The 288,358-nt window shown below is 36.5% G+C and overlaps 2 protein-coding genes and 1 long non-coding RNA gene across 5 annotated transcripts; 2 read left to right on the top strand and 1 right to left on the bottom strand.

The window, feature by feature from the left end:
- The first annotated feature begins 47,266 nt into the window (after positions 1–47,266).
- On the top strand, positions 47,267–89,791 carry CCDC39 (coiled-coil domain containing 39). The gene is made up of 20 exons (XM_058556291.1): positions 47,267–47,457; positions 54,194–54,313; positions 56,267–56,413; positions 57,544–57,702; positions 58,456–58,548; positions 58,641–58,769; positions 62,702–62,893; positions 65,521–65,624; positions 65,925–66,057; positions 68,582–68,776; positions 69,734–69,898; positions 72,697–72,834; positions 74,492–74,700; positions 81,417–81,540; positions 84,859–85,018; positions 85,433–85,539; positions 86,336–86,476; positions 86,621–86,800; positions 86,958–87,043; positions 88,870–89,791. The coding sequence occupies exons 1-20, from the start codon at positions 47,368–47,370 to the stop codon at positions 89,024–89,026; spliced, it is 2,829 nt and encodes a 942-aa protein (XP_058412274.1). The 5' UTR covers positions 47,267–47,367; the 3' UTR covers positions 89,027–89,791.
- A 2,787-nt stretch (positions 89,792–92,578) lies between these two features.
- On the bottom strand, positions 92,579–102,413 carry TTC14 (tetratricopeptide repeat domain 14). 2 transcript variants are annotated; one of them, XM_058556292.1, is made up of 12 exons: positions 102,106–102,413; positions 101,510–101,634; positions 101,205–101,404; positions 100,165–100,249; positions 99,873–100,002; positions 99,395–99,550; positions 98,908–98,979; positions 98,119–98,238; positions 97,892–98,014; positions 95,731–95,848; positions 94,679–94,788; positions 92,579–93,873 (listed from the first exon to the last, which is right to left on the bottom strand). In XM_058556292.1, the coding sequence occupies exons 1-12, from the start codon at positions 102,264–102,266 to the stop codon at positions 92,955–92,957; spliced, it is 2,319 nt and encodes a 772-aa protein (XP_058412275.1). In that variant the 5' UTR covers positions 102,267–102,413; the 3' UTR covers positions 92,579–92,954. The 2 variants fall into 2 exon arrangements, 1 of the variants encoding a protein (XP_058412275.1); XR_009222266.1 differs by lacking the exon at positions 92,579–93,873 and having other exon boundaries at positions 94,703–94,788; positions 95,213–95,848.
- A 97-nt stretch (positions 102,414–102,510) lies between these two features.
- On the top strand, positions 102,511–209,703 carry LOC131414942 (uncharacterized). Of its 2 annotated transcripts, none has more exons than XR_009222268.1 (4): positions 102,511–102,647; positions 104,382–104,478; positions 183,795–183,861; positions 209,575–209,703. It is a non-coding gene; the product is annotated as an uncharacterized LOC131414942 (long non-coding RNA). The 2 variants fall into 2 exon arrangements; XR_009222267.1 differs by lacking the exon at positions 209,575–209,703 and adding an exon at positions 187,818–187,969.
- The last annotated feature ends 78,655 nt before the right edge of the window (positions 209,704–288,358 follow it).

Below are 288,358 nucleotides of genomic sequence, written 5' to 3' on the forward strand. Positions count from 1 at the left end.
CTGAATTTATGAAACATTTATGATCTACAGAGAACATTATACACACAACTCAATTCATTTATTCAGTTGCCTCTTATACATGAATTATCTCTGAAATTTTTTAAATTACTCTTTAAAGATAAGGTTTGAGCACACTGAAGTTCAAAAGGCGAGAATCAGCCAGTTTTTTTCTTTGCTAATGTTTTGGCTGTGTCTTTTCTTCCCTGGAGGATTGGGGTCCAAGGTTTCAATTTAACTATATAGATTGATAAACCAAGAGAGGGGAATTTCTTTCTAAGCAAGAGATACTATATGAAATTTGAGGCCAAGGGAAATGTCTAATATCTCATTTTATCCTCCGTGGTTTCCAGTATTATGCCTTGTTGATTTGTTGGTTAGTCTGGGGAGAGAAGCATCTATATAGAATTAGAACTATGGAGCTGCTTTCATGGACAAAAATGACTACTCAGTGTGAAGGCGACCAGACAGAGAAGCTGTCTCTGGCTCCCTTCACACTGAGTAACCATCTCTCTGCTTCAAGGCAAGTGTCCCTGATAAACACTTACCTCTTTCCTGCCAGGCTTTATATATTTAAATATTTTTAAAAGGAAAACTGGAATTTTATTAAATAGAGCCATTTTTCCCTAAAATAAAGGAAGTAAAAGTTTTTAAATATGAATAGATAAAACAGAGATAATAGTCTATGGGCCTATTAATTATTTTAAATTCTGACAGGAAAAAAAAAACCTATACTGTTAAAGATATGAGAATGTTAAAAGCCACTAATCGGGGCTGCCCGGTGGCGTAGCGGTTAACTGCGCACACTCCACTTCGGTGGCCCCGGGTTCGCAGGTTCAGATCCTGGGCGCACACCAATGCACCACTGGTCAAGCCATGCTGTGGCGGCATCCCATATAAAATAGAGGAAGATGGGCACAGATGTTAGCTCAGGGCCAATCTTCCTCAGCAAAAAGAGGATTGGCAACAGATGTTAGCTCAGGGCTGATCTTCCTCACAAAACAACAACAACAACAATAAAAAGCCACTAATGCATATGCCTCCCGAGCTTTGGGCCAAACTGTAAGAGAGAAAAGCAGAAGCCTTCTTCACAACAGCTATTGCTTTAGGCAAAACTTTGGCCACAAGGTCTGCTGCCTTTCCTCTCTGATTTTCTTATTGCAACAATTGCACTAAATTCTGGGTAAATTAATTTTCCTTCAAAGTGAAAGGTTCTTTTAATAATTCCTTGAATGTTCACATCATTGTCATTAATGGGCTTTGTTCTGTTCACTGTAGGATAACTTCTTTATATCCTTGTCTTTTCAAATGCTTTCTTCCCATGAATAGACATCATAGTAAGTCACTTGAAGAATCTCCTGTAAATATGGATTTTTTTCAATATTATCAACCATTGTCTTGTAATTTTCTTTTATAATTCTGACTTGGAATTACAGAAACCCTGGTCATGAATACCAGGTCAAATTCTATACCTGTAGCTTGAAAAAGCAGTTTGATAATAAATACAAAGCTTATTGTAGTTTTTTAAAAAACAATAATAATGCATCAATATGGGTTAGGATTCTGAAGAATTTTTTTTTTTTTTGGTGAGGAAGACCAGCTCTGAGCTAACATCCAATGCCAATCCTCCTCTTGTTTTGCTGAGGAAGACTGGCCCTGGGCTAACATCCGTGCCCATCTTCCTCTACTTTATATGGGACGCCGGCACAACATGGCCTGACAAGCGGTGGCTTGGTGCGGGCCCGGGATCCGAACTGGCCATCCCCGGGCCGCCGCAGCAGAGCGCGCGCACTTAACTGCTTGCGCCACTAGGCCGGCCCCAAGAATTTATTTTTTAAGGCATCTTTTGTTTTCATTTTATACTTTGAGGTTTAAACTGAGGATTCAAGATAAAAATATGAAAAGTTGACAGTTCAGGGAAATGTTCTGGAGACCATATTCTTGAGAAGATTTTTTTTTAATTATCAAGAGAGGGATGCAGGGTAGTATAGTGTTAGATTTTCAGGCTCCAATGAGTGACACACCACACACCTGATTGAGTTAATCTGGTGGCTCTTCCACTCATTAGCTGTGTGACTTTGGTGTCCTGATATATAAATTGGGGATAATGACAGCTACTTCAAAGGGCATTTATGAAAGTTAAATGAGGTAACCCATATAAAGTGCTTAGCAGTGTCTTAAATCTATCAAGATAGCTATTATTATTATTATTATTATTATTATTATTATTACCGTCTATATTTGCCTGTTACTTGGGCATTATATGGAATTTGAAACCAGGAAACCAAATAATCCCAGGAAAGAGAATTTGGAAACTTTCTTTTTTGTGGGGCCCAAAGAAACCATTTTCAGGGGTGATGGTACTTTCATTTGGGGAGCTCAGGTAAGAACACAGCTTTTCCAGGAGAGCCATGTGATTGAATATTATTTTTGTGTCCTCCAAGAGGCTGGCCAGCCATGAGGAGCAGGTCAAACCCATACTTCCAGTTCGCAGTCTAGAAAAACAAATCATCAAGTGGAGTGAGAATAAATTTACAGGCCACACACCAGATGTGTTAAAAAGCACTTTATATTTCTACAGGTTAAATTAATATCTGCCTCTAGCTCTCATTCCACCGAGAGGTGGAAATTCAATTTCCATTTAGTCCAGATTTGCAACTAAATCCCGGAGGGTTTACATGGAGCTCACTCACCAAGGGTTTCTGGGGTTTGTCTCAAAGAGGGGTGCAGGACCCATTCTCCAGTCTATTTTAAACTCTAGCACTATTGCTTTCTTTTCTACTTCCCTCCCCACTTTACCTTCCCCCAATCTGGACAACCTCTATTGAGCCATTGTGGTAAGATGGTATTCTCCCCTCCCAGTCTCCTTCTAATTTTTTTTTAAATGGATAAACTTTGTGTCCTGAATCCTTCAGAGATTAGATTTTTGAAATGCTTTAATCTTGGATTTTGCAAATAAAAAGCTGTGTGTTTCATTTAAGAGGCCATGAGAGAAATGTGACTGACTAGATATTTGATAACATTAAAGAACTATTAGTTTTTAAGTGTGATAACAGTATTGTGACTATATTTTCATTTTTTTTAAAAAAGAGTCTCTTCCAGCTAATACATCTTGTACGACAAACAGACTGGTGTAGAAAGAGAGAATCACAAACAAGTTTTTATCTTTTGGAGATATATACTGAATATTTGTGGATGAAATTATATGATGTCTGGAATTTGCTTCTAAAACTTCAGGACAGAAGTGGAGTAGATAAGAGTACACATAAATCAGGATAACTCAGGATGGTCTTGAGTTGATAAAGGTTGAAACTAGGTGGTGCCTATGTAGGAGTTCATTGTATTAGTCTCTCTGATTTTGTATTTGTTTGAGAATTTCCATAATGAAAAATTTTTTTAAAAAGCCATGAGTTCTGGGCCAGTCCCAGTGGCCTAGTGCTTAAGTTTGGTGAGCTCTGCTTCAGCAGCCTGGGTTTCGTTTCCAGGCACAGACCTGCACCACTTGTGTGTCAGTGGCCATGCTGTGGTGGTGGCTCATATACAAAAAAAAAAAAAAAAGGAAAATTGGCAGCAGATATTAGCTCAGGCGAAACTTCCTCAGCAAAAAAAAGAAAAAAAAGAAAAAAAAAAAGAAAGCCATGAGTTCTAAGAGCCTGTTACAGCAGTTGAGAAACAAGAACTGAATACCTCTGTACTCTGCATTCTTTTAGGTCATCTCTCCTTCCTTCCCTGAATAATGCATAGTTCTGACCAAGTGAGAAGAGTCACAGAGTAATATAATATTCTTGGAATATTCTTGGAAGAGAGAGATCTTGTTACTATATCAAAGTTTCATCCTATTACACAAACTGACCAGTCAATTCAGACTTTGGATATGGATACATTTAAGAATTAAAAATATGAATCATTGCTATTTCCCTAATATCCTTTGGTTATTCATTCACCATGTTAGATGTGTGAAGTGATGCAGAAAGTTTGGAACTGCTAAAATATTTTGTGGGCTTGAGGAATTTTTTTTATCAATCAGTTAGCCAGCAGGTTTGGGGGTGAGAGTAGGGTAGAGATTTCTCCTTATGAGTTAGTCTGCACAGTTTAGCTAATGGGAAATGTCTACTGAATTATGGCCTCCATTGCTGACAGTTTGTAGAAATTGATCTAACCATGCTCTCAATAATGTAACAAACTCCCATAAGAGAAAGAGGTTGGTAAGTGTAAAATATAATATTAAAATAAAGTAGTGGTGGGCTGGCCCGGTGGCTTAGCGGTTAAGTGCACGCGCTCCCCTGCTGGCGGCCAGGGTTCGGATCCTGGGTGTGCAGCTTCTCCGGCCATGCTGAGGCCTCGTCCCACATACAGCAACTAGAAGCCTGTGCAACTATGACATACAACTATCTACTGGGGCTTTGGGGGGAAAAAATAAATAAATAAATAAAATTAAAAAAATAAAAAAATAAAAAATAAAGTAGTGGTAATGTTCATGTTAATATCAAAAATGACAAAGGTCTGATTTGACTCATTATGGCAGAGAATTTATTCCTAAGACAATTGTTGAACACCTATGCTGTGCAAGGCACTGGACATGAATAAACAAATAATACACAGACCTCAATGTAGAGCTCATGGTATGGTAGGCAGCTGGTGGTAGAGCTTGGACTACCTCTGATTACCCTCTCATTCTCTCACTCTCCCAGCTTATATGTATCAAAATCAGGGGTAGGAAAATCCTGCAAAACTTCATAAATTATTAGTTTGAACCATTTACAAACGCATAGATTTATTTTCCTTAATGGCAAAGAGTAGTGAAGATAAATAACTGTTGGGTATTATAATTTAGTGTATTATTTTTCTTTGATGAACAACTATTGGATATTATAATTCAGGGCATTACTTTTCTTTGAGAACTTTGAAATTCAGAGCTAGGTAGGGGGAAGGTGTTTAAGGTCTTCTTAACTCATTTATTCTCCCACCCATTTCTTCTTTTCTTCACCCGCTATCTACCTGCTAGAGCCACAGTGAGAATTATTCTAATTTCTAAAAGGCACTTCTGTGGGAGAGAGAAAAAAAAAGTGTAACAGTGGAAATAAATGTTAGAACAGGCAGAGTGCCCTCTATGAAGGACACTGAAGTAGCTAATAGTTCCCCTAAGAGATTACTAGTGGAGTGGTCTTGCGTGAAAGAAAGGTGGCATGAAAGATCATTGCTTCAGTTATTATTAATGGATTGCTATTCCCACAAAGATCATCTGGGGAAATGTTCTGATTGGCCGACTGGTACCATCAAAGGTAGTTTGTTTAGCTGTGTGACTAATACTACTGTTTTCAAGGTCTGCTCATGGTACTTCAATTAGATGGAGGCTGTGGCAGTTAGAGAAGCTTTCTTGAACTCTTTGCTGAGTTTCAGGAAAGGAAAACTTTTCCATTAACTGTGAAGTTAAAAAAAAATCCTATAATGTGTTTCTTAACCAGATTAGAAACCAGAACCCTGGTAGGCTTTTGTTTAGCTATTTTGCTGACGGTGTTCTGCTAAGGCCATGCGAAGAATGAATAATTCACATTGAAAACCTTAGCATTTTACTTAAAAGCCTTATTTTCATTTTTGGAAAATGTGACAGCAAGAATTAGTACTGGCACTTCTGTTTCAATAATGGTGGTGATGTTTAAATGACAACAAATACATAATTGGACTTACATGCACATTTATGGACACAAAAATGTCATTACCTATTTTGGTGGAACATTTTACACTTACTCTATAAACAACAAAAATCAGCTTAAGTTGTTTTTATCTATAAGCAGTGAATCAATGTGAAAAACCCTTGTGGCATTCATACTTTGAGAAAAATATCCTTTTTTTTTCATTCTCTGATTTTGAAAGAATGAAATTGTTTGTTTTAAATAAGATTCTTGATGAGTCCTCCTAAAATAAATCTTAACCAATTTTCATAATATTTCTAAAGGTCCTTTGAAGATCAATAATTAGACTCCTCATATTAGAAGACAGATTGGAGACAAACTGTAGCAGAATAATTCTATGCTTCCCTTAGTTTGATTGAGCTGAAATTGTCTGAATATTATAAGGCTTGAGATTTAGCATTTTATGGTGAGAAAAGAGAAAAGAGACTAGGGAATAAAATGTTGTGGAAAGAATGGGGGAACTCATTGATAGGAACTTACACCAATCGTTTTACCCATGGAAAACACAAGATAAATAATGATATAAAACAACAAAGTAAAAATAACTTCTATTCTCTCAACTACTGCACAGATTTCCATTAAGAGTAAGAATACAATAAATTTAGATATTAATAAGAAATATGGTTATGAGCCCAAAGATATGCTATGAATTCTTGGTCTACTCAACCCCAACAATGAGCTCTTAGTATTTCCATGCCTCTTCGAATTTTCTGAGACACATAAAGAGTCACAAATACTCTTATTATTACTTTCTGTACGCCAGTCTCCTGGCATTATACTGTATGTTCTATTTGTTAACTTGAATTAAGTTTCTTTTGAAACTATGGTACCTTAGTAGGATGTTTTCCCAGATATTGCTAACCTTAAAAAGTACACATGCATTCAACTTCGGAGTGGCCATTAAACATTGATAGGTTTCTCTTAGAGACCATTTTAGTCCACCTTTTAGATAGGACATATGGGTAAACTTTGAGAATTAAATATATAAAAACACTAGCTATAGGTATGTTAAGATTGGCTGTCCTATCTTTAGCATCTTTATAGGACAAATTTGTGTTTTCTGTCTTGCAGTGGCTTAGTAAGAATGTGGCTGCTGCTGTTTGTTATATGCCTTGCCTGTTCATTTCTCAGCTCAGGTCATTCTCCATTCTTGTTGTTTGACCAGGTTGCTCCATGACTCACGAGCCCTCAGTGGTTCTCGCATCAAATACAACTCAACTTCTCCAACAGAGAGAAGTTGCCTTTTTTTTTCTATCAAATCTAACCCCAAGAAAGAAGATTTTAAACTCACAATATAGTCTAAATCAATTATATTGTTTAAAGTGTTATATCTTTCAGGCAAATCTACATTTACTAGCTGACATGGATTTTAGATAATGAAATTATTCTTTATTGGTAGAATTTTAGGTTTCAAAAGACATATTGGTAAAGTTGTTTTGGGGAGTGGAGGTGCAGGTGAGTCAAGGGGTCTTGTCTGGCACCTCAGAAAATACTCTGTCTCTTACTCTGCTTACTTATAAGATTAGTTCTGGTGAGGCGTAGCTCCCCTTCTCCAAGCCTTCTCTCTCTCCCCACCTTTACACTGAAGATCAGGGAAACCTCCACTAAGAAGCTTTTCTTGATTAGTGTCACCATGCTTCAGCCAGCCTGTTTAAATTCTGGCCCGCTCTTCCGCTGTTATCAGGCTGTTAAAGACCTCCAAAGGCCTGGGCCCTCCCACTCTTACAGGTCCTACCCCACATCACATCACATCAAAATGCACCAACATCTCATATTAATTGTATATTGTTTTTCTGTAAAAATAATTTTAAAAGATTATAATACTTTTTCATCCAAAATTTTTTAGCTACGTATAACTTGTTTAAGCTTGACTATAATTTTTTGGTAATCATTGTGCATTCTCAGAAATTTTTGTGATGAGAAAATATACCTTACTTTTTTTAATGTAACGAAGTTTTAAGAGTATTAAATTTCATAGGTAATGAAGAAGAGATTATGGTGACAGTTTGTGGAAATTTAATTAAGCACTTATTAATTTACTTTTAAAGTTTTTTTGTATTTTGTACCAAATTTTTTTCAGGTCTCAAACATTTTTAAAAATTCACAGAATGCTCGCAGACACTCATTTTAGCGACTTCTATGTATCAGGCAATGTGCTGGCAGCTGGAGCTAAAAAGTTGAAAAGACAAAGTTCCTGCCCTCAAAGAGTTCAAGATGTGAGGAAGATAAGTATATAATACCCATGTAGTGTGGTAAGTGTGCTGATAAAAATAGCCTTAAGAACACACAGAAGAATCCGACTCAGAAGAGGTGACTTTTGAGCACAGAGATGACTGACTTCGGTCATTCCTAGATTGAATAGACTTCTTGGCTTGGATTACTTCGTGGAGGACTGCCTCATTGATTATTTTCACATTTTATTTCTTAACTAATACAATCTTGAGTTTTTCTTGTAGAAATCTGGAACGCCTACCAGAATTGGTCTGACATAATTTTCAACCCATTAGGCCACCCTCTGTTTTCAGGTGCATGCCTTTTCACTGTAGAGATAGAATATGAACTGCAGGGTGACCCACTTGCATGTGATCTTCACAAAGAACTTTCCACGTCAGTGTTATCAGTGATCCCATTACACAGGTGAGGAAATAAAAACTTAGAAAAGGGAAGTCATTTGCCTAAAGTCAGGCGGGTAGTAAAACGGCAGAGCTGGGATTCAATCTCTCGTCTGTGTGACCCCACAACCCTTAAGCCCACCACTCTGTAGATTGGGACACTGGAGGGCACATTCCCAAACTCATTCCTGTGGCTGCTGTTCTCTAGGTAACTGTGTACATTTTCTCGTTAATTTCCTCCTCTGACGATAAAGTGTAAAAGGACTTTTAAAAACGGAGAAAAGACCCTCTCTATACCCAGGAAGAGGTAAAAACTTACATCATGAAAAGATAACTCAGAAAGGAAAACATATTGAGCATAAAATCATTCTCCAAATACCCCCAGTTTTTCCCATAGCTTCTTTTATAAAGTGAAAAGCATTTCCATCTTCACCCTATATTTTTGCCTGCCTTAGCAAGAAATATTTTGCTTGATACATAATTTTTGATAAAGGGAGATTCATCAGAACAAAAAAAGCTATAATATTTCATATACTTGAATGAATTTTAGGATGGAAGTTAAACAGAACAATAGGAGTATTCATATTATAATCACCATTTTTAATGATCCAATTTTAGATTTTGTCAGAAGCTGAGAGTAGAATCCACACAAATATTGAGTTAGTGAAAGGTACTAATAGCGAAAATTCCTCAGAACCATGAAGATTAGCCTTTGCTGTAAGTTAGGATAATATTGTTAGAAGAGTTCTGATTTTAGTATTATGTAAGCTGTTTTCTTAATACATATCTACCCTCTGCCTAGGTGATATTCATGAAATAAGGCATAGATAATGCATTTAGTAACACTGAGCTGCATCATGCATAACATAATTTGTGTGCAATTTTGTGGAGTGTAAAATAAAAGTTGTTTTAAATGCCAGAAAAAAATCCATAAAAATAAAGCATTCTAATCAGAGAAAAAAATTCAAAAGCTTGTGTTATAAAGGAAAACAATTTACTTGTGCCGTTACCCTTAATAAGTGCCCCAAAGCGTTCCAGCGCTGTTACATTCTCTAATGATATTACAGTATGTGGCACATCTCATCTAATCTGTTAGTAAAATCCTAAAGTCACTTATGTCAGTCTCTAATGCAAACCAAATGAGTCTTTCCAGTAATAAGAAGCTTCGCAGAATTAGTTTTCGTTTTGCAGAAAATTGCCATTGGGGCTGGCACTTTTATCTAAAAATTTCACTCGTGCATAAGCAAAAAACTCATATATTATTTGGTTACATTCCATCAGTATGAGAAATAACATTGTGAGAATTCTATGCATGCTAATGATATATAGAAATCCACCTGCTTTCAGATAAAATGAGTTTAATTTTCTGTTGCCCAGTGCCTGGTTGGCCTTTCATAAATTACTTATGCACAGCTATTATTAAAATAGAGGGAAAGCAAATTAGAAAGTCCTCCTATCTCTCCACTGGATTTAGCCAAGGCAGGGCTGTGACAGCTAGAGTCAGCGTTTTTGAAAAAATTCTGCTCTCTTGAAAAATTTTGCATCTCTATACAATTCTATACCACTGTTGTAAACGTTCTGACCTGCCTTCTTACCAAATTAACCTAAATCCTTTCTATTTTTCAACATTAATGGAATCCTCTAGAGTCCTGCTGATATATATTAAAATATATTTATTGGTTAATTTGAATTCCAGCATTTTGTGCCTCATTTCCAGCACTTCTGTTATATCTGAACAGCTTTGAGCTTTAGCATTAAAAACTTACAAATTAAGATACATACAGTACATCTTACAATTATCAGATCAAAACAACTTAACTTTCATTGGCGTATAGAATGGCAAATTTAACTTTCTGATAAGATAGAAAATGAAGGCAGTCTGTGTGAAAGAGTTAATTGGATTTCAAAGGGTGTTTTCTTGCTGATGGGGGATCTTTATTGGTCAATGAATACTTGACTGCTTGGTTTTAAGAACAGGTGAAAAGTTTTTATTTCTGCAGGATTTTGAAGTCCAAAGTTCCCAATCACTTAAGACTAATTTCTGTTAATTATTTTACTTTGTTCAATTATGATCACAAATTTCTTAAGATGTATCAGGTGACCACGCCTTTGAAGGCTAAATAAGCATTGATGAGGCTCTACCCCTTCAATGCCGTGGTGTTAAAAGAGCTATCAAAGCATAGTTTTGAAAAGCAACTTCAATTGCAGTTCACATTGAAAAAGATTAAAAAAGAAACACTTGCAAGCCATTTCATAAAATTTCAATATAAACAAATCATTTTTTAAGACAATTGTATCCTGTGTCAAGGAAGATGGTTCCATTCCTCAAATAGCATTTTAACCTCATTCTGGGAAATAAAATATTCTCATCAGTTTCTGTTGTTAAGATCTTCTTCATAGTGTTTTGATATAAGCTTTGTACCTAACTAAATGGAGTTTTTAAAAGAGCGTCTTGATAGTATAAATTATTAATACGTATAAAACTACAAATGAGTATTTGTGGTGTATGTGTGGGGTGAGTGGAGCAGTCTCAGGAAAGTGTGGGAAAGAATGGGGAAGGGAGACACTTACCTCTCTTTTTTCTCATCTCTGCCCTGAATCCAAATTAGCCATTTTTCTTCCTCTTTGGGAGAAATCTTTCAAACAAAGGTAACAAATGTACTTACACTGATGTTCAAAACAGATGTTCGAAAAGAATACCAAGCAAACAAAACCTAGCAATACAACTAAAAGATATACAAATGATTTTGAAAATCTGATTCTATGAGATACCAGAGGAAAATATCATTTTCAGGTTCATCCAAAGCAATTTTCAAATAGGGTCATCTCTCCTCCTGGCAAAGTTTAATGAAAAAATGTTTGTTCCTTGAGAGAACTGGATGAAAAACACTATTTATGTATCCAGCATTATTAATTCTAAAATTCAGTTTGTAATTATATGGTTTTATGATGCCTTTAAAATAAATCTGTTCTGAAATTTGCAAGGTGAAATTCACCAGCAATAGAGTTTTGTCAAATGTCTCAGAAAGACAGAATACAGAGTTTGAGATCAGTCAACTCCTTGAACCATGATATGTTAATCCTCTGTTTATGAAATACTTAAATAGCTGAAGCGTCTTAGATCTCTTGTTTTTACCTTAACAGTGGTGGTTTGAGCCAAGAAATCCCACAAAAGACAGAAAAATTGTCATTACTCCCCAGAGGTCTGCATAAAGTCTAGGACCTGCATGAAAAGAGAGATATCTATTCCTTTAGATAGTTTAAGGTATCAGTATGGTTGGCATTGTGTAAACACAGCGTCCTATCAGTTCTAAGGGTTGTAGACTAGGAAGAAACTTAAATCTAAATGGAAAATTAATTAAATTATCAGGATAATTCAGGCAAAAAGCCAAAATAAAGGTTTACAAATAAACCAATCACATGCCATTCCTCAAAAACTGTAGTTTGCGTTTCCTGTCAGACTGCTTTGAATTAATTCATCATTTAACTTATCAGTTGTTTCTCTGTAAATTGCTTGAAAAGCAGCATAAATGGGTTTGTAAAAAGCTAGGAACTTTTGAATCTAACAGATTTAGATTTGAAACTTGACTCTGGGGGCTGGCCTCGGTGGCGCAAGCAGTTAAGTGCGCGTGCTCCGTTGCGCCGCTCGGGTTCCCCGGTTTGGATCCCAGGCGCACACCAACACAGCACTTGGCAAGCCATGCTGTGGCCGCGTCCTATGTAAAGTGGAGGAAGATGGGCACAGATGTTAGCCCAGGGCCAGTCTTCCTCAGCAAAAAAAAGAGGAGGATTGGCAGATCTTAGCACAGGGCTGATCTCCTCACAGAAAAAACAAAACAAAACAAAAAGAAACTTGGTTCTATCATTACCTAGCTATGTCATTCTGGCTAGGTACATAACCTCACTTGAGCCTCAGTTTCTTCATTTATAAAAATGAGATAATTCCTTACTCACAGTTTGCTGGGAGGATTGGATAAGATCATGTATGAAAATGATTGACTTATGAGTATGTAGGTGCTCAACAAACATTAGGCTTTCTTTAGTGCATTTAATCAGCTGTAGGTATGTAAGACTTAAAAATTTGCTTCAGGAGCCAGCCCAGTGGTGTAGTGGTTAAGTTCACACTCTCTGCTTTGGCGACCTGGGGTTTGCAGGTTCGGATCCCAGGCGCAGACCTACACCACATGTCAGCCATGCTGTGGCGGTGACCCACATACAAAATAGAGGGAGACTGGCACAGATGTTAGCTCAGGGCTACTCTTCCTTAAGCAAAAAGAGGAAGATTGGCAACAGATGTTAGCTCAGGGCCAATCTTCCTCACCAAAAAAAAAAAAAAAGGCACTCTGGATGTTATACATCTTTTGTAGTATCATAGGTATGATTTCCATACATAACTCCTTTTTAGTCAATTGTAGGTATGTAAAAATGTAATTTTGTTGTTGTACTTCAAATCTTATATATATATTTGTAGTGCATTGGTATGATCTCCATAAATAACTCATCAATATGTACATCCATGAATGAAGAAGAAAAGGACTTGTTTCTTAAAAGAGGACAGGGACTTTGAAAATATGAAGGATTTCAATACATTCTGAGACAAGAAAATACTTTAGATGCTCATTGTAGAATATTTGGGAATTATAGAACAATATAAATTGAAAAATGAAAATCTCCGTATTTCTTTCCATATTCCAAAAACATTTGAATATGTTGGCTTTTCAGCTTATTTCTATACATATATCTATATATTTTTTTACAAAATTGAGACCATATTGTATTTGTTAAGATTTGATACACATTTCATTTAATAACATATTAGTGCTTCCTCATAACAATTTTTTTTTTTTTTGGTGAAGAAGATCAGCCCTGAGCTAACATCCGATGCCAATCCTCCTCTTTTTTTTTTGCTGTGGAAGACTGACTCTAGGCTAACATCTGTGCCCATCTTCCTCTACTTTATATGGGACACTGCCACAGCGTGGTTTGACAAGCGGTGCATTGGCGTGCGCCTGGGATCCGAACCTGCGAACCCTTGGGCCACTGAAGCAGAGCGTGCACACTTAACCACTGCACCACCAGGCTGGCCCCATGGAAAATATTTTTATAAGCATAATTTTTAATGGCTGCAAAATGTTCGCTTGAATGATCTTACAATAATTTATCAAACCATTTACTATTTTTGGATGCTTAGGTTGTTTCTAATTTAGGGTTACTATATAAATTTATTTAATTAACGTAAATTCTTGTCTGCATTTCTGGTTATCTTCTTAGCTAAGAGAGTTGTCAATGATAAACATTTTTTGAGGTGTTTAGGATTTAATGCCAAACTCCAGAAGAGTTGTAGCTTTATACTTTCAAAAATATTTGAGAATATTTTTCTCAAATCCTCTTTGCACAAGTTGAGAATGTTATTTTTCAAAACTTTTTTGAATATATAATTGAAAATTCAATTTCTACCAAAAGTGTCTGAGTACCAGTTTCCTATAAACTTCATCGGCACTGGACATTATCAACAAAACAAGGTATTTTATTGTTTTGACTAAATTTATTTTTTAAATGAAAGGTTTTTTTTTTTTACTAGGACTTTTTTTATTGCTAGTGGATTTGAATATTTTTTCTAAGTTTATTGGAATTTGGATTGTCTTCTTTGTTGAATGATCTTTTCCAATCCTTTTATCATTTATCCATTGGTATATTTACCTTTTTCTTATATATTAAAATATAAACTCTATATCATTTTGTATTTATTGTTGGCCTTTTAATATTACGATGTTTTAAAATTTATATAGTTTTACGTTTTTATCGTGAAAAATAAATCCTTTCCTTTATTTATATTATAAATTTCAATACTTTTATAAATATTACTTCTGAATACTTCACTCTCAGAGTAGAAGAATTATCGCTTAAAATTAATGCTCTGTTTATAGCTTTATTTTTTACATTTTATACAAACCATCTGAAATTTATTTTTGTATTTATGAAGAGGTAGGCTGTTAGTTTTATTTTTTCCATATAGTAGGCCACTTTTTCCAACCTCTTGTATTGGCTAAGTCTCCTGGATTTATGACACTCTCTTACTTCTCAGTTGTCTATTAGATCTGTTTATCTGTAGTTTCCCCCTAATATTGTGCTCTTTTATGAAATACAAATCTGTTATTTTATTGCTATTTTGGCAACTATAAAGTAATAATAATTACATGAATGATAATTATGATGAGGACAAGAATTATCACTTTAGTTAAGTCAATGCCTCATTTGCTAGGTAAACTTGGATAAGCTACTTACCCCACTTGGGGTAAGTAAAGTGGGAGGGATCTGTAAAATGGGGCAAATAGTATCTAGTGAACATTGTGGTTGACTCCTCAGTAGGCATTCAACTCCAACTGTTTAGCAGCCAATTATGATGGTCTTATAACACTTAGAAATTAGTTTAGATAAGGTCCTACCTAAGCCAATTTGGGCCAATAAGCCTTGAAAAAAGTCTTTTTCAGGGCTCTGGGAAAGAAGCTCCCTGCATTTTAACAGATGAGCAGGAGTAGTTTCTGTCTATCTGTCTGTCTGTCTGTCTGTCTGTCTCTCTCTCTCTCTCTCTCTCTCTCTCTCTCTCTCTCTCTCTCTCTCTCTCTCTCGTCACGCACACCTTTCCCTTAAATGTGAATAAGGAATTCCGTTTCCCTGTCTACTACCGGCAATCATCTTGTGATTATGAGGCAAGCCAGCCTGAGGACGAAAGCTGACTCAAAGAGAAGGGAACAGCTGAGAAAATAACATGAAGTGGAGCCTGGAGCCCTTATATGTCTTTGTCTGAGGCCCACACTAATTCTGGCCGGTTACTGTTACTTGCAACTGAAAACATCCTGGTTGATACATATTACCGCTTCCAAGTTTAGTGTGATAAGCAAATAAAAGCATGATTCCATAGTGCTTTAGAATATCACCAGGAATATGGCAATATGTGGTTGTCATTAAGATGTTGTGAGGTATGAAAACATTGCTGTCATTATGCATGAATGAGTTGATCACACATCTCTATTAGCAAAAATGTTTGTGCATGCAGCTTTGATATATTTATTAGATGCATCACTGTACATATATATGATATATAGATAAAAATGTATATTATATATAATGTATGTAATATTGCGTATTATTAACATCATAAAAATTCACAAAAATAGGAAAGAACTAGGGAGAGATAAAGATGAAATAACCAATTAAAAAATAATTTTATTTTGTTCACTTATTTATGTTACAGAAAACCCTTTTCCCCCACTAACAACATCATCATTATTAAATTTATTTGTTTTAAAAATATCTGCTGGAATAACACCCCTTTGTCAAACACGTATCATCTCAGAAAAGGTCAACAAATCTTGTACAGTTGTCTTTAAAAAAATGTCGTAGCTCTCCTTTAAATTCAATCTCTTTTAAGTACTTTTTGAAGAAATTACCAGAAAATGTCTGTAACGTACCAGGCTTTTCATGCTCACTCCCAATCTAACTTCAGATGTTGTAAAGATTCTATTCTTTACAGTAATATCTGTAAGTATATTTAGCTTCACACATAAACTGCAATAGGCCATAATATGCTGAAAGCTTGTAGAGGGCTTTTCTGTTGACCCTCTGCATTGCTAAAATCCCTCAGGCAAACTGACAAACCTTTCATGACAGATTGACCAATTTAGGGTGTGGTTGTCAACTGTCAACTGTATATTAAATACTAGTAGAGTTTATTTTATTCTTTTATTAGGATAAAGGTAAATATAAACTCATTATTTCTTCCCATATGTCAATGGATTATTTTATGTCCTCTTGGCCTATGAGTGTCCTGCATTGGAATCCACTGGTTAGATATCAATTGTTAGCTGCTAAAAAAAAAAAATTAACAAAGCTTATATAAAAATCTAAATTTTTTTTTTCAAAAACCAGCCATCATGAGATATCATGTTAAAACAATTGAAAAGAAAATCCTAAGCAATAGGCTATTCTAGTTGATCAACTGTTATGAATGCAGTGGCTCTTGTTATTCTGGCCACAGTATTGATTACAAATCTTGTAATCACAGTCACAAGCACAAAACAAGAGTAGTTGGTGCTAACATGGAAATTGGAGAAAAGCAATGTTAAATCAATGAGATCACTTCTGCTAGTTAAGGGATAGCACTATGAATTTATCATGGTGTAACAAAACCATGTGAAGTATTATCTTCAACACTTTCCACATCAATAAAGAGCCAATGATATTATCATTTATTTGTAGAAAAATTCAACTAGTTTTAAAATAAGGTAAACATATAGTTACATCTGGGTACTCTGAACTCTCAGCAAGTGAGTTGTACTATGTAGCCACACTGCAAGGACTTCCTAAGGACTAAACCCTCAACTGTCAACACTTTTATTATATTTAAATTTTTCTAGTATGAGTTTCAATCATTTATGTACTAATTAAGCAAATATTTCCGAGAGTCTTCTGTAGACCGTTACAGATGGCTCCTCCGAAGTGTGGAAGACCATTTGCCACATCCTTAAACAGCTCTACACAGCTTCCTTTTTTGAATTCTTGCTTTGCTTTTAATGGTGTTTCTATCTTTTCTTTTTCTTATATATTGTCACTTCTTGTTAATTATATCTGCTTATAGGAAATAACCTTCTACAGCCTTTCTCTCCCTTCCTAATTTGCTGCTTCAGATCAGTTTTGCCCTTGAAACAAGTTAGAAATGTCCGTTAAAGACTGGATTGACTTTGATTACGGGCATAAGGTCTCCCCTATAAGCAGAGTAGGTAAATTTTACAGCCTAGGTGTTATAATATACATTTCTATTACTTAATGTTCTTTTTTGGCTTTGGGATTGGGAGGAAGGTTACAGACCTACGCTTCAGAATGAGTAAACTGTTAGGCACACAGCATTTTCTGCTTTTGACTTGATGGCAGTGGATTCCTTCAAAACTGCCACGTCTCTGTGTGGATTGTTAGCCTTAACTCATGAAGGATAATTATAATGCGTTTCCTGTTGTCCCAACTTCTTAACTGAGTTTTTCTCAGAATATTTGATTTGGAAAAACATACGAATATCCTAAGAAATGCCAGGAAGGAATCCTGTACTGAACACTAGTGTTACCCTACCGAATTTTTGTAATTCCTTTAATCTAAGACCAAATTACAGAACATGAACTGATTATGAATTGTTTCTTTTTGCCTTCTGGAAACTCAGTCATTGCTCAGATTTTTGGCTGAAATAAGTAAGAAGTAAATGAATGAAATATTAAATAAATAAAATAAGATGTATTTATTGTTAGTCCCATAATAAATTTCAAGTTATTTGCCAAAATTAGAGTTGATGTTCACTTGATATTTGAAGTGCATTTTATAATAGATTTTTTTGCAATTTTGAAATTATTTAAGACCTTTCCTTTGAGAAGTTACAGAAATGTATTAATCACACAGAATAAAGTCCAATAATACTACTACTTTCTGTCTGGTTTGTATTTTACAATTTCCAAAGTATTCTCCCAATAACTTAATTTTTTTAGTTCTCAGAACAACACCAAGAAGTAAATGGGGCAGGTATTATAACTATTTTACAGATGAGGAAACTGAGCCACATAAGTGACCGAGAGAGGTCACATAGCCGGCTTGTATTTGGCAAAGCTGGGATGTGAGTGCTGAATCTAGTCAGTGCTTTGTTGCCCTTCAGCGTGCTGCCTGAGTGTACAGTTCATAGAACTCTTGATATAAAAATGAATGCTTAATAAAGACCTGTTGATTGATTGATAAGGAAGCAAGTCATCTCTAACAAAAGTGAGAAGAGGCTGGTAAAGATCTTAGAATAGGCCTGGAGAGGAGCTGACATATGCCTGTGCATTTTCGTTCTCAGGCACTGCTAGGTCTGGTTCCTATGGTCCATGAAATGGTCCAGGAATACTTCTTCCCTGGCAGTGGCTGTAGCCGCTATATGTGGACCAACTCTCCATTTAACTAGGCTTAAGCAGGGTCCATAGAAGAATGAGAAAGAGAGTCATCTGCCTACTAAATAGGCTGAAAAAATAAATGTTCAAGATTCATGGCTGTTAGAAATAGAAGGTCTTTCCTCCCCACCCACGTGGAAAAGGAACACTGGAACAAAGTTCCAGGACTTCAAAGTTCTGTTGTTTCTTTGAATCTTGTGAGAGGACTTTTTAGGAGGATGTACCACATATCAATACATACAATATTTTACAATAACCAGTCCTTTGTCCCCAGAAGTTAATTTCCTTTTTTATTTAGCACAGGACATATCCTAGGAACTTAGTAAAGGGCATGCTACAATATTAAGAATTCTATAATTAATGTTGGCCAGGATTTGAATTTAAATCCTTTACTTTTCAGGGACTAATTAAACTGAGACATTATTGTGAGTGGAATGAGACGTTTTCCGGACCAACCATATATTAATGGTTTAATGTGTAAGGATTTTATGTTAAAAGTTTAAAACATATTTGGAATAATGCATTTTCCTTTGAAGTCAGGAAGAGTGAGAAGTTATCTTGCCTAACATAAAAGGAAATCACCTTTGATAAAAGTGGCCTTATTAGGGCAAATATTATTTTCTCTCTTTATAATTCTCAGTAGCTCTAAAATACAACACAATATTGTCAATATAATTATAGACACTATACAAAGATAACTGCTGTAGTTTAGTAGCTTTTGGTTCTAAATTACTAATTCATTTTAGATCACATTTTTAGCTGTTAAATTGAACTCTTCGGGGAATAATGTTAATATTTGCAGGTAGCTTAACTGCAAAAGTGTTGATATAACACAATTGTGTATTCAAGTGCTTAATTTCAGGTTTTACTTGGGCTATAAAAGATAGTTTAATATATGTCCTAGAAAGTATGCTATAAGAAAATAATCATCTGTTGAAAGTTTACACTGTATTTAAAAAGGAAATACTGTTCATTTTGTGGCAATCATTCTTTTCCCAGTTATAAATTATATGCATTAACAATATTAACATCTTAGATGTCTATAATAACTTTGTCTCTAATAATTCAAGTACTTTTACATCTATTATTTCATTGTATCTTAACATCACTATATGTGTTTCATTATATTTCAAATTCACAAATCAATGTTAAGTGAATATAGTATTATAAAACTTAAACCTGAAAGAGAATAATCTGAAATCTGTATACTATAAAAATTATTAAAAAAAAAACTTCCAAAAATTCTTTCTTCCATAAAAGAATATTCTCCAAATTTCACAAAGACAAAAATATTAGTCAGATTATTTAAAACCCAAACAATACTGAATAAAATCATCAGGCATAAATAAATCAGCCAGAAATGCTATAAAATAAGCCTTCAATTTTTGTGTAAAAGTGTGTTTTCATGTTCATACAAGTTTATAATCTTCTTCTGCCCCATTTCTCTGATCTTAGGAAGAAAGGGTCAAGTTCTTTTGCTTTTTATTCTGTTTCGTTGAAATAGAAATCATAGATCTTAGGAGAAGGGACAAGGAAGAGAAACAAAGGGCCAAGTAAACTGAAAAGCAGGCCGAATACATTTTCCCCCAGTCCGACTGTTCTGTGGAGTTGGCTTATCAACATCTTGTGCAGCAGTAGCAGTAGTAAAATTGTCACTCATATCTGTATTCTTCCTGAAAATAGAGAAATGACCTATTAATTTTAGGAAGAGTATAACTTTCACGAAACCCTCAGATTAAGGCCCGAAAGGAATGTATGAGTGCTCAGAAATGTTTAATTTAAGATTGAACTTGGGCTATTTACCTTGGATTGTCACCACCAGCGAATCCTGGAGTTGGATCTCTTGAAACTTACTTTGCTTGGTTTCAGCAGCACAGGGGTTAACTTTCCTTCCAACTTGCCCAAGGCTCTTCTTAGGAGCTGGGAATGCAGTTCTCCCAATTCCCGAGTTAGTTATTCAAGACAGCATAAGGCAGAGCTCAAATTCTTCTGTTGGGAACTTATCACTACTCGAACCACAAGGAAATCTAAAGAAGGCTGCCAAAATGCTTCTCTGCTGCCCTGCCCCACCAAGAGAGATAAAAATGGGAGATTTACAAAGCAAACTACAGTGTATGGAATATATATATATATATATATATATAATTTTTAAAAACCCCACCACTTTGTCTTATTTGCATGAGCACAAATTGCTTTCAACTTAATGCCAGAGAAAAAGGCAACATTCCCTGTGATGACTTGCTGAAAAGCTCACTGTATTTGTTTGATAATGGATTTTAGTTCATTGTCATGTACTTCACTCTTCATCAGCAGGAGCACTTCAGGGTAAAGAAACAGGCTTTTACCACACTGGAACAAAAGCTATATAAGAAAAAAATCCTGAGCAGATGGAATATTATTTGCATTTGCACAAGCAGTGCTTTTTAGCACAATTCATATTACTCCATTGTGAGCTAAAGTAAGCCAGATGTGTCTACAGCATGCCGCAGACTCAGAATCGGCTTTTTGTTTGTCAGACTCAGAGGTCCCAACCTTATGATGTCTTTGTACTTGTATATCCATTAGTTTTATTTCAGTTACTTATCAGGAGGGAAAAGAAGAAAATGACACTACATACTTAAGAGGACCATTGCATAGAGGGCCAAATTAACTATTTTTTATTTTCGTGAATGAGGATCAAATATGTTTCAGTTATCTGAATGTCCATCTAGAGGTCTAGATGATGATGTAAAATTAAAAAGCAGAATGGAAGTGTAATAAAATTCAGTTCTCTATGATTACATTAAATAATCTTTGACATATTTTTCTTAAGTATCTCTCACGCAAAGAAGATCAACAAATTATTTGACATGAATAAAATAGAATTTTAGGTCTGAAAGGGATCTTTGACACTATCGAGTCCAACTTCCTCATTTTACAAATTAGGAAACTGAGGCTCTGGAACTGAAGTGACTTGTAGGGAGTGGTACTGACAGGATTGGAGCCTGGTCTCCTGACCTTGAATCCAAGCCTCTAACCATATATCAGCATTTTCTAAAATGTTTTACTTGGGCTCCAAGCTCAAATGGGGTTGATAATTCAGGCTTCAAAAAAGTTTAACAGATTTTTCTCAGCCTTTAGGATGTGCCACCCATGTTGTACCTTTCTAAGAACAGGCAATAATAAGCGTTATATCCCAAAGTTACTTGGCCCAGACGCCCTTCTCCCACAATACATCCCAAGGGTCACTTGAATAGAATGTCCTTTGGGATTACAGCAATGGAGTACTAGATCTCCTCTCCAGTGAAAACACAATGAATAAATTTAAAGAAATCACAGGAAATAAAACATGAATGACTTTAAATTCTGGTAAAGATAAAATAAAGGTATTTAGTTTAACTAAAAGCTATGAGTAATATTTTTAAAATTAGCTAGACCCTTTTTTTTTAATTAGTTAACATTCATTTCTTAAACAAGCCTCTGCTCTCCATGTTATTCACTACGTTTTATATAAAATAGTGTGCTCATCCATTCATGCTGATATGGAATAGCAGCTGCTCTCCATCTGTGCTAACCCAGGGTCTAGTGGGTAACTCCAGAGCCATTTTATTTGGCTTTGAGATTTTCTCATTCGTTTGTCTACTTAATCATTCCATGGTATGACTGAGGCCCTGCTACATATCAGGCACTGTGCTAGGCATTGAGACCGTAGGAGTAAATAAGATAGAGCACTTCTCCTCAAGAAGCTTGCAGTCTGGTTATGGAAAACCAAAAAACAAACAAACAAATCTAAACAAGTAAACATATCAAGAAAAAAATAGGTAGTTAGGATAAAATACATTACACTATATTCCATACCATATCTTATCATAGCCTACTTTCTGATACCATAATATACAAAGAAGTGCTTCTAATAGGATGCCATGGAAGCAAGTGGAAGGGTATGTTACACAGACCAAGACGTCAAGGAAAGCCTCTTGCAGAAAGAGCTATCTCAGTTAAGACCTGGAGGATGACCAGGTCAGCTATCATTTGGCACAATGGGAAAGGGAGAAGGAAAAAGCATTCTAGGCATAGGGACTAGAATGTACAAAGACCAAGAGGTGAGTGAGAACATGGCGTGTTCTAGGGGTTCTGGTTTTAGGGTTTCCAAGTGCTGGGGCATAGAGTGTGACAAGGAGGTAGAAGATATAAGGCTGGAGAAGTAAGTAGATACCAGAAGATGAGGCTCTCATGAATTGTGTTAAGCAGTTGAGACTTTATCTACTGAATAGAGGGTATGGGAAGCCTCTGAAAGATTTTACTCTGTCAGGTTTGCACTATAGGATGGTCATTCTGCTTGCTGTATGGACTGAGGAGGGAGAGGGCAAGGCTGAAAGCACACAGACAACTAAAAAGGCTGTGAGATAATCCAGGAGAAAGATGGTGGTGAACTGAACGTGGTGGTGGTGGTGATGAAAAGAAGTGGAAAGTTTGAAGGATTTGGAGGAGGCAACTAAACAATTCTTAGTGATGGATGACTGTGTGGACTGAGAAGAGAGAACACTCTAGATGGCTCATATGGTCGGGGCATTGGATGGACATGTATATGTATAAGGTACTTATATATGTAACTACTTAGTTATGTTTGGTTTAGGTTATTTCTCTAACCACCTGACAGCGAAGGAGAAAAAGTGCCTTAACTGAGATTGGAAATAACGTAGAGTCACAGGGATCATATAAATACTTGTTTTTTCCCCCTAGAAACTGAGGTTAAAAGGAAAATTCTTTTTATCTCTTCTTCTTGTAAAAATAGAAATATTTCTATCATACTAACCTTTTAACTATAAAGGAAGCATTTTCATTTAGCAAATGTGCATAATCTACCAAAAGTAGAAAGAAGAAAATAATCTGCCATCCCTCCTCTCAGAGAGAGTTACTCTTACTATTTTAACACAGAGATGTGTCTAACTGTCCAAATGTTTATTATCTGAATTCAGGAACTGAATTTTGATAGTGTGGAATATTTGTATTTCGTTCCAATCTTTTTATTTGTACATTTCACAAAATTGGCTTCATATTGTATGTGTAATCGTGTCCTGATTCCTTATTCAATATTATGTTACATGCATTTTCCCTATGTCATCATATAATCTTTAAAAACACGATTGTACTGACTGGACAATAATCCACTGGATTATAATTTATTGAACCATTTCCCTATTGAAGAACATTGAGGTTATTTTTATTTTTTCACCATAATAACTACCGTAGCAATGAACATTTTTTAATATGATATTAGCCTTTGATTGTTTCCTTAGGATAAATTCCTAGAAGTGGAATTGGTATATCAAAAGTTACTCACATCTTGCAGTCTCTTAATAGGTAATGCCAAATTGACCTTATGATTTATATCAATATTTTGAGTGTTTCCTGTGTTCCCGGAAAGCTGTGTTTGAGTGTTCTCAGAAAGCAGAAACATTTCAGAAAATTTTTTAAAATCTGGAATACATAACAGATATTTGAGTCAAGGGAAAATGTGACCATATGCTTTGTTATTCATTTAAAAAGGGGCAGTAGAAATAAACAAGTATCTCTTCACACCAACTGAATGTACAGCATTTATCATGGCCCAACAAAGGTGGGGACAGTGAGAGAGCTCTAGTATGAGATGAGCTCATCATTTCGTTATATAGTCAGTGGAGAGCAAATGAGACAATACATGATCAAATGTTACGTCAAGAAAAAAGAAATCACTGACCATCGGATACAGGCTCTCCTGACTTGCCTTTCCTCCATCTCTGTGCTTGTGTATCTTTCTTCATTGGTTCTTTGCCTTCTTACCATTCTTCCCAGAGAACAGATGCTTCATCCTACTTTCCTTAACTGAATTCCTTTTCCAGGATCTTGTGCAGACCGCTGTCTCTTCTCTGCTTTTCCTTTAATAGCAACCTTCCACTGCTAACTTGTAATTTTTAAAGTGTTAAAAATATGAGTCTCATACTCTCATACAAATGACTCTCGTACAAATATAAAATGAACACGTGGAAAAAATTTTATTCAGCTCATTCATCAATGGAAAACTGTTATTGAAGTAATTATGACTGTATCAAAGGAGAATTTGAAAACCAGAGATATGTACAAGTAGTCAGGAATGTTGAAATAAGCTTACTAGTAGATGGAAAATTAGTTAATATTCTTAGGGCATTAAAATAGTATGCTTGTGGTTATCTTTTTCTACAGGGCAAAAGTCAATTATCTCTCTACTGGACAAAATTTATTTGTATTGCTATTGTGAAGAGTAATTGCATTACTATCTAGTTTTCTTTTTTTTTTTACAAGTAAACGTCCACCTCTAGAGAGTTGTAAAATAGCTTGGTCAATAGAAAATTAGTCAGAGGTACGCATCCTTACAAAATCAAATAAATTCTGGAGGGTCCCAATAAGACATTCAACAACTGTTTTTGCCTATTTCCAAGTCTTGGATATTTTTCCTGACACAACTGTGTCCTCTCTTTTGGTTATATACATTTAAAAATTTTTTCTTGTTGTAAAAAAATTGTCCTTCTACTTGTTTCACTTTCAAGTTACCTCCATGTTTCTTTCTTTCCCTTTATCAGTCAACTTATTGCAAAATTTGTCTAGAATTTCTGCCTTCGTATCCCCCCACTTCATTTATGCAGCAATGTAATCTGCTTTGAGTACTCAACATTTCACTAGAATTGCTATTGCAACAATCGCCTAAGTCCTGTCTTCCCAGTCTCATACAATATATGCAGACCTTGTTCTACTGGATCTCTCTAGAGCATTCGGCGCCATCCACCCCCCTATATTTCTTGAAATGCTCTTCTCCCTTCTTTCCATATCCCTGTTTTCTCCTGATTATCCTCTTATTTCTCTGACTTCTTATATACTCATGTGTGAGTTCAGCACACATTTCCTGAGTGGCTGTCAGGGCCAGACACTTTGTCAGAGAACAGAGATACAAAGACAAGCGAGTAAGACACAAGAGAAGTCTAGTAAGTAGAAATAGATTTATAAACAAATAATATCTGCTATTAGTCTAGTGTTTCCTATGTGCTAGTCACTGTACTGAGAGCTTTACAAATATCTCCTTTATTTTCAAAACAACTTTGTGAAGGAGGTATTTTCCTCCTTTTTTTTAAGTAGGAGAAAATCATGACTCAAAAGAGGTTAGATAATTTGCCAAAGGTCACACAACTAGTGAATCATAGAGTAGAAATTCAACCCAGGTCTTTCTAAATGTGAAGTCTGTGCTCTTGTCCCCAGTGCTATAGAATAAAAGTATTATAAGAACTATAATAAGACTATTGTTACAGAAAGTCCCAGAGGCCTGGCAAAAGATTGAAGTATTCAGTTCTATTAGAGGATGAAGAATGGAAGATCCAACGAAACCTCAAAGAGATATTATGATTGTGTCATGTCATCACAGATGAATATACATTCATAAGGTAGACAAAGGGAAAAGAGCACTCCAGAGGGAGGGAGCATGAACAAAGGCCTACTCTTTAAATGATGATGCTTTCAAATCTAGAGGGTTCATCTTCTGCCATCTTTCCTTTCTCACTTTATGGGCTGTCTGTGAACAGTCTCATCCACTCCAGAGGCTGTCAACACTGGTATGGATACATTAGTCTCAAGCCTATATATCTATGGAGACCTTCCTATGTGTCACCAGAACTGTATTCGTAACTCACAGGATGGCTTCACTTGGCTGTTCAACAAGCGCTTCAAATGAAACACGATTTGCTTCCTTTCCTCCTATATATACTTAGATTAACCTGATTTCAGAATCTTAGATTTCTTACTGCTCCTCAACATTTAAAACTCTTTGGAAAAAAATCACTAGGAACTATTGTTTCTCTTTCTTAAAGATCTCTTGACTCTGTCTTTTCCTTCTGTCCTCGCTGCTATTGCCTTAGTTTAGGCTTTTATTATTTCTCACTGAGAATATTGCTTTCTAATGGTACAGAAGCAATGTGGCAGAGATATGGGCAAGTGGATATAATATAGGCTTTGGAGTTGAACAAACTTTTAGAACATCATTTCCGACTTTTAATAGCTAAATAAACATTTGGAAGTTACTTTAAGTCATGACTTTTCCCTCTGTAAAATAGGAATCATAATATCTACTTTTGAGGATTACTGTAAAGATTTAATGTGATAATGTGCATCAAGTACCCAGCACCATGCCTGGTATGTAATAGGTGTTCAAGAAATGGCAGGTACCTTTTGTTCTCAATTGTCGAGTGAAATAAATGCAATTAAAATACAAATAAAGGAATAATGATATTGACACACGTAGCTGCGAATTTCAAGACACTGTCAATCCAGGGCTGAAGCCATGTTGATAGAGATCTTTTTCCTTTCATCTCTATTTCTCCCATATATTGGCTTCTATTTTACACAGACTTTTTCTATGTAATGGCAGGAAGGCTGCTGGGAACTCTCAGCCTACAATCTTAGAGTATGTTGTCTGAAAGGATCCATGGGTCAAACCTCAGGAAAGAACTCAGATTGGCTCTGCTTGAGTCATGTGCTTACCGATGAAGCAATAATGTGTCCCAGGAAATGCAGCATTAACATTGTGGTTCTGTGGGACACTGTGATTGACAGTCCCACTGAGACCCCACAGAGTGAAGAGGAAGTTCTCACTAGGAAATGAATGCTTTCAAGCAAAAGCAACATTTCTACCCAATATTCTTGTCTCCAGCATTTCTATCCAGTATGTCCTCCACGATATAAGACAATTATTTTTCTAAAATGTAAAGTATATTATGTAACTCTCAAAAACTTAAAAACCTGTACCTTGCTTAGAGAATGTAATACCAACTTCTTTATAGGGCTTCAAATATGCATACTATCCGACCCCAACCAACCTTCCATTCTTTCCTGCTGTGTACCACCAATACCATCCATTCCCTCAACCCACACTGTTTTCCCTCTTCTTGCCTTTGCTCAACCTCTTCTGCTTGGAATGATCTTTTTCTCTGTGTTAGCTTGGGGGTGGCCAGTCTGTCTTTCTAGACTGCAGTGGGATTCATTCTTTTGGTCTACACAGAATTCCTCTTCCTGGGAGAATCTATTTCTCTCCTATTGTAATGATGTGTTTCTGAAAGCCTTGCCAATCACATTAGTGGCCCAATTCTGGCCACATGACCTAGGCCAGAGAGATCATCATGCTTGTTGCCACAATGACTGATCTAAGGATGAGCAAGTAATCTAAGCTGGGCCAATTGGAGTCCTTCCTAGACTGAAGGTAGGCAAAAGATACTCCTTCCTTCTGAGTCATCAATTTGAAATGATGTTTAGCCCAAAGCTGCCAGTGACCACGTTCCCTAACACAAGCAGAAAACCCACATGCAGTAGGAGACAATGAGGCCAACAGGCACAGAATCAGAGAAGAGAAGTGGAGAGACTAAGAGAATCAGGGTGCTCCAGTCCTTGTTCCAATAGTGCCAACCCATGATCTCTCTTTTTTTCCCTTAAACTACTTTGAATGGAGTCTCTGTCACTAGAAAAAAATAATCTTCCAGGTCCAGCTTAAATATTTCTTCCCCTAGGCAGCCATTCTAGACTGTACCCTTATAGATCCTTTTATTATACAATTACTGTCTGCTTTTTAGAAGGTATAGTTAAGTATTTACCTATTTCACTTGGTTCATTCTTTCAGTAACATTGGGCAAGTGTTACCATGTTTCCAACTGTGACAGACTGGGAGCTTGACTCCTACCTCACTCAGCACAGGGTCTGGTACACAGTAGAGTTTCAAAAAGTGTTTATCAAATTGAATTGGCAAAGGTCATTGAAAGAAGGGTTTTCTTCCCATTGTGCCTGATGACATGCATTTCTCTCTCCATTCCAAGCTCTGCACTGGTAAATAGAATCACAAATAATCTAAAATATTTCACTGAAAATGTGTGATTTTTGAAAAAATATGTGAATAACTGGAAAACACAAGCTACATTTGAAGCAGAAAAAGGTTACATTTTCAAATAATGAACTCAAGCCATTTCTATGTCTTACCTCTAAATAGCAGGTATAAATTGGTTTATTTGCATTTTCTTGGTTAATTACACATTTTGGAATGATCTTTCCATGTGGAAGTCATTGATAACAGGATCTAATTCCAGAGACCAAAGTGCCATTAGTTTCATTGAATTGAAGCATTTTCAGAGGTTGGAGTCGAAGCCTGGGAATTAGAAATCATGGGCCTTAATTATATCTTGGTCATAGATTGGTTGTTTTCTTGGAAGCACACAACCTCAAAAAGTTCAACAGCCTGTAAAATGAAGATGAGAATCTTTGCTTCCTTCAACATCAGACTTTTATGTGGTTTAATGAAATATTACCTATAAACACCTTTGAATTCCTAGAACGGTATGAATTACTTTCTTGAGCCCTTAAATAGAGTGGCTATTTATCATCAGGGATGAATAATAAATTAAGGTCTTTGGTCCAGTGGAAAGCAAAGTCTAGTTGTTTGCAAAGGAGGTACAGAAATAGGAAAGGGAAGGAAGCCAATCTTAATTGGGTGCCTACTGTATACCAGTTGAGTGTTGGCAAGGCTCATTACCTGTCTTTAACCTTTAGAAAATTTCTATGAGATAGAGAATACATTTTACCCATAATGAAACTGAACTTCAGATATCTTAAGTAATATTCTTCAGAGTCACACAAACAACAACTGGATGATGGTCTGTGTGCTGGTCTTTGTAAAACTAATTATGATGTAAAAAGGTTGTGCTTTTGATTCTGGCAAACTAAGCCATTTACTTATAACATTTAATAAAAATTAGGCACCCATTTTGGGTACTTTTCAAAAGTAGTGCTACATATTTTATTATTATTGTCAGCAATAAGGGGAACTTTGAACTTCAGAGTGTTTTTACTCTATCAGAGTGGCTCATAAATTTAAAAAGTTAGCCCTTGAGTTTGTCTATAGACGGGACTATAGGAATTCTGTGGGCCATCATTCTCAAACTATACATTAGGCATCAGATTCACTTGTGAAGCTTGTTGAAAAAACCAACCCTGGATCCATTTCATGTAGACTCTGACTCTGAAGAATGTGTGTGTGTGTGTGTGTGTGTGTGTGTGTGTGTGTGTTTACACTCTCTAAGATAGGAAGGTAATGACCCAAGAAGGACAGATTTCCCTGGGAGAAGCCTAATATCAGTCCTGTGGAGGTGCATGAGTGTGGGAAACCCTATAAAATCTAGGTTCTCTTTAATCTAGGTTCTCTCTTTTAGGTAATCCAGAGTCCCTAAACCCACTCTCCAGTTGCAGGCATTTCTAAATTGGCTTCAGAATTGACCTGCTCTTTATATAACTCATTTGGCAGAGACATTGCCAGATCCTGACAGGTTCTCTTCTCTTATCCTGGAGCAGGTTCAAGTCAAAACAGCCAACAGAGGTGAGGAGACAGCACTCTGGGTGAATATGTGCAGCAGCTAAACGGAGAATCCTTTGGCAACAAGCCAAAAACCTTACCATTAAGGAGGCTGCACCCCTTTCAACCACCAGATAAGACAGGATAATACCTTCACGTTTCACTTGGCCAGTTCATAATGTGGCACTCGAAAGGAAGCAAGTGTGTCAGGCTTGTGTGTGCGTTATCTGATTTTCCCCACACTGCCCCTGCCGTCCCCCATTGTGTCAGAAGAGCATTACTTGTTGGAGCAGTGAGGCTCAACCAACGTGGAGAGTGGGGCTGGGGGATTATGGTGAAGAGCAGTGAGGCTCAACTAATGTGGGGAGTGGGGAGACGCAGGGAGACATATAACAACACAAGCTCTGCTTTGACTCACATGACCAAATCCAGTTGAAAAGCCAGTTCAGATTTTGGTGTGACAACTCTATTGGCAAAAGACAGCAAGAGTTTTCCCAAAGCTGTTTTTTTGAATTCAGAGGAAATAGTGTTAGAAGGATGTAAATACCACTGCTTTAATTTCTTTTATTGAAATGAGGTTTAAGAGTTTGTGTGTATACACACATGTGTGCACTCATTCATTACTCCCTACACTGGCATAGAAACATGAAAGTCTCTCTTAGAAGTGGTCATAGAGTGCTATAGGATAAAGCTATCTCGTTGATATTTTTCTTATCCATAAGACACAGAATTTAACCTGATATCCTTTCCCATGGAAACAGGCAGTAGTCAAACAATATAGCATGAGTGTCTGATGAGGATTAGGGTGTATGAGGGTCTACATCTTGATTTGAGACTGTGTCTATATGCAAAAGCAAACAGCCTATGGCATGGTCAACACAATCAATGTAAATCGACTTTGGATTCTGAATAGTTCATAAAAATCATTATTAATCAATATAGATGTAGTAATCACATTGATTGTGAAAAATGGCCTTAGATAAACCCCAAGGATCATTTAAAATACTGACAATTTAACAAGTTTAAATAGATCTGATCATAGATGATGCCCTGCTTTTTTTCATCTCCCTACTGAAGGAAAATTTAAATTCTCCAAGTGAGAATACCACTTAGAAAGTGCGTGGTAAATTTTACTAGAGAACCTCAAATATACTTTTTAAATGAACATTAAACAATAATAAGCAGTAATAATAAAAACAGCTACCATTTACCGAGTAACTACTATGTTTCTGATGTAGTGGTGTTTCACACACATTATCTCAATTAATTCTCTCAAAAGCCCTGTTACTTAGTGCTATTAGTGTCCCCATTTTACTGATGAGGAAAATGAAGCCTAGAGAGTTCAAAGTCACCCAACTAAAATAAGTGGTGGATGTATGAATGGAACCTATAGAGGCCTGATCCCTGGAACCCAGAATCACAAACACCTTCAACATAACCCAGAGATGTAGCAAGAGGAGTGAAATGGCTTGTCATATTGATGGATCTGGGGAGAAGTTTTCCAAATTCATAACTTAGGGGTTGTTCACTAGATAACACAAAATCTTCATTAAAGCAAATCAAGTAACCTTCTTTGCTTGCTAGCCTGATATAAATAAAGGATGGACCAGGGAGACTAGATTTCCAGTTAAAGTTTGTTCCAAGCATAGTTTTCCATATAAACTTATATAATATCAGCACCATCCCACTGTCAAAAAGACCCCAGAGATACTCTGTTATAATCTCTTTAGATTACTTTCAAATTAAGAATTGCTATTTAGAAAAGAAATATACTTTCATTGTAAAGAAAAAAGAAAGAAAAATATAGATATATTCAAGAAAAAAAAATCACTGATCCATAACCTCATCACTCAGAGATCACTATTTACTTTTGTTGTTTGTATATTCTTCTAGTCTGTTTTTTGTGCCCATATATAAATTTCTACTTTTTAAATAAAATTTAGATATACTATAATATTATTTCATTTACTGTGTGTTGTTATCAATATATCAATACATGATTTTACAATGCAGAATGCAGCTTCACATCTTATGAATTGTAAAACTTTGGGAAAATTGCTTAGTTTCTAAGTGTCTCAATTTGCTTTTCTGTAAAGTAGAGATTTTAGTACCTTATAGTGTTGTTGTAAAGGTTGATTTTTAATATTTGAAAAAAGCTTAGAGCAGTGCCTGGCACATAGTAAGTACTGCATAGATGTTTGTTAAGTGAAAAAATAAATACTGGAGCAAAGGATATGCACCTTTTAAGGATTCTGATACATATTACCAAATTACCTTCTGGAAAGATTCTACCAATTGTACTCCTTATAGCAGTGTATAAATGGAGTACCCATTTTTCTGCCCCCATGGCAGGGTGGTTAAAAGGTCAGGCCACCTTATCTCAAAATCAGGCTTCATCACCCACGTTATCTTGGGAAAGTTACTTGATCAGGCTAAGGCTTCACTTTCCTTTTCTGTAAAATGAGTATGACAATAAATATCTACTTGACAGGACTGTTGTGAGGCTGAAATGAGATGATATAAATAAAGTGCTCAGCACAGTTCTTAGCACAGAGAAAGGGCTCAATAAATGCTAACTATTAGTCTACGTTTGCAGTCCCTACATTTTAAAGATAAGAAAAATTAGTACCAGAAAGTGTGGCATCCATGGCTGAAGTACTAAGGTAATAGGTCAAAATGACACAGGAAATCCAGTGAGAGAATAGAAATATCTGGTTCTAGGTGATAAATTTTTTGCGCCTGACTGACTAATATGTATATCTTTTAAAAAATATTTCCAGGATGCCTTCTTGTGGCTAGTGCTCATCATTTGTTAATTACTGACATGGACAGTGAGACAGAAAGTATGCTCATTAAACCTGCCAGTGTGAGGGAGGGAGTAAGTGAACTTCATCTTGAAAGAAAGAACCAAAAAAACACAATTCTACAAGAAAAAGTGATAGTTGTCTACTTGAAGAGAAAAATCAGTTGCTCAAGTACCACCAGGTGGGGAATGAGTGATTACATTCAAACCGGGCAGCAGAAGTTGTATCAGCCAGTCTGTGCAAAAAACTTATGATGAATGTAATTCTACAGATTCAATTAGCCTAAGAGACTTAAGTAGATAGACTGAGAACTGAGTGGTGTCCTGCTCTTTTTGGGCAACACTGGTCAGCCTTCTATATAAGTAACGAGGCAGGACTGGGTTCCCTAATAAGAGCTGGTCTTGCGCTGTGTAGGTCATCATCATCAGAGACCTACAATACAAATGGCTGGACAGATAAAAGGACCTAGCACTATTCACTTTGAGGAATTTAAGTCAGACAATTTTGTTGTTTTTTCAAGTACAGGCAAGACTCTCTTAGAGAGGAAAATGTACAGTTGTTTATTTCCACCAAGAAAAGAACTATAGGAAGTGAATTTTAAACTGCAGCATGAAAGATTTAAGTTAGAATGATTGCAAAAAATTTATTAGTAGTGTGAACCGTAAAACATTGCAAGCGATTATCAAGGAAAGCTATGTCATCTCTTCAGAATTATTTAAAATAGTACTTTTCTTTGTATTGGTTTCAAATTATTTTAGTGGGTCTAAACTAAAGGCAGGAGAATAGGCTGGGTAAACTCTCAAGGTTTCTTTCTATGATTTGATGATAAAAAAGACCTGATCCTATAAAGATTTCTCTGGCTTCTTTTCTATTGCAGCTACCCAAGGAACAGCCGTTGCCTTGACAACAAGAGACATTCTTAGGTTCCTCATATGCTAATAGGAAAATGGCCAATTTTCTTGTTCATAAATGAAAACTGTTGGTTAATGTGTGCATCTCTCTCTTCCTCTCTGTCTCTCTCTCTGTCTCTCTTTCTCCTACCATAACTAGCTACCTTTAAATGAACCTCAGTGACAGGTAGAGTTAAAAGAAGATAAGAAAGAGGGTAGCATAGTTTGTATTTTCAGAAATCCTCACTGAAACTTAAGAAACTCATTCACAAAGCAGTTTGGAATAAGACGATATGGGAATAACAAGAAATCAATATTCAATGTGTAGAGAAGAAAAACAATGGATAGCATAAAATTCTTAGTCCACAGTAGAACATGGGCAGACACACTGAACAGATTCCAAGAGGAAAAACTCAATATACCTTCATGATGTCTCAACACAGGATGACATCTGTCAGACAGTTTGTCAAACAACCACTTCCAACTATCTAGGTGCATGTATATAGACATCTTCCACTTTTGACTATACTGAGTAGATTGTATATAGATCTAGCTTTACATTGGATTTATGTGAATAATACTACAGAACATAGCAGAAGAACAGCAATTACTTCCACACACAAATCACTAAAGTAATAAGCAACAATTAGCTCCCCCAGGGCAAAAACCATGGAATAATCCGAGCTTTCTCCTTTGCTACCTGAAATGTAGCCAAATGCAGGATAAGAAACGGATTGACAGCTGATAAAAAGTGCTTTGAGTAAACTTACCCATATATTATGTGGAGAGCTATAGCTCATTGAATAAAAGCAGGCTGCCTCTCTGCAGTGTCTCTTAGATCCTTAACCATAAAAAAGCCAAGTTTCTTAACCCAATGGAGTGGTGCTTTTTCCATAGCAGTATGGAATGTTCAAACTGCAGCCCCATAGTAGCCTTGTTTTTATGCTGTGCTCACGTGGACTATGTGTATGGTATCATGACAAACACACATTTCCTTGTATCTTTACACTACGTTTTTCTATATGGTAGTTATATGGTGGGTATGTTTTGTGTTTGCTGTTTTCACCACTCCCCATTACCTCCCAAGGATTTTTTTGGGGGGAGGGGTACTATGGTTGTTAAAAAGTATTTTTCTTCTGAGTATAAAAATAATTCATGCTCATTGTAAAGAACATGAAAAAGTTCAGAAAAGAACAAGGAAAGGAAACGAAAGAATCTTTGTATTATTTTGAAGAGCAACACTGAAAACAAAGAAAGCCATTACCAATATTTCTTTTACTAACTGCTAAGACAGCATAAGACACAGGACATATCCTTCCTGCCCATTTTCTTTCTCTATCTTTCTGTGTCTACCATGGACCCTGGAGAATAAGAACACTCTGATGACTTACACAAACATGCAGGTGTTACTGTATGCTCTGGTGACTTAAAGAGCGGGATTGTCAAGCACATGGAGAATATATAAGGTTTGAAAGCTAGGCAAAAACACATTTACACTTTGACAAGATAATCTTAAGGAGGCTTTGCAAACTTGGCTATTTGCGGCACAATATTGCTGGCAGCTTTTGGAGCTACCTTTTCTCATCCCAAGCCCGCTGGTCCCTGATACTTCCCACAGAATGCGAAGACCACCCTCTTGGTTGGTCCCACTTCTAAATAGTCACAAAGTCTTACCTTCCGCCTCTTTTCTCTCTGCCTATTTCAGATCCTCATTACTAATTTCTCTTTCATTCATCTCCCCCGTTTAAAGTTATTCAACGTATTGTCGTCTACAAGAAAATAGTTTTGTGACCTGGCACCTTTCAACTTTCCCTGCCTCATCTCATGTTACCATCCCCGACAAATGCTACCCCACAAAAGTCACCCCATTCCCCCATTCAGCAGTGTTGAGCTGCTTGTATTCCCCACTTCCCTCCACCTCTCAGGCTCAAGATTTTCCACATGATTGCCTTTTTATTATTCCCTCTACCTGGAATGCACTTTCACCTCAACTTTTCACCAGGAACTTTTGTATCCCCATCTTTGAAGTTTCGGGTAAGACCTTATTCTAATAGGGTGACTTGTGTGCCCCCGATCCCTGGAGACAGACGTGCTTTCCCTGATGAGTTCTGGTAGCTCTGCCATACTGTGTGCGCTTGGTCCACTTCAGTTAACTTAACAAAAGTTCTGGAAGGCAGCATCCTAGTCTGTTTTGTTCACTGATACATGTCCCTATCATCTACTGCAGAGAGCGTGTCACACATTAGGTACTCAATGACTATACAATGAATGAATGAATGAATGTCTACTGTGTGCCTAGCGCTGGGGAGCCAGTATTAAATAAGCTAGACACTCTCTGACTTATGCTGCTCACAGTGTAATGGGGGACTTGGAGAAGTAAATGTGTAAGTGCCGTGATAGTGATAATATGATTATAGAGCATATAGGGCAGGGAAGGTTGACATTAGTTGGGCAAATATGAGAAGAGTACCCAGGCAGATGTGCTAAGGTTTGAAGTGAGAGAGACCTTGAGAAAAATGAAACAAATTCATTTGGGCTAGAATTCCCAGTGTAAGGTGAAGGAGAGTGACAGATGAGACTGGGGAGGAAGCAGGGCCAGTTCATGAGGGCCTTATAAGCCATGTTAGGGAGGCCATGGAAAGCCGTGGAGGGGTTTTTATAGGGAGGGATGATGTGTTGAGATTTGAGGTTTAGAAATATTATTTTGGGTGAGGTGTGGAGACGGTATTAGAGAGATCAATTATGGAGGCGGTCACCAGTTTGGAGGCAGCTTCTGTGGTTGGTTTCTCCACTTGATGGTAAACTCCTTGAGGTAAAGGATAATCTTCTTTCAATTTTGTAACATAAAGAGTTTAGGTCAATGTTTTAACAAATGCCATGTTTCTTTGATGAATGAAGAACTCTACATATGTCAATTATCACACCTCAGAAAAACAAAAATAAAAAATCCACTTCCTTTAAGAAGTTGTATTCTTTGTGGCTCATCTAGTCACTGGGTCAATTTTACTGCCTCCAGGTAAGCTAGTTACACAAAGGAGATGCAGTGGCACCCCACCCTGACCTTGCTCCCAATGGATAAGTTGATTTATATTACCTTAACACATCTATTTTACAACTGACCATCTGAATTGTATTTTTATCTTTTTCATCAAAATGTCATTCCTGGCTTAAGACTGTGGCTTTTCCATGTTGCATATCCTACCTAGGAATAACTAATTCAATTCTGCCTCCTTGAGTTTGTTCAAGGACTGGTGAGAGAGTTAATGAAGATATGAATGAAGGGTGCATAAATGACAAAATAGTCATCTGAAATGTTACTTCTGACTTCTCTGTATTTGTACTAGAATCTAGTCCTTAAAGTGATATAATTCACTGAATAAAACTATTTTATTAAGCCTTTGGTCAGCAGATTATTAATACCTATATTATGTGTAGAACTCATCTAAAATAAGTGACTACAGCTCTCATTTTTCTCTCGATACAATGAAAAGAGTAAAAGAATTTTCAAAGACTGTAAAAGGACTTTATGAAATCGCATGACAGTTAACCAAATCGAAATTAAATACAATAAACTAATATAGTAATGAAAATGTTCTAATTTTTATATTAGTAGTTGATGTCCCCTTATCCTTGGTTTATAATACGATGACACTTTAAAAGTGTTTTGAATTTGTGAGCTAATAACATATTACAAATCTGAAAGATAAAAGGAGGCAAAAAACTGATAACTTTTTTTTTTTGTGAGGAAGATTAGCCCTGAGCTAACATCCGTGCTAATCCTCCTCTTTTTGCTGAGGAAGATCAGCCCTGAGCTAACATCCATGCCAATCCTCCGCTTTTTGCTGAGGAAGACCAGCTCTGAGCTAACATCTATTGCCGATCCTCCTCCTCTTTTTCCCCAAAGCCCCAGTAGATAGTTGTATGTCATAGTTGCACATCCTTCTAGTTGCTGTATGTGGGACATGGCCTCAGCATGGCCGGAGAAGCGGTGCGTCGGTGCGCACCCGGGATCCGAACCCGGGCCGCCAGTAGCGGAGCGTGCGCACTTAACCGCTAAACCATGGGGCTGGGCCCCTGATAACTTATGATTCAGATTATATGTCAAGTTTAGTTGTGTTTGTAATAAATAACATAAATTAACTGTTCGTGGGTTACTGGGTGATATGGATTGTGCTGATACCTAAATAAAGTCTCTGCTTTTTGAAACCTTTCGATCTTTGATGATTCTCAAAGAAACATTAATTTGTATGGTTAGATTAATCACTGATTCAACAACAAAGTTTATGTTTATAAAATTTCATATACCTAAGTTTTTAAGCATATGTTATCTTCTTAAATGGTTGATTTACATGTTGATCTATCCATTACAACCCTAAATTTAAACTTTCATTGTTAATTATTATCATTGTTATGGTTACTTCACAATAATAGCAGCTAGCAGTGTTTAGAAGAAGAGGGACTATGATTTTGAATCTGGATGTTTTTAATGGACTGACACAGAGTCCTGTGTGACACCAAAGATTTTGTTATTTTAGAGTGAGAATGAGCTGAGGAAAAAGACCCCCGCTAGTAGATTGTTAGGTTGGTATTTGGTCCACACTTATTTCTGGGGGGGTTTCTCCTTAAGTACATCTTTAATGCTGCACCCAGAGATTTGGCTCAGATGTCAGGAATAATGAGCTTCAGTATAATAGTAGACCTTGATGAGAGTTCTGGCTAAAAAAGACAGAAAGAAAAGAAAAAAGAAGAAAAAAAGCATTTGTGGTACTTTACATATACAGACATGTAGCACCATCTACTGGATTACAGTAAATCAATAAAATCTGTAACATATGTATTTCCACCAGCAAAAGCATGAAACTGAATATCAAAGCTTCTTATAGTTTTGGTTTAGCCAATTCTTTTGATTTTGAGGATTGTTTTACTGATAGATGAGAATGCTTGGATATAAAGGGCCTTCTTTGTCTCTTTGTCCTTGCATCTAGGAAATAGTCGCAGAAAATTGTTAGCTGTTATTTAAAGTTACCCATCTATAGCAATTGATTTTACACACACACAAGCACACATGCACACATCCCACTGTACCCAACACAGTTATGTAATATTTTTTACAAGGCAGTGGTTGCCATAGGCAAAATAAATTTTGTGAAGGTGTATTTCCCAAAAAAGCATATTAGAGAGTCTGTAATTAGGGAGGTCTTTCTTCTACTGTTTCTCCACAGTAGAAAATGTTTTCTTTAAATATATTTATGGCCCCCTATTATCAGAAGAAATAAATCCTTAGAAATAATCCAATCATTAATTCAGCAAGTATTAATCAAGGGATTACTATGTTTCAGCAACAATGATAAAAACATCGAAAAAAAGGAACAGTGATTTCAGAAATATTGCATAATATTTGGCTGTGACGTTCCTTTTTAAAGACTTACACCCATCTCTTTTGTTAACAGGGCCCAACAGAGCAACCTAGTGAAAAGCACAAGTTTGCAAAATGTTATAGATCCTGGTCAAGATATTTACCACTAAAAATATGTTTTGTCTAGGTAGGGAAATTGTGGAACAAGACAATTATAAGACCCCTCTGACATTCTTCCAATGAGTCTGTTATATCATTATCCAAGTCATTATCTATTTCATAATAAAATGCATTTCCTCAGGAGGGAGTGAGTGGCTAAAAAGTAGAAGTGTGAACGCATTGCATGTCGCTGACCTGCGTGTTGTAGCCAGGGGCAATCTGGGAAGTTTCTTCTAATTCCGAAGTTATGTAAATGCTCTGAATCTAGTCCATATGCAACTATATTAAGAATGAATTACATAAGAGAAAATCTGAAAAAATCTAGACATTTACCATATTTCTGGGAAAGAAAATAATATAGTTAAAGTTTCAGTTCCTCTTAAATTATTATGTATATTCAAGGAAATTTCACTGAAAATCCCTAGGTTCCTGTGTCTTTATTTGCTTTTGGGAACTTGACTACTTGATTCCAAAGAAGTGTGTGAGGATAGACAAGAATAGTTGTGATGGTGACAATAGATGGTGTGTTTGGCCCTAACATGCTAAGAAGCTATGCTACTCAAAACAGTGTGGTACTTTTGTAGAGATGGATAAATAAATCAACAAAATACCAGAGATCCAGAAACATATCTTTGTATATATGAGAATTTGGTATACAAAAAGGACACATTTCCAACCCAAGGAGTGAGATAGACTGTTTAATAAATGGTGCTGGGAAAATTACTATCTGTTTTGAAAAAGAACTATGAATCTACTTCCTCTCATATACAAATGTAAATTTTATATGAGTTAAAATTTTAATCTAGAATACATAATTATAAAAGTAGTAAAAAAAAATTGAAAATCATTTTTATAGTCTTGGAAAGGCTTTCCTTAGTGTGTTGCAAAGCAAAAGTTATCAAGGAAAAGACTGACAGATTTAACCACAAAAATTTAAAACCCTTCTTTTCATTCATATATTTATTCTCTCAGCAGATTTTCATGGAACACTGCCATGTACAGGTATTGTTCTAGTTTCTGAATAAAGGGCAAACAAAATGCATATGATACCGACTGTCGTGAGTATTATAATCTAGTGGCAAAGATAGAAAATAAATAAGTAAGCAAGCAAATAAAAATGTAAGTACTAATTGTGGTGAGTTGTCTGAATGTAATTACTAAGTTTGAAAACTTTGCTATAAGAGAGAATAACAGGAAAAGCTACATTGGATTGAAGGAGAAAGGAAGGCCTAAGGAATTTATATATAAAAAGAAGCATATGGAGCTCTGAAGAATACTATAGAACTGGCCATTATGAAAGGAAAATGTTCCAGGCAGTAGGCTCATCTTATATGAAAACCCCAAGGCTGGAAGTCTCCTTGGTTTTTTCGAGGCTCTGACAAAGCAATTTTTAAAAGCCGGGGTGGCTGAAATATAGTGAATGAGGGGAAAGATGGCAAGAGAGGAGGTTGTAAGAAATAGGCAGGGATCAGATCATAGGACTTTGTAGACCAGGTTAAGGAGTTTGGATTTAATTCTAACTAAACTGGGAATCTGCTGAAGAATTTTAACCTTGAAGAAATCTGATTTAAGTTTTAAAAAATATAGCCTTTAAAATGGTATGACTACTTTGGAAAAGGTCTGGTATGTTTTTATAAAACTAAACATACACCTACCCTATGGTCAGCAATTGTACTCCTTGGTATTTATCTGAGAGAAATAAAAACATACGTCCTTGAAAAGGCTTGTACTGATCCTTTAATAATTCTGAAGCTACTTCAAATGTATATTGGGGTTGAACAAATAGGTAAATGGATGATGGATAGTGGGAGCAAGGTTTTTCACTGTCAGAAGGGAAGTTTCAAATAAGTAAGAAGGGAAGGCTAGACTGAACTCTATGGTACTGGATTGAAGTCAGAGGCATCAGTGTGTACTACTGTTTAGCTTATACCAATAGCTAGATACAAACAATTATAGATATGTACGAATTCTTGGGTTAATATACATATGTGTATTATCTAGTTCTGGCTGCTGAGAGGGCCCAAAAGCAATGACAACTCAGGAACAGCAAACATACCCAGAGCCTAGATCTTGGTTTCTAAATACCATTCTCCGTTAAAAGAAATCAGGGGTTCTTGGAGAAATGGCTAATTCTCGGGCTGTGTAAGGGAAAATACAAGATGAGCCTAGAGCATTTTGCATTGCCTTTCAGAAGGCAAGGAGGTGCTCAAAAAACAAAAGGATGAAAGCACGTCAAAGAGACACAGCGGCCAATGGCCGAAGCTGGAACAAATTGAGCAACAAAATAGATAAAATAGTTTGGATTACAATCCAAAGTATAAAATATACATGAGTCCATAGTGATATATATAAATAATTGAATAAATAAATAAATGGAGAAGAGATCATCTTACTTATAGAAAATTTCCAATAATAATAAATAATTATTTCAAATAATAAACTACATACCACCATAAATACATACTAAATATGGATGTATAGCAAAAATGTTATTCTGAGTGAAAAAAAGCCTGACATCAAAAAGTATATACTTGTATCAGTCTGGGTCCAATCAGGAGAGAGAAACCACACAATGATTTAATAGGGAAAGTTTAATATAAAGAATTGTTAACTGTAACAGAGGATTGGAGTAACCAGGGGTTGGCTGTTAAGAAGTAAAGAAAACTCTAAAGAATGTAGAAATAGCACATATAAGGAGCAGTCACTATCCGTAAAGCTGAAATAGAGTGCCCAAGGAACAGGCCCCTCGCTGGGCTCACTGAAGGGCAGAGAAGTCTTTGTAGTGCTGGTTGAACTTGCTGGAAACCTGTTCACTATGGTGCCAGAGAAATCTATTAATGGGGAGATGTCTCACTGGAGGCTTTCTGCTGCAAAACTGCCCAAGTTGGAGTGGGTATTGGAAAGCCACTGTGCACTGCAGGAGCCTGATGCTGGAGAAACCGCCTGTGATGCAGGCACGGGATGCTGGAGAAGCTGTGCGTGCTTCAGGAGCCTGCCAGGTGAGCACACTGGAACCAGGAAGAAAAAAACTTGTTTTCCTCCTGCAGTGTCTTTCCTGTGCCCTCTATTGATCAAGCTTGATGTTGTGCCAACTGTCAAAGGAGCAATATTTAAGGGACCCATACCTGTTTTCACTGAGTAAACAAAATTGGTGAATTTGGAGTTGAGAGGCAATAAATTGTAAAGTAGCACACTGTAGTACTTTTCCATTTATTTGAAGTTTTAAAAGAGAGAAAACTAATTTACCATAGAGAAAACATCAAAACAGTAGTTACCTCTGGGGGCCGGGGTGGGTGAGAGCAGAGATGGACTGGAAAGAGGCGAGTGGGAACGTTTTGGAGTGGTGGTCATGTTCTACATCTTCAGAGGAGTTTAGGTGAACCAGGTGTATGATTTGTCAAAACTTAAGATTTGTGTATTTCTTTGTGTGTAAATTTTGCTTATAGAGGAAAGAATGTAAACAAAAGTAAACATATGCATGGTGAAGTATTTAGGGAGGAAGTGAATTGATTCTTGCAATTCACTTTGAAATGCATCAACAAATAACATGGATTAATGAATGAATAGATAGATAGACCTGTGATAATACAAGAAGAGTCAAAAGTTCATGGCAGGATGTAGGAAACATCTAGATCAAGGGGATATTGGTGCTCACTGTAAAATTATTTCAACTTTTCTGTATGTGAGGAACATTTCAAAATTAGATACTGGGAATAAAAGATTGCCTTGACTGTTGAGGGAGAATGGATTTCAGGGAAAGGGAGATTGTTGAGGAGCAATTGCAGCAGTGTAGCGAGAGATGATCACCGTTTGAATTGGGGTGATGGCAGTAGAGAAGGAGAGAATTAGAATCAATATAGATTTGGGAGGTAGAAGTGAGATGTAATAGTGATGTCTTGGAGGTGGGAGGTGAGGAAGAGGAAGGAATCAGTAATGACAGCCAGGATTTGATTTTGTAAAGCTAGATATATGGTAGTGGTTCTACTGTGGTAGGGAAGACTGAGAAAGAGGTTTAGAATGTATGTGGGATGAAATCAAGAATTCTGTCTTTGGGCCAGCCCCATGGCTTAGTAGTTAAGTGCGCACGCTCTGCTACTGGCAGCCCGGGTTCGGATCCCGGGCGCGGCACTGACGCATTGCTTGTCCTGCCGTGCTGAGGCCGCGTCCCACATACAGCAACTAGAAGGATATGCAACTGTGACATACAACTATCTACTGGGGCTTTGGGGAAAAAAAAAAGGAGGAAGATTAGCAATAGATGTTAGCTCAGAGCCGGTCTTCCTCAGCAAAAACAGGAGGATTAGCATGGATGTTAGCTCAGGGCTGATCTTCCTCACAAAAAAAAAAAAAAAGAATTCTGTCTTGGACCTGTGTATCAGATTTTATTTGCGATATCTAGGAAACATCTCAATGGAACTGTCAGGTAGGCAGTTGGGTATATGTTTGGAGTGCAGAAGAGCGATCTGGGCTAGAGAAATATTGATAAGAATAATTAAAAAAACACCAGCCATGGTATTTAAGGCCATGAAAATGGCTATGATCACCTAGGAAGCAAGTGTAAGATGAGAAGAGTAGAGGGATCAGCTTTGAGTCTTGAGAAAAACTAATATTAAGAGGTCAAGCAGGACAAGATAAAGCAGCAAAGGAGATAGAGAAGGTTAATGGGAAACTGACAGAGTCATAAAAGCCAAGAGAAGAAAATGTTTTAATAGGGAAGGAATAACTGAGCTAAATGCAGCCCACAGATCAGGTTAAGTTGATGAACATGTTCATTGGAAATGAAGCATATTAATGGCAGCAAGAGCAGTTTCTGAGGTGTGCGTGGCAAAATATACTAAAAACAAAATTAAAAAACCCTGAAAAACAGATTGGGAGAAAAATATTATTCATACACATGCACACAAACACACACACATGCACAAAGAATACAATGCATAACATACAAAGCACTGCTATGATTCAATAAAAGACAACCTAATTAAAAAAATAGGCAAATTATGTGATAAAGAAATTCTTAGCAGAAAAAATGTGATGCTCAGTCTCACTCATAATTATAGAATTGTCAATAAACAACGAGATACCATATTTTTAGGTTGTAAAATATTTAATACTTCATAATATCCAGGGTATGCAAGAATACTGTCATACTCTGTTGGTATATAAAGATGTTTTGAAAGATAATTTAGTGGTATCTATCAAAATAAAATTGCTCATATGCGTTTTCAATTAATTTTACTTCTAAGAATATGTCATACAGAAACACTTATATAGATGTGCAAATTTATATCTTATTCACCAAATCTAAGACACCACTGATTGAAAGATGCATCTCCATTTCAGAGATATTAAAATGTGAAAATAAGTATACTGTAGAATTAATGAAATATGGTATTATAAAAATGTTTATTGCAGCATTGTTTAAAAAGTTAAAATTGATTGATAATACTGAATTTCAAGCTGCCATTAAAAGATCAAAGATCTAATGTACTGACATGGTAACATTGCCACTATTGTTAAGTGAAAAAATAAATTTGAGGGGCTGGCCCAGTGGCGTAGAAGTTGTTTGTGCACTCTGCTTTGGGGGCCTGGAGTTCGCAGGTTTGGATCCCAGGTGCGGACCTACACACTGCTTATCGAAGCCATGCTGTGGTGGTGTCCCACATACAAAATAGAGGAAGATTGGCACAGATGTTAGCTCAGGGCTAATCTTCCTCAAAAAAAATATATAATAAACTTGCAAAGAATACTTATAATATGATTCTATTTCTATAGAAAACAACTAATGTATGTATATATTTATAGCTTCATTTTAAAAAATGCTGGTGGGATAAACACCAAACAGTGCCAACCTCTTGGGGATGAGATTGGCAAGGAGGTGAAGGCTATCTTTTCCTTTTCCTTTATACGTATATGTATTTTTCTATTTTTTTTTTTTTATCCAAGATCACATTATTTTTGCAAAACAAAAAATCTCTTCATACTTTAGTCTGAAGAATCTGATTTGGATGAAGTTTTCTACTTGGGAGTGAAATAGTAAAAGGGTAATATCTACCTTAGCATTTGGGGATTAAATTGAATATTTCATGATCAGTGACAAGGCTTGTAAAACTGGGTTTTGTTTCCAAATCTAGATCTGAATGAATGCAAATAGAGTTATGATCTAGAAGTTGTAGAATTATAAAAGTGAGAACTGGATGTTAGGGGGAATGCAGTGGTGATGAAGTGGAGAAGCAGGGACATCATTTTAAGATAGAAATGTGGAATTTGAAGAATGCATGGACATTTTGTCCAAAATTCAACATTGTATAACTGTCATCCTGAAATTCAGGCAATAGCATCCTTGAGATCGGGGAAGTGGGACACTTTGCAGGGATTTGGCTGCCAGACTTCTGATGTTCTTGGGGCCTAGGGGAGTACACAGCAAAGACAGCTGCAATCCTGCATTTGGCAGCTACAGCTGACACTGAGAGGGGTGGATCAACAGATTGGCACACGGCAAGGCAGTTGCCTCAGTACTCACAGTAGGAACTGGGGTGAGAAATTAAAAAGGGAATGCTGACGACACATGGACAGTAAGAACAGTAAGAATTTTAAAAAGCAGCATTGCCATAACAAATTTCAAGTATAAATAGCTATATGCCATCTTAATATATGCTGGATACTAACATTTTCACTAGTAGGAATGACTAAACTATTATAAAATAAAAGATGATCTTCTACAAGTTTATTTAAGCTCTAAAATTCCTTTATTCCATACAGGTGAAAACTTCCCTTACCAGCTGAGTCTTTCTCCTCCACCACCTTGGGAATTTCAGTATTGTAGAAGTAGGGAATAAAATGCCTTGCTAATTCCAGTCTTTGAAGACACTGTTTCTAAATCCATAAGATTAAATATATGGAAAATCATGTAAGCAAAAAGAGACAAAGCTCCTACGAGGGGACTTCAAAAGTATGGTAAAAAAAGACATTTTCAGAACAATTGAGGAAATATGAATATAAAATGGTTATTAGAAGACATTGAAGAATTTTGATATTGTCAATTTTGTTAGATGTGATAATGATGTTATGTTTATGTTCAAAAACATTAAAAATTAAACAGTGATGCATGCTCAAGTAGTTAGGGGTGAAATGTCATGTCTGTGAATTACTTTGTTTCAGCAAAAGATATAGATGAAGCTAATATGGTAAAATATGAATGTTAAATCAAGGTGATGAGATATGCGGGTTCATTATACCCTACTCAGTATTCACATATATATATGTGTGTATATATATACACACATATATATATAAACATTTTATAATAAACATTTTAACAAAGTATAGGTAAAATAAAATTCAAAAGGGCAAAAAAAGCCATTGATAGCTGTTTACTGGATAAGCAAAATTAATTGATGCTCACGATACAGTGGTAGAGGGTATTCCAGACACCACCACCCCTCACTGTAGAGAGCCTAGTTTGGATTAGGAAATCTGTATTCTAGTTTAGGTCCTGGCTACTTTAATCGCTTCACCTCAGGGAGCCTCAGTTTATTTATAAAACGAAACGATTAGAGTAGTTGATTGTTTTGTCCTTTCCAGTCCTGAGATGTTATACAGGAGAGGCCGTAGACTCAAATGCCTACTAGCGCCAAGCAGGTAAATTCAAATTAGTGAATTGGTCAAGTTTTTGCCAGCCTAAAGAGGGCGCCTCTTCCGCCGAGTAATGCCTTTTCATAACATGGGCTCTGTTTCCTAGCCTTTTTCGAGATTATGAAGAAATACAGATTTTTATGTGAAATTACAGATTGTAAATGTTAACCAATGAAAAATGTAAAGAAAAATAAAACTGTAGGAGTGGCGCGGGAGGGACCACCAAACTGCGCTGGGAATTTGCCCTCTGTGCGCAGCCCACGTCTGCGGTCAGCTAAGACGCTGCCATGGGGCAGACGAGCATTGTGAGAACAGACGAACATCAAAATATCCAGCAATGATTCTGGGGAGTGAGTTCTGCTTCAAAATACTAGTCTACTCCAGCCTACTAGACGTCCTCTGTGGATGAAACTCAACAAACACCGCTTGAAAAGAAAGCCCGGTTTACTATTTTCGTTAGCTCTCATCTTCCGCCGGCGATGCGGCCGTTGCCGTTCCCGTACCCTGTGGTCCCCCGGCGACTGGAGGCGCCACCGATTTTACACCCTCGGGGAACGCTGGGGGGACGATCCGGAGCCCCACTTGGACGGAAGGTTTTGCCGGCGCCAGGCAACGCCAGCAAACTTCTGGAGGAGTAAGTTGCTTCGCTTCCCTCGGCGCTCAAGAAGAAAAAGGTTGCTGTATGCCGGGAGGGAGTTCTCAACCGGAAGTTTCGCCTCTGGGCCTGAGCGCTTCCTGTTTGGTAACTAAGGGCGCGGGACGGTTGCTAGGGCTCCGGTGGCAGCTGCCCCGGAGCTTTGGGGGTGCCTCCGGCCCTACTCACGGGCGATAAGAGTACGCGGATTTTTCCTCTCCACCCTGTCGGAGGTCCCCTATCCGTTTGCTATCATGAGTAGCGAATTCCTGGCGGAGCTGCACTGGGAGGATGGGTTCGCCATCCCGGTGGCGAACGAGGAGAACAAGATACTGGAAGATGAGGTGAGGATCAGGTGAAGAAGGCGGGGAAGGAGGGGGTCTGTTGGTGGGCTCTTTTTGGTTGGCAGGAATACCTCAACCTTTTAATTTTTCTCTTTTCCTTCCGTAAACCCATCTTTTCTCTGTTTTTCCCAGTCCCATCTCTTTCCCTCGCGCCATCTCCTTCCCTCACCTGCCCGCCCTTTTCGGTATTTTCTAAGCATTAAAAAAATATTGAAACGATAACTGATATTCAGGACTATAAAGCCTGAATCTTTTCTGCCTCCTCCTTTCCCACTCCATGCACTCATTTCCAACCTCCTGGGCAGGAGAAGAAAGGCTGGTTCCCGCGCCCACTTTTTCCTTCCTCAGAATTAAGCGCGGCTTGCAAAGAGACTTCTGAGGTTTGCGTAGCAACCGTTATTTGCCGGTGTTTATAAACAAAACACGTTCTGTTTGACATTTGTTTTTGAGTTTCTGCCTATGATGTTTCAAGTTGAAAGTGACTCGAAGAAATGTTTTCCAGAGGGACGTTCTAATAAGAAAGTAAAATGTGTACTTTACTGCTTTTCAGAGGATTAGTTGTCACAGAATGATAAATACCTTACGTTGTAAGGAGTATTTACACCAGCTAGCAACCAATGCAGAGTAGTTGTTAAAAATAAAATTGCAACCAGCTCAGGAAACTTTTAAAAACCTTTAGCAGTCAATCTAAAGTTCCTTCACGTGGCAATGTGTTGTGTGGAAGAGGGTCCAAGAAGAATAAATATTTATAATACTTTATAGAATGGAAGAGAAGGTTTTCTCTCCTCTGAAAAATGAAAATGAAAATCCTTCACTCTATTTTTTGAAAAAAAATTTTTTTCCAAAATATTCCGACGTATTTATTTATGTCTAATTTAGATGGCTGCAGTTTTTGTTTTTTGGTTTTTTTTTTCAACGAAGGGCATTAGGAAATATAAGAGATCTAGCATTGAGTACTGAGGAATAATAAGAAGTATCCAGCCCTGAGTTCAGATTCTACTTACTAGCACTGACCCTGTTTCTTCTTCTGTAAACTGGAGATAAGTAAAATAATTATCTCAAAGGGTTGTTATACAGCTCTAAGGACATTAATGTAGGTTAAAGTTCCATTCAAATGTTAAGTTTTTGTATTATTGTCATAATATTTGTCTCAGTGTTTTATATATTTTAAAAAATAGTACAGAGAAATAAAAAGAAGAATAATGAGGGCTATAAGTACTTCACCTAAATAAGCTCTGACATTAAAAAAGCAGCTCTTGTAAGTTTAAGATATTTAAACAGAAGCGTATAAAATAAAAAATGTAAGATATTCCCTCCCAAAAGTACCCACTGTTGACCACTGATGTGACTATCACCGCATTAAAGAAGTATTCCAAACATCGTGGTCTACAGATATATAGACAGAAAAGACAAACTGGAGTATTATAAAAATGGAATTGTACTATATGTGCTGTTTTTAACATAAAATTTTTAATTTCATTTTACTTGTATTTAAGAGAAGAAAAAGAAAGGAACTATTGAATTTCAGTATTACTTGATTATAAGAGATAGCGATTGCTAAAAAAAATTCCTTTAATATTAAGAAAAACTACATAAGAAAAGATGAAGTGGTTAAATTACTGTTTTAAAAAAATTATTGGGCCGGCCCCGTGGCTTAGCAGTTAAGTGAGCGCTCTGCGCTACTAGTGGCCTGGGTTGGGATCCCAGGTGCGCACCGCCGCACCGCTTCTCTGGCCATGCTGAGGCCGAGTCCCACGTACAGCGGTAGAAGGATGTGCAACTATGACATACAACTTTCTACTGGGGCTTTGGGGAAAAAATGGAGGAGGATTGGCAGTAGATGTTAGCTCAGAGCTGGTCTTCCTCAGCAAAAAAAGAAGAGGATTAGCATGGATGTTAGCTCAGGGCTGATCTTCCTCGCAAAAAAAAAAAAAAAGGCTTAATTAAAAAAATTATGTTTTAATTGTAGACGCTATGGGTTGACTCCCTGCTCTTTCATCTTTCATCTTTAAGATGAGGAAATTAGCTCTCTTACACTTCTTTCCACCTTCTTTTACCCCATTAAAAATAGTGGTTTTATTATTTTTATGTTATCAAGGTTTATTTTATCTTCATTCTATTCAATGCCCTTAATTTACTGCAAATGTTTAGTATTAGCTTTATGTTAAAAATGATTTAATGGTCCTTAATGCAGCTGCTTTTGCTCAGTGTATTTTTTTCTTGAATTTTTAAATTTGGATTCATCTTTTGACTGGTTGGGCTCTACCCTCAAATGGTTGTTTCAAGAAGGGCCCATAGTTGTTAATTCCTCGCATCCTTGGGTGCCAGTCTGATTCCTTGCATTGCCTGCTTTAAGTTTATATTCTTTAAATTATACTATCAGATCATCAAGATACTTTCTCTCTCCCTCGCTCCTTCCTCCAGAGTCCTGTGTTTTTCAGTATGGACTATTTTTCCGCTGGCCTATTTACCAACTGTTAACTTGAGAATTCCCTTTATTCCTTACTGGGCTGATGATCTACTTCCTAGATCATGTATCTTCTTTTTTCTTGGATTATTCACTTATTTTGATGGAATACTTTCTTGTGTCTTCTTAAGAAGGGTGAATGGAAAGTAAACACTCTGAATCCAAAAATGTAATTTGACAATAATTTGTCTGGATAGAAGATTCTAAGTTAAAAGTAATTTTTCCACAGAATTTGGAAAATATCACCCTATTCTCTTCCAGCAGTGTTGTTGGTGAGTAATCTGATATTAGAATGATTTTCATTTCTTTGTAGGTTACTTTTTTAATCTCTGGAAGCTTTTAGGGCTTGCAATTTTTATTTTGGCAACTATATCAATCATATTTTTAATTTTAAAGTTATTAGCTTATTGCTTATTTGTAGCAGATGGTCTTGTTTTAGGAGTTCAATATCATTTTCAATCTCTCTGAGTGTGTGTGTGTTTAGTTTATGTCTTTTGGGTCCTGAATTATCTGTTTCCTCTGGGATCTTTTAGTTTGTTTATCTTGATATCCTCACATGATGTAAGATTTCAATAAATATCTGGTGGCCCCTGCATGTCCTTTTATATTTAAGAAAGAGGCAATAAAATGTTGTTTGGGAACTCTATGGGAATTATCAGCTTATGGAGAGTTAATCATTATGCTTTCATTAAAAAAGCAGATGCTTTTGCTCTGATTTCATTATGCAATGATGAAAGTCATAATTGGTGAAGAAAATAAAAGTCATAAAGCTATATGCATTAAACAACACAACATAAAAGTAAAAGCTATTATAAATGCGAGTAGACCTTGACAAAAATACAGTTATGGTAGGATACTTTAATATTGAGCTTCTCAGAATTATGCAGTTCTAATAGACAAAAATAAGGATATAAAAGATATTAATAATACAATAAAAAATAAAAACATAGAATATATCCCTTAAATAGAGAATATATACCTTAAAAAATATGTCCATAAAATATTTACAAAGGTGGATCATGTACTAGACCAAAATGAAAAACTTAATGCATTAAAAGTGAATGATAGGGCCAGCCCCGTGGCTTAGCGGTTAAGTGCCTGCGCTCCGCTACTGGTGGCCCAAGTTTGGATCCCAGGCGCGCACCGACGCACCGCTTCTCCGGCCATGCTGAGGCGGCTTCCCACATACAGCAACTAAAAGGATGTGCAACTATGACATACAACTATCTACTGGGACTTTGGGGGAAAAAAAAAAAAAGAGGAGAATCGGCAATAGATGTTAGCTCAGAGCCGATCTTCCTCAGCACAAAGAGGAGGATTAGCATGGATGTTAGCTCAGGGCTGATCTTTCTCACACACACACATACAAAAAAATGTAAAAAAAAAAAGTGAATGATAAACCTTGAAGACATTATGCTAAGTGAAATAAGCTGGATACAAAAGCTCAACTACTGTATGGTTCCACTGTGTGAGATACCTAGAGCAGTCAAATTCGTAGAGACACAAAGTAGAACGGTGATTTCCAGGGGATGGGGGAAGGGCAATGGGGAGTTAGTGTTTAATTGGTATAGAGTTTCAGTTTGGGAAGACGAAAAATTTATGGAGATGGATGGTGGTGATGGTTGCACAACAATGTGAATGTACTTAATGCCACTATACTTAATGTATAGTGATAAGTGGTTAAAACGGTAAATTTTATGTTGTGTGTATATTGCCACAATTTAAAAAATGAGTGATAGGGGCCGGCCCGGTGGCGCAAGCGGTTGGGTGCGTGCGCTCCGCTGCGGCGGCCTGGGGTTCGCTGGTTCGGATCCCGGGCGCGCACCGACGCACTGCTTGGCAGGCCGTGTTGTGGCGGCGTCCCATATAAAGTGGAGGAAGATGGGCACAGATGTTAGCCCAGGGCCGTCTTCCTCAGCAAAAAAAGAGGAGGATTGGCGGATGTTAGCTCAGGGCTGATCTCCTCACAAAAAAAAAAAAAAAAAAAAAAAAAAAAAAATGAGTGATAGAAATTTTATAGGTCACATTGTCTGATCATAAGCCAATAGACTTTATAATAAATAATTTAAAAAATCATCATTGTTATGGACTGAATGTGTGTCCCATCCCCCACTGCTCTCCCACATTCATATGTTGAAGCCCTAATCTCCAATGTGATGGTATTTCAAGGTGGGGCCTTTGCGAGGTAATTAGGTTTCAATGAGGTCATGACTGACGTCATGAGGTCATCACAAGCCCATGATGGGATTAGTGTCCTTATAAGAAGAGGAAGAGAAACCAAAGTGTTCTCTGCCATGTGAGGACAAATTGAGAAGGTGGCTGTCTGCAAGTCAGGAAGACAGATTTCACCGGAACCGAATTGACTGGCGCCTTGATCTTGGACTTCCTAGCCTCCAGAACTGTAAGAAATAAATTTCTGTTGTTTAAGCCACCCAGTCTATGATATTTTGCTATAGCAGCCCGAGCTGACTAAGACATCCATCTTAAATACTTAGGCAAGTTTCTCAGAAGTGTTTGCCTGGATAGCCCTTGTATCAAAGAGAAATTGAAAGGGAAGAGTCACCTTTGAGAAGACAATAAAGGAGACTGCTTCATACCCACATCCGTGGGAAACATTAAAAATCTTAACTTTCGAGAAAACCTGTAGTCTCAAACGCCTTCATTTTTAAATCAATTTCTTAGCTTGGACTGCTATAACAAAGTACCATAGACGGAGTGACTTAAAAAACAGACATTTATTTCTCAGTTCAGAAGGCTGGACGTTGAGGTCAGGGCGCCAGAATGGCTGGGTCGTGGTGCGAGCCCTCTTCCTGGCTTGTCGAAGGCTGCCTTCTTGCTGCGCCCTCACAGGGCAGAGAGAGTGAGCTCTGCTCTCTCCTGCTCTTCTTATAAGGACACTAACTTCATCATGAGGGCCCTACTTTCATGTCCTAATTTAAGCCGACTTATCTCTTAAAGGGCTCACCTCCAGACACCATCACACTGGAAGTTAGGGCTTCAACATATGAATCTGAGAGTGACACATTTAGTCCATAAGAATAAGTAACACAAAAAGTAAAAAACTAAGAACTCCTCTTAATAAATTAAAAAAAAAGAACAAACAAAAGAGGGAATTAAAATAAAAACTGAAATTACTGAAATAAAAAGCAAAAAATCATATTTAATATAGTAAGTTTAATGAAATATAGGGCATAACAAATGAGTAAATTACTATTTATTTTCTTTCTTCCTTCGTTAAAAATTCAAATATTTTATTCTGCCCCTCAGTGGATTGTGTTGTACACTGCCTGGGTTGTAGCCCCAACTTTGGGAACCACAGCCCAAGGAAGCATATAAGGAAGCACATTTTTGTTTTGTTGAGCTTTTATATAGCTTTGAGGGGTGACATATTCTAATGGTCCTGAGAATCTATCTTGCAATTTCCTAAAGTGTTTGTGTGTTACATTGTTTTGTTTCTACGCAGGGTTCTAAGTCAAAGACACACAAAATAGATTTAAAAAACAGATTTTGAGCACATGAGAGTTAGTTGTTCTGTTCTGTTAAGCTTAGCCTAAATCTGTTGGTTTTGAATAGGAGTTCAGGGAGGAGCTATTATGCGTGGAGTCCAAATACTTTTCAAATTTGTGGTTCATGCTCTATGTTTTTGTTATGTCTTGTTACTATGCTCTGGTTAGCTTTAGAGATATTGTGGTTTAATTATGGAATAGAATCTCATTTTTTCCCTTTAAGTAATGCTGTAAGGAAAATGCATTTTATCAGTGAACCCTGCTAATGCTGCAAATCTGAGAGAGATTTCTATTCCATTTTAATATGGTGCTAATTTTCCCACAGTAATCTCTAAATCACAACACTATTTTATAACATTTAAAAGATCAGTAGATTTTAGAAGTTCAAATGGATATTTAAAGAAGCAAAGTAAATGAAGATTTACTTTTGATTTTAGATCCTTTGTCCTTTTTTTTTTTTTGGTGAGGAAGATTGGCCCTGAGCTAATGTCTGTTGCCAATCTTCCTTTTTTTTGCTGGGGAAGATTGGCCCTGAGCTAACATCTGTGCCCATCCTCCTCTATTTTGTATGTGGAATGCCGCCATAGCATGGCCTGATGAGTGGTGTGTAGGTCTGCACCTATGATCCAAAGCTGCAAACCCTGGGCTGCTGAAGCAAAGTATGTGAACTTAACCACTATGCCACTGGGCCAGCCCTTAGATCTTTTAATATGGTAAAAAACTTAGTAGGACTTTAGTTAATCATAGCATTTATTATTTACAGTTGTCAAAGCTGCAGGATGAAAGGTCAAGCTTGGAAGATCAGCTACGTGACTATGAAGATCGAATTAATGCTATGACTTCTCACTTCAAAAATGTTAGGCAAGAGTTCTCATTTACCCAGGTACAATAATGCTCAAATTCGTGTTGATTGTATCATGTGTGGTCATGGAACATTTCACATGCATTTACATCTGTGATTTTATTTTAGAGATGTAATAGGAAACTTTAGCATAACTAAACTATTGTGAGCATAACCTTGAACCTGAAAGTAGGTAGAAAAAAAAGCTTTGAGGGACTCACTACTGCCACCAAGTTCAAGGAATAATTAATTCACTTGAAAGGAGAAATCATCATTTAAACAGTTCAATATAATATTAGGGAACAGATTATATGCTAAGGGTACAGTGCTGGCAGTGAGAAATGGTTGCTTTAAGCAGAAACAGACCTAATATAACACACGATAGAGTTTCTGTCTACTTTTTAATTTTTTAGCGCAACCCACTGGGGCCATTTTGAGTGGAGGCAAAGAGTCCACGCATTTCCGTAGCCCTTAGGGCACCATGGTATTTGAGCATAGTTTAAGAATTGAAATTTATAATGACAATCCTTAGATAATACAAAAGTTACATTGTATTTAGCAGACTTTTAAGATAACTGGGCTAAGTATAAGGCATTTTAGAAATATTAATACAAATAATAAAAATTAAAACTTAGAGTGATTATGTAAATAAAGCATCTGTTTTATGGACAATTTATTCATGTGTAGAACCTCATTCCTTGATGTTGCCCAGCAAATCAGACAGCTCAGGAAATCAGCATTGGAGAGTTTACTAACTTCTATCTCAAACTATTTTTTAAAAAATGCATCTACCTTTCTTTAAAAATGTATGTAATTCTTAAAAATGTACAAAGCCATGTTTTTAATACCAATTTATAATTAATATGGATAAGTAACTATTTCATAGTTTACAAATCTCATTAGAAAGTTACAAATTTAATGAATTTTTTAAAACAATACTCAGGATTTTTGAGTCCTGATATGATTGAGTAATTAATAAACTGGAACCACATCTTTTCATCAAGTTACTAAAGCACTGAGCTGGGGACTAGAAAGACAGAGACTTTCTGTAGGTATATTTCATTATAGTCAAACCTCAATTAAATAGGATAATAGAGACAAAAGAGAATAAACTTCCTACAACACTAACAGCTTTAATAATGTAAAAATAATACTGATGGTGGTAACTTTGAAGCATTATAAGATCAGTAGTCAACAAATATTAAGTAATTAACTTTTATTGAGTAAAACTTAACACAAAGGCATGATTATGTTTTAATATATCCTAGGAAATATTCACAACCATCAGTGTTTACATAATTATTTTAAAATTATCTCTGTTAATTAGAATATGTGATCAACCCATATAAATATGCCATTTCCCAAGTATATTTTAAAATCAATTTCACTTCTTATTTTTATTTTTTTATTTTTTATTTTGGTGAGGAAGATTGGCCCTGAGCTAACATCTGTTGCCAATGTTCCTCTTTTTGCTTGAGGAAGATGGTCCCTGAGCTAACATCTGTGCCAGTCCTCCTCTACTTGTTGTATATGGGACGCCGCCACAGCATGGCTTGATGAGTGGTGTGCAATTCTGCACCCGAGGTCTGAACCCACGAACCACGAACCCTGGTTCTCCAAAGTGATGCGTGAGAACTTAACCACTACATCACCGGGCCAGCCCCCATTTCTTATTTTTAGCTAAATAATGAGTTATATCTTTTTAAGTCTCACCATATAAACTTTGGTTTTCTGCAGTTTCCATAGACAAATACATAGTGTCTGACATTTTCTCCTAGCACATTCCATGAACTGACTTTCTTACAACTTGTAAAGATCATCGACTACACGAATCACAAAGTCTAATGTGGTGTAGGTTTCAGAGAAGTGAAATTAATAGTACCTAATCTAAGCATTTTGTGGGAACTTTGTTATTTTTTTGTCTAATGGATTATTATAAATATTTTATAATATTAAAATTTAAAAAGTCTTTCTATCTTGTATGTTATTCTGTAGTCTCTTTGCAAAGCCAGGGAGCGTGAGATTGAAAGCGAAGAACATTTTAAGATGATTGCTGAAAGAGAACTGGGACGAGTGAAGGATGAAATCCAGCGACTGGAAAATGAGATGGCTTCAATACGGGAAAAGAAAAGTGATAAGGAAGTATGTATTGAAATGCTACTTAAAATTTTGTGCTATTTTTCCTCTTCCCTCACCAAATAAACATTGATTTTTTTTCTGTATGGGAAAGGCATTTATTAGTTTCCTGACATTTACTTAACATTGTTTTTTGAACAATGAAAGGCACATGGAGCTGTAATTTGAGTGAAACAATGGTAGACTGTTACATTTATTTTCCCAATATTCATTTACCAAATACTGATTGAGCCTTACTATGTGCAAAGCACCATGCTGGCTGCCTGTTATATGATACTAGGCGTAATTTATTAATAAGTGCTACATTTTTAAAAGCCACATTGAAGAAAATCACTTTTAATTTTGAATTTCATTTCTCATTCAAAATTTTTATCTTTCATATTAATTTATCAGCTTGTGACTCTAATATTAAACTACTGTAACCTGTTTTTCTCTCTCCCTTAGTTTTTAGTTACCTGATTTGGGAGCTTTTTCCAAATTCAATTCTTTTCTTTACATATGCATATACATATGGAAATGCACATACATAATATATATATATCTATATGTATATATATACATATTTTATTATGTTAATTTCTATTTGTTTGCATATTGATCTGTTTTCTTTTATGAATCTAGATTTGTTAAATGAATGCATTTACAGAAATATTTTTATTTCCTTAACTACTATATTTATTTCAATTAGAAGTGCTTCCAAAATTTCTTTGTAAGAGGCCTCTTAGAGGCAGCAATCTGATAGGAAAGGGGGCTTAAGGGGACTTGTCATGGGCTTGAGTTAGCGTGTCAGCATGTTACTTTTACTAAGATTGCATGTCCACTTGAGGTGGCTTTGGTGGAGTGACTAATGAGATTGCTCTGGAGGGGCTACCCTAAAGCCTTTTTAAGCCACTTTTGGCTCAACTACTGTTCTTAACTTTCTATACTCATCTCCCCTGTATTTCACAACTAAAGAATTAAAATACAAGTATGGTAGCTATATAAGTAAATATGGTATGTTATATACATCTGGAGGGCAGGGACAGGGAGAGGATTTCTTCTTTCTTTTTTAATATGTAGAATGTAATGTTGTGTTTTAGTTTTTATAGTATATAATGTTTTGTATTCTTCCCCTGCCCCCTCTCTTTGGAAATCAGAATAGCATATTTAAAACTACTCAAAAATTGGACAGTTTGAAATGTCAAATGAACTGGGACCAGCAAGCACTGGAGGCCTGGTTAGAAGAATCGGCTCATAAAGATAGTGATGCCCTCACTCTTCAGAAGTACGCACAACAAGATGACAATAAAATTAGGGTGAGGAATTATAAATTGTAATGTTAGGTTTTCTCTGAGTCTGTAGTGTGTCAACCTTTTTACCTAAATCAGACTTATAATTTTAAAGCAGTAGTTCTTAAACTTTTTTGGGTCAGGGACTCCTTTAAAAATCTAATAAAGCCAAGTATCCTTTCTCTGGAAAAATGACTGTACTCAAATACCCATAAAATTTTGCTGAAAGTTTTACAGATCCTCGGAAGCCCTTTGACCATTTAGGAATCTGTAGACTACAGGTTAAGAATCCTGATTGAGGAGGGTTCTCAAAAGCATTTTAGAAAAGAAAGTTTTGTACTAGAACTATGTATAAGTATTTGAACTTCTGTCTAAATAATAGTATGTATTGTTTTTGCTGATTTTTATAATTATTATAACCATTACTTAAAATCTACTTGTAATGAAGTCTGGTAATACTTTGGTATTATGGAACATGCTATTTTCTAATAGATTTAATACCAAATGCATTATTTTAATTAATTTTAAATGGCAAGTTATTGTTTAATCTTTTTTTCTAACATACTTTAAAAAGTATTGAAAGTCTTTTTAGAACAATTGAGCTTTCATTGCAGTCCGTTGGGGTAAAAGATAAAGAATATATATATTATTTTGTAGTTGCTTTAGATATCAAATAAATGTGTGTCTATAATACAATAATACTTAATGTGAGATATGCTAACAGCTTTTAAGTTAATAAAATGATAATTATGAATTTTTTTGTGTGTAACTACATCATAGGCACTGACCCTGCAATTAGAAAGACTGACTTTGGAATGTAATCAGAGAAGAAAGGTACTTGACAATGAACTTACAGAGACTCTAAGTGTGCAGGTTGGTTTAGTGAAGATTTTTCTTAATTGTCGAAGTGATGTTTGTAAAAGCACTTAAATTTACAGAAATGTTATTTGCTCTCTATTTGACAGTTAGAATTGGATAAAGCGGCACAAGATTTTCGTAAGGTTCATAATGAAAGACAAGAACTCATTAAACAGTGGGAGAACACATTAGAACAGATGCAGAAGAGAGATCGAGACATTGATAACTGTGCCTCGGTAAAGTAGTTGTTTGATCCTTGCAATTTTCAGCTGTTTATTTGTCTCTTTTGTATCTAACTCATTTCAAATGTAAATCACATTGTTATTTGAAAGTCACTTTTATAGCAGGATTCAATAGTTTTGGTAAATGTTTTTCAAAGCTGACTCTATATCCATTTAGAAATGTCATTTTATGAAGATTATTTATTTATGGTATTATCATGCTGAAGACTGTATCCTGCCGTCTCCAAAATGTGGAACAAGAGAAAGTCAATAGATAATGTTATTACAGTAAAACCAATGCTTGACTTACACACAGTTGTCCAAGTTGCCTTGGATTTAATGTGTACTTTTTGTAGTGATCACAGGTGTAGGGAAATGAGCCTCATGAATAGCCAAGAAACAAGGAGGGAGAGTCAGGAAGAAGCCTAGACTGCAATAAAGTTTCAATTTGGAAACTGAGGCACTAATAATGAAGTAGAAGCTCAGAAGGGGAGGAGAGGAATTCCTCACTGATTAAACACAGACCTAGTGTTGTTATCTTTTGCTACTTTCAGAGGTATTTTTCTTTGAGGAAGATTAGCCCTGAGCTAACATCCATTGCCAATCCTCCTCTTTTTGTTGAGGAAGATTGGCCCTTGGCTAACATCTGTGCCCATCTTCCTCTACTTTATATGGGATGCCGCCACAGCATGGCTTGATAAGCGGCACATAGGTCCATGCCCGAGATCCGAACCTGCAAACCCTGGGCCACCAAAGCAGAGCGCGCGAACTTAACCGTTACACCACTGGGCCAGCCCCTCAGAGGTATTTTAGGAGAACTTTTTTGGGAAAACATTAAGGGGTAACATAGTGGTGAGTAAAAATGGGAAGATTAGGGAAGTTGAGAAGGAGAAGGAATTGAGGAGGAAAAAAGGCAGATGAGAAGATGTGTTAATTTCCATTCTGAATCTACTCCATGGAAAGACACTTGGCAAGCAGTTCAGGACCCTGGGAGTTTGGAATTCTGATATCTGGATGCAGTTGACTTGTTATATATAACTTATGTGTAAATATGTTATTGTTTTATTTTAAATTTTTGTAGGTAACCAACATTTTATCAACAAAATGGCCTATGCCTTCCTAGGAGGGACAAGGGAGAACCAATCTTAACTACGAGTTCCTCTTAATTCTTAATGCTGCTGTTGGTTTCTCTTTCTTGGCTTCTTATTGCTTTCAAACATCAAGTTCTGACTGCTTCCTCTGTGTAATCAAATGTGCCAGATCCAAGATTGCAGATCCACAACTGCATTCTTGTACAACACCACAGCTAAATTGACTCAGCCTGCTGATTTGGCAGAATACACAACTTGTAGCTTCCTGGTCATATTCACAGTGGTTCCTTTTTACCGGTTGACATTTCCTGGCGGTCTGTATTGTCAGAGACTAGGGAGGGTGCTAAGAAGTGGCTCCATAGGTAGTAGTATACTTAACAACTGGCTCCCGATTTGTAGCATTTCTGATTTCTGTGGTGAAACTCCTTCCATACCAACCTGACTCCACTGAAGACAGAGTTGAGCAGAGATGTGTGAGTCAGTTCTGTTGAGCCAGGGAGAGCTGTTCATACCACTAGAGGATTTCATTTGAAATTGGACCATTTTGTTCCTCTTCTTCCAAAATAGTTCCTGCCTTTTCAGTGTCTTTTTGGCAGGAGTCTGACCATATGATCCTGAAGTTGGCTTCTTCTTCTTCTTTTTTTTTTTTTTGTGAGGAAGATTAGCCCTGAACTAATATCCAATGCCAATCCTCCTCTTTTTGCTGAGGAAGATTGGCCCTGGGCTAATATCTGTGCCCATCTTCCTCTACTTTATATGGGACGCTGCCACAGGAGGGCTTGACAAGTGGTGCGTCGTTCCATGCCTGGGATCCAAACCTGCGAACCCTGGGCTGCCAAAGCAGAGTGCGCGAACGTAACCACTATGCTACCGGGCCGACTCTGAAATTGGCTTCTTAAAAGAATTTACATTTAGAAAATGAAAAATATTTTCCTGTTATGCTTTTATTCCAGTGTAGAAATTTTGGGATATTACTTATAAGCATCACCCGTATGAAAACTTAATTGTGAATAGATAACACTGTTAAAAAATGTGAGTATTGAAGTAGGTATTAAAGAAACTGATTAAGTGGTAGAAAAATCAATATAAGGCAGGAAATTCTAGAATGATCATTTGACATATATAAACTTGGGAAGTTTTGACTTGTCCTTTGGTTGAATGAACACAGTGGTATATGCAATGCTACAATTATAGAATGCTGATTGTTATAGAGGACATATGGGAATACTAGGTTAAACAAATTTGAAATGTTTTTTTAAAGGCATGCATCTCAAATGTATATATCTATTGAATATGCTAGTATGTACACTATTACATGCAGCGTTTCTAAAACTTACTGATTTCAGAAGACATACCCTTCCCCAACCCAGTCTCCTGGCATTAGTTGTTTGGTGGGACCCCATTTTAGAAACTTGAAAGATACATTTTAGGGTAAATTTTCCTTCTCTCTCCAATTCTCATCCAGCACATTGCCATCAGAATCACTTGTAAAAACCATATATGATCTTTTTATTTCCCAGCCTGAAAATCTTCTTTGTTCCACATTGCTTAAAAGTTGACCTTTAACATGGCAATTGAAAAGTTGAATTTCTTCTAATTCTGCCTACCCTCTACCTTTCCAGCCTCATCCCTTTCATCTGTATCCATCCCTTCTCAATATAGCCCCATTCCCTCCCTGCCCTCCTGCCCTATACTTTAACCACATTATTTATGCATCTCTGTTTATCTTTTTAGGCCTGACTCAAATGAAGCCTCTTAGATAATGCCTTTTTTTTTTTTTTTTTTGGTGAGGAAGATTCACCCTGAGCTAACATCTGTTGCCAGTCTTCCTCTTTTTTTGTTGGTTTTTTTTTTTTTTTTGGTGAGGAAGATTGGTCCTGAGCTAACACCTGTTGCGAGTCTTCCCCTTTTTTTTTTGCTTGAGCAAGAGTGGCCCTGAGCTAACATCTGTGCCTACATTCCTCTATTTTGTTTGTGGGTTGCCACCACAGTATGGCTTGATGAGTGGTGTTGGTCTGTGCCCCGGAGCCGAATCTGTGAACCGGGGCCACTGAAGCAGAGTGTGCAGAATTTTAACCACTAGGCCATGGGGCTGGCCTCCCTCTTAGATAATGCCTTTTAATGATTTCTCATGGGTAGACTTTATCATCTCTTTGTTCCCATAGTACTTTGTCCACATCTTAGTTACTACTTTGTATGTTCTATTGATTTTGTATCCAAGACCAGCAAAAAACCTGAGTGAAGGCATTCCTATGGAAACTAATAACTAAAATGTTATTCTCAAAATATGAAAAAAACTGGTCCTGTGAAATTGGAAAATTTTATTGCAATCCAACTTTGTATGTGAAAAATATTCAACATTGTTATATTTTTTAGATATCCTTTTAGTTTATAAGAGATTGACATTTTTCTTATCTCTTTAGCGAAATACCAGATAGATGAAAGAAAATAGAACTTCATATTGCATAGTGGTTACGTTCGCGCACTCTGCTTTGGCAGCCCAGGGTTCGCAGGTTTGGATCCCAGGCATGGAACGACGCACCACTTGTCAAGCCCTCCTGTGGCAGCGTCCCATATAAAGTAGAGGAAGATGGGCACAGATATTAGCCCAGGGCCAATCTTCCTCAGTGAAGTGAATAGAGACCTTTAAAAATATGAGCTTATAGATATTGGTGTGTAGAATATTAATATTTTGTTTATATTCATATAAAAATAGTCTCTTTAAAAGAATTCTCTTAAGAAGTTTTGGTAAAATAAATACTGAATATAATAATAAAAATTAAAAATTAAATTCCTTTTAGTTTTAGTTTTATTTGCCATGTTAAACATATATTTAACATATTTTTTTAATCCTAGGCATTAGCAAGGATAAAGCAAGAAACAAGAGAAAAAGAAAACTTGGTTAAGGAAAAGATCAAGTTTTTGGAAAGTGAGATTGGAAATAACACAGAGTATGAGAAAAAAATTTCTGTTGCTGACCGTAAAGTTTTAAAATGTAGAATGGAATATCAGCGTCATGAAGCTAACAGAAATCAGCTAAAGGATGAGGTATGTCAACTAAAAAGACTGGTTTGTGTATTTATGACAAATTACTATAAAAATAAGCATAAAGGCTTTCCTTTGATCAAGGAACTGCCTTCTAGTTCTTTTTGTTACATCCTTTCATGTTGAGAGACTTTTGGGATACTCCGATTGAGCCCCTGCTTGGGGAGGGCAACAGAGGGGTGCTGTTCACATCACAGGTGGTGTGAAGGGCTCCCCCTGGAGTGTACAGTGTCCAACTTGCCTGTCATACGTGGTGTTTTGTAAGTGATTCCAGGCAAAAGGCTCCAGAAGAGTCTAGAGTGGAAATCATTATTTAAAGATGACCAGCAAATGGGCAAATGTGAAGATGAATATTGGCATTAGTGATAACTTGAAGTGTCTGTCCAGTGCTACATGCAGATGGTGGTTTTAACTCTCAAATTCTACACGGAGCTACCTGCTTCAGTTCAGTTTCTCTGTTAGGTGAATAATATTTCCGTCTGGTAGTGGGGAAGTGTAGTGATGAAAAACCTGAAACAGACTAAGAGAGAACAAAACTTCTCCTGCTTTGTTCTTTTCTTCTTTTGCAGGCGTACTTGCCAACTGGATTATTCCATAGGGAGAGTTAGCAATCCCCTTAGTTAGCAATAAAGGGATCTTTAGGAAATTTGTGCCTTGAGGCTGTATTATGTGAAGTTACCACTGTTTAGGAGGGAAACTGGAATACTGTAGAGCATTTTATTCTATAAGTTGTTATACTTTTTATTTCCCGATAAAGAAAGAAAGATTTTTTTATCTGTCCAAAGAGAATAATTATGTCAGATCCTAAAGAAGTAAAATAAATGATTTTCTTGCCTAGATTAAATGTCACTGCTAATGGCTTATTCTTAAAAATGTTAAAGTTTAAATGAATTGCAGAAAAGAATGCGGGGATTTATTTATTCATTCATTCACAATTTGTTTATTGAGATATAATTCACATACCACAATTCACCCTTTTAAAGTATACAATTGAGTGTTTTTTAATATGTTCACAGAATTGTGCAACCATTACCACTATCTAATTTTAGAATATTTTTGTCACTTCAGAAATGAAACCCATACCCATTAGCAGTTACTCTCCTTTCCCGCCTCCAACCAGCCCTTGGCAACTCCTAATCTACTTTCTGTCTCTATGGATTTGCCTATTTTAGACATTTCATATAATGTCCAAAGTAGAATGGTGGTAGAAATCATATAATATGGGGCCTTTTCTGTCTGGATTCTTTACTTAACGTGATGTTTTCAAGGTTCATCCATGTTTTAGTATGTATCAGTACTTCATTTTTTTCCTCCAAATTTTTTTTATTGTGGTAAAATACACATTATCATGCAATTTACCAACTTAACCATTTTTAAGTGTACAGTTCAGTAAATACATTCTTAATGTTGTGCAACCATCACCACCATCCATTTCCATAACTCTTGTGTTCTTGTAAAACTGAAACTCTGTACCCATTAAACAATAACTCCCCATTCCTTCCTCCACACCAGCCTCTGGCAACCACCATTCTACTTTGTCTCTATATTTTGACTACTCTAAGTATGTCATATAAGTGGAATCATACAGTATTTGTCTTTTTGTGACTAGCTTATTTCACTTAGCATATTGTCTTCAAGGTTCATCCATGTTGTTGCATAGGTCAATATTTCCTTCCTTTTTAAGGCTGAATAGTAAGTATTCCATTGTGTGTACATATATACTACATTTTGCCTATTCATTCATCTGTTGATGGACACTTGGGTTGCTTTCATGTTTTAGCTACTGTGAATAATGCTGCTATGAACATGAGTGTACAATTATCTCAGATTTGCTGGACCATATGGTAATTCTATTTTTAATTTTTTGAGGAATTGCCATACTGTTTTGCACAGTGGCTGTACCATTTTACGTTCCCATCAACAGTGTTTCCATTTTTCCACATCTTTGCCAACACTTATTTATTTTTGATAGTAGCCATCCTAATGGGTGTGAGATGGTGTTTCGTTGTAGTTTTGATTTGTGTTTTCTTAATGATTAATGATATTGAGCATCTTTTCATGTGCTTATTGGCTATTTGTATATCTTCTGGGGAGAAATATCTATTCAAGTCCTTTGCTCATTTTTGAATCGAGTTTTGTTGTTGTTGTTGTTGTTGTTGAGTTTTAGGAGTTCTCCATATATTGTGGATAGTAATCCCCTATCACATATATGATTTGCAAATATTTTCTCCCATTCTATTGGTTGCTTTTTTACCCTGTTGATAATGTAAAAGTTTTTAATTTTGATGAAGTTCAATTTGTCTATCTTTTCTTGTGTTGTCTGTGCCTTAAGTGTCATATCCAAGAAATCATTGCCAAATCCATTGCTGTGAAGCTTTTGCTCTAATGTGTTTTTAACACATGTATGTAGGTCTCTGTAATTTGCTAGTATTATTCAACAAGTTATTTAAAATTTAGTATTAAATCAAAAAGAAAAACTATTAATATGTATTACAGAAACATGGTTACTGTGTTTATGGGTGTGATGTAGGTTAGAAATTAAAGTGTTTGGAATAGAACTTCTTGGTAATGAAATTAATTTATAAGATATAGAGTAAATATATAATTTCTGTCTGTTAACTAATAAATAGCTGGATTCTTTAAAAGCCACTGTGAGGAGAAGTTCCAGTGATTTAGAGGCTCTGAGGAAAAATATTTCCAAAATAAAGAAGGATATTCATGAAGAAACAGCCAGGTAAGAACAAGACTTTTAAATATGTTTATAGTTTTTGACTACCTCTAGAAAAATTATTAAATTTTTAAAGTAATTATAGCCACTAAATTATTAAATTAAAAAATTTCCTGTATTTTTTATCACAAAGGCTCAGGAGCAATATTTTTATGGCTTATTAAATATATATTGGTGATAAAAAGGTTTATGGGAAAAGACACCTTCAAGTTATATGAAGAAATCTTAGGATACAGTATTCTTGTTTGTTTGCATTAAATACTTTTTAGACATGTTTTCTCTTTTCTCCTCGTAAACCCTCTCTAGGTTACACAAAATTAAAAATCATAATCAGATTGTAAAAAAAAAATTAAAGCAGATAACTGAGAAAACTATGTCTATCGAAGAGAAAGCGACCAATTTGGAAGATATGCTCAGGGAGGAGGAAAGAGGTGTAAAGGTAAAGTTTAGTTTCAGTTTTTAAAAAGTCACAGCAAATTTAGCAATGGTGAATTATTTGGACTGTTGAGGTCAGAGGAGCAGGAGGTCATTTAAGAGGCTGTGCTTTCTGGAGTGACCACATGTATAGTCAGGGCTGTTGGACCTCTTTTCATGTATTGCTTCTGAAGATGTTCGTGACCTGTTCTCTTCCTAAGCTCCTGATTCTCCATGTGCTCCACTTTCAGCATTTAACTTTGATGTCTTCTTTTAAAGGTAGCCCCTCTGCCTTAGATTCCATGCCTTCTCCATGCCTACCTACTGTGTCCATGTCCCTGTGTGTCGTCCATATATATGTGTGTGCTTATATTGCAGACGTACCTTGAAAAGTGCCCGTGTTTTACAACTGATTTCCACCTGATTATCATCTTTTGTGTTTGTTTGTTTGTATCAAACTCCCCCCAGTGGTCCACATTCATTACCTGTATTTCTTCATCATCTACTATCTCTTTAACTCCTTATAGTCTGGCACCATTTACTGGTAAACAGGCTCTTGAATGCTATCACTTTACTAACTCTACTGGCATCCCTTTCTATCTTAATCTCTTTGGCATGTTGGTAGCATTAAAGCTAATTTTTGAGGAACTGGAAAAGACTCATTCACCATTTCCTCTTTGAAAACTCAGAGCAACTTGTGTGACCTGACACTGTAGGTACTACTTCTTGCTTTTACTCCTTTTTTGAGGGGGGAAGAGAACGGGCAGCTTAAGATGGTGGCAAAATCTCCCATTTGCTCAGGCTTATATCCACGGTGGTTTCACTTATATTTGTGTAGAATCCAGCTTCGTCAGTGTGCTGCTGCATGTTTAAAATTCCTGAGTAGTGAAGCCATGCAGCAATCTTCACTTAGGTGGTATTTGAGACCAAATCATACAACATTGTTAAAAAAAAAAGTTGTTTTTTTTTCCCAAAGAGCATGATTTTCTGTAGCCCATGAGATGGGACAGTATTAGAACTTATCAGAAATCTATAAAGACTATGAAATTCACATGAAGTAGCCCTTTTGATGACAGAATGAAAAACTAGTGACATTTTTGAAGAAATTAGCTGAGTTAGAAAAAAATAAGATTGGCAGCATGTGTACTGATTCTGCTCTAGCAGGGTTGTAGTCATAATCTTGGTCTTTGTAGCTGTCGGGTTGTGTTTGTTTGGAAGAATCCTAATCCCACATGTTTTGGAGATGTACTGTTATTCACCACCAAGCACTGACTTTAAAACTCTGCTAGGCAATCTTTGAAAAGGTCTTAAACCCGATGGAAATTGTCTGTTATATGAAAAAGAATGCATTTTATAAGATTACATCAGATTTATATTTCTTGATTTGTGGAAATTTAAATGTGCCAATCACAGACTTCTTTTGTTTCATATTAAAGTTCATTGGTTGCCAAAGGGAAATATGCTTATCTGGGTATAAGAGCACAGAGGGAAATTATTTCAACATTTTAAAATGATAACTTTTAATAAATCTTGCTATGGTAGATCTATTTGAAGCCTAGAATACATTGGTTGTGAAGCCTTGAGGTCAAGACAGATCTGCCTCCTGAGAAAGGAGCAGTGGGAATGGGGGACTGGTTTCTTTTTCCTAGAGGGCTGCACATGTACGGAGGCCAGCTGGAGGCAAGGTGCGAATAAGGGGTAGTGCCAATGGTGTGTTGGGGCCAGCCCCTACCAGCTCATAAGAGCTGATAGTTAAGTTTTCCGGAATTTTGCAAGTTGGCTGCTAAACATAGCTACTATTAAAAAGTAAATTATATAGACTCACGATGAAAACATTAATTATATTAAAAACAAAAGTCATAATTACTCAGTACTCATCACTTCCAAGTTATTTTACTACATTTTACTATTATCTATGCTCTTAAGGTTACTTAACATTACTTACATCTATTGTATCTCTATAGTGGAAGTACTGCATAATGGTTTGCTATTGCATATCTCTTCCCAACTCTGCATTTAGTGGAATCATGTTAATAACTTGAAATTGGCCATAATGGGAGTATTTACACCATGGAAATCAGCCTCTTCCCCCTTACCTCCCATCCACTGGAAAGCTGGTGGTTAAACATTTACCTGCTCACCACTGGATAGTGCCCAAAAGAAGGTGAGAGTTTGGGTGATGTGATTTCTTTCCTGTAACACCCTCAAGACTTCAGTATACTTCATGAACTTATAAGCTGTGTGTCTCCAATATATTTTATTTTGTAACAAAACAAGTGGAATGGCCAAGTTCTAAGGCTAGGGTAACATGGGATAGAATTAAGATGACAGATCAAGGTGCATGATACAGGAATAGAAAACTACTAGTCTACTGGAATAGAGCAGACTACAAGAAATGTTGGGGACTCGCTGAAATTGTGGGAAGGGCTTTATATTTTCAAGGCCTAAAATGTTGAGGGTTCATTTAAAAGCCCCTAAGTTATAATGTTTATATAATAAAACATTTAAGGTATTATCATTTCATTGATCACTATTATTCTTATCCTCAGGAAGTGGACGTTCAATTGAACATAGTGAAAGACGTGCTATTTAAGAAAGTTCAGGAATTGCAGGCTGAGACAATGAAAGAAAAAGCTATTGTATCAGAAATTGAAGGAACCCGTTCCTCTCTAAAGCACCTCAACAATCAGTTACATAAACTGGATTTTGAAACCTTGAAGCAGCAAGAAATTATGTACAGTCAGGTAGATGTTATTCTTATGAATATCTTCCATATTTATTTGTTATAGTTGTAATGGTCAAGATCCTGCAGTGTCCTAGGAAAATGAAGATTGCTAAGCACCCTTGGAGGGAGAGACAGATGCTGAAGATGGGACATCACGTTAGGTTAGTAGTAGAGGAAGGGGCCTTAAAAGCTGTTTTTTCTCGATCTGAAATAAACAGGTTAAAAGGATAGACAACTCTAGTGAGGAAGAACCATGCTTTAAAGGAACCTAGGACAACTGGACCTGGAGTAAAACAAAGCAAGGAGTGGGGTATCTGAAACCTAGAAAACCATATGTTGATTCTTAGTTGTGCAAACAGAACCTTCCCCACCCCTACCCCTAGCAGGTTAAAAGTATTTTTTTAGTTTTTCCTTACTTGTTCTATTTATATATTGTTTCATGTTGATTTCTTAATGTCCTCCTGCCGTACATCTTAATTTCCCATCTAATATCTCCTTTGTTTCTCAAAATTACAGATGCTAAAGTATAATTTTAAAAATAATTCATTAGAAGTTCATCATATTTGAGCCTTTCATGGCGAACAATTTGTGACTCTATCATTTTTTTTGCATCCCTTAGAAAATATACCTTCAAATATCCATGTCCATGTAAATCCAATATATTTACTGTGGTTCATCATGGTAGTATGATAAATACCGCCCTAGCTGACTTTGTTATATTTTCAGAAGATTACTTCTATGTCACTGTCATGTACCCTGTTTGTTGAAGAATAGTTTGCTGTTTCTCCCCTTTGAGTTCCTTACTCTTGGATTTTGGATTTTATTCTATAAATTACTGAAGGATTAAAGTGACTTTAATGAATGATGACACCCAGGCCTAACTCATAAGAAAGTATTTACTTTGTTTTTATATTTATAGAAATGGTTTTAACCTGTTTGTTTCTCTTTACTAACTTATTTTTAAAAACTGTAACAGGATTTTTACATTCAACAAGTGGAACGCCGAATGTCACGGTTAAAGGGAGAAATTAATTCAGAAGAAAAACAAGCTCTTGAAGCAAAAGTTGTTGAACTTAAAAAGACGTTGGAAGAGAAAAAATCTACATGCAGCCTTTTGGAAACACAGATCAAGAAGCTTCATGTAACTTAGCCAAAATACTCTTTATGCTTCAAATATCCTAGTCGTTAGTCATTCTATTTTAAGTCAACATGTTCCTAAGACTTTACTTCAGATAGGGTGATTCCTAAGCTACACACATATATAACAAATGTATGAACTAATGTTCATATTTCTATACTGACTATGGGAATAGAATATTATCATTAATTATGCATTTACTATATGCTAAATATATTACATGCTTTTAGTATTTTATTTCATTTAATCCTTATAAATGTCTTGTGAGAAAGATATTATTACTTGTTTTACAGATTAAGTAACTTGTCCATGGTTACACAGCTAGTACACGGAGAGCTAAGATTTAATCCCTGGCCCATATGACTTCAGAATACTCTTAAATAGTACATGATTTAAAACACTGATAAATTCCAGTTTTCTTTTTTGTATCTGTCATAATAACTTGATTTCCCTTTATCTCTGAAATGACCTCTAAAAGAAGCTGCTCCTTTATGGGTCATCTATTGTTGTTATTCAAATATTTACTTAGTTACAATATTTCAAATGACTCGATTTTGTTAATAAGGTGAAAATGTTCTTCATCTTTAGGTATTTTAATATGTTTATGGTAATATAAGACCTATGTTAGGGGACTCTATGTAATATAAAATCGATGTTAAAGTTTAATTGGAGAGTAAGATTGGAGTGAGAACGTGATTCTGAATGGGATGAGAACTCCAAAGGGTTTAAATGTTATTTAAATAGCTGGAAAGGCTAGTGATGAGTGTCCTCTAGTGATTAAAAGAAGAATTGCCCTGAATTCCTTTAGGGCTATTGAGGTGAAAGGGAGCTATTAACTTTTTAAAATTTAAAAACTTTTTAAAATTTTAAGATGATAAAATTTTGGTTTGGAGTGGTTTGTAGCCTGATGAAATATCTTTTTTTTGTTTTTTTTGGTGAGGAAGATTGGCCCTGAGCTAACACCTGTGCCCATCCTCCTCTATTTCGTATGTGGGACGCTGCCACAGCATGGTTTAATGAGCGGTGCATGGGTCCACACCTGGGATCCGAACCCACAAACCCCGGGCTGCCAAAGTGGAGCATGAAAACTTAACCTCTATGCCACTGGGCTGGCCCCTGATGAAATATCTTTTTAACTGTTTCCTTGGTTCAGTGGAAAAGGGCATATGTTTTGGAATCAGAAAGAACTGGTTTTGAATGGCAAGGTTATACTGCTACCGCTATTTTAACTTTTCTGAGCTCTAGTTTACTCATCTGTTAAATGGGAAAAAATTTAATATTATTTTAGGGCATTTGGGAGAATTAGAAGCAATGTATATCTTAACACAGTACTTTTAGTAGGTACTCAATAAATGGTATTGTTTTAATTATATAGAATATGAGAATATGAATGCTACACAATGATAGGAGGGGGACATTTGTATCTGAAAGTTTCTTGACTGAATTGTGTCTGTTTTGCTGTGTGGGGATGGTTCTAGTGTTCCCTCTTTTAACTACCCTGCGGCTCAGTCCATCAAGCAGTCGGCTAGTACTTATGCCTAGCCCAACTCTGATTTTAACAGAGAGATAAATAAATAAATAGAAATGCAAGGAAATTTTTAAAGGTATTGAAGCTAGTTACCCTTCTAACGAAGGTTTGCTCCCTCAATAGTTGCATCAGATTGTAAAGTCATTCTGCATTCCCTCTCCCATGCCGCTCCATCTCTTATTTTGCATAATAGAAACTAATTTCTTCTGTTTGAAAATCGCCTTAAATTGAAATTTTTTCATTCTAAAAGTTAATTTTATTAAATCACATCTTTATGTAAAAGAAAAAGTTCCTCTTCTTACTGTCTTGCTGCAGTCTTAGGTCCTGATACTTCAGAGAAATACAGGTAATGAGAAAGGCAGAGGAGTGAGGAAGGTAGGGAGAGAGGAAGAGAGAAAGAAAGAGAGAAAGAGGGAGAGAGATAGATCTTGGAACTAGAAAGTTTTTGCTTTAGGTACCCAGAGGCGACTAAGAACACAAATCTTGTTCTGGATTCTGGGTGGGAGGAGGGATAAAAACTGGTTAGAGCTAGAAAACTGGTGTCTGGTTATGTACAAGACCCATTTATGCATCCGATGGAATTAGATCTTATCTAGCATTTTTCTCTCTAGCAATATGTGATTAGATATGTAATAATAATAATACATGACACTTCTATGTATCAAACACCTTTGTATATACTCTTTGACAGTAACTTCTTTAATTGTCAAAACAACCCAGGGAGGTAGGAATTGTTATCATCTCCATTTTAGAAATGAGTAAACTGAGGAAGATTAGCTTGCCCACCAGGGTCAGATGGCTAATCTGGAATTAAGGCCATCTGATTCCAGAGCTTGTACTGTTATCCAAGACCCTATACTTTCTCAGACTGTTAGTGTTTTTACCTTCTGTGACTTGGGTTGAATCGAATAATGAACTCTAGAAGGTGAACCATGTATTGAACCAAAGCTTGGGCTCCGTCCTCTTATTTTTACCCATAAATGGTGATCACCTAATAATTCAGGTTGAACTGTAACCATACATAATATTTCCTAGAATAATTGAACTCAAACTAAGCCTACAACATCAATATATGATGAAAATGAAAATGTTTCTATGTGAATATCCGTGTATATTATATTAGAGACATTAGAGCATGGAGAGTGAGATTTAAAAATCTGATTATCATAAATATTTAATGGAGCATATAATTTATTGTAACATATGTTTAGTAGTATGTATTTAATATTGTTATTTAATATATATATTTATGTACCCTTTTTCTTTTTTACAGAATGACCTTTACTTTATGAAGAAGTCAAATAGTAAAAATTGTGATGAAAAACAGTCCCTCATGACCAAAATAAATGAACTAAACCTTTTCAATGACAGATCAGAGAAAGAACTTAATAAAGCCAAAGCTTTGAAACAGGTGCAATAAAATCATATGCATATATAATATTAAAAACCACGTTTTCATGTTAATTATAGAAAATTTTAAAAATATAGCAAATTATAAAGAAGAAAATCAGTCACTGTAATCACTGTACACAAGATAAACAGTGTTAAAGTATATTGTTTTCTTCCAGTCTTTTAAGGAAAATTGGCTTTATATATTGTATTTAAAATTTTTAAAACTACATTGTACTTTTCCAAAACATGAAATGTTCTTTACAAAATATCTTTAAAGGCTTCCTACAGTCTGTTGCGTGAAGTCACCATAATTTATTTAACCAGCTCCTATTTTTTAGATATGTGTTTATTTCCAGTGTTTGGCTATTCTAAATAGTACTATCATGAACTATGCACATATATCGTTATACAGTTGTGTAGTTCGTTCCTTAGTATAAATTTCTAGCTGTATAATTATGGTTCAAAAAGAATGAATATTTTTGGTGTCTTGAAACTATTTTTAAGCCCAATTGCCCTCTACAGAGTTCAATTAAAACTCTTACAAGCAGTGTGTAAGCATTCCATTTTACTCACCACCACCAAGGCTGGATATTATTATTTATAAAATTGTTGTCAATTTGATGGGCAAACTTGGTATCTCATCGTTTTTAGTCTGCATTTTTTAAATTGGCGACATTTTAAAACATGTTATGTTTAAACATAAAATTTTAAATATTTATGTTTAGATAAAAATGTTTAAAACATTTTTTCTATTATGTTATGTTCCATAATTTTTTTTTTTTTTTTGATTTCTAGCTTATGTTTTCGACTCAAATTTCCATTGGGAGGTTTATATTTTTAAATTGCTTTGCAAAAGATCTTCATATATAAAAATATTAACTCTGTCATAAATATTGTGAATGTTTTTCCCATTTGTCTTTACATTTTTATTCAGAGTTTTGATTTAAAAACTTTTTTTAACATCAAATATTTAAGTGTTTTTCTCTGTATAATTTTTGTGCTCAGAAACTTCTTTGTCACACTAAAACTCAAACAAATGTTTACTATTTCTAGCAGCTGCATTGCTTTCATCTCTTACATTAAGTTTTTTCATTCATCTAGAATTTATTTTTGGTACATATGAGATGTAGGGATCTAATCTTTTCTCCAACTGAAAAGCTATGTTTTGAAATACTAAAACTTTATATTCTGGAGTGTTTGTTTCTGGGCTTTCTCGTCTGAAAATTGATCTATTTGTGTACTCTTGTGTCAGTACTCTACTCATGATTGAATTGTTTTAAAATAAAAATTTATTTACACATTATTTTGTGAGATTTAGTTTAGAATATAAAAATGCTCATCCATAGGGCTTTATATATATTCTGGATATTGTAAGTTTCAATTTTAGGAATAACTTCTTCCTTCCTTTTTTTTTTTAGTAAAACTTGAATTCAAAATTGAGTTATAATAAAAAACTTGGAATAGCCATATACTTTTTTCTTAAAATAAAAAGAAAAGAAAAACTAGAGTCATGACTCAAAGCAATCTAAATTTGACCCTAGTTAACCTGGTCAATGGTCAAACTAGAAAAAGTTATATTTTCAAGTTTGACTTTTGTAGAAATAAAAAAGAAAACTATTTTGCTTTGGGTATACAAATAATTATTTCAATATTTGACAGTTTTGTTATATTGATAGGATTTGATGATAGAAGACAATCTTTTAAAACTTGAAGTTAAACGTACTCGAGAAATGCTTCACAGTAAGGCAGAAGAAGTTCTTTCTCTGGAAAAAAGAAAACAGAAGTTACACACAGCTATGGAAGAACGAACTGAAGAAATTAAGGTTCACAAAACAATGCTTGCATCACAAATAAGATATGTTGATCAAGAACGGCAAAACATAAGGTAATAATCAGAGTTTTAAGAATTCTGAAAACATTAGGGTGATGTCAGAAGAACTGACTGCTCCCTGCACTATCTGGAGGTCCATCTTTTTCTTATTCGTTTAAAAAAGCCTTTTAATATAACATATAGGACATATTTTAGCCATACATCTATGCTTTTTCCTCTCTCTTTCCTATGGTTAACTCCTCATTCTTTAGATTCTGCCTTTTACATTACGATCATTAATCCCCTTGGAATTGATTGTGGTGTATAGTTTGTGGTAAGGGTCCCATGGCATGTTTTCTCTTATGGATACCCAATAGCTGCATTTATTGAGCTATTTTTCCCTAGAGGTTTTGCATATCTTTTGTAAGATTTACTCCTGACTACCTGTTATTTTTGTTAACGTTACTGTCAATGTTATTTCCTTTTAAAACATTTCGTTTTTGTTCTGTTCCTGGTATACAGAAATAGTTGATTTCTGTATATTAAGTATCCAGCAGCCTTGCTTAAACTCATTAATTCTAACAATTGATCTGTAGATTCTAATTTCTAGGTATTTCATTCACCAAAATAACTGGGATTTTTTTTTTCGTCTTTTGTGTCTTCTTTTTCAATCTTTATAACTTTTCTTTTTCTTGCTTTATTGCCCTTGTTATCTGACCTTCAGTTCAATGCTGAATAGCTGTGGTGACTGCAGATACCCTGGTCTTCGGCTTGATCTCAAAGGGAAAGTTTTCATTGTTTCATCATTCAGTATGAAGTTTACTGTAGTGTTTTTTGAGATACTCTTTATAATATTAAGGGAACTCCCATCTATTTTCATTCTTTGCTAAGAGGTTGTTTTAATTTGTTTAATCAGGAATAGATGTTGACTTTTATTATATGCCTTTTCTGCATTCATTGATATGATATAGCTCCATTAATCTGTTAATATAATTAGTGTATTAATTGATTTTTCAAAGTTAAAACAACTTTAAATTATTGGAATAAATTCAACTTGTCTGTCACATATTGCATTTTGTATGTATCTAGATTTTGGTAGTATTTTCATACAGTTTTTGCATCTATGCTTGTAATTGTTTTTTCTCTACTGCTCTTGTTATCAGGTTATTAAACTTATGTCTACTTTCATAAAAAGATTTTTGTGTGTTTCTTATTTTTCTATACTCTGGATAAGTTTGTAAAAGAGTAGAATTGTATCTTTCTTGAATTTTGAAAGACCTTATTGGTAAAGCCATTGAAGGCCTGAAGTTTTTTGAGGAGGATTTTCAACTGTTGGTTCAATTTATTTATTGGTTATAGGACAATGCAGATTTTGTACTTCTTCTTGAGTCAGTTTTAGTAAATTATATTTTTCTCTAGGAAAAATTTTCCCTTTCATCTAAAATTTCAAAGTTATTGCCATAAAGTGGTTCACAATATCATTTTATTATTTGTGTAATAGCTGCAATGTTTGTAGCTTTTCATTCCTGTTATTGGTTATTTGTGACTTCTCTTTTTTGAGTGGGATATGTCAGTAGTTAATGAATTTTGTTACTCTTTGAAAAGAAGCAACTATTGCTGATTCTTTCTATTGCGAATTCATTTTGTTTTATTAATTGCTGCTCTCACATTTACTATTTTTTCCTTCTATTTTTGTGGGTTGATGTTGCTGTTCTTTTTCTAACTTCTTGAGATAGATGCTTAGCTATTAATTTTCAACTTTGAAGGCTAAAACAGTTCCTCCAAGTTTTATGTTAGCTGTGTTCCACACTATTTTCTATAAGGGCCAGACAGTAAATATTATAGGTTTTGTGGGTCTTTTGGTGTCTGTTGCAACAACTCAATTCTGTCATTGTAGTGTGAAAGCAGCCATAGGCAATATGCAAATAAATGAGCGTGGCTGTGTTCCAATAAAACTTTATGGACACTGAAATTTGACTTGCATGGACTTTTCATTTTTCATGAAATATAATTTTTCTCTTGATTTTTTTCAACCAATGTAAAACATTTAAAAATGTAAAAGCTATTCTCTGCTCATGGGCTGTACAAAAAGAGGTAGCAGGCAGGATGGCTTCCTGACCCTGGCTTTTTATCACTGAGTCATAATATTCCATTGTATGTCTACCACAATTTATATATACATTTACCTGTTGATAAACATTTGAATTATATCCAGTTTTTGGCTATTACAGATAAAGCTGTTATGAACATATGTGTTCTCGGTATGGACATATGCTTTCTTTTCTCTTGGATAAATATCTAGACGTGGACTAGATCCTATGGTAGGTATTCTTTTTGTCTTTCCTGTCTTTCATTAGTTTTACTGAATTTTGTTTTTCCCTTCTTTCCTCTTTAATTATTTGGAGTATATACACTCTTAACTTTAATTATTTTGTTGGTTATTCTTAAATTCAAAAGAAACTTTAATCTGCCTATTTCCCTAGGCATACTGAAGATTAATTAGTTCCTATTATTTTTTTCTTCTTAAAAGAAACAAGACTTTTAGCGTCTTTTACTGCTGCATTTCCTCTCTCCATCTTTCATGTGTTGTTGAAATCACTGATTATAGTTTCAGGGTGTTATTTATTGTTTTTAATATTATGTCTCTACTTTTTAGAGAACTCCTTTCTTGTAACTTGCATTATACTGTACAGCCAATTGCCATCAGTCATTTCAACCTGGCTACATGTTTTACTTGTTTCTTGGTTTAATATTCTTTCATGTATCTTTTGTCATCCTATTTTCTTGGATTCCCAATTTCATTTCTCTGGAGTCTGTTTTGAATTTTTTTTTTTCAGAATTGATGTTTTCTGAAATTTTTGAGTCCTTGCATGTTTAAAACATACTTATTCTACCCCATATTTGAATTACAGTTGCACTTGGAAAGCATTATTTCCTATTCTTCTGGATTACAGTGTTATTTATGAGAAATCTGATTCCAGGCTAATTCATTTTGTTTTGTGGGGAATCTGGGTTTTTTTTGTTTCTGGAAGCTCTGGGATGATCTTTTTATCGTTGGGGTTTCAGAATTTCCATGTGTCTGAGTGTTTTATCTTTTTTCATTTTTCTTGTTTGACCTTTGGTGAGCTCTTTCAATTATTTCATTCAAGTCTTTCTTCAGGTCATGAAAATATTTTTCTGTCCTCTAATTTTTTTTCTCACATCACTCTCTCTATTCTCCCCATTTGTTGCTGAGTTTTAATGGATGTTGGCCTTCTTAGATCTGTCTTCCAGATTTCTTAACTTTTCTCTCATTTTTTTCTATTCTTTTTATCCCATTTTTTAATATATTCTCATTCTCTCTCTCCTCATTCTCTTCCTGTCTCCTCCCCTTTCCCTGCCCCCCCCCCATATCACAGATTCAATCTTTCTTCTTCACTACTTTTAAATTGAAAGGGGAAATTATTTGCAAGAACTCTCATTCCTTCGTTGGTCTTTCTCTTCATAGCAGACCTTTCTTGTTTTATGGGTATTTTTGGATGCAATAGCCTCTCGTCTTTTAGAGGATACTAATTAGAACACTTTGAAAGTTCTCGTCTATCCCGTGCATTATCTTTGTTTCTCCTAGGTCTGTTCTGTCTTTGCTCATTTTGTTCTTTTCCTTCATGCTGTTAGCTTTCCATAAATCTCTGATAGTCCTTGATTTTCTGTTATATTTATTAACAAATGCTTAATTAATAATCATGGTGATTGGTATAGCTAGCTAGTATGGGTTTCTTCTTCAATTAGGTAGATCTCGTTCTCCAACATGTCTCTCCCCTAAATGGGAAGGCTGGTTGTAGGCTCTGGCTAGTCTGTCCCTTCAGGAGCCTAAGGAGTTTGTTCCTTAAGGAGTTTATTTTGGGTGATGAAGATTTTATTTCATTCCTGGGTGGAACTGCCTTTCTTTTTTATTAACCTGCGCTGTTATGGAGGCCTGGAATTACATCATTTTTGTTTGTTTGTTTGTTTGCTTTTCTCTCTAGCTCCAACATATGATGCTAGGAACTCTGGTAATTTGGGGGGTTATCATTGGAGCATAAATAATTCCTGCTGACATCTCTGTATACTTTGAGTGGTTGAGGAACGTGGCCCAGATGTTCTGTAGGCAATGCTTTTATTAATTACCTTGATAATAGCCTCAGAGATCATGCTTGCTTTTTTTATTGGTAAGGAAGATTAGCCCTGACCTAACATCTGATGCCAATCCTCTTCTTTTTGCTGAGGAAGATTGGCCCTGGGCTAACATCCGTGCCCATATTCCTCTACTTTATATAGGACGCCGCCACAGCATGGCTTGACAAGTGGTGCATTGGTCCTCGCCTGGGATCCGAACCTGCAAACCCCGGGCTGCCAAAGCGGAGCGTGCAAACTTAACTGCTATGCCACCGGGCCAGCCCCCACTCTTGCTCTTTTTATTTCTTGTCCCTGAGTTTGGATTTTCTCCAGACTTCTTTGGTGAAAAATGGCTCTTATTTCTGCATTAATCTTCTGTATGTATATTCATTTTTTCCCCCTGTCAATTGTATCCCATTTGGTTTCTATTTTTTTCCTGAATTCATGAAGAAATTGTCTTTCTTGTTCCCAGAGCTGTGGTGGGTTTTTTTCTTTTAATCTTTTCCATTTTAGGAAGGAGGAGAGATATACTTGTGCTCAGTCCAACATCTTAAGCTGACAGGCCAACAAACCTTATATTTGACAATCACATAAAGGATGAGTAAATATTTTCTGATGAAACAACAGGAATATTTAAAAATAAAGTTGTAACTTCTGATACTTAGTATATTTTACCATCAACTTTCTTTAGGAGTATGAAAACTGGTAGGTGGAAGATTTCTTTTCACCTTGGTTGGATGGCTCACTTTCATGAGGTTGTAGGAGGCACATGAGTCACTCTCCATGTTGCCATGCAGATATTATTAGCATTATTAGTATTATTATAAAATAAGTTAAAAAATAGTTCATAAAATATAAATTTACTTAAATAAAAGGAAAAACGTAGTCAGCAGATATAAGAATCTAAGTCTTGTGAGATAATTCTCCATGGGCTTCTTGTGTTTCTCCATGCCTGGAAGGTGAGGCGCTAACTGTCCTGTTCTGGACTTTTTTTTTTTTTTTATGGTGAGGAAGATTGGCCCTGAGCTAACATCTGTGCCCATCTTCCTCTATTTTATGTGGGATGCCTGCCATAGCATGGCTTGATAAGTGGTGCATAGGTTCGTGCCTGGGATCTGAAACTGCGAACCCCGGGCCACAGCATGCTAACTTAACCACTATGCCACTGGGCCCACCCTCTTCTGGACTATCTTTTAAAAAAATTTTGGTAAAAAAACACGTAACATAAAATTTACCATCTTAACCATTTTTAAGGGTACAGTTCAGTAGTGTTAAGTATATTCACATTGTTGTGCAATAGATCTCCAGAACTTTTTCATCTTGTAAAACTGAAATTCTATACCCATTAAACACTAACTCCCCATCTCCCTCTCCTCCCAGCTCTTGGTAACCATCATTCTTTCTGTTTCTATGAATTTGACTACTTTAAACACCTCATGTAAGTGGAATCATACAGTATTTGTCTTTTTGTGACTGGCTTATTTCACTTAGCATAATGTCCTCAAGGTTCATCCACGAGGCATCTGACAGAATTTACTTTTAAGACTGAATAATATTCCATAGTATGTATATACCACATTTTGTTTAACTATTCATCTGTCCATGGACATTTAGGTTGCTCCCTCCCCTTGGCTCTTGTGAATAATGCTGCTATCAACTTTGGTGTGCAGATATCTTTTCGAGAACCTACTTTCAATTCTTTTGGATATATACAAGAGGTGGGATTGCTGGATCATATGGTAGTTCTATTTTCAATTTTTTGAGGAACCACCATACTGTTTTCCATAGCAGTTGCACTATTTTACAGTCCCACCAACAGAGCATAAGGGTTCCAATTTTTCCACACCCTCACCAATAGTTATTATTTTTTTTTTGCTGAGGAAGATTTGCCCTGAGCTAACATATGCTGCCAATCTTCCCCTTTTTGTATGTGAGCTGTCGCCACAGCATGGCCACTGACAGACAAGTGGTGTAGGTCCGCACCCAGGAACCGAACCCAGGCTGCTGAAGCAGAACATGCCAAACTTAACCCACTAGGCCCCTGGGGCTGGCCCTTTTTTTATTTGTTTGTTTTTTGATAATAGCTATCCTAATGGGTGTGAGGTGATCTCATTGTGGTTTTGATTTGCATTGGACTATCTTTTAAAAGATGTTTAGATAGTGAACAGCCTTGGAAGCTAGAGGTAGTATCTTCCTCTGGAGCAAAAGTTAGGTATGTTTGCTTATTTCCCATTATAAAATATTTGGATCACCTAAACTTGAAGTTCCTCAGCTGTGACGTAATCCTGTGTGTGCAGCATCCATTTGAACCCCTCCTCACTTGCATGAGACTTCAGGAGCAAGGAGAGCCAGTGCAAACAGGAAGATCATGCTACTTGGTATACCATGAGTGATAAAGTCCTTTTTCTCTGACCCAGGAATCTTGTGTCTTCTACCAGTATCCATGAAACTGTGGCAGGCTAACTTGTTAGCTTTCAAATAGGGTGAAATCTGAGACCCTTCACACTGAATTATAAAATTGAAAAGTGAGAACATATTTAACCTGTTTGGCTTCAGTAGTAATGCAATACAAATGTCTTCTATGAGAACACTATAGTCCTTTTGAAAAAAGTATGTTATTTTTCAGTATTTAACTTTTCTTTTTCTTTCCATATTAGTGCTGAGTTTCATGAGCGGCTAAGTAAAATTGATAAGCTGAAGAATAGATATGAAATTCTTACTGTTGTTATGCTGCCACCTGAAGGAGAAGAGGAGAAAACACAGGCCTATTATGTAATAAAGGTAATCTTAATCGATTTACAGTTGTGGTAGAATGAAGTATCCTTTCTTTGTTGGCTCTTTGTTAACAACCAAAATGGCAATTTTTTTTTGCCATGAAATTTCAAATTTCATAGCTCTCTAGTAGCTATTGCACTTAATTAGGGCCATAAAACATTAGTTGCTAGATGCAGGTACTGAAGCATTATTAGTTTTATACACCTCCAGTCCATGAAGTCAGAGAGAGGTCTGGATCACTGTTTGACATTTTTTTTTTTTTTGCTTTCATTTGTGTCATGTCATTTCCCCTCATTTATTCAAGATTCATAATCTCTTACTCTAAGATCTACTGTCACTCTGGGTGTCTTTAGCATGCACGTCACAACCTGTTCAACACCTCAGGCTCAAAGCTTGACTTCACTATAGCCACCCACTCATACAGCCACACCCTAGGCCTTATCACCTGGAGCTACACCACCTCTGAAATCTTATACTCCAATTTACCACTGCAGTCCTGGTATGGCGGATATCCAGAGAGGAAGAGGGCTGTTCCTTTGCCTTCATATTAGATGGGAGACAACAGATCCGGTGAATCTGCTCCATTCTAATATTTGAGTTGTTTGCCATCTCATGGTTATCCTTATCTAGTAACCCATAAGGGGAATCTCAGAATCAGGAATTGAATGCAATTCCCTTGATGAGTACTGCTATATTCATCTTTCCCATGTAGAAACTACCCTGAACAGGTGTGGTTTCCTTTACAGAGAGGTCTAGGAAGTTACTCAAAACACCATAAAGAAGGAATGGAAATTCTTAACTTTAACTCATTTTTCCTGTATCATATATGGATAGGAGCGGGATGATATCCCAATTCACACCTTTAGGGGATGGCCCTTTTGGGTGCTCCCTCCCTTTTGACTTCAACTTAATCTTCCCAGTTTCCTTCTGTAGCCCTTCTTTGAGGCTGCTGCTAACACATACACAAAGTGTGATATGCCTGCCACTTTGCCTCAGGAAATTCCACCTAACCTATATGAGAAATGAGTCCCAGCTCTCAAATCCTTCTTATAACTCATCAGTCAATAGTACCTCAGGCTTCTGCCCAATGTTAACAGGACTTTCCTCTGCTCAGGTTTTAAAGGTTCCCAAGGGGTGAAGAGTAGGCTCTAGTCTAAGTGTTGGGAAGAAGGTAGATGTTGCAATTCCAGTTAAGTTTCTCTACCAACAAGGCCTGTGATAAGTTACCTAAGTAAGCACTGGTCTTAGAGTGCCTTTGTCCTTATCTTGGTTCTATCACTGACTACGTAGGTGACCTTGAATAAGTTATTTAACCATTTGCTTAATGGTTAAATTTAGTTTTCTCACTTGCAAAATGAGGATAATATTGTTACTTTTGTTGTGTGAAGTAAATGAGAAAATATATGTAAAGCCCTTAAAACAGTGCCTGAAACAAAATGAGCCATCAATAAATGTTAGCCATCATCATTGTTATTGCTGTTATGATGATGATGATGATGAAGAATCCACCTCTTAGGAAAATGGGCAAATTTTATGAAGAAAAGAATATTCCTTCTGTTCACAGTGAAGGTGCGGGATAAATATTAGTATAATTAATACGTTAAATGAATGGAGGCTATCAGTTACCCTTCTCAATTTCCTGATGCCACACTGCACTTTCCACCTTTTCCAGGGTCCACAGCTTGCCAGTTATTCCCATTTTTCACTGTATAGCATATTTAAACGTTTTACTCATAACACTTCACATGTGCCAGATGTGTAAAAATGAAACTTTATTTCTTGATAGCTACACTCAGTCTGGCTTATGTTCAGAAAAATTATCCATGGCATGAAAATGGGCAAAAGCAATCAGTGGGTGTGCAATGATGCCAGTGCATGGTGACACCAGACTTGGCATTTTCTAGTGGGCCCTCCAAGGATTATCTGATTCTATAGGAGTTCACACCCTTGACTGATTTTCTATTGACTAGCCTATTTTACAAACCCTGTAGGGATAGATGTTAACTTTTAGAAAACTGATAGTAATGCATATGATTCTTGTCCCTAACAATGCAAATGAATTTTGGCCAGTAGAAATACAACTGATTTATGCTCTGCGGGAAAGATAACCCAAGCATTATATTTTGCCATAAAAGATGTTAATGAGTTTCATATCTATATGCAAATTTATTTTTAGGATTTCTGACTCCGTACATAAAATCTGTTCCAATTCTTTTGAACTTGTCTAAATGTATTACTGGTTTCTGCATTAATGAATTGAAGAAATTCTTTGACACATGTTCATTTTATATTTGTTTGAGAATAATTTTTAACTTTTTGAAAATAATACTTCAGCAGTTTGACCGCTGGGAAAGACTTAAACTTGCCAATTAGAAGTTCACCGTCACTTGTTTTTGAACGTGGTAGACTTAGGATGTAAATTTAGTCAATTCAAGATTCTTTCCCTTCCTTCTATCCTTTACATTCCTCCAAAGCTGATCTTTCCTGATGGGCACGTATATGTGTGTTTCTGGCACTGAGGAAGCGGAATCTGGTCGCAGTGCTAACCACTGTTCTGCTTTCTGCATGTTGTACTTCAGGGGTAAGCAAATTATGGACCCTGGGCCAAACGCTGCCCATCGCTGCTTTGTACATAAGTACTGGAACACAATACATAAACTCATTCAGTATTGTCTATGGCTCTTTCATACTACAACATCAGTGGTATTAAGTATGAGTATAGTTTTGACGGAGACTGAATGGCCCATAAAGCCTACAATATTAACTGTCTCATCCTTTACATACAAAGTTTGCTGACCCCTTGTGTTAGTTTGCATGGCTGCCCTAACAAACTACCACAAACTAGGTAGCTTCAACTATAGAAATTTGTCTCACAGTTTAGAGGCTGGAAGTCTGAAATGAAGGTGTCAGCAAGGTTGGCTACTTCTGAGGGCTGTGAGGGAGAATCTGTTCAATGCCTCTGCCCTAGCTTCTGGTGGTTTGCTGGCAATCTTTAGTGTTCCTTAGCTTATGGAAGCATTCTTTTCCCAGTAAAGTTTATACCTGCTTAACTTTTTGGTAATTTTTGTGGGCGAGTTTTAATGTAAGCTTTGGTTAGTTACTACATTTCCATCACGGTTTTGTATCCTATGTGCTTTATTTTGAACGCTTTGAGGATCTGGTCTTCTACTCTAAATGAAGTGCAAGAAATAAATGCTGGGTGCTGCACAAAGGCCTCAAGGCAAATTAGTATGGTTGTGAGTTAAATATTGCCTGCCCTGAAAACAGACATTCTCCCCCGTGATAGATACTTTTATTCAATCATTTCTATTCTGTATTTCATAGGCTGCTCAGGAAAAAGAAGAACTTCAAAGGGAAGGTGACAGTTTGGATGCTAAGATCAACAAAGCTGAAAAAGAAATCTATGCTCTAGAAAACACCTTGCAAGTGCTGAACAGCTGCAACAACAATTACAAACAATCCTTTAAAAAAGTGACTCCATCTAGTACGTAGGAGTTATTAAATTTTTTTTAATGAATTATGCTGTAATTTATTTTAAAAAGAGGAACACTATGAGACACGGAAAACAAAAATGTACCATGTTTGAGTCAGAAAAACTAATCTCCCCACCCCTCTGTAAATAAGTGCTAAGTTGTTATTTCCATTATTAGTTCTAGTAATATGGCATATCACTTCTCTAGGGAATTAATTTCAAATCTGAACAAAATAGCAACCCATTGGCTGCTCTATGTTGACAAAACAAGAATGGCTACATGCCCATACTGTTTTTCAAGTAGACATAATAAATTTATTAACTTTTCATAACAAAAAATGTTAGAAGTTTAATATATGTAAGACTTTAAGACTGCTTTCTATACAGCATGTTAAAAATTTAAACTAAAAATTCTCTAAATTCTAGGTGATGAATATGAGCTAAAAATCCAACTAGAAGAACAAAAAAGAGCTGCTGATGAAAAATACAGATACAAACAAAGACAAATCAGAGCACTACAGGAAGATATCCAGGTAAATCCTACAGGCTTTAGTAATAAGCCCTTAGTAAAAGTTAACTATCATTATTAATACTCTACTTTCTTGTTATCTTGTACATAGGACAAAATTTTGTAGAGAAGTAAGAGATGTCTCATTTAAATGAGAAAAAAATAAGTGATCAAAGTATTAAATTAGTTAAAATCCCAGTGCAAGCACAGGATGGACCCCTAACAATTACTTGTTAATAAGTTGATGAATCATAGCAGCTAATTATGATCTATCGACTAACCTTTATTTAATGAACTTTCATTTCATTCAATTCCTTAAAGATCACCTTAAACATTGCTCCTTAAAACAAAAAAGTTTGAAGGATAGAAATAATCCAGTAGAAAGTAGTTACTAAAGCACATCGCTGAAAGAGAAAACAGTGTGCGTGCTAAGCAGGCTCCATATAAAAATTGAGAATTTTTTTTTGGCCAATAAAGTTGAAGGACAGGGGATATGAATCTTTGAAAATGCATGCTTTCAGTAGTCTCTGAATTGCTTATTTTTCCCCTAAATACCAAGTAAAAATACTTTATCATCGAATTATATACAAAACTTAATCCATAAAACTGTTATACTTTTGGTTTTACGGATTAAACCATAATCCATAAAATTATGGATTTTAATTTTGATCCAAAAAAGCATTATACTTACTATCTACCAATAGAATGTATATTATATACAAAAATAAATGAGTTAAAATTAAATGAATACTTGACATATGCAAGTTATAAGTTATTTTTGATTCTAATCAATAAGCATGTTAATACTTCATTTTCTGCAGAGCATGGAAAATACTTTAGAAGTTATAGAACATTTAACAAATAACGTCAAAGAAAAATTATCAGAGAAGCAGGCTTACTCATTTCAACTAAGTAGAGAAACTGAGGAGCAGAAGCCAAAATTAGAGAGAGTAACTAAACAGGTATTGGTATCTTTTAAAAACTGACTTGTCATATTTACATTTTTTGGAGTTCCAAATGGTAAACCCAAATCCTCCTTCATTCATTAAAAATATTAAGTTCTGGATAATAGGTTTAAATAATAATTGACTACCATTGACCAACAGTGTGCAAAACTCACCAAGGAAATTCGTCTTTTGAAAGACACAAAGGATGAAACACTAGAGGAACAAGACATTAAACTTCGTGAAATGAAACAGTTTCACAAGATCATTGATGAAATGTTAGTTGATGTCACAGAACAAAATGCTGAGATCCGTAGTATCCTTCAAACATACTTTCAACAGGTAATAAGAGTACCTTCTAGTTAAACATAAATATTTCTTAAACACTTCATGAAAGTAAGAAATTTATTTCTTATTCATCATAAAGTGAAATCTAATTAAAAATAGTCTCCTTCTAAAATGCAGTGGTACTAATGATCGCTATTGAATATTCTTCCAGAATGGTTTAGAACTGCCTACAGCAAGTACTAAAGGTGGTCGTCAGAGTTCTAGATCTCCTTCACAGACTTCACTGTTATCAGCAAGGTAAGTGGAAGGTTAAAAAAACCATCTCAACTCAGTTTCTGTCCTAAGTGAACCCAGCCACTTCCTCATCGCCACAGCTGTTGATCTGCCAGTGCTCTCCTCACCCTTACCTACCTTCCTATGTCAGCCACACATGCAGAAAACAACCAGCAGAGCAAGACTCTTCCCCTCCAACTTCTGTCTGGTGTCATCATTTCTATTAGGGCATAGAGTGCTTTGTGACTACCAGCTATTTCAGTAGGATAAAGCAGGGTGAGATTTTGGAGGTTACATCTAGCATGGTCAACCCTGAGTGGGGGAATTTTTTAAACCATATAAGGGGGAGACTTTTTTAAACCAACTTACATGTATAGACATATGAAATATGATTATGATTAAAACCAAGTTGTAGAATTTTAAAGATTTTATTTATTTATTTTTTCCCCCCAAAGCCCCAGTAGATAGTTGCGTGTCATAGCTGCACATCCTTCCAGTTGCTGCATGTGGGACGCGGCCTCAGCATGGCCAGAGAAGCAGCGCGTCAGTGCGAGCCCGGGATCCGAACCCGGGTCGCCGGCAGTGGAGCGCGCTCACTTAACCACTAAGCCACGGGGCCGGCCCAAGTTGTAGAATTTTAAGTAGTCAGGATTTTATTTATGCTGCTTTCTTTTACTAAAAGGAAATTTTTCCTTACTCTGCAGTTTAGTTTTATCCAGAATTCTATCATCAGATAGATCATTCATTCAGCAGCCACTCACTTTTCATTAGTCCATGTAGAGATTTCAGAGAAAGAGGGATGTCCTAAAAGATAGTGGTTAAATGAAGAAAAAAAAAGAAAACTGGGGCCAGCCAGGTGGTGTAGCAGTTAAGTGCGCGCGCTCCACTACGGCGGCCCGGGGTTTGGAGGTTCAGATCCCAGGCGTGCACCGACACACCACTTGTCAAGCCATGCTGTGGCGGCGTCCCATATAAAGTAGTGGAAGATGGGCACAGATGTTAGCTCAGGGCCAATCTTCCTCAGCAAAAAGAGGAGGATTGTCAACAGATGTTAGCTCAGGGTTACTCTTCCTCACAAAAAACCAAAACTGATTTTATGTAAACATGTTGAGAAGCCATGTACATCCCTGTACTCTGATAAATATATGTATTTTTAAAACAGCATTTTAGAACTGTATGGCTAGTTATGCTTTTCAAATGACCCTACCACTTTATCCTGTCAATAGGCCTCTCACTTTCTTTCTTCTCTTTGGCTTAAATTACATAACCTATCATTTTAGTCACTCTTGCCAGCACCCAAATTCCCATGCCCTTCTTTTTGTTACCTTTTATGCTTAATGATTCCATCTCTAAATTGATTATAGTTGAAAACATTTTTCTCATATAGAAACATATTTGTGGGCTGGCCCTGTGGCTTAGCAGTTGGGTGCGTGCGCTCTGCTGCTGGCGGCCCGGGTTCGGATCCTGGGTGCGCACCGACGCACCGCTTCTCCGGCCATGCTGGGGCCGCATCCCACGTGCGGCAGCTGGAGGGATGTGCAGCTATGACATGCAACTGTCTACTGGGGCTTTGGGGGCAAAAATAAAAAAAAAAAAAAAGAAACATTTGTTGGACTATTTTTCTACTGGCTTCAAACTCTGTTCTTTACTTTTTCCTTTTTATAAACTAATTTCTTGATAATTAATTAATGATCATGCTTTTAAAATTTATTATTAGCACTATGAATAGTATGTACTTTTTGATCTCTTTAATTACTTGTGGGAGTATGGTATCTTTTACTATTGAGGGGGGTCTCTACTAAAATATAAATTTTTAATTAAATTTACAATAATTCTGTTTTTTCTTCTAGGTCATCTAGGAGTACAAGTAGTTCTGCTTCTCAGGCTTCAATTAAAGTATTAGAGCTGAACTTCCCAGCTGCCCCTTCACTAACTGGCAGTACTTCTAGGCCAACTAGTGCTAGCAGTAGCTCCAGTAATGGTAAAAGCAAAAAGAGCAGCAAGTAAACATTTTAATCTCTCTTTTGAACAAGTTGTAAACACAAAAACAAAATTCTCACACTTTTAAAATAGTAAATCCCACTCTGTGCTTTTGGGTACTGTATAATGATTAATATAGAGGCTGAAATTGTGTTAGAAATATGAAATGACCAGACAAAAGTTTTATCCAGTGGAAAATGTAAAAGCTGTTTTAAAAAAAAAGTCAAGCAATTTGGGTCCTTTGCTAAAAAAAGGTTTAATTTTCTTAGTGTTTTTCCTACTATTTTCTTCACGTAGAAGGAAAGCAGTAATACCAGATTCTTAACAAGGCTACATGTTACACAAGCACAGGGAAAATGTTGTTTTTCACTGTTATTTGATGGCTGTTATATTGAAAAATAGTTTGCTTCATTATTTCATGCTAGCCATGAAACTACATTCATTTCCAAAATAACAGCATCTTTCAAGAAGAAATTTCTCAAGTTTCATTGTACTATAAAGAGTTTATAACACTACTGAAATTCTCATTTACCCTAGAAGATCCTGAAATTTTCTTTATTCAAAGAAACATATTTCCCAGACTTTGGGGGGAGAAACCTATTAGTTTCTTCTTTTGGTATAATTTTAAAATTTATAACCAAAAAATAGCATTACCTACTTCCCCACCAAGAAAACAACTGATAGGAGAGAAACACTGTATATCAATGAAAATACAGCTTAACTTTCTAGGAATTACTTCACTCTGATCTTGAAAGAAGTCACAGAGATTAAAGATTTTGCTCTCAAGACACACAACCATAAGCATAAACAAGCATAAAGAGTAAGAATGTGTTTGTTTTCAAGATTTTCTTGATTTAATAATAACAATTTAAAGAAAGCTAGGTGTGATTTGATTTGCAATAGGAATTCCATAAATTTTACAGTGGAGGTAGACTACCAGATTTAGCATGTTATTTCAGTTAATACTTTATTATAACATGTGCCCAACACTTGAACTCGTGGAATAGAGTGTGGAGTACGATTATAATGTGATAAAACTGGTTTTCAAGTAAATGTATTAGAATCTATGTACTTAAATGAGTATTGTCGTCTCCAAACCTTGGAAAAAATTTATGACAACTGTCACTGTTTAGAACTGTCATTTGCAGTTCCTTCTGAAAGGCAGTAGGGGTAGTAAACCTGTTTCTCCTGATCATTATTTGAATATTTTATTATTATTATTTTTAGAAATAGCAGCAAAAGGCATAGCCAAGTCCAATGAATAAGATGGGTAAGAAAGCTGGGTAATATAATTTTTTGGTAAAACATTGTTCTAATGCATGAGATTTATTTAAGCTCTAAAAACTGATTAATCTTATGGTCACTTTGTATGTTCACCAAAGTTCTAACAAACACTTCACCCTGTATTACTCTGTAAATTACTTGGAACTCGAAATAATATTAAATACTGTGTTCTATGAAGACAGGGATTGTGTCTTACTAGCTCTGTAATCTTGGGAAAGTTACTTCTCTATGCTTTTTTTCCTCATTCGTAATATAGACACTAAGTTACCTACATCACAAATTTATTGAAATAATCAGATAATATATATGAAACGCACAGGACCTGACATATAGGAATTGCACAGTAACTTCCACCTGTTATTGAGTCACCACGCAAAGCCTAGCACAATATTTGTGAAATGGTTAGATTATCAGGCTAGCATATAAGTCTACATTTAACTACATTTAACTAAGTCTACATTTAACTACTAAAGTATAACAGTTCCAAATTCTAAATGGTGAGACAAGGAATCAACCCCATTATCCCCAAATCTGGAGAGAGATCTTCAGACCCACCTGCTGCATTAGAAAGTCACCTACTTATGGAAACCAAGACATACCCTGGGTATGTACGTTTATAGACATCATGATTTTAGAGAAAAAATAATGCTGACGCTATCACTAGGCATTCTTGACAAGTAAATCTCCAGTAACATTTTTTTGCTGTGATGAGTTTCCTGAACACATCCTTAGAAAGTGGCTTGTGTAGTCTGCTTAAGTTTAGTATGTCCCAGGAAAGGAACTCTGGGGAAGAGGGAATTCCTAAATTCAGGCAGGCTGTTGTGTAAGGTATTATCCTAATTTTTTTGTGCTTGAATGTAACACTAAGCCAGAAAGATGCTTTGGAAAATTAGTGCTGGTTGATAGTGATGCTCAAAGAGATTTTATTAAATAAAATGGTATATGTAAAATTCTCAAACTATACTAGGAATTCCTAAAGATCAAGGGCTATGTGAAGAGAGAGTTCAAACTATACTAGGAATTCCTAAAGATGAAGGGCTATGTGGAGAGCGAGTTTTCACTCTTTAAAAACACCACTATGTAGGACTATGTAGGGATGATACCAGAGCTGTTAATACATAGAAAGAACTGGGGACTCTTTTCAGGTAAGGTTCTTGGTGCAAAAACTAATGCCTGAGTGATTGACCTATTTCTACTGCTATTACTTATGGTTTTTGACCAGTTTCTGTTTCACTGCAAAACAAATTTTAGCTTTTTCATTAGGCTCTCATCACTGAAGTCTGAAGGTCATAGACATAGTTAGTTATACTTCAAGTTTTGGTATTTTACTGTTGGCAAGAACTGCGAGACAGAACAAGGACTAAAACTGTTTTCTTCCTCTGTTATTCTCTCACTTAGACCTCTGTAGATAGATACGCACCTACCCGCTAACACACTCATCCAGCATCATCATGAGTGATCGTATTAAAGGCCCATTGTCATTTACACTGTCTAGACTCTTAAATTGGAGATTCTAAAGACTGTTATAAACTAAACACCTATGACTCCTCTGTCTCTCTAAATATATACTGTTTTCAATAATTTGGGGAGGATCTTTACTATCCAAGTCCCTTCCTTCTTCAGCTCTAGTTGCTGGGATTTATTCTGAGTGAAACCAGGCTCTGTCGGCCTACTCATTTATTCAGACCCTGAGAAAGGAGTCATCGGGGAAGCATCAGGGGAGAGGAGGTGTTAAAGAAGAAAAGCAAAAATGCAGGCCAGCTTTAGGCTATTTAAAAACATGCCCAGTGCCTTCCCAACTGGACATTTACAATACTAGGACAGCTCCCTAATTTTCTTTCCCTTAGAGGAAAACCAGATTTATAGCGTGCTTCTCTTGCCACTGCTATTTTTGCTAAAAGGATTCTTTTCTATCTTGATCTATTCTTGTCTGGAATGTCAAGTCTCTAAGGTCTTGCCAATATTTAAAGTTAAGAAATTTCTTATGGGTATACTGTTAGCAATAAAGTTAGGGGGGAGAAAAAAGAAGAAAAAAGCAAAATGGGCCTCTATTCAACTTGCATGGCTTTATTTCTAAAGTACTTACTAAGCTGGTACACCAACCATTTTTAATTAAATCAGGCCAATTAAACAAGACAGAAAATCTGCCTACCATTTTAAAAGTTATGCAAAAAATTTAATATTTAAACAAATGATGAATATAAAATGGTACTTAAGGAACATTTAAATATATCTTTTTCCAAAGCCAAGGGCTTTTAACAGAAAAAAAGAATGAAATAATTTTGATGAAAACGATTCAAGTGTTCATAGCACAAATTTAATTTCCTCTCAAAGAGCAGGATAAGGTGGACCCAAGGAATTTTCATACACCATAATATAATGAAAAAACAATACTTTGAGATTTATCTTTAGGTGAAGAAGTTTAAATCATCAGAGTAGAAATACTGTACATAAACATACACATGAAAAGCCTAAAAATCAGGCTGTGAAAAGGGGACCTACAACTGAAACAAATATACTTTGAGAATAGCTAAAAAGCATTTGCTTTCTGCAATCTCTACAAATAAAGTAACTTTAGGAGCAGAGATTTCTGTGCTGCACTATTATGACTAAAAGACCCAAAAATTTCATTAACAGCCTTTAGCATAATGGTGCTGATTCCCTTGGCATATTAATTTTTTGGCTTACTTCCCTTTTCTTTCTCAAATGCAGCTATCTGATTAAATATATTGAGTAAATTTTGAGGTAAATTTTTTTTAACTCCACTTTCTGACTGCTCTTTGATATTTAGTCCATCTTCTTCTGGAACCTCTGTTTTAATATCCTCCTCGTAATTATCCTCTCTTTCATATTCTCCTTGATTTTTATTTAATTGATATCTTTGCTCATGTCTACTGAAATCACGTGATCCAGAGTAAGTATACTTTTTGTATTTTTCAACTGACTTCCAAGAGTAGTCTGAGCTTGCTGGTGAAGTGGAATACCTCACGGAACCTGGCTCCCACCTTCTGTAGTGCTCTTTTCTTCCCTCTGTATCTTTTTCAAATCTTCTATAACCATGAACTTTTATCTTGTCCTCTGAATTCCCAGAGAAGGAATCTGAGGTATCTCTTCTACTGGAAAAATGTCTGTCTGATTTATATGGCTTTTCTGTTTTGCTACTACCTGCCTGAGTTTTACAGCTATTATAAAAATCTCTTGGATCTTCAGACCTACCTCCAAAATCATCCGGAATTTCAACTGAAGATGAAGAGAGAGGGCATCTATCTTTCTCTTTTACCTGTTTCTTTTGATATGGTAACCTATCCTGCTTTTCCAGTAGTTTTTCCACTTCTTGTTTTTGGTTAAGGAAAGATGCTGAAGTATTGGTTGGAACTGGGAAGCACTCATCTTTCCTATTCTGATCTATCTGATTTGATGATGCCTTAGCTGAATGCCTTTTGGAACTTCGAGAAGACTCTGAACGGTTCCTCTTATGTTTCTTATGCCTTTTGTGACCAGAAGAGGAAGAGGATGATGAAGAAGAAACTGATTCATCAGCAGAAGAAATACTTGAAGAAGAAGTTGATTTTCTTCTTTTCTTCTTCAGCCTAAAAAAATGTAGTTAACTCATCAGATATGTTAAGTACAAAATGTTTCTTAATTATCCATAAAGACTTTAGTTCTATTTTGTTCTCTTTAAAGATTTCATAAAAGCAGTTATTACAATAATCTTAGTTACTACAAGATCCAATTTTACCATCAGGCATGACTTTTGGGAAAAAATACTTGTGTACACAGTTTCACTATAAGCAAATCCATCATTTCTGAAAGACACAGTGACATTTCCAATATTACCTTAAAAATTTAAGACCATCTGAACACATGAAGGAGAGAACTAAAGTTTTATATCTGGCTACCTCTAGTACATAGTTTCTCCACCTCAGCACTATTGATGTTTTCAGCCAAATAGTTCTTTGCTGGAAGGGGTAGGGTGGTGGCAGGGGTGGGGTGGAGGGGTGGTGTGCCTTACAACCTCACTGTAGGATGCTTAGCAGCATCCTGGACCTCTATCCACTAAGATGCCAGTAGCACTTCACCAGGTATGGCAACTAAAAATATCCCCTGGCCCCCAGTTGAGAATCACCGCTCTACTTCTACAACATTTCTCCCTAAAATATGGATAACTAAAATAACACACGTTTTAATTCTAAGGTTTTTTTTTTTTGTAGAATTCTAGACTTAGATTACACTTCCCTTAATCTCTTTTATAGAAAAATTTGTGTACACATACTTGCCAAGAATCACTGATTATGACTTAGAATACTTTTTTTTACTTACTTTACCTCCAAATGGCACTTTGGTTCAACTCAGTAGTTGTTTTAAGTTAAAAAAATACTGAATATTATAGTTTACCTTTTCTCCTCTTTTAAGAGCTTACGCAACTTTTCTGCACTTGTTTCTATTTTCTTTGTTTTCTGCTTTTCTTCCTTTTCAGCTTGTTTTTCTCTTAATTCCAAAGATTTCTTTTTGAACCCAGATATCAGAAAAAACCACACGTTAAAAATAGCAGAATATGTAAAACCCAGTTTTCAAAGACCACCCCCCAACCAGAAACCAGATGTGGTATACCCAAATCACCATATATCCAGCATTAATCAAGTATTTTTAACATATAAAAATTAATCATACAGGTGTTTGGCATTAATCATTGAATAGCCAGAACAGTATTGAGGACCATATTGCAGTTGGTATTCCATGAAGAGAGGGGAGGCCATTGCATTGGTACCCATGACCCAGAGTGCAAGAAAAGGAAAAAATGAAATACGTGAAAAATTATTAAAAAAAAAATTGAAAAATTTATAGGACACAAATTTTATAAATAAGATTCAAATAAAGAAATTCCATTAAGGTGAATTGAGGGGGGAATCACCATGTTCAAATACAAACCATTTTAAAAAGGCACAGGCCAGTTGGATGCATGATTACATAGGAAATCATTTTCCAGTTTGAGGATGGGGATGAGCAGCACCAGATGTCACAGACACAGCAGCAATGGTCCAATTCAGAAGAAAATGCATGAGAAAACATCATCATCAGTATTACAGGAAAAGACAGTTAAAAATATTTCTCAAAAAGGGTTTTATAATTAGCTCAATTACAGTAATAACACTGCATTTTGTAACCACCAGGAAAGCTCACTACAAGGACAGTTCTCAAAACCAAATACCAAATTTAGGCAACAGGAATGTTTCTCATAAGGCTATTTTTACTTTTGAGTACTAACAAATAAAAAAGAAGAGGCACTATGAACCAATGTCAAACCCAATTAGGAAAAGCTGTATCTAAAAAGAAACTTTTTATAATGTCTTAACTAAGTAATCTAGAATAGTTTTCCCTAGAAGAAAGTTAAGTTTTGGCATTATTTTCAAATATCACTAAATTTCTAAGAGGAAATAAAGAATCACCTGCATATATTTATGAAGCTTCTGCAAAGCATCCTCTGCATCTTTGAAAGTTTCATCCAAAGCCAAAGCTTTCTTATAGTAACTTTCAGCATTTAAAAACTTTTCTTCTTCTTCTAACCTAAATTTGAAAGGAAGATTTAGCTTTTTTGTAAAAAATAAAAAGTCCTAAAGTATTGCATACAGGTCAGAGACTTACATGAGAGAACTTACTGGGGAAAAGTCATGTTTAGCAAATTATTTTCCAGATTGAATATTACCTAAATCAGGTCTTTGGTAAAAAGACCACATAAAACCAAACAATAAAACCGAACTCAAAGATATAGAGAACAGGTCGGTGGTTGCCAGAAGCGGGGGTGGGGGAGTGGGCAAAATAGGTGAAGGTGGTCAAAAGGCACAAACTTCCAGTTCTAAGATAAGGAAGCCACAGGGATGTAATGTAGAGCGTGGTGACTATATTTAATAATACTGTGTTAAATATCTGAGAGTTGCTAAGAAAGTAGATCTTAAAAGTTCTCATCACATACAAGCAAAAAAAATTTGTAACTGTATAATGGTGCATGTTAACCAGACTTACGGTGGTGATCACATTGCAATATATACATATCAAATCATTATGTTGGACACCTGAAACTAATGTTATATGTCAATGATATCTCAATTAAAAACAAAAACCAAACAAACAAAAAGGAATCCATTACTGGTAACCAAAGCTATACTACAGGGCCAGCATTGGCATTTTAGTACAATACATGAAAACACGTGATCAACTGATGGTCCTCTGTAAACTTAGTATGATCTTGAGCTTTAGCACAGAATTACACAGGCTGGCTTTTCCTAGTAGTTTATGAAGAATTTTCCTTTCTACAGAAAAATTTTCCCAGAAAATTCACCTTTAAAGTTGGAAATACCAACACGTACATGTATATCACAACCAGCCTGTAGATAGGGTAATTATTAGATGATGCTCACAAATCTATGCTGTGAAAAATCACAATTAGAAAGTGTTGATATAGAGCAGTGAAAGGATTTTGCAAAATATTTTCAGTTTTTACAAAGTAGGAAAAAGTAATTACTGTAAAACAAATTAAAACCATCGGCTTCAATGGGATCATTTTTGTGTCAGACTGGATGTGGGGAGTGAGGGATCAGTCAAAGACAATCGACATTTCTAGCTTAGATAACTGGATAGATGGTATTGCTATTTACGCAGCTAAAAGACACCAACACATGAGTAATAAGACAACCACATCTAAATAGGTACCAGCTATCTACCTAGTGAGAAAGCAAAAATCTGCTCCAATCACTTGGGTACAAGTAGAAGTTCATATGAGTTAAAGACAAATATTGCAAAATCTCTTTAATGTGGAATTCTGTAATGATCATACGAACTGGAATGATCAGGCAAATTTATGAAACAGAACAGAGAAATTCTATTTAAAAAAAATTAATAGCAAAAAGATGCTATTAATTATAAACTGATTTTTAATAATTAACTCAAGCTATTGCCAAATTGTTTATATTTAAAGTATTATGTTTCTTCAAAATATTTTATAAATTACACTAGTTTGTTAGTCACTAAATATTAATGATACAGCTACTACGCCAGGTATTATGCCAGCACCTCAGGACAGTAACATAAGTTATAGGGTTTGTTCTTACTGATTTGCTCTCCCATTTAATCTGAGTTTGTGGATGCTACTGGACAGAGCAGAGCAATAAGCTGAGTGTAAGAGTGAAATCTTATTCACAATTCACTATAGAGCTCTCAATTCATATTTCTGGCATTATACTAGTAGAATGATGAAATGAATTAGAAATTAAATTCCTCTCTATTAAAACAAAAACTTCTACTGTACGTCCAGGAAAAGAATACTTACCTAATTTCTTGTACCTTTACACTTATATTTCTATGTACTGAGAACAGAACAATGAACTTGAGACACTAAAATATCTCCAATCATAAAAAAACCTCAGTAGTAAGGAAGGAAAAAAGCGTTACAAAATTTAAAGGGGACGATATTTAAACCAGATTTTCACCAAAATTGAAACTAAGAGTGTTCTGTATTGAGTGAGTGAAAGACACTATTTCCTCATGTTAAGTTCAAGATTTTATAATAGTTGAATATTAAATCTCTACTATTAAACAAAAACTGGCACTTACTGCCCTCCTCTTTCTACAAGTGTCTGGCAGAGGTATTTCCTTGCATTCCTGTGAGTTGGACAGTTTTCCAGTGCAAGCTCGAAATCTTCTATAGCTTTGTTCAGACTTCCTTTTGTTGCATATCTGGAGATAAAAAACAAAATGAGAGGAATTTATCTTGTGAGCTATTCATAAATCTTGATCATATTTACCTTGTAAATATTCCTTAAAACCCATGATCTACTTACAACGCTCCACGAGCTACCAAAGCTTCCACATTTTGTTTGTCTATTTCCAGAGCCTTATTGTATTCATTCATAGCGTCCACGTGGCGTCCAACCTTAAAATAATCAACTCCAATCTTCACACTAAAGACATTTGGAAAGTATCACAAATATTTCACAGAATATCCAAACAAAATTTTAGCATGGATAAATTTTTAAAGCAAATCAAATTTGGCTAATATTTAGTCTTCAATATCCTCAATATACCGAAGAAGCATTCTGCTTCTGGATAATTTCACAACAAATATTTATGAAATTCAGGTATCAATACACTAATTCCTTTCGAAAAAACTGAAAATGTTGACTAAAACTTAAGTCTGTTAAGTTTACAACATAATACCATTCACAGCTATAAAAAAGCTATGGGGCCGGCCCGGTGGCGTAGTGGTTAAGTGCGCATGCTCCGCTTCAGCGGCCCGGGGTTTGCAGGTTCAGATCCTGGGCACGCACTGACGCACCATTTGTCAAGCCATGCTGTGGCGGTGTCCCACATAAAGTAGAGGAAGATGGGCATGGATGTTAGCCCAGGGCCAATCTTCCTCAGCAAAAAGAGGAGGATTGGCGACGAATGTTAGCTCAGGGCTGATCTTCTTCACAAAAAAAAGAAAAAAAAACTAATGTCAAAAAGGCAAAATTTTAATTCATCTATAAACAAATTTGGTTTTAATGATGACATAAGAATTCCTTCCTTACCCTAACATTTTAGACTTTTAGACTATATAATGCAATTGTTGAAAGACAAAGTCTTCATACCATTTTAAAGCCCAAGATGCAGACTGTTTCTTTCTTAATGCAGAAGCAAAGTCGTCTTCAGAGAAATTTTTGCTATTAAAGAAAATAAAAGTCAAACCATATAAATACTTTTTTTGTAACTATACTTCACTCTGCCTGACACATAAAAACTCAACACTGGAAAAGTGAATCCCAAGCAAGAAATCTGTATTCTATCCACAAAATTCTTGAACTCTCAGAAATGATGATTATTGTTAAACAGTAAGTATCTTTCTTTAGCATATACACAAAATTCTCATAAATTTTCTGCATCTTTCTCTACTTGGTCACATGGTACACATCTTAGAGACTCCATTCCAGAAGGAGATGGGATCATCTAGTTCATTCAACCTTTGGAGCATTGCTGCCACTAAGTTTAGGAGAGTGAAATATATCCCTCAGTTATGCAGCTTTTGAGCTCAGCACCGTTCACCTCACTGCTTAATAGAACAACACTGATTTACTATACCTTTGGAGGCCTCTCATTAAAGATGGTGGATTAGATTCATCTATTCCTAGTTTTCCTAGAAGGAATTCAACTACTCCTGGATTAGCAAATCCCAAAGAACTCTGCATGATATTTTCGTAGGATTCCAAAGAATTGCTATTTAGTTCAACACTCCTCCTTAAAGGAAAAAAAAAAAAAAAATCAACAAAAATATAAAAATGACTAACATAATTAGCATGTCCCATTTCTATTAAAGAAATAACATTATCATATAGGGTTTAAATACTCATACCATTTTTGAACATGAAGGTGTGGCAATATTATGATTTGGTTCCTTTTACCAAGTTTGAAGAAATTTAAGGGTTATAAAAATAAAATGAGCATATTTTGAAATAAGAGAAATTAAAATTCTACTTTGTTAGCAAAACTTGTAAAAATTTGCTATTTTCTAGTCAAGAAACTGTTTTGCAATTAACTTGTTGAAAAGTGGATAAATTACCTGTAGTACAAAGGAAGCTCTTCAGAACTAATTACACCTAATTTAATACCAGATAGGTGTGGTGGAAGAGATGAGCTATATAGAGATACTGCAAGCTTTTCATGGTATCTGTCAATATCCTTGATTCCAGCTTAAAAAAATAAGAAAACTATGCTGATTAACAAGAAAACGCAAACTAACATAAAAAATAAACCTTTGCAAACACTACTCTCATTGGGCTATATTTTTAAAATTAATAAAAACAAAAATCTGACAACTGTTACTTTCTTATTAATACGATGAAACTGATCACCTCGAATGATGTCACCAGTTTGGTAATATGATAAAGGATCTCCATGGTTACTGTGAGAAGGCACATCTCTTAATGGACAAAGAGCCTGCAATGAGAAGTATTTTAAAACACCAGATATTCCATTCTTAGGTGAGAAGTGTCTTCTTTTATCCCAGTTGTTAGTAAAAACAGCTAATAGTTGACATGAACATTAAAAAAAAACTAGCACCCTAAAGTCTAAATTCAAAGGAAGATTTTACTTATAAGTAATTTCTGTGCCCAAGCACAATAAAACAAGTTTTCTGGGTCAGTTCAAAAGTTAAAATCTCATGAAATTTGCAATTAGTTTTAGGAACCAAATGTAAGTATGGATTATGAAACAAAAAATTCTGTACTTATTAAAAAAAAACGCTAAAATTTGTCCAGAAAGTATGAAAATCCCAATGACAATGAAATGTGAATTCTCCGTTTGTCTATTATCCAGTTTGTGATATCTTCTGCTTTTCTTTCCTTTTATCTGCCTTGATAGACAGCAATCATCAAACCTTTTAAAGTGACACATTATTTCAAATTGAGGACTATTCACCTTGGGCAAAATATCTTATCATACAAATCACTTACATTTAATTATTGTAAATATACAAATAGGACAGAAATTTGTTTCTAAATTATCCACACGCAAGTTTATAATGCAAAATACTACATAATTAAGAACATGTTCAGCTAGAAGAAATAAGCTCAGAATACTAATCAGTCTCAGGATATGCAGTGATACCTCTTTGAGCATTTAAAAAAGGATCCCACCCCTGCCAACCAAAGGACCAAAAAACCCCCAAAAACCAGAAATGGAGGAGCAAACTGTGTAAGTAACTCTATCACTACCAATAATTTTTTAAAAAGAAAAGGTACTTCATTTTTCTCCAATTAATGGTTAATTCTCAAAATTATGTCAGCAGTGCACGCTAAAGCATAACTGTATGCAGAAAGACATAATTCTTGCATTGAGATGAGTCTTTACCAAAAACAGAAGCAATTGAACGACTGAAAAGTGAGTAACTTACTGTGATTTCTAAGTGGGATATATCTCTCATGATGCCACTGCCTAAACAAATCAATACCATGAAAAACCCAAATTCCCGAATGGAACTAATTCTTCCAATCACTATATCACCACGCTCAATATCTCGAAAAAACAACTCTCTCCGGTCCATACTAGGGATCTCCATGAATTGCTCTAAAGGTGGCATGACTGCATAATGATCTGAAAAAATAATTAACAAAATTACTAACAATAGCCTTGTGCTCTGTTTCATGTGAAGTGCTGTTAAACCAAACCGCGATCAAAAGATTTTAAGACTAAATTCACCTTCGTTGTCTTCATTAACGTCAGAAGTTGCAGGTGCATCTGATTTCCAGGAAAGTGCAAAAAGCAGATCCGCTTTTTTGGAAATGAATTTTTGTATTTCACTGTTGTCAACTCTCTTCTCTTTTCTTAAAAAGAAACAAAATTTATGAAAACTGGTTTATCTGCAAAACCTTTCAGTACTTTCAAGCTTCTGTTCATGGCTTTCATTGCCCAATCGGGTCATTCTAAGCTCCTGGCTGTACATCCTCCGAGACAAAGTTTTAACCAGGGATTCCTTCAGTCGCCAGTCTGTAGGTGGAGAGCGGAGAAACTTAAAAAGTGACGCCCGCAGCTCCAGATACGAAAGCCCCAGGGGTTTTAGCTAACGAATCCGTGCCACTGCTAGGCAATACCAGAGAAAAGTTCAGCCTGCATCCCGCATTGCCCTCACACCGAGAGCGGACCCTCCTCCATCCAGCCCTCCGCACCAGCGCCGCAGTCCTCACGTGCTCACGGCCACGGCCCCGCTCCTTCTGGACGCAGCCGCCCGGGTGCGGCAGTGGAGCCCCGAGCTGCGTCCCCTCCCCCGTCTCGCAGCGGCGCCGCCGTCCCATTACCTGCCCTGTAACTGCTGCTGGGGCGGCGGGCCCCGGGCAGGCTCGGCCGCCGAACCCAGGAGGCTCCGGAAGTGCGGATTGTCTTGCTGTTCGCTCCGGAGCAGGGAGAGCAATGACGGCCCGTGGTAATTCAGTGACTGCCGCAGAAGGTCCCGGTCCATGGCTAGAGATTACTGGGCCCAACGACCGGTGGGCTGCTAGCCCCCACGTTCTGTGCCCACTACTTCAGACCGGCGGTCCCAAAGGCTGAGGAAGCAGGCTGGAAACCGCCGGAAACATACATCACGAACACTTACGGAGTTGCCTGCCGGAAGTGTTGCGGAGCCGCCCCAGCCACGGCGCGGCAGAGCTCAGCCTCGATCTCGCGAAATTGAGCGAGACTACGGAAGCCGGAAGGATTGGGCTAAGCGTTTCCTGGGCTAAGCGTTTCCTGAGCTAAGGTCTTACTGTGGTCTCGAGGTAGCGGTGTGTGTGAGAAGTTTGCTTTTTAAAATTTCCGTAGTGTAATCATTACATTGAAATGGTCCGAGCTCTAAGCTAAGGTAAATAATAATTCATAATAAATAATAATTCTTCCAATTTAGTGAGGCGCTTCTAAGTGCCAGTGTACCAAACGGATGAGAACCCTAAACGAGTTACCAAGGTTCTTCCCTCAAAGGACTCGCTGGGTAAATCACTAGGAGGGAACAGGCCCAGAGAGTCTCAATAAGTTCCTCAGGGTCACCCAGCTGGTAAGAGGCTAGAGTTAGGATTCCAACTTAGGAATCAATAGCTCTTCACAGGTAGTTGCTGGAGAGAGTATTTTTATCATATAGAAGGCCTAACTTACTCTGATTATGAGATAATGTGGCTTTGTTTTAGTTCAATATATTAAAACCTGCACCACTTAAATATGTATAGCTTAGTATAGTCCTCTTGAATAAAAATAAATGGTGGCAGTTATTCTGTCCCCTCTCCAGCTATGTCTTTGTGGAGATCAATTGGCCCTTCACTGTTTCACTACCTGGATAGAAGACCCAGCCCAGAATATAGGGCATGTCTCCACACTCTTTTGTGGAAAATCCCAGCAAATAGGGAAACAGTTTATTGAGACTTGAGAAAATGCGAGAAAGAAGAATGCAGTTTTAAAAGATAATAAATTTCAAGCCACTGTGGGCACATCAGGAAAATTTAATCAATGGTACAGACTGATTTGTGTTAAGCTATAACTGTAGAGGATGGCTGTTACTGGGAAAGAGGGTACTGTCACTGAAAAGGAAAGCCGACCACTAAAAATGAACTATATAAACATTCTGGTAAATAAAAAACGTGATTTTAGTTAGAGTTGATCTGTTTTTAAGGATCTAATTATCTCTGGAGGGACTGAGAAGCCCAGTGTCTGAAAACCAGATGCCAGACAGTGGCACGTAGTCTGAGAATGCCACCTTGTGAGGCCATTCTTGAGTGGCACATGCCTTCATCACTATGGAGTCTGTCTCCTCTTCATTCCTAATTCCAACACCAGAGTAGCTTTCAACCACCCCAGATCTTGAACATCTAAAATTGCTGTGGTATGGCCATGAACATAGGAAAAAGTAGCTGCTTTTAGAGGGTAAGCAGCATTCATCGAGTGACATTTATTGAATGCTTGCCATACACAGTAGTGACAGAAAAAATGAACTTTAAGCAGGTGTAATCAGAACTCAGGCTGGGATTTTCTGTCTTTGGTTAGTGCTGGCATTAAATAGAGGCAGTCACAGTAGCTAAGTGCCATAGGGAACCTTGTTCTTCACTTCCCAAATACCACTTATGCAGCGGGGGATAACATTTTACAGTTATGGGTGTATTTGAATTTATTTTCTGCTGGGGTAGATACCCTTTGACTTGAAGGAGACAGAGCACTGGATCTTTGATGTAGGACTGGAAGGGGTGAGGAGAGAAAGTGAGGGGACTAGTTTTCCTTCTCATCTTGGCGAAACCAGTCCCACATATGGGGCTTCTCAAGGTGGACGTAGAAAGAAAACACTTTTTTTTTCACTTCTTGCTCTAATTTTTTGTTTACTGGTTTGACCTTTTAAAAAAATCTTAAAAAACATTTTTTTTTTAATTCTTTTCCAGATAACTTTTCCAGATTAAGCAGCATGAATAATTAAGTGAATATATGAGAGGGAAGAGAGGGCAGAGCATTCAAGACAGTCAGACCTTTGGTGTCTGGATGCTGGGCCTATTTTCATTGTCATGTCAAATTCCATTTCTAAATAAACACATATGTACATCTTTTAACAAACACTCTCTAGGCCCTGGAGAAATAAAGATGAAAAAAACACCTGATTCTTCAGTGGCGCATGGTCCAATAGAGGAGTAGACATAAGAAGAAACAAATATGTCACAGTGGTGAGTACTATTGTTATGGACACCTACTAGGTGTCTGCTTAGATCCCTTTATCCTGGGTAATGAGGTAGTGGGCGTTGATGGGGATAAGAGAGGAGAGGAAAAGGCAAGTATGTGCATTCCAGCAAGAGAGAGCAATATAATTAAAGAAGTAGAAATGTGAAAAAGATGCATTCTAGAGACTGCACGTGTGAAATTGAGGTAGGTAGGGATATTTTAGTTATGGACATTTTAGTTATGTAAGTGTGTCATTTCAGCTAGGCTATAGATTTGTGGGAAGAGACTTCCTGTCTCCTCTGCACAAGTACACACACACACACATACATATACACACACAGATTAAATGCCTGATTTATTTAGCAAAGAACACAAAAACTTAGGTGTAGCAAGGCAGCCACATAAAGCAGGGGCAGAAGCAGCATATCTCAAAGTAGCTTTTCTTGGATCCCCCAGATTTCTCAAAATAACATGTACAGCTGCTAGTGACACCGTATACAAAAGATAAAGTCTATCCGGATCTCAGAAACTTATATATTACCATTCAGGAAGGACTTACACAAATAATCTATGACTATATAAGAAATATTTGTAGACAGATTCTTTTTGGTTCTTGACTCTGATGTAAACAATTTCAACAAAGCTTCATCCTTGTCTGGGGTTAAGGATGGGATGTGAGTATCAGGAAAGGGTGAGTAGAACTGAATAAGACCCTAGGAGTATGTGAATACTCTTGCCTTTAATTTTTCAGCATTTCTTTTTGCCTCCCTCTTTTTTTCTTAAAAAAAAAAAATACTTTTTTTGTTGCTTAAATGAGTTTGAGTAAATTTATGATTTAGAACCAAAAGATTCTTGACTAATACACCAAGAAGCCACCAGCTAGTAGCCTCTGCTCTTTCTACTCTGCCGTTTCATAAAAATGAAGAAATAGATATGCAGAGGTTAATAATTTGTTCAAAAACTAAATTTAGAATCAATGTTATCTTGCTGTATATCTAGTACTCTTTCTACCATGCCGCACAGTTTGGAGGATCAGCTGAAACTATGCTCCTTAAGGATATAGTTTGTAAATATATATGTATGGAATTTATTTTATTTTAAAAGTATCTGTTATTATATTAACATTTAAAGATAGCCTTGAACCTTTTTTTCCTATAATAGGGCCGCTTGGTTTCATTCATAGGCACATGGTGCAAGAGATTTAGATTATAGCTTTGCTACATATAACAAGGAAGAATGGGGAATACTAAATGGAAACCATGGCTAGATCAACCAAAAATTCATCCCCATTATTAAAAAAATAATTCAAACTGTGAGCCCTTCTGGCAAGAGTTGGTACATCTTCATTCATCCAATAGTTTTTGCTTGATTTGCTTGAGAAGCTTCTACCACCTTCTCTTTTTATTTTTCATATCACAGACTAACACCTCTTCAAGGAAAACATTTTCAGTCTAATGTTTATCCACTTGAGGGTGCTATAAGATCATTGTAGGTGTCAAATTTTTCTACCTTTTATCAGAAAACTTACTGCCAAGTAAACAAGGATTCAGGGATGGGGAATTGTGATCTATCATATAGAGTCATTTTAAGATAGTTGGGTCTCTAACACCTTCTCTATTTTTTAGTTACTGGTAAATGTTTTGAGCATATTATTTTAATGTAAATCAGTTCATATCTAATTGTCTAGGATTGATTAGCTCAGTAATTTTGAATTACTTTTTCCAAGAGAAAAGATCACTGGTTTCAGTTCCAATCTAGACCGGTTGGTTCTGAACAGACCCAGGGGTGAACGTTACACAACTCCAGGGCAGGGTGGGGGTGGTGGTGTTGGTACATGTATGGCATAAAAAATGTATGATGTAGGGCCGGCCCCGTGGCTTAGCGGTTGGGTGCGTGGGCTCCGCTGCTGGCGGCCTGGGTTCGGGTCCCGGGCGCGCGCCGAAGAGCCGCTTCTCCGGCCGTGCTGAGGCCGCGTCCCACATGCAGCAGCTGGAGGGATGTGCAGCTATGGCATACAACTATCTACTGGGGCTTTGGAGGGAAAAAATAAATAAATAAAATCTTTAAAAAAAAAAAAAAAAGTGTATGATGTACACAGCACTCCCAGAGATGTGCAAATGCTTGACCATACGCACTGGCCATCTGCAGTGCTATTATCAGCCAGTCACTTTTTCCATGTTTGTCTTTGTTTACAAAAAGGACTTAGAAATAGAATGAGGATATTTCAGCACAAATCCATCATGATTGTGGGAAGAAAAAACAGTTGAAAGATGTGTGTGATACTGACATGGAATAGGCCAATGTGCTTATCTTCAGGTACTTTGTCATGACTGCTTATAATGATACAAACATACACGTGCACACACACATGCGTGCATGCCCCTGCATGCACTTCTTAGATTCTCATTTTTTGCTGATTTCTCAGAATACTATGCAAGGGAACATGTCAGGATTATAGCCAAGAATAATTGATGATTTAATTGATGCTAAATACAGTCCTTCTTCGGTATCCATGGGGAACCGGTTCCAGGAACCCCCATGGATACCAAAATCCGCGGATGCTAAAATTCCTTATATAAAATGGCATAGTACAATGAATACAATCGACCCTCAATATCCACGGATTCAGCCAGTTGTGGATCGAAATTTCGATTCAGTTGATTGAATTCGTGAATGTAAAACCCATGGATACAGAGGGCCAACTGTAAATAGTATTCCTTGTCAATATATTCTGGGTTGATTTGATACCCAGTTTGGACATTTCTTTGAAAAGGAGTAATCGAGCATCTTTTAATTATTAAACAATAATTCCTTTTTATTTTATTGATGGCAGCACCAAAGAAGAATTTCAGAGACTAGAAATGTATTATTGGTTTAGTGTATATTGCCCTCCTGAATGGAATCCACTGAAAGATCCAGCATAGCTGGGTAAAGATTTAACTTTGATTCTGTCCACTTTATATATGACATTTGATTATTAGTAGACATAGAGTGGTCAAATTTCCAAATGCAATTAATTAAATGAATGAATTAATTCATTCTGCAACTATTTGTTGAGGGTTAGGCACTGTTTCAGCTATAATAGTGGCAGTATAGGGATATAATAGTGAAAAAATACACCAAGATTCCTGCCTTCATGGAGCTAACATTTTGGTGGACGGAGACAGACAATGAGCAATAAACATAATAAATAAATAAATGATGTAGTATATTAGAAGGTGATAAATCCCATAGAAAAAGAAGCGAAGCAAGGTAAAGGGCATTGGAAGTGCAGAGGGATGGATGTAGTAGTTTTAAATAGAATGGTCAGGGCAGGTCTCATTGAGAAGATGACATTTGAACAAAGACTTGAAGGAGATGAAGGCATCAGTCATTCAGCTTGTTTGGGAGGGAAGAGTTCCAGGCAGAGGAAACGTCAGTGCAAAGGTCCTAAGGCAGGAAAGTACTTGATGTATTGAGTAACAGCAAGGAAGACAGTGTGGCCGGAGTAGAGTGAGCACAGAGGTGCAGAGTTTGTAGGCTATTGGAGGAACTTGGCTTTTACTCTTGATGGGATGGGAGTCACTTCAGGGTTTTAAGCAGAGAGGCACATTATGACTTTCATTATAAAAGGATCATTTTGGTTGCCGTATAGGCTGGAGTTAACTACCTATTGCTTGTAATAAAAAGAAAAAGGTTTATAGAAGGCCAAATATCTCTTATTTCTTAGGAAACATAATTTCATTTTAAAATTTACCTATCATTGCATAGAATAAGAATATGAAGTTTCAATGGCTACATGAAGATTAAGAGTGTGAGCAACTACAGTTGTCCCTCCAGCAGGGATTCATTCCAGGAACACCCATGGATACCAAAATCCATGGATGCTCAAGTCCCTTATATAAAATGGCGTGGTACAATGAATACGTACTCCCAACATGAGGTTGGGAGTTATCACAGTAGAAACAGTTTAGCCCAGGAGTCCCAGCTATATGTTTTGGGGGCAGATCATCTAATCTCCTAAACCTCTCTTGTCACCTTTAAAACTAAGGGATTAGACACAATGAATTTTGAGATCTAATCCATAACATTCTTCTGATCAGCGATGGAAACAGTCCAAGTGCTGAAACTGCACATCTCTCTTTAAGCCGCTGTGCTTCCGCCCCGGTCCTGCCATGTACATGTTAAATGATGGCTGGAGTGGTACCTTTAAGGAATACCACAGACTTGTTAACAGATTACTTCTTTAGGCAGGGTTCAATATCATTGATTACGTTTCAGCTTAAGTTATAATCATATTCTAATCATTCTTTTTTATGTCTATACTGTAGTCACTCTGGAATTGTATATTTCTCAAACTCCCTAGCGACTTACTCACACTTTCTCTTCTGCTTGTAGCCACTCCATGGATGGTGATTTTTGTGCATTGTGCTTTGGTCTTTCCTGGTTTCACTTTCTCAGAAGGTAATCTGATTTTCAAGTACAGGAGGGCTCCATTCTTTGCCCTAATAAATTCACTGTAAAGCCCTTTATGATCTGGTCTCTGCCTATGTATCCTACCTCATTTTTAACCCTCTCCCTCAATCATCAGGATTCAACCACATAGATTTTCTGATATTTTCTAAATACTCGAAGTTTTCCCCACTTAAGAGCTTTTGTACTTGCCGTTTTCTAAAATGCTCTTCCCTCACTTTTCTCTATTTTGTTTTTATCTTCAAGTCTCAGTTTAAAGAAGACCTCTCTTACAGCACTCCATTTATTTCCATTGTAACAGTTATCGTAATTTATTTCCTTATTGATTATATGTCTTCCCTACTAAAATATCAGATCCATGAAGGTAGGGCCATATCTGTCTTGTTCATGACTCTGTATTCAATAGCTAGTTCAGTGCTTGGCACATATCAGGTACTAAATAAATACACTTGAGTGAATGAACAGCAGTGTGGAAATATTTATATGTAGATATCACACTCAAAGTAAGGGATAGGACATAGTATGTCATATATGTCATATGTATGACTGAGCAAGGCTTAATTAACCAGGTTGCGTGGAACGGAACCTGGAATTAAATTCTGATTCTGGGCAATGGGACCATCTCTTGGCTTGGGAGGTAGTTATGGCAAACAAAACGTGTCATTTGGAAATTACAGCAACAGACGAAAGGTGGTATTCCAAAAAAGAAATCCATGTTGTTTGTTCAACTTAGAATAAAAGTGCTTTCTGGACAGGTGCAGGGAGCATGGTAACTGGATACTCCAGAAGCAGATGGGTTGGTCTTTTTTTAAAAAACTTTAAAGGAGTTTTTTTTTCTTTAAGCTCAAATATGAATTAAATGATGCGATAGCTAAAAAAAGCAAATGTAGTTTTCTCTCTTTCTTCCTTTATTTTTTTCTTCTCCCTGGTTTACGTTTGGTTTTTGTCTTTTATCTGTGTTAATTGTTGTTGACTTCATTATATCTGTGACTAAGGATAGTATCTCTGAGATGTGATTAGGAATGGTTTGTCTGAGGTGTTCTGTGCATATAGGACAAATATCTGCATATTTGTATTAGTCAGGGTTATCCAGAGAAACAGAACCAGTAGGATATGTATGTATATAGAAAGAGATTAATTTTAAGGAATTGGCTCATGTGATTGTGGAGGCTGGCATGTCTAAAATCTGCAGGGTGGGCTGGCAGGCTGGAAATCCAGGAAGAGCTGATGCTGCGGTTCAAGTCTGAAGGCCATCAGGCTGGCGACCCAGGAAGAGCTGGTGTTGCAGTTCAAATCTGAAGGCCATCTGCCGGCAGAATTCCCTCTTGCTTGAGGGGGGTCAGTCTGTTGTTCTATTCCGGCCTTCACTTATTGGATGAGGCCCACCCACATTATGGAGAACATTCTGTTTACTCAAAATCCACCAATTTAAATGTTATTCTCATCCCGAAACACCCTCACAGAAACATCCAGAATAATGTTTGATCACATACTTGGATATCATGGCCCAGTCAAGTTCACACATAAAATTAACCATTACAATTGTGTTGTACTTCAATGCCACATTTTAAGACAATGAAGCTTCTTTGGAGCAGTACAACCCCATGATGATGAAGCAGCTAGACACCATGTTGTATGAAGAACAGCTGAAGGGACTGGGAATGCTTAGAAATTTTGCATCAGTCTACTGGGTTCTACACTTGTCCAGACCCAATATCTGAGTTGAATCATCACTTCGTGCTTGTATCAGAGTTGTAATATGAATTGTAGACATTTCATTGCCCTTTGGTTTGAAATTGCTTTAATTTCAGTTAAGGGCCTTTGTCAACAGAATTTTTAAGCTTGTAATGCTTTTATTTTGCTATTTTCCAAGATCTAAAACTTAAGCAGATTCCTTATCCACCGTGGTGATTTCTGCAAAATAACTGGCATGTAGAGTGCTGAATAAAAGATGATCTCCCATTTTGCGTGAGTCGTTAACTTCAGGTGACTTCCCTTTTGAGCTTTAAAACATCACTCCTAATTGTAGCAGCCTAGGGTTTTGCTGTTAACTGTTTCCTGCCCATTTCTGTGGTCACATTTCAACCTCTTCTGCAACAATAACAAAACCAAACACCATCATGTTAGGAAAGATTTTTGTTTTTTTCTGTTGTTATTTTTCTGTGACACTTAGACCTTTGATTAGCTAATGATCCAGAATTTGTTGTAGTCATTTTTATTGGCATCATGGTGAGTAGTATGAATATGAGAGTTGTAATTTATTTATTCACCTAATGTTTATTGAATATCTACTGTGCCAAGCAGCTCTAGGTGCTAGGAATTCAGTGATGAACATATAAACACATGTCATAGAAACATCCTAATTGAAAAAAGATAGCATGAATGGTTATTGCTGATGTTTTGCTTTCATCCTGATGAATCTTCCTTAATTCTATACCTATGGACTTAGGTATGAAAGAAAAGTGGATTATTTTTATAGCTTTTATCAGTGCCACAGAATGAAAAACCTAGTACCCTTGTTAAAATTTAAAGATTTAGAGAAGAATAAAATTCACAATAGTATAGTATAATTTCACTAACAAATACCATTGCATTGATTATTTCTGTATAATTAAAATATTTCCAAGCCTTTGCCATGGGCTCTTATTTCTGGCCAAATTAAGGGTAACTCATTTCCTAAACTACTGTGTAGCAAAAGAGTCTATGTAGGACCCTTGGGATTAGTGGCATAAGAACTAAATCAGTGAAATTTTTATGCCATTTACTAGGAAATTTGTTTTATGGAATATTCTTTTTTTTTTTTTTTGTGAGGAAGATCAGCCCTGAGCTAACATCCGTGCTAATCTTCCTCTCTTTTTGCTGAGGAAGACCGGCTCTGAGCTAACATCTGTTGCCAATCCTCCTCCTTTTTTTTCCCCAAAGCCCCAGTAGGTAGTTGTATGTCATAGTTGCACATCCTTCTAGTTGCTGTATGTGGGACGTGGCCTCAGCATGGCCGGAGAAGCGGTGCGTCGGTGTGCGCCCGGGATCCGAACCCAGCCGCCGGTAGCGGAGTGCGCGCACTTAACCGCTAAGCCACGGGGCCGGCCCAATGGAATATTCTGAGTTAACATAATATAGTTATGTTAGCATTGATTATCTCTGTATAATTAAAATATTTCTGTATTATTATTAATAGTCTGAAACTCTCTTTGGTTTTATTAGAAAAGAGGAGAATTTAATCGCTCCTTTGTTCTTCAGGATGTTGCTTTTCTTTTGTTCTCCAGGGAGTCATTTTTAGTTCCCATCTTCTTCCTCTCTTTTAGTAAGTTCTCTTTTGTTCTGTTTTGTGAAGCAGTCTTCTAGCCCTATCTCTCTGCATCACGTATCTGGATTATAGTCATTATAGTAGTAACAAAATTTGACTATACAGTCTAGTTTACATATCTATGGAAATTGGGGATAAGGTATAACAGTATGATTTATGAATTATTAATTGATGTTTTTTTTTTCTGGTCCAAATGATGAAATGGTGATCCTCTTGTCAGTTGGGGACTGACATAGAAGAATAGCCATTATTTTAGGAATTTCCAATAATAGTGTAAATGGAGAAAATCAAAAGCCTTGACTTTTTTACTTGCAGTTATGACTGATTACTGGTGCCAGACTAACCCTTCCACAATAAAAAACCGAAAAAAAAAACCTGGAAAAAATATATGAAACAACTGTTTTCAAGACATTGTACAACAGGCAATGCTGGACTGCAGTGTCTGAGAGAAGGGAGTCAAGCCAGATAAGTCCTACAATTGATCTCCAAAGACACCAGCTTCCAAAAATGAGACCAATTAAAATCCAAAGTGGACAACCTTTCTACTTGGATGTCCTAGTGGCATTATTTAAGTCCCCTAGCTCAAAAACAACCAGGGAGGAGGAAGAGGACAAAGGGAAAGCAATCTTAAATAGTACTGAGTTTTCATTTTGGTACATCTCCGTTTGTTTCTTGTTAAACAAGCTAAAAGAAAATGACTTCCTGCTTCTCGAGTTGCTTTTCTAAGCATTTAGCTTTCGATTCGTTACTGGATAATTTTAGAGATTTGCTCATTTCTGTAGAGGAATAAACATGAAGCCAGCCTACAAACCTATGAGAAGCTAATGTACTTTGTGTACGTAAGCAATTTAAAAACTAGTATGTAGGTACATTATTGAGAGGAAAGGTAAAAAATAACAGTAGACAGCTAAAAATAGATGATCTTCCATATTATTTTAAAGATGTGATGATTAAGTACTTGTTTTCTTCACTTTGTCTTATCAGCAAATATACAGCTGCAATAAAAAACTCCATTTACCCTATAAAAGTGATCTGAGAGAACTGAATCCTATGTCTATCTGGTTAAAGCTTTTCTTCCCTAAACAGGATGATTTAAGGGCAATACGCATCTAGGCTCAGCCTTAATAGTCCCTTGCTACTCACATGATAAAATTTACTATGGATTGCAAGTGTATATGATATCCTTGGTTAAAATATAGCAGCTCTGCTCATATTACCTCATCATAATACAATTTCTCTGGACATAGACTTTCATTTTTTCAAGATTTTATTTTTTTTTTGGTGAGGACGATCAGCCCTGTGCTAACATCTGCCAATCCTCCTCTTTTTTTGCTGAGGAATACTGGCCCTGGGCTAACATCCGTGCCCATCTTCCTCCACTTTATGTGGGACGCCGCCACAGCATGGCTTGCCAGGCGGTGCGTCGGTGTGCACCCGGGATCCGAACTGGCGGACCCCGGGCTGCCGCAGCGGAGCTCACGCACTTAACCGCTTGCGCCACTGGGCCAGCCCCCAAGATTTGATTTTAAAATGCTCTCTAGTTTTAGGTCACTTGAACTTTGTTGGTTCTCAGTTTCCAAAATAATCTGGGCCTTTCTAGCTTTAAATTTCTGTGACAGTGTGATATTTTGGGTTTCAAAATTATTTGTGTTGGGGAAAAAACCTGATACTTCCTTTTCAGAGAAAAATACTTCAAAGTGTAATTTTATCATTATTAACATCAAATTGATTCATTAATTCATCCTCCTATGCCAGTAGTTTGGGAAGAAAATTAAACTAACAACTAAAACAGAAATGACTCCTCTTTTTCAGGAATTAGCAGCCTAAGGAGAATGTGCACAGTGTTGTGCACATTGCTTATAGAGCTAGAAAGCTAATATAAATGTTTAATAGCACAACATTTCAAATTATTGCATCATGGGAAGTTTTGTACGTACATACATAGATATCAGTATATACATATATGTATATATTACTGTATACACATAAATAAATGTGTTGTGGCTTCATTGGGATAAAATGTGGAAATTAGAAGAAAGGTGGAAGTTGTAAGCATATTTTTCTATTGCTACTTGCTCAGCCCAAATTGGCGGATTCATATATTCCTGAACATCATGATAATTAGAGCTGAGAAGTGAATTGGATTATAAAATAGGCCTTTGTGGTCATTTGTTGTCTTTTGGCTGCCTGGCATCTGTTTTTCCTAATTTTGGTAACAGTACCCAGCTTTCCCCCACCTTTTGTCCTTGAATTTTGTGTGGCCTAAACTATTGAGTCTAAGGATAGGCATGTGGTTCACTACAGGCCAATCATCATGTTTCATTCTTCTGATTAATTGATTGGTTTAGGAATGGGCAGGTGATTTGACTTAGGCCAGTGAGAGTCAAGCCCAGGAACTCTGATTAAACTGTTGAAAGGGCCTTGTATTTTTTACTTTTTTATTTTTATTTTATTTTTTATTCTTTAACTATTTTTTTTTCTGGACCTCAACCTGAAACTGCTATCAGATATCTTGCTACTTTGAATGAAGTCTACATGGAAGAGAACAGAGCTAAGAGATGGAAAGGTACTGAGTCCCAGTGACATCCTTTGAGATGCTAGGTGAAGCTGGGCCTGAAGATAAGAGCTACCCCTATAGTTTTCAAATACATAAGTCAATAAATCCCCTTGTTTGGTTAGACAAGCTTGAGTTAGATTTTTTGTTACCTGCAGCAAAAGAGTGCTATATTGGATATTTTCCATATGCCCTCCAGATTCACTCTCTACTCTTCTCCACCCTCTCTGTCCCCCAGGGGCTGGACCTATCTGGACTGTGTCTAAAAATTCTTTTGCCCTCTGGCTTTTGGTTGTGTTCAGCCAATGGAAATCTCCCGGAGGAGTGAAGTCAGGGCATTTGTTCCCTGAGGGCTCTCCCTGGTAGATCATAATAGGTTGGCTAGTCCCTCTTGCAAAGGCTATAAATCCTGTCAATTGCCCTTCTCTCTCCAGGTTTGAGTAGCTATTCTCTCCCGTCATGGCATCAGATGTATGGTATGAAGTAATACCTCCCTGCAATTGCTAGCCCTGGGGTAAAGCATTTATTCCTAATTGATTTCCCATAACCCTTCCCTTTTGTAGTCTCTCTGTTAAATTCTCCTCAATTATCTAGTTTGAAGGAGCCATGTCTTCCTTCCAGGACCTGAGTGATACATGATACTGGCTCAACACAAGGTTGACTTAAGGGAAGCCATATTGTAGAAAAGAGAACATATAGTAACTTTGAATGACTTCTGATTAACTAACCCAGCTGGATATGCACCCTCCAGGAGATATACATGCTCTGTAAATTTTATGGCCCCACTCAGCTGTGAATAAGATGATAACTTTGTTCTTTTGAGTTCCCTAGGAATGTGATGACCCCCAGACAGGGATTTTATGTTGATATCCAAGACAACTGGCGACTCCCAGTCTGTAACACCAGAGGGTCAACATTCCTAACTCCCTCCCCTATAACCCATGGGCCTATATAACTCCGTCAAGATTCTGTGCCCCGCTTACGATGGTTCTTTTGGATGTTAGTCCCCCCATCTTCCACCTTGCTTGCAAGCTGTAATAAAACCCTTTCTCTCCTACCACCTTGCTTCTCAACTGTTGGCTTATCTTTGTGGTGAGTAGAAGACCCCCTTTTGGCAGTAACATACATACTCCATTCATTGTCATCTTCAAAATAAGTGGAAAATGCAGTAATTTTGAAAGACATAATCAGACTTGCCATTTGAATAATTTATTGCTTGGTAGTGAATGTTCAATTGAGTATTAAGACAAGAATTCAGACTTTTTGCAATGCATGCAATTTTAGGAAGTCTTTGGTGAAGGGAATTAAGAGCTATTGGAATCTATATGAGCTTAGACTTAAGATTTTGGCTTCTTTTCTAGTCTGTCACTCTCAGAAACTACTTTTTTGTTGTTGCTGTTGAGGGAGATTGTCGCTGAGCTAACATCTGTGCCAGTCTTCCTCTATTTTGTATGTGGGACAGCGCCACAGCATGGCTTGATGAGCGGTGTGTAGGTCTGCACCCACAATCTGAACCTGTGAAGCCTGGGCTGCTGAAGTGGAGCATGTGAACTTAACCACTATGCCACCAGGCTGGCCCCTAGAAACTACTTTTTAATGCAACCATGGTGGAATCCTTTTTCTTTGTTGTCCATAACAGCTCTATGTAAGCATCACAATGCTCTCACAAATTTACATTTTCACTTCTCCAGGTCCTGGAAAGAGGGCTGCTTGAATTTCTGTGAATAAATGAATAAAGAAATAATCTAGAAATGCACAGCAAATTAAATGGCAGTAGTCTATATGCAAGTAAAGCATTTATTTACACTTAGTGAATTTATATCCTGTGATTACTTGCTCAAAATTTTCTTGTACCATCTACGTAAAAAGGGTTCCTAAGCAAATTAACAATATTAACAGTATTGCCAGTTTATGTGAGAAACTACTCGAGAGAACAAACTTTCCACAAGTCTTTATATACTTCAGAAGGACACAGCTATAAATATACTAATTTCAAATTTATTCACTGAAGCAGGTTCTGAAGAACTCAACTAGTGTCATGTAATTTCTCTGTATATTTTAAGGAGTAAGATTACTTTCACATAATTTATCATTCAAACTTTTTACCGTGTTAGCCTTTTCTTCAATTAGTCTGAGTGATGAGCTTTTTTAGTGATATAATATTAAAAGAAATTAACTGTACTGAACATAATTGTAATATATTAACAACAGGTAGATATTCAGTATTAGCCTGAGGGTATAGAATATATTCGGTGGTCAAGATGAAGCAAAATTTTATTTATACTTTAAGTTGAGAACACTTTACTAAGTCAATCAAGATACTTTCTCACTTCATCTAGGTTTTCCTGGTTCTTCACTTACAGCACACTTTTTACATGGACAGCAGTTTAAACTAATAATAAGGATATGGTTGCCATGTATTTTTGAACCATAACATCTATTAATGGTGATAATGGAGCAAAATATTTGAAATTGCTCTACCTAAGAAAAAAAAATCTAAGCTATAAGGTTGCTTTGTATAGCATATTTTTATATCTATCTGTAGCATGCTTCCTCTCAGTCTCTTTCAGCAGCAAAACAGTTTAAAAAATGTGTGCCAGTCTTCAGAAAAATCTAAAAGGTTTAAGAAAATATGTGTTAGGGGCCGGCCCCGTGGCATAGCAGTTAAGTGCACGTGCTCTGCTGCTGGCAGCCCGGGTTCGGATCCCGGGCATGCACCGACGCGCCGCTTGTCAGGCCATGCTGTGGCAGCGTCCCACGTAAAGTGGAGGAAGATCGGCACAGATCTTGGCACAGGGCCAATCTTCCTCAGCAAAAAGAAGAGGATTGGCATGGATGTTAGCTCAGGGCTATCTTCCTCACAAAAAGGAAAGAAAGAAAGAAAATATGTGTTAGAATAATGGTTTATATTACACAAGAATTTGGTAGCAGGAATTAGTGCTTCACTGTGCTAGCACCTTTGTTGATTAAAAAGTACAATAAGATATGGTTCCTTCTCTTAGGGAGAGTATAATTTAATTTAAGAGAAGTGAGTTATCAGCATGAGGCAGTATAAGAAGCCGGGACATTTCAAAGGATAGGATTACTGAGGACTATTGGATGAAGACAGAGGCAGTGTATGCAGAATGCTGGCCATGGCTGTAATCTGGGCTTTAGTTCTGGCTACATCACATGCTAGTTATGTGACCTTGGCTAAATATCCTGAGACAAGGTTCTCAAAATTAAGATAGTTACTTACCTGACTACCCCTGGTAAGTAAAATCACTGAGAAGATCTGTCTCATGCCCTCAGCTTTTCTCCACTAAATTCTTTGTCTTATTCTTTAGTTTCCTCTGACGTATTTTCTAAAATTCCATCCTCAGCCATCTTATCTTTTCAATTCTATGGTGTCTCCCAAAGAAACTGCCTGCATGTACCAAAGGCCCCATACCCAAAAACTGAATTGATAATCAGATTTATTAGACAGAGCATGTTTAAGATGATAGAGTTTTCCCAATTGGAATTTTCACACCTATTACTTCAATTACCAGTACATTTAAATTGGGAAAGTAAATAAAATGTGTTCATATTTTCATTTTTGAAAAAGTAACCCTCTGCCATTAGCTTGCAGGAAAAATTAGAGGGAGAGGGAATGGAGGGTCCAGGCAAAAGATTATGAGGATTTGAGCTCAGGCAATGGTAATGGGCATGAATCCTAGGGCCAGGTTAAAGAGATATTTAGGAAGAGGATAGGCAGATTTTTCTACCTGTGTTTTGGAATGTAGAACAATTGGGATAACCTGATCTTCAGAGGTTTGCTAGAATTCCCTCGTGAAACCATTTTGACCTTGTGTTTTTTCTGGGCTAGTGTTTTGAAAAACTATCTGTAGTTCTTCTATGGAAATTAGTTTGTTTGACATTTTATGTCTACTGGGGTCAATTTTCAGAAGGTATATATTTCGTCTAGATTTTACGATTTATTTGCACAGAGTTGTGCCATGTAATCTCTTATGATTTTTAAAAATTTCTTGTTTTTATGGTTATCTACTTGTTGTAATTTCTTATTTTGTATATTTGTGCTTCTTTATTTTTTGCTTGATTAATTAGCCAGTGGAGTCTGTATTTTGTGAATGTTTTCCTAGGAATCAGCATTTTTATTTATTCGTTCTACTTTTTTTCTGTTCGTTATTCAGCTTTTGCCTTTATTTTTAATATTCCCTCCTTTCTGTGTTCTAATTATTTTTAACTGCTCCCAAGTTAAATTTTATATTACTCATCAAGAATTGACATCTTTGTGATATTAAATTGTATCAAGAACAAGGAATGACTTTGTATTAATTCAAGTGGATATTTATTTTCATTCTTTCATTTTTGTGTGTAACCATTTAAGGCCATGATTTTTTCTCTGATCTTTGCTTTAATTGTATTTCATGGATTGTGATATGTAGTGTCTTCATTACCATTATTTTTATAAATAATTCTAGAATTTCAAGTCCCCTTTACCTCAAGAGTTGTTTATAGAGAGTTATTTAACTTTAGATAGAAAGGCCTATTTATGTTTTGATTTTGTTATTAATTTCTATATTTTTAATGTGAGAGAATTATCTTTGTATCATTTCCACTTTATGAAATGAAAGAATTATCTTTGTATCATTTCTATTTTATGAAGCTCATTGAGATTTTCTTTGGACTGTAATATATGGTCTGTCTTTGTGAATGTTTATGTTCTCTTGAAAAGAAGATATATTTTCTATTTCAAGGATGCAAAGTGTGATATATAGTCATATAATTTACTTTATTGGTTATGTTGTTTAGGGCCTCTATTGCTTTAATTATTTTTTGTCCACTTGACTGTCTTGGACTGAGAATGGTATATTAAAATTGCATGTTATTGTGTGTTTCTGGTTATTTCTCCTTGCATCTTTTGTTGTTTCTGCTTTATAAAGTTATTGCTGTGAAATTTGGTACATAAATATTCAAAACTGTTATATATTCATGGTCTTTTGTGTAATGACATGTCATTTATTGTCTTCTTTAATGCTTCAGGTATTGAATTCTAGCTTCTTAGATATTAAGATTGCAACTTCTTCCTTCTTTTTGTTTGCATTTTTTTGGTATACTTTTGCCACTCTCTTTATATTTAAACTTTCTGAATTACTTTGTTTTAGGGGTTTCTTTTATGTACAGCATAGAGTTGGGTTTTGCTCTGTAAGCTAAAGTAACTTTTTCTTTTAATATATGAGTTAAGTCCATTTGAATTTGTTAATATCATTGATAATTTTGGTCTCTGTTATCCACATTTGTATTATGTTTCCTTTATCCTTTTTTAATATTGCTTTTAGTATTTAGGAAAGTTTGTATTTTTTCTTCTAGTGGTTAGCTTTATACTGAGTCTACTAATTTTTTAAATATAATGCTCTTAGTACCACTTTTCCTTACTTAGGCTTCTCTTAGTTCATGAGTTTCAGGTGATAGCCTTTGATTCTCACCTATTGCCTGTGTTGGTATGTAGATATCTTGCAATTTCGTCTTAACTTTTGACATAATTTTGTGTTTTTTTTTCCAATTTCTCCCATTGTTTGGTTAGCTACAACTTTACATCTTTCTGTTGCTTGTTCATTTCTAGATGGAGTTTTACAATTTTTTATATTTAAAATTTCTTGTTTAATTATATTTAATTTATATTGAGGTGTTATTTTCTCTGCTTTGTGGTTGACATCTTTCTTTCGTCTTCCTTTTGTATTTTCTGCAGCTGAAAACCTTTGATTCCTCTTCATTTTTGGGTGAGAAAATTTGAGGTACAGAGAAGTTTAATGATGAATTTGGGTTCACACTACTAGTTAATGAAAGAATGGAGATTATGACTTAGGTTTTTTGACTTCCAACATGTGACCTTCCTAAGCTACACTAGGTTCAAAAGGACAGTCTTTCATTGAATAGCAGAAGTAAGGCTACTGAGATACTAAATATACAAATGGACAATGACCAGACTATATGTATGAATAGAACGCTGGCCCACAGTCTGCAGCAACCTGTCCAGGAAACCAACCCATTATCTACAGTAAGTAGCCCAGGAAATTTAGGACCAACTAGGGAAAGCCAAGTATATACCCCTAACCAATCACATAGGATGCCCCACTTCTAGCTAGCCAGCCTACGGCTTCCCCATGCCAAGAGCCTTCAGTCAGGGATACCTGAAGCCTTCCCTTTTTTCCACTACAGAGCTTTCCCACTCCTCTGCCTACCTTTCAGTCTCTGCCACAGTGCAAGTGACAGTGGGTGACTCGTTTGCTATAGAAAGCTCTGAATAAATAGCTTTTGCTTGTTTTAATTTGGTTGATCTTCATTTATTTCCACACTGCTGGTTACTCATGATCAAATATTTCCTTTAACGTAACTTAAATATGACTCTCTCCGGAGAGGACTACTTTCCCTTTAACCTTCTTACAGTGATCATATCCTCATTTGTCATTCTTCTCCTAGTGCCTTGAACTGCCGACACAGGACTGCTCCTTCCTCCATAATGTCATTTCTAGAGCATTTATCTGCCACTGTCATCCCACTTCTCATACGAGGGAAGTTCATATAATCCATTTAGGCTACCTCATCCTCACTTCCAGCATTGGTTACTGGCTTCCATGACCCATTCCTGTCTTCACCATATTGCATGGGGCATGCTTACGTTCTCTGACTCTGAGTTGTCCCCTAAGGAAGTCACTGTTCACATGTGGCTATTAAGCACTTGAAAGATGTAGCAACCAAATTGAGATGTGCTACAAGTGTAAAATACACACTAAATTTTGAAGATGACAGAAGATGAAAAGAATGTAAAATTCATAATAATTTTTATATTAATTGCAAACAAATTTTAGGTTAAGCAAAATATATTATTAAAATTAATTTTGGGGCTGGCCCGATGGCACAAGGGGTTAAGTGTGCGCCCTCCGCTGCAGGGGCCCGGGGTTCACTGGTTCGGATCCCAGGCGTGCACCGATGCACTGCTTGGCAAGCCATGCTGTGCCAGCGTCCCATATAAAGTGGAGGAAGATGGGCACAGATGTTAGCCCAGGGGCAGTCTTCCTCAGCAAAAAAAAAAAAAAAAAAAAAAAAGAGGAGGATTGGCAGATGTTAGCACAGGGCTGATCTCCTCCCAAAAAAAAAAATTTAATTTCGTTTATTTCTTTTTACTTTTTTAATGTGGCTACTAGAAAATTTTAAATTACTTTTGTGGTGCACATTATATTTCTATTGGCCAGTGCTGATATCACCCATCTTTCCCACTTCCTTATTATCCTAATATCTGGGTCTACTGAGGCAGATTCTGGGAGGATGGTGGCATAGTTGGACTCTGAACTCACCTCCTCCCGTGGACACAACAAATCTACAACTATCTCTGGAACAGTTTCCTCTGAGAGAAATCTGGTAACTGGATAAAAAGAATCTCCACAACAAGGGACAACACTGACAGGAGTGGAAGAGGCAGAAATATACCTCTGCTGAGGGAAAAACTACATCCTAGCTGTGGCACTTCACAGCCGGTATGAAGGTATTAAAGGTATGAAGGTATTAAATGTATGAAGCTTTTCCTGGAGAAGCAGGGGGATCTGAGCAGGGGATCTGTGCCGCAATAGGCATCCCAGCCTTTGGATTCAGCACAACCGAGATGAGATCCCGTAATACCTGGCTTTGCTGGCGTTGAAAACTAATGAGAGGTACCCCCAGGAAAACTATCAAACTTCAGAGAAAGAAAAACTTGCTTTTAAAGGGCCCATGCACAGATTCACTTTTTCCTGACATCAGCACAAAAATACAAGAAAAGTGCATAGTCCGCTGGTAACATAGACTCATTTACTAAGCTCTGCGTGTATCTCAGAGAGGCAAGAGGTGGCTGGGCCCACCCCCCAGGGACTGAGACACTGGTGGCAGCCATTATTGTGACCTAGTGCAGTCGTTCTAACATGGACACTGGATTCCTTCCTCTAGCCTGTTGGCACAGGGGTTTGCCCCACCCACTAGGCACCAGTTCAGTCAAGCACAGTGAAGGCAGGCAGCACGCCCTAGAGACTGGCCCCATCCACCAGCAAGCCCACGGTGCACTTGTGTGCCTGTGTAGGCAGGGTGTTTGGGCGGTGGGGCATGCCAGCTGCAGCAGACTTGTGCTTTGGCCATCTCAAACAGGCAGGGGATCTGCCATGCCTTTTAATGCCTGAAATGATTGTGTGCTTCCACTCCTGGGGTTGGCCCCACCCATCTGTGCTCCTGAGAGAGCTGAAAACACTACAGCTGTGTACTGTGTACTACAGAGAACTACACTGGAGGCCTGCAGTAACTGTGAGCCCCTGAACGTAGCAACCAGCCAGACTGGGGGTCTGACTCACTTAACAGCAAAACAGCAGTAGTTGTGTGCTATTGGACTTCGCAGCCAGCCATACTGGGGCTTGCCCTGCCCAATAAAGCAACCATAGCAGCCATAAACAGCTGAGCCTTATAACCAGCTGGTCCAGCCTAGCCTACCCATGTGCCTACGGCAAGAGCAACCCTGCCACAACAGAAGGGCACACGTAGCCCACACAGGGGACACTCCTGGAACACTTGGAACAGGTTATGAGAGGGAAAGCAAACCCAGTTGCTGGGTTCCATAAGGCATCTCTTATATAAGACATTTCCAAGATTGAGAGATATAGCTGATCTACCTAATACATAGACATAAGCGCAGAGAAGTAGGCAAAATGAGGAGACGCAGGAATCTGTTCCAAATAAGTGAACAAGACAAGTCCTCAGAAAAAGTACTAAATGAAACAGAGGTAAACAATCTACCTGATAAAGAGTACAAACTAATAGTCATAAGGATGCTCATTGATCTTGGGAGAATAGATGGACACAGTGTGAAAACTTCAACAAAGAATTGGAAAATATAAAAAAGAACTATCAGAACTGAAGAATAGAATAATGGAAATGAAAAATTCGCTAGAAGGAATCAAAAGCAGAGTACATGACACAGAACGGATCAGTGATCTGCATGGAAGAGCAGAGGAAATCACCAACCTGAACAGAAAAAAGAAAAAATTAAAAAGAACAAGGACAGTCTAAGGGACCTCTGGGACAACGTCAAGCATACCAACATCCATATTATAGGTGTCCCAGAAGGAGAAGAGAGAGATAAAGAAGGAGAGAACCTATTTGAAGAAATAACAGCTGAAAACTTCCCTAAGCTAAAGAAGGAAACAGACATCCAAGTACAGGAGGCACAGAGAGCACCAAACAAGATGAAATCAAAGAGGCCCACACCAAAATACATTATAATTAAAGTGTCAAGATTAAAGATAAAGAGAGTATCCTAAAAGCTGCAAGAGAAAGGCAACAAGTTACACACAAAGGAAACTCCGTAAGGCTATCTGCTGGCTTCTCAGCAGAAACCTTACAGGCTAAAAGGGAGTGACATGATATATTCAAAGTGCTAAAAAGGAAAAAACCTACAGCCAAGAATACTTTACATAGCAAGGTTATCATTCAGATTGGAAGGAGAGATAAGAGTTTTCCAGACAAGCAAACACTACAGGAGTTTCTCACCACTAAACTGACCTTAAAAGAAATGTTAAAGGGACTTATTTAAGTGGAAAAGAAAAGGCCACAAATAGGAGTAAGAAAATTATCAAAGAAAAAAAATCATTGGTAAAGGCAAATATACAGCAAAGGTAGTGGATTAACCACCTGTAAAGCTAATATGAAGGTCAAAAGACAAAAGTACTAAAAATATCTATCTCCATGATAAGAGGTTAAGGGATACACACAAAAAAGATGTAAAATATGATATCAAAAACATAAAATGTGGGGTGAGAGGAGTAAAAGTGTATGGCTCTTAGTAAGAGGTAAAACTTAAAAGACCATCAACTTAATGTAGATTGCCATTTATGTAAGTTATTATATATGAACCTTATGGTAATCACAAACCAGAAACCTATAATAAATACACAAAAAATAAAGAGAAGAGAACCCAAACATAGTACTAAAGAAAGCCATCAAATCACAAGATAAGAGAGCAAGAGAAGAAGAAAGGAACAGAGAAGAACTACTAAAACACCCAGAAAAAAGTAACAAAATGGCAATAAGTACATACTTATCAATAGCTACTTTAAATCTCAAAGGACTAAATGCTCCAATCAAAAGACATAGGGTGGCTGAATGGATAAAAAAACAAGACCCATATGTATGTCTCTCTTCTTGTAGACACACACTTAGACCTAAAGATACTCACAAACTGAAAGTGAATGGATGGAAAAAGATACTCCATGCATATGTAAATGAAAAGAAAGCTGAGGTAGCAATATTATATCAGACAAAATAGACTTTAAAACAAAAACTGTAACAAGAGACAAAGAAGAGCACTACGTAATGATAAAGAGAACAATCCAACAAGAGGACATAACACTTGTAAATATCTGTACACCCAACATAGGAGCACCTGAATACATAAAGCAATTGTTAACAGACATAAAGGGAGAAATGGACAGTAATACAATAGTACTAGGGGACTTTAACACTCCACTTACATCAACAAATAGATCATCTAAACAGAAGATCAATAAGGAAACATTGACCTTAAATGACATATTAGACCAGATGGCCTTAGTAGATATATACAGAACATTCCACCCAAAAACTGCAGAGTACACATTCTTTTTGAATGCACATGGAACCTTCTCCAGAATAGATCGCATATTAGTCAACAAAACAAGTCTCAATAAATTTAAGAAGATTGAAATAATACCACGCATCTTTTCTGATCACAACACTTTGAAATTAGAAATCAACTCTAAGAAGAAAACTGGAAAAGCCACAAATATGTGGATATTAAACAAAATGCTTCTGAACAACTATTGGATCAATGAAGAAATCAAAGTAGAAATAAAAAAATACCTGAAGACAAATGAAAATGAAAATACAACATACCAAAATTTATAGGATACAGCAAAAGTGATAGTAAAAGGGAGTTTATAGCAATACAAACCTACCACAACAAACAAGAAAAACTCTCAAATAAACAATCTAACAGTACACCTAAAGGAATTAGAAAAAGAAGAACAAACAAATCCAAAAATCAAGAGAAGGAAAGAAATAATAAAAATTGGAGTGGAAATAAATGAAATTAGAGTGCCATAAACAATAGAAAAAAAAATCAATGAAACTAAAACCTGGTTCTTTGAAAAGATAAACAAAATTGACAAAACTTTAGCTAGACTCACCAAGAAAAAAAAAAGAGAAAAGCCTCAAATAAATAAAATTAGAAATGAAAGAGGAGAAATTACAACAGACACCACAGAAATATAAAGGATTATAAGAGAATACTATGAAAAGCTATATGCCAACAAATTGGATAATCTAGAAGAAATGGGTAAATTCTTAGAATCACACAACCTCCCAAAACCGAATCAAGAGGAAGTAGAGAATCTGAATAGACCTATTACTAGCAAGGAGATTGAAACAGTAATTAACTTCCTCCCCCAAAACAAAATTCCAGGACCAGACAGCTTCCTTGGTGAATTCTGCCAAATATTCAAAGAAGATTTAATACTTGTCTTTCTCAAACTTTTCCAAAAAATTGAAGAGTAGGGGACACTTCCTACTTCATTCTATGAGGCCAACATTACCATACTAAAACCAGACAAGGACAACACAAAAAAAGAAAATTACAGGCCAATATCACCGAAGAACATAGATGCAAAAATCCTCAACAAAATACTAGCAAATCGCGTACAACAATATGTTAAAAAGATCATACACCATGATCAAGTGAGATTTATTCCAGGAACACGGGGATGGTTCAATATGCGCAAATCAATCAACATGATACGCCACATTAACAAAATGAAGAATACAAATCACATGATCATGTGAATAGATGTGTAGAAAGCATTTGACAAGATACAACATCCATTTTTGATGAAAACTGTGAATAAAATGGGTATAGAAGGAATGTGCCTCAACATAATAAAGGCCGTATATTACTAACCCACAACTAATATCATTCTCAATGGAGAAAAACTGAAAGCTATCCCTTTAAGAACAGGAACCAGATAAAGGATGCCCATTTTTGCCACTCTTCTTTAACATAGTATTGGAAGTCCTAGCCAGAGTAATCAGGCAAGAAAAGAAATAAAAGGGATCCAAATTTGGAAAGGAAGAAGTAAAATTGTCACTATTTGCAGATGATGTGATTTTATATATAGAAAACGCTAAAGAAGCCACCAAAAACTATTGGAAATAATAAATGAATACAGTAGAGTTGCAGGGTACAAAATCAACGTACAAAAATCAGTTACGTTTCTATACATGAAGAACAAAGTAGCAGAAAGAGAAATTAAGAATACAGTCCCATTTATAATCGAAAGAAAAAGAATAAAATACCTGGGAATAAATTTAACCAAAGAGGTGAAAGACTTGTACACTGAAAACTATAAAACATTGTTGAAAGAAATTGAAGAAGACACAAAGAAATGGAAAGATATTCCATGCTCTTGGATTGGAAGAATTAACATAGTTAAAATGTCCATACTTCCTAAAGCAATCTACAGATTCAATGCAATCCCTATCAAAGTCCCAACAACATTTTTCACAGAAATAGAACAAAGAATCCTAAAATTTATGTGGAATAACAAAAGACCCTGAATAGCCAAAGCAATCCTGAGAAAAAAGAGCAAAGCTGGAGGTACCATACTCCTTGATTTCAAAATATACTACAAAGCTATAGTAATCAAAACAGCACAGTACTGGCACAAAAACAGACACACATATCAATGGAACAGAATCGAGAGTCCAGAAATAAACCCACACATCCATGGACAGCTGATTTTCGACAAGGGAGCCAAGAACATACAATGGAAAAAAGAAAGTCTCTTCAATAAATGGTGTTGGGAAAACTAGACGCCCACATGCAAAAGAATGAAAGATAGAAGAAAACATAGGCAGTACGCTCTTCAACATTGGTCTTAGCAGTATGTTTTTGAATACCATGTCTCACTAGGTAAGGGAAACAAAAGAAAAAATAAACAATTGGGGCTACATCAAACTAAAAAGCTTTTGCACAGGAAAGGAAACCATCAACAAAACGAAAAGACAACCTAACAATTGGAGAAGATATTTGCAAATCATATATCTGATAAGGGATTAATATCCAAAATATATAAAGAACTCATACAATTCAACAACAAAAAAACAAACAACCCAATTAAAAAATAGGCAAAGGATCTGAACAGACAGTATTCCAAAGAAGATATTCAGATGGCTAACAGGCACATGAAAATTTGTTCAATATTACTGATTATTAGGGAAATGCAATCAAAACTACAATGAGATATCACCTCACACCTGTCAGAATGGCTATAATTAACAAGACATGAGGGCTGGCCCCGTGGCTTAGTGGTTAAGTGCGCGTGCTCCGCTGCTGGCGGCCCGGGTTCGATCCCTGGCGCGCACCGACGCGCCGCTTCTCCGGCCATACTGAGGCCGCATCCCACATACAGCAACTAGAAGGATGTACAACTATGACATACAACTATCTACTGGGGCTTTGGGGGGAAAAAAATAAAAAAATTAAAAAAAAAAACAAAATAAAAAACAAGACATGAAATAACAAGTGTTGGAAAGGATGTGGAGAAAAGAGAACTCGCATACACTGCTGGTGGGAATGCAAACTGGTACAGCTACTATGGAAAACAGTATGTAGATTCCTCAAAATATAGAGTAGAACTACCATATGATCCAGCTATTCCACTTCTGGATATTTAGCCAAGGAACACGAAAACATGATGTCCAAAAGATATTTGCACTCCTGTGTTCATTGCAGCATTATTCACAATAGCCAAGACTTGGAAACAACTTACATGCCCATCAAGGGATGAATGGATAAGGAAGATATGGTATGTATAAACAATGGAATACTATTTAGCCATAAAAAGATGAAATCTTGCCATTTGCGACAACATGGATGGAACTTGAGGGTATTATGCTAAGCAAAATATGTCAGACAGAGAAAGTCAAATACTGTGTGATTTCACTCATAAGTGGAACATAAAAACAACAACAACAACAACAACAAACAATCACATAGGTACAGAGATTAGATTGGTGGTTACCAGAGGGGAAGAGGGAAAGGAGAGGGGTGAAAGGAATAATAGGGCACGTGTATATGGTGACGGATGGTAATTAGTCTCTGGGTGGTGAACATGATGTAGTCTACACAGAAATCGAAATGTAACCATGTATACTTGAAATTTATATAATGTTATGAACCAGTGTTACCTCAATAAAAAAAAAATCTGGCTCTACTGAAACATATTAATAGCCTTTGAATTTCTAAACTTAATTTTTTTCTTGGTCCCCATTTTCATTGGTCTTTTTTCTTCTGCTTCATGTAACTGAAATCTTCTTGATTATCTTCCTTGACCTCTGTGACTCTGAGCCACTACAGTTCACCCAGCTTGTAATCTCTGATTTAAGTTGCACTCTATCCTCTTCTCCCCAGCCTCTCCTGTTCATTCAGACAGGAAGACCGACCTGAAGGCTCTTCCTTCCTCATGTCCCTTGTATCCATTCCTTCTCTCTGATGCCAAAGATGGATGTCCTTACATGCTGCTCATACACCTGCTTCTTTCTGAACCGAGTACCTGGGAGTACAGCATGGGTATGAAACACTAAGAGATAGAGTGGGAGTGATGATGGCCATTTCGTAGATAATTGCTCCAAAGTGATTTATTCACAGTACTTTTGTATTTTCATTGCTAACAGATATCATTTTATCTCAGGGATGAAACTAGGATGAAAAATGAAACTGTTCTTATATAGTCACAGTCAGAGGCAGCATTCTTTATTTGGAGGTAAAGAGTTAAATGTAGACATACAGGCGGAAAAGACAGAATGAAAGCAGAGTATAGACATTAGAAGAGCTGAAGAGAAGAGAAGTGAGCCTTATCACTCAAACCACATTGAGTGTAAATGTGTTGCAGTCCCAGTGCTCTGAAATCCTCTGTATAGAACACATATTGGGCCTGTGAAAAAGGCTGTGTGAACACTAAGGCTTCTGCATCACTGACAATATTTTTAACTATTTAATATTTTGTTGCTTTAGATTTTAAACGCTCTTTCCTCCCTTCCTTTTTTTTTTTTTTTTTGTGGATAGAAAAGTAGTTTCTAGAGAGACAAAAACCACTTTATGCATTCTTTTAATTGCTTTGATACTTCCTATAAGATATTTTTTGGCCACAGAAAGACACTCCACAATTCTTGAAGATGGGAGACAGAAAACTGCAAGGAAGCAAAGCATAAAGATCTTTGGGTGGTCCTGAGTAGAAGTTACTTAGGCAGTTCAAATAAGATATAAATGCTATATAATACAAAGCCGTATCTGAGTTGCGGTAGGCTGGTCAAAGATGAAAATGCCAAGGGACTGTGCCCTCTTCCTGTTCCTGTCATTGACACATGACACACTGTGCTTCTCCTTCAAGATCCAAAATCACTTCGTAAAGACAGATTGTTCCCTTGGGTGCACCTCCCCATCAAAGCTTTTGCTTCTTTGTTGTGTTGTTGTTTAAATCTGTGACAGCAATCCGATGTTGTCTACCTTAGTTTAAGGATCAGTGAGTACAGGTCAAGGCTTGGCAAAGATGTGTCACACTTTTGATTTCGGTGTACTCAGTCTAATGTTTCTGCCCTTTGATCAGATTCCCATCTGGTCATCTTTTCCTACTTTTCTAAGGAAAGATACTCCTGATACTGGTATCATTTACTTCTGTTTTTAGTTTACTGGTTCTCAAACTTTAGTATGCATAAATATAACTTAGAGGAACTAATTTAAAATGCAAGTTACAAGTCACCAGTCCCAAAGATGTTGATTCAGTAGGTCTAGGCTAAGAATTTTAGTACGTTCTCTAGTTGTTGTGATGCAGGACATTGTAAGATCCTACATACTGTGATCATACATACTGGCTTAGTGAATTTATGAAAATGTGTTCCCTTTCCTAAGTTACGTGTGCATATTATTGCCTATTTTCTATTGTGGAATACAATTTTTATGTCCCTATGCATGGAATTTCAGATATCAAAAGGTCGGGGAGATATTCAGGGATAGAGTAAGTAAAAATCTATTTGGTATGTGAAGGTTATAGTGATTTAAAGAAAAGTTTTAAAATGGTATTAAAATATGTATTTCCTCTAGACAGCTTATGTTGTTTTTTTTAACACCTTAAATAGAAAACAATCAGGGGCCAGTCTTAGTTGTATAACTCATCAGTGGAATAGCTAGGCTGGGGTTAGCCGAATGAAGAGATGGGCAGGATCCTATTTTTAGTCTTTTATCTTTTTGTTACTTTTGACGAAGAGAGAAGTATTATTGAGATTGATGGGGAAAGCCCCCCTTTTTTATTGTGGTAAAATATGCATAACATAAAATTTACCATTTTAACCATTTTAGGGTACAGTTCTGTGGCATTAGGTACATTCACATTGTTGTGCAATCATCACCACCTTCCATCTCCAGAACTTTTTCGTCTTTCCTAACTGAAACTGTGTACTCATTAAATACTAACTCCCCATTCCTCCCTCCCCCTCAGCCCCTGGCAACCACCATTCTACTTTCTGTCTCTATAAATTTGACTACTCTGGGTACCTCATACAAGTGGAATCATACAATATTTGTCTTTTTGTGGCTAGCTTATTTCACTTAGCATCATATCTTGAAGGTTCATCCATATTGTAGCATGTGTCAGAATTTCCTCCCTTCTTTTTTTTGATGAGGAAGATTCACCCTGAGCTAACATCTGTTGCCAATCCTCCTCTTTTTGCTGAGGAAGATAGGCCCTGGGCTAACATCCGTGCCCATTTTCCTCTACATTTTTTTTTTTTTATACGTGGGATGCCTGCCACAGCATGGCTTGATAAACGGTGTGTAGGTCTGTGCCCAGGATACAAACCCACAAACCCCAGGCTGCTGAAGTGGAGTGCGCGAACGTAACCACTATGCCACTGGGCTGGCCCCCAGAACTTCCTTCCTTTTAAAGGCTGAATAATATTTCATCGGATGTGTATGCCACATTTTGTTTATCCATTCATCCATTGATGGACACTTGGGTTGCATCCACCTTTTGAGTCTTATAAATAACGCTGTTCTGAACATGGGTCTACAAATATCTGTTTGAAGGAGAAAGCCCCTTTTCTAATTTAGAAACAAAACCTGGAAGTTCCTTTCTATGCTTTTTAGATACATAGTTTCTCCATCTTCAGCCACCTACTCATAAAGTAGGTGTAATAATACCACTTGCTTGCAGAACACAAAAATCCCTGGGTGGAAGGTCTGCTGCATTATTATTTATTTATCTCCTGTTCTGACACAAATAATGTACTTTCTCAACAGACAGTGAAGTCTGAAAGTGAAATACCACTCTGGAACTGGAGTACAGGTTTGCCAACCGGTGACCTGGAACCAATCCATATGCAGTAACACCACAGCATACATAATACAGAGGTCTGAGAGAAAAATAAAAATACATTAGAGTACCCATTAAAACTGTAGCAGACTTATTTCTAGCTCAGCTCTTTCTGCCCTTACAAGAAAGAAACGAAGTCTTATCAGTAATGCGGAACCAAAAGGATTAAGTATAAGGTGGATGTGCTTTCAAAAAGAGAGGTAAATATAGACAGAAGGAAGACAAAGAGAACCAGAGCCTTTGCTGGATCATTGGGTTAAGCAGAGGTCTAGGAATGAGAGAAATTTGCTTTGGGATATCTCCTCTGGGCAGTCTTTCCTGACTCCCCCAGTCTGTGTCGGTGCTCTCACAGCATCTTACGAGTAGCTCCTCATAACACCCCTCTCCTAGTCTGAAAGGAAATAAAGCACTCTCCTTGCCCTCCTGGATTTTATGATCTGATTATGGAGAAGAGGAACAGTTCAATAAAAGCAAAGCAACCAAGAAGTAAGAGATATAATGAGCAGCAGAGACAATGATGATTTAGAGAAAAAGGGAATCGATAAGGGTTGATGCATTTGGAAGCTGACTCAGGCAGAAATTGGAAGGAGCAGGGCTTCAGCTGGAATTGGAAGAACAGGTAGGATCTGGATAGGTGGAGAGGAGGAGAGGCTTTCTGAGAGATGTTAACTTGCATAACTTAGGCCAAAGATGGAAGGCAAAACAGATTTTTTTTTTTGCCAGTACTTGAATGTTCTTTCTCAAAAAAAAGAAAGAAAAAAAGTGACAATTTGAATCTAAGTAGATTTCTCCTTTATAAACACTTCCACACTTATAAAAAAGGCTTTCTTCCTTAAGTTTTTTGGAGTTAACTAGATATCACAGCTTGACAAGATTATCTCTTTTGAGGACTTGTTAGAGTGTCAGGAGCAATTTAGCTACCTCTTTCAACTTTAATTTGGGTCAATCTGTGTAAAAGTTGCAGGTCAAGTTCTGAGTACGTATCAAGAGTATCACATTGGGCTGGCAGAACGGGTCCTTAGATTCATTGATAACTTTCTGCAGAGGTTGCCAAAGGAGTTAAGAACATGAGGGATTTCAGGATTCTGTATATCTGGTGAACTTATTGGTAGTTTTGCAGTTTTCCTCTTATCTCCGCATCAGGAGTTCTAATGTACAGCTTATGAATGTGCACAATAAATACTCACTAAAGAGCAATTAGAACAAGTCACCATTGGGCATTCGATGTAGGAGTTTACGCATTTCCCTAAAGTAATTAACATTCCTTTTCATTGTTCTGTTTAAATTTTGCTTTTACCTAAATTACCTAAATGCTGTCCTTAGTGAAATAGTTTAAAATGAGTCTTTGGAATTGGATCTTTCTTGATTAAGCTAGAAATACTGAGGTTAATTAGACCAAAACTGTATCTGAAGCTGTTAAGTATAGATCAGTGGTCCTGACATTTTCTAAGGAACTCTTATGTCTCACGTTAGGACTGATTTTGAGACACGGAGGTCTGCACCATCATCCCTGGAGCTCCATTTTGTACCTGCATATGTGTAAAAACAAAAGACACAGAGGGCTAATAACTTGGGAGCATTATCTTGGGTTGGGAGGACTCCTTCCTTCTCACATCTGGCCTTAGAAACAGCTGGTACAAGTTACATCATCCCAAGTGGAGCTGAGGTGAGGGTTAGCAGAAATGTTCTGAAAGTCTAGCCTTGTGGTAGAGAAGAAGCAAGAATTTCTAGAAAGTAAATGTCCATGACCTCTGAACCAAAGGGTGTCAACTAAAAGAGATATGCCCCTATCATCCACAATGCACATCTCTTGCAAATACAATGGCTCTCAAACCTTTTGACCAATTTCCAGTGGAGTAAGAACTTGGAGGTAATAATAAAGTTTCCCTGTTAAACTTCCTCCTCTGTCTTCCACCCGTCATCCCAGGAGTGAATTTCATATAACTGTTTTAACAATAGAAGTATGAATATTTGAACCACATTTTATGCTTGTCTTAAAGACCTGTCAGTGCAAAATTATAAACCCAAAAGACTGAGGGGACAAATATAACATCGTCACAAACGGTGGGTAATCAAACAGCCATCAATAAACTGGATTGATGATGTTGAAGCTAAATGAAAAGTTCTTTGTAATTAAAAAATAAGAATGGAAGCAATTAATAACCAGAAGCAATTAATTCATTCACTCAGCCCACAAATGTATACCAAACCCCTACAGTGTTCCAGATATGCTATGGGATGGGTACATAATGCTGAAAAAAACAGACATGACCACTGATCTTACAGAGCTTATAGTCTAGTGAGAGCAACAGACTTTAAACAAATTAATTACAGTTATGGTAAATGGTATAGAATAAAAGTATAGTGTGCTATAGTTACGATGGTGTATAATGTCTCTGAGGTAATTTAGGGGATATAACATGTAATCTTTATAAAAACCAAAAAGGTTAGGAGGTGGGGAAAAATTCTGGTATTGGATCAGTTTTAATTTTTTATAACTAAATTTAAGTAATGCTTAGTAAATCATTTAGTAGGTTACTAGTAAGTATCCTCAAATGTACATAACAAATAAGTCTGTGGCATTTCATGTCATTTATCCAGCCCCCAACAACCAAAGAAGGAACTCACAGTTTTGAATCAGATACTGTCAGGAGGAACCTTGCAGCTCGTAAGGTACCAAAGACTACAGTGTAAGAACTATCAGCCTAGACTGGGGGTTAGCAAACTGCAACCTCTTTTTGTATGGCCTGTGAGCTAAGGATGGCTTACATTTTTAAATGGTTGAAAAATAAATAAAAATAATCTTTTGTGAATTGTGGAAATTATATGAAATTCAAATTTTAGTATCCATAGATAAAGGTTAATTGGGACACAGTCATGCTCTTTCGTTTTGTATTGTCTGTGGATGCTCTTGCACTACAAAGGCGGAGTTGAGTAGTTGTGACAGAGACCTTTTGACCTGCAAAGCCTAAAATATTACTGTCTGGCCCTTTAAAGAAGAAGTTTGTTGACCTCTGGCCCAGACTATAACGATTTAAATGACCCCTTATTAGCAGCATCACTAGTCTTCAATTTTATAACTTTTCTTAAAAGATCTTAGAAATAAGATCCCCAGAATAATGACCAAAACTCTTTGTGATGGTTAATTTTATGTGTTAACTTGACTGGATCATGGAGTGCCCAAGCATTTGACTAAACATTATTTCTGGGTGCATCTGTGAGGATGTTTCTGGATGAGATTAGCATTTTAATGGGTAGACTGAGTAAATCTACCCCAATGTGGGTGGGCACCATCCAATCCATTAAGGCCTGAATAGAACGAAAAGGCAGAGGAAGGGAGAATTTGCACTTTCTGCTGGCCACTTGAGCTGAGACTTCAGTCTTCTCCTATCCTCAGACCCCATTGGCTCCCCTGATTCTCAGGCCTTTGTACTTGGACTGAACTACACCACCAGCTCTTCTAGATCTCCAGGAGAGCCAGTGGTGCAGATGAAGTCTGAAGGCAGTCTGCTAGAGAATTCCCTCTTGCTTGGGGAGGCCAGTCTTTTTATTCTATTCAGGCCTTCAACTGATTGGATGAGGCTCATCCACATAAGTAATCTGTTTACTCAAAATTGACTGATTTAAATGTTAATCTCATTCAAAAACACCCTCCAAGTTGACACATTAAATTAAACATCACATTAACTATGCCAAACTTTGGTTTAGTTTGGATAGTTAGGTAGCATTTATTAAGTGCCTACTGTTTATCAGGTACTTTATTCCTATTTGAATCATAGAGCAACCAGCAGATTAGGCATTACTGTATCATTTTACTGATGAAGAAACTTAAACTCTGTAAGGTTAAAAACATTGGTCAAGATTACACAACATGTAAATGGCAGGACCAGGATTGTGAACTCAGGCTTGTTTGATTCCAAAGTCTATGTTCTTTCTGTTGTGCCATGGTACCTGAGAGATCAGTTTTAGCTTCTGAGTTTTTGGTTAGATGATGCCTTATAGGACCAGTAAGTACAACTTACTGATATGCAAAGCCACAATCCATGCAACTTTGTCAGCTGTATGTTTTTTTGGTACTTAGAGTGGAATATGGCAGATGTCAGGAAGCAATAGGCATCTGCTGTAGCCAGAAATCTGCACCCACATAAACATCAGTTGCCTAAATGTTTTCTTTCATATATCCTGATATTTCTCAGAAGTACACCATCTGCTCATCGAATAGATACCAGAACATGTCTGAAGCACTTTTTCTTGTCAAGTTCTCTCTCTTCTTATAATGTATTACTTTGGTTCTTGTGCATACTTAATCCAATCCTGTACAGAAGCACAAAATGTCTGCTAGCTCATCCACCCCAAAGGAAGGGGGCACATGTAAAATGGATTAAACATGGAGAAGCAGAATGTATGGAGATTAAGAGTTCAGCCTCTGGTGTTTGACAGGCTTGACTTCAAATTTCTGGTCTACCACTTACTAGTTCTGGAATTTTAGCAATTTACTTTATTCCTCTAAGCCTTAGTTTCCTTATCTACAAAATGAGGACAATGAAAATAGTGCTTACCTCATAGGGTTCTGGAGAGATTAAATAAGGTAGTATTTGAAACACTTAGCACAGTGAGTGTCTCATAGTAAGAACTCAATAAACGTTAGATATTTTTATCATTATCTTTTTTTTTTTACTTGCACGACTTTCTCCCTTACTGTGAGTAGGTTATGATTAATTGCTCTTTCATTTTGCATTATATAGTATGTAACATTTTAAAATTGAAAGCTTTCCACTCATTTGTTTATTCAAAAAATATTTAATTGGCATCAGGTATTTTTTTAGCTGCTGGGAAGAAAAAGATGAACCAAAAGAGAAGGTCTAAGACAAGGTCTAAGGCCTTTGGGGCTTAGAGTCTAATGTGAGAAAGATGTTGAGTAATCACGCATACACATACACGTATAATGACAATAAGAGGAGAATGAGAACAAGGCTGGTGGGGAATTTGTGTTGGGAGTGAGGAATTTGACCTCATAAGTGACATTTGAGTTGGGTTCTGATGAATAAGTAGGATCTCACTAACGGAAGAGAAATAGCAAGATGAAAAAATATTTTAGAGGGACCGATATGTTCATTGCTCCTCTCTTCCCTTCCTTTCTCTTTCTCCTAAGTTACTCAGAGTTCACAGTGTGAAGGGTAATATTCAGTTGGCGTGCATTGCGTGGCTCTTCCAGGTGTTAAAAATACTGAAATACTTTTTTACTGATTGGTCTACTCCAACCTCTTTGAGTGGCCCCACACTCACCCCTGCTGCACTGGCTGCCCTAGACCCTCCCCAGGAATACACCAGACCTCCCCCGAATCAGCAACTAAATGGTTGATGCCTGCCACAAAAGGGGTCCTCAAGGACCCTACTTCCTCACTCAGGCAGGCTGGAGTCTATTGTGCTGGGTCAGTGCTGGTACCATTTGTTGTTGTTAGTGCCATCAAGTCTATTCTGACTCCTAACGACCCTGTGTGCAGCAGAGCTGAACCCTGCTCAGTCTTTTTGAGCCGTCCTGTCACCTTATGGCACTACATCAGACAATGCTCTGCTGCTGGTCATAGGATTTGCATGGCCAATTTTTCGAAAGTGGGTGGGCAGGTCCTTCTTCCTAGTCTGTCTTAGTCTGGAAGCTCTAGCTGAAACCTGTCCACCATGGGTGACCCTGCTGGTATTTGAAATATTGATAAATAGCTTTCAGCATCACAGCAACACACAGCCACCACAGCGTGACAGCTGACATATGGGTGGTGTGGTTCCCTGACTGGAAACGAACCCAGGCCACAGCGGTAAGAGTGCTGAATCTTAACCACTAGATCACCAGGGCTGGCTGCTGGTACCATATTATTTGTAAAATATTTTTAATGTCATGCCTGGTTAGGACATCAACAGTTCAATCTCTATTTTATCATCTGGGAGAGGTATGAAGAAGTGATAAAATGGCCTAAATGAGTCTCAAGAGTTATGTTCTCTCCCTTTGTTTTAATTTGCTTACAGTTTTTAGTTTATTGTCTGCAACCCATGAAGCTAACAGCAGTGATGCTAATTTGTCCTTTGAATGAATTACTAACTTAGTATCTCATCTTAATTTCTTGGTTCCTTGTAATTATATTTTGCTTTGGGGTTGTTTATTTTAATGACAGAGTCACAGAAACTGTAATCTATCCTCCAAATAGAGTTTAAAATGTGTAGCTCTAATCTCACTAGAAGGTTAGCAGAGCGCGCAACTTCAAGTCCATTTCTAGAGAATTAAATGCACAGTCCTAGTTAGCACATAAAAAAGACTGTTGCTTTTAATACTATTTTGGAAATTGAGAGCTAATTTGTTTCAACTCCTATGGTTGAACTGAGAAATCAGCCAGTTTAGAAATTTTTGGTTTTATTTTTGCCAAATCATAGGTGTTGCAGAGGGATATTTAATGAAAAGAAAATGGGTTATATTCATTTTATGGTCTTTTAAATCACTAGATAGTGGTTATTTCCATAGATGTTTAAGTGAGTGATTAATGCTTTTAGAACATGTGACTGGAATCTTCTGGGGCACTTTCCTGAACTATCACTAGAAACAAGGGCTTCTTTTTCAACTTTTGTGAGTTAGCTATGTTTGACCTATTTAATCTCCGATGATGAGGAAGTCAGGTTCCGGGAAGCAGCAGCTTTTCCTTTCCATACATTGTGTATGCATGCCACCTAATCTACCACAAAATAAACTCTGTCATTAATTATTTCAAAGTTTCCATCTGAGCTGACAAACTTCAGTCTTAGCCAGTGACTTATCATTTGTAATGACGAGTAGACAATACTTAGAGGAAAAAAGACTGCTGAGCAAGTAGCCTTTGTCACTAAAAAAAAAAAAGGAGAACTCTCAGGGTAGGCTAGAAAGTTTCCAGAGATTGTGATGAGCAAAGGAAGCAGGGGGCAGCTTTCATTTATATATCTCCACATGGCATGGGATTTTAATGCAGTAATTATCTTAGTGTTTAATGCTAATGAGTTAACTCTCATCCAGCGAATACATAGCAGTTATATTTTGGTAGGAAAAAATACAGAACATCACCGCAGAAGTTCAAAGACTTCAGGAAGTTTTATTCAGATAGCAAAATGTATTCCATTAAAAAAAATGATAGTGAGTCTACGAGGGAGTATGTTCATCTCAAAGGAAAAAGAAGGCATCTGACCATCTTTGGGGTCTTCTCTGACCATCACTGGGGAAAAGAAGATGTAGGAGAGGAGCAGCACCAAAGGAGGATGTAGGAGCATCTACCTGCATTTGGAAAGAAAGGTGCTATTATTCCAGGCAATTCCAAGCAATCTGCCCTAAGATAGATGGGTGGTGAAGTTACCGGTCTCTTCAGAATCTGAAAGAGTTAGCATATAAATCTAGTCCACTGATCCTGTATCATATCATAAAATGATGGAGCTTGGAGGAATTAATTTATTTGGTTTAATATTTGTTGAGCGTTTAGTGTTATAGCTGGCATTGTCTCGGCACTGAAGAGAAAGCAGTTAACAAGACACCTTAGGTTTCTGCCCTCAAAAAGGTTATCATCAAATAAATTACGAATGTGATTTTGGGTAATTGCAAATACTATGAAGAGAAATGAAAAGCGGGATAAGGGGAAATGAATGAAGGGTTGAGTTGTTTTAGATAAGGTGGTCAGGAATTGCTCTTTATGGAAGAGACATTTAGTCAGGACCCGAATGATATGAAGGGGACAAACATATAAATGTCTTTGGGAAGAGCATTCCTGGCGAAGGGAAATGCTGGTGCACAGGGCCTGAGGTGGGAATGAATTTGCATATTTGAGGAACAGCCAGAAAGCTAGTGGAGAAGTTAGGGAGGATGAGTGAAGGTGAAATAGGGGAAGTAGTCGGGGCCAGATCATGTAGGGTCAGGTCTTAGTAAGGAGTTTGGATTTTATTCTAAATATGATGGGAAGCCATTGGAGGGTTTTGAGTAGGGGGATGATGTGATCCGTTTTAAAAATGATTACTTAGCATGCTGTTTGGAGATTAGACTGTAGAAGGGTAAGTGTAAAAGCAGGGAGGCCAATGGGAGATAATTGCAATATTCCAGGTGAAGATGAAGATGAAGGTGCACAAAGTGGTAGCAGTAGTTGATGGAAAATGGTTGGATTCTGGATTTGTTTTGATGGTAGACCTAACGAGACTTGCTGATGGGTTTTGTGATGAGAGAAAGGCAAAAATCAAGAATTATTCTTTAATTTTTAACTTGAGCAACTGGATGAATATTGGTGCCTCACTATTATAAACTATCTAAGAGACCAATCCCAGGAAGGATGCTATAATTAGAAGTTATTATCTATTTTACCTTAAAATACCATCCAAAGTCTCAATCTCTGTCATTACCAGCCACCCAAACCTGCCAGGTCACCCATCATCAGAGGGGCAGTATAACATAGTATTTTAAGTGTATGGCTCTGGAGCCATACTGAGTTCAAACCCTGGTTCTGCCACTTACTGTATATGTAACATTGGTAAGTTACTTAACTCTCCATGCCTCAGTTTACTCATCTGGAAAATGAGGATGGTAATAATGGTGCTTATCTCATTGAGTTTCTGTGAAAATTATTCCATGAGTTCACATAAAGTCATAGCTCTTAGAGAAATGCCTGGCATATGGTTATTTTTCTCTAAGTTAGCTATTATTTGTCCGTAAGCCATGGTTATATCCTAGACACTGTTATTTCTAAATTGGAGTACAGTCTACATGGAGCTCTGCAGGCTTCATTTAAATTCTAAATCCAGGAATCTTTTAAGCTATTTAGTTTCTCCTTCCTCCTTCTTCCTCTTCTATTTTTTTCTTTTTTCAAATGAGGAATCTGGGCCACAGAGGTTAAATAAGTTGACTGAGGTCACAGAATTAATTAGTAGCTGAGCTGGGATGCCTCCTTGGGTAATATTCACTGCATTTATACATATCTGTCTTTATTTTAATGTGAATTTCTTAGTTTCTCCTATCCTAACAAATTTAATATCCCTATCAATAAAGCCACTTAAAGATTTTTGTAATGCTGTCATTGGTTATTGACGATGACTACTGTACATAAATTGTGTTTAACAATTTTTGAGCCATATAGGCTCAGAGATGTATAAACCCATTGGACATTGCACGTTTTTTGTTTTGTTTTTATCAATGAAAGGCAAGACTCAGAAGTCCAATAAGTAAGTTATTCACTTCAGGAAGAGAGATTAATAAGCAAGTATTTGGGAAATACACTCTCATGAGAATAGACTTCATGAAGTCTTGTGCAAGGTAGGCAACAGTAAGTAAGGAAAGCTAAATGTGTTCACATTATAATAGAACTAGCACTGTGCAGGGAAAAAAAGCATTGAACTAGATATGTTTATGACATGGATTCTAGTCCAAATGCTACCTTTAACTAGTTGTGCTACGTCAAAGAAGTCACTTAACCTCCCTACACCTTAGTGCTTTGCGTGTACAATGAAAAGAGGGGACCAGATGATCTTGAAATCTGTGCTGATTACTGGACCACTACTGTAAGATCTAAATAATCTCGTAACCAATTTTTTTGTGTGTGTGAGGAAGATTAGCCCTGAGCTAACATCCGTTGCCAATCCTCCTCTTTTTTCTGAGGAAGATTGGCCCTGCCCTGCTAACATCCATGCCCATCTTCCTCTACTTTATATGGGATGCCACCACAGCATGGCTTGGCTAAGTGGCGCGTCTGTCCGCACCTGGGAACTGAACCGGCGAACCCCACGGCGCCAAGGCAGAGCGGTGCGAACTTAACCACTATGCCACCGGGCTGGCTCCATAACCATTTTGAATTGTGTTCACTGAGTCTTATTCAAAGGGGTCATTCATAGAACCACTTGAAAAATCTTGGCTATAGATAGCTTAGGAGTTGAGGAGAAAGTTAAAAATAGAATAAAATAAATGGATTTTCTCTGAGCGAAAAGCACTCATCAGTTTCACAGAATCTGAGGGCTGCTATAAGGAGTGAGCAGCAGCGTGACTTTAAGAGCTCTTCCTGGGAAATTTCCTGACTATCAGACTCAACATTAGTCAAACCTTGCCATGTCCTGCCCTGACCTTGTGTGCCATTTGTAGTTACTGCCTCTAGAGTCTGGCGTTCTTCTCCCAAACCCAGCCTACAGTCTTTACTTGCCTGCACACTTCCATGTAGTGAACTGCTGTCAGACTCCCTCTAAGTAGGCTTCACTTGTTTGTGTAAGGAGGGCCCAAACTGGTTACTTCTTCTGGAAGCTGCCATCTGGCCCACCTATCTGGCTTCTCAGGATACCTAGTGCATCTTGATGATTATATTTCCTTTCACTGCCCAAAGTCAGTTCTGTCTCCCACAGTCGGTCCACCAGCTGGGGCCATCTAGTCCTTGGACTGTATGCTGTTCCTGCTGGAACTTCTGAGTCCATTCTGACAGCAGGGTCCCAGAGTTTTTCATCTTCTCCATAGTTCCTGGGTCTACAGGGGTTGGACCACTCAGGAGAACTTCCCAGCGTCACCTCCAAAAGGCTAGTTTGTTCTTCATGAGATCTCTGGTGGAAGGGCTGGTCTACATGGCTCATTCTAAAGCAAGCTCATTTCAGAAATGAGCTGAAAGCCACTAGTGCTATACTAAGGAACATCTGGTACCATCCCTTAACACCCTAGCCATCCGTTCAGTTCCACTGACTCTCATGGAAGCAGTCAGTTACAATGGCTTATTTAAAAAGTCAGATGGTGGGTTTGGCATATTGTTAGGACTAGAGCTAGAGCCTGTGACCCACAGGTTATTGTTATTTTTTTTTTTTTTTTTTAAAGATTTTATTTATTTATTTTTCCCCCAAAGCCCCAGTAGATAGTTGTCTGTCATAGCTGCACATCCTTCCAGTTGCTGTATGTGAGACGCAGCCTCAGCACGGCCGGAGAAGTGGTGCGTCGGTGCGCGCCCAGGATCCGAACCCGGGCCGCCAGCAGTGGAGCGCGCGCACTTAACCGCTAAGCCACGGGGCCGGCCCGGTTATTGTTATTTTTTAAGGATACTGCCAAAGGATTTGAAAGGATATAGAGCTCATTTATTCAACAAACATTATTATTTTAACACCAATGATATGCAAGGCATATGCATGGGACTAGGGATAAAAAGAGTGAAAAAGGCACATATCCCTCCTGATAAGGTCTGAGGTATTTAGAGGATTGGGAAGTAGTTTCAGATTCTCTTCACATGCCTTCTTTAGAGCACATATGAAAATTGAGTCAGAGAAATGGCCCTAAATGTGCCATATTTGCTTAAGGTAGATATGCAAACTATTATTGGTTATATTTTCTTGGGTCATATGGGGCCATTTTAAAAGAAATGAACAAAAGTCCCTGTTATATAGATTGCATTAATAATTCTCAGTAAGAATTTATTGTAAAAGTAAATTGTAATCAAATATTTTTATGAAGTGATCATGGTCTAGTCCGCTAACATGGAAGTCAAAATAAGAGAACTGAGTAGCTGCAACTCCTGGCTATGGTTTGGCAAACACATAGGAGAGTACCCAGTCTTGGGTCTTCCACAGACTCCAGACTTTTTAAATTTGAGAGGTAACTCTGCTGCCAAAGTCCACTGCCACAGAGGAGCCAGCAGGAAATTTCCACACTGGCCAATGAAATGATAGTTTTTCAGTTATCCCTGTAAAATTCATCATGATGTTGGCTGTCGGCAAGTGCTGCAGATGAGATTTTTTCTCATTGGGAAAACATTGCTGTCAACATAAAAGATACTTTAATATTTATGCTTTTGACCCCAAATGAAATTTAGGTGCCTAACTTAAAAATGATTCATATTTCCTTTAACAGAGTATTGATTTGTGGATTATTAGGCACTCTAAATATTTATATCCTTTTAATTTTCAAATGTTTTTAAATGGTTCTTGTGGTGTAGTAGAAAGAAAACAGAGTCAGATATAAATTCAAACCTCAGCACTGCTGCTTATGAACTTGAGCAAGTTATTTAATCTCTTTAGCTTCCTATTTTTATTTTGTAAAATTGGGATAATAGTAATAATACCTGGGACCGGCCCCGTGGCTTAGCAGTTAAGTGCGTGTGCTCCGCTGCTGGCGGCCTGGGTTCGGATCCCAGGCGCGCACCGACGCACCACTTCTCCGGCCATGCTGAGGCCGCGTCCCACATACAGCAACTAGAAGGCTGTGCAACTATGACATACAACTATCTACTGGGGCTTTGGGGGAAAATTAAAAATAAATAAATAAATAATACCTAATTCGTAATAATTTTGAGATAATGTATGTAAAATATCTAGTGTAGTGCCTGGCACATAGTAAGTACTTAATAAATGTTATTTGTATTAATACACGATACCTTACATAATAGATTCTTGTAAAAGTTTGTTGAATGAATGACCAAATGAATAATTTTAGCATTACAGAAAGTCAGGAATATTTTATCATTTATTATAATTTTACTCAGCTCTTTTTCATAGATACAATATATCACATTTTTTCTTCTATGAATATGTATCCTCTTTCTTAACCTCAGCCCTTTGGTGCCATGCCAGGGAAGTGTGGAATGTCATATATCTGAGGCTGTGGAATGTCATATATCTGAGGCTAGGCTTCAATGGCCATTTGTCAAGGGATAATTCTTCTTTAATCTGGGAACAAAGTGGACATGGAACTACTGTACACAAGATTTGAGGTGTTTCCTTCCCAAAAGATAAATTATAAACATTAAACATGGGAGGTAACAAGAACAATCTAACATGTTCTTTAAGTTCTTCAAGTCTTGCCTTATATCATGAGGATTTTGTCATGCTGGCTATTTTGAAATATTTCTTTTGGAGGAAATGGAATGCGCATTTCAATGCCCCACATGAGACCAGAAAAGTTGCAGTTGGATATTGTCACTAATTATCATGTTTGGTATGAAACAGGGAGGGAGATCACCTTATCTTCAAGGAGGCAATAACTATGGACAAATTCTTCTTTGTGCTCCTCTCCTACAATTCGATGTAGGTGGGGGCTCTTCACTGTTGGGAAATCTGAAACAATAAAAGGAAAGGACCCTCACAAGAAGGGGCTGAGCAAACAGTGTGGGTAATATTTAATTACTTCTTAATATTGTCTTGAATAGAAAAATAAAAAGGATTTATTGAAAAACCGTTCTGACAGATGTATGTATCTGGGAGTGCTGAATCTTTCCTGCACTGCTTTATACAAACAACTGATTGATTAATTTCTGGCCTATTAAGAAGAGGGTCTCACTAATCAATGGTCAAGTAGTAGTTCCCCAAGACGGTGTCCCACTTTTATTGTCTAATTTTTTCCTTTCTTTATATTGAACTAATGTATGTTCAATAGTTGCTTTTTTCGTTATATTCTTTTTATTTAAAAAAGAAGCGTTTACTTTTTAATTCTAATTTGACGGAATGACATTGGTCAAAAATCAAGGTAGCATCAGGGAAGGTTAGTTGCCTGTCAGAGGTCTCTATTTTGATGCATTCATACTGATCTAGGTCAGGCTCTCCTTCTTGAAGGAAAAGAAGCTTGAGCATGTATTATTAGGTTGCATGATAAGAAAATGCTGATATTTGACTCTTTTTGACCTACAAGTCTGGCAATTTCACATAGTTCAACCTAATTCATTTGAGGTGGATTCCTGCCTCAGGGCGGAACCATTTCAACCAGATTCATAGAGACTGGTGTATAAAGCAGAGGGCTACTTTTATAACTTGTAATGGCCACCATAACTGCCATGGGAAACAGCTACTGCCGTGGGCCAGAGTGACAGATCTACCCTGTAGGTGGATCTGTACAAGAAGTCAAATGATAAGCTAGTCCTTATCAAAGCTACATTCTGTATTCTATCAAAGAATGTATATTCTTTTGAGGGAAAAACATTACTTAAAAAAATACCCTTAAAATATGTACAAACATAAAACTAGGTATAAACCCTTTAGATTTCCAAGACTATGTAACAATAAAACAAAAAACCTGCAAATCAAATACAAATAAAAGTACAAAACCAATACAATTTAAATGAGCCACATTGATTTAATATGACACTTTTTTCCCCCTCCAACCTAATTACAGCTTGCATTATTGATATGGCATTTATTTCAATAGTGGAGAGTCTTTTGAGTCTACATGGATAACTATCGATATGCATGTGATCACTCAGTTTTCTCCGCATTTATCCTAATGTGAAACCTTCATTCCTACAGCATAGAGTGATGCCAGTTGGTCCTTCCTTGGCATGGGCGTGGCATTAAAGAATGAAGACCATCTCTGCTCTTTTGAACAGAGTTGGGCATTTCGTAATTAAAAGTACCTTTCACAATTTAAGGGTACTCTTTGGTGCCAGAACTAACCCAAACACTATCACAAATGCCTCCAATTCTGTTCACCCTTATAGGGATTCAGAGGGTAGCTCTTTGGGGATCCAGCTTATGTGAAGATCTTCTGTTAGCTTCCCCACCTGATGGGGAGCCCTATGCCTTATCTACAACATTTTGCGTGTCTCAGTATAGAGGGCTGTTTAGAGTATTTAGTAAGTAAAATGGCTAGAAAAGGAAGTTTTCAGTTGTGATTATTTTAATAATAAATATTTCTTTGAAGTTAAATTCCCATCTATGACTTAAACCTTCCCTTGATGGAGATTGCATCCCTCTGCTTTTCCTTTCAGTAGTCATTTTTCCTGTCAAATATCATTAGATTGGAAAAACATTACCAGGTCTCCATCCAAAACTTCCATTTCCTAATTGCTGACAAAGGATGATGGACTTCAGTCTTTATGGATGTTAAAAAGTTAAGTAATGATTCAGGAATTAAGTAACTCTACAGATTTTTTAATATCAATTTTGCAATCGATGTTGCCCACATATCACTTTATTATTTTAAGAAGAATAAACAACAGCAAACAAATCTTTTTAAAAGAAGCCTAAATTGTATCAAAGCTTCCCTTGTAGCAGTTTTTATTTTTTTAAACAAAAGGTGTCCAAAATCAATTACAGTAATTCTTTTGATTTATAGTCAGTGAGTAGATAAAGAGCTTTTGGTCTAAATGTCAGCTGTTCTTTAAAATATAAGGCAAGAAAGATTAATTCTCTTAAGGAGTGGTGATTGGCTCTCTGAGGGGTCTTCCAGAGTTAATTCCTCTTACATTAACTTTTTAATAAATAACAGATAAATTACTGATGAAATTAAGGAATTCCAAGATGATTTTAGGAAGCAACATTCTAAGATGTAACTGACAGAAAATTAGTTAATTTGGAAATTTGTAATATATCATTTTGTTGAAATAGTAGACTTTATGTGACTGAAATATAGGCAACAAAGAACCATCAGAGAAAAAGAAATTATGTTTCTTTATAATGCATTCACTAGTGTATTCAACAAGCATTAATTGAACATTTAGCCCTTGAACTAGATATCAGGGATATAAACAACTCAGTGGCTTTGCATTCATTATTTCTTCCTCCAAGAATGCCTTTTTACTGGTTCTCCATCTGGAAAACTACTCATTCTTCCAGAGTCAGTTCAAAAGATATTCCCTGTACGGAGATAGATAGTTGGTCAAGCCTCTGTGCTTCGATATATTACTTGTGTGTCATATATTACATGCATATTGCTAAATAGATACAAGTAACATATCTACCAACTCAATATATCTACCAACTCAAATGTAAACTCTTCAAGGACAGATACCACTCAACCTTTTGGTATCTTTCCTTCTTACATTTTAATGTACATTGTTTTCCTTTATAAAATTGTGATAATCTTTTTGTCTCATTCTCTAAATGTTATATGAGTAGCACTTATTCGTGTGGTTAAATATTCTTCACATCCATGATTTTTATTGGCAGCATATTATCACAAGTATGAACCATAATTAATTTGGCCATTCTTCTACTTTTGGATAATTAAGTTATTTCCAAATTCCTAGCACTATAAGTAATGTTGAAATCTTTGAAGATAAAATACTTGTCCCTATCTCTGATTATTTATTTAGTGTTTTAAAATTTCTAGAAGTGATATTACTGTGTCAAATGTTATGAGCGTTGTTAAGACTGTCACTATAAATGGCCAAATTGCTTTCTAAAAGGTTTGTTCTATGAGTAATAAATGGGAATGCCTGTTTTATCACACCTACCCTTGCCAACCCTAGACATTGTTATTTCAAAAACCTTTGCCAATTTGGTATGCAAGAAATATCTCCTTACTTTATTTCTTGAGTGATTTTGTTTTTATATTATCTACCCTTGTAAATGAATAAATGTGTGGTATATCTGTAAAATGCAATACTACTTAGTAATAAAAAGGGAATGAACAGTGATACATGCAATAATTTAGATTACTCTCAAAATTATGCTGAGTAAGGGAATCTAGGCCAAGAAGAGTACCATATACTGTATGACTTCATTTATACAATGAATTGTATAAATTTCATTTATACATTCTGGAAGACACAAATTAATCTATAGTGACTGAAAACTAATCAGTGATCACTTGGGGATGGGGGTAGAGTGAGGGATGGAATACAAAGGTGCTTGAGAAAACTTTTTGGGATATTGGACAATGTCATTTTGGTTATGATGATGGTTTTACAGGTATGTGTCAAAACTGATCAAATTGTATACTTTAAATAGGTAGTTTATTGTACTTCAATTATGCTTCAATTAAGTTGAAAAGAAAAAACAATTAGAAGAGGATGGCAGTGTGGTGGAATAAAATTGAATACCACAGTCTTACCTCTGGCTCAACTGTGTGAACTTTTGAAAAAATTCACCTCCGTAGGACATGCTTTTCTTATTTGTAACAAGAAAGGTTTAGTTAACAGTGATTCATAGTTGTAGATTTATAAGAGAAAACCAGAGTTAAACATAGTCTCTTATTTTTACTTTAACAAATAAAATAGCCAGTCATTCTATTTATTGATTTTAAGCATATTTAGAATTATTTCAAAAACAGACCTATGGCATTTTTTGAAATATTGAAGAATTCATCAAAATATCTCTCTCTCCTCAACCCTACTTGTATGAGATCTAAAACCTAGGTTGGTCTTAGAGATTATCTATGACATCAATCTAATTCAACTGGGTGCCAGATTAATTTATGATGTCCATTAGAGATTCTACATAAAATGCTTTGGGGACTTAATTCTAAATGCTTAGAACTATCACACAGGTTTTCTAGGGAAGCATGGCTAAAATCATTTTATCTTCCCAAATTCTAAAAGATAAACTATTGAATATAGAAGCTATGCACTAAAATTTTTTTTTGAGTTATGAGTACTTTGATTTGTTTGGACACAGTGAGAGGTGGTAATTTATCGTAGTCTCTTTTTTATATAAAAAAGTATTCCTCAGATTTTATCCAATGACCTAAATCTGCCAAGTGAGCATCTTACATTTGGTTTCAGGTGAAGTATCTATGAAACTTTGTCTTCATTAATGTTTTGTTGTTGTTGTTGTTGTTTAACCTATGTATAGCTACTTAATTGAATTACAGAAGCTGAGAAGTAAAAGAGACCTTATAGATGGTTTAGCTGTAACCCTCATTTTAGGATGAGGATGCTGAGATTTACGTATATATACAACTTGCATAAGAACACACATCAGGTTTGGAAGACCTGAGCTTTACCTAAGCTTTCCATACCTGATAGATCACCCTTTCTTGTACATCATCTGGAACACAGTAGATGCTCAATAAATGTCTGCTGGTTGAATGAATGGGTCATCGTGGTAAAATGCTTTAACCCCTCAGACTATCCTTATAGGATAATGGAGGTAAGGGAAAGAGAACTAAACTGAGAATCAGGAGGTTTCAGTTTGAGCTCAAGCAGGGTGACTTTTGAAGTCACTTTACCCCTATGAGTTCTTGTTTCTAAAATGAAGTAATTGGCCTTGTACCTGTATAATCCAAGATTCTTTCATTTTTAAAATGTATACTATTGAAACTTAAAGACTAATGATTGCATTTTTATTTAGATGTTAATTTGCAAGTAGATTTAATGGTCCGTGTGAACTTTGAAGTCTGTGTTTATTGGGCTCATATTCTACCTTTATATTTTTGCCAAATGACGTTGAGATTTGTCTCAGACTTTGAGAAAAGCACTCTCAATATTTGAGGAAATATTTGCATACAAGATGCTAACCAGGACCATTTTAATATAAAGTTATATCTCTAATACTTCAAAATATGCTACTAATTAGTTTTAAAAATCTTTAAAAAAGATAAGGACTGAGCGTGTGGTGATATGAAACACTTTCCTCCCAGTCCACCCCTTATTTCTAACTCCATACTCCGATTTGCCTGAGATCCAGGGTCAGACTCTTACTGACATTTGTGAAGGATAGAAAGTGGCTCCATAGGAGTCCTTGAAGGAAACCAGAGTAAAAGAAGAGATGTAATTAGGGCTCCTCAGAGAAAAGAATCATTACAACAAATGAATGTGTCTGTCACAACTGGAAGGGAGAATTAGTGTAGGATACAGATGTGAGACTAAAATTTATTCCTGCTCAGACTGTTGTGAGTACTTATGACCCTGGAAGAGAGATGGTTGTGTGGTAAAGTTGAAAGCAGTTTATCACTATGAGCCCAAGCATTTCTGCTCTGGGATTCTTTCTGCCTTCATATGTGAAGAGATGAAAAAATGGAAATCATTTCTTTCCAGGTGAGGCCTGGAGGTCAAGATTGAGTTAACGTAAATGTATTAGTAGATGTATCAGAATAGAGTTGCAGGTCATGTTTATCCCAGGAACTTGGAGCCAGGCAGAATGGTGTCCCAGGCACCTGGGTGAGAAAGTAGACATCTCAAAGGATGTCAAAGGTCATTACCACCATGCAGGTTCCAGGCCAAGCAGGATTAGCCAAGAGGAATGTTAAGAGCCAGAGTATAAGGGCAGCAGAAACACGAAGCTGTGCAAATTCTATGTGAGATATTCCCCATCCACTTGGGAATATCCAAGAGACATTAGAAAGAATAGAAGGCCTGCCATTTGGCAAGTCAGGATTACTAATCTACTGGCATTGGAAAAAAGCATTAATGTGGCCATGCATAAGATCCACACGCAAATGGTAACTAGGGAGTCATTTGAGTTAAAATGTATTTTATAAAATAAATTTTAAAAATCCTACTAATTTTGTTAAGATCATGGTTTTGTATAGAGAAACCTATTGTTAACCAAAATTGGAAGAGCAATTTCTTTCATATTACAAGTATGATAGACTATTATATAATTTGTAGGTTTGGTCCTTAGTTCAAAAGCTGGGATCCCAGGTTAGTCAAAAAAAAACGCCAGCAGAATGCTGTTGGCTACACTTTGAGTGGCAAGACCTCAAACTCTTTTCACTTGGAGAAATAAAAAGGACCTTCTGTAGTGAAAAGTGAATATAAAACAATTAATATGCTTATCAGTTTGCTTATTCAGTGTTTTGTTTTCTGGAAAATCTGACATTGTTTTCGTGATGATCCCAGAAGATAGTGGTTATGTATACACTTGTTCTAGTCTGATCCAGCAAAAACACAATATACTTTTGAGAGTGTGATCTGAAGTGGCAGATACTAGCAACAAAATTACTTAGTGCTTTTTTTTTTTTTTTTTTTTTTGTGAGGAGATCAGCCCTGAGCTAACATCCGCCAATCCTCCTCTTTTTTTTTTTTTTTTGCTGAGGAAGACGGCCCTGGGCTAACATCGGTGCCCATCTTCCTCCACTTTATATGGGACGCCGCCACAGCATGGCTTACCAAGCAGTGCGTCGGTGCGCGCCCGGGATCCGAACCAGCGAACCCCGGGCCGCCGCAGCGGAGCACGCGCACCCAACCGCTTGCGCCACCGGGCCGGCCCCCTTAGTGCTTTTTAAGTGACTTAATTTTTTGAAATAATGGATTGAAAACAAATCCAAATTAGATAATGTAGAGTAATTATGGCAAAGAAAGTTTAGGTAAATCCAGGGTGAAATCACTTTTTAAATCAGTTATGTGGAAGATTTAATTGAAGAGAATGACTATACCTCCGCCTTTCTCTTTTCTTTGTTAGGCTTTAAGTAGACAATGGACAATACTAGCTGTAATTTAATTGAAGTCAACAGTCCCAAGGTGTTCAGAGAGGCTGCTCATTCAGTCAAAATTTTCCAAATCAAGTCTGGTGTGAATAAGCTCTTCCAAGGGCTTTAAGATTGAAGTGTATTTCTTTCCAGTGCTTCTAAATTAGTGAATTTTTTTCTTGTGGTTAAATGCACTAATAAAACTGACTATTTTAAATTTAGTTTAATGATAGTCAAGATAGGATTTCACTGATAGTAGAAGTTATAGCAGGCAGTCCATTTCTAACAAGAGAGTATTCTAAATTTTAAAATAAATATTAGAGTTAGAAAGACTCTTAGAGATGAAGATGTCATGTCCCTAAGCTCTTTTTCTCAATGTTAAGTGAAGACATTGAGTCCCAAAGATGTTTAATGACTTGCTTAAGGTCAATCAGCTTGTTGGTAGCATAACTTTTATTAGACGTTTGATCAATGGTCACAAAGTCAATGGCTACAAGGGCCAGGTGGGAAACATAATTTAGAGTTATAAATTATAACATAAGAGGGGGTGATAGAGAATGTGCAAATAGCATAGGCAAAAGAGTCACTGCCACACAGATCTAGCGGATTATTTACATGTGAAAATGGGGGCTCACTAGAACCAGATCATCTGATTTTTAAATAAAATGTGGGAATCCAGAAATTTTATGTAAAATACTTCAATTTTAAAATGCTGACAACAAAGAAAAAGAAAAACAAAAAGAGTATGAGTCAAACAAAACACACAAAGGGCAGATTTAGCCCGTGGGGTTTTGGTCCCCACGGACTAAATCCCCGTGATTTTATAATCTCTGACCCAGGCCTTTGCTCTCCCTGTTTAGTCTGCCTTCACCAGTGATTTCTGGCAGCTCTCTGAAGTTCCCCTAGTAGCTGCTCTAGGAATTGAGAGGGAGGCAAGGTGAATGGGGTTCTGATCATTCCAACCCCATATCAACAAGGTCTCCATATAAGGATTGTTTGGAAAGAAGGGTTCAATTGGTAATACTTATTTCACTATTACCTCCTTAAATGATGATTAAAAACTTAGGATCCCTCCTACTGTTCTTGAAGCAAAAGCATTTTAATTTACAAGACCAATGAAGAAGAATGAGATCACAAAAGAGGAATTCCTACCTCAAGAATCAAGAAGGAGCGATCCTGATGGGCATTGGTCAAGTTTCCCCAGTGATACAGCAAATTAATCAGCTAATTTTGGCACTGCTTATTGTTGAATATTACCTGTGAAATGTAGCTATACACACATGTATATAAATATATGTACATATGTGTAAGAGAGAGAGGACACTCTACTTAGAGGTAGCATTATCACTTTTTTCTTTCCCTTCCTCATGGCATTGAAAGAGAACTGAGGCCAGTCATGAAGAAATGATGAGCTATTGGAATGCTAGTATCATTTGAGATGGAAGTGGGGGTGTGAGATGAGGGAGGTTATCAGTATTATGAACTTTGGCATTCATTCATGGTCTCAACTAGTTGTGAGCCTCCTGAAAGGTTGATGTCATGTAATATATAGTCATGTTTCCAAGGCACAAATTTTAATTGCACAGTCAATGGTTGTTATGGAGAAGTGGTACACTTATCTGTTGTGCAAGTTTAGACTACCATTTAGCATTTGCAATGATTAAATAAGTTAATACAGGTAAAGTGTATTTAACATGAAGATGTTTAATCAATGGTAACTGGTATTATTATTATTTCTTTATGTGGCTTTGCTGTTTTCTACTTACTGCTGTGCTTATAATGGTTCTTGTAAAGTTATACATTAGTGCAATTTCTGGGGAAAATTATTTGCTGGCATGGTATTCCAGAATTGGGAATTGTCCAAGATACCAAGATCTATCCCTTGTGGGTGTCAAGGGTTTATTCTGTTTGTCCCTGGGATCTCAAGGAGAACTGACGTCAGCTATTACATAAACAGACCAACTTGGATGACAGTTACTTTATTTTTGAGAGGTAGGATACTGAAATTGAAGTTAAATTTCTCAGCATATTTTGAGGGTGGAGATGATGGAAATGGATTCCAGTCTCTGGAGGGAAACAACTACATGCTAGCCCAGAGGGGAAAGGCTCAGAGCTCAAGGCTGCTTCCGCATGGCTCTTTGAGGATGACTGGAAGCTTTGTGAGTCCTTTGAGACTCATGCCGTTTGGCCAATTCACCCTTTGTCCTTCCTTATCATTATTATCTGTAGATTTTGAGGATTATGTCTGATCAATGATAATTTAATTTGCTATTGATTTTCCCCATAAAAAAACTTATTTTCATGGGACTTAATTTTGGGTTGATGTTTATATAAAAGTCATACTCATTTTTTGGTCTAGTGAATGTAGAATAAGAGAAAAATTTATCTTGGCTCTGAATAGTCCAAAATATGCACTAGAATAAGGAATATAAAGAAATGAAGAACATCTTAGAACTTATTAAACTATAACATTTTATAATTAAATTAAAACTTGTAAATGAAATATAAATACCAGACCTGATTTTTTTCCTCTAAGGATACAGTTTTAAAAATTAAATGGAGGGGCCAGCCCTGTGGCTTAGAGGTTGAGTGCGCGCACTCCACTACTGGCGGCCCGGGTTCGGATCCCGGGCGTGCACCGATGCACCGCTTCTCCGGCCATGCTGAGGCAGCATCCCACATACAGCAACTAGAAGGATGTGCAACTATGACATGCAACTATCTGCTGGGGCTTTGGGGAAAAAAAAGGAGGAGGATTGGCAATAGATGTTGGCTTAGAGCCGGTCTTCCTCAGCAAAAAGAGTAGGATTGGCATGGACGTTAGCTCAGGGCTGATCTTTCTCACAAAAAAAAAAAAAAAAAATTAAATGGAAAAATGTTCATGGAAAATTATTTTGAGAATTTATCCTTTTCTGTTTGGTTATTTACCTTTTGCATTTTTCAGGAATGAAATTTACTCAATGGAGTTTTTTCTTTCCTTAATATCTTATAACTATACTTTAATATCCTATCTTGATGGCAGACAATGTGGTGTAGTAGCAAGCAATTTGGAGCCACATTTAGAATCTGTTTTTAAAAAATCACTTTTATTGAGTTATAATTCACATAACATACAATTCACCAGTTTAAAGTGTATAACTCAATTTTTTTTTTTTTTTTTTAACTGGGGAAGATTCATCCTGAGCTAACATCTGTTGCCAATCTTCCTCTTTATTTTTTTTTTTTTTCATGTGAGCTGCCACTACAGTATGGCCACTGACAGACGAGTGGTGTGGTTCGCACCCAGGAACCGAACCTGGGCCACCGTAGCGGAGTACACTGAACTTTAACCACTAGGCCGTCAGGGCTGGCCCAACAACTCAGCGTTTTTTTAGCAACTTTACAGAGTTTCTCAGTCATAACAACAATCTAATTTTGGAACGTTTTGTTCCCCACTAAAAGAAACTCTGTGCCCATTAGCAGTCACTCTCCATTTTTTCCCAACCCTTCAACCCTAGACAACCACTAATCTACTGTTTTTTCCATAGATTTGCCTATTCTGATCATTTCATATAAATGGGATCAAACAATATTTCTTTTTTTGTGACTGGCTTCTTACACTTAGCGTAATATTTCAAGATTCATACACATTGTAGCATGTATCAGAGCTTCATTCTTTTTTATTGCTCAACAATTTTTATTGTATGGGTATATCACATTTTATTTATCCATTCACCACTTGACAGACATTTGGGTTGTTTCACTTTTTGCCTATTATGAATAATGTTGCTATGAACATTCGTGTACAAGTTTTGGTGTAAACATAAGTTTTCAGTATGCTTAGGTCTAGGAGTGGAGTTGTGGGAACAAATGGGTTAAACTTTATGTTTAACTTTTTGAGGAACTGCCTATTTTCCATAGTGGCTACACCAACAATGTATGAGAGTTCTAATTTTACCTTCCCACCAGCAACATATGAGAGTTCTAATTTCTCCACCCTTGCCAATACTTGTTATTTTCCATTTTATTTTTTTATTATTATAGCTACCCTAGTAAGTGTAAAGTAGTATCTCATTGTGGTTTTAATTTGCATTACTCTAACGACTAATGATGTTGATTGAGCATCTTTTCATGTGTTTATTGGCTATTTGCATATTTACTTTGGAGAAAAGTCCATTTAAATTATTTACTCATTTAAAAAATTGGGTTGTATGTCTTCTCATTGTTGAGCTACAAGAGTTCTTTATTTGTTATGACCATTTACTCAAATAATATCTGAAAATTACTTAGTATGTAGAAGTCCTTGAATGTATATTGGATCCCTTTTCTTACTGCCCTTTTGATTTGGCTTTAATATGCCTTCTTCAAAAGTTCATTGATGATCATGTATTTAATGTTTTGTTTTTTACTGTAATTTATTCTATCAAAAGCCTTAGCTCAAGTTTATACTGTATATATCATCTATGGAGACTTCAGATTACTTAGCATTTTCTCAGACAAATAAGATGCCTAATCAATCAGTCAAATATCTCATGTTTATTTCGTCTTAATTCAACTATTTATTGAGTACCTATTCTTGCTACTTGATGTACCAGAGATAATTTTGCTAACAGATCCTCTTCCTTGCTGGCTTTGATGAAACAAGCTACCATATTGGGAGCTGACCTATGAAGAGCCCCACATGGCAAGGGACTTAGTGCAACCTCTGGCTTATAGCCAGCAGAAACTTAGGGGCTCAGTCTGAGAATCTGTAAGGAACTGAATTCTTTAGTCATCATGTGAGCTTGGAATCAAATCCTTCCCAGTCAAGCCTTCAGATGAGACCCCAGCCCTGGACAACACCTTAATTGTAGCTTCTTGAGAGACCCTAAGCAGAGGACCCAGATAATCTGTCTCCAGATTCCTGACCCAGGGAAATCTACAGAGATAATAAATGTGTTTTTTTTTAATCTTTGGGAGTAGGGTCCAGGAGTGGATATTTCTCAAGGCTTCTCTGGTGACTTTTTTTGTGTGTGAGGAAGATTGGCCCTGAGCTACCATTTGTGCCAATCTTCCTCTATCTTGTATGTGGGACGCCACCACAGCATGGCTTGATGAGCGGTGTGCAGGTCCGCACCCAGGATCCAAACCTGTGAACCCCGGGCCACCGAAGCAGAGCATGCAAACTTAAGCACTGTGCCACCAGGCTGGCCCTAAATGTGTGTTATTTTAAGCTGCTAAATTCGTGGTCATTCGTAGATGAGTAATAGGTAATTAATAGATAACTGATGAACTATTTTTTAAACATATTAATTCATTTTTTCCTCTTCTTTCTCCAGTCTCAATTTTGACACTATTGACATTTTGGCCTAGATAATTCCTCGTTGTGGAGGTGTCCTGTGTATTATAGGATGTTTAGCAGCACCCCTACCCTCTACCCACTACATACCAACAGCACCCTCCCAGTTGTGACAATAAAAATGTCTCCAGTCATTGCCAAATGTTTTATGGGAGAACACCCCCTCCTCCTCTGCATTGAGAACCATTGTGTTCCCTCTGTTTAGAATACAGTTATCCATCATCCTTGCTTGATGATCTCTTATGACACAGTTCAAGTGCTATGTCTCCTGGCACCTGGACTGAGGAAGATTATATTGACACATTGTTTCTGCTAGAAACTCTTCTTCAAATTTTTTCTGCATCTGCCCTAATGAGGTTGGATTGTACATGGTATAAAATTTGAGGATGACTTCATTATTTATTATAATTTTTTATTATATAGGATTATGTAGGACTATATATAAAGAACTCCTGTTCTCCAAAGTTTACAGAATATTGATTTTAAATCCTGATATGTGACTTCAAATAATCAAATTTATGTAGTCATTTATTTAAGTTGTCAAACTATAGTGGGAAAGGGGAAAACAAATGCCATTGGACAAAACTTTACATAAAAATTATGATAAATTTTAAAATATAATCATTGTCAAAAATAATCAAGCTTGTCTTCTTTTGCTGTATTTACTAACAACTCCTTACGTGTGGACTTTATGAGACATTTTGGTTTTGATATCAAAGCAGTAACATAATTCAATTCCATACATAATTTATTTTGTTTTTGAGCTGTGCCTGCATAAGCACATTTTAATGCATAATTGAGCTAAATTTCATTTAGTTTATTTTATTCCACTTTTGAAGATCATCTACCCTGTCTCTGACTTGCATTTATGAATGCTTCAGTAACTCGATAATGAAACATTGGAGTAATTTTCTTAAGTTAAAAAAAAATGGAATCTCCCATGGGGTAGGAAGCTGCCATGTTCTTGACTTTCAGAAATGTTTGCATTTCTAATTGCCTGAGAGGTATTTTGAGGATCACACTTATGATCTCCTAGCCACTCTGCCTGATTGTAAACTGAGATTTTTTTCAGCCATCTTGACTTACAGATTGATAAGCTGATAGTCAACTTCAAGGATTTCTCATAGAAATATTTTATGGAAACTAAACCTCAGTAGTTACTATGTGAATTAAGATTAAAAAAAATTAATCAGTCCCATTTTCCCTAACTTGACAAATGAAATAGACAAAAACTTTCTCTACTTCTCTACTTTGCAATTAAAAAAAAAAGACCATAATTTGAGAAGAATGTGTTCTTTTCAGTTGGCTGTTTGTAGATTTGAATGAACTTGAAGGTCGGATTTGATTGCTTTATTAACTTCAGTCCTAAGTTGGTATTGTAATTTTGATGTTTCAGTTACTTTTTTATAAGATCAGAAACAAGTCATTGTATTTAGAGCTTCAAGTTCATGGGTAGTTTAGAGATGGGGTGTATCCCCTAAACATTATATAATGATACATAATATCAGTTAGGACTCAAGGTTGCACATTCCAGAAAATGAAACTCAAACTGGCATAAGCAAGATATGGAATTTAATACTTCATGTAACTGAAGAGTCTAGGAAGTATGGCTGGCTTTCAGGTGCAGTTTGATCCACGGGCTAAAATGATGTCATCAGGACTCTGTTTCTCTCCATTCGTTGGCTCTGTCTTCTATTGTTTTCTACTGTAACTAGGGGCTGAGTTTTTAAGAACATGGCAGGTGCTGTGTTACATTCCTGGAGTAAGAGAAGGAGCAGTTCCCTGAAGAAGAAGAATATGGAGTTCTGTTCAGAAGTGATGGGTATGGGACAGACTAAAAATAGATATCTACTTCAGAAGCCACATTTTAAGCATGTGACCTACTAAAGAGTCTGTAATCAAAGGAAAAGGAATTTTAACTTGAATTTTTAATCGCATCACGTTTTAATAGCTTTATTCATGCATCTCAGTAGTAGGAATATACATGCCAAGAAGACCAGATGGTTATCCTCACTGGGTGTCCTCCTTGAGAAGTGCTTAGATGGCCCCTACCTATGTTTACTTCTACAACACTACCTTATTTTTGCTCTAATTCTAAATGTATTTTTGCATTTACATTTAAATGCATACATTTAGAATTAGATTTGTTAATGCAGTTTTGCAATTTGCATATATAGTTTAGATTTGTTAATACAGTTAGCAATCTGTTTCTTTAAGATTTTGCATATTTCTGATACATTTCAATATGTGTTGCTTTTATTGTTTAATTAGCAGAAGGAAATTTTGTTTTCAAGTTCTGGATAGGAAGCTACCTGTTGCCCAGTTGTCACCTAATCTCTTCAGAATTTTGGAGTGTTTTGTACATTTTTCTGAGGAGACAAAAGTAATTTTAGCAGAGTAATTTCTTTTGCAAGTAAATTCTTTTTTTTTTTTTTTTTTTTCCCTTAAAGCCCCAGACGATAGTTGTAAGTCATAGTTGCACATTCTTCTAGTTGCTGTATGTGGGACGCGGCCTCAGCATGGCCGGAGAAGCAGTGCGTCTGTGCGCGCCCGGGATCCGAACCCCGGGCAGCCTGCATCGGAGCACACGCACTTAACCGCTAAGCCACGGGGCCGGCCCGCAAGTAAATTCTTAAGTACCAAATGTACCCTAAAGTTTTCCTTTGTTTTATTAGGCAACCTATTTTGTTCTGCACAAAGCATGGTTTGGCCATGTATAAGGAAATTTAGAGGATTAGGGAGAAACATATGAAATTATTTTCACCATCTGCTCTTGATGTAGAAAGATGTAGTATTAGCTGCTGGAGTATTTTTCTCTTTATTTTCTTCTTTCACCTTATTCTTCCTTTCTCATCATGCTTTATCTCTTTAACCAAGATTTTTGATATGGCATCATCATGCTCATATCTATCCAAACCCCAAACCTGAAGTCATCACATATACCTCCATCTTCCTCAGCCTACATCAGTTAGTCACTAAATCCTATTTATTCTGTCTCCGAAAATCTTCTAATCTCTCTGCTCCTTTTCACTCCACTGCTACAGGGCTTCATTATCTCTTGGTATCTGTTACCACTTTTCAAACTGGTCTCTCTGCTTTAAGTTGCTCCCCACCCCCACTCTCCCAACACTGGCCCCAGCCCCATTTTAGCCCTGCAGTCAAGGCTATCTTTCTGATATGCCGATTTGATTGTATAACTCCTTTTAGATAAATTCTCATAGCCTGCAGGATACAGTTCAGATGCCATGGCTCGGCACATAAAGCTCTTTGTGTTCTGGCATCTGACCACTTATTCAGCTCAATTTTCTGCCTTTGTGGCACCAGCCTCCTTTGCTCTAGACAAATCAAATGCACCTGCATCTTTTTTTTCACACAGATCACTTTTGCATATGACTTTGTCCTGCCTCTTTCTCCTGCTCAGTAACTCTTACTCATGTTTCAAAATTTGGTTCAATCGTTACATTTCTTCTAATGGTTCTCAAAATCACTGTGGCTGAATTCGATGCTCTTAATCTAGCCTTCTTAGCACCTTAGCATAGCACTTTCCACACTGTCATGTAATTGTTGATTTACTTGTTTGTCTTCCATGTGATAATGTGAGTAAGTTCTGTGTCTGGAGTAGTCCTAGGCCCCCTAAGAGGTGCTCAGTAAATATATACTGACTGAATGTGTGCCAGTTAATTTTATGTGTCAACTTGGCTAGGCTATGGTCCCTGGTGATTTGGTCAAATACTAGTCTAGATGTTGCTGTGAGGGTATTTAGTAATGTGGTTAACATTTATAATCAGCTGACTTCGAGTAAAGTAGATTACCCTCCATAACGTGGGTGGACCTCATCCAATCAGCTGATGGTATTAAAAGCAAAATCAGAGGTTTTCTGGAGAAGAAGGAATTCTACCTAAAGACTAACAGAAATCCTACTTGAGTTTACAGCCTGCTGGCCTGCCCTACAAATTTCAGGCTCAACATCGCAACTTCAACTCTTGTCTGAGTCTCCAGCTGGCTAGCCTGCCTTACAGAGTTCAAACTTGCCAATCTCCACAATCACGTGACCCAATTCCTTAAAATAAATCTCACTCTCTTTATATATGTATGTGTATCTCTCTCTCTCTATTTTTGTATATATATGTATATCTATGTCATCTTGGTTCTGTTTCTTTAGAGAACCCTGACTGATAGAGAATGTATTAATTAATGAATTGAGGACATTCTGAACATATTTTATCCCAATTATTTGGAGAAATACTATAAATATTATAGTTTCTTATTTAAGGAAATGAAAGAATATAGTTTCTACATCTAAGTTGAATTAAGCACTTACAGGAAACTTTTTATTAAAAATATTGTTAAAAACTGTATGTGCAAAATTTTTAGCGGACTAAGTCTATGACATTTAAATATTGCATCTTTGTAGCAATTCATAAAGTGAAAACAGGGCCTTTCCACTGGAGGCTTAGGAAGGCCAACTTTAAAAAGTTGGATTATGGGATTATTATTGGTATTCTTGGTTCTAAGCTTGTTTTTTGTTCATCAATATTTTTGGTGATAGAGTTCTGGTCAGCTTTGCAAAAATAACCTGAAATTCAAAATATGGCTTGCTCTCGTATTTACATGTTTTGATTAAATGCCAAAAATGTGATAAAGTGTTGGAGCCCTTGGAGCTAATCTCTATTCATTTCTCTGAAATGTTCTATGAGGAAATGGAGTGCAACGGTGGAATTTTACAGCTATTTAGGAATTGACTTCTCCTTTATCTAAGGCATTATTCTCCTCAGTGGACAGACTAATTTTCTTTCATCTAGATATCAGAAAAATAGATTTCCCATATGAAGCAAAAATGAGCCAAAGAAAATAAGATAAATGTGCCCATGTGAACTAATATCTCTCTAAACTAAGTAATAAGTAGGATCTTGAAATTTAAACAATTGCCAAATGCCTATGAGATAAATAAATTTAAAAATAAAAAATTATGAAAAGATGAGAGTTACAATGGCTGCAAGGTAAGCAGTCTTCTTGTAGGTCTGACTTTTGGTATTATCAGATACTTTTGTCTTGATTGAACTTTGTGCCATTTGAACTAAAATTTAATTCAACATTTATTGTGCCTCTACTATGAATAAAGTCCTATGCTAGATGTTTTGGGTGACTCAAAGAAGATACTTAACTTGAAACAGATTGAGATAAGAACAACAATAGAGGTACAGGGCCGGCTCCGTGCCTTGCAGTTGAGTGCGCGTGCTCCGCTGCTGGCGGCCCGGGTTTGGATCCCGGGCGCACACCGACTCACTGCTTCTCCGGCCATGCTGGGGCTGCATCCCACATGCAGAGACTGGAAGGATGTGCAGCTGTGACGTGCAACTATATACTGGGGCTTTGGTGGAAAAATAAATAAATAAATAAAATTATAAAATAATAATAATAATAATAATAGAGGTACAAAAATGTTTTAGAGGGAAAATAGCTAGAGAGTGTGAGACTAATTCCAAGTGGTAAAAGTTGGGTATGGTTCACAGAGTTGGAATTAGAGCTGGACCATGAGAAATGATCCAGTACTTTGAGTAATAGATATGAGAGTGGGAAAGAGATTTCCAAGCATCAGAACAATTTGAGCATCATAAGGACGACAGGGAAGGCAGGAAAGCATAAAGCCATTTGGAGCAGTGTTCCAAATCCAGTTAATGGTTTGGAGATGGAAATCTTGGCACTCAGGAGACCAATTTTAAGGTCATTTCGGTGATCCAGGGGACTGCTGATGGGAGTCTGAGCTCAGACAGTGGTGATGGGAGGAGAAATAATGGAGTGCATTTGAAAGACAGTATAGAGATATGTTTGATATTTTAAGGCTTTAGATAAGATGAACTTTTTTAAAAATGAAATTTTCCTTCTTTATAAACATACTTTTGCAAATAATCTAATTTCGAAGAGAAAGAATTCAAATCTCACATAAATTTAAATAATTGTGGTGAAAATACATGAGTATCCACCTATTTTTTTTACCTCTTCCCATAAAAAAGGTGAATCTTTGGAGTGGAAAATATAATGTAAACTCTAGACTGCTATGAAAAGATAAATAGGAGAGTGCTGAGTTATTTTAAATTCAGATCTTAGTTAAACTGAATACCAGGGTATGAAAGACCTTGTGGATAGGGTCACAGGCCAATTATTGGTGATTTTGAAAGGCCCTGCAGAATGGGGATAGACAGGATGCAGAGATGGATAACAACTGTTTCAATTGTGAAAAGTGTGTGTGTGTGTGTGTGTGTGTTAGATGTGGGTGGAGGTGGGGGATGCATCTTCTAGGAATAGAATAATGAATTTAACAACAATTAATAGAAGAATTCTGGAAGAGAAATTGAAGAGTAGATTTTTGTGTGCATAGAAGTAATGTGTTAAATATTAGGAAACATTAGGAGTTCAAAGAACAAGTTATACTCAACTTGGTACCTTTTTATTTAAATTTTTTCATTATATTAGTTGTATGTGTTCATCAAAGAAAGTTTGAATCACCCAGAGAAGTATAACAAAACAAATAATCTAAATATAAACTTCATTGACATTTGTATATATTTCTTGCTGTTATTTTTGGGACTTCTATGTAATGTATTTAGAGGTCATTTTTAGATTTAATTGTCATTAAATCCAAACATAAGCAAATATCATTTGTTTTAAAAAGATCTTATCAAATGTTATGAGAGGTTCGGGGGATTCGATCAGAGATGTAAAAGGAACTTTCAACTCCAAACAAATGGACTGAAGGTATATTTTATTATATAGAGGATAGTAAAGGCGATAGTCTGCAAACAGATCCGAATAGGTCAAATAGTAAGAGGGAAAAACATCAGCTCGACTGGAAAGGGAAAACATTCACCTTGACTGAGATAGCAGCAGATTCGAATAGATCATATAATGAGAGGGAAAAACATCAGATCGACTGGAAAGGGAAAACATCCACATCGACCGAAGGGAAATGACACAGATCAACCGGAAAGAGAAACACCAGGTTGACCAAAAAGAGAACACATCAAATCAATTGTTCACAACAAATCAATTACTTCACAACAAATCAATTACTCACAACATCCATGCCCCACTGCGGGGAGAGTCCTTTCAATCAACACGGCTGGGCGGGGATCACATGTCCTGGGCAAGGTGTCCCTTCCACAGGTGGAACTCTCACTGGCCCTCAGTCTCCAGCAGTTTTTTTTTAGCATCAATAATTTTCAGAGTAAGCAGTTACAGAGTGTTTTTCAGAGCAAGCATCCACTGTTCCCATGCACAAATGGTTATCAGTGACATACGTGCACTGAGCCTCCTGGCTATGGTCCCAGCCCGGCAGTTGTGTATGTGCATTGTTTACCTTGGTTATCATCCCAGCCCGGCAGAGATGGCCAGTCTGCCCCAGGCTGCGACACCCAAAGGGCCTTGAAATTTTTACACATTGCCACTATCTCCGTGGGAGAAGGGGTAGTTCCCACCACACAGAAAGCAGCTTTTATATTTCTTTTTGTGCTGGTGGCTGTAGGTTAATGGAACGGCCAAACATGGCTGTACTCATGTCAAGACATCAAATGGTTCCTCAAGGCTGATAATGAAAATTAGCAGTCACTCGCCCTATGCTTTCCAGTCCGAGAAGCAACTATTTTCAACTATTTTAGCTATTTCTTTTGGAATTTACTTTTGTATTTACAAATAACAAATTTTTCTGTGATGATATGATTTTTCAGATCTGTTGACTTCCTACTATGGAAGATGAGAATTTGCTGTCCTCCTCCAGCACTCCCCCTCACCCCATCCCCCACTTATACGCTTACCTATATCCATTTTGTTTTCTCTCATATTGTTATGTCACAATTTTTGGTTAAATAAATATTTAGTGTCTTTACTACTATGATAATTATATAAATATTATTTCTAGTCCAACTCTTCAATATTTCCTTTTTTGTAAAACTTTTTGTTTTCAGTGGAGATCTTTTTTACTTGCTCAGTTTTTAATGTGCTTGTTGTTAAGTAAATTGCTTATTAATTCATTCAAACACAAAAGCCAATCCTTCAGTTTCATCATTTTCTTGGTGACATATTTGGGTGATGTACTTTGGTGATGTATTTGGAGCCATCTGACCTCATGCTTCAATCTGGATGAGTTGCTCTCTGAGTCTGATGCTCAGCTTGGCTTCCTCGAAATTTCTTCCCTTCACAGTCATTCTAAGGATTACCTTCGCCTTTCTCCTGAATCGGATCCCCTTTTTTTAGGATTTCACATTTTCCTATTTGTAAATTTATTCCCTTGTTTTGGTGGAACACATCCTTCCATGGCTTCCTGAGAAATAACTCATGGAAGTATACTTTTTCAGACTTTATTATATGTTTGAAAATGTCCTTAGTTTCCCTTCACTCTTGATTAATAGTTTCCAGGCATAGAAGTCTAGGTAGAGAATATTTTTCCTTCAAAATTTTGAAGGTATTTCTCTTTTTTGGTTTATCTTTCTCTCTTTTTAAATAAAAGCAAATAAAAGTAAGTAAGTATGTATGTATGTATGTACACGTATATGTATAGATTCCAAATAATCCTCCTGTTATGAGTCCTACCTGTACCCCTCCTACCTTAGTACGATTTCCGGTTTCTGAGTCTTTCTGGGATTATACAGTGTAAATCAGCTAACATTTTGGCTCCCTCGGCCATATTTTTTGTTATGTTAAATTGGCTACTTTTTAAATTCAAAATTTTATTTTTATCATCTCTTGTCTGCTGTCTTCTTCTTTCCCATATTCTTTGTTGTTTTGGTTTTATGACTCTGAAAATTACTGGCATTGTAGTGGGATTTTGTGAGAGAATGCAGATAAACTCATAAACTCGAGGGTTCAATATATGACTATTTGGTCTCTCTAGAGTTTTTCTCCCACTTAATATTCTACTCTACAAAGGTCCCTATACCATTACACACTCTTGTGTAAACATTAGTTAAATAAACATCAAGTGTTTGTGTAATATTGCGTGAAATGAATATGCCATCTTTTTTAACCTTTCTTTTACTGTTACATATTTCAGTATTTTTTTTCTTTATCATCAATGAGCATGTTTCTGTAAAAAATTTTTTCAGTATGTGGAAAATGATGTTAACTAAGAAGGAATTTACTAATGGTAGGCTGCAGGATCCTATATTTGGTCCTGTTCTATTAATATATTTTTAGTGACTTTGATGAAGTAATCTTTCAAAGACCTCTTTTGCCTGTAGGATAAGGTTTAGGACAGATTCAATTTATTTTTCATGATTCCAGAAGGCAGAACTTGCATAAAAGTTTTAAGGAGATAGATTTTAGTTCAATTAAAGGAAAAAATTCTTAATATTTAGAGTCATTCAAAACAGAAACAGGGCTGCTTAGTATGGAAGTTTTATATTTGATTAGGTAATTTGATTTTTTTCATTATTTTCACAGAAGGATGATCAAAATTAAATTTTTGTATTAAATAATTTTTATTTATTTTATAAGTTAACAACTTCCTTGCATGTATATTTGTATTTTTTCTTAATATACACATTTTGCCTAAATAGTCATCATTAATTTGCCTTAGTTACATGCATAGAGTGGCCTAGGAATTACATGGAATTTGTAGATGGCAAAACTTCATTTTTTTAATTTATTTTTTATTTTTTTATTTTTTATTTTTATTTATATATTTATTTTTGTAAGGAAGATCAGCCCTGTGCTAACATCTGCCAATCCTCCTCTTTTTTTTTTTTTTTTTGCTGAGGAAGACTGGCCCTGGGCTAACATCCGTGCCCATCTTCCTCCACTTTATATGGGATGCCACCACATCATGGTTTGCCAAGTGGTGCGTTGGTGTGCACCCGGGATCCGAACCAGCGAACCCCGGGCCGCCGCAGCGGAGCGCACAGACTTAACTGCTTGCGCCACCAGACCGGCCCCCTTCATTTTTTTTTTTTTTAATTATTTATTTTATCTTTTGGTTTTTTATTTTTTTTCCCCTCCCCAAAGCCTCAGTGCATAGTTGTATATTCTAGTTGTAAGTCCTTCTAGTTCTTCTATGTGAGCCACCACTGCAGCGTGGCAACTGACAGGTGAGTGATGTGGTTCCATGACGGGAACTGAACCCAGGCCGCCGAAGTGGTAAGAGCGCTGAACTTTAACCACTAGGCCATGAGGGCTGGCTTGAAACTTCATTTGTTTATAAACTATCTGATATTACTCCGAGTATAAAGCTCAAAATTTTGACAATTTGTAAAATCCCTGAAAGAGATGTGATCTTTAGTACTCTCCCTTGTATTGCTAAATAGTTTGTCTGGTTTCGCTGACTTACAACCAGCCATTTCAAAATTGAAAATGGAATTAGCACCTCTTGAAAACATTTGCCTGGGCCTTTTCAAAGTGTTCATCTGAATCTAAATACTCATAGCACTTCATCTTGGCTTCTCTTACATCATTTATCCCTGTTGACCTTGTATTTGTAGTGGCTAGAAAGAGCTAAATCTCTCCATTGCAGGACCTATGATTGAGTCCTCTGAATTTCATGAAAACCCTACCCAGAGCTGAATAAATATTTGTGAAATAGATTAAATTAACTATATATTTAAATCCATATTTTGTGGTGATAAAAACACATTATATAAATGTAACAGAGAGAAAATAATATTTTATTAACTGACATCAGAATTCCTGTTGTGAAGGGAACTGCCTTGTTTAGAAAAATATCTTCATAAACTGCTTTGTCAGGTGGCAGGTGATACCCCCAGGGAAAGCATGAATAAGAAATGAACAGGGATTTCTGGGTATAGATGAGCAAAAAAAGAGAGGAAGGAGAGGAGGCAGATAAAGGTGTCTGTGTTGCCGGGAGAGGCTGCTAAACCACATGGCAGGAGGCTGCAGTCTCTGAAGGAGGTGGGAAATTTGAGCTTTGGGGTGGTTAATACATGTGGATAATACATGTGGATAATATTCCAGTTGAATTGTTTGTGTTGCTCTGTGCAAACCCTCTTAGTACACATCTCCAGGGGACATGGTTCACTGAACACAGTAATATTGAACCTACTATTGTGAGCCCAAACTTTCATTCAAGGCTGCCACAGAAACACAAACCTTATTGTGTAGTTTGGAGAAGGAGTAATCAACGAAATTGGGCTCAGTCCCACATTTGGTTTGGTATAGAGCAGACAGAAGAGAATAGCTACAGGAACCGTAGCTACAGGAGCCATAAAAATCAGAGATTTGGAACTGTCATTGAAAATTAACAGAAGTCATTGGATTTCGCAAAGCACCTGGGGTAAGGGATAGTCTTTCTAATTTTATTTACAATTCAAAGGCAGTGTGAACTTAGATGATACCTTTGCAACATAGGCATGGCTGAGATTATCAAAGACCTGAGTCCTCTTCACCTCCCCAATAACAGGAAACACAATTGTCTGGCAACTGGCTAGAAATTCAGTAAGGGCCAGAAAGTTACCAAATCACATAACCTATGATATCACTGATATTTAAGTGAGTTGCCTCATGATAAAGCTAGCTATCTTAGAAAAAATAAGCACACTATGTGTCAGACACTGTTTAAGGACTTTACATACTTCATATATGGACCTTTTATATATACTAACTCTTCACAACAAGCTTACAGGTAGATAGGTTGTTATCCTAATTTGACAGGGGAAACTGAGGCATGGAAATGTAGATCAGTTGCCTAAGCCTCCATAGGCAGTAAATAGCAGGACTAAGATTTGAACCTAGGTAGTCTAGTTCCAGTGGCCATGTTCTTAATAACTATACGTATTCTGCACTACTGTACTTTTTAGCATAGTCAAAAGTCTGAGCCACAAAAGAAGATGAAACCATCTTAAGGTTTTAAATAAAAAGAAAGATAGGTCAGCAAGTGAGAACAGCCTTGCCTAGCTGTTCAGCACTGTTGTTGCTTACCTATGGTAGGAACTGTTGTGAGTTATTTAATGCTCACTCTGATGCCTTTCTTGGAAAAGTTTTGAGAACAAATGAATGTATGGTTGAAACGTTTCATGAATGTAGAGAAAGGTCCTGTAGAAATTATAAGGTGACGTCTGAATACTACAGATAATTTGAATCTTCAGCTAATGGTCCAGTGGAACTGGATAGTGTCTCAACAAATCTTTGAGTTGAAAGATGGAAACTACAAATAATTCAAGCTTTGAAGGGCGTTTCCTATACCTTGAATGTTTTCTCAGTGATGTAATGAGCTGTAAGGGAAAACAGATGCTGGATTGGGTAACCCCTTGGCCTTAGCCAGACTTAAATTTTTTTGTATTTCTAATTTTCAATTTATTGTTTTAATATGTCATCTGTGCACACTAAATTCATCATGTAAAGACGGCTTAAGATGTTCCTCTTTGTTAGTAATCGCCAGTGTGGCCAAAGGCAAGAGTCAGAGAGGCACTGGCAAGCCAATTAAAGGCCCTGGATCAGAGTCTATAGGAAACTAAATGGTGGCAGTCCATCTATCACCCGCACCATCTGGCAATTTCAGTGCAATTACGCTAGGCTCAAGACACAAACATTAAGTGTTACATGGACAGATTTAAAATGGGTGAGATGGAAGCCTGTAGCACTTTGCTGGAATTAATACAACAGCCACCGTGAAGACAGAAAGAGTTCCAGTCTATGTTCAATTCCTGAGAAATAGCAATTTGAGCAGAAGCTCCACAATGCAATATAATAACATTATTTTCCATTTATAGTTCAAAATGTGATGATTGTTTCCCATGAGGGCAGAGATCTTCGTAAAAGGGAGAAGTTATTGTGATAAAGGAAAGACAAGCTAAAAAAGGAAAAACAAGATTATCTAAAAAGAAAACTTAAATTTGTGAAAAAGGAAATACTTGGATTATGTTGTATTATTCATTCTAAAAACTATAATGGGGCCCTGGGGGAGGGGATAAGATGCTGAGGAGGGAAGGAAGAATAACGTGAGAAAACCAGTCTTGGTCTTACTTGAAAAGGGTTCATCCAGCCTGAGATAGATCTGGGTGATGATAATTGACGCTGAAACCCAGGAGATTTCATCCAATTTTATATAACAAGGTTGACAAGTTTTAAAGAATCTTCCAGCAATTTTTTTTTCCTTAAATTTTTATTAGAGACCAATGAAGTACTCTTTGCAAAGTGAAGGCTTAGACATTTCTTCACTATCTCCTCTTGTGTGATTTCTGTGGAAAGAGGCCAGTGCTAGATACCATGGGACTGTGAAAACAAGACTTTGAGTCTGCCCTCAGGGAATTTACAGTTTTATAGGGGAGATGACCTATACTTAAAATAATATTAAAAAGCTAAAAAATGGCAAACGTAAAAACGTAGCTCAGATAGAGTGTCATGGGAGCTTAAAGTTGGGAAAGATGACTTGCATCAATGAAGATATGAGAAGGATTTATGGGGAATTCAGGAGAGTGTCCCAAGAAGAGTGAATATAATTGTGTTTGGCTAGAACCTAGGGTATGATATAATATTATTTCTAGTGGTTGAAGTTCAGGATTGCAAAAATGATCCCTTCTCTGTAGTGGACTGAAATTTTTGAGATGGACTGGAGCATGATTTAGTAGCATATGGGCCTGATTTAACCGTTTCATGGGCTCTAGGCAATAGCAGACCACCCCTTACCTTTTGTCTGGCTCAGGGGAATTTAGCCTGGATCCATTCTATGGTGTTGTGTCAGAACTCCAAAGAAAGACTTCTTTCCCAAGTTGAATTCCATTCCATATGAGTCCATGCACAATTTTTATTTATGTATTTGTTTTTACTTAGAGATTTAGTTCTAAATCTAAACTGTCTAAAGATAGAGATTTGCTTTTAAAGAACCCTTGGATGATGCATGCTATAAGAAATTCAATTTATTTTTAATATATTTGTGTTAATTCTGTTGGATAGAAGATTGGTTAAAGGAAAATCTATTAATATTTAATAACACTTGCTTATTATGACACTACATGCTCATAGGTAATCACAGTGGAAAATCAGAGGGCACCTTAATATGAAGCATTTTAACAAAAGTTAATTTTGAATTCTGCTTTAGGTTTTTACCTTTTAGGTTGTGTTTAAATAATAATTCAGTGCTCAAGAGACCCTCAAATCTTTTGGATATATATACTAAATATAATATAAAAATTCTCTAGTAATTTGTGAAATTAGGGGAAAGAAAGTTAATCAACCCTAGGACTCCTATCTTAGTGATTGTCCCTAGCAACCTTGATCCAATCTTAGTTTGCAATTATTACAAAAGGTACAGCCTTTTCTCCTCTTAATAGAGAAATAATAGTGAATACCTCCTCCACATGTCTCCTATTCATTGCCTTCTTCCTCTAACAAGTGCCAGATCTACTTCACACTCTCATTATCTCTTCTCTGGACTGTAACAAGAACTATCTAATTGGTCTCACTGCTTCTGTTTCTCTCCCCTGTAATCCAACCCGATTCCTGAGACACTAATCTTGCTAAAGCAAAACATGGGTCATGTCACTTTCTTACACAAAATCTTTCAATAATTCCCTATTACAACCTGATCTAGGCTCAGATAGCTTGCCGTGATTTGCAAGACCATCACAATCCAGTTCCTTCATCTATCTTATCTGCTCTAGTCAAAGTTGATAACTTCTCTGTAAAGGTTCCCACCTCCACACGTAAGCACGTGCTATCTGGAAAGTCCTCCCTATATTTCTAGTTGCAGAAATCCTCATCATCCTGCAAAGTCTGACCTTAGCAAGTGCTTTCACCCTAACTCTATTATTACGCCTCAGCCCAAGTCAATTCAGCCGAGAGGAAGTGAGTTCTTCTGCATTTGAATTCCCAAACTCTTTGAGCCATCCTTATAGCAGTTACCACACTCTGCCTTGTATTGTAATGATTTATGAGCTTATTTAAGCCCTTCTTATACTGTAAAATACTTGAAGACCAAGATCACATCTCGTCATCCTTATATCTCCCACAGTACCTATCCTAGTGCCCTGCACATTGCTGTTGCCTAATAAATTCTGCTGCTTGGAAGATGTATTTAATGCAATAGTGACTTGCCCAAAGGTTATGGTTGCCATACATCTTATTGGGAAAGATTGCGGGCTTCCAATAATTTCTTGGAAGTTACTTGTCCTGAAACTCCTGACTCATTTTAGGCCATATTTCAATGTAAAATATTTTAATTAGAGTTGATAAAACTGGACACAACATGAGAAGGGTGACAGAAAAGGAAATGCTGCATATTGTACTTGTGAATTTGTTGAGCTCAGGGTAAGGAAGCAGCATCTGTTCCAGAAATATCTACTAGTTAAGACCCAAGAAGTCAAACATACCTAACCATTCCGCATATCAGATTCTTTCAGCAGGAGGTGCCAAGAAGAAAAGGAGCAATCTACCATGTGCTAAGCCATCTGTTTCATAAGACCTATTCCTTATTTAGTGCCATCAGGGTTTTCATTTCTTTAAAAAAAATGATTAGCATCGTCAAAGATTCTAAATAAGAGCATATGATAACATTATCTAATAGCCATCTTAGTTAGCAGCAGTTTCTATTTTTCTCAATGTTGTTTCCCTGTTGAATTATGTCCTTTACAATGTGTGTAGTGTGGAAAGAGCACAATCTGTGAATCAGAAGCCTTGAGTCTGAATCCTAACTCTGCTTCCTACTAACTTATCTAAGGCAATTGCCTACATATGACCTTAAACTTCTTCCCGTGTAAAATGGAAATAATATTTACCTCACAGGATGTGAGCTAAAATGTAAGGCAAGAATCTGCATCTGTTTTGTTTGTTGATGCATCCCAAGCGCCCAGAACATTGTTTAGCACATAGAATATGCTCATTAAATGCTTATTGAGTGTGGTAATATTGAAATAAAATTGATACCTATAAAAATGTTTTGAAAACTATTATCCAAATAATAGAATTTTAGGATTAGAAGCATAAGGATCACCTAATTCAGTCACCTTGGTTTGTAGGTGAATAAACTGAGGACCAGAAAGATTGACTTGCACAAGTTGTTATAACCACACAGTTGATCTGGCACAGTGATCCAGGCTTCCTAAATTCTAGTTCAGTTCTATTCTATCAAACCATGCCTTCTCCTTCTTTTTAAAATTGTATAATCAATCCATTACCTTAGTACAGTGTTTTACAGACTTCAGTCTTGTGTACACCACCTTCTCTGTTTTTGCAATATTTATATATGTTATTATTTACTTACTGTTCTTCTTTAGATTGAGTTAAATCATTAAACTTAAATACTGTATCTGTGTCTTGTGTTAAGCAATAATGTCCATGAAATAATTTGTTGCAAATAATGTTTTTCCTATATATATTAAGATAAAAAATGTATACTTAAGTACCACCTAAAATTGTTTTGCCTATCTCCAGTAGTACTTATTTCATATTTTTAGGGAAATATTGCCTAGAAATATCTGTGATGTTTTATGACTCTATATGAATATTTTTCATGGAATAAAATAGCAAAGAAATTTCCAATACAGTCAACTCACAAGGTTTTATATTAGAGAAGTATAGATAACTAAAAATATAAAATAATTAGAAATTCAGCATACGTTTTTCTCCTCTTTGTTCTGTCTCAGTGGGGATGAAGAGTAAGATCATCAAGCTATTGTAGTGGGTAGAAATTCCATAGTTACAAAATTGGATGTGCAAAAGAGGAAATTTATTTCTTTGTAATGTGGGAGATCAAGATTTGGCCACTCTGAGATATATCTCTTTACCTTGATTGTTTTCTCTGAGGGACATTTGACCTCCCCCACTAACTGCCTAAAGAATTTGACATGGTGGCTCCTTCCTGGAACAGATCTTCTATCATGATGGCTGTAAAGATAATGCAGGATAGAGGTTACAATAGGAAAGGCACCAAGCCTCTTTTATCAAAAACTCTGTCTCTCCCTGACCACATTATCTGTAGATGACCCTGAAAAGAATTGTCCTCCTGCCCTTTGAAGTCCCAGGCCACTACCCGCCCCCAACACACTCCTCGCCTTTAGCTGCAATACTTAAGCAAGCAGCTTAGACAGAGGGACGAGTTGCTCATTTCTGAGTTTCTCCCATGTATACATGTTATTAAACTTGGTATTATTTTCTCCTGCTAACCTGTCTTGTTGATTATTTGGCCAGCTGTAAGAACTTTAAGGAAAAGGGCAGAGGGAGATTCTCCCTCTTCCCCCGACAGTAATCATACTTAGTTCTTGAGCCTCCATTTCTACTGTTGGTGGAGAATTTAATGTAGTCACTGAGAAGTCAACATAGACACTTGTGAATTTTGTCTCACCCATTTTATTTTTGATAAATACATCATCAATTAAGAGTCTTTTCTTTTCTCTTCCTCTTTCCTTCTTCCCTGAGGGAATCTAAGTTCATCCCAGGATAGAGTGGGTGGCACAGATGGTGCTCATATCTGAGCCCAGCTTCTCTTCTTTTCTTCCCTCTCTCTTTGCAGCTTCCTTTCTTTTTAGTCCAAAGGGCTTTTTGAAAATATTTTTTTCACGTGTGTAGGGAAACTAGGCTTCTACCTTATTATTCTTTTTTCCACATTCTATAATTTATGGTGTGCACTCTGTGTGCTGTGACCGCCAAGCTTTTAGTCTTTTTGGTCTCAAAAAAACACTTTTCTTAAGAGCCCACCTCTTAAAACTGAAAACCTTGCCTTTCAAGCCTGTTAGCTCTGTTGTGGGCTTTTTGGAGGTAACAACCTGAACCCTGAAAATTCCTGATCCTAAGTCATTCTTGTGGTAATGTATGTCTCTGAATGAATGGGGACAGGTCACATACAGAGAAGTGGAGGAGAGGGGAGGCACATCAATTGATACTTAAAAGTCTTGTTCCAAAACATTGTGCATACAAATCCTTCATCTATGTATGCACCTTAGACTATTACTTTATTATTTTTTAGGCAGAAATAATTCTAATCCCTAACTTTTTATTTTTTTTCAGTTCTTGTTTTTAAAATCCTTCAACAAATTTGCTGGCTTTCTGTAGGATCCTCATATTGTATGAGTACCATAGTTATAAAGCAGAATTAACATCTAAACTTGTGTAGCATTTTTAGTTTTGATTAGAAAATCTTTTCTTATAAATACCTCTAATTTTCTTCATAATGCTGTTAAGGAGATAGTATTATTTACAAAGACAAGGAACTTGAGGCCAGAGAAGTCTAATTATAAAGTAATAAGACAAATTTATTTATTTATTTTTTTGGTGAGGAAGATGGCCCTGAGCTAACATCTGTTGCCAATCCTCCTCTTTTTGCCTGAGGAAGATTATCCCTGAGCTAACATCTGTGCCAACCTTCCTGTATTTTGTATGTGGGATGCCACCAAAGCATGGCTTGATGAGAGGTGTGTAGGTCCATGCCTGGGATCCGAACCCTTGAACCCCGGGCTGCTGAAGTGGAGCGTGTGAACTTAACCACTACACCATCAGGCCAGCCCCTAAGACAAATTTTTTTTTTTTTAAAGTGTAACTGAATACATTTCATTTGAAATTTCTTGCCTTAAACATTAAAATTTCATTCATAAATTTAACATATTTGATACTTTATCTTTCAAATGTCCATGAGGACAGATTTATAACCCAAGTGAACAAAACTTCCTGAGAAATTTAGGAATTCTTATAAACTTAATATTATAAATTTATAGAACATTATCTTAAACATCCTGATATTGTTTATAAACTCGCAAAATTCTCCTGTATCCGAGACCTTAAAATCACCACTTAATCTGTCAGATTTTCTTAGATATTATAAACATTTTAGATAACAAACACAACAGATTATCTTAAAGCGAATATAAAAAACATCAATACTAAGAGTTAGTTGTACTCCGTGCCTTCTGTACTTAATTCTGAAGGTTCCCAGAGTTGTAAAGTCACTTAGTCACATTATAAAGGAGCACATTTTATTAGGTTGAAAAACTTGATATTTCAATATATTTGCTTAGAAGTCAGACATTCTAGGCTGGACTTGAAGACTGTAAATTTCCAGTGTGATTCTACCCAAATTTTAAATGGACACTCTGGAATCATTCTTATAGTCACTATCCATGGGGGCCTGGAAGTCAATACTCTCATCTGAGATTTATTCTTGCAATCCCTTACCCGGTTCTTTAATAGTCTTTTTAATATTTTATCTTCTTTGTCACTTGATTGGGTTCAACTTATAGTTTTACACCTTGATTGGTGTTTCATTCTTTTTCGAGTCAAAGTCTTTTCTTCCAAAGTTTGTTTTTTTCAGTTTTATAATAGTTTTAATTTATTTTGGTTGTTCCTCAGCCACAACTCTATGGTCATTTTATTTATTTATTTATTTTTTATTATTTATTTATTTATTTTTTCCCCCAAAGCCCCAGTAGATAGTTGTACATCATAGTTGCACATCCTTCTAGTTGCTGTATGTGGAACGCGGCCTCAGCATGGCTGGAGAAGCGGTGCGTCGGTGCACGCCCGGGATCCAAACCCCAGGCCGCCAGCAGCGGAGCGTGCGCACTTAACCGCTAAGCCACGGGGCCGGCCCTATAGTCATTTTAATGACAGTTATTCTCAATGTGCTCTTTAAATGCTTCATCAGATCTGTCAAGTCTATTAATAAGTTTTTCAAATGTTCAAACACAATTCTAAACACTCTGTTAGTTTCTTTTTCTTTTCAGCCCTGCAGAACTCTCTCCTGAAGGTCTCTATCCCCTGCAGCAACCTGAATGGCTGTTCTTTGGCCTGGTGTAAGCTGTCATCCTGACATTTTCCTTTGTTGCTCTCCTGTTTCAGGTCCCCTGTTTTCTGGGTTCCCGTTTCCTCCTCTTTCTTCATGTGAATCCTCATTTTACTGAAATATGTGGTCTCATAGCTTCCTATTGCCTCCATACTTGGATTCTGTGGGAGGAATTGGCTTGTTTCTTGTTATCCAATCTTGCAAGCACTGGCATGTGAACTTCTTCTAGTCATTTTGCCAGTTACTATTCCTCTCTTGGCTTTCCCTCTTCCAAAAGTTTACTGACATCCCTTGTCTACTTTGGTCTCCTCTAATGTCATTTTAATGGAATTTCTATTATATTTAAGTGGAAGTTTCTACACTTCATTTTAAATTTCTTCCCTCTCACCGTTCTGTTCTTACCACTAAACCCCAAAAAGTGCCCAGCAGAGTAGCTACCATATATTAAGTGAAAGAAGCATAGACGAGGTTGACATTCCTACCTGCTACGGCAGAAAAAACTTCACTAGTTTCTCAAAAAATGTATTACATTATTTAGGAATAAGTTCAAAAGGAAAGTTTTTTTTTTTTTTTATTTTTAATTCTTATCAAGAGGCTATTATTTGCAAAGTAGTTGTTGTTTTACTTTTGATAAAGGCATTGAAGGAACATTAAAAATCTGAGAACTTTATCAATAGGAATGAAATTTAAGTAGTGGTAATAGATGGTTCCTACTAAGTAACCAAAAACTGACATCGGTTCATTAGAAAGCCATACGTAGTTCTTGATAAGTTTCTTAATTAGGTAAAAAAGTATGACAATGGCAAACATTAGAATGACTATACCTGAAGCTCTCATATTCTTTATACACTGAGTGATCATATAATTTATTTTCTAAACTGGGGCTATTTTGAAGTGAAAGGGAGGGAGGGGCTATCAACTATGCAGCATTAAGTGTAAACCAGAATTGTCCTAAGCAAACTGGGCCACGAGGTCTCCTTATTGATACTATAGATTGGATGGAGAAAGACCTAGACCTACACCTTACAGAGGAGAATGTTGGGGTAAGGTTCTGGGGCATATCTAGGATATTGATGGGTTTGTAATGTAAGTAAGGTTCAGGACTGCTATTTTAATAAATAAAATAGACTACTATATATTGAGTCTGTTTGAAGGGAAATATATTCAATGAGTAAATTAGAGTAACAGTTTTTTGAAGTTTAAGATTGATCATCCACCAGAATAGAGTTTAAACTTATTGGAAATAAAAGATTTCCCCCTACTTAAAGTGGTTAATCAGTTGTGTCATAATGAGAAGTATTACCATATTCTAGCTAGGGAGCCTTCTGCAAAGTGCCTTCACTAAGAAGTAAAACAAAACAAAACAAAAAACCCAACCCCCCGAAAGAACAAAAACAAAAACTTCAATGCAAAATGTAATGTGCCTCTTCTTTCCTGTATTTTCAAAATAGTTCATTGCACCATTCATAGGTACTACCTTCAATTGTAACCAAATAGCATCCTTTTTGATAAAACAAAATGTTTCTCTGTACACTTTGACTTATGTCAATATAATTAAATAGACAATGTCCTGTCAATATAAATGACAGAAAATATCAGGCAAACTTAGAAGCATTTTCTTCATAATTAGACATAGCAAAATTACTGATTTTTTTTGTAGTTTCTATTCTATTTTAGCAATTTGGGTGATGCTGAGTTGTGCTGCCTCATTTGAATTGTTTCATCTTGTTCCTGAAGTAATTTTTTATTAGTTTTAATTTAGATAGAACATTCTGCCAAATATATATATATGTGTGTGTGTATACACACACATGCATAGATGCACGCACACACACACACACACACTCTTATATCCAGGGACAACAAATGTAAAAAAATTAATGAAGAACATACTTCAGAAAAGCTTGCATTTATTTCTTAATATTTTATTTTTATTTATTTATTTTTTTTTTTTGTGAGGAGATCAGCCCTGTGCTAACATCCGCCAATCCTCCTCTTTTTTTGCTGAGGAAGACGGCCCTGGGCTAACATCTGTGCCCATCTTCCTCCACTTTATATGGGACGCCGCCACAGCATGGCTTGCCAAGCAGTGCGTCGGTGCGCGCCCGGGATCTGAACCAGCGAACCCCGGGCCGCCGCAGCGGAGCGCGCGCACTTAACCGCTTGCGCCACCCGGCCGGCCCCTATTTCTTAATATTTTAAAAATAAACAATTGTCCCAAATTTGCAGATAGTTTAAAATTTTTTTCAATTTTGCTTTTTGAGGACTTTACTCAAAGTAGTGATTATATTAGTAATTATTCTAATAGGTCTCTTGAAACTTTGTGTTTTCTGTACATTTTTCACGATGCCATTTTCACTTGAAATAATTGGGTTAGATTAAGAAATGTCAATAAATTCTTTTTAGTCCATGAAGTCTCATGTCTAGCTGGATAGTTATTATATAAAATTAATTACATGGTGAAAATATTGAATTATAATTTATTCACATAAAAACTGCTGAAGAATGAGAGCTATTACGTTGATGCTTAGAATATTGACAGGCCTAAACAGACAAAGAAAAATATTTGAAATATTATTGTATCTTGGTGAAATTTTTGGTCAGTCGTGTTTTTGATGCAGAAAATATTATTAAAAATCAATTATCACTTAACTATAAAGACAATAATATCACCCATTGTATATCAAATCATGATTCTAATGAAGATTTGTGTCCTTTTGTTTAAAAGGCTGCCGAAAATCATGTAACTTTTAATTGCTGAAACAATTGCTTTTGTTCCTGTTAACAAAGGATTTTGAATCCTTTTGTTTTAAAATAGCCAAGAGTTTTCATGGGGGTTTAAATATGTCTGTCATACTGGCAAAATTTATATACCCTTTTTGTACCTTAAAATAACCAACATATACTAAATCCTATTGTAATAATGTGGAATAGTACATTCAGAGAATAAATTTAACAAGTGCACTGATCTACTTGTGATATTGTTTTCATGATTGTGTTTATATTTTCTTCATTACAGTGTAACTTGGGTGTGCCTACCATTAAGATTTACATATAGCATAGCTGTAGGAATAATTTGGTAATGCACTGGTAATAGAACACAGATAAACTTAGCATCTGTGAAATTGCATCTACTCTAATTTCATTGAGACTTGGTACTAAAGCAAATCATATGTGCTAGAGATTGCAATAGAAAAAAAATGGAAACAAGTTAGGTGTTCATTAATAGATTGCTGGTAAAGTAAATTCTGAGGTGCTCACTTGGAAAAAAGCTCTCAAATCATATTGATAAATGATAAAGAACAAGTTGCAGAACTGACATTTGTTTAAATTTGCTTAAAATATATACACATATATAAGCTTATACATGTATAGGAAATTTCTGGAAAGAGATATGTGGATTGAAGGAGAGGTTAGAGGAAGGAAAGGAGGCTTTCTTTTAATGTTATATCTTTCTGTATGACTTGCTTTTAAAAAAGTCATGAACAGCATTACCGTTATTGTTTTAAAACTGATTAAAAACAAGAGACTCTTGCAAAGATATGAAGGGACATTTTATAAAATTAATACAAATTACCAATATACCTACAGAAAAACAGATGCCAGTATCTTAACATTAGTCAGATTTTTAAAAAGTCATGCCAAAGATGAATTTTGTTTCAAAAACAATTTTGGTTGATTGATAATGAGGTCATATTGATTTCAAATTATAGCATAGTCATGGACATAGCCACAATCAATATTATTAAAACTCTCTTGAGCGCCAGTACAAAACACATTGGCTAGGTCATCTGGATTTCACTACTGATTCTGGGGCTGAAAATCATAGAGTGAATATCACAGGGTTATAAATCAAGAGAAGCCATATTATCATCTGTGGAAACATGTCTTATCTCTACTTGATTCACCAAAATCCTGCAATACTGAATCTTATCTACATTTGTTGTACAGAGCCTCTTACCAAAACTTGTCATAGTCCACATTTTTAAAGAAGTAAGTTGTCTACAATTAGATCAAAACATGAAGCATTTATGTGTAGCTTCCTCTGAGTGCTGTATATGGTATAGTCTTGTTGGTTTTTCTTGGCTTCCCAGCAATCTTTATCAAATCCACTACAGGCTATAAGACCTGTGGTTTCACAGGGCAGGCAGAGCACGTTTTCGTCTGTACAATTTATGGATAACTCTCCCAGAAGGCAGTGAGAGAAAGGAGTTCTATACTCCCTGTTAGCATCTTCAGCACTCGATCCAACTGTTTGAACAATTAGACTTGGAGTAACAGAACACATGGAAGAGAAAACAGTAACTTTCAACTATGAGATCTATATCTAAATAGTTATTGATAATGAAGAAAGCCTCAATTATAAATGATCAACAATGCTGGATTCTTGATTAGAAATACCACCAGCCATTTCAAACTAGTGGTTCTAGGCCAAATTCAGCCTGCAGATATATACATTTGGCTGGATAATGTTTTTAAAACCTTAACTTGAATGCTTTTTTAGGCCAATTATGTACACTGTAGCTCCTCATAGGCAGTACCACTTCCTAAGTTTTTATATCTACCCCTTCCCATTTACAGCTATATGCCTGTCTCCTGAAGGAATTCGAGAATGCTATAAGCTTTAAACTTGCTTTATTTCTTATCATTTAATAGTATTAAATTACAATTAAAAAGCAATGAAGGAGAGATATAGAGATCATAGGGAAGTAATCTTCCTAATCCTGATCCAGTATGGATGGAGATTTGCAGACTTTCTAGATCCGGCCTTTGCTTACTGAGCTTTCTGAGCTTCCAAAGAGTTCATTAATCATGTAAATATCAAATGACTACAGAATTAAGACCTGGAAAGGGAGAATACATATGTTAAGAAATGCTAGGTGTGTCTTATCACACAGATGCCTCATCATCAGAAATAAATTCTTGTTGTGAGTTACAGGATATTCAGAAATAATTCTGGCATTAACTGAAATGGCTGTGGCCTACCTACCCTTACTTCTACCAAAGTTAAACTGTCAAGATTTCTGATAAAAGAGGTTTTTAAGCTTTGAGGATGAGGGATTTCATTCTCTGAAATTCATTTTATTACAAGCAATCATGAGAAGTCTGGGAGGAGGGTTATCAAATCAGGGGCTCTGCATTTAGTTTTTCCACTTGCCACATTTCAATTGAGAATTTTCAGTAATTGTGCCATATAGTCTACAGTGTTCTGAGCGTTAAAGAAAATTCAAACGTTATTCTTTTTAAATTCAGGATTCTACAGCTATTGATTTACTAATGTTGACAGGGATCTACTGATCTAATTCTTCCAGGATATGGTGCAGCTTGGCTGACCCAGTTTTGGGGATGGGAGGATCAATGAGTTCCCTAAACCAAAACTTCTGAGGAAAGGGCGTTTGGAGGAATCAGTAGGTATCCTAGTTATACAGTTGCTATTAATGACTGAGTTCTTTGTTTCTGGTTTTGTTAACAAAGTGAGACAGAGAAACTGACAGATTATTCTGTTGATTGAATTTCCTGGAGACACAATGCAGGAAGCTGGGATAGGTAGTGGCTAAGTGGGTGGGCTCTGTATTTAGAGGACCAGGGATTGAAGCCTGGTTCCTTCATATACAACTGACTTGGACCTGATCTTACCCATCTCTCTCTCAAAGATGATCAGTTGATTCTAGGGAGGCAGTAAGAGGAGGGCCATGTGGGATCTGGCAGTAGACTGCTGCTTTAAATTATGCCCCTGTACCTCCAAGTTGTGTGATCTCAGGCAAGGTATCCAACCTCTCAAAGTTTTAGTTTTGTCATCTATAAGTGGAGTTAATTATAGCAAGCTTCAATTTATTTTAGTGAAAATTAAATGAGACAGTGGCAGGAACATGATAAATGTTCAATAAATGATTCTCTTCCTCCTTTTCCTCCTCCTCTCACTCCACCTCCTTCTCTTCCTTTTTAGTAGTAGTAGTGACAATAGTGTTTTAAAGGTTAATGACATAATGTTGCTGGTGAGAGTAGAATTAGACGTAGGGAAAAATTATCCTGGAAGATTCACATTTCATCCGGAAGAAAATTTGGATTCAGGGAGCATACTTGAAGAGGGAAGAGAGAGAAGCAAAGAAGATGGAGCTATTGGATGTCAGGAGTGTTATTTGGCCAGATCAATCACATCCCTAATGGGATAGGCACTGATATAATGTTTGGAAAGAAGAAGAAATCAGCTATGAACTTCAGATGATTAAAATATTAGAATTTGAGACTAGTCTCATATTTTGGTTACTTTTCTCTAGAAGGTCTCTAGCGTATTGGAAATGACGTTTTAAAGTTTGTGAAAGAATTGCTTCCTTGATATACAGGGTTCCTTTTTGAAAAACTGGACTGAATAGTTATTATTGATCTATGTTCCTATGTAACAAACATAGAACAATAAAGAGGGCCTTCTTTTTCATGAACTGATTTTCTACCCACCCCCAGCTATCCCATCAGCATTGGCCAAGTTTCCATGAATTCCTTGAGGGACCTGGTGCCTGGAAGATGCCCAGTAAGTGTCTTTTGAATTGAATCACTTGCAACATTGACATGTTCTTTTTTGTAAGAACTTTACTTCCAATTTCTTCTATAGTTTCCACTTCCTCTAAAACAAGGTCAGACACAAGTGTTTTTCTTGAATTCACACAATCACACCAGATATCAATTTCTCTTTGGTTCTATTTTGTACTTGAAACCAATTATAGGGCAGAGTTATCTAGCCCATTAACAAAATTGTGACCCATACTTGCCAAATCTAGTAGACTCCACAGTGATAGATTTTTTTTTTGCTGTGAGTACAGTTACAAATGAAGGTATATGAAAAAATATTTGCATCTAGTTGACATTATCTATCTAAGAATGAATTTAATAAAGATATCAGAGAAAATGACTATTGGTAGGGATCAGTATTTCTTTAAAATAACTAGAATTTTCTGAATATGGCTAGTTCTTTTCACCAAAGCCAATCCATTTGACAAAAAATGTGAAGCTATCCTTAAACTATAATTCTGGTATATTGCTTTCCTTAACAATTTCACTCCCTTTTAGCAAAATCATAGGCCTGTATTTGACATTTCTTATCTACGTTTTGTGTCACAAAGTTGACAACCTATTTGTCTATTCTTTCAAACCTACCTTTTAGAGATCCACTGAACACATTTCCTTTGTGGGAAATTCTGAAATTAATCACTTTTCTCCCTATCATTTTTGTTTTAAGCAGAACAATAGTTAGTTGACATCTAAACTTGCACCCTTCGGGGGCCAGCCCGGTGGCACAAGCGGTTAAGTGCGCACGCTCCACTGTGGCGGCCTGGGGTTTACCAGTTCAGATCCTGGGCGTGCACCGATGCACTACTTGTCAAGCCATGATGTGGCGGCGTCCCACATAGAGTAGAGGAAGATGGGCATGGATGTTAGCCCAGGGCCAGTCTTCCTCAGCAAAAAACAAAAAAAGGGGAAGATTGGCAGATGTTAGCTTAGGGCCGATCTTCCTCACACACAAAAAATAAATAAATAAACTTGCACCATAACTTCTTAATCCCTTCAATATTTTGTAGTCTTTTAATATACACTTTTGCCTATCATTAAAAGTCTTAATCATTCAAAAATTTCTAGTCGTGTACCTATCCCTTGATTTGCTCTTTCTACTATCTATCCATTCCTGGAGGCAGTGTGGAAGTACCAGCACATAGCACTCTGTTCAGAAAAGTCAGTGATTAATGTACAGCACAGTGATTATAGTTAACAACATATATTGTATAATTGGAAGTAGCTAAGAGAGTAGATCTTAAAAGTTCTTGTCACAAAAAAAAAATTTGTAGCTGTTTGTGGTGATGGATGTTAACCAAACTTATTGTGGTAATTATGTCACAATATATAGATACAGGAATACCTCAGGGATATTGCAAGTTCAGTTCCAGACCAATGCAGTAAAGCGAATATCACAATAAAGAGAGTCACACAAACTTCTGAGTTTCCCAGTGCATATAAAAGTTATATTTACACTATACTGTGGTATATTAACTGTGTAACAGCATTATGTCTAAAAAACCAATGTACATACCTTAATTAAAAAATACTTTATTGCTAAAAATGCTAACCATTATCTGAGCCTTCAGCAAGTCATAATCTTTTTGCTGGTGGCAGGTCTTGTCTCAACGTTTATGGCTGCTGACTGATCAGGGTGGTGGTTGCTGAAGGTTGGGGTGGCTGTGGCAATTTTTTAAAATAAGACAGCAGTGAAGTTTGCTGCATCAATTGGCTTTTCCTTTCACGAACGATTTCTCTGTAGTGTGCAGTGCTGTTTGATAGCATTTTACCCGCAGTAGAACTTCTTTCAAAATTGGAGTCAGCCCTCTTAAACTCTGCCACTGCAATGTTAACTAAGTTTATGTAATATTTTAAATCCTTTGTTGTCATTTCAACAGTCTTCACAGCATCTTCACCAGGAGTAGATTCCATCTCAAGAAACCACTCTCTTTGTTCATCAGTAAGAAACAACCACTCATCTATTAAAGTTTTTATCATGAGACTGCAGTAATTCAGTCACATCTTTAGGCTCCACTTCTAATTCTAGTTTTCTTGCTACTTCTACCACATCTGCAGTTACTTCCTCCTCTGAAGTCTTGAACCCCTCAAAGTCATCCATGAGGATTGGAATCAACTTCTTCCAAACTCCTGTTAATGTTGGCATTTTGACCTTTTTCCATGAATCATGAATGTTCCTAATGGCATCTAGAATGGTGAATCCTTTCCAGAAAGTTTTCAATTTACTTTGCCCCAATCCATCTGAGGAATCCCTATCAATGGCAGCTATAGCCTTATGAAATGTATTTCTTAAATAATAAGACCTAAAAGTCGAAATTACTCCTTGACCCATGGGCTGCAGAATGGATGTTGTGTTTGCAGGCATGAAAATAACATTTATCTCCTTGTACAACTCCATCAGAGCTCTTGGGTGACCAACTGCATTGTCAATAAGCAGTAATATTTTGAAAGAAATCTTTTTTCTAAACAGTAAGTCTCAACAGTGGGCTTAAAATATTCAGTACACCATGTTGTAAACAGATATGCTGTCATCCAGGCTTTGTTGTTCCGTTTATAGAGCACAGGCAAAGTAGATTTAGCATAAATCTTAAAGGCCCTAGGATTTTCAGAATGGTAAATGAGCGTTGACTTCAGCTTCAGGTCACCAGCTGTGTTAGCCCCTAACAAGAGAGTCAGCCTGTCCTTTGAAGCTTTGAAGCCAGGCATTGACTTCTCCTGTCTAGCTATGCAAGTCCTGGATGGCATCTTCTTCCAATATAAGGCTGTTTTGTCTACATTGAAAATATGTTGTTTAGTGTAGCCACTTTTATTATCTTAGCTAGAGCTTCTGGATAACTTGCTGCAGCTTCTATAACAGCACTTGCTACTTCACCCTGCACTTTTATGTTATGGAGATGGCTTCTTTCCTTAAACCTCATGAACCAACCTCTGCTAGCTTCAAACTTTTCTTCTGCAGCTTTCACCTCTCTCAGCCTTCACAGAATTGAAGAGAGTTAGGGCCTTGCTCTGGATTAGGCTTTGGCTTAAGGAAATGTTGTGGCTGTTTTGATCTTCTGTCCAGACCACTAAAACTTTCTCTGTATCAGCATTAAGACTGTTTCACTTTCTTATCATTTGTGTGTTCACTGGAGTAGCACTTTTAATTTCCCTCAAGAACTTTTCCTTTTCATTCACAGCTTGGCTAATTTTGGTTTGGTGCAAGAGGCCTAGCTTTCAGCCTGTCTTGGCTTTCAACATGCCTTCCTCACTAAGCTTAATTGTTTCTGGTTTTTGATTTAAAGTGAGAGATATACGACTCCTCCTTTCACTTGAGCTCTTAGAGGCCATTGTAGGGTTATTAATTGGCCTAATTTCAATATTGTTGTTGCTCAGAGAATAGGGAGGTCCAAGGAGAGGGAGACAGATGGAGGAATGGCTGGTCTGTGGAGCAGTCGGAACACACACAACATTTATTGATTAAGTACACCGTCTAATATGGGCATGGTTCGTGGTGCCCCAAAACAATTACAGTAGTAATATCAAAGATCACTGATCACAGATCCCCATAACAAATATAATAATAATGACAAAGTTTGGAATATTGTGAGAATTACCAAAATGTGACACAGAGACACCAAGTGAGCAAATGCTGTTGGAAAAATGGTGCGTATAGACTTGCTTGATGCAGTGTTGCTGCAAACCTTCAATTTATAAAGAATGCAATATCTGCAAAGTGCAATAAAGCAAAGCACAATAAAACAAGGTATGCATGTATGTAAAATCATTATATTGTACACCTAAAGCTAATACAATGTTATATATCAATTATATCTCAATAAAAAAAGAAAAAAACTTTGAGTTTAGCTCTAATTTAGAATAATTTCAACAGTGTGAAGATACAGTAAGTGTCTAATAGCTTTTGTTTTTAAATGATTCTTTCAGCAGTTCCACAGTATGAAGAAAAGACGCAGGGTAAAAAAAGAAAAGGAAAGAAAAAAAAAAAAAACCTAGTGATTTTCCTGCTTAAGGAGAGCAGCAGAGGAGAGAAAGGAGCTCTCTCATGTTATAGGCTCCAGGAAATAATGCCACTACATATCAAGTATTTACTTTTTGCTCTGTTCTATTGTAAGTTATTTGCAATGATTATCTCATGTAATCCTAACAACTAACAAAAAAAACATTTTGAGGTAATTACTTTCTCATTTTATAAATGAGGAAACTATGTCTCCAAAGGTAAGTTGCCGAAGGATACACAGCTAGTAAGTGAAGGAACTGTAATTTAAATCCAATCTGTCTGACTCCAAAGACTATATTTTAATGGCTACATTGCATTGCTTTTCTCCAAGGACACTAAATCTCCACGATCCCCACTCTTGCGTCCTTTATCACCTTGCTGCTCAAAGTATTGGCCACAGCGGCGTTACTGTTATGATTTGGGAGCTTGTTAGAAATGCACACTCTCAGGCCCTACTCTTAACCTACTGAATCAGAATCTTCTTTTTAACAAGATCTCCAGGAGCTTTGCACAATAAAGCTTGAGCTTCTAAGGCCATCTACACTTTATTTTACTCTTTAATCCTGCTATTACAGGCTCAGCTTCTAACAGGTTTAGTTGTACTTCTATGTTTCACCCATTCCACATTCATGCCTCTGTGTCTTTGTGCCTTCCTGCAGCATGGAATGTCCTCTTCCCCTCACTATCTCTGTCTAACCAAAGCCAGTACATTCCCCAGGATTTTGATTTATTCAAATGTAACTTTTTTCTTTTGTATTCTGATCAATTAGAATGAATAATTTTTTCTTCTGGATTCCCACAGTCCTTAGCATTATATTTCCACTCTAGTGTGTGATTGCCTCACCTTGGAGAAGGACGGTCACATCTGTCTTCACACCCCTACGTGCCTAACAAAATGCTTTCTTTGCCATCGCAAGTGCTCAGTAAATGTTCATTGGCTAAATAAATAAATGGTATGAAGAGTTCATCTTTCCATGCTTTCTTGCAGCTTTCGGTTTTAATGTCTTCTTTGATCTAAAGGTTATTTAGAAGCATGAATCTTAATTTCCAACTAAACTAATAACCTTTTAATTATTTCCATTTTTATTGAGTGATAAATATATATATAGACTCTATTTTTAGAAAACTTATACATGATAGATTTTTATAAATGGACATAATAAAAGAAGAAAAATGTATTTGAGAGGTGAGAAGTTTTATATACCTTTGTGAAATTTAGTTTATTTTTATATTCAATTCTTCCAATGTCATTATATTTATTACAAAATCTGTCCAATTCTGAAAGAAGTATTGTATATACATTATAATTATATTGTATTATTGTATATACATTATAATTATATATGAATTATCTAGCAAACAATATATAGATTTTCAAGGCTTCAAATGCATCCCTTGAATGTAGTATGAGTTATATTTTAAAAAACTTTTTTTATTAAAATTTTTCATCCTACTTTTAGACTAACATGCATTATGATATCTGTGTTTGAGTTGTACTATAGTTTTACTATACATTTCCTTTAGAACATTTACATAATAATTATACCATATTTCATTTGTGTGGATAAGACAATCTGATCTCCTTCACCCCCTACCCTCAAAATCCTCAACTTTCCTTAGGATAGACATGACATTATTGTCAGGGACTGTTTCTTTTGTTATGAAAGTACTAGTAGCAATTCTCCATTTTCAGATGGTAGAGTGGTCTCAGCAGTCATATCATAAGTTTATAAACTGCCAAGGAGTATCAGCTCTGGCTGCAGAATTAGCGTTAAAAAATGCGTGACTTTTTCCCTGTCTGTCTCTGTTTTCAGGTGCCACCACCGCTGTCCCTCAGCTCCGCGTCATGAGTTAGCCATGTGGTATAGCATCTGTTTGTGCACAGGACAAGAGAGATGGGACAGGGAAGTTTGGGCTAGCTCAGACCATCTGATGGCCTGGGGTCTCTGTTCTTGGGCGCTCTGGGAAGGGCAGTGGATGGGAAGACAAACTGAATAAAGGAGAAGGTGTCTAGCACACAACTATGAGATGTGACCTTACATAATAATTGAAAAGAAATGTTAGCTCCCACTGCCTAATTGGGTTTGGTTCATTTTAAAATTCTGTTTACTTTAATTAGGTTCACTGCAGAATGGGAAGCTTGCTGAGCTTGAAAATCTTCTGTCTCTCAAAATAATAAAAGAAGATTGGCTCCCTTGGTGGTTCTTTGACACTCTTTCACTCCCCTCCTCATCCCCCAATTATTTTAGACATTAGTAGGACTCTTTCCTGAGATGATCTAGGTTAAATGAAATCTGTAGTCAGGCACTTGCTTATTTCTTTGGAGTCAGCTCAAGTAAGTGTAAACACTGTTTAATCAGGCCCTGAAAAGAAACTGGGATGGGAGTGAGACTGTCCACTGAAGACCTCTTCATTCTACACTTAACAAAAAAAAACCGCTGGCTTTTTAAGCATGTAATTCAGTAATCTTTCTTTTTTTTCATAATTATTCTCATGGCTTACATCTTCTCAGTAAGGATCCTGGCAAGAAATAAGTCACACATGCAAATTGCATAATTTGAGTAGAGTTTAATAAGGTGACAATTTATAAAGGTGTAGGAGCGGGATGTAAGGAAAATACAAGGGATAATACAGAAATCTGGGTGTAATAACAATGGCCTATTGCTAGCAGGAGCTGTGGCCTTTAGTTGAGTCTCTTATCTTTGCTGGTGCACATCCCATTGAGTGTACTCAACTGAAAGCAAGAGGACAAGAGAGCTCATAGATTTATCCATGCAGGTTCATACATACACCCTTTCCCCCACCACAGAGCAGGTGGAGAGTGGATCTGGAAGGGGCGATAGCATTCTGTCTGACCTCTGCTTCCCTGAATCTTTCATAGGTTCTATTTCCTTCTCCTCTCCACTATGTACACATGCTGTCTTTCATCATTGGCTCTTCTCACTCAAAGTGTTCTTCGTTGGTGATCCTACCCTTTCTCACTTTCTTATAACTACCAAGAGTCTGTCAGTCCTTTCTGAAACTTCAGCTCTATCTCTAGAGGGGAAGATTTTTAGATTTTCTTGAGAAACCAAAACCAAAACCAAAAAATAGGTTCATCTTCCTCCAGGGCCACAATAGCTCACTCTTTATATGACAATTTTGTGGTGTAAGGACTGTGGTAGCCTGCATACTATTCATTGAGAAAACCATTGTCAACTTAGGAAACAACATTTTTCCTCTCAACATAACCGAGGAGGGTCAGGTATCCACTCTCTGACTCAGTGCTGCTATGTTTATTTGATTTGGACAGACTGTACCTGAAACTGTTGGTGTGATCAGCTAGGATTCCCGCACATTCTAGGGCTTGCAGGAGTTGAAATTAAAAAGAATTCCTGAGATATAATGTGCATAGCAATGGTAACCATATACCAGGTAAATGTCCTATAACACCGTTCTAATTCATTGGCCCAAGTATTCCAACTCTAGAGCACATACTCTTTTTTTTTAATTAATTAATTAATTTATTAATTCATTTTTAATTTTTTTCTTTTGAGGAAGACTGGCCCTGAGCTAACATCTGTTCCCATCTTCCTCCACTTTATGTGGGACGTCGCCACAGGATGGCCTGACAAATGGTGCATCGGAGCACGCCCGGGATCTGAACCTAGGCCGCCAGCAGCGGAGCACGCGCATTTAACCGCTAAGCCACGGGGCTGGCCCCAGAGCACATGCTCTTAATGTTCACCATCCTGGATATGGGAGTTGGACAGAAAGGGAGGCATCAAAGATGATGCCAAGGTTTTGATTCCAAGTAATGGGGAGGGAGAATGATGAGAAGTCACAAAGGCAACAAGTTTTGAGGGGAGGATGAAGAATTCCATTTGAATTTGTGCTATCTGAAAGAAACTGTCCATTAAGTAATCAGATATGGAGAGGGCACAGGGAACAGGGATTTTAGGAAAGAAATTGTGTCCAGTGAGAAAGATTTGGGAGTCATCAGCATAAAAGTGTCAGTTGAAGTTGTCATAAGCTTATCCCTCACAAGCGTGTAGAATCAGAAGGAAAAAGGGCTTAATTTTGCTCACCTTCACGGCTAACTACCATCTAATCCAAGACATTAACATCTTTGATCTTTTTCAGTAATCTCCTTACTGTTCTCTATTTTGGCTCCTATTCAATCCATTCTCCCACACAGCCTGCAGCCCAGGTGATCTTTTTAAATGTGGGTCTTCAAAGTTTGAAACCATCAAAGTTTTCTCGTTACACTTAGAATAAAGTCTGAACAAGGGCTTTGGAAAGTCTGTTAAGGCCTTGAATGTCTATAAGGCACATGCTTGACTTTCCATCTAACTGCATCTTACACTGTTGTCTACTTTTCTCTCTAAGTTCTTGTTATACTAGTTTTTAAAAATTTCTGGAAAACACCAAGCACTTTTTCACATCAGGGCCTTTGCTCCAACTTTTCATCTGCTGGTTTCTTTTTATCCTTCAGAGAAGTTTCCCCTGTCCCCCAAATGTAAAGAGTTCTCCATCACTACATCTTGTTCTTTTGCTTCATAGTGTTGTTCTGAGTCTAGAATTATATAATGATTTGTTTGTTTACTTTTAAAATATCTACCTTTCCCATGAGATTGTAAGGAATCTACTCAATACTCAGTGCCTACCACATACTAAATACTGAATAAGTACTTGTTGAATGAATGAATCTATATTCATTCGTCATCTGTATTAATCTACACTATAATCATCAATATTCTCTATCATTTATTTATTCTCTCTATGTTATTTATTTATATGATTCTCTGTGGATGGGTGCTAAGTAGCTGAAACTCTAAAGCCTGCCTCATTTTTTGTCTCCCCAGAGTATAAAGAGATCATTGTTACACTTTATGCAAGGAGCTGCAGATGAATTGCTGTCAAGATCAAATAAAGACAGCAACATTTAGATGGAAGACAGGAGTGACCTTCTTTCTCTATGTTCTGTTTAGAAGAAACCCTCATTTCCATAATTGGCTATGGTGTTGTCTATAAATATTATGCAAATACCTTGAGTCCTTGTAATGCAAGTTAGGTTATAATGAGAAATGAGTAGCAGTGGCCCTGAAGACAGACAATCCTCTGGGTATGGATTTTCCCAATATGCCTTTGGAGCAGTATAGCAGGGATTAGGGTTTATGAAGTAAAGGTGGGGCAGAATCTGTTCTTCCACTAGATCTCTTTATTTTTTACTTGTCTCCTACTTTTTCTGTTTCCTCTAGGGTAGACAGTGAGAGAAGGGAGAGTATAGGAAAAGGAAAAAAAGTCTTATGTGTAATCTGCCTTTAAGAGCCTCCTAATAAAGAAGGCACTACACAACCAGTGTATCCAGGCTGAGTTCTTATGACCCAACCTCAACCCCTGCCCCTAGGGACATACCCTCTTTCTCTTTCTCCTGGGTTTCTCTATTCCTGGCAGAAAATTAGATTATGTGGGGTAGCTCGAGCCTGGTTACCTTCTGTAGTCTCCCATTGGCCCACAGGAACTCACATCCTTGCCTCAGTGGGGGAAGAGTAGGCTATTACCCCTTGCCTCCTTCTCTCTTTGCTGCCATCATGGGAAGCTCCAGCCACCTTCATAATCTTCAGGTGGGTGGCAAGCATCCATTTTCCTGTTCTCAAATACTCCCAAATTCCAGGGGTCATGTAGCAGGTTCACTCTTTCTCTTAGCATTCCAACCTTGGTGGTCACACCAAGATGGTCCTCTGAGTTTTGGGGTTCAGCAAAACTCCACCTGTGGAAGTGAGATATTTGTTTCCCCTTCCCTAAGTCTTTAAGAGTGGTTCTCTAGTGCTTCTTCTATGGGGAGAAGAGAAGAAAGCCAATGTGCTCTCTTCTTCTATGAATCCCCTTCCCAAAAGTTCTCCCTGCCTCTGTCCTTTCCCCTCTGCAGTCCCTTCTCAAAACAGCAGCCAGAGTAATCCTTTGAAAAACTCAAGTTAGATTAGGTCACTCCTTTCCTAAGAATTCTCCAATGATTTCTCATCTTATTCAGAATCAAATTCAAAGTTCTTATCATGGTCTGTATGTCCACTTGATCTGTCCCTCACTATTTCTCTGATCTCATTTTCTGCTATTCCTTTCCTTTAGCTCATTCTGCTCCTTGCTTTTCCTTGAACACATCAAGCTCTCTCCTTTCCATACACCTGGAATATTCTTCCTCCAAACATCCATTTGGCTAGCTTCTTCATCTAGTTTTACTTGGATATCATCTTCTCAGAGAGACTTTATCTGAAACAGCCCTGCCCTTCTTCTGGCATCTGAGTAGTGCTGATGATGGATGTCCTGGGTTTTTAAAGTTCACAGCCATTATTTCTTTACTTGAATCTAAAATGAATATGTAATTTTTTCACTTTATTGATTTGTTTTATGTATCCATCCATTTAGCTCATATGTTCCCGGGGAGGCAGAATCATGACCATTTTTGTTGGTTCTGTAGCAAATAGGTACTTAATAAATGTTTTTTGAAGCTTGGAGAAAAATCCATATAGATGGAATAGTTTTGAAGCTCTCTAAAAGCTCACTGCAGGACATGTAATTTACTGATTTAAACACTTTGGTTATTGAAAATTATGATGAATTTTTAGTAGACTTCCTACACTCCAGTTTCTACTCTATCCCTGCCTTAATAACACTGTCAGATAGCAGTTTTTAAAGGATTGCTTTCGTCCTCTTCCTCCTTTGCTTAAAACCTTCAAAATCATGCATATATAATTGTATGTGTGTGCACATGTATGCGTGTATCATGTTAAGTTGAAGCTTGCTTGTTTATCCCTTCCTTCGCCCCTCCCTTCCTCCCTTCCTTCCTCACTATCATTTATCACTTTATCACTATCAATGAACGCCGTTATATACTAAGTCTGTTTTAGGTATTTTACCTACAAAATCTCTCTATAACCCTTGTAACATCTTGCAAGGATCTATTATTATCCTCATTGTACAGTTGGAGAAAATGGGGCTTGTACTGGTTAAGTAGCCTGTCCTAGGTTACCCAGCTAGTAAAAGGCAGAATTGCAAATAGGATCTAAATTTGTCTGTTCCAAAGCTGCTCTACCAATATTTCCTCAAACTCAAGAAATATATGGGAGAGAAGTCAAGGTGGTGGCATAGGCAGACTCTGAACTCATCTCCTCCTGTGGACACAGCCAATTTACAACTACTCTTGGAAAAGTTACCCCTGAGAGAGAGCTGAAAACTGGATAAGAGGAAGCCCTGCAACAAACAACAATCCTGTTTGAGGTGGAAGAGGCAGAAACTCCCTTTTGAAGAGAAAAAACGTCACCTTCACAAGCTGCAGCACTCCATGGCCGCCCAGGAGCAGCCCAAAGGTACGCAGCCTTCCCTGGAGGAGCAGGGCCCTGAGCCGGGGAACACTCCCCCTATAGGCATTTTTTGGACCCAGCGCAACAGAGATGAGTGGCATAATATCTGACTTTGCTTGCTACTAATAACATTGAAGAATACCCCAAGAAAAGCTGGTTCACAAAGAAATTAAAGCCGGCTCTTAAAGGGCCTATGCACAAATTCACCATCTCGGAAAGCAACCTAAAATCACCAGAACGGAAGGTGCACAGTCTTTTGGTGAAAAGAGACTCACCTGATAGGCTCTGAGTGCATTTCAGTGAGAGGTGACACCTCTCCAGGGACTGGGACATTGGTGGCGGCCATTGTTGTGGCCTGGTGTGGGTGTGCTGATACAGATGCTGGCAGATGCCATTGGAGTTCTCCCTGGGGCCTGCTAGCCCAGGGTCAGCCCCACCCACTAGAGCACCAATTTAATCCAGCTGAGGCAGGGACTGGCCCCCACCCAACAGTAAGCCCTTGGGCAACTTGTAGGCCTGTATAGATTGGTGACTGGATTCTCCACAGCCTGGCAAGTGGCTCCACCTCTGTGGGGCACAGTGTGCACAAGGAGCGGGTGGAGAGTGTGGAGTGTTGGTGGAGTGAGTGGGGCTCCTGCCTTGGAGAGACTGGGTCCACTTCAGGGGGTCGGGGCCTGTACATGGGGCAGGACTGTGTTGACGGTGTGTGTGGACTTCTGGGCGGTGGGGCTTGTTAGCTGCAGAAGACTTGTGCTTCTCAAAGACCCACATAGGGGATTGGCCCTACCATCCAAAGCCTGAAACAATTGGGTGCTTCTGTACCATAGGCCAGCCCCACCCAGCTGCAATCCTCAGAGAGCTGACAAGAGCCTTATAGGCTGGAGGCTTATAGCAATTGTAAGCCCCTGAACCTAACAACCAGCCACACTGGGTGCCTACTCACTTAATAGAAAAACTGCAGCAGAAATGTGCTATTAGACCTTGCAGCCAACTTTGCTGGGGCTCCCCACACTGAATAAAGAGACTGAAGGGCCCAGAACAACTACATGCAGCTGAGCATTACAACCAGCTGGACTGGGGGACAGCTCAGCCTCCCTGGGCACCTACGGGAAGAGCAACCCCACCACAACAGAAGGACACATGTAGCCCACACAGGGGTCACTCCTGGAACATTTGGAGCTGGTGATGAGAGGGAAGCATACTGCCGGGCCTCATAAGGCATCACTTATATAAGGTCACCTCTCCAAGATCAGGAGACGTAGCTGATCTACCTAATACATAGACACAAGCACAGGGAAAGAGGCAAAATGAGGAGGCAAAGGAATACGTTTCAAGTAAGGGAACAGGACAAAACCCCAGAAAAGGCACTAAATGAAACAGAAATGAGCAACCCACCTGACAGAGAGTTCAAACAAAGAGTGTTAAGGATGCTCACCGATCTTGGGAGAAGAATGGATGAACTCAGTGAGAACGTCAACAAAGAAATGGAAGATATAAAAAAGAACCAATCAGAAATGAAGACTACAATACTGGAAATGAAAAGTTCACTAGAGGGACTGGAAAGCAGAGTAGCAGATCAATGGAATAGAATTGAAAGCCCAGAAATAAGCCCACACATCTATGGAAGGCTAATCTTCGACAAAGAGCCAAGAACATACAATGGAGAAAGGAAACAACAACAAATGGTGTTGGGAAGACTGGACAGCCACATGCAAAAAAATGAAGGTAGACCATTATCTTACACCATACAAAAATTAACTGAAAATGGCTTAAAGAGTTGAATGTAAGACCTGAAACCATGAAACTTCTAGAAGAAAACATAGGGAGTACGCTCTTTGACATTAGTCTTAGCAACATATTTTCAAGCACCATGTCTGAATGGGCAAGAGAAACAATAGAAAAAATAAACAAATGGGACTACATCAAACTGAAAAGCTTCTGCACAGCAAAGGAAACCATCAACAAAATGAAAAGACAACTTAACAATTGGGAGAAGATATTTGTAAACCATATATCTGATAAGGGGTTAATCTCCAAAATATATAAAGAACTCTTACATCTCAACAAAAAAAAAACCAACAACACAATAAAAAAATGGGCAAAAGACCTGAACAGACATTTCTCCAAAGAAGATAAAGAGATGGCCAACAGGCACTTGAAAAGATGTTCAACATCATTAACTATCTGGAAAATGCAAATCAAAACTACAATGAGATATCACCTCACACCCGTCAGAATGGCTATAATTAACAAGACAGGGAACAACAAGTGTTGGAAAGGATGTGGAGAGAAGGGAACTCTCCTACACTGCTGGTGGGAGTGCAAACTGGTGTGGCCACTATGGAAAACACTATGCAGATTCCTCAAAAAATTAAGGGTAGAACTACCATACGATCCAGCTGTTCCACTGCTGGGTATTTATCCAAAGAACATGAAAACACCAATGCATAAGGATACATGCACCCCTGTGTTCATTGCAGCATTATTCACAATAGCCAAGACTTGGAAGCAACCTAAGTGCCCATCAAGGGGCAAATGGATGAGAAAATGTAGTATATATACACAATGGAATACTACTCAGCCGTAAGAAACGATGAAATCCAGCCATTTGTGACAACATGGATGGACATTGAGGGTATTATGCTAAGTGAAATAAGTCAGAGGGAGAAGGTCAAATACCATATGATCTCACTCATAAGTAGTAGATAAAAACAACAGCAAACAAACACATAGAGACAGAGATTGGATTGGTGGTTACCAGAGGGGAAGAGGAGAGGGAGGAGGGCGAAAGGGGTGATTAGGCACATGTGTGTGGTGATGAAAAGTCTTTGGGTGGTGAACATGAGAACATGATGTAATCTATGCAGAAATAGCAGTATAATGATGTACGTCTGAAATTTATACAATGTTATAAACCAATGTTACTGCAATAAACAAAAAGTAAAAAAGAAAATATACAGACTATTCTGTTTGTTTGTTGGGTTTTATTTTTTCACTTTCCCATTGAGGTATAATATAGATACACAAATATTAAGTGTTTAGTTCAATGAATTTGTAAATATATGTCCATCCAGGTAATTACCACTCAGATCAAGATGTACAATATTTCCAGTCCCTTAGATAGACCACTTTTTAAAGACAAGAAAATTTTTCATAGTTGGCCAGTGCCGACTTAAATTAATTTTATTAAATTAAAATAAATAAACAGAAAGCTATATGTAATCTCCTTATGTTTGTAGTTCTTGTATAAGCATAAAAAATAAATAAATTTGTAAATTTGATATAAAAAAACCTGGAAATTTAGTAAAATTCCAAATACCATAAATTTAATGAGACATAATTTTTTGCTGAAACCAACTCTGTGCTCACCATGTGAATATAGTATTGATTTTATAGGTAGATTTTTTTGCATTTGTTATACCTGTGTCACTGTGTGATATCATTGTTTTCCGTTTGAACTGCTTCAGAACCTTTATTCATATATTATGCTATTATGCCATTTAGACTTTTGGTGTGAATATATCATTTATGTATTGAGTCAGCTTCTATTTGTTCTCAGGGACCCTCAATAATTAAACTCGATAGCACTGACATAATCACGTACATAAGCTGATGTGGGCACTGAAATCTCTTGGCAGTACTTGTTATTGTGGTGGTCATATGGATAAATCTATCTATCAAACTGTATATATTTGCTTAGATAATCAAATAAATGAAAACACAAAATTTAAAAATTCTTGTAGAAAACTTGTGGACTGCTGAGGCTATGCTTGTGGAATTTCAGTTAGGGAAAATCTGTGCTGTGCTTTGCTGGCTCCAATGTCTGACCCTTACGGTCCGCCATATTGTAAGTCCTCTCTCCTTAGAAAACACCATTGGTGACAATGCATGTCTTCTGCTCTTGTTAAACTGATGTCCTTGCTGTCTTAGGAATATGTCATGGATATTCTGAGTATATGCCTTAATTTTCCTGGAAAACCTTCGTCTAAGCTATTGCCTACCTAATGCTGACTATTCTTAACGTCACAGTTAAAATTCCACCTTCTTCATGAAATCGTTTCTAGTCTCTTCAACCTGTGCAAATCTCTTTTTCCTACTGTTTGTATCCGTATTTTTGTACTGACCTAATTTTAGCTCTTAATGTTTTTTACAACTTAGCATAATATACATTACAGTCTTTTATTGTTTATTATTTTCTCCGTGTGTGTTACTCTTAGTTTCTAACTGGATTTTAAAAGTTTGAGGTCAGAAGTTATTTAAGTTCTGTGATAATGTGGTGTAGTAGAAGGAACAATGGCTTTTAATTATGGTTCCGTTACTTATTAGTTCTATGACTGGAAGCCTCCATGAAATTGTTTCACATTTAAAAATAATTTTCCATTACTTATTAGCTCTGGAACTGGAAGCCTCAAAATTGGCATTAGGAATTCAGAGAAAAAAATATGTTTTTTAAGAAAGCTTATAATATATTTAATAAAGCTATAATTACCTAGGAGGAAGAGTCTTAAGGGTGAAAGTTTATTTACTCTTTATTGAAGAGGAGTATGGATGTAGCTGCAGGAAGACCTACTGGGAAGATAGAGAGGCTGAAAGATACTGAAACTGCTGACCATTCTCACTTTTGGTGATAAAGGAAACCATCAAAAGAAACCTAGAATGGTTGATTAGTGACTTTGGAGTCCTGGAGAACTCAAATAGTGGAAAAAAAGGAGATATGACAAGTGGATAGCTAACTGAATATATAGTATCCTGACATAGTTTTCTAGACTATTTGGGCACCTGGGAAAAGTTGGAATATATCTTGCAAAATCTGGAAGGAAACCTGAAGAATTTTCAAAGAGTTTTCAACTTAAATTTAAAAGGAGTTTAGAGATAAAGATCATGTTTATCAAAAACTTTAAAACCAAATAATATAGAGAACAACAGGTCTGCCATTGACAGATCAATAGTGGAAAAGATACATGTTCACTTGAGGAAACAAGGAAGAAGGTCATTAATAGCACTTTTGGCCTTAAATGTCTCCACACAAATGCAGAACATAAGTAATGAAGAAAATGAATGTGGCATATTAAGACAAGTTTGTAATTATTATCTTCAGATCATGGTGGGATGGGGTTTAGAACTAGAAGTGAGTAATGAAATGGCATGAAGGACACACCTTGTTCAAAGAAAACATGAAAAGAGTGGTAGTGTACTTCTGAATTTTTTTTCCTTCAGAAAGTTGAGGAAGCAGTGAAGTAAACCTCTAGTTTGAGTTTAATCTGGTCAGTGAGAGATAAATGCTTGGAGATGTGGAAGTAGGAAAGACCATGAATACAGTGACCACGTCATTTTGGAATTTGTAAAACCAAAGAAAGGGAATGAGGGAGTGTCTGGTCCACTAAGTCATACTAAGTAATGATAGCTCTTACTTATTGAACAGTTACAATATGCAAGGCACTGTACTAAATATTTTACATTAATTGCCTCATTTAATCCTTACAACAACTATTATCCCAGTTTTACAGATGAAGAAACTGAGGGTCAGAAAGGTTAAGTAATTTGCCTGATATCATGCAGAAAATTAGTGGTAGAGCCAGATTCGAATCCAGGCAGTCTAAATTTAGAACTATCTTTCTAAAAGTGTAGATTTCTAACTGTTTTTGGAAAAGACAGGTAGACTCCCTTGACCAGTGAATTTAAAAGAAATGATGGCTCATTAATAACGACTGGCTTTCAAATGACACATTGACCTTACGGTTTGAGATTATTCCAATGAGGGAGCAACAGAGAGGCACCCAATAAACCTACATGGTAGCGCAAGAATTGGGTGAGATGGAGGAAGGGTGTCAGTGATATTTTTACTTATTCTTTTACTTGAACTTTATGATCTTTAAAGAGAAGGTGGAAGAGGTTAAAATTTAAAAGAAAGGATACTGTGTCACTTAGGACTAGATCTGGCTACTAAGAATCTAAAGTTATAGAAGCTTAAATAAGATAGAAATTCATTTCTTTCTCCTGTTAAAGTCTGAAGGTGGATAGTCCATGATTGGCACAGTGTCTGTGCTCCACATGGTTCTCATGGGTTCAGCCATTTTTGTGGCTCTGCTGCATGTAGACACCATTCTCAAGGTCACCTCATGGTCCAATATGGCTGCTCCAGTTCCAGCCATTACTTGTATAGTATACCAGCCATCTAGAAGGAAGAAGGGAAAAAGATATCTTCACCCCATAAGAATACTCAAGTTGCACATACTAGTTCCTATTACTTCCTTTGGGTAAAATTGGTCAGGTGGCCACATCTAGCTATAATAAAGTCTGGGAAATGCAAATGTTAACCTAGATATTTGTGTATCTACCTAAAATTTGGGAGTTCTTTTAGCAAATGAAAAAGAAGCAGACACATACTGGGGGATATCTGGCAAATTTTGCCATGTGTATGTAACTGAATTCAAATAGAAAAGGGTAACAGAAATGTGTAATAATAGTGTCAGGAAGGATAAAAGCTGAGAATACTCTAAAGCATAGGAAAATGCTAACAAAACACTTAGCTTTTGATTGTGTAAAAATTTTTGTGAATTTTTATATTAAGTAGAAAAACAAGAAGGTGATAGTTCTCACTTGGGGAAAATTATAGGTGCTGGAGAAAGAGTAGAATTAGTCCCCTGTTTTGTCTTTACCTCCTCTATCAAAAGTAATTATTCAACTAGAAGGAGAAGAAGATGTAGATCAGGAATTGAAAGCCCAAATAGGACAGTACCTTGAATCTGGCCCTCATTATTGTTTGCCTGCATCGTTTCAGCAGCCTCCTTAAAAGTTCTTCCTGCTGCTTGGCATGCATTTTCTCCCCTCATCCTCCAATCAAGCAAAGAAGACAACTTCTTTACTCCCACAAATTATTTCTCTAAAAATAAATCGTGTCATTTCTCTGCTTAAAAGCCTTTTTTTTTTTTTGGTTCTCTATGATTTACAGAATTAAGTCAAGATTTCTTACCACGGCACACAAGGTCCTTCATGATATGTTTTCAGCTTTTCTTTCATCTCATCTCTGTTTATTCCTTTCATGCTTTTTCAGCTCCAGCTTTGCCAAACTGCTCAGTGTTTTCTGAACACTGAACTTATGCTTTTGTGCAAATGCCCCTCTTTGGAGAATTCATGGACAGTCTTTAAGACCCAACTCACATATCTCTACCTTTTTAAAGCCACAAAAATGTGGATGGTTTCTCCTCTGTGTCTATATGGCATTCTATACATGTTTCTGTTATAGCACCTGTCATGTTGTAAATAAATATATATTTATTTACATACCTTTCTCCTCTGCTAAACTCTGAGTTCCCAAGGGAAAACAATTTTAAACATATTGCTTAGCACGTAGTGAATGTTCAAAATGTTTATTGACTGATTGATGAGAGCGTGAAGATAGTATAAATTACTTGAAGTCCTTAGGGTCAAATGAAATACACACATGCTAGAGTAGCAAAAAAATTCCATCTGTGATTTAGGAGCTATTTTTAGGTATCTTGGAGGAATTCTGTGTAGTAGAAGTGTCGGAAGACTGGAGACAGGCAATGTCTCAATTTTCATAATGTGTGTAAAAGTGTATCCAGACATCATAGACTTACAAGCTTGAGGCCATACGCAATTGTAGAGCAGATTATTAAACAGATGGATTGTGAGAACTTTAGGAAAAATATTGAAAAGTAAATTTCTACTGTTATATTTTAACCCTGCTTAATTTCATAAAGGATAAGAGGCAGATGTTGATTCCTAGGAACCTATAAAGGTTTTCTTAGGACACTAAAATTATGTAAACTCTTTTCTGATGTTTCATGAAACTTATTGACTGAGAATAGTGGCTATATATTCTGTAAGGCATTTGTTGATGTCTCTCATGTACTCTCTGTTATTGTTTTATGTGAATGTATTTGTTTGTTGAAAACTATAAAACTCTATGCCAGCGTTTCCCTAGTTTCAGTCGTTTGCTTTACACCTTCATTTTTTTTTTGCCCTATTCACACACCATGTCTATTTTTATATAGCTAAAATTTTTCTTTAAATCAACTCATTTTTTTTGGCTTAAACTTAGCCTCATCCTAAATGAAAATATCTGTAAGGTCATAGGTTTGCAATGTACCAGTGATGTATTTTCTAATATACCCTATAATAAATGTATACCCATGAACAAAAAAAGTGATGGCTCATGTGTCGTCTTGAATACAACCTGTATATAATTTTAACATTTTATGCTGCAATCATTGTGTAAAATATGGCAGAATTTAGGCTAACTTAAAATACCATTCAGTAGATTTTTATCTAATATACTGTTGCACGGTGCACAAAGGCAGTTGATTAATGGATTGATATCAAGTTATAAGGGTGTTTTGAGTGACAAATTGCAGGGCTGTGACCTTAGTCCTTACCTGCTTGACATTTTTATTAGTGATATGAAGACATAAGAGGTGAATGGGTTCAATTGGAAGTGACATAACCTGGAATGGTTATACTGGATATATATATATACTGGATATATAATATACTGGATAATAGAACTGATTCAAAAAATTTTGGCAGATTTGGATTATAGGCAAATAATAGGAACACAACAGGAATTAATGTAGAGAATTCACAATTAGATTAAGACAAACAACTGTTCAAATATAGAAAGCAGAAGATCTGGCAAAAATACTTAGGGGTTTCAATTGGCTGTAAACTCATTAGGAGTGAAAAATTGGATATAAATGCTCTAGAAAGTAAAGGCAAACTTAGATTTCAGTCATAAAGGTAATATGCTTAAGAAAGTGCTTTAAAATGAAGTATCCAAATTAAGAGAGTTAAATATTCTCCTGTAGGCTGATCATTTTTACATCTGGAATATTGTGTTCAATTTTAGGATATTATCTAGCAAAACTATAGAGTTGGAGATACTATCCTATGAGAGAGAGTTGAAGGAACTGGGTGTGGTGAGCCTAAAGAAAAAAATTTCTAAGTTGGGGCATGAGAATTGTTTTTAAATACAGTACAGGTAATGGAAAAGCTTTCAATAAAGAAGAAAAAATTTATTTATTCTGCAGAGTCTTCGTAAGCAGATATGACTTCAGCTCAGTAAAAATTAAAATAATTTAATAATGAGGGATGCTTCCCCACAGGAAGCTGCTAGGATTGTTGTATGTTAGTGTTTGGGGGGGGGGTGTGTGTGTGTGTGTGTGCAAATTAGCAGAGATGTGATCCTTTAACTTTCTTGGTATGATTGTAATATTTACAATGATCATGTCATCAGCAAAAATAAGATGTTTCCATTTTGAAAAGTAAAATTTAAAACTACTTGAGAAGGGGCGTGGTTGGGGGAGATGCTTACCTCTGTCATTTAATACTTGAGTATTTTTGACTGATTCCTTAACTTCTCTGAGCCTGAAGTTTCTCCTCTAGACAATGGGGACAATAACACTTTCTTTGTTGGATGGTTGTGAAGATTAAATTAATGCTACAAGTCAAAATTCCTGACATAGTAGGACTACAGTGCATGTAGTTTTCTTTTCCTTGTATTTGGTCTTAAGTTTACTATTGTAAAGGATAGCCAAAAATTAGTGGGCATCCAAAAATTCAGTCTTAATTTTGGATCTCCAATAGTTCAGTCCTAACTTGTAATTTGGAAGTTTTATGGTATGAGACAAGTAGTATAGAAGGAGGGGAAAATTCTAAACCTGTATGTATATTTTTTATCACTAGTGGAAGCCCTCATAGTTAATATCAATACCATCTTCAGATGAGTCCACTATTCATTATTTTCTTGCTTGTTTTAATGGCCAATCACTGAGAAATAAATATGTGCACCACATGGCCTATTCAGTTAAGTTAGGATATGGATGAAATTATCAAATCATCTGTTTCACAGCTCTGTTAATTGAGTTTTTATAGTAATTAAATTAGATAGTTGTCTAATGATCCAATTAACTGCTCTGCAAATTGACCCTCAAATTACTTTGTAGTTCTCACCTAAGTCAAGTAAACATACTTAAAACTTGAGCCTTGCTTAGTGCAACATGCTCTCAGATTTAACTAATTTGGAGGGAAGAAAGAAAATGGAGAGAGATGTCAGACAAGCACATCATCATTCAACCCAGGCAAAAAAAATATGTCTTGGCAATTCATTAGATATCACTTCATGTCCTCACTTTTAAATTCAAGAAGTTAATGTCATATTTCAAAGAGATTGTTCTGCTACCCAGATCTGCTGCCACCAGGTGACAATAGCTGCTGCTGTCGTTAGTTCCAAAAGGAAAGGCTTAAGTTCTAGAACCATTCTCTAGGATTTCTAAGTGGTAGTGTTCTTCTCATGCCTCCATGATTTAGTTATTATTTTTCTGTGTGTTTTTATTTTGTATAAAAAATAAGCTTTGCTTTTGAGTGGTTGAGCTCAAATAGTGTTAAACCACCACTATTTTAAAGATGATAATTTAGAAAAAAAAAGTATAGAGATAAATGTTTAAGGTACAATCCATTACCTTCCTCACTAATTCTTCACTTTACTTCCATTAACCCGCAAAAATTTTAGCTTGAGATCAAAGCACTTCCTGGCAACCATGTTCCCTCTTTGGAATGTCTTGGCTTCAGTGTCTGTCTTGTTTCTCTTGGTAGTCAAGGAAGTACCTCCTCAGGAAGAGGCAGCACATCGGTTCTTTCTCTTCTCCCTTCCCTGGACTATTCACAGTAATCAGAGAAAAGGTTTAGTTTGCCTTTATAGTCTTGCTACTTTGGAATCCCCTTCTTATTTTTCTTGATGCATGCTCATAGCAAATTATAAACTATACTCCTTTCTAAAAACTAAGCAATTGAGTTAAAAAACAACCCTCAGAGGTTACACTAGCCTTCCTCTGTAGGTTTTTAATTTAAATCTTAAATCTGTAGTTTCTTTGCAATTTCCAGAAAATGTATTTGCATTACCAAAGATTGATTATAGTAATTACCACTAATTTCAGTAATGAAAATGGATATAATTTTCTTGGGAATGCTGACTTTAATTCTTTTAATTCACTTGCCAACATCAATAATCTTCACACTGGTAAGGCTAGAGGTAGGGGAGAGAAAGAGGATAAAGTAATGGAGAATGTGGTGGTCCAAGCTTGCATTTTCTTCTACAGTTACTGAGGCTAATTGACATTTAAAAAAGGTTTTAGAATGTGAACTCTGCAAATGTATTTTTAAGGTATTCATTAAAACCGGTTATGCAAGTCTCTTGGTACTTGCTCTGTTGCTCAGGCACCTAAATGACCTCAATCCACTCAGCGCTCTCCATTTTGTCATGCTATTTCTAAGCAAGGAGAAAATTGCTTGAGGCTAGACTTTACAAAAATGGAGAAGAGATTGTATGTAGAGGAAAAAAGTCTCTATGTGTTTAACTGACCACTTCACTAGTTACAAGAAAGATTTCTTCTCACCTAATAGCTTTAGCTGTCAAAGAGAAAATAAGAAGTGCAGAATAAGCCTTAGAAAGGTTAAAGATAAGAGAAATATATCTTATACGTAAAATACATTTATGTATAAATGGATAGTGCTTGCACAGTTTGTTCATGATTGTAAGAGATATTTAGGGGAGGCCAAAAATCAGATTAGCAAATCTTTCCAGAGGTCAACAGGAGAAACTTTTAAATAACACTGTATACAGCTTTCATCTTCTGATAGTCAACTCCCTTCTAATGGACAATGGGAATAAAATGATTTTCAAATCATTTCTCTAGTACATGGTGAAAATATCATTTGATTCCATTAGTAAATGAAGGATTCCTAGTTTTCTTTTAATCAAAACATGTCTAAATTGGCAAAAGAGGTATAGAATCAATGTGACCTGGTGGAAACAACAATGAATAGGGAATGAGAAAACCTAGATTCTAGTCCAGGTTGTTCATTTTGATAGCTGTATGTGGCCTTGGGAAACCTTAGTTCATCAGCTACTATTTCTTCACTAGCAATAGAGGGAGTAATAATGGCTGCCCTGCCTTCCTCACAGCGTTCTGATGAGGATCACTTGGGAATATTGAGAAATGACTTGCCGTAAAAGCCACCATCAACCTCACTTGTTCCAGGATATGCCTGGCCACTGATAATCCTCTGCTCCAAGCATCAAACATTCCTTCCTCTTTTTGAAACGTCCCCAAACTTCTGCTTGCCTTTTTATGGTCAACCAAGGACTGTCAATTTATCTGAAGACCAGTTAGAAAATCTCCCCTACTTCCACCAATCCCACCTTAGTAGTACACTTGCCAGTTAGAGATTGTCTCAGTATTTTCTCTATAAACCTTAGTCTTCTTTCTAAACCTTTTGAACCTCTGCTGAAACAAAAGGTGGGTTTTCTTACTGCAAGATTATGCCTTTGTTAGTTTTGTCTTAGACTTAGGTATTTTATTGACAACATCTATGTCAGCATTTATAGTGAATGTTAACTAAACATAGGACTGCTGCTGCAGAATTTTAAATTTGTTAAAGGAGATAGCAAAACTAAAAATAAAATTTTAAGGGGTCAAACTTCAAGTTTATCTGGGAAAAGCAAACTGTAAGGAAATAGCTCTTTTCATGCTTCAGAATCAAGGCTAATCATGTTGGATAATCACCATTATTTATGAGTGCTTTATGCATACCATTTTAGAGATAGTAGAGTATATGAGGCTGACTGCCTGGCTTTGATCCCTGGCTCCACCACTTACTAGCTGTATGACCCAGAACAAGTTACTCAACAAATGCTAACGTTTATGGAGCACTTCCTATAGTCAGGCACTGTGATAAACATCTTATGTGGATTATTTCATTGAATCCTCAGTGAGATTGGTATTATCATTCCCATTTTAGAGAAACCCAGAAAGGTAAGTAGTTTTCCCAAGATCATATACCCAGCAGTTTCCACATCAACAAAACAAGAGATGTTAAAAGCATATAGGTTAAAGTGTTGTTGAAATGATTACATGAGACAAAGCACGCAAAGTGTTTGTTTAGCAAACTGGCTGATACATAAGAAGTATTCAGTAAATGTTTGTTATTATAATTGTTCTTGTCATTGTTACTAGGTGAGTATAACTGCCTACATTAAGATCAAGAAACTTGAGCTGATCTTAAAAAAACAAACCAAACCAAATCAAACAAAACATAATATCAGAAAGGATGAATGACATATTGGTACTATAAAATAGAGACCATTAGATTAGCCAGAGAAAAAGTTTATAAGCTTGTTTTGCATGAAGAAGTAAAATGCTCCTTACCTGAATCCTTGCAATTGGCACAAGAGAACTGTCAAGGAGAAAAAGGCGTTGATAGGTTCTAATGGGAGACAGCTGGGGGCAGTTGTAAAACAAAGGTAATAACTATGAGAATTATGATGGGATGCTGTTGAGGGGATTGGGGAAGGGACATACCTACTTATGAGTCATTGCTGTTCTAGAATTATTCTGTTTGAAGGATCAATATTTAAAGCTATGAGATATGGGGAGTGTTACATTATTCCTCAATATTTTAAATGCTAGCCAGTTATGGATTAGTGAGTTATTTGAAGGACTGGAGAAATGGTAGTAGCCTCTAGATTGTAGTCTATCATAGTAGCACCTGGTTACATAGATTAATAGAACACAAGTCAAATAAGTTTGGCTAGTCAGTGAGGTAACATAGAAAGATCTGGGTCACTGCTGGGAATTAAAAACCTCAATAGGAGTGGTGCTGGAAGCAGACTTCAGGAGCTAAAGAGTCCTCTGAGGCAGCAAAAGAAAAAGCAGAATGGTAAGAAAAAGGTCAAAAGGGTTATCAAAGACAAATTCTGCTTAGTTCATAATTTTTTTCATTCTAGCCCCAATTTTAACAATGTCCATAAAAGAACAATGATTCCACTTACCTAATCCTTATCGATTAATTGACATAAGTACTTTAAGTGCCAGGCATTGTGAAACTGATGGGAATTTTAGACTAGGTAGGAGAGAACTAAAGGTCATTGCAGGCCAGTGAAGGAACTGTTTTGAGGCTTGCAGGGTCATTTAAAGTGCACTCTGTAGTAGTTGCCTAGTTATTTAACCTTTGGGCCTCAGTTACTTTATCTGTAAAATGAAAATGTTGAACTATATGATCTCTGGGGAACTTTGCAGCACTGAAATATTCTGATTCTCTTTGGCTTACTTTTAAGGGAAAGGTATGATCCTCCTTGGTTCATAAAGAATCAAGAAAAGAAGCTCACATCTCACAAGAGTGCATATAAATGGATATGTGTATACTCAAACACATGTACGCATATATAGTATTATGAGGATTATCATGAAAGAATACTAATAAAACTGGAGTGAATGACATAAAATTGAAGAGCTATCCAACTTACAAAGTATTCCTGTCTTTGCAGCATGAAAGGACACAATAACATGGATACTTTTACAAGGAGAGTCTTCTGGCCAAAGATGAGGAGATGTAGCAATTCACGTAAGTTAAGTTCAAACTGTTTGCTCAAAAAATAATAGCATCCTTTGCTCTATATCCCTGTGTGCTAAAGAATATAACAAATCATTCCTTAGTTTCTTGCCCATTGTTTGAAAATCCTTTATCCAAAGGATTTTTCATTTTGATAAGTATTTATCTCAGAAAGATTAAAGCTAAGATTCCTTAAACTCACCCTTAGAAAGTATTTTAATTTAATTTTTCAGATTACTTAACCTCTGCCAATGTTATTTCGACAGCTTCTTAGGCAAGAAGCTTTATGAATTTAAAGCTTTAGGTATGGCCAGCAGACCTGTGCCTCATGAAGTAAGAGATCTCAAGCAGTGTGACTCCATTCTTTCTTGTTAGTGGAGGTGACAAGACTTACTGGAAACTGAAGCAATGGGGTCAAGCACTGAATAAAGAAAAAGGAAAAAAGCAAGGCTGGGAAACTCTCAACCCAAAGTAACTAAAACATTTATGATGTCCTATAAAGAGATGGCTGCAGTTGAGGTTTCTGAGTAACAGAATGCTATTTAAGAGAAACTGCTGATAATCGTAAAACTTTACTAGCAAAGACAGGAGAGCCAAGGAAGAGAAGACAAGATTAAGAAATAAAGTCTTCCTTTTGTCTTGTGGAAATGGAAAGCCTCAATGCCTTTCACTATGATTTGTATAGGCTGCTTGTGGTTATCAGTGGGATACACGAGAGAAATAAATCAATTTCCAAAGAATAATTTGAAATTCTTGGTTGTTTCTGCAGACCCAGCAATAGACATTGAAGACTAATCAAAAATTGAAGACATTTCCTATGCTTATAAAATGGTTTTATTTATTCATTAATTATTTTCCCTTAATTAATTACATTTCCTTAATGAATGAATGAATTCATTATTATACATTTAATTATTATAATTTATTCATTAATTATTTTAATAAGCACATAATTTGAGTATCTTTTATATCCAATCACTGGATGAAATACAAGAAAGAAAAAAAAATGATCCTTGCCCTTAAGTAGTTTAAAATCTATTTGGAAATAAAAACTATATAATATCTATAATATAATTTAGCAATAAAATATATATAATATAATGCTTTTCTTTTGATTAATTCCCCATATTGTTCTAGTAAACTAACTCATAAGAAACCTGAAAAATTAAGTAAAAATTTTTCCTCTGAAATGCTTAAGAGGGGTTGATAATAGTGTTTCCTTTATGTAAAAACTGGCTAAAAGACAATGAAGTCTTTTTTATTAGTCTATTAAAGCTAAATTTATTCATCTTCAATATGCTGTAATTTTATTCAGAACCTATTTTTATTCTGCTGGATATTTCAATCCTAAAATTCACATGGCCCAAGGGAAAAACGTCCTGGAATGTATCATCTGTTCTGCTCAGTAGTTAGACTGCTGGAATTCCAACAGCTGGAACGTATGCCTGCTTTGCCTGATCTCCCTTTATCCCCATGGGGCCCTTTAGACTTGTTCTTACTCCCCTGCTGTCCTTGGGGGAAAGCTTCTAGCATCTGGTAGCTGGGACTACATGTAAGTTAGATATAGATGCTTTTCTCTGTTGTTTAGGGCCAGCATTCCAGTTTTGTAGTTCAGCCTGAGCACGTAAAGCATGATCGTGGAGGTGTGTAGGTTTTTCAGGCAAATGGGAGTGCTGGTAAAAGTGAATGAGGTGGTATGAGACTAGAAACTATTTGATATTATATCCTTTGATAAAGATGCTTAAGTTGTTTCTACTGGAGAAGAGAAAATTCTAGGGAAATATATAAGCTGTCTTCAAATACCTACCTGAAAGGTTGACATTTGGGGACAAAAAAGATTATGGTGGCTCTTGGAGTCCCAATAACTTCTAAGGAGTGGAAAGTACTGGGAGCAGTTTTTGTCAACCTAAAAAGAAGATAAAAGTTGCCTATCCCTGTTGAAGTAGAAGCTAAATGACTGCTTGTGGTCTTGCAGAGGTGAAGTAAACGGGCTTAGATAAGGAGAGGGGACTTGGGTGGGACTTGGGATAGGGATGGTGAATGGGTTCAATTCCCATGCCAAATGTGATCAACTAGTAAGGGCTACCTGGAATGCTGTGGGCCTCAGAGACTATCCAAGCTCATGAGGAAGAAGTGCTGTGATGATTAGATGTGCATGCTATTTATTTTCTCTCTCTGGGGTGTTCCTTCAATATTTGCTTTACTTCTTAGATTCTATGATGCTAAGGTAGTACCACTTGATGCTACTCCTACCCTGCTCCCTAGATTCAAAAGGCAAATTTGGATCCACATTACTTGCTATTGTCTACTACTTCTTGTCTTTTGTTACCCTTGAGAGGCTGAGTGTGTAAGTGGGTTGACCTGATTTATTTGAAAGATTATGGGAATTTTACTTCCTCCTTTAGTAAAATTACAAGGAGGTATAATGGTATATGCTGGAACATAATTTGGCTTCCACCCTCACCACTCCACTGAAACTCTGTCTACCAACGATGCCGTGAATGATGTTTGTGTTACCAAAGCCAACGCGCACTTGACAACTTCTTGAAACATTTTTGACTCTTGTCTCTTACCGTGCTATTTCCTCTTGCTTTTCTCCCACTTCCCTGACTGCTTATTCTCAGTAGCCTTTACTCTGATCCAAGGACCAGAGTAAGATCCTCTTCAAGGGATGATAAAAATATATCTACTCTCTCATCTGCCCATCCCTGTAGATTTAAATTCTGTTCTTATATTTATAATTCCAAAATTTCTAAACATAGCCAAGAACTTTAATTTTGACTCTTCCGTCTAACCAGTTGCTTGAAATTACCTCTTAGATGGCTCACAGGTATCTCAAACTTACCATTCAATATGGACTCTTGATCCACTGTTTAATTTGTTTTCCTCCCTTCTTAACCATTCCATAACATAACCAGCTATCTGGTTGTTCATCTAGGAAATCTAAGGATTATTCTTGATTTTATATTATATCTTGAAATCAAATGGTATTAGTTTTCCAACTTTACTTTTCTTTTTTTGAAATTGTTGCCGACTGATATTCTGGTTGAAATTGCATTCAATCTATAGGTCAATTTAGGGAGAAGAGACATGTTAACATTATCAAATCTTTTAATTTGTAAACATAATATCTCTCTCCTTTCATTTGTTTAACTCTCAGCAATTTTGTGTTTTTCAGTGTAAATGTCTTGCATGTAGTCTATCAGCTTCACCCTTAGGTATTGTAAATGACATTGATTTTTAATTTTATTTCTAGTACATAGAAATCCAATTAATTATTATATATTGATCTTGTATTCTGGAACTTTGCTAAACTCACTAATTATAGTAGGTTATTTGGTAGATTGCGTATAATTTTCTATGTAGACAATTAGTTTAAGTTCTTCATTTCCAATCTAGATGTCTTTTATTCATTTTTCATGCCTTTTGCACTGGTTAAAACCTCTAGTAAAATGTTCAATAGAAGTGGTGAGAATAAACATTTTTGTCTTGCTCTTGTTCTTAAGCAGAAAACATTCGGTCTTTTTTTTTCGGTTAAAACATTCAGTCTTTCACCATTAGAAATGATATTCTCTGTAGTTTTAAGTAGATGCCCTTTATCAGGTTGAGGATGTTCCTCTCTATTTCTACTTTACTGAGAGTTTTCTACTTCTTTTCTGCATCTCTTGATGTTATTTATATATATATATATTTTTTCTTTTTTAGTCTGTTAATATGGTGAGTTATGTTGACTGATATTTGCATGTTAAACCAACCTTGTATTATTGAGTCAAACGCAAATTGGGCATGATATATTTGTCCTTTTTATGCATCTTGTATGTTGTTGGATTCGATTGTTAAAGTTTTGTTAAGAATGTTTGCATCTATGTTTTAGGGGACAATATTGGTCTACAGATTTCTTTGCTTGCAATGTTCTTTGGTTGTGGTATTTTATATTGGCCCTATAAAATGAGTTGGGAAGTATTATCTCCTCTTCAAATTCTGGAAGACTTTGTGTAGAACTGATATTTCTTCTTTAAGTGTTTGGTAGAATTTGATGGTGAAATCATTTAGACATAGAGAGTTTGGGGTTTTGTTTTTTAAGAAGATTTTGACTATAAATCCGATTTCTTTCATAGATATCAGGTTTTCAGATTATCTGTTTCTTCTTGAGTGAGCTTTGGTACTTGGTGTCTTTCAAGGAATTTGTCTATTTCATCTAAATTGTAGAATTTTTGGAATAATGTTGTTCAAAATATTACCCCATTTCCCTTTTTAATAATCTGTAGAATCTGTATTAATGCCACCTTTCTCATTCCTGATAAAGATAATTTGTGTCTCCTTACTTTCTTTTAAGATTAATCTAACTAGAGGTTTATCAATTTTATTGATCTTCTGAAAGGATCGGCTTTTACTTTCATTGATTTTTCTATTATCTCTCTGATTTTCTATTTCATTGATTTCTTCTCTGATCTTTAGTATTTCTTTTTTTCTGCTTCCTTTGCATTTAGTTTTCTCTTTTTTATGAGATTGTTAATGTGAAAGCTGAGATTATTAATGTGAGACTTTTCTTTTCCCGTATAAGTATGTAGTACTGTAAATTTTTCTTTAATTACTCTTTTAGCTGCCTTCTGCAATTTGGGTATATCTTCATATTCATTCAGTGTGAAATACTTTCTAACTGGTGTTTTGCTTTCTTCTTTGATCCATGGGTGATTTAGAAATGTGTTTCTAAATATTAGGGAATTTTCCAGAGATCTTTCCAGAGATCTTTTGGTTTCTAATTTAATTTCGTTATGGCCGGAGAATGAACTTTGTATGTCTTGAATCATTTAAAATTTATTGAGATGTATTTTGTGACTTATAATATGGTCTATCTTAGTAAATATTCAGGTACACTTGAAAATAAAATGTGTATGCTACTGTTACTGAGTGAAATGTTATACAAATGCCAGTTAGGTCAAATTGATTGGTAGCATTATTCAAGTCCTCAATATCGTTGTTGATATCATTCTGCTCACTTATTCTCACTTGTTCTGTCTATTGAGAGAGGGGGTTGAAATCTGGCTGTAATTGTGAATTTTCTGTTTCTCCTTGCAGTACTATTAGATTTTGCTAAATGCATTTTTTTGGAGTACATAAATGTTTTCTTCTTGATTAACTGACCCCTTTATCATTATGAAATGATGCTTTTTATTCCTGTGAATATTCTTTTTTCTGAAATCTACTTCATCACTCCAGTTTTCTTTTGATATTTTTTTTCAATTCTTTTACTATTACCTATTTGTGTTTTTATATTTAAAGTGTGTTTCTTTTAGGCATTATACAGTCAGATCTTGCTTTTTTATCCAATCTGACAGTCTCTGACTTTTATATTTGGGCTGTGTAGACCATTTACATTTAATATGATTGTTGATATGGTTGGGTTTAAATCTACTATTTTGCTATTTTTTTGATTTATTTATCCATCTGTTCTTTGTTCTTCTTCCCCTCTTTTTCTTCCTCTTTTGGATTGTGTATTTTTATGTTTTCATTTTATCTCCTTTGCTGATGTATTTCCATAATACTTTGTTGTTTTATTTAGAAGTTGCTTTAGGATTTATAATATACAGCTTATCACAGTCTACCTTAAAGTAGTATTACATCACTTCATGTGTAGTATAAGAACTTTATGACAATAAACTTTTATCTCTCTCCTCCATGCCTTTGTGCTATTGTTGTTTACATTTTACTTGTACATCTGTTATAAATCCTAAAATGCATTGTTATTATTTTTGCTTTAAACAATTGGTTAACTTTTAAAAAGATTTGAATAATAAGGAAAAATTTCTTGTGTATTTACCAGGTAGTTATTGTTTCCAGTGAACTTCATTCTTTTGTGCAGACCTAAATTTCCATCTGGCATCATTTTCTTTCTGTCTAGAGAACTTTTTTTCACATTTCTTGTGTTATTGGTTTATTGCCGATGCATTCTTTTAGCTTTTGTATGTCTGAAAAAGCCTTTATTTTTGAAAGTTTTTTTTCTGGGAATAGAGGTTTTGGATGACAGCTTTTTTTTTCCTTTCATTACTTTAAATATATTGCTTCACTCTCTTCTGGCTTATTATGTTTATGATGAGAAATATTCTGTCATTATATTTTTTTCCTCTCTATGTTATGTATATTTTTATCCTCTGGCTTCTCTTATCATTTGTTTTAATCAATTTTATTATGATGTGCCTAAGTGTATTTTCTTGCACATGTCTTTTGCTTGGGGTACCTCGAGCTTCTTGGGTTTATAGTTTTCATTATATTTGGAAAAATTTCAACCATTTTCTTTAAATATTTTTTCTGTCCCTCATCTTATTGATTCTCCGTTCCCTTTGTTTTTGGTATTTTTCTTTGCCTTGTTAAATTTTGGAATTTCTTTTGGTGTGTATTCAGGTTTATAATCTTTCTTTTTTTTTTTTTTGAGGAAGATCAGCCCTGAGCTAACATCCATGCTAATCCTCCTCTTTTTACTGAGGAAGACCAGCTATGAGCTAACATCTATTGCCAATCCTCCTTTTTTTTTTTTCCCCCAAAGCCCCAGTAGATAGTTGTATATCATAGTTGCACATCCTTCTAGTTGCTGTACGTGGGTCACGGCCTCAGCATGGCCAGAGAAGCGGTGCGTCGGTGCGCACCAGGGATCCGAACCCGGGCCGACAGTAGCGGAGCGTGCGCACTTAACTGCTAAGCCATGGGGCCGGCCCTATAACCTTTTCTTTTGCAGTGTCTAATCTGCTACTAGCAAATATTATACATGTTATATATATGTTATATTTGCTTTCTTTTTTCTAGCTTCTTGGATTTGTGGAACATAGTCATAATAACCATTTTGATGACCTTGTCTGCTAATTCTATCTTGTGTTTCATTACACTTTGGCTGGTTTTCACTGATACAGTTTGAATTTTTCTTCTTTTTTGCATGCCTGTTAATTTTTGAATGGATGCTAGACTTTATAAATTTTACCTTGTCGAGGGCTGTATATATATATTTTTTATTTTTGGTGAGGAAGATGAGCCTTGAACTAACATCTATTGCCAATCCTCCTCTTTTTGCTGAGGAAGATTGCCCTGGGCTAACATCTGTGCCCATCTTCCTCTACTTTATATGTGGGATGCCTGCCACAGCATAGTTTGATAAGCCCTGCATAGGTCCCTGCCCGGGATCCGAACCTGCGAGCCCCAGGCCACCAAAGCGGCCACATGAACCACAATGCAACTGGGTCAGCCCTGAGGGCTGTATATTTTTGTATTCCTATACATATCCTTGAACTCTGTTCTTTGGGTACAGTTAAGTTACTTGGGAACAGTTAAATTACTTTTGTGTTTTGCATTTAATCTTTGTTAGCCGGGACCAGAGCAATATTTAGTCTAAGGTTAATTTTCCCTACTACTGAGGCAAAACTCTTTTGAGTACTGTGCTAGGTGCTCCATGAATTGTGAGGTTTTTTACTCTGTTGGGAACAGGAACTACTCCTGACCCTGTGAGCTCCTGGGATTATTCCTTGTAATCTTTTTGTGAGGTTCTTTCCCTGGCCTCATGTAGTTTCCTCCTAAGCATACACTGATCAGTACTCAGCTGACGACTCAAAGTGTATCCTCTGAAGAGCTCTGGAAATCTTTGTGTAGCTGTCTCTTTAATGGTAGTCTATGTCTTGAGAACTCTAACTGCTTTTGTCTCTTCAGAATATGAGCTGCATTTCTTCACTTGTGGAGATTTATGGGCTCTGCCTTTGTTCTCCCTTGCTGAATAGTCACCTGGGAACTCGCTCAAAACAGTAAACTGGAACAGTTTTAGCATACACCTCATTTGTTTTCCATTTCTTGGAGATCACTATCTTTTATTCTCTGATAACTGATGTCTTGAAAAGTGGTGTTTCATATATTTTGTCCTGTTTTTATCTTTTTTATTGAGGTATAATTGACATCCGTTATATTAATTTCAGGTGCACAACATAATGATTTGATATTTGTGTATATTGCGAAATGATCACCACAAGTAGTCTAGTTAACATCCATCACCATACATAGTTATAGAATTTTTCTTTTCTTGTGGTGAGAACTTTTAAGATTTACTCTCTTAGCAACTTTCAAATATGCAATGCAGTATTACTAACTATAGTCACATTCTGTACATTACATCTCCTTGACTTATTTATTTTATAGCTGAAAGTTTGTACCTTTTGACTCCCTTCACCCATTTTGCCTCCCATCCCACCTCCCCATCCTGTTTTTAATTGTTTCAGGCAGGAGGCCAAATGTGGTCCCTCTTACTTCTTGGCTGGAAGTAGAAGTACTTGTTAGGTTATTTCTTTTCTTGTTTGGTTGCGGCTACTGAAAACAGATTTCTTCCATGACATTTTTCTTTTGTAATTTTGTGCATTGCATTAGTTTCAGGGAGGAATATTCTGTGATTAGGCTTCATGTAGCCATCTTCATGGGTTTATTAGATATTTACATTTTCTTTTCTGTGATTTGTGACTTTCATGATCTTTTCCTTCTTTTCTGTTGGCATCTATATGAATTTCTTACAAGTTTTTCTGAGATATTAAATGTCATATGCCATTTATATGCTATATTTATACCAAACATTCTTCCAAGTTTATTATTTATATTTAATCTTGGTGATGATTTTTTTGAAGTACAAGAGCCTTTCATTTAATGTAATCAAACCTATATAGTCTTTTTTATAAAGTCTCCTCACAATCAGAGAATGATATTTACCTGTATTGCCCTATATTTTTCATTGCTTGACTGTTTATAAGATTTACTTCTAAACATTTAAGGAATTTATTCCTTTATATGTAGTGTAGATCTAAATTTATTTTTTTCCAAAGTATTCTTTTGACACTATTTATGAAGTATCCTTACTTTGATGTATATTTATTGTACTACTTTCACCATATTAAAAATTCTGTTGCTGGGTTTTTATTCTCTTCCACTTATTCATACATCTACTCCTATACCATTTAATTATTATATCATATTTGATATCTTTTAGTGCAAGAGCCCCATTTTAACTTTTTCCTATATGAATTAAAAAAATTTTTATTATGTAAAATTAATAATACTCTCACCACTCCTGTTCAACATAGTACTGGAGGGTTTGGCCAGAGCAATTAGGCAAGAAAAAGGAATAAAAGGAATCCAAATAGGTAACGAAGAAGTGAAACTCTCACTATTTGCAGATGACATGATTGTATATATAGAAAACCCTAAAGAATCTGTTGGAAAACTATTAGAAACAATCAACAACTACAGCAAAGTTGCAGGGTACAAAATCAATCTACAAAAATCAGTTGCATTTCTGTATGCTAATAATGAACTAACAGAAAGAGAGCTCAAAAAGATAATACCATTTACAATTGCATCAAAAAGAATAAAATACCTAGGAATAAATCTTACCAAGGAAGTGAAGGACCTATACAATGAGAACTGCAAGACATTATTGAAAGAAATCCATGATGACATAAAGAAATGGAAAGATATCCCATGCACGTGGATTGGAAAAATAAACGTAGTTAAAATGTCTATATTACCTAAAGCAATCTACAGATTCAATGCAATCCCAATCAGAATCCCAATGACATTCTTCACAGAAATAGAAAAAAGAATACTAAAATTTATATGGGGCAACAAAAGACCCCGAATAGCTAAAGAAATCCTAAGAAAAACGAACAAAGCAGGAGGCATCACAATCCCTGACTTCAAAACATATTACAGAGCAATAGTAATCAAAACAGCATGGTACTGGTACAAAAACAGACACACAGATCAGTGGAACAGAATTGAAAGCCCAGAAATAAAACCACACATATACGGACAGCTAATTTTCGACAAAGGTGCTAAGAACATACAATGGAGAAAGGAAAGTCTCTTCAATAAATGGTGTTGGGAAAACTGGACAGCCACACGCAAAAGAATGAAAGTGGACCATCTGCTATCGCCATTCACAAAAATTAACTCAAAATGGATCAAAGACCTGAAGGTGAGACCTGAAACTATAAAACTCATAGAAGAAAATATAGACAACACACTATTTGACATTGGTGATAAAGGAATCTTTTCGGATGACATGCCTACCCAGACTAGGGAAACTAAAGAAAAAATAAACAAGTGGGACTTTATCAGATTAAAGAGCTTCTATAGGACAAACGAAACCAGAATCAAGATGAACAGACAACCCATCAGCTGGGAGAGAATATTTGCAAAACATACATCTGACAAGGGGTTGATCTCCATAATATATAAAGAACTCATACAACTGAACAACAAAAAAACAAACAACCCGATCAAAAAATGGGCAGAGGAAATGAACAGACACTTCTCCAAAGAAGATATACAGATGGCCAATAGGCACATGAAAAGATGTTCAACATCGCTAATCATCAGGGAAATGCAAATCAGAACAACACTAAGATACCACCTCACGCCCGTTAGAATGGCTATAATCACCAAGACAAAAAACAACAAGTGTTGGAGAGGATGTGGAGAAACAGGAACACTTATACACAGCTGGTGGGTATGCAAACTGGTGTAGCCTCTATGGAAGATTCCTCAAAGACTTAAAAATAGAGATGCCCTATGACCCAGCCATCCCATTACTGGGAATCTATCCAACGAACCTGAAATCAACAATCCAAAGAGGCTTATGCACCCCTGTGTTCATTGCAGCATTATTCACCATAGCCAAGAAGTGGAAGCAACCTAAGTGTCCCTCGTCTGACAATTGGATTAAGAAAATGTGGTATATACAATGGAATACTACTCAGCCATAAAAAAACACAAAATCGTCCCATTTGCAACAACATGGATGGGCCTGGAGCGTATTATGTTAAGTGAAATAAGCCAGAAAGAGAAAGACAAACACTGTATGATCTCACTCATATGTGGAATATAAACCAACACATGGACAGAGAAAACTGTACTGTGGTTACCAGGGGCAGTGGGGGTGGGGAGTGGGGGGGTGGGCACAAGGGGTGAAGGGAGTCATATATATGGTGATGGACAAACAAAAATGCACAACCCAAAATTTCACAATGTTAAAAACCATTAAAACATCAATAAAAAAATTTTTTTTTTTTTAATAAAAAAAAAAAATTTATTATGCAAAATTAATAATACTCATCACACAACAATTAAACAGGGAATGCTAGCACAAAGAACACAAAGCATTCATGATGCAATCAAAATTAAAATCTCAGTATATAGTTGTCTAGATCTTTGTTTATTTATGTACTTTGTAACTTTTTATAAAATGGGGTCATACCACATTATTTTATAACTTATTTATTGAGTGTATTTTCATATAAATAGCATATTATAATATTTCTAATGGTTGAAGAATATTTCGTTGCATGGATGTATGATGATTTAACCAATCCCCACTCTCCTTTTGGTAAACTTTTGATTGAAGAAGGACATACATGCAAAAAAAGTTTATAAATCATGTATGTACAGCTTGTGTTCTCACAAAGTGATCACCAGTGAAACAGTCCCCAGATCAAGAAGCAAAACATTAATAGCACTCCAGAGATCTTATAAATCCACCACCCATGCCCAAATAACTAAATACTGGGGTGATAACCATTCTAACATCATAGACTAGTTTTGTCTGTTTCAGAACTTTACATAAGTGGAATCATACAATATGACCTGTTTTGTGTCTGTCTTCTCCTTCTTAACATTATGTTTGTGAAATTTATCCATTTTGTTGCAGGTAGTTCTAGTTCATTCATTCTCAATGTACTTGAGATTTTAGGGTCATGGTAAGTGTATGTTTAACTGTATAAGAAATTATTTTCCAAAGTGACAATGCTATTTTGCATTCTGACCTTCAATGAATGAGAGTTCCTGTTGTTCTGTATCCTTATCAGCAGTTGATATTTTTGCTTTGTTTGATTTTATTTTGCAATTGTAGCCATTCTAATAGGTACATCCTGGTATCTCATTGTGATTTTAATTTGTATTTCCCTAATTAATAATGATGTTGAATATCATTTCATATGTCCATGTATCTTCTTTGATGAAGTGACTGTTTGGCTCTTTTGCCCATCATTTTTTCTTGGATTGTTTATTTTATAACTATTTAGTTGAGTTCTTTATATGTTCCAGAAACAATTTTATCAGATATTTGATCTGTAAATATTTTCTGTTGGCCTATGGCTTGACTTTTCTTTCCCTTAATGGTGTCTTTCACAGAGAAAAAGGTTTTAATTTGGATAAAATAAAACTTATGAATTCTTTCTCTTTATGGAGTATGCTTTTAGTGTTGTATCTGAGAACTCATCGCCCAACCCAAGGTCACACAGATTTTCTCTTATGTTTTCTTCTAGAAGTTTTATGGCTTTATGTTTTACATTTGGAACTCTGAGTCAAAGAATATGCATTTTTGTTGTTGTTGTTTTGCTGAGGAACATTCACCCTGAGCTAACATCTGTGCCAGTCTTCCTCTATTTTGTATGTGGGTGGCCACCACAGCATGGCTGCTGAAGAGTGGTGTAGGTCCACACCTGGGAACCAAGGCTGGGCAGCCGGAGTGGAGTGTACTGAACTTAACTACTAGGCCATGTGGCTGGCCCCAAGAATATGCATATTTTAAAGTGTAATAAGATATGCTGAAAAAAAAATGCCTTATGAAAGTTTTTACTAATTTATAGTCCCACCAGTGATGTATGACAAAGTTTCTGCATCTACCACCACACTGAATATTATCCTTTGTTTTAAAATGTTTGCATCTTGATCTTTTAATAATGGCATCTTGTTTAAAAAGTTTTTTGGTTGTTAGTGATTTTCAATCTTTTGCATGTTTAGCTTCTGTAGTTTTAAAATTATATGTTGTGTGTTTAGTTCATTTTTTTCCCTAACAAGGTATTTATCTTTTCTTTAAAAAGTTGTTATTTTTAAAATATTAAGTTTTCTTTTTTAGCTTAGGTGCATGTAACTGAAACCAAATAATGTGCCTTAATCAAATAAGAGTATTTTTCCTCACATAACAAGTTCAGCAGTGGTATTCCAAGGCTGGTGCAGGCACTCAGGAACTAGACTTCTTTTTCCTTGATGCTTCACTCTTACTAGTGGGTGACTTTTATTTTCTCATGGTCAAAAGATAGTTGTCCCACCTGTAGACAGTAGATCCATATTTCAGGAAGGAAGAGAGGAAGAATGGATGGCAAAAGGTTCATGTCAACTTAGACTCTTCCTTTTGATAAGGAAAACAGTTTTCCTAGAAGCCCCATCCAGGACATTTTGCTTATATCTCATTGGTCAGACATGGTTACATGGCTACTGTAGCTACAAGAGTAAAAGAAATTGGTGAGCACATTGCTGTCCCAAACGCAGTGTGGGTTCTCAAAGCAAAAAAGTAGTATAAAATAGATAAAAGATATTAGCAAAGTCTTCCATAAGAATATGTTTCTCTTTGTCACTTATAAGGGTTGAAGATTTTTCAATTTGCCTTTTGCCATTATATGTATATATTTAAAATATATGTATATATCTTACCTGTATACCTGTATATATGTACATATATATACATATATATATATATATATATACACCTATATATATAAATACCTGTATATATATATAGGTATTTTTTATATAGAAGTTTTACATTTTTATCTTTTCTTTTATGGTTTCTGTTTTTGATAATTGTGTTAAGAAAGGTCTTCCACAACCCAAAACTTGCCTAATTTTTATTTTATATTCTTATTGACTTACATATTAGAATTATATCTTTAATATTGAGAGTTTGACAGAACTATATTAAACCAACTTCTATTAAACTATACTAAACCTGAAGAATTGATATCTCTATAATAGCCAATAATATCTAAATTTATAATATAGAAACAACATATATTTTCCCCTCTTGTGCAAGTATGTTTTGCCATCTTCTTCATATAGATCTGATATATCACATTAAGGTTGCTCCTAGACATTGTTACATTTATTTGATTTTGATTTTGTTTTGTTTTGTTTACTATTGTGTGAAGAATCTTGTTTCTATTATATTTTCTAACTGATTATTGCTGGTTTGTTGTAAAATTATATGTATATTATATATATCTATATGTATGTATATGTGTGTGTATACATGTAAATATATGTTTACATATAGAGAGATACTTATTCATAGCCACTTTTTATAACTTTCTTATTAATTCTAAGTTCTTTTGATGATTTCCTTGAATTTGGGGATATATGGTCATATTTTCTTCCATTAATTATACTCTTGGTACTTTCTTCCAATTTCTTAATGTGCTTTTCAGAACTTCCAGAACACCTTTGTTTGTTCTGGACTTTAATGAGACTGACTTTAATATTTCAACAGTAAGTGTGATTTTGGCTGCTGGGTGGAGATGTATAATCTTTACAATATTAGAAAAGGATACTTCTAGTGCTAATTTTTGCATATAGATTTTGTTTTTATTCATTGCACAGCATGCCGTTGACTGACTGCAGAAGACTTTTATTTTTTTTTTCTATAGGGCTCAGGCTTTAATCCAGTTTTGTCCCTGAGTCTCTCCTGGGGCTCCAAGTTGGTTTTAAAGTCTTTGAGCTCAGGGTATGTGTTTCCAAACTGGCAAAGAAATAATCGAAAACCAAGTGTCGGCTATGCTAGCTGTTCATCTAGAAGCACCTCTTGATTTCAAGGCAATTTAGGATCATAGGTGAAAGCTGCTTTTGCCACAAATTAATGTCCTTCCAGTTGAAACCTATATTTTAACCCAGTCAGAAATATATATTTTATGGTGCTTCATTCACTAAAAAAAAAACTCACTCAGTGACAGATGCTAGATGCTATCATATCTGAATAAATAAATACCATTAAACTATGTTTGCCCTGGAGAAGTTCAGTCTAATGGGGATTTCCTGGATCAGAATATCCAGGGATGAGGCAGCTTTTAGTAAAAGATGAATAAAAGTGCAATTTGTAGACATAGGTTTTTACTGTGTGTATCTACATAATAGATATTGAGCAACCTGTACTTACCTTACTTATTGTTTTTATCAATTCATTTAGATATTTTCTCCTCTGAAACTGTTTTCTTCCTTGTCCAAGTCACAGTGCTTATCATGTTAATTATTTCAAGGAAATTTCAAAACAGAAACTTTTTATGGTATCTGAAAAAATGCTAGAACACTCCTAAGTTCTCTAGAGGAAACAATTTTTCATCCTTTATCACTTAAATTACAAAAGTTGTACCAATACCAAATCTACTTTTAAAGTTGTCTCTTTCATTCATTTATCAAATATTGTTGAGCTATTTAGCATATATCAGTACCAGGTGCTATTTTGGGGAGTAGGAATATAAAGGTGAATAAGTCATTGTCCATGACCTCAAGGTGCTGACGGTCTGAAAAGGGAAATGTTTAAACCAAATAATTCAGTCAATGTAGTAAATAGTATGCCCAGGTACTTTGGGAAAATAGAGAATGGTCATCTAAATCAGACTGAAGTTCAAAGAAATTTACTGACAGTAGCAATGAATATTTGTCCTCCTCTTCTTCCATTATAATAGAATTTTTAGTTATGTAAATGAATACTCAAGCTATAGCCTACATTTCAGCTAATTGTAGTCATACGACTAAGTTCTAGCCAAAAGAATATGAAGGGAAGTGAAGTGTGCCACTTCTGGGTCACAGCCTGCTTCCTTCTCTTTCTCCATGGGACTTCCTAGAATGTGAATACTGTGAGGAGCCATCAGGTACCGTACAGAAGAGAGCAACATCCTAGGAATAATGGAGCAATGAGAGATTGGATTCCCGAGAGCCTTATAAAGCAGGATCACTCTTATCCAGATTACCAGTACAAGAGAGGAATAAAAGTCTACTTTGTTTAAACCACTGTTAATTTGGGTCTCTATTATCATAGCTGTATCTAGATTCAAACTAATATAGTGAACTTTCCCCAATTTTCACTCTGTTGAAACTTTATATTTTGACCATATCCACCAGTTCTGATGTTTAAAAGCTTCTTTATTGATCTCTTTGTTCTGGTTTTCTTAATGCTTCTCAAATGTTTCATTGCTCTCCTATAAGACTTTCTTCCTATTTCTGCTGCTAATGTGGAACTTCCCCAAGGTTTTTTCCTTGACCCTCTTCTATCTTTACTCTTTTTTTCCCTTAGAATACTGTGGCTTTAAATATCCCCCTTTGAAACTGATTTCCAAAATTCTATTGTTCTCCTAAAGTTCTAGCCTGTCCTGTGGGCTTCAGGTCCAAGTTTCCAATAGACTGAAATAAATTTCCACTTAGATATTCTGCTGCCGTTTCACATTCAGCAGGTTTAAATGTAAACTTGTGTTCTTCTCCAAACCAAACTTCCTTCTGGAGTTTGCTATTTATGTTAATGACATCATTATTCTCCTAGTCATTTATGTTTCAACCTTAGCATTGTCTTTAATTTCTTCTCTCTTACCTGTCAACTGAAATTTAAAATGGTAGACTGCTTGGATCACTGCCTTTTATAGTTCCGGCCTCCCACAGTCCTCTCCATAAAGATGGAGATAATAATTTCAGTATCCAGAACACCTATTATTTCCATTTGCCAAAGCCTGATCAAAGTAGCTGGTTTCAGGTCACCTCTCTGGGAAACCTCAATCTAGGAGAGTCAGGAAGAATTCTGTTGGCAATTCAATTAAATTCCTTTACACAAGTTATGAACCCATGGCTCTGACTCTGCTTCTCCCATATGGCTACTAATTCCTTGTTCTTGCATCTTCTTTCACATAATTCCTGGCTATGTAACTCTCATGTGCACATACTCCCTTAACTATTTGCCCTTTCTTCTTTTGGAGATTATCATTAACCCCCTTTTATTTGTCTCTAAACATATTGTTACTTTTCCTCCCAGTTACTGCCTTTCTCAATATAATTATTACAAAATGGTTGGAAATCACTACGCTGAACAATTCAAGGGCTTGGTATTGGGTATTTTGTTGTTAGTTTACTGAGCTTGGAGTTTTTGAAGCATCTTATCTCAAGTGCACAAATTTGAGTTCAACTTTCGAGTCAGAACTTGTAGTCCAACAACATATTAACTTTTCTATCCCTTCCCTGTATCCTAACACTGGTGTCTTATCTCTTCTTCCACATTTTTGTTCTATATACTAACACTAAGCCCCAACAGATCTTATGTCAAAATAATTCCCACCTGTACCTCTTTTTAAATACCCCCATTGTCACCATCTTGGTTTGGGCTCTCATTATGTCGTGCCTTAACTCTTTGCATTGTCCTTTGGGCCTCATGTTTCCACTTACATCTGGCCATCCTCTGCAGCTTAATCTTGCAAAACTACTGTGTTCAAGTCACTTCCTCTTCCTAAACCTCAAATGCTCTCCATTTTCTTATGGTAATGTACAATCAAGGCTCATATTTCTTTTTTAGCTTTCTTTTTTTTTTTTATTTTTTGTTTATTGCAGTAACATTGGTTTATAACATTGTAAAAGTTTCAGGTGTACATCATTGTACTTCTATTTCTGCATAGATTACATCATGTTCACCACCAAAATACTAATTACAACCCATCACCACACACATGTACCGAATTATCCCTTTCACCCTCCTCCCTCCCTCCTTCCCCTCTGGTAACCACCAATCCAATCTCTGTCCCTATGTGTTTGTTTATTGTTGTTATTATCTACTACTTAATGAAGGAAATCATACGGTATTTGACCTTCTCCCTCTGACTTATTTCACTTTGCATTATACCCTCAATGTCCATCCATGTTGTCACATATGGCTGGATTTCATCATTTCTTATGGCTGAGTAGTATTCCATTGTGTATATATACCACAGCTTCTTTATCCATTCGTCCCTTGATGGGCACTTAGGTTGCTTCCAAGTCTTGGCTATTGTGAATAACGCTGCAATGAACACAGGGGTGCATGCACCTTTGCAAATTGGTGTTTTCAAGTTCTTTGGATAAATACCCAACAGTGGAATAGCTGGATCATATGGTAGTTCTATCCTTGATTTTTTGAGGAATCTCCATACTGTTTTCCATAGTGGCTGGACCAGTTTGCACTCCCACCAGCAGTGTATGAGAGTTCCCTTCTCTCCACATCCTCTCCAACACATGTTGTTTCCTGTCTTGTTAATTATAGCCATTCTGACGGGCGTGAGGTGATATCTCATTGTAGTTTTGATTTGCATTTCCCTGATAGTTAAGTGATTTTGAACATCTTTTCATGTGTCTGTTGGCCATCTGTATATCTTCTTTGGAGAAATGTCTGTTCAGGTCTTTTGCCCATTTTTTAATTGGGTTGGTAGTTTTTTTGTTGTTGAGATGCATGAGTTCTTTATATATTTTGGAGATTAAGCCCTTATCAGATGTATGGTTTGCAAATATCTTCTCCCCATTGTTAGGTTGTCTTTTCGTTTTGTTGATGGTTTCCTTTGCTGTGCAGAAGCTTTTTAGTTTGATGTAGTCCCATTTGTTTATTTTTTCTATTGTTTCTCTTGCCCGGTCAGATGTGGTGTTTGAAAAGATGTTGCTAAGACCGATGTCGAAGAGCATACTGCCTATGTTTTCTTCTAGAAGTTTCATAGTTTCAGGTCTTACATTCAAGTCTTTAATCCATTTGGAGTTAATTTTTGTGCATGGTGTAAGGTAAGGGTCTACTTTCATTTTTTTGCATGTGGCTATCCAGTTTTCCCAACACCATTTGTTGAAGAGACTTTCTTTTCCCCATTGTATGTTCTTGGCTTTTTTGTCAAAAATTAGCTGTCCATAGACGTGTGGGTTTATTTCTGGGCTTTCGATTCTATTCCATTGATCTGTGTGTCTGTTTTTGTGCCAGTACCATGTTGTTTTGGTTACTATAGCTTTGTAGTATATTTTGAAATCAGGGAGTGTGATACCTCCAGCTTTGTTCTTTTTTCTCAGGATTCCTTTAGCTATTCGGGGTCTTTTGTTGTTCCATATAAATTTTAGGATTCTTTGTTCTATTTCTGTGAAAACTGTTGTTGGAACTTTGATAGGGATTGCATTGAATCTATAGATGGCTTTAGGAAGTATGGACATCTTAACTATGTTAATTCTTCCAATCCAAGAGCACGGAATATCTTTCAATTTCTTTGTGTCGTCTTCAATTTCTTTCAGAAATGTTTTATAGTTTTCGGTGTACAGATCTTTCACCTCTTTGGTTAAGTTTATTCCTAGGTATTTTATTCTTTTTGTTGCAATTGTAAATGGGATGGTATTCTTAATTTCTCTTTCTGCTACTTCATTGTTAATGTACAGAAATGCAACTGATTTTTGTATGCTGATTTTTGTATCCTGCAACTTTACCATATTCGTTTATTACTTCTAAAAGTTTTCTGGTGGATTCTTTAGGGTTTTCTATATATAAAATCATGTCATCTGCAAATAGTGACAGTTTCACTTCTTCCTTTACAATTTGGATCCCTTTTATTTCTTTCTCTTGCCTGATTGCTCTGGCTAGGACTTCCAATACTATGTTAAATAGGAGTGGTGACAGTGGGCATCCTTGTCTGGTTCCTGTTCTTAGAGGGATAGCTTGCAGTTTTTCACCATTGAGGATGATATTAGCTGTGGGTTTCTCATATATGGTCTTTATTATGTTGAGGTACTTTCCTTCTATACCCATTTTATTCAGAGTTTTTATCATAAATGGATGCTGGATCTTGTCAAATGCTTTCTCTGCATCTATTGAGATGATCATGTGATTTTTGTTCTTCATTTTATTAATGTGGTGTATTACGTTGATTGATTTGCGAATGTTAAACCATCCCTGCATACCTGGAATAAATCCCACTTGATCATGGTGTATAATTTTTTTAACGTATTGTTGTATGCGATTTGCTAGTATTTTGTTGAGGATTTTCGCATCGATGTTCATCAGTGATATTGGCCTGTAATTTTCTTTTTTTTGTGTTGTCCTTGTCTGGTTTTGGTATCAGGGTAATGTCAGCTTCGTAGAATGAGTTAGGGAGCTTCCCCCCCTCCTCAATTTTTTGGAAGAGTTTGAGAAGGATAGGTATTAAGTCTTCTTTGAATGTTTGGTAGAATTCACCAGGGAAGCCGTCTGGTCCTGGACTTTTATTTTTGGGGAGGTTTGTGATTACTGTTTCAATCTCCTTACTGGTGATTGGTCTATTCAAATTCTCTACTTCTTCTTGATCCAGTTTTGGAAGGTTGTATGATTCTAAGAATTTATCCATTTCTTCCAGATTGTCGAATTGGTTGGCATATAGCTTTTCATAGTATTCTCTGATAATCTTTTTATTTCTAAGGTGTCTGTTGTAACCTCTCCTCTTTCATTTCTGATTTTACTTATTTGTGCCTTCTCTCTTTTTTTCTTGGTGAGTCTAGCTAAAGGTTTGTCAATTTTGTTGATCTTTTCAAAGAACCAGCTCTTCGTATTATTAATTTTTTCTATTGTTTTTTTGGTCTCTATTTCATTTATTTCTGCTCTGATTTTTATTATTTCCCTTCTTCTACTGATTTTGGGCTTTGTTTGTTGTTCTTTTTCCAGTTCCTTTAGGTACATTGCTAGATTGTTTATTTGAGATTTTTCTTGTTTGTTGAGATAGGCCTGTATCGCTATAAACTTCCCTCTTAGAACTGCTTTTGCTGTATCCCATAAATTCTGGCATGTCGTATTTTCATTTTCATTTGTCTCCAGGTATTTTTTGATTTCTTCTTTGATTTCTTCGTTAACCCAGTCGTTGTTCAGTAGCATTTTGTTTAATCTCCACGTATTTGTGGCTTTTCTGATTTTCTTCCTATAGTTGATTTCTAGTTTCATACCGTTGTGGTCAGAAAAGATGCTTGGTATTATTTCAATCTTCTTAAATTTATGGAGACTTGTTTTGTGGCCTAATATGTGATCAATCCTGGAGAATGTTCCATGTGCCTTTGAAAAGAACGTGTATTCTTCGGTTTTTGGATGGAATGCTCTGTATATATCTACTAGGTCCATCTGTTCTAGTGTGTCGTTTAAGGCCAATGTTTCCTTATTGATCTTTTGTTTGGATGATCTATCCGTTGGTGTAAGTGGAGTGTTAAAGTCCCCTACTATTATTGTGTTACTGTCTATTTCTGTTTTTATGTCTGTTAATAATTGCTTTATATATTTAGGTGCATCTACATTGTGTGCGTAGATATTTACAAGTGTTACATCCTCTTGTTGGATTGTTCCCTTGATCATTATGTAATGCCCTTCTTTGTCTCTTTTTACAGTTTTTGTTTTAAAGTCTATTTTGTCTGATATGAGTACTGCTACCCCAGCTTTCTTTTCATTGCCATTTGCGTGGAGTATCTTTTTCCATCCCTTCACTTTCAGTTTGTGAGTGTCTTTAGGTCTGAAGTGTGTCTCTTGTATGCAGCATATATATATGGGTCTTGTTTTTTTATCCAGTCAGCCACCCTATGCCTTTTAATTGGAGCATTTAGTCCATTGACGTTTAAAGTAGCTATTGATAAGTATGTACTTACTGCCGTTTTTTAACTTTTTTTTTTTTTTTCCCCTCAGTGTTTTAGTAGTCCTTCTCTGTTCCTTACTTCTTCTATACAGAATTGATGGTCACTTTAGTTTGACCTCTGTCTGAAAGCTCTACTCTTTAACTCCCCTTCTCCCTCCTTTTATGTTTTTAATATCATATCTAACCTCTTTTTTGTGCATTTGTATCCATTACGTTCTAATCATGGAAATAGATAATTTTTCCTATTTGTGGTCTTCTCTTTTCCCCTTAAATCAGTCCCTTTAACATTTCTTGTAGCACTGGTTTTTTGGTGACAAACTCCTTTAAGTTTTGCTTATCTGGGAAAATTTTGATCTCTCCTTCCATTTTGAATGATAACCTTGCTGGGTAGAGTATTCTTGGCTGTAAGTTTTTTCCTTTTAGCACTTTAAATATATCATGCCATTCTCTTCTAGCCTGTAAGGTTTCTGCTGAGAAGTCAGCTGATAGCCTTATGGGGTTTCCTTTGTATTTAACTTGACATTCTCTTGCGCCTTTTAGGATTCTCTCTTTATCTTTAATTCTGGACATTTTGATTATGATGTGTCTTGGTGTGGGCCTCTTTGGGTTTATCTTGTTTGGGGCTCTCTGTGCTTCCTGTACCTGGATGTCTGTTTCCTTCCTTAGGTTAGGGAAGTTTTCATCTATTATTTCTTGAAATAGATTCTCTGACCCCTTTTCTCGCTCTTCTCCTTCCGGGACACCTATAACACGGATGTTAGTGCGCTTGATATTGTCCCAGAGGTCACTTAGACTGTCCTCAGTCTTTTTATTCTTTTCTCTTTTACCTGTTCACCTCGGGTAATTTCTTCTAGTCTTTCTTCCAGCTCACAGATCCGTTCTTCTGTATCCTCTACTCTGCTTTTGAGTCCCTCTAATGAATTTTTCATTTCCAGTATTGTATTCTTCATTTCTGATTGGTTCTTTTTTATATCTTCCATTTCTTTGTTGACATTCTCACTGAGTTCATCTATTCTTCTCCCCACATCAGTGAGCATCCTTAACACTCTTAGTTTGAACTCTCTGTCAGGTAGGTTGCTCATTTCTGTTTCACTTAGTTCCTTTTCTGGGGTTTTGTCCTGTTCCCTTACTTGGAATGTATTCTTTTGCCTCCTCATTTTGCGTCTTTCCCTGTGCTTGTGTCTACGTATTAGATAGGTCAGCTACGTCTCCTGCTCTTGGATAGGTGACCTTATGTAAGTGATGCCTTAGGAGGCTTCCAGTGTGCTTCCCTCAGTTCTCAATGTTCCAGGGGTGGCCCCTATGTGGGCTACGTGTGTCCTTCTATTGTGGCCTGTTAGCTCTCCCTATAGGCGCCCAGGGAGGCTGAGTTATGCTCCTGGCCAGCTGTTGTAATGCTCAGCTGCTTGTAGTTGTTGTGGGCCCTTCAGTCTCTTTATCAGGTGTGGGGCACCCCAGCACAGTTGGCTGTAAGTTCTAATACCACATTTGTGTTGCAGTATTTCTTTTAACTGAGTAGGCCCCCAGCGTGGCAGGTTGTTTGGCTCAGGGCCTTACAATTGCTGCAAGCCTCTAGCCTATTATGTCTCTTGTCAGCTTTCTGAGGATTGTAGCTGGGTGGGACTGGCCTCAGGCACTGGAGCATCCAATTGTTTCAGGCTTTGGAAGGTGGGGCAAACCTCCTATGTGGGTCTTTGAGAAGCACAAATCTTCTGCAGCTGACAAGCCCTGTTGCCCACAGGTCCACACACACAGTCAACACAGTCCTGCCCCGTGTGCGTGCCCCGACCTCCCCAAGCGGACCCAGTCTCTCCACGGCGAGAGACCCACACACTCCGCCACTGCCCCACACTCTCCACCCGCTCCTTGTGCACACCCTGCCCCGCTCAAGTCCACTCAGTTGCCAGGCTGCAGAGAATCCAGTCACCAATCTATGCAGACCCACACGTTGCCTGAGGGCTTGTTGTTGGGTGGGGCCAGTCTCTAGGGTGGGCTGCCTGCCCTGGCTGAGCTGGATTAAATCGGTGCTCTAGGGAGTGGAGCAGACCCTGGGCTAGCTGGCCTCAGGGAGAACTCCAATGACGTCTGTGTCAGCACGCTCACACCAGGCCCCAACAATGGCTGCCGCCAATGTCCCAGTCGCTGGAGAGGTCTCACCCCTCGCCGAGATGCACTCAGGGCCTATTAGGCGAGTCTGTTGTCACCAAAGCACTGTGCACCTTTCTTTCTGGTGATTTTAGGATGCTTTCTGGAACGGGTGAGTTTGTGCGCGGGCCCTTTAAGAGCCAGTTTTAGTTTCTTTGTGAACCGGGTTTTCTGGGGGTACTCCCCAATGTTTTAGTAGCAGGCAAAGTCAGATATTATGCCGCTGGTGTCGATTGTGCTGTGTCCACAAAATGCCCACAGCGGGGGCGCTCCCTGGCTCAGGACCCCGCGCCTCCAGGGAGGGTGCGTACCTGTGAGCTGTTCCTGGCGGCCATGAAGCTGGCGGTTTGTGAAGGCGGCGTTTTTCCTCTCTGGAAGGGAGTCTCTGCCTCTTCTACCCCAGTTAGGATTGTCCATTGTTGCAGGAGTTCCTCTTATCCAGTTTTCAGTTCTGTCTTAGGGGTAATTTTTCCACGAGTAGTTGTAAATTGGCTGTGTCCACGGGAGGAGGTGAGTTCAGAGTCTGCCTATGCCGCCATCTTTTTTTTTTTTTTAGCTTTCTGATCACACTCTTTTGCATGACATATTATCATCTCTAAGATCACTTCTTCCCCAAAATACCTAGAAATACCTATGTATTTTCATTCAAATCAAAGCCTATTTTTGTGATCCAACACTCCCATTAAGGTTTTTCAGACCATTATGACTCATAGTGATTACCCCTGAGTGAGATTTTACAGTTAAATAAGTGCTTCTCTAGCCCGGAAAATCTTGGTTGGCTCTTTTATTCTTAAGGTGCATTCTTTTCCCCCCTCAGAAACTTATAGATGTTACTCTGTTATTACTCTACTGTTTAGTGTTGTAGAGTAGTTTGCATCAGACTAACTTTCATTCCTTGAGGATAATCTGAAATTTTTTTCTTTCAAAGCTTATAGGATTCTTTCTCTTGAAAGTCTGAAAATTCCAAAAGAATTGGCCTACATATGTTATTCTTTTCAGCTAGCTTATAACAAATATGGTGTAGATTTTAAATTTTTAGACCAAAGTTTTTCTTTAGAGAAAGAAAGCTCCTTGTGTGCGGTCTAGATATGAGTTAGCTACCATGGGAAGCTTCTGTTCTTGCCTCACACTAACCTTGAGGCACAATATGAGCACAATGTATTATCTCTGAACACCAAATACACCCCCAAAGCACTAGTAAGCAATATAAATTTTATCAAATTTTTAATGGGGAAATGAAGGAAAATGGTTATGTTACGGAAAGTACATCATTTTACTCCCCAAATACCCATTTGAGATCTTTTACCCTCTCTCAATTTGTTAGCACTAAATGGGGGTTTTCTATTTGCCGCAAGACAAGCCAACAGTTGAGAAGCAAGATGGTAGGAGAGAAAGGGTTTTATTACAGCTTGCTAGCAAGGTGGAAGAGCGGGGGGACTAACGTCCAAAAGAACCATCTTACGGAACAAAGACTACAGGCCAGTTGTATAGAGGCTGGTCTCCAGGTAAGGCAGACATCTGGTCTTAGTTCCTGATAATCTTTTCTTTTACTGGATATGCATCAGAGACTGGAGCAACACCCTATATCCTGATTTAATTTAAAGATAACAGGAAAAAAATCTTTACTATGTATGGTAAAGATTACTGTTTACGTGAGTGGTGCTAACAACCTCTCAGCTACCTTGTTTTCTCTATTTCACTGGCTCCAGCCTTTGCATCCTCCAACATGTTTTCTAACCCCCATGTCTTTTTCTATCCCTTTCCTGGAACAGAAGACTTGCACTTTCTATGGGCTTATTCACTATCCAGCAATAGAACCCTCCTTAATAGTCAGCAGGGGATTGTAAATAACAATTTTTCCTGAAACATAACTTTTTTCCAATTCCTTGAAGGTTTTTCACTATTATTTGAGTATTGCTTTGCTCCTTCTGCTCTGTTTTCTCTACTGTGTTTGGGTTGGTCTTCAATATGCACAGGAAATTTCAGAGCTTCAGAGTATCGCTCCAATGTCTCAGTGGTGTCAATCAGACTCTTCAGACTGAAGCCTTGAGTTGTAGGATATCTGGGGCAAGAGGACATCTTTTCAGGATTCCTTTGGCTTTTACCTGGAACATGCCACATCCTCTCAATGGAGAGTTTTATGTGTCATCCCTCAATGCCTTCCTCAATCAGGCTGTTGGTATGTATATAGTAGAAATGCTTCTATTTCAGACATGTGGATAGCTTTCACTTTTGTTTTACAAAGTTAATGGACAAATTGTACATTCCATTTCTCATTTCAGTGGGAATTTGGCAGAGGAAAAGGCAATTCTTTAACCACACTGTCATTAATCCTTTAATATTGAAATTCTTTGGCTCATTTATGAAGTGCAAAGGATCCATGTCACCCATTATGGCAAAATAAAGGTAAACAACATTTTCTACATTAGTAATATGGATTTATTATTCTGACATCTTAAGAAAAAACTGAATCTGTTGACTAATTATTGTCAGAACAAAGCAAGGAAGCTTTAACTGTATTAAAACTAAAATCATTATTTTTGCATGCATTTTCTCCTATCTAAATGGGCAATTCAAAAGAACCTGATCAGAAGGTCCTCTTATTAAGCTACTGGAGGATGCATTTCTTCCTGACTTATTTTTATGGGCCCATAAGAATGTAGTTCAATTTAAAAGTAGGCCATAAAGGAGGTTTTTAATTTTCTTTTAATGGGTAGGATAGGTTCTTTGATAACAACTAAAATAAAAACTAGCAAATGCTTCTGTTTGCAAGTAATGGAAAATACAACTTAACATAGCTTTAAGGAAATTTACTAGTTTATAAAACTAAAAAGTTTAGTTGTTTGGTTTGATGGAATGGTTTGATCCAGATGCCCATTATGTCTTGAGATCCACTTCTCTGTGATTCTTTTTACTCTTTCCTCCTCCTTGTGTTAGTTTTACCCTCAGGTTAGGTACCTTCATGATCGTAAAAATGGGCATCATGGTTTCAAGTCTCACAGTCACACACTACAGCTTCAAAAAGGATTTGAAAAGAGTACATTAGTCCCAATAATGCAAGCGAAATTCTGAGGTTCACTCTAATTGGACTGGGTTACACGTCCACTCCTGAACAATTGCTATAGCCAGGGAAATGGGTGGTGCTAATTGGCCAGCCTGAGTTGTATGAGTTGGAAGTGACAAAATAAGGATCCTTAGAATGCATAGATCACTAAATTGGATATCCAGGACTGTTGGGAAAGGAAGATTGGATATCTACTACCCATTTCAAATTGTTTCTTCCATATGTAGCAGAAAACTTGAAGGTTTTAATCAAGCACTTAAGATAGCTGCCTAGGAAGTTTCAAAAAAATATATATTTTAAGAAAATTGTTAATGCTTTACTGTAATTACTTCTAAAGTTAGTGTATACTCATTTTGAAGTTTGCCTACCATCAGTTATGCCCATAAATTTCCACAGCTGAGAACTCTGTCCCTCCTACTTATTCTCTAAAATATCTGAAACCCTATTTAGTCCACAAGACAGAATATTGGCACTTAAAGCTCTAATATGAGAATTCAGCTATGAAGTCCCAAAACTAATTTGTGAACCTTATGTTTGAAAGAAACTGTTTAGTGAATAAATTAATTATCTATTCCTCTAGTTTATCTACCTTCTTTATCTATATTAAAGTTAGATCATCAGAAAGCAATATAGCTGAAAGGTATTATCCCAACACTCCGGAGAAATAATGTCATAGAGTGAGGATTTGGTATTGTGTATGCTCTCAATTTTACAGATGACTACTTGGTTGACAAAGGTATATGTTGATTTACCCAGTGGTTCTCATTTATAGATATATGCCACAAATTATTCCTTAATATTAATGCCAAATGAAATTTTATCTCTGAAAAAATGACTGGTATGGTTTCTTCTATCAACAATAAGAAACTTGGAAAGAAACAAACATTTCTGATACTGCCATTATATATTTCAGAGTTTTTCTCTTTTGGTTTTAGCTGCCAGGAAATCCAGAGTAAAGACAGTACTTCCAATTTCATTAATTAACTCCTCTCAAGTTGGTATAGTAACATCTGTCACTCTCCTTTTAGCAACTTGTCTGGTTTCTAATTACATATTTGTAACTTGTCTCAAGTGCTTTTTCAAAATAAGAGGAATAGAAGTTTTGCATACAAGTGTAAATGATGAACACTATATTGCTTCTTCAATTGAAGTTGTTTATACTTTAAACTACTTCAAGAGCCTATGGATCGATTCTGAGGTTCTCAGTAGGTCTTCCCTCCATGCTGTTCTTTTGAACGCCATAGTCAGCAAAGCCTAAATTTGGTAATTGTAGTTATCAAATGAATTAGGTTGCAGCCTCACAAAGCACAGCAGCTGCTCAAGTTATAGCTTCAGAGAGGGGATAGATTGTGCTGATGCTAAAAACCAGCACCACTTGTTCACTAAAACATTTCGATCTGAATTCGTCTTTGTTCCTTCTTAACATCCAAGTGTTGAGCAAAGGTGAATGAGTGAAAATGTTTCCATGTTCTTAAACTGCATGTGGTCTTCAAAAACTTTCCTGGTAACTTGTTTTTTGCTGACAAAGAAACTAGCAGATACAGTACTAGTTAATTTTTCACACAATTTAGTTGAGTAGATATTGAAGTGTGAAGCTTAAAAAAGGTGAACTGTCGTGTCTGGAGACCAGCTGGAGAACGCACAAGTCTTCAGAATGAACGTCAAAACTCCTTCACTTGTTTGGCCGACATTCCTCTTTTATGACAATCAGTGCCAATTTTTATTATGCTGCATTAGCATTAAGTGAATAAACAAAACACATAAGCATAAAATAATAACGATGATCGTAATAATAATAATAATAGCAGAATAAGTAACACCCAGAGACATTGAGCAACTACCTTTTCTTTTCCTTTACTTAAAATAAAGAAAATTGCACATCAGTAAATTTATACATAATTTGAAATTACACATAAATAGGTTTTCTATATTTAAAGACTGACATATTACAGGCAAGGCAAAAGTTTTTTCTCTTACCACTTGTATTAGTTTCCTCTTTTGCTGTAACAAAATATCACAAATTTAGTGGCTTAAACATTACAAGTTTATCTTACAGTTCTGGAGGTCAGAAGTCTGAAATGGGTCTTACTGAGGTAAAACTAAGGTGTCGGCAGGCTGTGTTCCTTTTGGAGGCTCTAGGGGAGAATCCATTTCCTTGCCTTTTCCAGCTTCTAGGGACTGCTCTCATTCCTTGACTTGTGACCCCTTCCTTCATCTTCAAAACCAGCAACCCCTCAAGCCAAATCCTTCTCATGCTGCCATCTCTCTGTTTCTCTCTCTCCTGCCTCCCTCTTCCACTTTTAAGGACCTTTGTAAGTACGCTTGGCCCACTGGGTAATCCAGGATAATCTCCATATTTTAAGATCAGTTGATTAGTAACCTTAATTCAATCCATAATCTTAATCCTCCTTTGCTACGTAACCTAACATATTCACAGGCTCCAGGGTTAGGACGTGAACATCTTTGGGGGCATTATTTTGCCTACCACACCACTGCACCTAAATCATTATTCAATACCCTGTCCCCAGAAGTAAACTCTGTTATTTCTTTCGTGTATTCCTTTCAGATCTTTTTCTTTGCCTTTACCAAAATATATATGCATCTCTACAGACATATAGTTTTATGTTTTTGGTGCTTATCTGCAACTTGCTTTGATTTCACAATATATCTTAGAAAAGATATATTTGAATTCATACCTAGTAATAGGTTATTCATTTTAACTGCTACATAATATTCCATAATGTGGTGAGACCCAGGTTGATGGTCCCTATTCCCCTATTGATAGATATTTAAGTAGTTTTCAGTTTTTCTATAGCACAATCTGTTATGAGCAACCTTGAGCACTCCTCTAGGGCATACGTGTAATTCTCTAGGTGAGATGGTGGAGCTGCTTAGATGTAAGGTGTCTGCCATATTGTATTTGAACAGACACTGAAAACTGTCCTCCTTAGGGGCTTTACCAATTTATGCTCTCAATCAGCAGTGTATGATATTACTCATTTTATGCATCCTCACCAATACTTAATTTCAAAATTTAAATTTTTGCCATTTTGGTGAGTTGTTTTAATATGCGTTTCTGTGATTACCATTGTGGTTGGGGATTTTTTCTTTCATACATGTCTCCATTTATGTTTTCTGTTCTGTGAACTGCTCGTTTGGGTGGGTAGGGGGTATCTTTGATATTTTTCTTATTGATTTAAAGTTCTTTGTATACTCAGGATACTAATCCTTAGGCTATTATATATCGTAAATACTTACTTCTAGTTTTTTGACTTTGTTTATGCTATCTTTAAAAATACGTAATTATTTTTTAACTTCAGGACTTCTCTTCTTGTGCTATGGTAAAGAAGATCACTTACCTCAAAGTCATCAACATATTTACTTGTATTTTCTCTCATCTTTTTATATGTGGGGGAATATTATGAGGTTAGGAATTAACGTGATTTGAGGTACCACCTTTATCACATTTTATATTCCCTTATTTATATAGGTGATTCTTTTTCAAGATGCTCTATTGTGTTCTATGGATCTATTTGTTCCTGCGCCAAGACCATATTATATTAATTATTTTAATTTTAGAACTTGTCTTGATATGTAGCTGGTATAAATAAATATCTCCCTTATTTGTATTAAAAATGATTATGGCTTTTCTTGCTCAATTTGCATTTAAAAAGTTTGTTAGAAACTTGAGGAAGACTCTTATGGTATTTTGATTGGATTGCATTGAATTAATAAATTAATCCTGGGAGTATTGCTATCCTTCCAATAAGGAACCTTTCTGTCTATGAATGTTATATTTCTACTTAGCAAACTCTTCTATATATTTCAGAAAAGTTTTCTAGTTTTCTCCATAAATGTCTTGCATTTGCTTTTAGTTTTCTTCAGGTAGTTTATGGTTTCTATTCCTATTGTAAATGTTTGTCCTTTGATTCTCTTGTATTTCCTAGATTGACTATTATATTACCTACAAAATGACAGTTTTTTGTCTTCCTGTCCAATCTTTATATCTCTTCTACCTCTTCATTTATTTATTCATTTATTCCTGCTCCAGATCTTATTGCATTAGCTGGAGCTTATATTTCAATGTTGAGGAGTAGAATGGCTATGTCATCCTGGTCTTATTTCTGGCTTTAATGTGATACTTTTAAAGTTTCAATATAAAATGAATGCTGTCTGAAATTTCTGATGGTTACCCTATATATAAAGTTCATAAATTTGCTTTCCATTCCTTCTTTACTAAGAGTTTTAAAATATGATTGAAATTTTAGATATTGAATTCTATCAACTTTTTAAATATCTATTTAAATTGTTGCTTAATTTTCTCCTTCAATTTGTTAATATAATATATTATATGATTAATTCTGTAATGTTAAATTATCCTTGTGTTTATGGGATAAAACTTACTTGGTTATATTTTATAATTCTTTTACTGGCTATTGTATTCAATTTGTTAATATTTGATTTCAGAAGTTTGCATCTACTTTCATAAGATTTGTCTTTCCTTGTGCTGTCTTCATCTGGTTTGGTAGTAGAATTATGCTTATCTCAAAAATGAGTTGAAAAGCATCTCATCTTTTTTTGTTCTTCAAAACAGCTTAGCTTTTCCTTAAAGTTTGGTAGAACTCACCAAGTCTGGGCCTGATACGTGGGAGTAGATCAGCTACTTTTATGTTTATGAGTACGTTTTTCCTTCCTGAACTAACTCCTTCTTCTCCTGTCAATTTTAATCTTTTGGTTTGTTTGTTTTGCAAGGGAGGGGATACAGAGAGAAAACACAGAATTTCATCTAGTTTATAAAATGTATTAGTATAAAGTTGACTATATCTGTATCTATAGTTTTGCCCCCTTTTTAGTTCTTGATGTTGTTTACTTGTGCCCTTTCTAAATTTTTGTTTACCTAAATTTTAATCTGTTTTATTTTATGTTTTTAATTTTGTTTTGTAAAAACTCAGCTTTTTGTTCTCTTATTTGTATAGACTGTGAAGTGAAGGGAGATGAAGTAGAATTGGGCAGATGGAGAAGCAAAGCTGCTGTGCAGACTCAGCCGAGACTGGGCACCTCGCAGGGAGCTCTGAAGCGAGAATGAGCTGTCAGAGTTGGTCCTCATGGGGTTAAATGGACCTTTGTAGCCCACCTCCCTCAGTCTCGAGCTGCAGGCTGCTCTGGGAAAGTGTGACCTTAGACAGAGGAGCTCTTTGTGACTGAAGTGGACCCTGAAGAAACTGGCAGCTGGAGGCTGCCTGCTGACTACACTTCCTTTCTGTCCCTGGGCAGAAAGGCTCTCCTTCAAGGGGGATCTGGTGGTGAATCTTCTTGTCTAATCTTTGGTTTATTTTGTTCTTTTTTTATGCGTGTTAAATCCAAAGCTTATATCATTTACTTTCAGTTCTTCTTCTTTAATAATAAATGTATTTTGGCTTATAAATGTCCCTCTGAATATTACTTTGGCTGCATCCCACGGTTTCAATATGTAATGACATAATTGTTGTTCCCGCTACACACTTCATAATTTTCATTTAGATTTCCTCTTGAACTAAAAAAATTATTTAGGATTATTTTTTAAATTTCTAAATTATAGATATAAAAAATTCATTATTGTGGAAATTTTCAAATTTCAGTTTGTTAATGCAATATAAGTTTGTAATGTAATCTGGGCACTAATGGATACATATTCCTTCCAGGTCTGCCATTGTTAACAGATCTTTTCTGTGGAGAGAGCTAACATATATATATCATGTATTATATTGTTACATATATATATATACACATATGTGTGTGTATATATATTCTTTTATATTTCTCCTCTTCATCCTCCTCCTTCTCCTCTGCCTCATCCTTGTCCTCCTCTTCTTTATCCTGAAAATAAAATGCATTATCAGTTCATACTAATCCTTTGAATTCAAATTCAGAACTAAATAGTTTTTATTTAATCTTTTCTATCTTGCATTTGTATCCTTTTTCTCTCCCACGTGGAGAGTTCCATACCTGAAGGACAACAAGGATGCCAGAATCAGAATACCAAGTAATTACTCATTTGTTCTATCCCACATTACCCACAACAGTCTCAGAGCAGCAATTCCAACACTACCACCAACAATGTGTTCACTGATTTTTTTTTTTTCAGTTTTGAGGTTAAGTTAGAGTGAAATAACTATGTTTCAGTCATGTTGACTAGTTCGTCTCTGTGTATTATTATTATTATTATTATTTTACCATTTATTTCTCATAGGAAACACATGCACAAATATAAAAGGATATGCATTGAAAAGTAAGTTTCTCTCTTGCCTCTGTCTCCCAGCCTCCCAGTTCCTCTCCATAGGGTCAACCACTAATACCAGTTTTTCTTGATTCCTTTCAAAGATATTCTATTTGAGTTTCCTTTTATTATCAATTTATAATATTTTTGCATTATAGTCCCTGAATATGGTCTGTATTTTATATAAATATAGATACAGATGTAAAATATGTAAGGCTCATCAAAGCCTCAGCCAACTTGGCAGGGGTTTCTGCACCTGGTGGCTGAGGGAGATGGCATATAAAGACTCGTTTGGGCAGGAAAACATTGATGAGCAATACTCTCTCTATATATATAAGATACATGAAAAATGTATATTTCTAATATATATGTATGTACATATACATTCATATACACACATTTATTGTGTATGTGTATGCATATGTTGTGTAATTTGGGGAGGGGGTGATCCACATGTATTTAAAAAGATTATGTATTCTCTGTTGTGCACAAAGTTCAATATATACTTAAAAGATCTATTTTTTAATTGTATTATTCAAAACCTTTATATATCTTTAGTGTTTTTTTAAAACTCTTTAGTTTGTTATTTTCTGAGAGAGACGGATCAGGTATATTTCGATTCTCTTGATTTCCTTTATAGTCTCAAAACAGTGTTAGGTAAATAAAGGTTCGTGACTGTTATGGCATTTTGCTGGACTGCAAACGTTGCTCTCATTTTTTTAATGCTCCTTTGTTATAGATTCTACTTTATTTAATATTGATATTGCTCAATATGCCTTCTTTTTGTAAGTGTGAACTATGTCATTTTACCATCTCTTTATTTTCAACTGTCTTCTGTGTGTGTATGTGTGTGTGTTATTTTGCTATATCTTTTGTACACAGCACATAGTTGGATTTTGTTAGCCAAACTGAGAGTCGCCATCTTTTTTTTTTTTTTTTTTTTTTTTTTTTTTTTGTGAGGAGATCAGCCCTGAGCTAACATCCGCCAATCCTCCTCCTTTTTTGCTGAGGAAGACGGCCCTGGGCTAACATCGGTGCCCATCTTCCTCCACTTTATATGGGACGCCGCCACAGCATGGCTTACCAAGCAGTGCGTCGGTGCGCGCCCGGGATCCGAACCAGCGAACCCCGGGCCGCCGCAGCGGAGCGCGCGCACTTAACCGCTTGCGCCACCGGGCCGGCCCCGAGAGTCGCCATCTTTTAATAGGTTATCTTAACATATTCACACCTAGTTTGATTATTGGATGTCTGGACTTACTAATATCATTTTATCTTTCGGTTAATTATTTTACCATTTCTTGCCTTTTGTTGATTGAACGAATTTTCTTAGAACTATTTATTCCCTTTACTGATTTAAAAAATTTATATTGGGGCCAGCCCAGTGGCATAGTGGTTAAGTTTGCATGCTCTGCTTCGGTGGCCCAGGGTTCATGGGTTCGGATCCCGGGCATGGACCTACACACTGCTCATCAAGCCATGCTGCGACAGCGGCCCTCATACAAAATAGAGAAAGATTGGCACAGATGTTAGCTCAGCAACAATCTTCCTCACCAAAAAAAAAAAAAAAAGTTATATTAGCTTTTGATTTCAAGCACACATACTTGGGTTTGTATTTCCTATGAACATTTAGAGTTAATGAACATGTATATCCTTCTTCTAAGCTACTTAATAATACAAGCATACTTTAATTTCTCTCTGCCCACCATCAAATCAAACAAGCTATCAGTACCTGTGTCTAAACATTCTTCCTTTCTCCCATTACAGTGGATAAGCTGCCATTCTCCTATCCAGGGCCAAACTGCCCACTACTCTAATCCCTCTCATCTACTCAGGGACTTTGTTTCTGCAGTTATCCCCTCTGTCTCCTATAATATTAGGGTTGATCTCATTGCTATACTGTGATATCTCCCATATTTAAAAAACCCTTCCTTCAGCCCCTACTCCACTTCTGCCCTACTTCTCTGCAGCCTTTTACAGAAAACTCCTTTAAAGGGTTGTTTATACTTGCCATCTTTCTTCTTTCTTCGCCTTTCACTCCAATCTGGCATTTGTTCCCAACTTCCACCAAAATTGCTCTTTTCAAAGTCACCAATGCTTATTACCAATAACCTCCACATACTCAAATGCAAAATCAGTTTTCTGTCCTCATTTGGTTTGACCTATCAGTAGCATTTGGCACAGTTGATTGTTCTTCCTTCTTGATATCCATTATTCACTTGGCTTCCATGATATCACTAACCCTTTGTTTTCCTCCTACCCCACGGACTACTTTTTCTAAATCTCCTTTGCTGGATTATTTTCATCCTCCTGACCCTTAAACATTAGAGTACATCAGCTCTGTCCTAAGGCCTCTTCTCTATTCACAGTCACTGCCTAAGATGTGTCACCAATGGTGTTAATCACCATCTATATTCTGATAACACCTAAGTTTATATTTCCCACCTAGACCTCTACCTTTACCTCAGACTCTTAAGTCCAGTTGCCAACCAGATGTATCCAATTGGATATCTAATGAGCATCTCAAACCTAACATATCCAGAAGCAGAAATGTAGTACTTATGATTTTAGAAATGATAATACTAAGATTAAAAGAGGTTTTATAATTTAGTAAAAAGTCTTATCATGGAGTCATCATTTAAATCTACCTCCTTCTAACTCCAAAGACTATCTCTTCATTATGCCATAACCCTATAGATTATGAATTTTATAACTTTGAATACACCCATGTTGAGTTTGGGGGATATATTGATTCTGCAGGAGGTAGGAGAGGAAGTGGTGAGTAATGACCTCCCCTACCTTTTATTACTAGAGATAAAGAGGAGTGTCCACAAAGTTTCCATACACCTACACTCTGCCATGTTTGGGATTGTTAGGCTGATAAGGTAGAACAGATATAGACAGAAAGATAGACAGATAGACAGACAGATAGATAGATAGATAGATAGATAGATAGATAGATAGATAGACAGACAGATAGATAGATAGGTAGGTAGGTAGGTAGATAGGTAGGTAGGTAGATAGATAGGTAGATAAATAGTGATTGGACTTTCCAATCTTCCAAAAAGATTTGGACTTCCAAAAAGCGCTGAGTTGATGGAATGCTCTTGTTCCGCAAAGACAGACTACACTCAGCAGCATTTCTGTTCTGTCGATCCTCAAACATTGACCATTTCAGCAACTCTCTATTTAAATGAAAAACATTTCCTTATTGCATTGACCCTCAGTCTAATCTCCCTATTTCTGATAGTTATGTTCTATAAAGTTGCTGCAAACACTGAATTAGTGAATACTGAACTGTTACTCCTATGGGAAAAACAGGGTTAGGTTTCTGGGAGCGTGTGGTTGCAGCATTTTGTCAACTGAAATGCCATTTGCATTATATAGGTTCATTTGCCAATGTCCTTGTGAAATAAGTCGGTTTTATCGTCATTGAAAATCTGCTCTTCCACGTAACTCTTTTCCTGTATAACAATTAGCAGGTCTTTTAAAAATTATTCCACAGCTTCCTGATCTGCACAACCTGCCTTACCTGTAAGTCTAACATTTTTCACTCCGTACTGCCTTTTGAAACATGTGAGCAGCCAATACTAACTAGGAAGGGTTTAACGTTTTCCTGACCCTGGGTAACATGACCATAAATTTCTTTGACTTTCAACCTCACAACAGTGCTGCCCACTTTTTAAATTGGTTGCCATCTGATGAATCAACAAATTTAGCTGCTTTTCCATCTTTTCCATGCCTTCATCACACACTATAGATGTTACTTTAGCACTTCCAGAGCGGCCTCATGTACAGATCAGCAAATTTCCTATTTTTTTCCCTAGATGTACTGTATTGTTGATTCATTAACGTTGAAATCTTGGCCAACAGCACTATAACCCGCAGCTGAAGGAAGCTTATCTAACACATGTATTTTCTCCGTAAGGCACATCACAGCCTTTTTGCGCTTAGGAACACTGGGTAGCACTTCAGCACTATGCTTGGGGACCATTTTAAACAGCAAAATCACCAAAAAAGCACAAAGATGCGAAAAACATGGCGCTAAGTAGACCAAAAAAAAGGACAGTGTTTAAAGTATGAGAGCCCAAACAAGAAGGCAGAGGTTTCCTTGTTTGACCTCAGCTGGGAATGTGTCAGTCAACTCAAATTATTCTCCTCTCTGCATGTCCGTGAATGACCATGAAGGAGTTGTGAGCATTGATTTTGAGATTACAAATAAATTTTACTGAGCAGGCAAATGTGCAAATATGGAATCTGTGAATAATGAGAATCGACTGTAGTTGTGCAGATGATGGCAGGGAAATAATCTGTATTCTTTCCACGCCAATGTGGTTATAGCATAGACCCCTTCACCACAGACTGCCATCATTCTTTGTGTACAAAGTGTCCTTAGAAGATTGTTATAAAAGGTAGCTAAGGTTGAATTTTCAACATCACTTAGTATAGGTTAAGGAAAAGATTTTATTGGGAAACTTAGGACCTGAGAGCCAGTATGAAGGGGCACACAGACCCCCATCCAGAGAAGCAAGTTGGAGCCTGGGGCAAAATGTGGAGGGTAACATTCCAAGGTAGAGATCTTTTCTCCTTAAAGGAAAGGCATGAGAGCAATCTTGTCAGTTGGGAGTGGGGTGGGGGGAGGGACAGACTATTTGGGTGCCAGACAGTCTGAATTTAGATGTTGGCTATTTTCAGTAGATTTCTGTGGAATCTAGCTATCCAGCTCCTGGAGAGCTTAGAGCCTGTGGGAAGTTTTAGACCCTTCTGCTTGGAGGAAGAGAGTCACACATCTGGGAAACTGAGTTCAGGTGCAGCTTTTCCCACTGGGAGAATGCAGAAATCCGAGGTCCTCACTGAGGGGTCTGGACAATGCAGAGTGAGCTTCCAAGTCACTCTGTTCATAGCACCATGGTGGTAGTTAAATTGTTGTTTGTGTTAATCTGATTTCCAGATTGGAAAATGTGCAATCATTATGCTTAAATGTAATTTTCTATTATATTACTCCCCCTTTCTTTTTCTGGAGACCAAGGTTAATTGATCTCAAGCAAGCTGACCAGAGAATATTATTTTATATTGAGAACTCTGTATTCCAAACTGTTATAGAGTACAGTACCGCATTATCCGGTCTGTGCTATTTAAGTTAGCTATTTAAGTTAGCTATAACATGCGTTATATAACTTCCTTTAAAAATTAAAGTCCATACAAATTAATCTATCCTACAAAAATGACATATTGGGGCGGCCTGGTGGCATAGTCGTTAAGTTCACACGCTCCACTTTGGCGGTCCGGGGTTCACTGGTTCGGATCCTGGGCGCGGACCTATGCACCACTCATCAAGCCATGCTGAGGCAGCGTCCCACATAGAGCAACTAGAAGGATGTACAACTATGACATATAGCTATCTACTGGGCTTTGGAGAGAAAAAAGGAAAAAAGGAGGAAGATTGGCAACAGGTGTTAGCTCAGAGCCAATCTTCCTCAAAAAAAAAAAAGACACATCTATTCAACTTGTAAAATCAGCTAATGAAATAATCAAATTAAAATAAAATCTAACTTATCTGAGTTTATTGTACCATACATTTCTACCACCTTTACATTCTTTAGCTTTAAAAAAAAAATTAAAGATTTTAAATTTTTAATAGTTTAAATTTCCCAAATAAAGGACCTTTTTAATTTATAGTTGTAAATCTCTTAAAAATCATATTTACTAGAGATGATGGGAGAGCTGGCCAGAACTCCTTCTCATTTAGAAGACAGAGACTCTGTAGCCTCAAACCAAGATTGCAAAATAATCTTCAAATAATTTTTCCCCAGAACTTCAGCCTTGAAGGATAATTCTTGGATAAACATGGTTAAACATATAATGCCATTCGTTTCTATGTTATAGAAAGATTTTCTATCTTTACCCATTTTTGTACTCCTATTAATTCAGGGTCACCTTTCTAAAAAAAAACTTCTAAAAACCAACTCAAGATCACTTCAGTTCAGTATACTTGGGAACCAAGGTCCGTCCTGAAAATGAAAAAATACATAGCTTTAAAAATTCATATAAGCATAGCCCAAATTCTAATCTTTCTACCTGGTTTGTTTTACAAATAAGTTTCAGAAATACTTTGGCTATACCAATGGAAATATTATGGTTCCATTTCAAAGCAATGAAATCCTGAAGATTAATTTGAACCCAGTTGACTCTTTTTCATACATTCACAGAGTCTCAAAGGCTAGAGTTTATCTGCAAGGAGATTTAAGCCACGCACATTTTAAAAAAAGAGTTACTTAGAGTTTAAGGTTTTGTCTTGTAACTAGCTTTGCACTTAGAGTATCAAAACTTTACTTTAAAACACTTTACTTGAAACCAACCTTCTTTTTGGTTGTTTCTTCTGAGAGGATCAATAAAAGCACAGCATTGCCCCACTCTCTTCTCTTAAAACCTTTAGCATTTATCCAGTTTCCCTTGTTTTTCAGTCTTTTTATTGCTGACAATTCTCAGAGATTTTTTTTTACATTCCTGTGAAGGCAAGTCCCTTGTCAAAGAGGCAGGCCATCTTCCGAGGTGTCTCATCCTCTTTAGCCACCCCCTCATCTTTGATGTTGTTGATTAGGGCAGTCCAGTGATCCAGATGCAGGCCTAGATAAAGCTGCTAAGGTTTCTGATCATCATCTTTGACTCATCATCCCGGGGTCAAGACAGTCCCCATGGATACAACCTTGACATAGAGACAGGGGTAGATATATTCCGTTTGTCATAGTTGGTATACTACTATTTCCAGCCATTCTCCTTCTTGGGGACTAGAAAGGGAGGGGGAAAGACTTTTGCTTGTTTTGTCCTTGAAAGTCTCCTTGTGACATGGCATGGTAGCTACCACTTCCTCTGGGTTAGCTTCTCTTACTTCCAATACCCAAGTGGCCTGGGCAGAATTTGCTGTAATGATTTACTAGATCTCTGCAAACTTTCTTCTCTCTCAAGTCCCTTTTGATTCACTCTTCGCCTTGACCAAACTTTGCTTAAGGACCTTCTGATCCTAGCCCTTGGTCAACTTTATCCTTTCCCCCATTTCCGGAGATGATTCCAATTCTATTCATTCGTGTATCTATCCCCAGATTCTTTCAGGGCCATGAAAGTTTCTCTCCATTTCTGAAGCTGGAGCTGTAATAAGTCAAATGTTTACTGGTTTAAATGTTGCATCCCTTTCTGACACCCCATCCTGGGGATTAGATTAGCCTATTCCTGCAGTTGTCATGCCAAGCACTATTCTAGTCTCCCTGCATTTCCCTCAGTGCAGGTCAAATTGTGTTACTAGCGTCTCTGCAGTGAGCAGCTCAGACCCTGCCCATGAGCCAGTTTATTGATTCTTTGAGAAATCTAAGTAATGGGGTGACAACCTTTCCAATCCGCAACTTAACTTAGGTCACTGGGAAAATGAACTTCGGCTGTTTGCAAGTTGCAGCGAGGAAAGCAATAATGTGTGTAAAATGCTTAAGCCAAAATCTAGTTTAAAATTTTTTCCTATTCTGCTGATGAGCAGAATAGATGAGCATCATGGATAGGAAGAAATACTTGACTTATTATTCACATCAACAAATGCACATGGAGAAACAAGAGGTGTGCACTGTTCCCAGGAAATATGAATATGAAGACTGAAATGGCCTCTATTATAATATATAATCCAAAATTCACCTTTCAACGTTTCATTGTTTTTGGCACAAACCCCTCCAAACCTTTCCCCAGACCTTCGTCATAAGGTGAAGATAACTAGAGTGTGTATAACTCTACCTCTAATTGTGAGTTTATTTGCATGTGGTTTTTTCCCATTACAATGCCAGTGGCTTGGGGCAGATGTCTATTACCGAGAAAACTGAGTGTGGACCTTGAGAATTTCAGCCCCAGCTTCTTCATGTGGTTCAACAGTGTTCTTGGAGCATTTTACTTTTCTGGTCATATGTTTTTAAATATTCTTCACTTTCTCTCTCTTTTTTTATTTTTTATTTTTAATCTATTCCTCTATAAGGTCTTGCTGACCTATATGTGTTCCTCTGAATTTATTGCCTTTACACTTTCCATTTCTCCTAACTGACTCAGACTTTCTCCTTCTCCAATGCCGTGGATTTTTTCCCCCTCTGAATTCTCCCTCTGATCAGTATTGTCCATTTGGAATAATCTGTGTGATAAGTGCTTATCCTGAAAGATTCCCTAGAGGAATTAGAATTTGGGGACATTCGAGGAATGCACAAAATAGGAGGTTGGGAAGGGCTCTTTAGGCAATGGGAACAGCTTGTACAGAGTTAGAGTTGTACTGTGTAGCTGAAGTGCCAGGCACGTTGGAGGAGGGAGGTCAGGGAAGATAGTGAAAGGCCTTGAACTCATGCCAAAGCCTGTGAACTTCATCGTATGGGATCTGCCAAGCAAGTGAGAAACTGGTAAAGTATATGTATTAGAAACAAAATCCTGGAGAAAGAGAGAAGAATGGATGGGAGAAGAGGAGAGATGGGAGGCAGAGAGACTAGTTAGGAGACAAGTCATGAACTATCCTCATTCTTCAGCACAGTGAGTGCATTCCCTGGCCTCCTGCCAACTCCTTCCAGGTGTTGTAAAGCAGTTCTGGTCTCCAGAAGCAGAGCAATGAGGGAAGGAGAAATGTTCATGGATCTTAGTATTGTACCCTGAGTAGGAGTCTGACACTAGAGTGTCTTCCATAGTAGGGACTTATAGTTGCAACCCTGTTTGGGCGGAAAGTACTTTGCATATTTTTTTTGCTCAAAAATAGTTGTTGAATGAATAAGTAAATGGAAAAAATCCTTCCCTGGCATTATCCTATCCACAAAGTCAGAAGTCCCCTTTTACACACTCCTGTAGAAAAAACCAGCATCTCCTCAAATCTAGTTCTAGTATTTTTTCCCCCTCAGTTACATTTCTTTGAAAATTGGCTCTGCACCCTGCTATTGGAGGCCACCTGGGGGTTAGAAATAGCATGGTCTTCAGGGCCAGGGATACTCAAGTTCAAATCCTCATTTAGTAATTGTGTAAACCTGAATGAGTATGTAACTTTCTAAACCTCTGTTTCCTCATCTCTACCCTGTCAATGAGGAAAAGGTTGCAGTGAGGAAAGAGATAATATCTCCAAAATGCTTAAGCCAAAATTTGCCTGGAGCCCAGCCAGAGGCACACAAAAAGTACCTGGGTAGTAGGAGCTCTGAGATGGAGTCAGGGGGAGAGCTGCAGAATTACAGCAGGGCTGCCATTGCTCTTCTCCCCCACTCCTCTGCTCTGATCTTGTACCGCCCCACTTAGGGTCTTCTCTGAGACCTGTGCATGACTAAATTAGAGTCAGACAGGGTTTATCTCATTTAGAAGATACAAATTTCAGTCCAAAAACAAAGTTGTGCAAGAATATTAACTTTATTTTTCTATAAGAATTACATTTTCTAATTTGAGACTCAGTTTAATGGAAATGTAGAACCATAATTTCAGTCAGTGTGGCATTCCTTGTCACTAACTACCTTTATCTGGGGCTAAATATAAGTTCCAGGAGACTTTCCTAGGGCCAAATCATTGGGAGACTACACTGGCTCTTTATAATGTTGGGTGCCCACATCAGCATTTGTTGGAATGACCTCATTCCTCTTTGGTCTTGGTGGTAACTTCTGGGTCCTTCTTATTCTTTTCCCAAGCAGCTGGTTCACTGCTCTTGGGAACACAGGAAGCATTCTGTGCTCTTGAGCCTCGTAGTGTGACAGGGATCTCTAGGATACCATCTGAAGACTCCCCAGCTACCTCATACAGCCATCTCTCCTGCGTGTGTGCCACAGGAGATGTGGGGAACCTTGGAGTTTTGCTGCTTCTCCAGGCTTTACCCAGGAATTGGGGCACAGACTAACCCAAACACACCGGGCCTGAGGTGTTTAGGCAGAGTCTCCCCCCTCTAATCTCTATAGTCCGAGGAACCCTTATTATTCTCTAGCTAACTTTTTAATCTTTTAGCTTTACTGGGATTCTTATAGATTGTTGTATCATAATAATCCTTTTCTTTTGTCCTCTAGTTCCAAGGTTTTGAAATTCAAAAGCCAAAAATTTCTTTTTTTCTTTTTCTTCTTCTCCAGGCAATGAAGCTATTGCTGCTGAGTTAGGCGTGGGGAGTGGGGGGACTCAAGGGATATGAATAATGCAGAGGAGAAATATTAGTTAATTTAGAGTCTTAGCCACTTCAGTTTTTACTTCTTCTCTGATTAAACCATCCCACTTTATTTTTCTATATTTCACCTTTTTTTGCCCTTGATATTATATATTGTCTAAAGCAATTTTCTCTTCATTGCAAAGGGCATCCTTCTGAAGTTGACCATGTTAAAGTAAGAAATACGAATCTAATCTACTGGGCTATTTAGCACATTATGAAAATAGTTTGAGGTTAAATCTATCAGTCATTTAAAACTAATGTATATATATACTCCTCTATGAACTGTGTTTTAAAAGACTGTGAAAGGGTGTAATGAAACTCACTCTGTAATCGTTAGATTTGGGGCATTGTTAGGACAAAACCTCAGGTACCTTCTTTTAGTCCAGTTGCTAAGTTATAATATTGCATTTCTTTATCTAAAATCTAAGCCAAATTAGGAAAACTGGATAAATGCCAGTCCTTTTTTATCTTTTTTAAGAGTTTCATGTTTTTTGTGTCCCATCATTAAACATAGAATTTATTAGCAACTTGTTTTTTCTACTACATTAATTTTGTTTATAAACATTTCTATAAATATATCTCAGAGAAATATTTGACAATTTAGCTTGTTGGGAAAAGATCAGAGAGTAGTAATATATTTTAAAATCTGGTTTCCCAAAGGAATAATTTAAGTAAGAGGGGAAATAAGGAAAGAGCTTGGGAAATGAACTAAGTAAGGGTTTTGGTCTTTTTATTAGACCATCCTGATCAGAGGGTTCCTTTATTAGAGTAGAATATCTATATCTGAAGTAAATCTGAGCCTCTATCAGAATATAAATGGAATACATAATCACTTGGAGTATAAATCTTAAACACTGATTTGTGAGGATTGTCAGTCAAAAGTTCTTTAGATTTGATGTCCAAACTGATTCATAAAATTACTCATGATTTGTGATCAGTTGTGCCAGAAAGCAGTAATGTTATTGAACATGTTTAATATTTTGGCCTGTGATCATAAAATAAATTGAAATTTTTTTCTAATACATAATTTATACTGAAGACTTCCTGCATGCAGGGATTCCTACATTATCCAGCAGCTCTCCCTCTTCATAAAGAACTTAAGGACAGCAGGTTAGCAAGGCACATTTTAAGACTTTTTTATCAGATGAATAAGATTATGAAATAGACCATTTGTTCATAGAGATGTGCATAACTTCATCTTTTATGCACAACTTAAAAAACGATTATGTTGATATAGAGACTGATGTATAGGACAATAAGCCTTCCTGTAGCTAACCACTCCTCAGCACTAAGACAACCTGTTGGGAGCTGAGAGTCAGGAAATATTGGGAATGGAAAGCACCTTAGACATCACTTAGTCTAGCTCCCTTGTTTTACAGGCACAGAAATTAAGGTTTTAAACAGCTTGCCCAAGGGCACACGGTGATTAAACCTGGCTGAGCCAGGCTGGGGTCCCTGGCTTCCGTCTCTCGCTCTCTGACCGTTGCAGAATTCTCATTTCCTGCTTCTTGAGGGATTAGGACAGATCTGTCTGCAGCTTAACCATCTCATTCACAAAAAGTACAGAATGAAGAACTATGAAATTGTTTCACCTTTTAATTTTACTTTAATTAAAGTTTTCCTTAGGGTTAGGATTGCCAAAAAAAAAAAAAAGTTTTTCTAAGATTCCAAACGCTTCTAATTATAGAGCATAAGTCCAGCTTACCGTGCATTACTCTTTTTCTCCATACTTCATTTGTACATTCATTCTGTATAAAAAAAATTTCATTCTAACCATTCACTTAAATATTTTTCCCATTAGCAGTGAACTACTTGAGATCAGCTATCATTTTTTATTCAGCTATTATATTCCTAAATCCCTAGCATAATTCATGACACAATACATTTTTGGTGCATGGATGCTAGATTATCATTTTCTTGGTGGTAGTAGCCTTGTTTCATATTTGTATACTTTGTAGCACATTAGGCACTCAGTATATGTTTTTAATGAATAATGGAATGAATGAATGAACAAATGTTCATAGAGGGTCCTTTTATAGTTTTCTTAACTAAAAACAGTGATGATTTTTTAAAGTATAGTTATGCGCCGCATGACATTTTAGCCAATGACAGACCTCATACACAATGGTTGTCCCGTAAGATTAGTACCGTATAGCCTAGGTGTGTAGTAGGCTATACCATCTAGATTTGTGTAAGTACACGCTATGATGTTTGCACATCACCTAATGGCGCATTTCTCAGAACATATCCTTATTGTTAAGTGATGCATGACTGTAGTAAGCTATGCAGTTCTTGGTTATTAGTGCTGGTGTTATACCTTATGAATGTATAAAAAATTTGTAGCCCTGGAAATGATATAACCAAGGTAAGATTAAAGTGTGATCTAATGTTTGGAATTAGGCCTGAATATCTTAGAGAAAAATGTAACAAATTCATTTAACTACACAGGTCATTGGCCCAAGTTTTCAGTTTCATTTGATCAATAGTATAGTTGGGTAGAATGTTTGATTTTAGCACCAAATGTTTTTTCTAGTGAATTAAAATCAACAGCTAAGAGAGAATACTAAATTGAGGTGCCAGAATGAAGTTGAGGGAAATGGGAACACAATTTTATACAGAAATAGGAGAGTCTTTTCAAGATTTAATAATCCTGCTTTCCTCACCTATCTCTTTGTTCTCCTTTCCTGTGAAGTTTACATATATAGTAGAGAAAAGCAAAAAAAAAAAAAAGAAAAAAGAAAAAAAAAAAAATCCACAGGAAAAAGATAATGCTTCATCTTTGAAAAAAGAAAAATTAAGGTTTATCTAGTTTGGCACTTAGAGAGCCTTCCTTTGAGAATTTATTGTGAGAAAAAGGCCCAGAAGATTTTTAAGTATAGCTTTTGTTAGTTAATAGGAAGCGATGTGTTTGAATAGATGAGAATTTACATTAAAAGCTTAAAATTTGAAGCCTAAAATTATATTAGAGAAACCAAAATGTATTATTGTTGCTACTCTGTTAGAGGTAGTATAAGGGGATCAAAAGATTGCTGGATTGGTCCTCATCTTCTGGGAGTAAAGAAGAAAAAGGAGGGGAAGGGAATGTCGGTGCCTTTTGTGTTCCTCTGTTTCCTTCACTATGTTATGTAATTTAACTTTCACACATTCCTATCAGGTAGATGTTATTTTCTTTATTTCACAGTTCAGAAAACTGAAGCTCAGTTAAGTGAAATAATTTACTGAAAGTCGCTAGTCTCTTAGCTACTTCTCTAGCTTCAACTTCTACCATTCTCTACTTCGCCTACTCCACTCAGCCACAGTGGAGTCTTTACTCTTCCTTGAACATCCCATGCTATTTCTTCTGCTCAGCGCTCTTTGCCCCTAGCTATTAATATGGTTAGATCCCTCTCTTAATTCAGGTCTCTGATGACATGTCATTGTAGAAAGGCCTTCCCTGATGACCCTATATAAAAAATCTTGTTTCATACGCCATTTTTAATAAGACGCACCTTTATTTTGGGTACCATTAAAAAAGAAAAATGCTGCCAATTAATTGATGATATGACAGTTTTGTAAGATGTATCCTGATTTCAGAGATGTTAAAATGCGATGAAAAAAATGCTCTTGGGATCAATGAAATGCAGTAGTATTTCCTGGTTCTCTCTGGTGTTCCCTTACCCTGGATTATTTCTCTTTGCAGAACTCATCACTATCTGATATGATGTTATACATTTTCTTGATTGTCTTCTCTTTTCACACTAGAGTTTAAGCTACATATAGGAGCTTTGTTTTGTTCATTACTGGTTGCAGAGACTGGCTAGATGTGCACCACACCGATCTCATCTTCTTCCTGGGCGCTCTGAATTACGTTTCCTAGCCTTTCTTTCAGTTAGAAGAAGCCGTGTGACAGACTTCTGGACAATGGAATATAGGTAGAAGTGAGGTATTCCACTTCCAGGCCTCTCCTGTAGAACCATCCTTGCAATTCTCCTCGTAGGCAGAGATACTAGTGGTCAGCGACACTAGAGGGAAGAAGCCCAGGTCTCTAAATGCTTGTATAGAATAAAGCCCATCCCCATTCCATCACATTGATGTTCATTGGATTGTGATGTCAGTGAGAAAGAAATCTTCATTGATTAAAGCCACTGAAATTTGGGCTTTTTTGTTATATCAGATAGCTTATCCTGACAAATACGTTGCTGTACCCGCAGTGCCCAGACTGTGCCTGGCACATAGCAATCTTTTAATAATTTATAAGGAGTAACAGATTTGTATTGAAAGATGATTAGTTTTGGTTTGTAAATAAGGCATCTGCATGGCAGGGTGGTGGCCACATCTTGTTTCTCCTCCTCACTTCAGGCAGCCTAGAAGAATTTGGAGGGGTTAAGGATCTAGAGGTTGCAGTGTTAAATTTGTAAAAAAAGTGGGTTCAGTCAAATGAGTCAATGGAGATTTGTGGAAGGAGAGGTGGTCAGAGGGAGAAATTTTGATGTAGGGATTGTTAATGTGCAGAAACTCTAAGTGATAATAGGCTCAAAGTAGTAAGTAGGGAAGGTGGAATTGAGAAGGCTGAGGTGCTTGAAGGATCATTGAGTTTCAAAGTGAGCAGAATGAATTTATTATGGGACAAAGAGTAAGACGATGAACTATTTGTTGAAATAAACTAAGATGATCATAGACATTTACCTAGTAAGAGAATCATCCATTTCTCTAAATACCATCTTCTTCAGGCATCACCTTTTATTTGTACTTTTGCCCTGTCACTGATCTTTCAGTAGAGCTTTCATTGGGTAAGTGCAACCTATCAGTCATTCATGAGGGTATTGTGGAGGTGGTGTCTGCAAAATTTTCACCTGCCTTTAAATATCTGAACTTACTCCTAAAACATTTATTATTACTAATGGTTCTATGACTAACTACAATTATCAGTATACATGGCTTTGGTTTTCTTGAATATGAGTTTAAGTAACTCAGGAAACCACAGTGAAACAGAAGGAACACATCAAAAATTTAGGAACTTTAGAGAAAGAGGCTCAGACTAATTCTGAATAACAAACTTTCCTTTTTTATAAGGTCTGTAGTTGTGAAATAAACCATTCATTCACATAATTCTCTCACAGAGCCCAGTGTTCAATTTGAATTTTCAGTTCTCTTTAGATTGGCTTTGGAAGTTTCTGGGTATTTGACTGTTAATAAGGTGTGTGTGTGTGTGTGTGTGTGTATGTGTGTTTTAGGACAGAGCTCCTCTCGTTAGATATGATCTGCTCCAGAAAGCTGTTCAAGAAACTTCCAAATTTATCCCCCAATTTGTTCTTGTTTCTCTCTTGTGGCCACTTTTGGAAGAAGGAAAAGAAAGTGGTTAGTGCTGATCCGGGTGATGATGTTGGACAGAGAAGAACTGTTTTATTTATCTCTCTCCTCTCCATATTAAAATGTCTTGGAAATACTGTCAAGGTTGTGGAATCTCAAAGATCTAAGAATAGGATTAATTTATTTCCTTCTCATCTTTCAGGGTTTAGCTTAGATGTTGTCTCCCCTGGGAAACCGTAGGTAAATTCCCAAGGCTGGATTGAGTGCCATCTCCAGGGATGCTCCCAGCATTCTGTGCTTCCCTCTTCACACATGATTCCAAAGGATGAGCTCATCCCAGAAGCAGAGTCTGTATCTGCCTCGTCATTGTATCTCTATGGCACAACACAAGAGTTGATAAAATATTCAATAAATATCTTCTGAACAAAAGAGCAAATGAGGTTCTTTTGTGTACAATAGAATCATCATTGGAGGCAGTGATTATTTCATGTCTCTAAGGTTATCTCAAGGCCTGCTAATCTAGATTTAAACATGTTTTAAAAAAGGAGGAGAAGGGAAAAAAACAGACTACTCTGGGTTGAACATTTATTTCAAGTCAAATGTTCCTTTCCTTATTTTTCTTCCTTACTCCCAAACTACTGAGTATGAGTTTGTTGGAATAGGCTTCCTTCTAATTTGCAACACATATTGAATAGACGTTTGGCACGGCTTCATAGTAATCCATTTTATCTGCTAAATTTTCAGATTTTTATCTTCCTTGGCTCTTTTTTAGTTTTTAATTTAGTGCCATGGGCTTTAGGCCATTATAAAAGTTTCAATTTTAAGGTGAAAATTTGAGTTTATTGCCATCCTAAGATAAAACTGAATCGATTTGGTATTTTAAAACTGTTAAGTGTAACCCATACATAGTAGTCATGAGAGAATAACACATCCTTGAATAAGAGCTTGGTTAAGCTGCAGCCTTAAGTCTCTTTGATTTTCCCTGTTAGGTTGTTGTCAGAGATAGGGTGACAGGGCCCTACCTAGAGTGATCGGACCCATCTGGCAGAAATCTGTCTATGGCAGTGGATGCAGAGGGATGAAGCGAGGGGTGAAGGGGAAAGAGAAAAAGAGGTAGGACTAAAATAAGGGGTACTAGGACCACGTGGAGTGAGAAGAGGGCAAAATTAATAAAAGGAATGACAAAAAAATTAACGGCTGCTACTGTGCTCTTACAGATATGACAGACATAAAGAAACACACAAAAATCCCCCACATTTATACCTATCACCTAAACCTAGAGTATCCGCAGAGAGACAGAGTTGTATATAACTGTTTTTTCAACAATGACACAGAAAGAATAGATGAGTCTGGCATGAATAATATGGTAGCTCAAGAAACTCAGGAAATCACAACTTATTATGATTCCATGGGGGACAGCGCAGTACCCGGCATGTCAGCTGTTCAGAAAGTATTGGTTGAATATGCTTGAATTTTTAATAAGATGAACTTAAAATTAAGAATAAGAGGAGGAGAACTAGTTACAGGATCAGGACCAGAACCTGAATAAAGAAATGACCGTAATTGCTGGTTACTCGCGGCTTTATCAATACCCTGGAAACGAATGAAGGTTAATTGAGTTAAGAACTGAATAACTCTAAAATTCATATTTAAATAATTACAAATTGATATTTTAAATTTAATTTATAATTATGTTTAGACTGTCATATTTTATTTTTTCTCAATTAATTCCTTTTGCTATTCTTAAGAAATCCCTAGTTAAACAACTTCTTCAGGTATTGTTAAAAAAGAGATCAATGAGGGCTGGCCCTGTGGCTTGGCGGTTGGGTGCGCGCGCTCTGCTGCTGGCGGCCGGGGTTCGGATCCCGGGCGGGCACCGACGCACCGCTTCTCTGGCCATGCTGAGGCCGCGTCCCACATGTAGCAACTGGAAGGATGTGCAACTACGACATACAACTATCTACTGGGGCTTTGGGGGAAAAATAAATAAATAAACAAATAAAATCTTTAAAAAAAAAAAAAGAGATCAATGATATTCATTGGAGTGAACAGACAATGTTAATGATCTCTTGGTCCCTCCGCAGGTACTGGCCCTTTCTGGTAACCAGAATCTGAGTCTCTACTCTCTAACAGTCCTTGTTACATTTTGAGCACTGAGTAATTATTTAGTGACTGACCTGTTTGGTAGCCAGATAAGTGATCCCTTACATGAGCATCACATATACCCACTGATGATGGAATTGTATATGCTTCCTTCATGGTTCTGTGTTGACTTTTTTTCTTTATGAGAGAAAAAAAATTTTTTTCAAAATCTAAAATTATAAGTTATATCTTAATTCTTGGCTTTGTTTTTATAGCTAGAATAATTACTTCGAGACACAGATAAGTCAATTATTTCCTCTGTCACAGGGATTTAATCTTTTTAACACCTGCCCAGCTGCCACACAATATTTTAAACTAAAAGTATCAGATAAATACAACCACTGCCAATTCAATAGCATTGAACCAATAGTTATTTCTCTCTGAAATTCCTGAATCAGTGTTTTTTCCAATATGGCACCTCTTAGGATTTCTTCTCTATATTGCTTAAACTTATATTACAAATAACATGCAAAATGTTATAAAACCAAGGCGAATCATAGAACAAACAAATGTATTCACAACTGTGATAAACTGTTCATAAATCAAATGACACTTGCTCTCCTCTGATGGTCCCATTTCTAGTTTTCTCTTAAACTGAATTCCACAAAGAATTCTAATTTAAGTGAAATTCTTTGCACTCATTGAAAGTTTGTGGGCTATTCAGGAAATCTAATTAGCTTTAAATCAGCTTATCTGCAAATCACTTTTCCATTTCTGGTTCCTTCTAGAAATTAATGGATTACTACTTATTAATGGCTCTAGGCCATTTATGAACAATTTTGCTTTTGTCTGAAAGCTTGAATTGATGAATCTTTAACACTGAACCTCTTTTGTCAGTGGATTTTTGTTTTCTAATGAACTGCAAAGAAATTGGAAAAAGTAAATTGCAAAGAAAGTTTTGACAAGACCTTTTATTGTAAAGCATAGAGACAACTGAATAAAAGTACCTAAAATGAAGTGGAGAAGTGAATAAGAGCAAATAGATTTAATGAAAACAATGTATATTTTAAAAACTATTAATATATTCAGATAAAGAGTGTTTCTCTGTAAATTTCTCCTCTCTTGCTCCTTTCAGATTCATCACTGTGTGTACCCACCAACTCTGAACAATTATTTCTTGTGCCTTACTCTTGAGGCAGATCGGCAAATATTACCATTCTGCTATTAGCTGTACAATACTTGACATGCCCTATAGTTTTATAGTTGTGGAAGCTAATAATTAGGCTGTAAACTCCCAGGGGTGGAGAAATTAAGGAATTGATCCAAGATCATAATGAGTGTCAGAGTAATTGTTATCTTTGTATTCACAAATTCTTGGCTCCTATACACAAAGCTTATCTCCCCATTTTTTTCTCTTGGTCTCAAATTCCCCTTCTCCTAATTCTTTTCCTGCCGTTCTCCATGCTATCTAGTTTTCCTCAAACCATTTCCCTTCCTAATTTGCTGACACAAATACCTCTTATTTTAAAATTCAGTATATATTCCCTTGAGAAAAACTATTCTGATTAAATAAAATTAAGGAAACTTTAGGCATAGATGATTGTCTTTATTAATAGGAAGATGATCCCTTAATTTCCTCCCCTTCACTGGCAAACCTATCCATCACTTCAGCTACCTTTCCCTTTTTCCTTCATGCCTTAGGGGAAGAGGTGCTCACACACAGAGGCTTAATTCCTCCACCGCTGCTCCTACCTAATTCTAAAGCATCTTCTTCACTGGTTTCCTCACTTTTGCTTCCAGATATGCTCAAGTTTTTACCATTCTAAAAACAGCAACAAAAAAAACTTCCTTAGTTCTGTTTTCCCCTTAAACCACATTTTACCTTAGTAATCTTCCCTTCACTACCGGGAGTAGAAGTCATCTAAACTGACTGTCTCTCCTTCTTCCCCACCTCTTTGCTCTTCAACTCATTGAAATCTGGTCTATATGCCTGTTACTTGACTTAAATTATCTCGTAGAAATCATCAAAGATGTAGTAGTTATGTAATTCAGTAGCCTCATTAAATTTCTTATCCTCTTTTACTTTTCTGCAACATCTAGCATTGTCAACCACATCCTCCTTTTATTAGGACTTTCCTCCTCTTGCTTCATATGTGACTGTATTTTCTTTGGTTTTCTCCTTAAAGAATGATTTCCTCCCTCTCTTTCATTGTTTATTTCTCCTCTACTAGCGCTTTGAATGACTAACATTTAGCCTTGTATCAGCATAAGATACAGTTTCTCCCAAATATATCATTCCTGACCCAACTTCTTTCTTGAGTTTCATCTATTTTTCTGTTTATTACTCATTTCCTCTTCAATATCCTTTAGCAATCTCCATCTTTAACACTTCCAAGACAGAGCTTACTATCTCCTGAAATCTGCTTTTCTTCCTAGATTTACTATCTCAGCTAATGTTCATCAAACTCAAAATCAGGAGAATCAGTAGACTTGGAATCAGAAGTCCTGGGGTCAAATCCTGGGCCAAGACCAGATTAGTTTTATGATTTTGTATGAGTTTCTTCACCAGAGCCTCTATTTTCTCACATGCAAAATAGTAATGAGAATACTTCACAGGGTTTACAAAACAAGTAAATGAAGATTAAAAGTGAAAGCATCTTACAAAATGCCTAACATCTAGCCATCACTCCATAAATGTTAGTTTCTTTTCCTTTCTACATTGCTTCTTCATGTTGAAGGAAGAGGCTACCACATAATAACTAAAACAAACAGGTGAATTTATTAGATAGTGGTCTGACTTGTTCTTTTTAAGCACTAGATAAAGTGTCATAGTATGAATGTACACCTGTTTATTCAGCCATTCCTCTGTTGTTAGATAGTCATGCTGTCTCTGAGTAAGGGAGAGTGATGCTAGCAAGGTAGTCTCCTTTAGCAAAGCAGACATTTGGACAAGGCGCTGAGAGAAACTGATAGACTTTTGGAGAGGCATGGATTTCAGAGTTTGGAAGACTTTCGGGAGTAAGAGTGGATTGAAATCAGCTGTAGAAGCAGGGTTTCTCAGGTCAGACTGATTGGCTGACATTCAGGAGTTTATTCACAGAAGGAAGTTGTCATCTTTTGATTAATTTTTTTAACTCTCATTTGGGCAGTTACTCACTACCATGGCCTCAGAACAGCCAGTCTTGTCCCAGGAGTATGATCTTTGTTTTTGTTTTTCTCATTCGTTTTCTCTCCACCCTGGCCCTCACCAACTTTCAACTGATCAACAGTCTTGCCCATTTAACTTCCAGTGTCTGTCAAAACTGCCCCAATGTCTGTCTCCAATACTGGTGCCCTAATTCACACTTTTATCACCTTTCAACTATGCTTTGGTAATGGCCTCTGAATATTCTAACACAATCTCCCAGCTCCCAGTCCACAATTCTAATCCATTCTCTACACTGATGCCAGAGTTAGTCTCTAAAACACAGGTCTGATAATGTCATCATTCTGATTAAAAATCTTTGACGATTTCACTGAGTTGATTGCAGTGTTTCTCATTGTCAGCATCACCTGAGTGTTATAATGCAGGTTCCTGGGTCCCATGGGGCTAGATTCCAGGAATATGAGTTGTAATAAGCACTCCTAGGATATTATTATATATATGAAAGTTTGAGAATTACTTGCCCAGTATAGGCTACCATTCGTATTCCTTAGCACAAAAAACCCTTTGTACTGGCTTGGCAACTTCACATTTTGACGCTCTCCATGCACCCTGTGTTGTAGTCACACTGTGCTGCTCACCGTTCCTCAAACATACACAGAAAATCTTCTTCTGTTGTCTCTGTACATTCTGGTCTTTCAGCGTGAAATATTGGTTCACTTTATAAACTCCTGTTAATTCTTGAAGGCCACCTTTTCCCAAGATAATTAGTTACAACCTCATAGATGTTACTGTGCCTTTTTGTATACTTTGTAATTGCAATGGGTAGAATAAACTGCCTCCTTTTCCGTCTGGTGGACTGAGTTTCTTGAGGGTAAATGTCAAGTTTTATCCTTATATGCATGATCATTACCTAGCACACTGCCAATCACATAATACATGTAGGCTGCACATTTGCTGAATTATATTTTTTATAGAATCTAGAAGAATCATGGAACATCAGAGGAAAGAGATTTTAGTTGACTCGACTTATTCGTAGATGAAACTAAAACCCAGTGGTATTCATTCACGACAGAACAATTGTACTATGGCTCTATCTTTCCTTGGTAATAAAAATTAACTTGAACCTAGACACTTTTTAACAGAAAGTTGTTTGTGTTCTAGATTGTTCATTGGATTGAAAGTTTTAGGATTGCTCTAGAAGATGTATAAGTTCCTTTTTAACCTGTGTTTATTTGGAATGGCCTATACAGAGCCCAGAGTAATGCCTGTTCTTAAGATTTCATTTTATTATTTTTCTTAATTACAAAAGTAACACAGGCTAGTTTTAAACAGAGGAACATCAACAACAAAAAAACTACCAACCCAATTAAAAAATGGGCAAAAGACCTGAACAGACATTTCTCCAAAGAAGATATACAGATGGCCAACAGACACATGAAAAGATGTTCAAAATCACTAACTATCAGGGAAATGCAAATCAAAACTACAATGAGATATCACCTCACACCCGTCAGAATGGCTATAATTAACAAGACGGGAAACAACATGTGTTGGAGAGGATGTGGAGAGAAGGGAACTCTCATACACTGCTGGTGGGAGTGCAAACTGGTCCAGCCACTATGGAAAACAGTATGGAGATTCCTCAAAAAATCAAGGATAGAACTACCATATGATCCAGCTATTCCACTGTTGGGTATTTATCCAAAGAACTTGAAAACACCAATTTGTAAAGGTACATGCACCCCTGTGTTCATTGTGGCGTTATTCACAATAGCCAAGACTTGGAAGCAACCTAAGTGCCCATCAAGGGACGAATGGATAAAGAAGATGTGGTATATATACACAATGGAATACTACTCAGCCATAAGAAACGATGAAATCCAGCTATTTCTGACAACATGGATGGACATTGAGGGTATAAGGCAAAGTGAAATAAGTCAGAGGGAGAAGGTCAAATACCGTATGATTTCCTTCATTAAGTAGTAGATAATAATAACAATAAACAAACACACAGGGACAGAGATTGGATTGGTGGTTACCAGAGGGGAAGGAGGGAGGGAGGAGGGTGAAAGGGATAATTCGGTACATGTGTGTGGTGATGGGTTGTAATTGGTATTTTGGTGGTGAACATGATGTAATCTATGCAGAAATAGAAGTATAGTGATGTGCACCTGAAATTTTTACAATGTTATAAACCAATGTTACTGCAATAAACAAAAAATTAAAAAATATATATAACATAAATAAATAAATAAATAAACAGAGAAGCAATCCAACATGTATAAAGTAAAAAACAATAATTTGCATATACATACACTTCCTGACTCCTACCTTCATCAAATCTTTTTTTTTCCTGTGTAGTAACCAATATTTATAGCTTGATATGAGTTTCTCTAACTTTACTCTATGGTCATATAAATATACACAAGAATAAGTTGAAAAAATATAGCTATGTTTGTTTGTTGTTAATGGAATTGTATTATACAAACCGAAATGTACTTTTCTCAATTAATAATACATTGTGAATATTTCTCTAGTCAATAAATAGAGATCTAACTTGTGGTCTTTAAGAACTAGATAAAATGTCATAGTATGGATGTACTACCATTTATTTTTTATTTAATCATTCTTCTGTTGTTAAACAGTCGTGCTATCTCCAGTTTTTTCCACACTATCCACAATGATTCAAGTAACATCCTAGTCTATATATGTGCTATTCGTTATAGTAATATAGAACAGATTACCAAGAGTTAAATAGCTTGGTCACAGGGTATTGTGTTTTTAGTTTTAATAAACAGATTATATGACAAAATGTTAGACATTTTTTCTTAAGTTTCTTAGCCACTTGGATTTTCTTTTTTGTGGAGTACATGTTCATATCCTTTGCCCATTTTTCCATTGATTTGCTCGTTTATAAATTATAATTTTTAGGGGCTCTTCAATATTAACCTTTTGTCTCTCAGATATGTAACTAATGTTTCTCTCTATTTCTTGTTTATCTTCTTTCTTTGATTGATAATATCTTCGCTCTAAAAGCATTTACTATTTTTATGTGTTTAATTATGTCTATCTAGTCCTTTATGGATTTTTATTTTTCTTACTTTTATTCTAAATTTCTCCCAAACCCCTCAATTTATAGACAGTCTTCTAGTTTTTCTTTTAATATTTTAATTTTTTTATATTTAAATATTAAATATTAAAATGAACTTAGTTTTGCCTTCTTCCAGATGGATAGCCAATTAAGTCCACAGAATTTATTATGTAAACTATTCTTTTCCTACTAAATTGAAATGTGACTTGTGTCATATATTAAGTTGTCATATATATTTGGGGAAAGGAGTTTGAGGAAGGAGTTTGAGTTCCCTCAGTGTCCATCACTAAGAAAATAGATATGACAAATGTGGTAGTTATATAGTAGGGAGGGTGAGGAGAGAGGATGAGTAGGAGGGAAATTGGCTACCATTATAATTCCTTTAATATTTATTTTCCTCTTCATATTTTCTATTTCTCCTTAAATTGTAGCATTTTAATAATACTTTGTTATGAAACAGAAAATGACAAAATATTTTGTACCACAAGAGGTCTACAGACATGGCAAGTTTTTTTCAGTTGTTAAAAAAAATATTTCTAAGGTTGTTTTTTACAAAAAGAGGAATGTTCTAAATTTGTTGACATTTTCTGAAATGACAAGTGACTGCCACAAGAAGGCTACTAGGAGATTTTTTAAAAAAAATAAAAATAAGCGTATTAATCTGTCCCTTTAGAGTAGGGGGATTTTTAATAGTGAGTGAGAATGTACCTTCTTTTCAAAGGCCTCACACTGGGAGATCATTTCAGTATTGTTCTGTCGTCATATTTTGTTGCAGAAAATGTCCACTTTACTCTCCATCTTGTAGACTTAAGTCTTTCTTTAGCTCAGGAAAATTTATTCTACTATTTCTTTAATCATCACTTTTTATTTTCTTTTTAATCTCCTTTGGAACTCTGATTTTTCATACTCTTAAGTCTCCTAGATCTGTTCCTCCAAGTCTTTTACTTTTCCTTCATGGTTTTCATCTCCTTGTGTTTTTGCTCTGCTTGTGAGATACATTCTACCTGATCAATTACCATTTTTTAAAAAATTATCTATTGATATTTTAAATTAAAAGATCATGTTGATGGGGGCATAAAAATTAATAAATTATAGGATTGTCATGTAGATTAAGCAAGATAATGTACAGTCATGCACTGCATAATGATGTTTTGGTCAATGACAGACCACATATATGGTGATGATTCCATAAGATTATAATGGAGCTGAAAAATTGCATAGCGACGTCATAGTCGTCATAACGTTATAGCACAACTCATTACTCAAGTGATGCTGGTGTAAACAAACCTACTGCACTGCCAGTCATATAAAACTGTAGCACATACAATTATGTACAGTACAAAATACTTGATAGTGATAAACAACTATGTTACTGGTTTATATATTTACTATACTGTACTTTTTATTTTTATTTTAGACTGTACTCTTTCTACTTACAAAAAAAGTTTACTATAAAAGAGTATACCATGTTACACTGGAAGCAGCCTCATACATATCGTGTTGACTACATCTTTTGATTGCCTGTTTTCTCTTGTGCTTGATTTAATCTCGTGTTCTTTTGTTCGTCAGGGCCCCTAAGTGTACAAAATCCACTGCTAATGTTGCCAGTAAGAGGCCACATTGAGTGATTGACCTGGAAACAAAATTAAAAGTGATTAAGGACTACAGAGGTGGAAAATCAGTAGTGGTTATTGCTCACCAGTCAGGCATGTCCTGTTCCACTATAGCTATGATCTTGAAGAAAAAGAACAAAGTTATGGAAGCTGTTAAAGGATCTACTTCACTGAAGGCAACAAGACAAAAACATTTTGAGAAGGGCCTATATCAGACATGGAGAAACATCTAATGACTTGGATTGAAGACCAGACACAGAAGCAATCCCTCTCAGCACCATGATGATCACAGCCAAAGCAAAAAGTTTGTGATGTTGAAAGAAAAGGGTGGACCCGACTATGATGTTGAATTTAGTGCCAGCTCTGGGTGGTTTGAATGATTCAAGAATCTTTATTCATTACATAATGTGAAGGTGAGTGATGAGTCTGTGAATGCTGAAGTGAAGGCAGCTGAAAAGTTTTTGGAAACTCTAGATAAACTGATTATGGAGGAAAATTACTTGCCAGAGCAAATATTCAATATGGATGAAAACTCCCTATTCTGGAAATGGATGCGTGAAAGGATTTTCATCCATAAGGAGGCCAAGTCATTGCCCGGTTTCAAGGCTTTTAAGGACAGGATAACAATCTTGCTTGGGGGCAGTGTTGCAGGCTACAAATTGACACCCTTTGTGATCTGGCACAGCGAGAACCCCAGGGCCTTCAAGCATATAAGTAAGCACACACTGGCAGTGTACTTCAGGAGCAACAAGAAGACGTGGATGACCTAGCTCCTCTTCCAAGATGCCCTCCTGGATTGCTATGCCAGCAAAATGGAGAAGTACTGTTTGGAGAATGACATACCTTTCACAATTTTGCTTATTGTTAATGCTCCTGGACGTCCTCTTTTTGTTAGTGATCTTCATCCCAATACTAAAGCAGTGTTCCTCCCTCCAAACACCACCTCTTTGGTCCAACCCATGGAGCAAGGAGTTATAGCAACTTTTAAGGCCTACTACCTGAGGAGGACCTTTGTCCAGGCTATTGCTGCAACTGAGGAAGACACTAAGAAGACACTGATGCAATTCTGGAAGGATTACAACATCTATGTCTGCATCAAGAACCTGACTTGAACTTGGGGTGATGTCACCAAGGAGTGTATGAATGGCATCTGGAAGAAGACACTCAAGAAGTTCATCCATGACTTCAAAGGATTTGCCCAGGATGAGGAGGTTGCAAAAATCAACAAGGCGGTGATTGAGATGGCAAATGACTTTAACCTGGGTGTGGATGAGGATGACATTAAGGAGCTCCTAGAGGTGGTTCCTGAGGAAATAGCTAATGAGGAGTTGTTGGAACTGGAGCAGGAATGCATAGCTGAGGAAGCAACTCCCAAGAAAATTCAGTGAAGCGTTTAGCAGAAGCTTTTGCAGACTTCAACAAGCTCCTTCAAAAGTTTGAAAACACGGACCCCAGCACTGAAAGATTTTCATTAATAGAGAGGAATATTTATGATGCAATATCTGTTTACAAGCAAATTTATGATGAAAAAAGAAAGAAACCAAGCAAACTACCATGGACATATTTCTGAAAAGAGTGACACCTCCTCAAGAACAGCCTTAGGCAGGTCCCTTAGGAGGTATTCCGGAAGAAGGCATTGTTATCATAGGAGATGACAGCTCCATGTGTGTTATTGCCCCTGAAGACCTCTCAGTGGGACAAGATGTGGAGGTGGAAGACAGTGATATTGATGATCCTGACCCTGTGTAGGCCTACAGTAATGTGTGTGTTTGTGTCTTAGTTTTTAACAAAAAAGTAAAAAAAAAAAAAAAAAAGTTTTTAAATAGAAAAAAGCTTATAGAATAAGGATATAAATTTAGAAAGAAAATATTTTTGTACAGCTCTACCATGTGTTTGTGTTTTAAGCTAAATGTTATTACAAAAGAGTCAAAATGTTGAAAAAAATTAAAAAGTTTATAGAATAAAAAAGTTGTAGGGGCCGGCCCAGTGGCATAGTGATTAAATTTGCACACTCTGCTTTGGTGGCCTGGGGTTCATGGGTTTGGATCCCGGGCATGGACCTACACGCTACTCATCAAGCTATGCTGAGGTGGCATCCCACATGCAAAATAGAGAGGATTGGCACAGATGTTAGCTCAATGACAATCTTCCTGAAGTAAAAAGAGGAAGATTGTTAACAGATGTTAGCTCAGGGCCAATCTTCCTCACCAAAAAAAAAAAAAAAGTTATAGTAAACTAAAGTTAATTTATTATTGAAGAAAGAAAAATATTTTTTTATAAATTTAGTGTAGCCTGAGTGTGCATTGTTTATAAATTCTATAGTAGTGTACGGTAATGTCCTAGGCCTTCACATTCACTCACCACTCACTCACTGACTCACCCAGAGCAACTTCCAGTCCTGCAAGCTCCATTCATGGTGAGTGCCCTAAACAGGTGTACCATTTTTTATCTTTTATACTGTACTTTTACTGTACCTTTTCTATGTTTAGATATGTTTAGATACACAGATACTTACCATTGTGTTACAATTGCCTATACTATTCAGTACAGTAACATGGCATAGAGATTTGTAGCCTAAGATCAATAGGCTATACCATATAGCCTAGGTGTGTAGTGGGCTATACCATCTAGGTTTGTGTAAGTACACTCTATGATGTTCTCACAACAGTGAAATCTCCTAACAACGCATTTCTCAGGACATATTCCCATCGTTAAGTGGTGTATGACTGTATGAAAATCATTTAGCATATAGTAGAACTGGTGAGATATGATAACTATTGGTGATCTGTGGTAGTTTTTAGTATTATGGTTTGCGTAGAGCAACTCTTCTTTGTATTGTAAAGGCGTTTTTTTTTTTTTTATCATTTCCTTTTCCCTTACAAACATAGGACAATGTCCAGCTCATGGCCATGCTAAATGTACATCACCTAAATTAATGAACGAAGGAGAAAATAATGTTTCTGATTGAGATTGCTTCTACCATTAGACAAAGCTGTATGTAAACTTGGAAAAATTTTAAACTGAAAGAAACTTTCTTCCTATTCTATTTTCTCCTTCTCTTGAATCTCAAATTGTTTCTATTTTAATCCTGGTTAGTTTAACAACATGAATGACTAATTGGAAAAGACTGAATTCTAGAGACATGCTATGGCCAACTAGATACAAGGTAGAAAAGTGTGCCATAGATTATTCTAATAATCAGAAAGCTTTAGCATTGGACAATGGTACCCTGCTCCTTTATTTCATGGTATACTAAGTCAACCACGTTATTGGCATGGTTTACTATTGTTGTCAAGTATAAACATTGCCTTAACTCCCAGAAATTTGTTTCTTTATGAAATATTATATGAAAAGGACTATTTTAAAATAACAAAATAGTCCATTCTTCCTAGTTGTGTTTACTCAATGGCAAGGGCAACATAAATGTTTCTGAATCATATAGAAGTGACAGAAAACATGGTAAATCTAACATTTCAATTCTTTCTATGGAATAGGTAGCCAGAAACATGGGTTCTACATTTTTATGGGGCTGCCTCATGGATCATGGATGAGTCAGAACATGCATCTTTTCATTCAATCATCTATGTAATTGATGAAACAGAAATTTTTACATTTTCTATTTTAATGTCTTTTGACTCGGAGAGTCTTCTATTTTTGTGGCCTTTAAATGAAACCTACAAGTGTGCCATTTTTCTAGCAGCAGTGTCTTAAGATATGGATTCTTTACTATTTCATCTTTTCAGTGTGATATATATTTCTATCTTTCCATAAGCTTAAAGAATTTTTTTTGCCAGTATATCTCATATATTAATTGTTTTGGAAACTATGCTTGATCTTTTTACATTATCTGCCATACCACCCATACTACTTCTTAAACATATGCCATTTAAATTTTCCAGCCAAAAAATACCATTCTCAGCTGGAAACTTAACTAATGGATTTTAGTTCAAACTCTGCCTTTGAAATCCAAAACTGCATTGAAAAGTTGCTCAGACATCGCATTTTTATGTTTAAAACTTTTCTATGAAATAGAATTAGGACATTGATTAATATAAAAGACATTTTACTAAAATTAGGTGATTCTTGAATGACTCAAATATACATTAATTACTTTTGCTGTCTATATGAATTCATGTATTCATTCATTCATCAAACATAAATTGAGTATTTACTATATTACCAGGTACATTCTAGCCTCTGAGTATACAATGATCTATGGGATCTGGTCCATTTCCCTCAGAGAGCTCGTATTTTGATTGAGGAGACAGTCAAACAAATAATTCAATAGGGATGAGTATAATCATAGAGACAGGACAGGTTCAGTGCTAGCAGAGAGGTAGGAATGATCGGTTTGCTTTGGACAGTAAGGGGATGTCTGGGAGGTTTCATTGAGAGGATAATAGTTAAAATAAGACTTGAAAGATAGATAAGCATTCCCTTGGTGGACAAAAGATAGAAAGTCATTACAAATAGAAGGAAGAATACGTCCAAAGGCAAGAAGGCATAAAAACACATGGTATGTGCTAGGAAATGCAAGTGGTTTGGTGTGTTTTGGGTGTAAGGTTTGAGGTACAGAGTTGCTGAAAGTGAGCCTGGATTGATATAATGAAGCAAATTATGTAGATGATATGAGTTCTAAATGATTTTCATTGTAAGATTTACCTTTCAGGTAATCTAGCTGTAGTGTAATCATCTAGCTGTAGTGCAGATACAACCCAAATACTAAAACAGTCCACCTTGGTTCACCAAAATAGGAACTGTATAAAAGCTAGATAAAGATACAGTTGTTTGTTAGTTATTTTCCATGGGTATTTGGGAAATCACAAACTATTCATGAACACATAAATAAGGTCAAAGCAACTCATATATAGACAATGAAATTACATTTAAGTTACAAGTAAAACTAAAATTATTAAGTGTGAGAATGAGTAATTACAATACTAATACAATTATGAGATTTAAATAAATTTTGATTTTAAAATTTTGATTTGATAATTACAATACAAAGTAATTGAAATAAGGAAACAGTCTAATGTTCCATCATTTATCATTCAAGGAACAATTCAAGTGGATAATTAAAACTTGGCTGAATCATAATAGTTTGGTCTAAATAAGACAACTATATAAATACTTGGAAAATTGAAAGTATTTTTATCTTTTCCTAGAGGTAAGGTTTTTTAAGAGTTCAGGAATATGAAGGATTATTTCTAGTTGGCTAGGGCAGTATTTTAGAGTTGGGGTTACAAATGGTGGACATACATTAGTGAGTTTGAATATTTACAATGAATGAAATATATTCAGAAAAAATACAGTGAAATAATATTTAGCAACTGACCAGAAATTTGGGCTGATGAGATTTAATACTATTCAATTTATTTCATAAATTCTAACAAAGCCATAACTTTGTTAGCCTTAACTCTTCAGATTGCAGTTATAGAAATTTAAATAGCTCAAGCAAAAAGGAGAATTTGTTGGCTTCCAAAACTGAAAAGTAATGTATGGCTATATTCAAAGGTCCAAGTAATGTCATTACTGCTCTCTGTCTTACTCATGATTGGCCCCATTTTAAGGCAAGTCCCTCCCTCCTTCAGTAAGGGCCACCATTTTCAGAATATATGCCATCCTCTTAGCAACCTCTGCAGGAAGAGAGCTTCTCTTTCATAATTATCCCAACACACTTCCCATGATTGGCTGTGTTTGCATTAATTGTGGTTCCAAGCTCTTCCCTGAAGTAATCACCATAGTTAGTGCTTGATTCCTGGGCCTGGGTCATATAGTCCCATGAAATCCCTTGAAGTGCAGAGGTAGGGCCAACCTGAGAAAATTATATGATCTCAGAGTTGGGAAGCAGTTCCCCAAATAAAAATCAAGTGGCTCCTGGGCTGGTAAATATGAGTTATCTATTGTCATCATCTTACGTTTTACTTTCTCTCTTTTTTTTTTTTTTTTGGTGAGGGAGATTGGCCATGAGCTAACATCTGTTGCCAGTATTCTCTTTTTACTGAGGAAGATTGTCGCTGAGCTAACATCTGTGCCCCTCTTCTTCTATTTTGTGTATGGGACGCCGCCACAGCATGACTTGATGAGTAGTGCGTAGGTCCGCACCCGGGATCCGAATGGGTGAACCCCTAGCCGCCGAAGTAGATCATGCAAACTTAACCACTATGCCGCCGGGCTGGCCCCACATTTTACTTTCTTAATTTTGAACTTGTTATAAATGGAGCTATTGGGAATTTTTTATTTTATCAAAATTAACTAGAACAGGGAGCACTTAGATGTGTTCTTACTTGACCAGACTTTACATACTAGGTGTTATAGGTTTCAAAATAGACTTATATGATTGGAATCATGCTGCTATGATACAAGTAACTGACAACTCGCTTATGTTCCTGACGCATTCATAGTCTGTAATATAAGAGAGCTACAGTCCAGGAGGAAATAGGGTCAGAGAGGAGAAGGTATGGTATAATGAGAAGGTAATTTTGTCATATAATTCAGAAAATTAAATATTCACATACATACACATTGATTCAAATAAATATTTTATAGTGCCTATATTTCCCTGCTCTCAAGGGGCTCAAAAACTAGTGAAAAAAATCAATAGATTAAAGATGATTACAATGTAGTAAATGTATTGTTAGAGGGTGCTAGGGAACCCAGAGAAGGGGCATTTTTCTAGGGTGTAAAATGGGAGGCTAATGTTGTGGGCAAATGTGTCTGGGAAGAAAATGTGGTCTCTAAGTATTGTTGAAACATAATTTCAATGTTTTCCAATAATTTAAATGTGAAATTTCTTAACTGTTAAAAAGAATAATAGCCAGAGAAAGAAGGTAACTAGGTTTCATTTCCTATAAATTGCTTTAGTGGAAATATATTCCACTGACCTCTCACGATTTTCAGTTTATTGGTTTTAGAACTTTTCTATCCTCTACGTTACCAGTCAAGGATGGACTGGTAATGGAGGAAGAACAAGAAAACAGAAAATAATTTTTCGAAGGATACTGTAAATAAGGCATTTCTTTTGAAATCTCTCTGAGTATACTCAGCAAAGCTTGGGTTTTATTCAATGAATAATTAGAAAAAACTACTCTACACAGCTGGCTTTATCAGAGGGCAGAGAGTCTCAATGGAAAGGGGAAGAGAGATATCAATTTATGGGTGCCTGCTCCTTTCCAGATGCCAGATTATGTGCTTTCTGGACTCTAAGACAGGATAATTGAGTTCTTGTCTCAGCGTTACCGGTGAATCAGTCCATAGGTAGTCTTGGACACTTCTTTTTTCTTTTGTTTCCTCATCTGCAAAATGGGAAAAATGTTTACATTTCTTACTTTAGCAAGCAGGCATGACTGCTTTCTTTCTCTTCCCTACCCCTCCTCCCTTCCTGCACTCTTTCCTTCTACTCCCTCCTTTTTTCTAAAAACATTTCATTAGAGCCCACTAAACACCAGGCACTGTGATTAGTGCTGGGGATACAGAGATGAAAACGGCGTAGTTCTTTTCCTCAGGAGATCACGAGCAGTGGGGGAAACTGCATAGTGAACAAGCAATGTCAATATAGTGTGATCCACATCCTGGGAAGAGGAGGGAGCCTCACCTCAGGCTGCTAGTAGTCTCTTTCTTGAGAAAAGAAAAATATCTATGTGCAGCACATACACAGACTTCGCTGTAAAATCAAACCTGAAGTGGAGTAACAGCAGTTACTTTAGTGTATCAAATTATTCACTGAGCCATGTCAGCTGTGATCACAGTACCCATCCACTGGACACTTAGACCTGGTGTAAGAGAACTTCTTTTATATTGATCTGTTATTAGGGCTGCTGCCCTCTCTAACAACAGTGATCACGAGTTACTGATATCCCAGGGCTCTGGTGAGGGTTAAAATGTATATGAAAGTGCTATTCTTATGTAAGTGGCATTTTTAAAAAATTTCATTTACTCGTGTATTCGGTAAATACTGTGGACTGACTTACGCAACGCGTCGGCTAAGCACTGAGAAACCAATATAAATAATACACATTTCTTGTCCTAAGGAGTTCCAGGTCTAGAAAAAGGAAACAATAATGTGAAAAGATATTACAATATAATGTGTTAAGAGCAATAATAGAAGGATGTTCTGTTCAAGATATTAAAGTGGCTCAGAGGAGGAAGTTTTCTTTTCTGGCACATCAGGGAAGGCTTCACAGTAGATAAAAGTTTGGGTTGAGTCTGGAAAGATGAGTAAAAGTTTTGGTAGGCAGATGTTGGAGTAGGTGGTGTGAGAGATGGGAAAGGCATTCTAGGCACTGGGAAAACTATGTGCAAAGACAGGAGAGCATGGAACAGTATGCCATTTGAGGAACTTTAATAGTTTAGCCTGACTGAAACACAAAGTATGTGCAGGATTTTGAAGTTGGGAAAGTTAAGAAGAAGGCCAGACACTGGGTCTCACATATCATACTAAAGAGACTAGATTTCTTGTTATAGGTATTATGGAATCATTGGGGGCTTCAAAACAATGGAGTTTTCTGTGATCAGATTAATGTTTTGGAATGATCAGCCTTGGAACAGTATGGATAATGTATTGGGATGAAGAGAAAGGAAGATCCATTAAGAGGTGATTGTATTATTCACAATAGCCAAGATATGGAAACAACCTAAATGTCTTTTGACAGATAAATGGATAAAGAAAATGTAGTCTATATATATATATAAAATGGAATATTATTCAGCCTTAATAAAAAGGAAATCTTGCCATTTGTGATGACATGGTGAACCTGGAGGATGTTATGCTAAGTGAAATAAGCCAGACACAGAAAGACAAATACTGCATAATCTCATTTATGTGTGAACTCTAAAATAGTCAGACTCGTAGAAAAAGCAAGTAGAATGGTGGTTACCTGGGGCAGGGTTGGGGGGAAATGGGGAGGTGTTGGTCAAAGCGTACAAAGTTTCAGTTATGCAAGAAGAATAAGTTCTGGAGATATAATGTACAGCAAGGTGACTGCAGTTAATAACTGTACTGTATACTTGAAATTTGCTAATTGGGTACATCTTAAGTGTTCCCACCACAAAAATAGAAAGAAAGTAGAGATGAGGGAAAGAGAAAGGAAGGGAGGGAGAGAGGGAAGGAAAGATGGAAGGAAGGAAGAAAAAAAGAAAAAGAAGAAGGTAACTATGAGAGGTGATGGGTATGTTAATTAGCTTGATTGTGGTGATCAATTCACAATGTATACATATATCAAAACATCAAGTTGTACACTTTAAATCTATACAATTCTTATTTGTCAATTATACTTCAATAAAGCCAAAAAAAAGACAACAGTTCCATTAAGAGATTAATAAAACCATAATAGTGGGAATAATCCAAGATAAGAAATATAGAGGAAAGAGCAGGCTTGGATGGGAAGAAAAGATGATGAATTTAATATTGTATATGTTGAATCTGAAAAGCACGAGGGGTCCGGCATTCAGAAGTGTGATCTGGTCTAGAGTTATCAATTTTGGAGTCCCTAGGCACATAGGTGGAAGCTCTCAACATAAATGCTTGTTCTTTTTAAAAAACGTCTTTTGCTCTGAAGTGATATGAATCATAAAGGGCATCTCTAAAATCTAATAAATAAATTTTAGCAATTCATACTTAGAAAAAGATGGTTTATGTTTATGTTGGCAAATGCTTATCCAGATAGTGCTTGCATCTGAAAGTAAGCTAATCCGTCTCTTCTATTCTATCACACAGCATTGTTCAATGTGTGTATGAGAGGCTATTGGAAAGGTAAAAGGAAAGAGTATGGACCAAGAAGCAATCCATTTATACGTGGAAAGAGAACTAAAAGCACAATGGGATCATTGTTATCTGCTGGTTTCTTTTTATCAGAGTAGAGCTATTATTATTTACCAGTTTTTCTGGGCACCAGAAAACATACCTCTATTCTAGCAAAACATCAAGCGTTGTGTCCATTATATGCGCTGTTCCCCACATGCAGGCTTTAAATAGTAGTTGTTTCAAGCTCATTTTATAGTTAAAAAAAGCATAGATAAAGGTATTCCATGATAGTCTTTTTTTCCTGGGTTTTATCCTTTTAAAAATAAAACCAAGTAAATAGTTTATATTTTGTGAAATAGGAACTCTCTCATTGTCTAGGAAGATCAATACCGGGATTTTGTTTGCTGATGAAAAGAAATGCTAGAGAAAAATAATGAGAATTAGTTTTCCATTTGCATATACTTTTTCCTAAAATATTTCCTCATAAGAACTTGTGAGGTAGGCAGGAAAGATACTATTATTCTTATTTTACAAATACTCAACTTCCTTCAGATTTAGCTATTTTTAAAAACCAGTGAATTCGAGACTGGAAACTAGGGTCCACAAGAAGCAATGTGGAACTCTAGGAAATAGCAAAAATTATGAAGTTTAAAGATCCAGTGCATTAAAAATACACAAAATTGGTATATTTTCCTAGCAGTAAAATGGAGAGGTTTACCCAAAGATGTCTAAGGTCCTGTTTATGTTAACTTTCTGTCAATTATTTTATGAGCAAGTGCTGTGTCCACTGTATACACTGTTCCTTTTGCCCAGAAATTTAGTGGATCATTTCAGGCCATAATATATGTTGGTCCAGTATTTATTCAAGAGATAAGGATTGAGAATCTCTCATTAATTTAATAATTTCCCATATTACTGTGTCTTTAGATAAATATTTGCTTTGTACTAGAATGAACTTTATTGTTGGTAATTTATGTTCAACATGACAGCTACTACCAAACATTATTTGAGATGACTAAGCCATAGCCTGCATTAACTGAGATCCTACTGTGTACCAGGATGTATGGGCTTTACATGCATTTTATAATTTAATTCTCCAACAATGCTGTAAGGTAAGCAATAGCAGTATTCTTATTACCCTCATTTTACAGATTAGGAAATTAAGGCACAGAGGAGTCAAGTCACACAGTGAAGAAGGCTAAGGATTAAATTCCTATCCAGGTCTGGTTAAATCCAAATACCACTTGCTATGGAGTCTCTCTAACATAAAACACGCATGAAATATGGGAGAAGAAACTAAAACACAGAAGAAAAGCTTTTAGAAAGAGGATATGGATAGCAAAAACTTAGTTGCTACAAGTGTCCATTATATCCAGCTCTGAGTTTCCTGACAAAGCAAAAAATATTAAACTGTTTGGGGTGGGAATAATCTTAACCTGAAAAATAGAAATATACATTCATTTTTTCTTGATGGTAAATATTTAGAACTATTTTTGTCATACCTCTGTATGATAAGTATATTGAATAAGACAGTGGTCCATATCTTTTATAAAAAATTTTGCAAAAGACATAGAAGTCTTCTTCAAGTGGATGAGTATCTTTCCTGAGATTTGCTAAACTTCTTGGTTTGGTAGTTTGCTGTTTTTGATCAAATATTGAAACATTTTTAGTCAATATTTCTTCAAATATTTTTTGGCCCCATTTCACTCTCCTTGCTTTCCAGGACTCTAGTTTCATATATTTTAGATGGCTTGATAATGCTTCACATGTCACTGAGGCTTTTTTTTTTGTTTCTCCTTCTCTTTGTGCTTCTGTTTGGATGATTTCTACTGAGCTGTGCTCAAGTTCACTGATCTTTTCTTCTGTTGTGTCCAATCTACTATTAATCTTTTCAATACATTTTTGATATTATATTTCGTATTTTTTAGTTCTAGAATTTTCATTTTATTCTTAAGCAGTTTTTCAGTCTCTCCTGAAATTTTCCAGTTCTTCTCCCACTATAGAAATTTTTTCATTTATATGTGAAAACATAGTCATCATAGTTATTTTAAAGTCCTCATCTGCTAGTTACAAACTTCTTGGTTTTCTGTGGGTCTCTTTTTATTGACTGATTTTTCTTTGGTCTGTGTGTCACATTTTTCTGTTTATTCGCATGTCTAGATATTTTTTATTGTATATTGTACATTACAGATGATATGTTATAAAGACACTTAATTTTGATATCTTCCTCTGAAGAGTGTTGTGGTTTGTTCTAGCAGCAGTTAACTTGAATGCATAGAGGTTTGGCTTTTTGCTTTCTTCATGAGAGTCTGTTTAGGTTTTGCCCTTAGTTTTAGGGCAAATGTTTTAGTTCTGGGGCTTACTTTGCATTCCTAAAATGTGGCCATTCTGGGATGTCAATGGAAAACCCAAGATGTTTACCAAGACTTTATAACTTGGCAGGACTCAAATTTCAAACTCTGTCTCTCTTGTGGTGCGCAGAAACTGAAATATTTGCTCTGATGCCACTATATATACTTTTAAACCTAGGACAGAATGTCCAAGTGAGCATTCTGTATTTATCTTGTGCAGACCGTGTGCTGATGAAATTTCTACTTTCCTTCCCAAACTGCTACCTGGGTCAGGTATGATCACATGAGTTACTCCACAGAAGTGCTTTTCTTAGATATGCTCCTGAGAGCTGGAGGTAGACCATGGTGAGCTTGAAGTAGAAAATACAGAGCTAACTTTTTCCATTTGTCCTCTCCCTGGATATACTTCAAGTCTTCCAGATGTCCATTTGGCATAAACTCTGTATTTTCTACATTTATCTATCACCTTATCTACTAATTTCCCCAGAGATCCCTGTCTGAAGTCAGACTATGCCCCAGAAACTCTGTTCAGTTTGTCTTCTCCTGGGAACCTTCTCTAATTGTGGCCATATTGACTTTTCTTACAGAAGCAGATTTATTCTTGTGATTAATTTGTTCAAAGTGGAATAAAATATGTTTAAGGGTATTTTGGGTGCCAAATGAAAAAGAAATACAAAAGAATGATTAACACAGAAGAGAGTGGTAACCTCTGTAGGGGAAAGACAAGATTATGACTAAGGAAGAGCCCAGAAAGGACTCCTGAGGTGCTGGTAAAGTTCTTTTTCTTAATCTAGATATATGGTTATTCATTGTCTTATGATCTTTTAAACTATACATATTCATTTTATACACACTTCTGTATACATTTGACAATTTTTAAAAAAGAAAAACAACTTAGTACAACTGAAAAAAAGGACAAAAGAAAGGAAGGGGGAAAATTTTGAGATATTAGAAAATGACTTCTATTTGTACATTTCTGTTGTACATAGGAAGACGTGATATTTTTAGAAGGTAACTTGCTCAACAAATAGTTATTAATGATGGAATTCAAAGATGCAATTAATTAAAACACTGTTCTTCCCTATGGAAATGAAAAGCAAAAGTTTAGAGCATGACTCACTCATATCCTACCTCTGACAAATTCTAGTAGTGTGATTTGGGGCAGGTTATTTAATCTCTCCAAGGCTCAATTTTCTCAACTATAAAGTGAGGATAAAAGTAATAATGACTTTGCAGAGCTGTTGTCAGGAGTAATGAGCTAGCATATGTAAAGTACTTCCTAGCACAGCATCCGGTACGCAGCAGGTCCTCAATAAATATGTCCGCCAATCCTCAAATTCATTTCCATGGGTATTGGACAATTAGAGACAGAGTCAAATCCATAGCCAAATTAAATTCTTCATATTAATTATGAGAGGATTTTTCAACTCAGTTTTCTTGGAACTTCATTTTTATTCCAGAGCCAGCAATTAGTCATGATATCCCATTGTTATTTCATACCCAATTGTTTTATCCTTCAATAGCCTTAAAAGTCAGTGCCCCAGATACTTTTTTCTGTTATTAAAGCACCTGAAAATAGAAGATAGAAAAAGAAAGAAAATAGAAGATAAGAGACATGTATAGGGAAGAAACAGCTTGGGTGAAAACAAATAAACCATGAAAAGGGGACCCAAAGGAAGATTACACAAAGTCCTCCCTGTTGTAATGATTCAATGGTAGAATTTCCTTGTGTTAATCAGCAGCATCCCAAGAATATAGTCATACAAAGAAGTACATAGCCCCAAGATATATTGCTCTCCCTAGAATGAATCTTTGATGAACACAGAAAGTATTTTGCACAGGCTAGCAAAGGCATTTAAAGATACACAGAAAAATCTCTCTGGATTTTTTCTAAGGTTAAATTTATGGAAGAACATTTTAGAAACCACATAAGAAAGGAACAGTTTGTTAAATAAGTTATCAGTTCTAATTAAAAATTGACATTGAGGGCAACCTCTTCACTTCTCTGGACAGTCTATTTTTGGTTTTGTTTTCTAATCTTACATCTTGAGCAGTAATTTTCCTTGGTGCAGAGATTCATACCCATATACCTCACGCAAACACAAAATAATAATTCAGAGACAGCACATTCCTAGGCTGAAACAATTATTTTGCTATTATCAGTGCAATAAAGGATCAAAACCTTAAGAGTGTAAGAATGGAGAGTTAGGAAGACTGAAGATATTGAGTCCTGGAGTATCAAAAGTAGACCCTGAAATTAGGTCCAAGTTTAAATCCAGGCTCAATCATTCTCTAGCTCTACCACCTAATGCAAGCTATTTAATCTCTCTAGCATCTGTGTTCTTTTTAGTAAAGTACCATCTCATTTATCTTCACAGAGTTACTGTGGGATTAAATGGGAAGGCGTATATGAAGGGCCTAACACAGTGTCTCTTTACTTTCCCCTAGCATCTAGATTAGGAGTATAAACATATCTAAGGCCTCCTGAGCCCCACCCGGACTAAAGTTAGTTGCTTCTCTACTCTTCTCCCCAGTTTTTTTCTGACGTGTACTGTTGATTATGCTTGTATAATGCAGCTCTAAGAGCTCAACCACTTGCTGCCCTCACCCTGCCTCCAATCACAAAGCTGCCTTAACAAATCAAAGCCAGATTCAGAGAGGAATGGCTGTATCTTACAGCCGTGGTTCCTTCCCCCCAGATTTATTTTCTCCTTAAAGATTTCTCACCCCCACCCTCTGGTCTCAGGAATGTTGTTTCCCTAAAATATGGATCAAAGTATGACTATGGAAACTTTCCCTAATTTCCCAGTAACACGATGAACCCAGTCATGCTTCATCAAATATTTGCTAATTGCCCAGTGTGCTCTGGCACTATTCTAAGCATAGGAGAATGCAGTAGTTAATAAAGCAGGCAAACACCCCTGCCCGCATGGAGCTTGCATTCTTGTGTAGACCAGGAAGTAACATTCAAAAATAGGTTTACCGGGCCGGCCCGGTGGCGCAAGTGGTTGAGTGCGCGCGCTCCACTGTGGCGGCCTGGGGTTCGCTGGTTCGGATCCTGGGTGTGCACCGACACACCACTTGTCAGGCCCTGCTATGGCAGCATCCCATATAAAGTAGAGGAAGATGGCGTGGATGTTAGCCCAGGGCCAGTCTTCCTCAGCAAAAAAAGGAGGATTGGCAGATGTTAGCTCAGGGCCAATCTTCCTCACAAAAAATAAAAAAAATAGGTTTACCAACCACGTGGGAAAACACAAGTGGAAGAGATGGAGCTGGTAATGTGTAAGTTGATAACCTGGCTCATAAATCTGGCTTCTTATCTCTCTTCAGCCTGTGACCTACTCCAGAGTGTTCTTGACTAGTCTTTGTCTCAAAGTGTCATTAGATGTTTCTTTTCCAACATCTAGGAGTGTCCTTAATCTTGATTTGGTTCCATCAAGTTGAAACAAGAAGTGTGGGACCTAGAGATATGTCTTCCAAAAATCGGCTTCTTGTCTCAGAACTAATCTTACTGCTTTTCAGGGAGTAGGAGAGACTCACCAACTGCTCATAGGGATATAGTCTTTCCTCATCATCTCAGAGCAACAACATTAAGTAAGCAATGATATCCGGTAAACACAAAAAGAGCACTGGGGCTACATACGTATTGCAGTGATGTGGTGGTGGGGAGAATGGCTGTATTAATCACATACACACATGCATACACATACACCTACAGGCACAACATTTTAATTTAGTTGCTGGGTTTATCCTTTGTTTTATTGGTGACTACATGATTGTTTGAAAAGATTCTTCTTCCTCTCACAGAAGAAGACTTGAAAATTCATGTATTCTGGAATATATTGGGATTTGCTCTTTGAGATGACATGCATACTTGCTACATGTACACATACTTGTAACAAGACATTTTGACGGCTTAGCTGGGTTCAGACCCTGCTGGTATCGATAACATCCTCCTTCCACTTTCTTTGGGTTACTATATTTTTTAACCATGCAAAGATTTTTACCATGAGTATATTTGCTTGAGTGTGCATGCTCTTTTGCCCTCAGGACCCCCAAAGAATAAAATGTTAGATATTTATGATTTCTTATCCTACCTTTAGCTGGAGCATGATTTGACAGATGCCTTATATATATTTTAGAGAATTAGTTAAGAGGGATTGTTCCTTTATGTGATACGGAAAAGAACATTTTAAAGTTTCATTCTCTAGAAAACACTTCCCCAATGTTAAATTCTGTGTCAAAGTGTCAGGTTCTGCTGCATTCATTTTTCAAGTGACAATGCTTTTAGGATACTATCATGCTGTGCACTTTTCAGGGGTACATTGCATTTGGGAATGGTTGAAAGCTCTAGACACCACTGATCCTATCAAGTCTGGCTGCATTTCTACTTTCTCAAAACTCACTGAGAAGAGGCTTTGATTCTGGGGTGATATTATGAAGGCTTTCTTAACTCTTATCAGCTTTCTGTTTTATGGGCTTGTTTTCCTAATGTAATTTACAATACTTCTGGTTAATTCTTTTCTCCATGCTTTCGAAAAGATTTTACTGAACATTTTCTAATAAAGATGAAGCTCTTCAGCATACAGGTTCAATATGATCTCCTTTATCTACAATTAAGAGCCTCTTCCTTCCTTTGTCTCTGTTTAAACTTCTGCCCAGTCCTTCTGATATAGAGCTAGCTTCATCCCTGATTCCTATAAACTGCGAGTGTTGGTGGCTTTTCTCATTTATAATATCATTAATATGGGAAGGAAGTTTCATAGCAAAAAACCTGGAGTAGAGCTTGCACATTTTGGTCTTAGTTATATGCTCTGTGCATTTGGGTAAATTCCAGCTGTGTTCTTGGCTCATCTAACTTTTGTGGTCCCAACAATGAGGATGCAACTCAATTTCTTGATCATTTCTTATTTTCCACAATATATTACGAACCTATGCATATTCTCTTGAATTCACTGTCTCAATATAGTCTCTTTCCAAGAAACCTTATACAATTCTCTTCTCCAATATAACAGAGCCTCTTTTAGTCAATACTGTCTAACTCCAATCAAGTAGGTGATTCCTCAGGCATAGGTGAAAAAAGTGTTCTGTAAATCAAACAAATGTTCACTTTTTCCTCTAATGCCATCCTTTTTACTCTAAAAAACTGTTGTAGAAATAGCTCTAATTAAAGCCAGCTTTCATTTATACATATGAGAAACCAGGTTAATCAATGTATTCCACATTAAGAATAATGAATCAATTGAAAGGACAATCTATTTCTTTTATAGCATTTTCAATAACTGTTATAATTAGTATTTTAAATACTTTCATATCCTCTTTTATCTCAAAAAGAAAATTTAGGGGCTGGCCCAGTGGTGTAGTGGTTAAGTTCATGTGCTCCACTTTGGTGGCCCAAAGTTCACAGGTTCGGATCCCTGGTGCAGACCTATGCACTGCTTATCAAGTCATGCTGTGGCAGGCATCCCACGTAAAAAGTAGAGGAAGATGGGCATGGATGTTAGCCCAGGGCCAATCTTGCTCAACAAAAGGAGGAGGATTGGCAACAGATGTTAGCTCAGGGCTAATCTTCCTCACCAAAAAAAAAAAAAGAAAGAAAAGAAAAATTTAAATACTATTCTTAAAAAGGCAAAGTTACATTATCCAGAAAGTGAAAAGACAACCTACAGGATGGAAGAGAATATTTACAAATCATATATATGATAAGGGTTTAATATCCCCAAATATATAAAGAACTACTAAAACTCAACAACAAAAAGGCAAACAACTCAATTAAAAATTGGCAAAAGACTTGAATAGGTATTTCTCCAAAGAAGACATATAAATGGCCAATAAACACAGGAAAAGACACTCAACATCATTAGTCATTAGGGAAATGCAAATCAAAACCAAAATGAGGTACCGCTTCATACCCACTAGAATAGCTATAATAATAATTTTAAAAATACAGAAAATAACAATTATTGGTGAGGATATGGAAAATTTGAACCCTCGTATAATGCTGATGGAAATGTTAAATTTTATAGCCATTGTGAAAAATGGTTTGGTATTTTTTCAAAAAGTTAAACATAGAATTACCATATGACCTAGCAATTCCACCACTAGGTATATATTCCAAAGAACTGAAAGCAAAGACTCAAACAATACTTGTATGCCAATGCTCATTGCAGCCTAATTCACAACAGGCAAATGGTGGAAACACCCCAAATATTCATCAACAGATGAATGAATAAACACAATGTAGTATATATAGAGAATGGAATATTAGCCATAGAAGGGATGAAGTTCTTATACATGCTATGACTTGGAGGAATCTTGAAAATATTACACTATGTTAAATAGGCCAAACTAAAGTACAAACATATGATTGCACTGATATGAAATTTCTAGATTAGGCAAATTCATGGAAACAGAAAGTGAATTAAATGTTATCAGGGGATGGTGCGTCGGTGCGCGCCTGGGATCAGAACCCGGGCCGCCAGCAGCGGAGCGCGCGCACTTACCCGCTAAGCCACGGGGCCGGCCCCCTCCGATGGTTTTTAATTCATTCATTTAATCATCTAATAAACATTTATTAAATAAAAAAAAAGGTTATCAGGGGATTAGGGAGGAGAGGAAGAATAGAGAGTTATTACTTAATGGTTACAGAGTGACTGTTCTTTTTTTTTTTTTTTTTTTGGTGAGCTGGCATTCAGCCCCACTTATTTATTTATTCCTTTGTTCATTCGTTCGTTCATTCATTCATTCATTTATTTATTTTTTGGTGAGAAATATTGGCTCTGAGCTAACATCTGTTGCCCATCTTCCTCTTTTTGCTTGAAGAAGATTGTCCCTGAGCTAACATCCGTGCCAATCTTCCTCTATTTTTTGTATGTGGGATGCCACCACAGCATGGCTTGATGAGTGGTGTGTAGGTCCGCACCCGGGATCTGAACCTGTGAACCCTGGGCCGCCAAAGCAGAGCACGTGAACTTAACCACTATGCCACTGGGCTGGCCCCAGAGTTTCTGTTTTGAGTGATGAAAAAGTTTTGGAAATATGGTGGTGATTGCTCAACATTGTGACTGTAATTAATGCCACTGAATTGTCCACTTAAAAATGGTTAAGTGACTAAATTTATGTTCTGTATATTTTACTATAATTTAAAAATTCAAAAAAATTTCAAAAAAAGGCAAAGTTATATTAAGAATGTGTTTCGGGGCCCGCCCCGTGGCGTAGCAGTTAAGTGCGCTCGGTCGGCTGCTGGCAGCCTGGGTTCGGATCCCAGGCACGCACCGATGTGTCGCTTGTCAGGCCATGCTGTGGCAGCGTCCCATATAAAGAGGAGGAAGGTAGGCACAGATGTTAGCCCAGGGCCAGTATTCCTCAGCAAAAAGAGGAGGATTGGCATGGATGTTAGCTCAGGGCTGATCTTCCTCACACACAAAAAAAGAATGTGTTTCATTTATGGTGTGCTGGTAAAAATCAGTGTTTATGGTTGCTATTAATTCCAAAGAAACCTAAAAGTTTTGTTCCTATAGTCGACTTCTCTTAGTGTTGGGACATGAAAATCATCTGAGAAATTTTTTAAAAAATCTTTTTCTCAGAATGCCTATGAATACAACCAAAAAATCCAGAATTGGCATCCTGATTTCCATTAGAGGCATATAACATGAATAACTAATTCAAAACTAAACATGATGGAATTATTTTCATTGATCAATTCCTGCAAGAATAGCTCATATTCTTTCTGCAGCTAAATAGTACTCAGCAAATCTATATGGCTCCAAAGAGTACCATAATTTACATTAACAGGCTTAACTGAAGTGGTAATTCAAGTGGAAGGTAGATATTCTTTATAAGTTCTACTAGAAAACATCAAATTTGAAGTGGTACTTGGGGACTTTTATCTTAGAGGAGGCACTAACATTTAGAGGCTCGTTTTAAAGAGAATTTGAAACAGGAACAATAATAAAAAGATAACTTAGGAATTGCCTCAATTTCTTTTTCAGAGCAGAGAATTATAATTCTGGGAGCAAATATGTTACAGCTTTTGAAGATGCTTTAGGTTAGCACAATGAAAACCTGCAGGGCTTTATAAAATTTTAAAACTCTTTATCCTTACTAGTCAATCACACACAGTACCTTTAAAGATTTCCCATCGTTATTTTGCAAAGGAAAGTGTTGAGAGATGTTAGGTTTGGATGCCCATTTTTCTGCATTTCTTCTGGTCCTGTGACTTCATATTCAGTTAGTCCTACAGGATCACAAGAAGACCTAGAAATGAAGTAGAAAAGAAGTATTCCTTTCATTCCAATCCAGCATGCCCA

This window comes from Diceros bicornis, chromosome 15 (genome assembly GCF_020826845.1).
Source record: "Diceros bicornis minor isolate mBicDic1 chromosome 15, mDicBic1.mat.cur, whole genome shotgun sequence".
In the NCBI taxonomy this organism is placed as follows: domain Eukaryota; kingdom Metazoa; phylum Chordata; class Mammalia; order Perissodactyla; family Rhinocerotidae; genus Diceros; species Diceros bicornis.

Excerpts from the sequence above, each read along its gene's own strand:
- CCDC39 (XM_058556291.1), top strand. The coding sequence starts at position 47,368 with ATGAGTAGCGAATTCCTGGCGGAGCTGCACTGGGAGGATGGGTTCGCC. Across the intron at positions 56,414-57,543 it reads AAAAGAAAAGTGATAAGGAA|AATAGCATATTTAAAACTAC; the intron begins GTATGTATTGAA and ends TTTGGAAATCAG. Across the intron at positions 69,899-72,696 it reads CACAGATCAAGAAGCTTCAT|AATGACCTTTACTTTATGAA; the intron begins GTAACTTAGCCA and ends TCTTTTTTACAG.
- TTC14 (XM_058556292.1), bottom strand. The coding sequence starts at position 102,266 with ATGGACCGGGACCTTCTGCGGCAGTCACTGAATTACCACGGGCCGTCA. Across the intron at positions 98,015-98,118 it reads TTGGTAGCTCGTGGAGCGTT|ATATGCAACAAAAGGAAGTC; the intron begins GTAAGTAGATCA and ends TTTTATCTCCAG. Across the intron at positions 94,789-95,730 it reads AGCTTCATAAATATATGCAG|AAATCTTTGGAATTAAGAGA; the intron begins GTGATTCTTTAT and ends GGGTTCAAAAAG.